At 35.9% G+C, this 288,358-nt stretch overlaps 8 protein-coding genes across 19 annotated transcripts; 3 read left to right on the forward strand and 5 right to left on the reverse strand.

Annotated features, from left to right (window-relative positions):
* Nucleotides 1-1,816: 1,816 nt before the first annotated feature.
* On the reverse strand, nucleotides 1,817-185,878 carry LOC135086501 (capon-like protein). 2 transcript variants are annotated; one of them, XM_063981223.1, is made up of 10 exons: nucleotides 185,605-185,878; nucleotides 136,903-137,138; nucleotides 86,410-86,481; nucleotides 77,011-77,112; nucleotides 72,644-72,841; nucleotides 56,310-56,469; nucleotides 30,926-31,083; nucleotides 15,129-15,368; nucleotides 12,268-12,402; nucleotides 1,817-4,851 (listed from the first exon to the last, which is right to left on the reverse strand). In XM_063981223.1, exons 2-10 carry the CDS (start codon nucleotides 137,104-137,106, stop codon nucleotides 4,003-4,005), a joined length of 2,118 nt encoding a protein of 705 aa, XP_063837293.1. In that variant the 5' UTR covers nucleotides 137,107-137,138; nucleotides 185,605-185,878; the 3' UTR covers nucleotides 1,817-4,002. The 2 variants fall into 2 exon arrangements, with proteins under 2 accessions (XP_063837293.1, XP_063837292.1); XM_063981222.1 differs by lacking the exons at nucleotides 72,644-72,841; nucleotides 77,011-77,112; nucleotides 86,410-86,481; nucleotides 136,903-137,138; nucleotides 185,605-185,878 and adding an exon at nucleotides 63,776-64,573.
* LOC135086512 (putative nuclease HARBI1) lies at nucleotides 34,025-35,778 on the forward strand. 2 transcript variants are annotated; one of them, XM_063981239.1, is made up of 5 exons: nucleotides 34,025-34,544; nucleotides 34,615-34,896; nucleotides 35,051-35,438; nucleotides 35,519-35,652; nucleotides 35,742-35,778. In XM_063981239.1, exons 1-4 carry the CDS (start codon nucleotides 34,290-34,292, stop codon nucleotides 35,647-35,649), a joined length of 1,056 nt encoding a protein of 351 aa, XP_063837309.1. In that variant the 5' UTR covers nucleotides 34,025-34,289; the 3' UTR covers nucleotides 35,650-35,652; nucleotides 35,742-35,778. The 2 variants fall into 2 exon arrangements, with proteins under 2 accessions (XP_063837309.1, XP_063837308.1); XM_063981238.1 differs by having other exon boundaries at nucleotides 35,519-35,749.
* LOC135086513 (putative nuclease HARBI1) lies at nucleotides 49,611-51,362 on the reverse strand. Its single transcript, XM_063981241.1, has 5 exons — nucleotides 50,845-51,362; nucleotides 50,493-50,774; nucleotides 49,951-50,338; nucleotides 49,737-49,870; nucleotides 49,611-49,647 (listed from the first exon to the last, which is right to left on the reverse strand). The coding sequence occupies exons 1-4, from the start codon at nucleotides 51,097-51,099 to the stop codon at nucleotides 49,740-49,742; spliced, it is 1,056 nt and encodes a 351-aa protein (XP_063837311.1). The 5' UTR covers nucleotides 51,100-51,362; the 3' UTR covers nucleotides 49,611-49,647; nucleotides 49,737-49,739.
* Nucleotides 51,370-53,105, forward strand: LOC135086510 (putative nuclease HARBI1). 2 transcript variants are annotated; one of them, XM_063981237.1, is made up of 5 exons: nucleotides 51,370-51,871; nucleotides 51,942-52,223; nucleotides 52,378-52,765; nucleotides 52,846-52,979; nucleotides 53,069-53,105. In XM_063981237.1, exons 1-4 carry the CDS (start codon nucleotides 51,617-51,619, stop codon nucleotides 52,974-52,976), a joined length of 1,056 nt encoding a protein of 351 aa, XP_063837307.1. In that variant the 5' UTR covers nucleotides 51,370-51,616; the 3' UTR covers nucleotides 52,977-52,979; nucleotides 53,069-53,105. The 2 variants fall into 2 exon arrangements, with proteins under 2 accessions (XP_063837307.1, XP_063837306.1); XM_063981236.1 differs by having other exon boundaries at nucleotides 52,846-53,076.
* A 22,240-nt stretch (nucleotides 185,879-208,118) lies between the features above and the next one.
* LOC135086496 (thrombin inhibitor hemalin-like) lies at nucleotides 208,119-211,926 on the reverse strand. 3 transcript variants are annotated; one of them, XR_010260507.1, is made up of 6 exons: nucleotides 210,883-211,926; nucleotides 210,667-210,809; nucleotides 209,794-209,914; nucleotides 209,351-209,460; nucleotides 209,017-209,110; nucleotides 208,119-208,316 (listed from the first exon to the last, which is right to left on the reverse strand). XR_010260507.1 is itself a non-coding variant. In XM_063981218.1 (6 exons), exons 2-6 carry the CDS (start codon nucleotides 210,797-210,799, stop codon nucleotides 208,187-208,189), a joined length of 588 nt encoding a protein of 195 aa, XP_063837288.1. In that variant the 5' UTR covers nucleotides 210,800-210,809; nucleotides 210,883-211,010; the 3' UTR covers nucleotides 208,119-208,186. The 3 variants fall into 3 exon arrangements, 1 of the variants encoding a protein (XP_063837288.1); XM_063981218.1 differs by having other exon boundaries at nucleotides 210,883-211,010; XR_010260506.1 differs by having other exon boundaries at nucleotides 210,667-211,926.
* A 1,937-nt stretch (nucleotides 211,927-213,863) lies between these two features.
* Nucleotides 213,864-223,284, reverse strand: LOC135086516 (chitinase-like protein EN03). The gene is made up of 9 exons (XM_063981244.1): nucleotides 223,116-223,284; nucleotides 217,573-217,826; nucleotides 217,346-217,478; nucleotides 217,067-217,237; nucleotides 216,374-216,542; nucleotides 216,130-216,260; nucleotides 215,845-215,970; nucleotides 214,971-215,067; nucleotides 213,864-214,245 (listed from the first exon to the last, which is right to left on the reverse strand). The coding sequence occupies exons 1-9, from the start codon at nucleotides 223,222-223,224 to the stop codon at nucleotides 214,134-214,136; spliced, it is 1,302 nt and encodes a 433-aa protein (XP_063837314.1). The 5' UTR covers nucleotides 223,225-223,284; the 3' UTR covers nucleotides 213,864-214,133.
* Nucleotides 223,285-242,924: 19,640 nt separating this feature from the next.
* Nucleotides 242,925-261,017, reverse strand: LOC135086704 (nucleobindin-2). 6 transcript variants are annotated; one of them, XM_063981480.1, is made up of 12 exons: nucleotides 260,924-261,009; nucleotides 260,809-260,825; nucleotides 253,831-253,940; nucleotides 253,535-253,642; nucleotides 253,272-253,379; nucleotides 252,898-253,068; nucleotides 252,388-252,510; nucleotides 251,088-251,190; nucleotides 249,634-249,867; nucleotides 245,248-245,351; nucleotides 243,717-243,879; nucleotides 242,925-243,442 (listed from the first exon to the last, which is right to left on the reverse strand). In XM_063981480.1, exons 3-12 carry the CDS (start codon nucleotides 253,933-253,935, stop codon nucleotides 243,108-243,110), a joined length of 1,554 nt encoding a protein of 517 aa, XP_063837550.1. In that variant the 5' UTR covers nucleotides 253,936-253,940; nucleotides 260,809-260,825; nucleotides 260,924-261,009; the 3' UTR covers nucleotides 242,925-243,107. The 6 variants fall into 6 exon arrangements, 5 of the variants coding, with proteins under 5 accessions (XP_063837550.1, XP_063837551.1, XP_063837553.1 ...); XM_063981481.1 differs by lacking the exon at nucleotides 260,809-260,825 and having other exon boundaries at nucleotides 260,924-261,017; XM_063981483.1 differs by lacking the exons at nucleotides 251,088-251,190; nucleotides 260,809-260,825 and adding an exon at nucleotides 251,236-251,335 and having other exon boundaries at nucleotides 260,924-261,013.
* Nucleotides 261,018-265,447: 4,430 nt separating this feature from the next.
* Nucleotides 265,448-275,979, forward strand: LOC135086894 (N(G),N(G)-dimethylarginine dimethylaminohydrolase 1). 2 transcript variants are annotated; one of them, XR_010260633.1, is made up of 7 exons: nucleotides 265,448-265,803; nucleotides 266,226-266,505; nucleotides 267,128-267,230; nucleotides 267,705-267,802; nucleotides 268,783-269,010; nucleotides 269,404-269,752; nucleotides 269,793-275,979. XR_010260633.1 is itself a non-coding variant. In XM_063981716.1 (6 exons), exons 2-6 carry the CDS (start codon nucleotides 266,242-266,244, stop codon nucleotides 269,509-269,511), a joined length of 801 nt encoding a protein of 266 aa, XP_063837786.1. In that variant the 5' UTR covers nucleotides 265,448-265,803; nucleotides 266,226-266,241; the 3' UTR covers nucleotides 269,512-275,979. The 2 variants fall into 2 exon arrangements, 1 of the variants encoding a protein (XP_063837786.1); XM_063981716.1 differs by having other exon boundaries at nucleotides 269,404-275,979.
* The last annotated feature ends 12,379 nt before the right edge of the window (nucleotides 275,980-288,358 follow it).

Genomic DNA, 288,358 nt, shown 5'->3' on the forward strand with positions numbered 1-288,358 from the left:
TACTATGGGTACTAGACAACGGATATAAACATACTTAAATACTTTTTTTTTTCGTAAATACATACATATTATACATAGAAAACACCCAGACCCGTCGCAGAAATTAAAATTCATCATTTCAATTTCTGCCCGGGAATCGAACCCGGGACCTCTCGGCATAGTAGTCCGTTCTGAACCACTACACTAAACGGCCGACAAACAGCAACGCTACCATTACTGTTAAGTATGGCTAATCAATTCATTGTTAATTTTTATATTACTAATATGTTAATATTACCCACACATAGATTTCAACTGGCCTTGTGTAGAAACAATTTATTAATTAATCTGTAAAATGATGAATTTTTCCAATTAGGTACTCCATTTCGATCGTTCAGTAAAGTACAAAAATATAAAGTGGATCGAGCCATTCCTATGAAACCACGATTCTTTATTACCTATTTAAAAAAATTCTTGATCAATAAAAGATTTATAAAACTACGAGTGGATACATTTATCTGCTAGTGACTTACACTCGTAGTTCATGTTTACAATAACTTTTAATCACCCGCGTGAAATTATTTTGTCATAAATCGTCATAAATTATAGCCCATAAAGTTATTTTGGGTAATAAACAATATTACTGTAAAGGATCCTCAAAATCCGTTCAGTAGTTTTTGCGTGAAAGAGTAACAAACATCCAGACATCGCATTTATAATATTAGTAGGATTTTAGGATAGTAGGAAGGAGGATAGTACTAGAAGTAAGTTGCTTTTAAATGAAGCTGCTTAGGAACGGATTCAAACATTTATTACAAGTAATTACTGCGGATGAGGTGTACGGTAACAAGGAAAGTCCCGATCGGATTAGTGTCTCGTCCTAGGTACTTATAAATTTCGGGTCAAAGGGCTGCCTTAAATCTATTGAGATCGTATTACCTTTTAATGATGTTTTAAGAACTCCTACACTAACGATAATAATTTTCATCGAATACTAGCTGTATTCGAAAACTCACTAAATCAATTATAAACAGAACCGCCACTTTTTACAATTAAGTTAGTATATAACCTACCTGTGACTGTGCTCAGCCTATGTTGCGTACCTACGAGTATACCTACCTTTATGTATCTTGCGACAAGACACCTTGTCGAGTACCTATATAAAATGTTTCTTTTAGTATGGTTTGTTACTTTCAGAAACCAAGAAAAGATAGAAAATAATGCTTGAATTGGACTCTTTTATTCATATCTTATGCAGGTAATATTATGTAGGTAAGGTTCTTCAGTAGAACGCTTTATCGCACGCATTCTTTCATCAATACTTGTTTCTCAGAAGTAAAAAAATATTCTACTAAATTAGAACACTCTTAAACCTCACTGTAGATACAGTTACAGAGGTGGAAACGAGGACTTAATTTCTCCTGTTTTCATGTCAACGAATCCGATGTAGATATACTGTTTGGCGAAATTAAGATTAATTTTAAGATTTCGGGTTACAACTCTATCAGCACTGGCACATAATATCGGGTCCGTGGCCGAGTCCCCCAATGTTCGACGCACCCGTGGTCGACGCCCCCGGTCAGTGAAATTTGATTTGAAGCAATTTTTAACTATACAGTCAGGCACAAAAATGTTTATAAACGAACTAGCTGTGCCCGCGACGTCGTCCGCTCATCATTTCAGCGCGAGTAAAAAGGATGGATACCTACATACACTACAACTGGCCAGCCTCCTTCCTGAATATATTGGTATTTTCAGCCAAATTTTTGCTGCATCGTATTTTCTTTAGGGTAATCAATGATACAACACACAACATCAGAAGTATATTCTTTATTGATGTCCCGATACTATGTTAATATTGTGTCTGCGTCTATGGATACACGACAAATATTGCATAAACATTTAAAATCGTTGAATAACATCAATGTGACGACGAACATATTTTTAATGACTATTTCTTAGATACATTTAAAAATTATCTATGAATCACTGACATCGTTTACAAACAAATCTTACAATTAGCTGTTTTATCATAATGTACTTATAAAAAACTAAGTAATAACATAATGTCCTCGTACTTATAAAAAATAAGTTTAACATAGAATATAATAAAATAACTTCTATGTACAAAATACAATTCAAAGTAATAATATGGTAAAATAAAATGATATTCTAGAAAAAGGATTAAATTTTTCGAAAGACATATGATAAAATCCAAGTTTTAAAAACTACGAATATAGTTTTGCTAGTACCGAATGCTGGAAATAAGCTTCTTATGTCCACTAGACCAGGCTTTGTCGAACAGGGAAACCAGGATATACGTTTTGACTACGGATTTAGTTTCCATTGTTTAAAAGTTCCGAGAATGTGTAATAATGTATTACTGCGTAGGTAACTAACTGAAGGACCTTTCGTGAAAGGATAATTCTAATATGCATAGAAACTCTATAAGAGTAGCTACAAATATAATTATTTTACAGTATAATTAGTAACAATTGTTAGCACATCAGTCTTTAACTTTGATGGCAAAATATTTGATGTGCTGACAAAATAAAATTATGTCTTTGGAAATGGATAAAGCTAAATTTCAAACGATGCCAGCGCTTGACTTAAAATATAGTTATTTAAATTTAAAAATTCGATTATATAATAATTGATTGATTAAACACACAAGAATACTATTGTTTCTATGTCATATGTATGTAGATATTTTGTAACTAATACGAAGTAACTGCTAAATTACGTATTTCATGCATTAAGTTAAAATACACATTGATCTGCTTACGCTATGTCAACATTGAACATGGAGTAAAATATTTAATTCCAAAAAGTACATATTTAAAAGAATATTCCAGCGGTAGACAACTCGAGTCGGGTTCCAAAACGACTATCTTAAGGACTATACCATTTTGCAATCACACCTTTTTGGCTTTAATTTTTTTATTAAAAATCTCTCAATAAGTTTAGTGATGTAGTCCTCTTTGGTCCATTAGATCTAACCTAAGACTTTGGCATCAATCTTTGGTAAATATAAGCTTCTCTTGATACCCTTTAGGTAGGTAACTACTACAAGTCTTACGATAGACAGTAACTTTGAAGTCTATGAAGTTATTTTAGTGCCAGTTTCTATTATTGTTTCCTATTTAGATCAGTGACTATGGTGGCTTACGCTACAAAAGATTATGTGTAACAAGTTTGCACTACGTTTTGTAGAATAACTCGTAATCTTACATAATGTTAGAATTGTGTCTGTTTTTATAATGTAAGTGTACCTACTTATAATGACAGTTCCTACTATTTTTTATTTTCAGTTAATTCTAAAGCAATATGTAATTGAATATATTTTTATTTTTAAAAATTGAAGTAACTACAATATGTCGTGGATATTGTATTTTATTAATTATAACTCATAGAATTGCCATATAAAATTTTTGAGAATGTGACTCTTTAGAAACACTATTAATTCACCACATCAAAACTATTGAGATAACGTAGTACATAATTGATTAATAATTCTATTATATTTATAATAATGCTGGTGAAAACACTTCTATAGATTTTATTCAGGGTGAATTTAAGAGGTTCAACATAGAAATTGGGGTGCACGTCTCCACTAGCTAACAGTATTTTTACAAGCTTTTTATGACCCAAGAAACATTTTTCTCTCTTTATTTTACTTTGATATGCCAAGATAATAATATGTTTTTGATTACAAAAATGTGCCAACTTCTCATTATGTTCGTCGAATAAAAATCACTTGATATGTAAACATATATTCTTCATTTATGTTCTACCCTAATTTTATGCACGTCTCTTTTAGGTGACGTATCTAATTTTTTGGCACCTTTTAAAGTCTCAATCTTTTCTAAATTATATAATTTTATTAATTTTGGACAATATTTTTTAAAGAATTGCACTGAACGCAAGTCATTCAACTGCAATTTAACCATGACGTGAAACAGATAATGAATGATATAATATTTTTTGATTTGAAAAATAAACGACGGTTTGGTTGGTAAATGTTTACTTTGTAGTATGCCTTGTCCATTGGGATCGTAGCGCAGTCATCATTTCGCTGCGATTCGGTACTTTCTCGCTAGTGGAGCGCGTAATAGGGGCCGTCGGAGCCGTTAGGCGGTCGGGCACTTTGAGGCTCACCCCCGAGTGGCCTTGCGTATCGCTCGGCAGGTCCGCGACGTCTGAAGCGCTCTCCGAGGGACTCACTGGCACGATCAGACGAACACGGCCATCGTCACCAGTAGCCGTCAGCGTACCATTGTGCGACAATGGCATTATAAACGGCAGGCCGTCATCCGAACTAAACGCATCGGGCGTAGAATCTTTAGATGTCGAAGCTTGGCTGTTACTGAATAACGAATTTTCAGAGTGACCCAAGCTCATCGCCTGGGCTATGGCGCCCAGCTCCTCGGTAGAATTGCTTTTGTGCTTATACACACTGTGATTTAGAAGACTCGCGATGTCTGTGTGGCTGTAGTGATTTGTCAGTGGTGGTATATTCGGGAATGCGTTGCAGTTTTGAAAGAATTGTTGGTTGGCTATTTTCTTTTCGGTGAAGTCATTGGGAAAACCGCCCATGTCTTGGAACTTTGAGATCAAGTAATTTTGGATTTGTTCGTTGGTCATTCCGCCGAAGGACGGAGCGGAGAACGGCCCATTTTGCGGCATTGTCGGCGTGGTGCAGAACGGAGAAAATTGGTTGTTGTTATTCTCGACGTTTTGTGTCATCTTTGTGTTCTGGGCGATAAGGTTGAGAAGTTGATCTGTGCCGAGCTGGATGTTGTTACCATTGACTGCAGCCTGTGCCTGTGCGTTGGACTTGCGGGCTTCTTTAGATCCAGAGTCACCTTTAACCTATATTTTTCAATCGAAGACAAAAACACATCAGATAATGACATGAACATAAAAATAACAGTAGTATTAAAGTGATTACTTGCCTCGTTCTAATTATAAACGGAAAACAATTAATATGGGATTTGCATGATCTCACTAAAATTTTAAATGTATTACATGCTTTGTTTGATAAACTAGCGACAGTAGTTTCTATAAATCGGTACAAAACAATTTTCAGACAAAATTATAGTAAGTAATTTCAGTGGCTAAATTGATACTAAGAAGTACAAAAGGTTAACGCCTCTTAACGAAGCTTTGATCACTAAATAAATATGTAGAGTTTACAAAGTAATGAAGGTTATATTATAGTTCCGTACAAGTTTTGCAAAAACCCTTATCACTCACGTCTGTAAAAGGGACATTTTGGATGTAATGTGGAATATGAAGGTGCTTTTATCGCTTCATGGTTAACGAACACAGAACACAAAAAGAGGTTTCTATGTTCTGTGGTTAACGACTTCAATAGAATATTTGTTAACTATTTTGTTAATTAAAATGTTGTATCAATTAATCGGTTGTTAAACCTATCGCCACTAAGTTCTATTGTTAAGTAATTACTATAGCAATTTATTTCTCTATTAATGATATAAATCGAAGTAATAATTTTACGTTTCGATGATCTCGAAATAAACTGATAGTTGGAAAAACTAATTCGTCTGCGGTCACCGAGGAATCTTGGTAATATAGGGTAAACCACCCAATCATTGGCACTCTACCAATTTATTGGCATGCTCCAGTTTTTTAAGAAAATTAAGGTTTTTTGTAGCCAAACCTTATATTTTTTAGTAGAAATTGTACAGTAATATCATTTATTACTCAACTGGCTACACACGTTTTTAATTTTTTCAAACATCGCGTCGCATCAACCATTTGTTTGACAAACCGCGACCAGTGCGATAAAAACAATCGAAATATTCGTTTTTTACTAAGGTAAGAGCTATCATAATCTTTTAAAAAAATGCAAATCTATTTTGTTGTCCCTATACATAATCATTTTGTCTTATTATTGAATATATTAACTGCCTTTTTAAAACATTATTTTATAATTTAACCGCTAACTTTTAATTATTTGTGGCGTGCCAACATTTGGTATGCGTAAAATCTGTTTATCCATTTTATTGGCACACATGCCAATAAAAGGGTATTTAAAATAATTTGAGTTTATTAAAAATTATACCTTGTTTGTTTCAAAATTGAGTTTAAATTGCATTTAAAATATTTTTTAACGTTTTGGATACACCAATCCAAATGTTGGCCCACTGCCAATTATATAAAATCCATTTATTGGCACGGGTGTCAAACATTGGTTAAAAAGGTGCCAATAAAAAATATTATCTTTTCAGCCACTTTCAAAGCCTTTCAAAGTCTTATTCCACTAATCCCCGTTGACAATCCCCGTCAACGGGGATTAGTGAACTTTATGTTCATTAATTCCCGTTAACGCCAATGGAGTTTACGATGGGGATTAATGAACTAAAAAGTTAATTAATCCCCAGTACGTTAAAAATAAAATACTCATGTAAGAATCAGGTACCTTCTATTTATTACTGGACTAGCGGCCGCCCGCGACTTCGTACGCGTGGATCTCGTTTTACCCCCCCTTCATCTATCTTACGCCGTTTAGATTTTTTCATACAAATGTTTTTTCCCACTAACTCCCGTTCCCGTGGGAATTTTGCAATATACTGTTGTAACTAAGCTTTAAGTTTACTAAGGTACCTGCATGCCAAATTTCAAGCGTATAACTTAAGCGGTTTAGATTTTTCATACAAATGTTTTTTCTCGCTAACTCCCGTTCCCGTGGGAATTTTGCAATATCCTGTTGTAACTAAGCTTTAAGTTTACTAAGGTACCTGCATGCAAAATTTCCAGCGTCTTACTTAAGCGGTTTAGATTTTTCATACAAAAGGATTTTCCCGCTAATTCCCGTTCCCGTGGGAATTACTAAGTATCCTATAACCTGCCCAGGAGTATGAAGAATAATTGTACCAAGTTTCGTTAAAATCCGTCAAGTAGTTTTTGTTTCTATAAGGAACATACAGACAGACAGACAGACAGATAGACAGACAGACAGACAGACAGACAAAAAGTTTACTGATTGCATTTTTGGCTTCAGTATCGATCACTAATCACCCCCTGATAGTTATTTTGAAAATATATTCCATGTACAGAATTGACCTCTCTACAGATTTATTATAAGTATAGATAAGAACTTACTTATTATTTTTATTATCAAATTAAATTAAATTTAAGACTGATTACAATACTTAAAAAAATTAACACTTACTTGATTAACCAAAAGCACTATGGATATTGAATCGTTATTCCCCATTCATCATTTAAAAGAAGATGGAAACGATTACAAACAAATTTGGGCCAAGATGTAACAAGATAAAAATGGTGTAAATTAATAGTTTTGCAATCAGGCTTAAATTTAATTTAATTTGATTATAAAAATAATAATTAGCGGGGATTAATGAATAAAAAGTTCACTAATCCCCGGGATTAGTGGAATAAGGCTTTGAAAGTGGTACCACGGTCTACTATACAATTCAGATTGAAACATCCCGATCATCGCTCTAAGCCCGGTCCGTTTACAATTTTAACTGACGAGGAAGAACAGCTTTTTGTTGACTGGATAAAATAAAAATCAGTAGCAAAAAAGTATTTCCGAAGAGAAAAGAAGATTTGATAAAAGTGTTTATGGAAAGTTTAAAACCATATTTAAATATAAGCGTTTGAACTGATATGGTATGTTCCTATACAAATAAATGTTACTTTTCTTATAACAAAGGATTTTATTTTGTTTATTTCTATCATGAATCTCTTTAAAACCTCTACATAAGACCTAGCAACTATTTTTCAGTCTTGTGAGAACAGTGCCAATAATAGGTAATTATCACTGCCAATAAAAGGTTTGGCTATGCCAACAACTGGTATTTTGAGGTATTTTTTAAAAAGGTACACTATATTGAATAAATGATTTAATTTATTAATGATAAGTACTTTATAATATTCTGCAAAGATTAAAAGACCAATATAAATGTTTATTTCTTTGATAAAACATATTTTTACATGCAAATTTTACCGGTTTTGTGAAGTAGCTGCTTAAAGTGCCAATAATTGGGTGGTTTCCTACCTACCTAATCTAGACTGGCTCGACAGATCTTAATTTCCAATGACACTTACTTGAAATGTCCTTGTCAATGTCAAATTAATTAAATCATTCATGGCATCACGTTACGATTATGATCGCTACTAAACCCATAGCGATATGGGATGGGAATAATCTATCACGAAAGACCATAAAATGTACATAATACTTGATAATGAGGCTTATTTGATTACAAAATAGATTTCTAAAAATAGATTCTATTATAAATTAAAGCGCTTCTGCCCGCGGTTTCGCCCGCACGGTTTTTGGTCAACAACAACAATATCGTGGTTTTTGGTTTGTTACATAAAGTCATTAAAAGGTAATTAAAAACTACTTACATTGTTTAAAAGACCTTTTAAAATTAGTTAGACAGTCTTATTTTTATCGATTCACCTGAAAGTTTCCACACGAACTATTTCAGTCTGTCAGTTTTATTTTAATGAACGATCCTAAAGGTCCATTCTAATAATTGCTTGTCAGATGAACAGTAACGAACATGACCTTGAACCTCTGAACATACAAACTTTACTTACAGTAGATAATTCATCTGAAGAAGGTTTTGTACCGATGATTTACAACTAGGAGCTATAAAAAGAAGGAGGCCAGTTTATCTTTTAATTTTCTTTTGAAGTATACTCCCCAGTGTTTGTAACATTAATAATAACAAACAAAAACTACTAAACTTTTCATATAGAGTTCAGTTCTACGTTTCTTAAGTGTTATTTAATGGAGAGTATGCTTTGAAGAGTTATTTAAACCCCTAACAATATTATGTGGTTCTACGAGTATAGAACACAATACATTATAATCCTGGATCAATTGTCAATAAATGAGGGCATTAGCAATTCACATACAATGTCCCGTAATACGGATAATGAGCCGTCTAATGAGCATAATTATTTCATTTATAAAGCACATTCAGATTAAACACTTACCTAAATGTGTTTTATAATTTCCCAAACGATATGATAGACAATTAGACAATTGATTCAGATGTTTTTTACTTAGGTACTTATATTAAAAAGTTTGACACATAAACTAATGAAATAGTAAACTAAGCGATCATGCACACACACGAGGAACTTGTGGAGATCAAAGCAGCTAGTGTAAATAATAGTACATAATGTATAATACCTATTTTAGTAGGCTTGAAGGTTTTCTAATGAAAAAGCAAAAACGGGTCTATATTCGTTTGCACTGACTGATTCAGACCGTGATGTACTTACGGACGACGGCATATTAAGAATCGAAAACGCGGAACCGGGAACGCGGGTTCGAATCCCACCGCGCTCGACTATTGTGGTGAGCCCACTCGTAACACAAGCTTATTAGCTTAACACGAGGGGCTAATGGGACTATTAGTAATTTGGGCAATACAAATTGCTAATAGTCTTAAAAAAAACATAGTAGTGGTTTCTTACTTAGTTCGTTGTAATACCGGCTATTTAACAACAGAATGTAACTATAGTCTTATTTACTGCCGTCTGTAAACCAATCCTCTTTTTCGAGTAGCGAATTTGGAATCGTGAAAAAAATTATGAACTTTCAAAATTGTTATTTTTAAGCGATTTACACCACTCGTTGTGTGAAAATACTAAAATCTAAAAAAAAATGTGATTGCTTTGAACTACGCGCCAAACTCTTCGTGTATATGAAATTGTCTCTAAGGGACACTAATGCCCGTTTTCACCATCTCTTCCTAATTTTTAAGTGACCCCTATAAAAACAAAATTCCTGTTATGTGTTACCATAAGGATCACTTAAAAATTAGGGATTGATGGTGAAAACGGGCATAAGGGACACATGACACGTCTATAGCAAATAGCTAAACAGTCATGCACGATCTTGCTTATTATTTACATAGAAGTTTGGAGTTTATGACTAAAATCTATAGGTATCCATGGACCATGAGCAAAAGCACACCTTATTGTATTAATAACTGAATATTAATTAATAATAAAAGATTTCTCTATATTATTAACGCTTACTACACGGAATTTATTTAGCAATCTAATTACTTAACTCCTATTGAGGTATTACGAATTTACGAACGACAAAAACAATTTATACGGTTTTTAGGGTCCCAATTCGTCTATCCGCAGTTTAACTCAGATTCCTCGTATCAAAACCCTTTGTCCCTTTTTTGCTTAAATCAGTTACCAAATAGTTTCAGCTTTTATTTATGGTCCTATAGATAATCACAAACTAAGAACTACAATTTAAATAAAATCAAGCAGTATGGGTGAATTTTTATAGATGTAATTAACTTTTTATCTATAAAAATACACTATCACAAGAAAATAATAATGTAAAAAGACACAGACGCAACACAACATAGTATGCAAAATGTAACGTGACATGAATAGAACTTATTGTTGATGATTCGTGATTGTTTCATGAACTTCAGAAAGAAAGATTAGGAGTAGTTCATGCCATTCAATAACAATATTAATTATCAAGCATCCTAATACGCCATTCTGAAAAGGGATTTATAGTAGGACTATTCCACCTCTTGTTCCCACCTCTGCAACTCCTGTGTAGCCAGGATCTACAACTTGACAGCCAATAAATACACAACAAGTGAAGGTGAAGTTTGTTCCGGGGAAAAGTAAAACTGTCATTGGACGCGTAACGAAATTAATCAGAAACCCAGAAAAACATGGGAGGAGTTCGAAGTCAAGGTTCAACTTCCCTTCAGTGCGAAGCGGATGACAGGTGACAAAACAAAGGTTTGGATCAAAGGTGGATTTTTAATTAGCGAAACAGTATGTTAGTCTTCAGATCTTGCTGAGGCCATCAACATCATTAGGTAATTCAATCTCCACTGAGGGATGATGATCCTCAATATTTACCAGAGACAAATGAAGGATATGGCCTACACACACATCTCGCTGGCCAAAACGGGTAACTGGAGCTAATATTAACTACTCAAACAAGTCAAAGAATGAAATATGATTTTTAGTTAAAAAAATAGTTCTCTAGTGAGTAGGTATCTAAAGAAGTTACGATGACGCACACCTACTCAATAAACAATTCATGCTTCAGGCATTCAGGCTGTAAGTATTAATTAAAAACATACAAAAAATGAAGCTATTCCCTACGTGAATATTACCCACACTTTTTATAAACAATTTGTAACTTAATCATGTTATGAAAAAGTTAAAATTTAACATAATTAGACATAAATGAGGACTTTTAACTAGTTTTCATGAAGCTAAAACAACACTGACACAGTATTAAAGAATTTTAAAGCGACTTCAAAATTAAGTCTTCATAATTGCAACATTTCGTGGGCATGGATGATCTCCGTCATAAATATTACATTTTGCTGGAAAAAACTTTTAGGCCGGGTAATTTTGATGTCGCACTTGTTTTAAAAATGGGTGGCTAATTACACTATCATCTTGGGTAACATAACATTAGGTATAAAAAGTGTTTCATTAACAAACTTAATATTTTTTCAAATAAAATAGCCAATTATTCAAAGACGTCATGTCTTTAGATACCAACCAATGCATCATTCTTCGATAAAGAGAAAATGTACCTATCAATATTTTATTAGAATTTAAAGTTCTATACGAAGCCACGGTAGTTATTATGACGAAGTTACCCGAGATGACTGTTAAAAGGTTGAGTATAAAAACAAAAGAAAAACGAGCAAAAAATCTTTGAAATTCGAGTCAGTTATGTTTTATCTGAGGACAATGACGTGCAATGACTATCGATCGATCATAGTTATTTATTAATGTATGTTTCAATATTTTTTTCATTTAACACTGACTCGAATTAAATCGGGGTTTAACTCAACATCCATCACGACTGTTTTCAGTATGACATCAAGCCACTCTTGGATTGTGCGATTTTGCAACCAAAATGAATAATAGCCTGATGTTCTGTCCCCTCTACGTACATCACTGGCTCATAAAGACAGTAATCACAGCAATTTATATTGCCACAGTAATGAATGTCAAATTGAAAACAATTGCAATTAATGCTAGCCTTGATCACACCTACCGAGTGGACGGGCGAGACAGTAAAATGATACTAAGCCGAGAGAGTTGGGTGAGCGAGTCCTACTCGAGCGCTCGGCCGAGCTCTCGGCGTAATGTTCATACACACCGAGTACTCGTCCAAGAGCACTGTCTCGCCCGTTTGCTCGGTACGTGTGAACAAGGTATGAGTCACAAAAAAGAAGCGGGTTTATTCTGCTGTGGACTAACCTGAGGCAGAAGTGTCAGTTGCTGAGCGCTGATAGGCCTAGAGGAGCCCCTCTCGCGCTCCTGTAGATGAGCAACCAGGGCCGCGATGTGCTCCAACAACTCCTTGTTATGGATCAGGAGCTGGTGGGTACGAGCCTGGAATACCAACAATCTTAATTCAGAAAAATCCGGAGTACTTGTAACCTCTTTTTCTTTTTCGTGTCTACGCCACTATATCCAGTCTGACCAAAATTTTGCGCCTCCAAATTCTCGACCTCGTCACCCAATGTTTTCTAACACACTAAGGCTGAGTTGCACCACCTAACTTTGACCGTAACTTTGAAGATAACTGGTGTATTTTGTATGGAGTTTGACAGATTTCTGACGTTTGTCAAGTTAAAGTAAGATGCTGAAACCCAGCCTTAAATTGATTTAAAATTCATTTGATTGAATAAACAGATGGGTGCAGATCGCTTTATATACTAAACTACTATTAATAGTCGTTAAAATAAAGTACCTACCTGTTATATTATTTCATTGTCAAAAAGCTAAATACAAACAACTAAATAACAATAGAATTAATTGCACCGAGTCCATTCTCTAATAAAATACGAGAAATATTTAGAAAGCATAAATAGCTGGATTATTGATTGTCGATTGAAACCTTCATTGGTACGTGAAGTTAAAATACTCGCATTAGAACAAGATAAATATTGTTTTATTGTTCAAGAAAATACAAGATTATTTTAGTAGCAACGTTGTGTTAGTAAAAGGTGTATCGCGCTAAAAGAAATTGCATTTTTGCGGGGGGATAAATTCCGCAAGTACGCGAAACCTAAATATTATTCTACCTGGTTCAATACTGCTGTTATTTCAGCAATTCTAGTACACTAGAGGAGTCGATGCAATTAGATCTAGTGCCTCTTAAGCGAGTTCCGCAGTTTGCTTATGTCTGCCCCTTGGTGACGAGAGGTCTGCAATTAGACGCTTATTGTCTCAGCAGTATTTATTGTCTATTATAATAAACACTTCTATTAGCATCAATATTATTTTCTGCGCAACATTTAGATATAAATAGCGGCCGCCCGCGACTTCGTACGCGTGTCCCCGTTTTACCCCCTTAGGGATGGAGTTTCGTAAAGTCGGTTCTTAGCGGATGTCTACACCCTAAAAGGAACCTACCTGCCAAATTTCAAGTTTGTAGGTGTTAAAGTTTCTGAGATTTCGTGATGAGTGAGTGATTCAGTCAGTCAATCAGTGACCATTCGCTTTTATAGATATAGATAAAACGAAAACCAAACTTAATCGTCACTAGCATAATCCTTTTCAGCACAGTACGACACGTACAAGAACTAATTAACTAACTAAACGTACACTCGACTGAAATCCAATGATTGCCAATCGTCTATGCTAAACATTAGCCTTTCTCTAGCTGCGCTAAAGTTCAGGCACCGAACTTAGATCGGTTTAGGGTTACTGTCTGGATTAGTCCGGACATGTTCGAACTTTGGCTCTTCGCCCGAACTTCGCCCGGCCTTTTTAATTTGCCCGGATTTGATTTAGGTGGAAAAATGCTCCCGCATGTGAATAAAGGTTCTGAAATGGCTTCAGGACTTTTAAAGTTATAGATGGTAAGCAAGGGTGTTCATAAATTTTAGTTTGAGGTAGGTAAAGCTTATAAATCTAAAATGGTTTTCACAGCAGAAAAAGAACTACATTTTTAAATTGAGTTATTGAAAAATCCAATTGTTCAATCTATGGTTTGGATATCAAATGATTTGGATAAGCCGAAGATAAGGAAAAATGGCGCGCATTGGAGTGAGCCTATGTCATAGAGGGCTATGATGATATCGACTGCCTCATACATAAGTTTAGCATAATGTAAACCTTCCCATAAGTCCCATAACCATACGAGTAAAGTACCGTTGGCCGTTACACTTTTAGGTGTGTATAATAGGATATGCACCATAATCCCAATTTATGTTACCTTCTTTGTATGCCTTAAATCAGCTTTTGAGTGTTGAAGGTTTGAAGGTTCGGACCATAATCCCCATTTTAAGTTCGTTTCATACCTATTTGAGTCTCGGTCGGAAAGGCCCGCCTTTTCTTCGACGAGATGGTTCACTCCCTGTGAAGCACCTCTCGTTGCACTATATCGGGTGTTTTAAAGTATTTGGGAGGTTCTGATCATAATCCCCATGTTCCTTACTTGAGCCTCGCATTGCGCTGCCTATTGCTTGCACCTGCTGCTCCAGACGTTCCCTCAGCAGTTGCAGTTAGTGTTGAGCGCTGAGCGGCGTCGCGTCGTCAGTATTGGTCATGAGATTAATGTTCAGAACGCACTCCGGTAAGTGACAATGTTTAACTTCCAATAACCAAAATGTACCTACTGTTAGCTACCGTCCTATTGCTGCGTTACTGCCTTTGATGCACCACGCTGAGGGTAGCGTCTAGGGAGATCTACGGAGATCTGGTATTAAGAATGTTTGGGTTTGGACCATAAATCCCATGTTCCTTACTTGAGCCTCGCATCGTGCTGCCTGTTCCGCAGCCAGCTGGTCCCTCAGCAGCAACAGCTGGGCCACAGCAGCGCGCGTCTGCTGCACCTGCTGCTCCAGACGTTCCCTCAGCAGTTGCAGTTGGTGTTGAGCGCTGAGCGGCGTCGCGTCGTCAGTGTTGGTCATGAGATTAATGTTCAGAACGCACTCCGGCAAGTTACAATGTTTAACTTCCAATAACCAAAAAGTACCTACTGTTAGCTACCGCCCAATTGCTGCGTTACTGCCTTTGATGCACCACGCTGAGGGTAGCGGCTAGGGAGATCTACGGAGATCTGGTATTAAGAATGTTTGGGTTTGGACCATAAATCCCATGTTCCTTACTTGAGCCTCGCATCGCGCTGCCTGTTCCGCAGCCAGCTGGTCCCTCAGCAGCAACAGCTGGGCCACAGCAGCGCGCGTCTGCTGCACCTGCTGCTCCAGACGTTCCCTCAGCAGTTGCAGTTGGTGTTGAGCGCTGAGCGGCGTCGCGTCGTCAGTATTCTCCCCGTTGGTCAAGAGATCAATGTTCAGAACGCACTCCGGCAGGTCTGGCAGGGCAATGCTGGGAGCTGGTGTGGTGCGCTAAAAAAAACCAAAGAAGTTAAGCAAACAGTTTGGAATTAGATCCAGTAGTTCGAGTGATAGTCGAAACAATCTTAGGCTGAGTTGCACCACCTAACTATGACCGTAACTATAACGATAACCGGTGCTTTTTGTATGGAGTTTGACAGATTTTGACGTTTGTCAAAGTTAAAGTAAGATGGTGCGACCAAGCTTTAATGTTTAGGGATCAGAAAGGGGTGGAAAAAGAGGTCCGTATTACAAAAGAACATCCAAAGTCTGATACGTATTCTCAATCTCATAGATTCTGTTTCTGTGATTTGAATTGATCTAAATATAGAAATTCAACCAATCAAGAGCCTCAAACTATGCCTGAAACTGAAATCTACGCAAGACTGAAATTGGAACGCAACGCAGTAGACACTCTACCTTCATAAATCTACTTAAAATCAATAGCCATATAGGTAGGTACTTCAATATGAATACTCATTACTCATGCTCATTAGAGTATTAGTTACTCGTGTGTGTGTGTGTGTGTCTCTAAGCACGTTCGTTCATGAATACAAGTACGCATTAGGTCCTAACTCTTAACTCGGTTCACGTAGCAGAACATTGCACAGGATAATCAAATGCATGTCAATGTTTCAGAACGTCCTGGACATGCGGTTTACAGTCATTTGTTTTTTGTACGGATTTTCGTTAGTGTGCACCGGAATTCACACCGAAGCGTGTTTGTTATTATTTTGTGCATACTCATTACGGCTGGAAATTATCTTTACGGCTCTCTTTGAGCTTCAAGCCAATATCTGCATGTGCATGAACTTTACATTTGATTTCAAAATCACAAATATACGGTTTTTAGAGGTAACTATTTTCTGTATAACCCTACAAAAGCTTGTCATAAAAACGTTCATATAACGTTTTTATAAGATACCTACAAAGAGCGACAGTATCTTTACGGTTTACTTACATCATACAATAAAAAAATAATGCCAAAAGCAAATAGTTAGTCCTAACGTATCTTTCGTAATATGTAAAGGCTTACAAGTAATATTACGTACGCAAAATACTTTGCGTAGAGGATAAGCTCTAATAATCCTGGATTATTAATTTTATGAAAGATCGCCGATCAGAGAGATTTTTTAATATAGGCATCTTTTACTCAGAATATAAACAATATAGTAAAGAATTTGTGTTTTTACAACATGCATGTGTCTATGGAATGGATCACAGTAAATAATTTTCTTTTATTAACCTTCAAATTAATCTATGCCTATTTCAAATGAAATTAGAGCTTGTGTTACATTATTTGCAACATTACAAACGCGAATTTAAGCCCAATGCACAATGCTAGTAGGTTTTATCAAACAAGTATCGTACTAGCACCTAAAATATTTAAGGTGCATTTTGTTATAAGAAATAATTATGCAGATAGTTATTATTAGTTATCAGAACGCTAAGAAAGATTTTCGAATAACTGTTACAGAAACGTATTAAATTCCAGTCTTCAAAAAGGCGTAAAAGTATATTTTTCTTTAAAATACATTTATTTTAATATTATCCATTCCAAAGTTTTTGCATAATAAAAACCAAATAAGTCCAGTCCAAAACTTTGCAACGAAAATTTGAATTTAAAATATGTCTGTCCATCGCACTGCGTCTGATAAGTTTGTGGTGCAGTTTGTTTCAGTTGTGTTTATTTTGTTTTAGTTATTTCACCTGTCAAACACATGCCTAAAGATAAACACGGAGTTGTGCACGGAGCGTGGGCACACAATTAGGGTTGCCAGGTCTAAAAACACAAAACCTGGACTCGGTGCCTAGCTTGGCAGCCATTTTGTACTAAAAGTCGGTCATATCTTTATTTAACAGCAATCATAGCTTTATAAAAGCCAAAAGCCGAAAAATATTACATAATAAAAATATCGCGTCTTGGCTTTGACTTGTGCGCTCGACTATCTAGCGGCGCGGTAGCCATATAAAAAAAACCATCAAAAGACGGACAGGCCGGGTGTGAAAATATTTGGCTGGACATGTCCGTAAAAAGTCAAACATGTCCGGCTAAAACCGGACTCCTGGCAACCCTACACACAATACTTTCACTGTGGCTGTGAAAACGCATCCAACAAACGTTAATAATGAACCTATCAATGGACACAGTGGATTTAATGAGGATAAAACACGTTCACAGACTGCACTTAATTTTGCAGCAATCTAACCATATTGTGTTCGATACATCAACACTTTGCATTTGACCATTTTCGAATTGGACAAAGTGCGAAATTGCACAGTTGGACATTTTGCAAATTGGACGTAATGTGCCCAACCAAACGATTAATTGCTAACTTAAAGATACCGATACCGATTCGTAAAAAAAAGAATAAAAAAAAAATGTGAAATTTTCTTTGTTTGAAAAATTCAAGTACTTTTTTCACTTGCCTTGAAAGTTGTTAGAAATAATTCGATTTGTAAAACTTTTATGAAGAATTCTTTTTTTATTTCAATATGATGGGTTATGATCGGTATCGTGATTATTAAGACCCACTATTGAACTACTTTTAGAAAAAAAAATCATGCAAGCAGGTCCAGTAGTTAAGCTACAGTGAAGACTTTTATAATAAATTCCGGCTTTTTACTTAAATTTCACAAAAATCTCAATAACTTTGGAACCATTGAAAATCGCGGAACATACATGGGGGTTATATCGATAGGTATTGAAGTCCCCCATCGTTTGACTTACGATGATCTACCCCCCCTGTTACACCCTGTATATTATTTTCTATTGCAAAAGAAAATATAATTAGGTTTCCGTGTACCAACAACATTTATGTCTAGATAACTAACTAAGTATTATTTACGGTCATTGATCTAAATTTCTTAGGTCTTATTAGGCAGCACTTTTATGAACAAAATAATTACTTAGAACATCTAATAATTACTTGAAGTGTCTAGAATGAATTGTTGTAGATTCGAATCCATATTTTTAATAAAGTAAAGTGCTAGCAATCAGCTGAATTGAGGTACAATTTATTTGTACAATTAATCTAAATTTATGTTATGTAAGAGTGTATTCAATGCCAAGAAAGGAATTCCGAAAGAAATACAGGTTTGCTGTTCAGCAAAAACGTTTTATTGAGCAGTTTGTGGTGTACTAACAGCGTGACCGGGATGCCCGAGAGCATTTTCTTTGTCCCCGACGTTCTAAACACAACAGTGCAGACGCTCGCTTGCTGTGCTGCAGAATGAGCTGCGATATTAGAGCCAAAGCACACGATGCGTTGCGCCACCGCACTTATTTATTTATACTTTTTGCACATAATACTGATGTACAGTGGCGGAATTAATGCCAGGTGGCATTATCTGCCAGTCAACCATAGGTCAAGCAGAGAAACTAACGTGTTGCAAAAATTATGAAGGTTTACTTAGATACTTATTGAGATATTAAAGATTTCGCCGTATCGCGCGGCGCGGCGCACATAATATTGTGTGTTTGAAATTCAAATTACAAATTCGATCGGTTTTTTCCGGGAGACTGCAAACGGGATGTTCGTGTGAACGTTAATATTAAAACACGTATGCTACTAAACGGGATTTGGCAAAAACAATTACTGCAAAAAACGGGATGCCTCTGTGGAACCAAGCCCAAAGACGATGCAGCGGCACCGTTCCAGCACAGTATCACTGTGGTTCCTGCGTCGCACCGCCGTCGCAACGCATCGTGTCCTTCGGCGCTCAATCTCAATGTCCTTACGCGAGATCTTTGCATAATGAATCGTCGGAAAATTCAAAGCCTCGACCGCAGCGCGTATCAAAGTAGTCTACTTGAATACTTCATTACGCTTGTGGCGCGGCCGAAGTGAGCTGCGAGGCAATCTAAGTCTAGAATTCGGTAAGATGTTAGCGTAGAGTTCATTGTATTAAGCTCCATTATGAATGGCACGCTGGAATTTAGCAGGAATAATGTTGTTCAGTGATGCGTTTTAATTATACATAAATAAAAAAAAACATTATTTGGTTTGTAAAATCTAAGAACTGCTGGAATAATTTATAGGCTGCTTCTATATCAAGGATCTAAAAAGTTTTCGCGGAACAGTGTTTGTTACAAAACAAAATCGACGCGCGGAAAAAGGTTACTCAGTCACTAATAAATTAGTAAGTTAATCTACCCAATAAAAGACAGGCGTAACTTTCTGACGGCTGTTCTCTGACTCATCAACGCCTACCCTTGATCGATTCGGAAAGAATGGTCTTTATTTTATAGTGCAGGCACTGAGAAAGAGTTTCACTCATTGTAACCCCTAATACCTACTCTTAGAAAGGCCATAAAAGATTTTTTTAATTTTTAAGTCATAAGCCCGTTTTCACCATTAATCCCTAATTTTCATGTGACCTATGTAAACAAACTTCAAGAATGCAATAATTAGAAATTATTTTTGTGTTAGATTGAACAGTCTTCAATAGTTAACATTTCATAGTAGTAAGACAGTAAAATACAGGAAAAAAATTTACAAAAACAAATAAAAAACTTCAGAAAATACCTAATATGTACCTAATGCGTACAGGCGCCCAAGAAAGAGACTAGTTCAATATAGTCGGTTCATCTGTCTTAGCATCCCCTTTATTAACAGAAAATAAAGGGGAATCTTTATTGACACCATCACACGTGAAGCATGCAGCCGTAGAATGGTAAGTATAAGGGCCTATGCACACGGCGTTTTAAGCGCGCCGTCCGATACAAATGCGATATGTACACATACGAAAGTCGGACCTATCTATAGTGTGGAATTTTGTAATGCAGGTGGCATTTTTAGGTTATTTTCTGAAGTTTTTTATTTGTTTTTGACAAATAACCTATTTTTTTCCTGCTGTCTAAGTACTCTTAGTAAAATAACAATTGAATGAGTTTCTTTTAAAAAATAAAGGAATATTTTCTTTAAGTAAAACTTTCTATCTCCAGTTTTAAGAGTACTTTCCCTTCAGGTGGCATTACAAAATTCCACCCTGTACACTAACTAGTAGACGTTTGTAGGAAAAAAGCGCACTCTCGTTGTGCGTTCAACAGAGCGTTTAAAATAGCTGTGTGAATAGGCCCTTAGATAATATCACTCGTTGATTCTGTAAGTAATTTTCGCAAGCCGATGATATTATTATCGATTTGATTTATTGCAACTGTTCCTGGATTCGATGTGGGTAAGCGATTATTGTGAGTACTGCATACTATTTTCGGAGTCTAGTAATAGACACTCGTATTTCTATTTCAATCGGCTTGAGTGAATTGTTTTCAACGAATTTATTATTTTATATTTAAATCGAAAATTCTATGACAACTCTTCATAATACAATTAGATTAGACCAGTTTTTTTCCACGAGTTATTACTAAGAATTATAATTATGTATGTCAGAGTTATCTTAAATTATTCATATTTAAACAGCATTGTTTGAAAAGAGGGCCAAAATGATATTCACATGTGTCAATAATTGGTAGGCAAAGGGGTCGTAATTTATCCCATATTTCGGAACACAACGTTCGCGGCGTATGAAAATATATTTCTCTCTTGTGGATACCTGGGAATATCATGTTTATTTCAAAAACCCTGATCTCATTTCATTGGACCACGATTTATTTTATTATAGTACGTGTAAGGCATGAACTAAAAACGAGTAAACATTGAAAGTTGGAGATGCTTTTATATTTGGAGATATTATTTTAAGGAATAAAGGGCCTTCTCTTCTAGAACAACCTCTGTTCTATTAGGCTTTCGAGATCGATATGTATCTCAGAAAGCATGTTCCGTATTGAAGCAATGTTTAGTGCGAATTGAGTACGGCTGTAAGTGGCAATGATTCTAAGGAATTCAGCTCCCCTTTCCTTCCACGAAATACGAATGACTATAAAAGAACGGAGTAAATATTTGACAAAGAATTCACCGTGACGACGGCGGGCAACATCTTGCAAAACATTTGCATAGTGAGTTTTAGAAAACGATTTTGTTTTTTGCACTGTAATTCGCTTGGATAATGATGGAAAGATACGAGGACTGTTTTTGACAATACGATTTAGTAGAAAAAGTTATTTTTCTTCTCCCAACATATTATTTATATAAACCTATGATACACAACTAACTGTGTATGCGAAATCTCCTTCAGTTTCATGAATAATTAATGTTGCTAATACTCGTAGTATGGTTTTAGCTAGACAGATTCCGCTCTTATCGTTAGCTGGTTTATGATGCTGACCATTTGTAAATACTAATCCTGCGATAAGTATGCCTCTCTTCAGGAAAATCCTATGGAGATCTACTCAAAAAACGCTGAACGGGCTGCGGATTTAGTTAAAAAACTGACAAAGGCGAGTAAGATTCGCGCCCTCAGGGAAACAAACTTAATTACGTATCCATCCCCAGAATCGGGCCTCGACGATGTTTGTCTGGTTCCGGATATTATAAAAATATTTTCATAGTAAGTAAGTAAACACCGAATATTGCTGTAATGAGAGGCTCAATCGGACTGAAAGACCAATTTCACTATCAGTTTTTGATCAAATATACAACATTTTCGATGCGTTTACACTTTAATACTGTTTAATTAGTCTTATAAAAATATGAAAATGTAAAAACATTAAAACATCGAAAACCGTAGATTTTTTGACCAAAAACATATTGAAATTTGGCAATTGACGAACGGATTTGGATTGGATTGAATATAGCAAACCAGCATTAGCCGTGGAAAATATTTTTCATACACATCAAGGTAAATCGAAACATAATTGGCAATGAAAAAACTGAAAAATCAGAAATTGCTATGCACGCTATACATACATGCTACAATTAGGATTTTGTGCATTTTGTAAGCTAGCTAGCATGTAGATATGACGTCTGTTTCATGGTAGATTAATGGTGTAAACATTATTAGGAACAAATGCCATTGGGTTATAACTAGGATTTTGACAATGGCTACAAAAAAAAAAACCACTGCAACATGTGGTATTTGCAATGTATTAATTTTCATGTTTTTATTACCATTCCCCTTTGTCATAGCAATGAGTTTGTCAACGGCAAGTACCCTAAAGTAAAGGTTGATCAGAGAATTGCTACCTTGATTACGTTGACTCTGAATGTTTGACACCTAGACAAGCAGCCTTGTCCTAATATTAATTTCAGTGAAAAGGGTCTTAGACAGAAGATAGGCAGACATATGGACGAACGGAAATCAAAGTAATCTACCATTTATTCATGTTGAGGTACTAAACCATATCCGACCATGAAAAAATATTTTCATAATAAACCAAAAATACTAAACTCTACATGCAGCTTTACGAGTATTTAGTTCATAGAATATCTTAATTATGTTTTCTTCGTAGTAATAATTATTACATACGACATTATTGATGATTTTCCACAGACTTGACTCTACATTTGAATTCGTCACACGTCACACGTTTTTACTGATAAAATAACGCGTAATTAATTTTTATGACGAATTTACTTTTAATGTACAAAACTTACAAAAGTGCGAATAATCGACTTTGTGGCAAATTTAACAATAACCCAAAAAACTTTAGTGTAACTTGTTTCAAAACAATCTTGACCGAAATTTTTATTTAAATACGAAATCATGTCTGACGAGTTTTCACTTCGTTTGCTCCGCCCAAAGAAAAAGCTGCTACTTTATGTACACAGCGACGAGGACGCTAAGTTGACAAAGCGACCTAAAATAAACGAAATTATTAGCTTTGTTTCACGAGCATACTCTGATATTATGTTGACTCAATTGTATTAGAGCGGTTTCAAAGGAAATCATGTAACTAAAGCTAACTACGACATTTCCAGTTCGCACTGATTATTTGCTCGTAATTTAATTTAAAGAGGCGATCTGATTATGCTTTGTTATTTTTCTAAATTTTCATATCTCAGCTCGGGGCTGGTATTTTTTAAAAATCATTTACGGGCGTTGCCAAGTCAATGATTTTATTAATTTGTTGTTTCTGCTAAATCTGGTGAAATTGTAGAGTCATCCTGAAGGAAGCGGCGTACTATTCGGCATGTATTTAAGATAGCTGCTTTTTGCATGGTAATATAAGTGTGTTCTGGGAATTCTAGTAGTTGTATGCTGTGATGCAAGTGTTTTGGTATTACCCCGGTACTAGAGAGCACCAGAGGCACAGTTATTATTATTATTAATATATTATCTCATGTAGTCATGAGGGGTTTAAAACGGCATTGCGATTTAAGATCTTGTTCCAAAATATAGTTTTGCATAATGTATTTCAATACTGTCGTTTGATGCACCAAATCGCAAAGTTCAATATAAAATATTCTGTTTCTGCCACGAGCCAGTTCGGAGCTGATATTAAAAGATGTGGAACTTACAAAGCATTTTCTTGGTCTTACAACGGTCTTGAATATTTTAACGGCATTCATAAGGGATGACTTGAATATTCTAACGACATTAATAGTTCAAAAACGTTTCAGTTTTAAGGTTTTAATTTTGCTTCCTAAAACATGCTGTGGGATATAATTTCCTAGTTCGTATAGGTACTTACGAATTTAAAAATAAAAATTGACCGGTAAATCTGGAGGTTTTGATTACCTTCTTATTCTAATGAGCTCAGTGTCGTTAAAAACTCAAAAAAAGATTTAAATATTTTTCAGACATCAGTAAAAGATGGGCAAACTTAAAAGAGCAGTAATAATAATCCAAAACTCACACGTGCGTTCTACCTAGAGTGTAAATTAAAATTAAAACAAGGTTATAAGAACCACTTTACCACCAAGAGCGTTGAAAACGTATTATAGGTGCCTCTGAAAAGCAGCTATAAGTAGGTAGGTATATTATATTACTTCTCGAACTCTATACGTGGCTTAAATAAAATTGATACCAGACAAATAGACAGGCTAACAAGCTTCGTATTTCTGTGCCAACCGAAATTCTTGGTCCGTGACCAAAGGCAGAAAATTCCCAAACGACCTATCAAAAAGCTAATTTACCCGATAGAGAATCAAGAGGCGGCGAATTCGAGCTTGTGCGAACTCTACACCCCACAATTCTATCAGGAACATAGCAATTAACTCATTTAATCTTGGAATCATTCCTGAAGATGTTTCCAAGAAAATACTGAATACTGCAAAATATTTCGGGCTTGCTTTACTATATTAGTTTCAGCAATTATGCTATTCGGACAATTACTCCAGGCCAATCTGAGTGAAGGGGATTGTTCTGTACTAGCTGTGCCTGCGAATTCGTACGCGTGAAAATAGTTTGAATAATATTTTCGGATTTGGAACATTTTTCTATACTGCTCCACTCATGGGCCTATTGGCTGTAAGATGATGTAATAATATAGCCTTCCTCGATAAATAGGCTATCCAACACAAACATATTTTTTAAAAACAGAGATTAGCGTGTTCAAGCGAACAAACTCTTCAGCTTTATAATACTTGTATTATGTATAGATATACTTAGTATCAAATCCGTAGAGATCTACTAGGTCAACAAGGTCTAATCGTCAAGTATGAACAATTGGTTGTTCCAGTACTTAATGAGTACCTATTCGTAAAACCTTTATAGTAATAAAAAGTTGTCTTTCCATTTTTGTGGAATTACTTATCACTTGTGCACACTTAGGCTTAGTTGCACCGTCAAACTTTAACCGTAACTTTATTGATAACCGGTGTTTTTTTGGTGTTTGACAGATTTGTGACGTTTATTTATAGTTAAAGTAAGATGGTGCAACCTAGCCTTAACGATTAAACTCTTTGTACTTTAGTCGCATCGCATCGCACTAATACGGGTTAAAAAGCCATTGGTTGTGGTTTCTGATCCAGCAACAAGGACAAGCTTTCGTGTAAAGTGTAAATCATTTGTATCTGAGTCACGTCTTACATTGTATTGATGTATTGACGGTCTGTGGTCTGGCGATTCGCGTCCAAATCTACAACGCCATCTGTGATTGCGAAATCCGCGAGGGTCAAATGTTAGTGTGAAATGGATGTTAATAGCTACCACCACCATTTCATCAGGTCATTATGTCTACTGGGGAATCACGATTCACTTAGATTACAATACGGGTACGTAATATTTATGTACGAGTATTACATTAATTAGTTTCTAATTGACACAGAAAGTACAAGCTCTGTTTAATTTGGGGTGAGGTCGTTAGAAGTTATAATAGGACTTACATGACCTAAAGATTTTATCATTTTGTTGGTAGAAAATCTAAAGGTGGACGCAAATTATTACTGATTACTGGTGTGTGATTCTAACTAATATTAGTAGCAAAACGAACGACGTTACACCTAACCTTGAATGCTCGCTCCCATGCTTGGCTGAAATGTACCTACTATTCCATCATGTCTGAGTGGCTTAGGTTGTGTGTTCACCTGTATTGGCTTGTACTCGTAATGTAACACTCAAAGGTATTCAGGATTAAGCCAACAGTGGAATGGACAACACAACGCAGCTTGCATAGCCTTGCAGTATTAGTATTGCTGGTTCAGCGGTCAGAGAGTTGTACTGTTACAGAGTGCGTCAGGAAAAGATTTTATTTAACTATTTTAATCCCCAACTGGAGTAGTAAAAATAATACCAATGGTTAAAGATACAATCTCTACTAATTTTATAAATTATGTAATTGAATTATAGAAAGTAAGGCTGAGTTGCACCACCTAAATTTGACCGTAACTATAACGATAACCGATGTTTTTTGTATCAAGCTTGACAGATTTTTGACGTTTGTCAAAGTTAAGGTAAGATCGTGCAATTAACCCAGCTTAAAGCTGCTTCTTATTGTAATGAATACAATAATTATAGATGTGTGTGTATTACATAAAATAGTGCAATTAAGCCATGCCAGATGCCTGATGATATCTAACATCAGGGTTGTGTGATCTTGATGGTTATAGCTAAGTCATACTAAGAAGACTGACAACTATCTGCATTATGAAAACGAGATATATTATAACTTGGCTGAGTTGCACCAATTAACATTAACAGTAATTTTAACGATAACCAGTGTTTTTTGTATTGCAAGCAAACTTGGCGGCGCACTGTGGCAGACGAGGCGAAGAAGATCGGCAAGACTTGGAGCGAGATCAAACACATAGCTCAAGACCGAACGCGATGGAGGACTGTTGTGGACGCCCTTTGCCCCATCTAGGGGACATAGGACCATAAGTCAAGTGTTTTTTGTATGCAGTTTGACAGATTTTTGACTTTAGTTAAAGAAAAGTAAGGTGGTGCAACCCAGTCTTAATGTTACAAGTCATCTGACAACGAAATATTCCATTAGACGAAAGCTAGTACGAGTTTTGTAAAGGATTTATTCTCAAAACCTCAGCCACATCCGAGCTGCAGGAGACACGTGACAGTTCTGACGCGATTCTTTCATTTTTCTTGATGAAAATACGAGTAAATAATATTATTTTTCCCGATAAAGCACTTGATCGTTTCATAAAGCGCGATCGCATTGTCACTACAAAAATATTTTGTAATGATACAATTTTAATCATATCATAAAACATGTTAATCCCATCAAAAACAATACTTGTCAAAAAAACCAAGTCTCGCAACTCAGTTGTTCTACGGTAAAAAGTTGTGAGATCCATGTAATACCAAGTCCAGGCCAGGAAATCTTTAACGTTTTACATAAATACAGTGCGAGTCACGTTAAAGTGTACATATGAAAATAGATGAAACTAGACCTATTTTTATCGACAAAAAAGAGGTCAAAAAATTTTTGAGATTTTTTTTTAATTTTTTATAGAATTTTTTATCTTCCAATTACTTGTTGTAAAGAAAACGTAATAACTTTTAAACTAAGCGGTATATCCTGATAAAATAAAAACAGTAATAATGCTTAATAACAGGCGATACTAAAAAAATACATAAAATACACAAAAAATGCCAACAAATAATAAAAAATTATACTTTTTGAAAAAAATCTGCTTTTAAATTCGTGTTTTTTTGGTTATTTGATCAATTTCTCCAAAAAATGCCCCTATAACAGGTGGTTTTTATTACTTTGTATTATTCTCTATCGTATTATCTTTGTAAAACCAAAAATCGCATGTCTCTATCTCTATCACAACATTTGCTATGATAGTTTGAACAAAGGCCTGCCACAACATTATTCTCCGCTACAGGTAGAGACAATTTTAATTTTAACTAAAATGCTTATTTTACTTCGAAATCTTTTGTTTATATTTGAAATCTAACTAGTCTTTATCAAAATTACAAATCTAGAGCCATTTTCAGTTTCGTTGTTAACGAAGCGTTGAATAGCGCGCCCGGAGAGGCTTAGTTCAAACGATCATTGCAAACGTTGTGATAGGGATAGAGACATGCGATTTTTGGTTTTACGAAGGTAATACGATAGAGAATAATACAAAGTAATAAAAACCACCGGTTATAGGGGCATTTTTTGGAGAAATTTATCAAATACCGAAAAAAACACGAATTTAAAAGCAGATTTTTTTCAAAAAGTATCCTTTTTTATTATTTGTTGGCATTTTTTGTGTATTTTATGTATTTTTTTAGTATCGCCTGTTATTTAGGATTATTACTGTTTTTATTTTATCAGGATATACCGCTTAGTTTAAAAGTTATTACGTTTTCTTTACAATAAGTAATTGGAAGAAAAAAAATTCTATAAAAGTAAAAAAAAATCTCAAAAAATTTTTGACCTCTTTTTTGTCGATAAAAATAGGTCTAGTTTCATCTATTTTCATATGTACACTTTAACGTGACTCACACTGTATATTGACTTGGCCATCGCATGAAAACACGTGTAAATTAAATTATTTAGTGTAAACGTTAAAGATTTCCTGGCCTGGACTTGGTATTACATGGATCTCACAACTTTTTACCGTAGAACAACTGAGTTGCGAGACTTGGTTTTTTTGACAAGTATTGTTTTTGATGGGATCTCATTTCTTTTTGTATTTTGTAAACAGTTCTACTTTTTTCCTTTTCGGTACCTTCTACTTATTGTATGTACACTTGCGAGCAAAAGTATGGAATCACTTACATGAAAGTTGTTTCCACGCGATTTTGTGTACTAACCAATTTGTTAGTAACAAAAAAAGTAGCACCATTTTAAAGATTAAACTTTTAACTTTAAATTGATACCAAATTCATTTAAATCACACCAGTATTTAAAAAGATATCCCGGCTGATGTGATGAAGTAAGGAAAAGGACATGTATCAACTGTTTGATACGTCGCGAGTTGCGGCCTATTTACCCCCCATAAAAGCAAGTGTTTTCGGATTTTTGCTTTCACACGTTGATCCATACACATCTCCGCTTCTTTTGACACTTTACCTGGGATTCTACACCTTCAGAAGCAGCACAAATCGTTGCACTATTGCAAGAAGGGCTCAGCCAGCGGGCTGTCGCACGTCAGCTCCACATAAGCCAGTCCTGGGTTTCGAAAGTTTGAAGACGCTTTCGGGATACCGGTGGCTTTATCCCGAGACCAAGTTCTGAACATTGCCGGTGCACATCGCAGAGGGAAAACCATTTTTTCATGTCAACTTCTCTACGAAATCGTCATTTGACTGGTATCGACGTCCAGCAAGAGCTCAGAAATGTTCGTAGGATAGCTGTTAGCAAGTGGACAGTTTGTCTAAGATATAAACAAAAGAATTTGACTCCAAAAAGGCCTGCCACAGGCTTGAAACTGACGGCAGGTCACCGATAAGCAAGCTTTCGATTTGCTCCTACACATCTCGATGGGAAGTCGAGCAAGCCACCCCCATAAGCCAATGTTTTAGCGAACCAGCACTGCACAAATCGCTCCCCAGGCCGTCTATAGACCCGACCTCTTCGACTGCTGCACTGCGAAAACAGTCTACATTCATCGGAGAACAAAACTCGCCTCCATTACTCGCCTTCCGAGTGCGACCTAATTGAAAGCGTGCTTGTCGGTGACCTGCCGTCAGTTTCCAGCCTGTGACAGGCCTTTTTGGAGTCAAATTTTATTGCTCATATCTTAGACGAACTGTCCACTCGCTAACAGCTATCCTACGAACATTTCTGAGCTCTTGCTGGACGTCGATACCAGTCAAATGACGATTTCATAGAGAGGTTGACATGAAAAAACGGTCATCCCTCTGCGATGTGCACCGGCGCTGTTGAGAACTTGGTCTTGGGATAAAGCCACCAGTCTCCCAAAAGCGTCTTAAAACTTTCGAAACCCAGGACTGGCTTATGTGGAGCTGACGTGCGACAGCCCGGTGGCTGAGCCCTTCTTGCAACAGTGCAACGATTTGTGCTGCTTCTGTAGGTGTAGAATCCCAGGTACAGTGTCAAAAGAAGCCGAGATGTGTATGGATCAACGGGTGAACGCAAAAATCCGAATACACGTGTTTTTATAGGGGGTAAATAGGCCGCAACTCGCGACGTATCAAACAGTTGGTACATGTCTTTTTTCTTACTTCTTCTCATCAGCCGGGATATCTTTTTAAATACTGGTGTGATTTAAATGAATTTGGTATCAATTTAAAGTTAAAAGTTTAATCTTTAAAATGGTGCTACTTTTTTTGTTACTAACAAATTCGTTAGTACACAAGATCGCGTGGAAACAACTTCATGTAAGTGATTCCATACTTTTGCTCGCGAGTGTATATCTAACCAGCAACGAATTTTCTTAAAGTCCTCTCTCTGACTTATGAAATTTTCTTATTTTTGTAGGTAGCCTTCCGTTTTCTCTTTTCCGGTTCTACTTCTTGAGCTGAAAACTGGACCGAAATTGAAAAATGTTACTCGACTTGGCGGGGACACTACCGTGTGCCTTTATATTTAATTTTATATGATATTACAAACTTATTTAGGTAAGTAGTTAAATATTTATAAAACTGGACCGAAATTGAAAAAATTTGCTAGACTTAGCGGTTGCACCACCGTGCCCCCAAATATTTTAGTTTTTCCTTGTTTCATCATACACCAAACACTACTTATATTCCAAATTTGAAGCTTCTAGGTCTGCTAGAAGTGCCTTAGAATTTTGATGATCGGTGAGTCAGTCAGTCAGTCAGTGAGTGACAAAATTAAGAAACTTTGACCCGTTATAATTCTTAAACTACTGGTTCAAATTGAATGAAATTTGAAATATACCGTGTCTTTACAATGCCTGCATGGATACTGAAAATTCAGTCTTCTAGCTTTATCCACAACGATGATACAGGGGTTCGAAAATGGCCTGAATTGCTTCGAGAAAAGGATGGTACGGCCGTGCCGCTTTTTTGCTCGACTTGGTGGGGGCACTGCCGTGCCCCCAGATTAAACGTCGGGAGGGTAAATATTTTATTTACCGTTAAAATAGATATTGTTACAATAAATCCCGTGAAGTGATAATTTCATGTTAATTATATCATGCATCAATATAATTTTGTAATTTTCAAAAAAAATATAATAATTACCTACTACTACTATACAAAGATTATGCTGTCTCAGTGTCTCTTAAAAATACCGATGTTATTCGGTCTTATTTGTTAGAAAAACGGTTTCTATTGCGGCAGACTACAATTTACATGGCCGTAAAATTTACAGTTTTGGTCTTATACAAGATATTAATACATACCATGGGAGATCGCTTGCCCTCCTTCCTAGGCGGTGGCGGCAACAACTCCAGATGAGTGGGCCTGGAGGGCTCGCTGCCACCGACTGCTCCTTCCTCCACCACTCCCTTCGATGTAGACGCACCCCCTACGTCCGAAACTCCACAATCTGAAGCTGCTTCTGTGGGCGTTAGCACTAAGTAGAGTCACACGACAAAAATAATTGCAGCATTTTAAAGGTGCTTTCCTGAACCGAGCTACCAATACGTGCAGGCTGCATGAAGTCCAGCTAGTCAATGGCGGACTAAGCCCGTCAGAGGCCCGGGGCGGACAAAGCTAACTGGGCCCCCCTAGCTTTAAAAAAACACGGCGTATCCATGGCCATGGCCATGTAACAGGGGGGATCATGGTTAGTACTATCCTATCATCTTTCAAATCGGTAGCCCATTTTGCGGTGGGGGCACCAGACCATTCTAGGGTTTTTTCCACCTCGGCCTCCCCGCTATATGTATACACATGAGAGTACTGAGAACTACTAAGTACATTTTGAAAGTCTTGTTTTGGATTTCATCAGGAAAACGTGGAGGCATTTGGGGCCTCCCAAAGACCGACACTGCAGCTAGTGCTTCAAGAGCTACTGTCGCGGCGTTTGGAAGTCTCACATAACCAGTAGTGCAGCTATGGCCGACCTCATGCAGCCTTCATGCTGTCGGGAGTTGTAGTTGGCAGCTTCGTTCGGAACAGCACCTTAAGCGCTCCTGCACACGACGCCGCCGCCGCGTGCCACCGCGCCTATGCACTGTTTATACGCGCCGCGTTAAGCCCGCTGCCGCGCCGCCGCCGCGCCGCCGGCGAAATTATGCTTTGACGGCGCGGTGGCGGCGCGGCGGCGGCGCGGCGGCGGCGCGGCGGCGGCGCGGCAGCGGCGCGGCGGCGGCGCGGCAGCGGGCTTTACTCTGCGCCGCGGCGGCGTCGTGTGCAGGAGCGCTAATACACATACGAAGAAAACATTTCTTTGTTTATAATGTGCAATTGGAAAATCAACCATCAATCAATAACTGAGTTATTTTAAGTCAACAGAATGCGTTTATGCGACGCAAGAATGGCTGACAGGAACCCAAATTGGTCGTAAGTGAAACAGACGTTTACAAATAGCAGGCAGACGAACTGTAAAATGCCTCGTAAAATAAATCAGTGTATGAAGAGTTATATGCGGTTTTACTATCTACAAAATTATTGAAACGCATTGAGTAATATACCTTCGTGTTCAGAATAAATGTAAGTTCAATTTTAGCTTTTTTGAGTTTCATGTTACTTGTATTTAAAATTGAAGCGTTCCTTTAAAACTTGTAAAAAAAAAGTCAATCCGAATATTGGATAGTACGAATATTTTGACTATATGAAATACAATTTAAATTGGTTTAAGCTAGGATTTTCGGAATTTATTTTTCAGTAGTAATTGGATTATTCAGTCCTGATTTCATTGACCTATCAATTTAGAGCTACATGTCACGAATTTTGTTGGTTTTTTAACAATGTGAAAAATAATGAAGTTTAATTTCACCTCTTCACCCCATTATTAAAAATTTAACATGATTAAATTATATTTAACGTACTTATTTATACTATTTGAAATTTCAGACAGTTTATATTTGGCAAAAAGAAGGCAAAATTACAAAAGAAATGACAAAAAATGTGGTTATTGATCCACCGAACCAACCCTTTGAATAACGCGGCATTTTGCATTTACATCTCATTAAGTAATACGGCGGTAAATCTTTATACATAGCGAGGCAACTGCTACCATATTCAGATGACTATAAAACATCGTTAAATATAAATTTGTGGGGCCCTTTTGTTCACTTTGCATCAAATTGTTATACCTAACCCGCACAGCGCCGACTGAGTTTGTTGTGCCAATTCTAACCAAATGTTTGAATCCAAGCGCTGGTAAAATGTAGGTTTTCCAGATCTTTGGAAACTTTGATGATGTTGATTTTTAACAGAAAGCTTACATACAAATTGGGAGTTAACTTTAGTTCTTTTAAATCATACACACAAGCATAAGGAAGAATACAAAAAAGTTTTGTATTCACAGTCGATAGCGAGAATTTCCTATAAAGTAAAATCCAGTTACTACCGAGAAAACGGAAGTAAGTATTAATGTCGTAAATGAGACATGAATGGTTTTCGTAGTAAATTAATCACTCAGTAAATCAATGGTGTAGCAGAAACGTTACTTTGGTTTCTGTGCTCATACATACAAACTGCTAGGCGAAGGTATAGCAATATGACGTTGCCAGTTAAAACAGCTGTTTCATATGCGTCGGATGTCATAAAATGATACATAAAAGCTAATTATAAGCTGCCCACGACGAACTAAAGAGAATAGACGTAGGTAGGTGAAATTGCGGTGATCTAATTAAACAATTCTACTCAGAAGCATTGCGTTTAGTTCTTTAATGTTTTTGCATTAATTTTTTTGTTCTTTTTTTTACACAGTTGTTTTTTTTTGTTTTATCATTTTGAAGATTGCTTTTGGTAGTTTATTTGATAGCCGTGTCTAATTACATCCCTATAAGTTATTATGATTAACAATATTTAAAAAAACCTTTTTGAATAAGTTTAGCGGTACCAAGAGCTCTTGGCAGCACGAGTAGGTATATTTATCTGTAAAAATCTAACTTTTTGTCGGACAATTAATAAATAAATACCTACTTTGAGTTACGACTGTTTTGCTAATATGGTTCTATTTATTGAAGAGAATTGATTTACTTTGTGAATGAACGCATGTAGAGGAAAAAAGCGTAAAGATTTAGATTTGGTATTTAGTGAAAATGATTTATATGTATTAGCTAAAAGTAAACTTCCTTCATTAAGTTTATTAAAACAGAAATCTTTTAAAATACAGATAACTCTTTAGTGGCGCTTTTACGTCGCAATGTGTACATATAATATTATTCTGTAAACCTTTCAAATATTGTGTAAACACTTCATATGCCTGCTATTTATCCAACATTGGTGGGCCGAATATATTAAAAGTTGTAATAAAAATGTATACTCAAAAGCAAAAGTTTTTCGATTTGTACTTCAATCGTGATTTTCACACATGCTATAGTCTTACGGTCTTATTCATAATCATTTTTCACATTTTATCAAATGCTTATTAGAGGTTTATAAAACGTTTGATAAAAATTGTTATTCATAATCGTCATTTAGCGCTAAAATCCTCTTATAACTGTGTGATAAGTTATCGAGAGCTCGGGCCTTGTTTAAAGCTCTAATAAACCTATTTTAACCTAACTTTTATAAATGTCATTTCATATGAATGTCACTTCGTTGGTTTATTTATTCAAAATATCCTTGCTGTGATCCTTGCTTGTGAAAATGAATGCTATAAATGCAATTGTGCATTTAGCCAATAATGCCGACCCAGCGCGACGTAGAAAGCTCTACCGCCAACGAAGCAACCCATTCGATTTGCGGGACCTAAATTTTAAAATAAAATATAGGTTCAATAAGGACACAGTGCGCACCATCATAGATTTGGTGGAAGATGATCTGGTTCAGAGCGCTAGAGGTGGTGGCACGTGTCCTGAACTGCAAGTTTTAGTGGCCATAAGATGTTGGGGACGTCGTGAGGTAAGCACAAAAAAGTGTTTTATTTTATCCCTTTGTCGTGGCTGCTATAATTATTTTCATACATTTTCAGGTACAAGATGATGCTGGTGACCTCCATGGCCTAAGTCAGCCGACAGTGAGCCGGATATGCGCCAGAGTCGCGCATGCAATCGCGAATAAGGCAAATTCCTTCATCAAAATGCCTATCACTATAGGAGAGCAGGAAAGAATTAGTGCCAAATTTAGAGCAATTAAAAATTTTCCTGGGGTGATAGGAGCCATAGATTGCACCCACATTAAAATTAAAAAAACCGGAGGTGACATGGCCCAGTACTATATTAATAGAAAAGGCTATTATTCCCTGAATGTTCAGGTAAAATATATTTTGATTTTATACAGTTTACAACAGAGAAAGATTTGTTTTAATAATGTCTATAATTTTTACTTTGTATGATCTAAATTTTAGCAACATTCAACACTATATTATTGGATGGATTACCTACAGGATACTGTTTTTTTTATTTTAGGTTGTCTGTGATGCTGACCTCAAAATAATGGATATAGTGGCTAGATGGCGAGGCAGTACACATGACAGTCGAATTTTTATGGAGAGCAATATAAAACAACGATTTGAGGATAGGCAGTTTAGAGGACGCCTTATTGGCGATTCGGGCTACCCTCTTCTGCCATATCTATTTACACCTATTTTAAGGCCTAGTCGTCCAGAAGAAGAAGCATACAATAATGCTCACATCTCAACTAGGAACACTGTTGAAAGGTGTTTTGGGGTGTGGAAGCAGCGGTTCCAATGCCTACTCCATGGCTTACCAGTAAGCCTCCAAAATGGAAAAGCTGTGATCATAGCATTGGCTGTATTACATAATATAGCCATTGATATGAATGACACATTGTTAGGTAAATGTTATCAATTTGACTGTACATAAGGAATACAAATCTTTATGACAAAATGTTGACAAATTCATAATATTTTTCAGAACAACATATGGAGCAGGTCCCTGTAACTCCGCAACTTTCGACGGAGAACAGTGTTCACGACAACCGACCTTCATTGTTGAGGCGTAGGTCGCAGTTGATACTACAAAATTTTATAAATCAACATTTTTGAATGGTACTAAAATACATTTTGATAAATTCCAACGATTTACTTTTATGTAATGTCATTTGAGTTCATGAAAATGTTGTATTTTAATTTTTCAGATACTGTTCCTGGCATCTTAATGAAAATAAAAAGAATATTTGATTGAAAAATACCTGTATTTCAATTTTCAGTCCAATTTGTTACTATCACAAAAACAAAACCTGTAGTTCTCTTTAAAAAAGCAATTATTCTGCAAAAATTCAAAACAAATTACTTTATATCACTAATTTAAGTACAATTAGTTTCAACAAACTTACTTATTAAAAATCACAGTTCAATTCTTTAAAACAAAGAAATTGCTTAAGTATAAACGTTTCTATTCGGAGGTTATCAACCTTCTACATTTAAAACAAAATAACCATAATTTACACTATTATTATAAAGGCGAATGTTTGTGACTAGGCATATGTGTATTTACTTTATATCACTAATTTAAGTACAATTATTAAACTTACTTACTAAAAATCACAGTTCAATTCTTATAAACAAATAAATTGCTAAAACAGATAGATTATATAGTCTCGAATAACATATAGGCTTCTTTTTATCCTGGAAAAATGCACAGATCCTGTAGGTTACAGAAATAGTAGTCTACGCAGGCGGAGTCGTGGGCAACAGCTAGTTAATAGTAATCTCAAACTCTTATTAAGTTATGACTAGTAAACATATTCATAGCCGTCTAAATATATTGCAGAAACACAATCAAAATGCGGATTGGAACTGCATAAAATACAAATTAAAAACAAACAGAAGTAAGGGAGGAACTAACTTATTATTTAGAATCTGTTAGTACTTGAAAAACTTTGTACAGAACGTTCGTAATAGATGTAAATATAAATAAATGTATTTTGTATTCGTTTCGTAGCTTATAATAGACCCTGCAATGTATAAAGAAATAGCGTTAGAAATAGACACAGAGATGTATGTTGTTTGTGCAATAAAGATAAGCTAGGCCAGAAAAGTAGGCAATTGTTATCTTTATCTGTCATTTTTTGAATTGTATAGTGTTCTGTTGTATGTCGCTATCAACTTCTTGAGCTTCACATTCAAGTAAGATTGTGTCAAGTCATTTTGTTTGTACTGTGTTCTATTGTCTTTTATTTGTGTCTTTATATCGTGTTTATTGTTTGTGTCTATTTTTTGTATTTGTTAATTGTGTATAATTAATCGTTATTTGATATTTGAACATGTAAATTGTATTGTATTTGGATATGAAAATAAATTAACTTGTTGTTGGTGTTGGCTTCATTTAGAAAGGGACATATAGGTAGGAAAAATAGGTAGTTAGAAAAGATAGGAAAATAGGTACTCACCCTCCGACGGAGGACAGAGACAGACATATCGGAAATAGAGCCGTAATCGCTTTACGGTATTGCCTTTTCGAGAGAAAAAGCAAACATTTGTTGTCTCGCTCCCACTAGCGGCCCTCGCTCACACCGTATTGCGTCTCGCTCGCACTCGCTCCGTCCTTGTCGCACGGAGGCACGCGATACGGCGTTAGATTGAGGCGTAGGCGTCACTAGTGGAGAGTGGCATGGTGGGCCCAAATATAGCGGTGGTCCGAGCCAAAAACACAGTCCACTTGAAGATAGCTACGAAGTAACAACTAAGAAACAAGAAGTCCCTAGAAGCCAACAGCAGCCAGTACAAGCCCACTCAAGAAATAAGGGGTTGTTATTTTCACTACACCCCCTCCCCGCTACCCCGCTACGTGAACACCGGCGAGAGAGAGACGGCGACATCTCTGCATCGGGCGCTTCTTCTTCGAGCCTTCAACAACTCCCAGGCGCAACTCCAGTAACCCGTGGGGCGTACCCCACATTTTGGTCCTTGACGAAGCCGGATTACGTCGGGTTGTTGAAGAAACTTTGGAAGAATTGAAGACAGAAAATGCCAGTGACAAGATCGCGCAGCGGAGGCTCAAGAGTCGGAGCCACGGAAAGTACATCGGAGTACACCATGTCGACTGCCGTTGCGGACGAACAAGGGACTAGTCAGACGGAGACGACGGCGTCGCAGCGCACCGTGCCAGTGCAGCGCGCCGCTCCGGGGCAGGGCGAGCGCACGCAGGCGCCCCTGCCACACACATCCGTGCAGCCGCCGCTGGCTGAGCAGCAAAGAAGAGCTGCCCAGCGGCCGCTGTCAACATTGGGGCCGGCGCAGCCGCCGCTGAGGACAGAACAGCGGCCGCCGCAGCCGGCAACGGGAGCCGGAGAGCCAACGCTGCAGGAGCAGCGTCGCCAGGCTGAGCTACGGACCCGGCCAGTATCGTCGCCCGAGTCGCCGCCCCCTGCGGAACAGGGGCCGACGCGGCTCGAGCGCCCCGCGGCGCCAGCGAGATCAACAGCAGCGCCGCCGAGATCGACGGCAACGACGAAGAAATCGAAGCGCACCCGCAAGTTACTGGAAGCCAGGGAGGAGCTACTGCGACTGCAAGTGAAGCTTGCGGCCGCCAAGGTGGCCGCCCTGGAAGCAGACAGCGACTCAGAAGAGGACGTGGACACGGTGATGGAGGAAGCGGACCACAACGCACGGGTGAACAACTGGTTGGATACCAGTGTGCCGCCCATGCCCATCGCCACCGAGCCGCCCCTGGCCATCGCCAGCGAGCCGCACAGAGCGCCGGAGCCACCGCCACCGCTGGGGGACATAGAAGATAGAAGGCCTCAAGCCATAGAAGTCCCTCAGGCACCGGCGGGAGCCGGCGCGCCCGCGCCGCTCCACCACCAAGTGGACCTGTCGGAGCTGGCCAGCGCCATAGCGCAAGCCGCCCGCTCCGGACAGCACAACAACAACAGCAAGATGTTCGCAGAGCTGCCATACTTCGGGGGGTCGCATCACGAGTGGCTTTCATTCAAGGCCGCGTACTTCGAGACACAGAGCGGGTTCACGGATTTGGAGAACCTCACCCGCCTGCGCAGAAGCCTCAAGTCGAGAGCAAGAGAAGCCGTCGAGAGTTTGTTGATATACAACTCTAACCCACGCGACGTGATGAAGATTTTGGAGGCAAGATTCGGGAGGCCGGACGCCATAGCTGTCGCAGAAATGGAGAAAATTAGAAGCTTGCCGCGCCTCGCCGACAGCCCACGTGACTTGTGCATATTTGCGAGCAGGGTCACGAACATAGTCGCCACACTGAAGACCATCGGGAAGCAGCGGTACCTACTCAACCCCGAGATAGCGAAGTTAACAATGGAGAAGCTGCCGCCTGCCATGAAGTACCGGTGGTACGACTTCGCCGCAGGACAGCCCACCGACGAGGCCGACATAGAAAAGTTGGCGCGCTTCCTGAACCACGAAGCGGAGATCTGCGGTCCGTACGCGCAGCCGGAAGGGGTTTCGGAGCCGGCGGCGAATCGCAGAAACCACAAAACGTTCAACGCCCAACAGTCCGAGGCAGTGAATAGTGAACGTTATAATAGTGAAAGTGAACGGCAATATAGTGAACGCCAGAACAGTGAGCGGCGAAATAGTGAAAGACAGAACAGTGAGCGGCAAAATAGTGATCGTGAAAATAGTGATATAAACAGAAAGTGCGTTTTGTGCAGTGCTACGGGACACAGTGTCGCGGGATGTGCAAAGTGGAGAGACTCGAACACATCGCAGCGCTGGGACTTAGCGAAAGAAAAGCGATTGTGTTTTCGGTGTTTACGATTCCGCGCGCGTGGACATAACTGCAAAGTGATCAAGTGCAACATAGAAGGGTGTGAAAATGTGCATCATAGAACGCTCCACTACTCCAAGAGGAGTGAGGAGCCGAGTGAAGTGGTAGGTTCGACGTGGACAGGGAAGGGCACGCAAGCCTTCCTGAAAATAGTGCCTGTGCAGATACGCGGCCCGCGCAAGAGAATAGATACGCACGCACTACTCGACGACGGGTCTACGGTGACACTTATTGACGAAGATCTCGCGCAGCAAGCCGGCCTGCGCGGACCGCGGGAACCTCTACACATCGAGGCCATCGGGAGTGCGCGTGTGGACACCTCCGCGTCCCGGAGGCTCAACATCACGCTGAACCGGTCCGGGCAGGGCAAGCAGCACCGCATACGAGCACGCACCATCCAGAATCTCAAGCTGTCGCCGCAAAGTGTCAAACTCGAAGACATAGTGAGATGTGAACATCTAAGTGATATTCAAGAAAGTGTAGTGCTACATAGTGCGCGGCCGCAAATATTGATCGGCCAGGACAACTGGCACTTGCTCGTCGCACAGGAGCAGCGAATCGGTAAACGACACCAACCTATCGCTTCGCTTACACCGCTCGGCTGGGTGCTACACGGCGCGTGTAGTCGCACCGTCGGGCACAGAGTGCATTTTACACAAGAGATTGAGAGCGAGGAACGCCTCAACATGGACCTCAAGCACTTCTTCTCGTTGGAGGCCTTGACGATTGCCCCTAAGCTGCCTCACAACGACCCCGAAGCCCGAGCACTGAAAATACTGAAAGAGAAAACCACGCGGTTAATGGACGGACGCTTCCAAACCGGGTTATTATGGAAAAACGAAGATATCAAGATGCCTGAGAACAGAGACTACGCCCTCAGGAGGCTGGAGGCCACCGAGAAGAAAATAGAAAAGGACCCAGAGGTCAAAGGCAAGGTCATCGAGCAGATGGAGGCCCTGGTGAAGAAAGGATACGCAGAACTCGCGCCCGTCAATAGCGACAGTGACAAGAGATGGTACCTGCCCTGCTTCCCGGTCTTCAATCCTCAGAAGCCGGGAAAGATCAGGATGGTGCACGACGCGGCGGCGAAAACGAAGGGCATGGCGCTCAACGACGCACTTCTCACCGGGCCCGACCTCCTGCAATCCCTACCCGGTGTGCTGATGAAGATGCGTCAGCACCGAGTAGCGGTGTCTGCAGACATTGCAGAAATGTTTCTTCAGGTCAAGATCATCCCAGAGGACCGAGACGCTCTGCGGTACCTCTGGCGGGGGTGCGACAGGACAGCTCCACCCCAAGAATATAGAATGACCTCGTTAATCTTCGGGGCCACATCCTCACCGGCTACTGCTATTTACGTGAAAAACAGAAACGCAGAAGAGTTCGCTGCGCAATATCCCAAGGCCGCGGCAGCTGTAAGAGACAACCACTATATGGACGACTACATCCAGAGCTTCGAGAGCGAAGAGTCGGCCATCGAGATCGCCGCCCAAGTACGCGACATCCATCGCCGTGCGCACTTCCATCTGCGCAAGTGGATCTCCAACTCGCCACGGGTGCTGCAGGAGCTGGAAGAGGAACAGGCGCTCGAGGAGCGCTCCCTGGGCCCCAAGAACGAAAAGGTGCTAGGAATGATATGGAAGACATCATCTGACGCGTTGAAGTACAACTTGGACCTGAGCCGACTTCCCGACGACATCCTACTCCGGAAGCCCACCAAGAGGCAGGCCCTCCAGGTGGTCATGTCCCTATTCGACCCCCTGGGCCTCGTGTCGCCGGTGACAGTCCAGGCGAAGCAAATACTTCAAGAGATTTGGAGGCGGAGCACCGCGTGGGACGAGCATCTACAGGATGACCTGGCGGAGAGGTGGGCCAAATGGGTCCAGCAATTGGAAGCCCTCCGTGCCATCGAGATACCCCGGTGCTACCCTCACTTCACTCAAGGCGACAATCTCCAATTACACGTATTCGTCGACGCCAGCGAAACCGCCTACGCCGCCGCCCTCTACTGGCGGGTGGAAGACAACGACGGACGGGCGCACACGACACTGGTCCTGGCTAAGAGCCGGGTCGCGCCGCTGAAGACCACCTCGATTCCCCGCCTGGAGCTGCAGGCCGCAGTTATGGGTACGCGGATGGCGAGCTGCGTCCTTGAAGAACACGACCGAAAGCCGACAACAAGGACGTTCTGGACGGACAGCCGAACGGTCCTCACGTGGCTACGAACGGGCGCACGGTCCTACAAACCGTTTGTGGCGCACCGTATAGCAGAAATTGAAGAAAACACCAAGATAGAGGAATGGCGCTGGGTGCCCACCAAGATGAACGTCGCGGACGACGGAACGCGCGACGTGCCCAGGGACTTCGACAGTGAACATCGATGGTTCAACGGGCCCAGTTTTCTGCGGGACGACCCAGCGACCTGGCCAACCGAAGAAAGGAAAATTCAGCAAGACACCGGGGAGGAAAGAGCAAATTTGATAGACAGGAGAGCCACAAAACTGCTAGAAGTGATCCCGCAGTGCGACCGGTTCTCCAGGTGGGAGAGGTTCGTGCGAACCACCGCTCGCGTCCTGCAATTTGTTGACAGATGCAGGCCGACAACGAAGCAGGCTGCTTACGCACGGACGCGGGCCAACAAGGTGGCAGACCCCACCTGGAGGAAGCCGCAGTCACGAGACACCAGAGGGCGCGGTCACAAGAAGGAAATACAGCAGACTGAAGACAAGTTCGTGGCCCTCCCGGCAGAGCTCCTCATCCGGGCTGAAGAGTTAATAGTGCGCGCGTGCCAGGAAGACAGTTTCAGGGAAGAGATCCACTGTCTGTCTCAGCATCGACGCGTCAATCGAGATAGCAAGTTATTCAAGATCGCGGTGGAGTTGGTTGACGGGTTATTGACCATCAAAACCCGTATAGCTGCAGCCGAAGACGTCCCAGAGGCGGTAAAGCGGCCGCCTGTCCTAGACGGCCGTCACCACATCGCGAGGCTGTACATCGGGCACGTGCATCGCAGCGGTCACCACCAGGGTGTGGAGGCCACCATCAACCAGTGCCGGCAGAGGTTCCACATCCTGGGACTTCGGCCGACGGCACGCAGCATCGTGCACCAGTGTACGCCGTGCCGCCGACGACGGTGGGCGCCGCCTGCGCCCCCGACCGGGGACCATCCCGCCGGTCGGCTCGCGCACCATCAGCGCGCCTTCACCTTCACGGGCGTCGACTACTTCGGGCCGCTGCTCACCACCGTGGGGAGAGCCACCAAGAAGACCTACGTGGCCCTGTTCACGTGTCTCACGACGCGTGCGGTCCACCTTGAGATGGCGGCATCACTCACCACCGACTCCGCGGTGATGGCACTGCGGCGGTTCGTCGCGAGACGAGGCTGTCCCAGAACCATCTGGTCCGACAACGGGACCAATCTCCACGGCGCCGAGAGAGAGCTCCGGCGCGCCATCGACAACGCTACAGAAGAGGAAGCGGCCAAGCGGAGGATAACCTGGCGCTTCATCCCTCCCGGCGCTCCTTTCATGGGCGGAGCGTGGGAGCGTTTAGTGAGGTCCGTCAAGACGGCCCTGTCGGCCGTGATGGACAGCCGACCGACAAGCGAGGAGACCCTCGCCACCCTGCTCGCCGAGGTTGAGATGACGGTGAACAGCCGTCCGCTCACCCACGTCTCTGTCGACCCGCAAGACCCGGAGACGCTGACCCCCAACCACTTCCTGCTGTTGGGGCCAGCCCACGCACCACCGGCGGGAGAGACCTCCCCGCAAGACCTCCTGGGCAAGGCGAGTTGGCGGACGGCGCAGCGCCTCGCCGACATGTTTTGGGCGAGATGGCTTCGAGAGTACCTGCCCGAGCTACAGCACCGGCGGGAGCCCCATGGGAAGGGCCCTGCAGTCCAGCTGGGAGACGTCGTCCTGATCGCCGACAACACGCTGCCTCGCAACACCTGGCCGCTGGGGAGAATCGTGGCTACGTACCCCGGCCCCGATGACATCGTGCGAGCAGTGGACGTGCAGACCAAGGGCGGCACACTACGGCGACCTACAAAGAAGCTGGTGGTGCTGCAGTCGACGGCAGAGCCTGCGAACGTTCTTCCCACGGAGTGATGCGTCGCGGCTACGAGGCTTCACCACGACGCACGGCGGGAGAATGTACAGAACGTTCGTAATAGATGTAAATATAAATAAATGTATTTTGTATTCGTTTCGTAGCTTATAATAGACCCTGCAATGTATAAAGAAATAGCGTTAGAAATAGACACAGAGATGTATGTTGTTTGTGCAATAAAGATAAGCTAGGCCAGAAAAGTAGGCAATTGTTATCTTTATCTGTCATTTTTTGAATTGTATAGTGTTCTGTTGTATGTCGCTATCAACTTCTTGAGCTTCACATTCAAGTAAGATTGTGTCAAGTCATTTTGTTTGTACTGTGTTCTATTGTCTTTTATTTGTGTCTTTATATCGTGTTTATTGTTTGTGTCTATTTTTTGTATTTGTTAATTGTGTATAATTAATCGTTATTTGATATTTGAACATGTAAATTGTATTGTATTTGGATATGAAAATAAATTAACTTGTTGTTGGTGTTGGCTTCATTTAGAAAGGGACATATAGGTAGGAAAAATAGGTAGTTAGAAAAGATAGGAAAATAGGTACTCACCCTCCGACGGAGGACAGAGACAGACATATCGGAAATAGAGCCGTAATCGCTTTACGGTATTGCCTTTTCGAGAGAAAAAGCAAACATTTGTTGTCTCGCTCCCACTAGCGGCCCTCGCTCACACCGTATTGCGTCTCGCTCGCACTCGCTCCGTCCTTGTCGCACGGAGGCACGCGATACGGCGTTAGATTGAGGCGTAGGCGTCACTAGTGGAGAGTGGCATGGTGGGCCCAAATATAGCGGTGGTCCGAGCCAAAAACACAGTCCACTTGAAGATAGCTACGAAGTAACAACTAAGAAACAAGAAGTCCCTAGAAGCCAACAGCAGCCAGTACAAGCCCACTCAAGAAATAAGGGGTTGTTATTTTCACTACACCCCCTCCCCGCTACCCCGCTACGTGAACACCGGCGAGAGAGAGACGGCGACATCTCTGCATCGGGCGCTTCTTCTTCGAGCCTTCAACAACTCCCAGGCGCAACTCCAGTAACCCGTGGGGCGTACCCCACAAACTTTAACATCAAAAGACTTATTATTCTTTATTAATGTGAGTGTAATATTTAAGTTTTTCCTGTAATAATTGATGCTCAAGATCCAAGTTTCTCCCTTTCTTCCGTTCGTTTTCCATTTGAACTTCATGCAGTTCAATCCGGCATTTTGATTCTGTTTCTGCAATTTCGGAAATCCTAACTTTGCTTAAATCAATTAAGCCTTCTTTGTTTAACAGTTTCCTTTTTTTTTTGATTGCTGGTGCTTTAAAATTAGGTTTTGCTTTATTTTCTTTTGCCTCTACTTTTTTATTTTCTTTATCTTCCAATATGCCTCTAGTAGTACAAGCATGTGTATCTTCTATTTCTTCATCAAGTACCACCAATTCATATTGGATTTCTTCATTATTTATCAATTCCTGATCTTGCGTATTTTGAGTTGATTCCTCCTCTTGAATGTTAATTAATTCACTTTTATTTGAGTCCGAGTCAAATCTGTTAACATCGACTACAAATTCATTGGGCAACCAAGATGCTATATCATCAGCCCTATCGTCAGGCACTGATAATGGTGGACCACCGCCAGTTTTAATTTGAGCCTGCCTAGCAATGGTCTTGTCTTTCTTCGCACTGATTTTTATGAGGCTCCATTGCGATTTTAACTGGGTAATGGAGCGGTTCATACCAGCGCACATTGAATTAAACCTGAAAAAGAAATGACAGGATTTTGAATTACAGGTAAAGGCAAAATTTTATATTGAAGGCAGAAATCAAAAGATGTACCAACGTTGTTTGTAAATCAGCCCAAGCCGCAACCTTCCGTTTATTCGTGTTAGTGTCTGTATTTTTATTTTCGATTGCATTTACTCTTTCTTTCACCAACTCTTTCAGCAAATACTGAAAAGCAAACACTAGGCGTCAAACATAAATAAAACCATGCTACAAAAATTAGTAGGCACTTTATCAGGCTAAAAATAAGTACTACCTTATCTTCCTCCAACCAGTTTTCTGATCGTTGCCTTTTAGGCGGTCTGTTCTCCTTCGTCATGGACATAATTAGTATCCGATGTAACTAGCCGGGTCGTCGTAAGAGCTTATTGCAGAGTACAGGGTAAGAGGTACAGAATCCAGAACATACAATCCCAAGTTTTATAAAAGTTTGATAAAACTTGGGAGTTGATCGAAAAAACCGAAAACTTTATTAAATTTTCGTGCCAAATGTCAATGTCAGTAAGTAAAACGTCACAGCTGCCAATTTTTTGTTTTTTTTTTCTGCGATTTGTCTATGATTTTACATGGTCCATCAAGTTAAATCACCAAAAAAGCTGTTTTCGTTCATTCTTTTTGTATAGTCTGTGGAAAGAAAATATTAAACTCTGTTTTAGCTATCAAAGGTTTATAAACGATTATGAATAACGTTTTTTATCAGAGGTTTATAAGAGTGTTTTAAGCCTATCAAACGTTTTAGCTAATGTAGGTTTTAAACCTATATTAGCATTTTATTATGAATAAGACCGTTATTTTGTGCTATAATCAAAAGTCGATTGCGCCGTCGCGTAATTACTTGTTTTCGATAAGTAGGCATAAATAATACAATTTCAGACTTTGACTGGTGTTTTAAAAAATCACGAAATAACAATATAACTCATTGCTATTTTCGATCGAGATTCAACTATTAAATATTGTTCAAACTTAGATTTCATGAAAATGTGTTGGCATTTCACTGTCCAAGTTGGTATATTAGGTTTAGACAACATCAATCAGTGTTCGAAAGCTGTTATAAGTTCGAACTTTATCTACAACTTCTTATAAGACCTGAGGTTTGACTAGTCAAACCTAGCGCAGAATCTTCGATGTTTGACTATAACATACTTGTATACTTACTTCTTAAGTAAGAGGTAAAAAGACAGCGTAAGTTTATTAATTGCTTGATGAATATAGTTACATACTTTATTACAATTACTTAGTTATTAATAATATTAAGAAAACTAATAGCATAAATAACTTACAGCTAATGAAATATGAAAAAATCAAAGAAACCAGAATTCGCTAAGGCAATTCGACACAATTCGCTTACAACACAAATTAATTATTAGCTCAGTTCAAACTCGCTCGACAAGAAATTACTTTTTGAATAGCCTGTACAATCTGTCGCCAGCAGTTACGCAATGAATAAGAAGATTAACAGTACTGAGTACCGCAAGGGTGTTTGCCGCGACCAGCGCCGTGACAACTCAGCAAATTGGATTGTCCACTCAGTGCACTGCTTGGATTACGGATATAGTTGCATGCCAATAAAAAAACATTGTTGAGCGGTAAATCAAATTTTTCAGAGCACTATTACTAAATGAAATCAGAAGCAAGATGCGGCATCAGTCCGAACTAGGATATAACACTTATTTGTATGTATCATAGGAATTTCCCAATACTCGTGCACTAGCTCACTTGATGCAACATCTCAAAGTTCTACAATCTAATCTAGCAAGACACTATGCTAATAAAGATACATCTTGCATTCACGAATTGACGTTTAAGTCTTTTAATTGCTTGTGATCCTATGCACTCCTCCTACTAGTAATACCAGGAGTAAGTTCTTTTCCGTGATCTTGACAAAAATTTAAAGTCTTTCCAATGGTCTTACTAAAAGAAATAGCTCAGTAGAACTGAGTGGTAGGGTCACGACCAACTATATTTCTAATGGTTCTTATAATCAAAAGCCCAGTAGACTGAGTGGTGGGGGGTAGCGCATTTTCTTACATAACTTTTCAATTCCTATCATTGGAGGTCCGAAAATATTTCTCATACAATTTGATACCATAATGATCATTCTTCATAAAAAATTTAAAACCTACATATTTAAAAACATAATCATTGATATTCATAATATCACTAATCATACACTTACGGTCTTATTCATACGGTCTTATTCATAATAAAATGCTAATATAGGTTTAAAACCTACATTAGCTAAAACGTTTGATAGGCTTAAAACACTCTTATAAACCTCTGATAAAAAACGTTATTCATAATCGTTTACAAACCTTTGATAGCTAAAACAGAGTTTAATATTTTCTTTCCACAGACTATACAAAAAGAATGAACGAAAACAGCTTTTTTGGTGATTTAACTTGATGGACCATGTAAAATCATAGACAAATCGCAGAAAAAAAAAACAAAAAATTGGCAGCTGTGACGTTTTACTTACTGACATTGACATTTGGCACGAAAATTTAATAAAGTTTTCGGTTTTTTCGATCAACTCCCAAGTTTTATCAAACTTTTATAAAACTTGGGATTGTATGTTCTGGATTCTGTACCTCTTACCCTGTACTCTGCAATAAGCTCTTACGACGACCCGGCTAGTTACATCGGATACTAATTATGTCCATGACGAAGGAGAACAGACCGCCTAAAAGGCAACGATCAGAAAACTGGTTGGAGGAAGATAAGGTAGTACTTATTTTTAGCCTGATAAAGTGCCTACTAATTTTTGTAGCATGGTTTTATTTATGTTTGACGCCTAGTGTTTGCTTTTCAGTATTTGCTGAAAGAGTTGGTGAAAGAAAGAGTAAATGCAATCGAAAATAAAAATACAGACACTAACACGAATAAACGGAAGGTTGCGGCTTGGGCTGATTTACAAACAACGTTGGTACATCTTTTGATTTCTGCCTTCAATATAAAATTTTGCCTTTACCTGTAATTCAAAATCCTGTCATTTCTTTTTCAGGTTTAATTCAATGTGCGCTGGTATGAACCGCTCCATTACCCAGTTAAAATCGCAATGGAGCCTCATAAAAATCAGTGCGAAGAAAGACAAGACCATTGCTAGGCAGGCTCAAATTAAAACTGGCGGTGGTCCACCATTATCAGTGCCTGACGATAGGGCTGATGATATAGCATCTTGGTTGCCCAATGAATTTGTAGTCGATGTTAACAGATTTGACTCGGACTCAAATAAAAGTGAATTAATTAACATTCAAGAGGAGGAATCAACTCAAAATACGCAAGATCAGGAATTGATAAATAATGAAGAAATCCAATATGAATTGGTGGTACTTGATGAAGAAATAGAAGATACACATGCTTGTACTACTAGAGGCATATTGGAAGATAAAGAAAATAAAAAAGTAGAGGCAAAAGAAAATAAAGCAAAACCTAATTTTAAAGCACCAGCAATCAAAAAAAAAAGGAAACTGTTAAACAAAGAAGGCTTAATTGATTTAAGCAAAGTTAGGATTTCCGAAATTGCAGAAACAGAATCAAAATGCCGGATTGAACTGCATGAAGTTCAAATGGAAAACGAACGGAAGAAAGGGAGAAACTTGGATCTTGAGCATCAATTATTACAGGAAAAACTTAAATATTACACTCACATTAATAAAGAATAATAAGTCTTTTGATGTTAAAGTTTTTCAAGTACTAACAGATTCTAAATAATAAGTTAGTTCCTCCCTTACTTCTGTTTGTTTTTAATTTGTATTTTATGCAGTTCCAATCCGCATTTTGATTGTGTTTCTGCAATATATTTAGACGGCTATGAATATGTTTACTAGTCATAACTTAATAAGAGTTTGAGATTACTATTAACTAGCTGTTGCCCACGACTCCGCCTGCGTAGACTACTATTTCTGTAACCTACAGGATCTGTGCATTTTTCCAGGATAAAAAGAAGCCTATATGTTATTCGAGACTATATAATCTATCTGTTTTAGCAATTTATTTGTTTATAAGAATTGAACTGTGATTTTTAGTAAGTAAGTTTAATAATTGTACTTAAATTAGTGATATAAAGTAAATACACATATGCCTAGTCACAAACATTCGCCTTTATAATAATAGTGTAAATTATGGTTATTTTGTTTTAAATGTAGAAGGTTGATAACCTCCGAATAGAAACGTTTATACTTAAGCAATTTCTTTGTTTTAAAGAATTGAACTGTGATTTTTAATAAGTAAGTTTGTTGAAACTAATTGTACTTAAATTAGTGATATAAAGTAATTTGTTTTGAATTTTTGCAGAATAATTGCTTTTTTAAAGAGAACTACAGGTTTTGTTTTTGTGATAGTAACAAATTGGACTGAAAATTGAAATACAGGTATTTTTCAATCAAATATTCTTTTTATTTTCATTAAGATGCCAGGAACAGTATCTGAAAAATTAAAATACAACATTTTCATGAACTCAAATGACATTACATAAAAGTAAATCGTTGGAATTTATCAAAATGTATTTTAGTACCATTCAAAAATGTTGATTTATAAAATTTTGTAGTATCAACTGCGACCTACGCCTCAACAATGAAGGTCGGTTGTCGTGAACACTGTTCTCCGTCGAAAGTTGCGGAGTTACAGGGACCTGCTCCATATGTTGTTCTGAAAAATATTATGAATTTGTCAACATTTTGTCATAAAGATTTGTATTCCTTATGTACAGTCAAATTGATAACATTTACCTAACAATGTGTCATTCATATCAATGGCTATATTATGTAATACAGCCAATGCTATGATCACAGCTTTTCCATTTTGGAGGCTTACTGGTAAGCCATGGAGTAGGCATTGGAACCGCTGCTTCCACACCCCAAAACACCTTTCAACAGTGTTCCTAGTTGAGATGTGAGCATTATTGTATGCTTCTTCTTCTGGACGACTAGGCCTTAAAATAGGTGTAAATAGATATGGCAGAAGAGGGTAGCCCGAATCGCCAATAAGGCGTCCTCTAAACTGCCTATCCTCAAATCGTTGTTTTATATTGCTCTCCATAAAAATTCGACTGTCATGTGTACTGCCTCGCCATCTAGCCACTATATCCATTATTTTGAGGTCAGCATCACAGACAACCTAAAATAAAAAAAACAGTATCCTGTAGGTAATCCATCCAATAATATAGTGTTGAATGTTGCTAAAATTTAGATCATACAAAGTAAAAATTATAGACATTATTAAAACAAATCTTTCTCTGTTGTAAACTGTATAAAATCAAAATATATTTTACCTGAACATTCAGGGAATAATAGCCTTTTCTATTAATATAGTACTGGGCCATGTCACCTCCGGTTTTTTTAATTTTAATGTGGGTGCAATCTATGGCTCCTATCACCCCAGGAAAATTTTTAATTGCTCTAAATTTGGCACTAATTCTTTCCTGCTCTCCTATAGTGATAGGCATTTTGATGAAGGAATTTGCCTTATTCGCGATTGCATGCGCGACTCTGGCGCATATCCGGCTCACTGTCGGCTGACTTAGGCCATGGAGGTCACCAGCATCATCTTGTACCTGAAAATGTATGAAAATAATTATAGCAGCCACGACAAAGGGATAAAATAAAACACTTTTTTGTGCTTACCTCACGACGTCCCCAACATCTTATGGCCACTAAAACTTGCAGTTCAGGACACGTGCCACCACCTCTAGCGCTCTGAACCAGATCATCTTCCACCAAATCTATGATGGTGCGCACTGTGTCCTTATTGAACCTATATTTTATTTTAAAATTTAGGTCCCGCAAATCGAATGGGTTGCTTCGTTGGCGGTAGAGCTTTCTACGTCGCGCTGGGTCGGCATTATTGGCTAAATGCACAATTGCATTTATAGCATTCATTTTCACAAGCAAGGATCACAGCAAGGATATTTTGAATAAATAAACCAACGAAGTGACATTCATATGAAATGACATTTATAAAAGTTAGGTTAAAATAGGTTTATTAGAGCTTTAAACAAGGCCCGAGCTCTCGATAACTTATCACACAGATAAAAGAGGATTTTAGCGCTAAATGACGATTATGAATAACAATTTTTATCAAACGTTTTATAAACCTCTAATAAGCATTTGATAAAATGTGAAAAATGATTATGAATAAGACCGATAATCATTTTTCACATTTTATCAAATGCTTATTAGAGGTTTATAAAACGTTTGATAAAAATTGTTATTCATAATCGTCATTTAGCGCTAAAATCCTCTTTTATCTGTGTGATAAGTTATCGAGAGCTCGGGCCTTGTTTAAAGCTCTAATAAACCTATTTTAACCTAACTTTTATAAATGTCATTTCATATGAATGTCACTTCGTTGGTTTATTTATTCAAAATATCCTTGCTGTGATCCTTGCTTGTGAAAATGAATGCTATAAATGCAATTGTGCATTTAGCCAATAATGCCGACCCAGCGCGACGTAGAAAGCTCTACCGCCAACGAAGCAACCCATTCGATTTGCGGGACCTAAATTTTAAAATAAAATATAGGTTCAATAAGGACACAGTGCGCACCATCATAGATTTGGTGGAAGATGATCTGGTTCAGAGCGCTAGAGGTGGTGGCACGTGTCCTGAACTGCAAGTTTTAGTGGCCATAAGATGTTGGGGACGTCGTGAGGTAAGCACAAAAAAGTGTTTTATTTTATCCCTTTGTCGTGGCTGCTATAATTATTTTCATACATTTTCAGGTACAAGATGATGCTGGTGACCTCCATGGCCTAAGTCAGCCGACAGTGAGCCGGATATGCGCCAGAGTCGCGCATGCAATCGCGAATAAGGCAAATTCCTTCATCAAAATGCCTATCACTATAGGAGAGCAGGAAAGAATTAGTGCCAAATTTAGAGCAATTAAAAATTTTCCTGGGGTGATAGGAGCCATAGATTGCACCCACATTAAAATTAAAAAAACCGGAGGTGACATGGCCCAGTACTATATTAATAGAAAAGGCTATTATTCCCTGAATGTTCAGGTAAAATATATTTTGATTTTATACAGTTTACAACAGAGAAAGATTTGTTTTAATAATGTCTATAATTTTTACTTTGTATGATCTAAATTTTAGCAACATTCAACACTATATTATTGGATGGATTACCTACAGGATACTGTTTTTTTTATTTTAGGTTGTCTGTGATGCTGACCTCAAAATAATGGATATAGTGGCTAGATGGCGAGGCAGTACACATGACAGTCGAATTTTTATGGAGAGCAATATAAAACAACGATTTGAGGATAGGCAGTTTAGAGGACGCCTTATTGGCGATTCGGGCTACCCTCTTCTGCCATATCTATTTACACCTATTTTAAGGCCTAGTCGTCCAGAAGAAGAAGCATACAATAATGCTCACATCTCAACTAGGAACACTGTTGAAAGGTGTTTTGGGGTGTGGAAGCAGCGGTTCCAATGCCTACTCCATGGCTTACCAGTAAGCCTCCAAAATGGAAAAGCTGTGATCATAGCATTGGCTGTATTACATAATATAGCCATTGATATGAATGACACATTGTTAGGTAAATGTTATCAATTTGACTGTACATAAGGAATACAAATCTTTATGACAAAATGTTGACAAATTCATAATATTTTTCAGAACAACATATGGAGCAGGTCCCTGTAACTCCGCAACTTTCGACGGAGAACAGTGTTCACGACAACCGACCTTCATTGTTGAGGCGTAGGTCGCAGTTGATACTACAAAATTTTATAAATCAACATTTTTGAATGGTACTAAAATACATTTTGATAAATTCCAACGATTTACTTTTATGTAATGTCATTTGAGTTCATGAAAATGTTGTATTTTAATTTTTCAGATACTGTTCCTGGCATCTTAATGAAAATAAAAAGAATATTTGATTGAAAAATACCTGTATTTCAATTTTCAGTCCAATTTGTTACTATCACAAAAACAAAACCTGTAGTTCTCTTTAAAAAAGCAATTATTCTGCAAAAATTCAAAACAAATTACTTTATATCACTAATTTAAGTACAATTAGTTTCAACAAACTTACTTATTAAAAATCACAGTTCAATTCTTTAAAACAAAGAAATTGCTTAAGTATAAACGTTTCTATTCGGAGGTTATCAACCTTCTACATTTAAAACAAAATAACCATAATTTACACTATTATTATAAAGGCGAATGTTTGTGACTAGGCATATGTGTATTTACTTTATATCACTAATTTAAGTACAATTATTAAACTTACTTACTAAAAATCACAGTTCAATTCTTATAAACAAATAAATTGCTAAAACAGATAGATTATATAGTCTCGAATAACATATAGGCTTCTTTTTATCCTGGAAAAATGCACAGATCCTGTAGGTTACAGAAATAGTAGTCTACGCAGGCGGAGTCGTGGGCAACAGCTAGTTAATAGTAATCTCAAACTCTTATTAAGTTATGACTAGTAAACATATTCATAGCCGTCTAAATATATTGCAGAAACACAATCAAAATGCGGATTGGAACTGCATAAAATACAAATTAAAAACAAACAGAAGTAAGGGAGGAACTAACTTATTATTTAGAATCTGTTAGTACTTGAAAAACTTTAACATCAAAAGACTTATTATTCTTTATTAATGTGAGTGTAATATTTAAGTTTTTCCTGTAATAATTGATGCTCAAGATCCAAGTTTCTCCCTTTCTTCCGTTCGTTTTCCATTTGAACTTCATGCAGTTCAATCCGGCATTTTGATTCTGTTTCTGCAATTTCGGAAATCCTAACTTTGCTTAAATCAATTAAGCCTTCTTTGTTTAACAGTTTCCTTTTTTTTTTGATTGCTGGTGCTTTAAAATTAGGTTTTGCTTTATTTTCTTTTGCCTCTACTTTTTTATTTTCTTTATCTTCCAATATGCCTCTAGTAGTACAAGCATGTGTATCTTCTATTTCTTCATCAAGTACCACCAATTCATATTGGATTTCTTCATTATTTATCAATTCCTGATCTTGCGTATTTTGAGTTGATTCCTCCTCTTGAATGTTAATTAATTCACTTTTATTTGAGTCCGAGTCAAATCTGTTAACATCGACTACAAATTCATTGGGCAACCAAGATGCTATATCATCAGCCCTATCGTCAGGCACTGATAATGGTGGACCACCGCCAGTTTTAATTTGAGCCTGCCTAGCAATGGTCTTGTCTTTCTTCGCACTGATTTTTATGAGGCTCCATTGCGATTTTAACTGGGTAATGGAGCGGTTCATACCAGCGCACATTGAATTAAACCTGAAAAAGAAATGACAGGATTTTGAATTACAGGTAAAGGCAAAATTTTATATTGAAGGCAGAAATCAAAAGATGTACCAACGTTGTTTGTAAATCAGCCCAAGCCGCAACCTTCCGTTTATTCGTGTTAGTGTCTGTATTTTTATTTTCGATTGCATTTACTCTTTCTTTCACCAACTCTTTCAGCAAATACTGAAAAGCAAACACTAGGCGTCAAACATAAATAAAACCATGCTACAAAAATTAGTAGGCACTTTATCAGGCTAAAAATAAGTACTACCTTATCTTCCTCCAACCAGTTTTCTGATCGTTGCCTTTTAGGCGGTCTGTTCTCCTTCGTCATGGACATAATTTATTAGTATCCGATGTAACTAGCCGGGTCGTCGTAAGAGCTTATTGCAGAGTACAGGGTAAGAGGTACAGAATCCAGAACATACAATCCCAAGTTTTATAAAAGTTTGATAAAACTTGGGAGTTGATCGAAAAAACCGAAAACTTTATTAAATTTTCGTGCCAAATGTCAATGTCAGTAAGTAAAACGTCACAGCTGCCAATTTTTTGTTTTTTTTTTCTGCGATTTGTCTATGATTTTACATGGTCCATCAAGTTAAATCACCAAAAAAGCTGTTTTCGTTCATTCTTTTTGTATAGTCTGTGGAAAGAAAATATTAAAATCTGTTTTAGTTATCAAAGGTTTATAAACGATTATGAATAACGTTTTTTATCAGAGGTTTATAAGAGTGTTTTAAGCCTATCAAACGTTTTAGCTAATGTAGGTTTTAAACCTATATTAGCATTTTATTATGAATAAGACCGTTAGTTTTTACTAATATTTGTTTTTATATATTTTTCTATACTAATGATCGAAACTCATAATCATTCAAATAAATAACTATAATATTCATAAATGTGATGTATCCTAATATTTGTTTTCATAAATTTATTACTCATAAGTGTATTTATCCATATTATTGAAAATCATGATGTCTATTGTCTATATTCGTATTAAATAGTATTTTAACATTAAATTAATTTGAAATGGTCCAAAACAGGCAATATTTTGTGCCACAAAACTAACGTGACAGAAACGAATCGCTGCAAAACCGACTCCACGTAGTCTTGTCTGCCCTACCCCTAGAGTGTAATTTAAAAGCCGGAGGCGCGGAGGGAGGGCAGCCTCCGCCCTTGCGTAACGAGGCTCAGGCGCCCGGGTGAGCTGGAGCGGCTGAGGCTGGTCGCCAAGGCGCCGAAGGCGCCGATGGCGATCCAAAAAGCCGAAGCTGCGGAAGCAAGCGTGGGTGCCTGAGCCTCGTTACGCAAGGGCGGAAGGGCTGCACATCCCGCAGCGCCGGAGACGAGGAGATACCAATGCATGCTGCATGCTCTGCATGCTTATCTACTTTATTAAATTATATATGATTTTTTTTAAGATACGAGTATGTCTGTTATAAAGTAAATTATTCTGAACAACAACATTATGAGTTGAATTATGTTCTTAGTAACAACAATATTAATTAAAACAATATGATCAATGAATGTTATGAATAAAAAATATCTGAAAATAAAAATTATGTATTTTAAATGGTTCTTGGCAGTAACAGTATTGATAAAAAAATTATGATTACTAACTGTTATGAGCTCCGTTGGTAGTAATAAAAATGTATGAATAAAAAAAGTATGAAAAATAAAATTATGAAGAGAGATTATTATGAACACAAATCGGTAGTAAGACAAAGAATAGGACTTAGAATTTTATGTGAGCCAATATAGAACCGTGGTGGGGTCACGGGCAAGTATTGGTTATACCATGAAACTGACCTTTGGATGGTGCAGCTTCACTGGCGAGATCAGTGGGCACCAGCTCATCGACAGCAGACGAGGTGGATGGAGCCGGCTGGTCTGGTGTATTAGTCTGCTGGATTTTGTGGCACACTTCGAAGGCTTGCCCCACTGTGCGCACGATCCTCATGGCCTGGCTCTGTGGAAAAAATGTAGTTAAGTATACCAGTACCTAATACTCGAAACCTGACTTATCAATTTATACGTAGATATGTATATTTTTCAATATAAATAAACAAATTATATCCTTGGACATTTTACACTAGTCCTAAACTAAGCAAAGCTTGTACTATGGGTACTAGACAACATACTTAAATACCTTTTTTTTGTAAATATAAATAGTAGTATAGTAAGTAACACCCAGACCCATCACAGAAATTAAAATTCATCATTTCAGTTTCTGCCCGGCCGGGAATCGAACCCGGGACCTCTCGGTATAGTGGTCCGTTCCGAACCACTACATCAAACGGCCGACAAAATATGAAGGGCTTCTTTCACGATCTCTGAGTAAAGTTTTGAGTACATACTTCAATAGGTACTCAATCGTTTATTGCATAACCACATTAGCACATTCACATTAGGTCTTACAATTTAGGCAGTTATACAATGTGGACCCAGTTACGGCACAGCAACTTTAGGAAGGAGGCAGAACGACGATCTTAACAGTTTTAAAATAAATTAATGTATGTACGTACAGTATAGTACAGGTACTTTCTGATTAGTAGTGCACCAAAGTTTTGTCAGTGTCATTCAAGACTCGTGACTTCAAGCAACGAGTAGCCTACTTGACACTTTACTCGGAGGTGGTGAACGAGGCTTCTCTTTGACTTGATTAGATATAGCCTGAAAATTTATTCTTGATCAATACCTATTTATAGTCACCCACATCAAAATTTGATCTTAACGGACTAGCTTGTGAACGTCATGATGTGTTCCAAAATAATGGATTTTTGGACGTCATCATAATCATTATTAATTCCGCGATTCAGGCACAAACGTCACCACGTCAACGTCTCGGCGCCGTCACGTACTGTCTTTATTCCTGAACGATATTTCCAAACCCTTATTACGCATCGGCGATATTGAAAAATAGAATGTCCACGATTCGCGACGGAATCAAAATAGCATCGGAAGGAAAAGGGTGAGGAGGTGCGGGCAAGTGACACTTTACAAAGAGGAGATAAAGAGGGTCAGGGCGGTGTGGGAGATGACACGCACCTAATTAATGTGGGTCTCCGCCACAGTACAAGAGCTTCACTGGTTTACGGAACCTCGCACATTGGCCGAAAAATAACATCGGTCTAATTTTCTGGCACATACTAAGGGTGAGTTGCACCATCTAATATAACGGTAACTATGACGATAACCGGTGCTTTTTGTATGGAGTTTGACAGAGTTTTGACGTTTGTTAAAGTTAAAGTTAAATGGTGCAACCCAGCCTAAAACAACATCGACCCGGCGTCCCGCATGCATACTGCTCGGGACAATTCGTCTAAATTACAAACTTTGCACGAGACAATTGTCTTAATGAGAACGTAAACCGCATCTGAAATCGCGAAGTTTAAATTAATTTAGCTCTTTCATAAACATACAATAAATAAGTAAGCATTTGAATTTATTGCAAGGAAGTGCAAGCAATTTATGTTCAATCTTTAATGCACTAAAATGAGATAATAATGTATAATCAAGTTCGTATACACAAATGAGTTTAAAATAGTGACCGTAAATATGTATAGATAAATACCTACTTACTTAAATTGCCTTTAACTTTCAAACTCCTTTGCCAGAATAGAAACTGCACTGTTTCAATAAGATTTGACTCTTATATGTTTATACTAAACCTTTGCTAAATTCATTTGGGAAGGGACGTTTGAGACACAACTACCTACTTACTTATTTATTAAAATGATACATTTTTTTCCTAAAAGTATTGAAACTGAAAATAGAAATAATGACGACCATTCCCATTTATATGGGTATGACATTATTTTATAAGATCTGAGAATCCATTGAGTGGACACAGCACTGAGACCTTGGACCGCCGCCAGAGATCGACAAGATATTCCTATACTTGTACAAAGAACCGAACGCTCAGGTAAAACTACGTTCGCGACTTTCAGCTCTATTGCTTTCGTTTTATACGTGATATCATCGCAAATTGTCTGCTGAATATTGTATATTAATTTAGTGCTGAAAGTATGAGAAAACGATATGAAGGGTCAAAGTTTAAACAATAACAATCTTTACATCTACCGTTATAAGAAATTTTACTCAGTAAAATAATGGCAACAATAGAAAATCTGATTTGTAGAGTCGCAGGAAACTTGCTTATACTTATTATTTTCACGGCAGCCAACTAAGCGAAGCTTTTCTTGTGGTAACCAAGGAATAAATAATGTTTGTTTCCTTAGAAAACAGTTAAGATAATGCACACAAAAATATGTTTTGTGCCGCGGTCAATCAGCGATCATTGGCGCCCTAGTCGAGTTCCCAACTACTGTTCCAAATTAGTCATCAAATTGATTTATCAGCTTGCAATAAATGCATCAGAACTTAGGTGTAACAATATTATCATGAATGTACGCGTCGGTGTTTTTATTATTATCAATGAGGAATGCTGGACGGATACCTATCAAAACAAAAGCTCGTTGATTCAAGAGGATTTTATCATCAAAACAATTATGATACACATCCACACTTTATTATTACACTTCACATGCGAGTGCTAAAATCTATTTCAGTATACAAAAAGAACTGCGTGTTCTTTTTCTCGAGGAGCTTTTGTACATTTATTTTATATGTTTTATGATTCCCGTACGTAGGTAATTCAATACGCAGAGAGTAAGAAAATATTATTGTAAAAGAAGACTGTAACTTTACGAGAATTTTCGTATTCAATATTGTTAACCTTGGAAACTTCAGTGTAGTGTCAATTTGGTAGGTACAATAAATTCACGAAGGAGTATAAATAGACGTTTCTGCGGATTTTATCTCCTTTGGCAGAAAACTGGAGGTAAGCACGATGAACAACTTTCGACACTGATCGATGAAAGAAAATTCACAACACGTTCACTGGAATATCGAAATAATATTACACACCAATCAATAACTTCTGCAACTTTATTTAGTTTCAGCATTTTTATTGATGGTCTTGCTTATTTCACCGAACAAGTTTAACTAAACTGAAAGGGCTTTATTAATTAGAAGTGAATGGTAGCTATAATATTTTAATTATTTGGTATTAGTTTATTTCGTTATGCATATGAAACTTATAATAATTAAGAAGAAGTCAGATCGCTCAAAAATAGGTAGGTAGTACTTACATGATTAATGTTTCTAGGGTAATTGAAAACCTTGTGATCCGATTCTCAAACTTAAGCACTCGTATATTAATAATAAGTACTTACTGCAAACCTACTCTTCAATAAAACAGGTGTTTTTCTCACGAAATACCGTTCCCGAGGGATATGTGATATTCCTTCTACTATGATATCCACCTGAACGAAGCCGCGGGCAAAGGAAGAACCTTGCCATAAATGTCATGTAACATCATTATTTTCTTTCGATTATTTAGTTTGCGTAACATTTTTTTTTACGTTACAAAGGCATTGAATATATTATATTAATTCATTTTCAGAACTAACGAAATACCTACCTGTCCAAAAAATGCGAAACTTCAAAAACACCTTTTCCATAGCTTCACGAAATAAACCTTTGAACTTCAAAGTTATAACAATCGGAGTTATTTGTTCATAAACAAAGTTAATAATTTCTTCGACCTTCGTAACAAAAATACCTCCACGCCAAACGTCACGTAGAGTAAGTAAAAAAAGTTAATAGCAATTTTGGGTTGATAAAGAAAGTTATTTTGGTAGTAAGGTGGAGTGCAAAAAGGGCATTTCAATCACAACTTTATTAAAAGTTAGGCTATCTGAGTTTTTAATTCTATTTTGACAACTTACTTAACTACGTTTGTTAAAAAGTTGGTCAGAGTGAGACAATGACCTTTATGCGCGTATCATAATTTTGGCTACCTCACCCCGGTGTCCACGTCAGGATTCTATTTTCGTAGACATCGTCACTACACGGAGTGAGGTAAAAGAAATGCGGTTGGTTTGGTTAAAAGCTTTCATACGTGCCGGACAGGCTAACACGCGGCGGCAATAAAGCACACGCGTGTTTATTACATGCACTCTGCTGATAGTAAATAACATTGTCTCAAAAGATACGCTGGATGACCATCATCACAAAAGGTACGACGAATGGTGACAACTTCGAGCAAGTATGAAGAAAAGTGACATCTTTTACCCATTTTAAGTCAACGTAGAGCGTAGTAGTATGATCAAAAGACTTTTTGTAACTTCACTAGATCTTCCTTCACGATATTGGTTACGTCGAAATTAGATAGAACACGTTCATTAAATCAAAATATAAAATTCTGAAAATTTGCAGAAGTTTATAAAAGTTAAAAGAAAACAATACTCGTAACTTCTGCTTCTAACAATTTTAATTGTCTTTGATCAAAAATACACTAATAGCGGTCTGTAGACTTAGCAACGATAGCGATATTGTAAAAATATGTCCCACTAGCTGTGCCCCGCGGTGTTACCCGCGGTAAAACGTAGCCTATGTGTTAATCCAGGGTGTCGGCTAACTCTATACCAAATTTTATTAAAATCGTTCCAGCCGTTTGACGTGAAGAAGTACCAGATATACACTCACAAACTTTTGCCTTTATAATATTAGTGTGATTCTAATGTTTGATCTCATCAGAAAAACAATAATCGCCGTTTGTTTTTGTTTCGTTGTGTACCAATAAATTTCAGGTAACAACGTTGTTTGGTAAACATTATACAGTGTTTACATTCATTATAGAGTTCCCCGAAGGGCGACCGAGTCCTGTTATTATAATTGGCAGTCGCTATAAGGTGAATTTATTGTAAGAGTTATTGCCACAGAAGTTATTGCTAACCTTGTATAATTTCTGAATGGGTTACAAACTCCAATTAGTCGACAAATATTTGTATTCGCGTTACGTTTACCCCATTCCCTCTATTTCGTTTCTATTACATAAATATTGTGTTGGATTAACTAAAATTTTATGGGTTAATAAAATGCTTTATTGTTGGGTGACATTTTGTAGCATTAAGGTAATTAATATTACTCGTGTCAGACGAGCGACATGTAAGAGACTGTGAAGAGGTCTAGGCGACACGTGACTTCAAATATGTCGTGGAACATGACATTTTTCTTCTACGAGTACTACATGAAGTCAGGCAAAATCACCGCAATGCGCGACGCCTCCGGCGGGGCACATGTCAGTGTCGATAGAGCTTAAAGACTAAAAAATGTCGAGCAAAAATAAAATTTTAAAATCCATTTTGTTGATGGCGCTAACGTGAAAATTCAGTGAGAAGCTGATCCTACTATCATGTTAGCGTATTAGTCGACTGCGTAAAAACTACGAATCACAATCAAAAAGCACAAAATATAACTTCGATATTTATACGAATATTTTAAATATTAGCAGCAGTTACGAATTCATATTTGTATCTATTCTAATTTGGAAAAACATACATATCATTGAAGTCTTGTAAAAATACAAGGTAACAACAATGTGAATATGTAATAAGGATTCCAAGAAAATTATATTAGGGTAGTGTCAGTTCCACTAATGTGCTAAGTTGCTTACCAAGAATATCAACATGAACTTTGCACATCTTTTGTGTTACGGCAGCTTGAATTACAATTTGGTTGTAACTGAACCTCGTTTTATTAGTCTAGATCCGCTAAAGCTTTATCTGCATTGTAGAAAAATAATTTTGAAGCTTAGCTATCTCAAATATCTTTTCCGGAACGGCAGCCTAAATGACTTAATTAATTGTTACTGAACATCATCTAATGAGCCAACCTTTTACAAGGTAAACAGGAAATAATAACAGATTGTTCAACTTAGAATTAACAGAAAGCCGGTAGGAATGTTACAGGTAAATTCGTCAAGAAAACGTATAGATAGACCAGATATTCAAGGATTCGCAGAAGTTTCACCTATTGTAACTTTTCGTGGAATTAGAAAGATGAAAAAATCCTTCGACATGGATAGAGTCCATTCAAATATTTACGTAAAAAACTAGGTCACATTCAAAATAAAATACGTATACCAATGTCCGTAAATTGAAAAGTGTAAAAAACGAGCCCTTCTGTTTACTGTTAGAATGAAAATCCAGTTTGTAACGTCACTAGAATTATTTTAGTTGTTTTTGTGTACGAGTTGCGTCTAATATAATTAATGTGCTGGTGAAGAATCATGCATCAGTAAGTTTTGCCACAATATTTGCTTTATTTCACTCCATTAGCACTTGTGTGTTGGTCTAACGCGTAAACTGTACGCAAAAGAGAATTAATGGTGGCTACCAAGACCGTTTCAGTAATACCGCGTATCTCGCCGCGCCGCGGTTCCAAAATATCTCGTCATACAAACAGAACCAGTTCACTAAAGTTTTCTAAATAATAAATGAAACCGACGACGGAAGTATCGCCTTTGACGTAATAAGCGAATTAATACGCAGAAATGTCACTGGAGAGTTTGATTTATAAAAAGACTATGGCTTCCGTACACTGGCGCCAATATTTACTAATATTATAACTGCTACAGTAAGTCTGTCTGTCTGTCTGTTGCTTTTCAGGCATAAACACCTAAAAAGATTTATATTAGATGAACTTTGACACAGATATGGTTTGAGACCCTGGTTAATACAAAGGATATTTTTTAACCCGGTTTTCGAAAGGGAGACGTGTGCAGAGTTAAGTCTTTTTGTGACAGAACGTAATGCACGCGGGCGAAGCCACGGGCCATTGCCAGTCACTGAATAAACACGAAGCCGGCGAAGTTAACGTTCCGTTTAATTATTTATTCCGTTGACTTTTTCAGTATGATTTTAGTTGGGTGTTGATCAAAGACAATCATTTAATGAAATATAGCTCGGCACATTCTATGACTAACATAATGCTTAGTTACGGTTTCTATTAATATTCAGGTAAATACCAGGCCGTTGCCAGAAAAAAAATTGGAGGGAATCTGGTGTTTCCATTAAATGTTTACAGTTTAATTTTGGAAGATTGTTCATTATCTTCATCATTTGGTTCATCATAGAACATAACAGAACTAAAGTAATATAACAGCACTCTAAGCTGTAACATTACAATGTTACCTTCTTTATGAATAAACATTTCGCAAACAATGTTTACAGTAGGATACTTTTTATTCTATTGTGTTTCAGTGCTGAAAAAGTTATGCCACAGAATTATTACGGGTGTACAAATAAATAGTTGCGAGTTGAAATGTTCAGATAGTTGTAAAAATATGAAAATTATTTTAGTTAACTTACGTCTGCATGTTAAATTTAGAAGCCCTATGTATTAGTTAAGTAGGCTAAACTGCGTACCTCTAAGTCCGAATCGATTCCTTCCAGGGAAGAATGTGTTTCAGGACGTAACGACATCATATTCGGTCTCCTCGTTAAGCTGTTTACACCCATAAGCTTGTTGGACCGACCTACAGATCCACCACCGTTACCTGTAGGCACAATTTCAGGTTCACGAAATGATAACTTTTTACGTGGTCTCTCACTACCATCTTGCACATGGATATCTTGACTACCCAATCTTTCAGAAATAGGAATCACTAATCGAGAATGCACGGATACGTCTTCAGCCGATTCAAAATGTCTTTGACCTATAGGAGAAACATCATTCGGAAAACTGCCACTTTCAAACTCATTTACTTCTTCATATCGCTTAACAGCACCAACTGATAATGGTCTTGGTTTGGTCTGGAAATCTCGAGACAACCCATCGTCGATTCGACTCCTGTGTTTGGATTTACGAATTTCACTAAATTCTGGTTCTGATCGGCTGCTTTTAAGTCTGTCGTGTTTCTTCTTATCTTTTGTTTCTTGTTTTGTTAACTTAGGTCGAAGTTGTTCATTTTTTGGTTTTAATGCACCGCTTAAAGAAACAAGTGTGCTTCTTGCTTTTAATAATACTTCTGTGGGTAGACTCTTCAACAAGTGGTCATTACGACGTTGTTTTGGATCTCTTTGGCTGGACATTGTCATTTATCTTGATTTACACGGCAGCTCGATTCGAAGTTCGCACCCGATATTGCGCGGTAGCGACGCACGCGCATCACACAGCGTTTCACGAAACAACTGGAGTGGTCGCGGCATCGTGAGAGCGTACGACTCGCGTCGCTTCAAAGACCGCAAATAAACATTCACGTACTTTTGGGAATCGTGTGAGAATACGTCAAGACTACTTATTGGTCACGCCTCACACACGGTTGATAGCTCCCGAAGATACAAATACATTACGAAATGGAAACATAAACTTAGACGAAAACATAAATGAAAGTTTACGACACGACGCTTCGGAAGCCAACTACAATTGTAACATAAACCGTTGAATACCATAAAATGTTCTGACTCAATATGTTATGAGCTGAATTGAAGAGCAATGAAAGCGACCCACCGGGATTAATATGTTGTAATTAGTTAGACCAAAGTTGTTAATATGTATACACCACCTTAATCTTCTAAATCTGCAAAACTTATTTCCCTGGCGTACGAACTTACTTTAACCAGTAATATTTACCTAGTCTCGTTAATGTAGTTACAATGTTATTATTATTACCTTCTAAGAGAGAAACAAAATACCTACGTAAGTATAAGACTCGTCTATCACAGAATTCATAATTTAATACTAATATAATAAGAAGTAGTATCTAGCTAGTAATAAAATTAGTATCTACCAACCTTGTTTTTAGTTGTCATTATCGTTGGTCCAAGACGAAGAAAATAATTATAATTAGCTCATAATTACATGACAGTTGTTATTTTTGTGTAGAAATATTTTTGTTTAAAATTATTCTTAGTTAGGCATACTGTCTAAACGATAATTCTGCACGTGCAAACTCTGAGTTGTTATTAGAGAGCGTGTAAAGAAACCGCAGTCGTAAGCTACGACTCATAAATTACGATGTAATCAATTTGGCGTAATTAAAAAGCACCTCGGACGGCTTAATACAAACAGTTCTGTTACTTCCTGAATATTTATGGGCTTCGAAAAGGAGTGATCGGCGACTGTAATTGATTATAAAAGTCGGCAGCTTGTGGAATAGAAGATTTATACAGACCATAAACAAGAGTAACTCGCAGTTACACGTTTGTTGGGATTACATACGTAAAAACTTTGAAAGATACAGGATACAATTTACGTGATTTCGTTAGATTTTTGTTAATGTAGTTCAATAGCTCTTTTAACAATGATTGTTGGGGTAATCTATCCAATAATGATAAAAAATTTATGACTATTTAAACACAGTTCATTATATCTAAACTTGTTCTTTTCGTCAAAGTGAAAAGTAAGTAGGTAGTAAGTAATACTTACTTTTCAATTTATTTTCATTGTTAAATAGACAGACAAAGATTTCAAGTACCTACTGTATTTCGGCTCTACAAAGGGACTTTAAAACTGTACTGAACAAAAGGAATTCAAATTATTTAAGACTTGTAACAAGAATGTCATGCCATCTCATTGTAAGTTTCAAGATTGGAATTCTACATACAGTAATGTAACTTTACGACTCCACAACTTAAGTTTCCACGTGAGTAACTTTGTAACGTACCACGAGCGCCTTACTATTATGTTTTGTATGTACCTACACGAAGAGGGATGCTACAGAAAAGCCATTCATTGTTACTAAGAGTAGATTAAGCGTTTTGGATTGTAACAAGTTGTTGGAACAAAGGGAAAGTTTCGGTATCAGAACAAAGTTACCCTTTCAAAACGATTACTTTTCAAGACAAAACTTTATGGCGCTGAACGTGTTAAAGCATTAATAGATCGTAACATTGTCAAAGTCTAATTATACACCAATCTATATCGCTCACTGATTAATCACGAAATCTCAGAAACTATAACACCTAAGAATTTTAATAGTGTAGATATCCACTAAGAACGGATTTTACAAAACTTCACCCCTCTGGGGGTAAAACGGGGTCCACGCGTACGAAGTCGCAGGCGGCCGCTAGTAATAACATAAAATCTGATTTTACAGTTCTTATTTTTAATCTTATTACCCCATATTACAGTGGGTAGGTGTTTCGTCTTAAGATACAAAGTAATCTACACGATAAGAAACATAACAGAACTCTGTCAAATCAAATCAATGTTCATTAAAGCATTTCTGATTTTATTTGTATAGAACTTTGTAAAGGACTGTTTACACTAATTAGTAACATCTTAATAGCCTAAAACTGAACAGTAACTGAATAGATTTCTAGCAATATCATAAACCCCACATTGCTTTGTAAAAAATATTGGTATTTTCTACGTAGATACCATACCATCGAACCTACTAAGAGTATTGTGATCCAATAAAAATTATAACAACAACGCTAGCAAAATTCTTATATAAATCACATGACTAAAGAAGACGTCATAAGGCTAATTTTACACAATCTTTGATGCTAAGGATGTGTAGCTACAGGGCAATATTTCAAGAGAATGTGATGTCATTTATGTCGCATGGAGATATTAAATATTTTCTGATTAACCAATAGATCGCTGCGTCACGGGCGGCTTTGATCTCAGTTTTATTATCATTTATATGAATACTATAGTTACTTGTATAAATCACACGTTATTGAGAGAAGTACGGGTATCAAAATATTCTTACACTTTAACTGTGGGCAGCTCCGGCTTCACTAGTGTATAAATTATAACCAATCAGTTTTTAGAGTATTTGTACCAAAGCTTTTTGCAGTAAGTATAACTGACGCAGCCGAGTAGTTAAATCAGCTATTTAATTGAGCGGTTAGCTCGTTTATTAAATTTAATGTCTAGGCCGGTGGTTGAACGAACTAGCTTAAAGTTTAAAGCTAGCCTTTTGGATATGGCTGAATCAAAAGCTACGTTGTGTTTTAATGTTAATTCAACATTGGACAATCTGAAACGTAAGTAAAAAACTCATAAAAAAACTCTTATAAAACTCATTTATTTTTGCAAATAGGCTTTTAAAAAGCACTTTTAAACGTCCCAGTATTAACCCTACCACTGCAGTGAAATGGTATGATGGATGTAAATAGCACGAAACAACTAAATACATTCTTAATTATATTCCTATAAATATTTTTTCAACATAATAGTACAAAAAACACTGTCAAAGTTCTAATACGAAAAATATATATTCATGACTAAAGCGTAGGTGAAATGAAACGAAATATTTTGTTACAAAATTGTTTTAGAAATGATGAAAGTTGATTCAGTTGTAAGGTTCTCGTGATACCTCATACATTTTTTATTGAAGATGTCTTAATTAAATTTTTAATTCGGTAATTAATCTAAAACAGACATAATATAGGATTAAAAATATGCGGAAAACAAAACACGACACTTACCCTACGCAATAAAAAGCGGCAGGCAAATAAATAGGTAGGTACTTCAATCAAATCAAAACTTCACAAACTTTAAGGATTCATCTTTAATCTTTGAATTCTCTTTCGCCCTCATTCCAGATTGTATTTTATGAATTTTGTTAATTCTGTTTTAGATTTTATTATAAAAACGGTTCGAGGAATTTTTAACGAGTTTGTAAACAGCGGTCGATCTTACGCTCCTTTGGGAGATGCTTTCCTAGAGTTAGATGCAATTTCTTCTAACAAGATTTTTCACCGATAATAGGGCAGGTATCTGGAGTCACGTAAATGAGGAGGATTTTAAATTCACGATAACAACCACAGTGAACTATGATAATATTCTGAGGTAAAAAAATGAATTTGCCTGTAATACTGTTGCACTTGGGAACCAAAAACACGTCTTGTAATTTTTGAAGCACAAACAATCTCGGAAATTTTGATGCGTGCACATAATTGTAGTTATGTTCCACGATCATTATGGTCCAGAAGTTCCAGAACTGTTCGTTTGGGAATCCATCTCGCATCAGGAACATTTATTAAGATTAAGATAAAAATCCTCGAATAATCTTTCGTCGACGCGTCTTTTTCATCGTTTCCTTATTTATTAAGAACGCGGTGTCTCTCTCGTGGTCGCGTACCGTACCGTATCCGTACGAGTGACGTGCCAGATGCGTTTTACGACCGCCAGTGTTTATGAGGCGCTGCTATCTTCATAACCGTATCACTGTCACCAGCTCTGGAGAGGTTAAGGTATATTCACATCTCTATGTCACGCATTTTTGTATGACACAAAGTATGGGTTTAATTTTTTTCGTATTGAAAAAAAGTTGGTAGTCGTGGGTGATTTGTTTCGCTGCACAAGATGGTGGGTGAACGCGGAGGGATTTCAATTTCTAAAAAGCAATGTGCCTAAGGGCGCCCTTTTATCGTAAAAATAGCAAACACCCACGTATAATTAATGTGAATATATTTTAACACGTTTTCATCAATTCAATAAATTCAATAGTCAATTTATTATCAATAAACAGCCAACAATATTGTTAACGGCATATCAAAAGAACAGTTTTTTTTATTTTCAAAAAAGCATAATCGTATTACAATTAGTTACACAATGTTGCATTTCATACCTACTGTATATCTTTTTAAGGTTCTGTACAAGTTATAAACCGGAACCCCTATTTATGATCACTCACGTGCATGTCTTTTTGACCATCTGTCACGGGAAAACCGTAATTTTCCGGTTTGTCATTGAAACTTCTGTCAATAAACCTAGATTCATTTTCTCATTTCATTTATGATTTCTGCGCTCATTTTTTTCTTTTTACGAGTAATTTATTTCAGATTATTATGTACCGGCTGCTCTCAACTAGGTACTCGGTACTTTTACGAGTTGAAGCAATATTCATAAAATGTCAGCCAACAGGAATCGAGTAACAAATAATAAATACGCAATGTGAATATAGATTATGAAAATATGGTAACGTAAAAATGTTATATTATTTTTCATCTACATTACAAATTACAATCAAACAATCGTTAAAAATATTTATAAAGTGTTTTAAAAATTTACAATAATTATGAATTAATCTAATAAAAAGTTCTAAAGGAAATCTCGTAACAAACAATTAAAATTAATTTAGCACAGATAGAGACGTATTCTGAGTAACACAAAATAAACAAAAGTTAGGCGGAATAACATCGTAATTAAAATTACGAGTTCTCATTAAAATTGTATGTTGTTAGAGGTCCCACAGCAGGGTGAGCGGTCAGATTGTCTTTATACAGCTGTGCGGCAAATATGGACAAAGTATTTTTAAATTATTTGACCCTAGCTTTGCCTTTGGTTCCACCTACGGGTTGGGGTTTCACAGGGGAGTGTTTTAGCCTTTGTGATTCGAGATCTTGTGACTGTGTTCATGATAAATGACTGTAACACATGAAAGGTCCACTAAAATGCTATAGGTAGGTAGGTCTCCTTTTTACTTTATTTTGAGGTTGTTCTATAATTACAATGTTGTCTCTAAGAATACTTACTGAGAAATTATGTTCCCCGACAAAAGCTAGTGTTTTGATTCCGATATTTTTTTAATAATTAAAGGCATAAAAATATTGCAATGGAAACTCAAAAACCGTTGGTAATCAATTTGAGATTTAAAAATATCTCTACTCTGGACTAACCGGGCTGAATAATTACCTCTCACCAGGTAACGGAATTAGAAAATGCCAAAATATTTTTTAAAAACGGGCGTTTAGGTAGTGAGCGTAGGTAACTAAAAATTAGGGACGCAAATTGCCACGAAGTTAAAAATAAATCCAGTTTACTGCGCAAACATGTAATATTCGGAAAGCTGTTTTTAAATGGATTTTAAAATCCTCTGAGGGCTTGTCGTAAGCGATGGAAATGTACCCGACATTAAAATTGTATGTTAACATTCGAAAGAGGTATTTGGCAGTGTCTGCTTACGACTGAACGGGAAACATTTTCGATTCAATTTAAAGGATATTCCATTAACAGAGCATTATTTAAATCGTACGGAATGGATTGGAGCTACTCTTAGTATTTGATTTTAAGAATAAATTGTAGAAAGGTCTGAAAAAGAAAAGTAGTAGGTATGTTTGTGATAAAAAAATTTTTGTTCACACTGAAAAATTCAGTTGAACACACTCTTTACTGTTCTCGGGTGAAAATAAGAAATGTAATCTAGAAACATGTACAGCAGAAGTTTCTAGGATTGCCCATTTGAAATGCATGCAATCATTTTAAGAGGAAAGCAACTTCAGCTATGAAAATTGATATTTACATTTTCAACGGAAAAATGTTATGACACTATGTGAAAAAGAACCAGCAAGGCACTTTATTGTATTACTTAACCACGCAGCTTTGCTCTGAGATTTCGGTTTAATACTGATTTTTTTCCAAATATCACAAGTTTTTGCACGGACCCCTAATACTTTCTCTTTACTACTTGAAAAATCATTAAAAGTCCCGTCAAAATATTAGCTTACAAAAGATTAGCTGGAATAAATAAGACTGACGGACACTTTGGTCTTTTTACTACGCATTTTGTAAAAAGCTTTTATCGTCTAATAAATCTTATTTAGTCTAAAAAAAACAACGAATCAAGTTATGAAAAGAAATTAGAACTTTCTGTTTATATTTTATCTTGAATGTCACCTGTTAAACTGTTACCCAAGTAAAATAAAATAGTCGCAGAAAATCAGTTCTAAATCAAGGTGGAAATAGCTTGCAACGAGGGGTATCGAACAAGAGAATACACTTTTTCCTTCCATTTCCTCCAATGCTGATAAAATGTCAGCAAATAAAACTCACAACTGGCGGTTGCTTGCAAATATTTAGTTCTATTACTTCTATCTAGTAGCTTCTTCTTCTTCTTCTCAGCACTGGCCCATTTATTGTCCTGAAGCAGTGGTAGGGTTAATACTGGGACGTGTAAAAGTGCTTTTTTAAAGCCTATTTGCAGAAATAAATGAGGTTTATGAGTTTTAGTAAATTTTTAAATTTTAATTGCGACGATGGCCCAATGATGTCGATGTCGGGATTCGAGGAACGCGAGTTCGAACCCAGCTGCCGCTAGACTATTGTAGCTTTGCATTTAGCTCACTAAGGGTGGATTCGACCAAACAAAAATAAATATTAATCTCAGAATAAATCGTCAGTTTTGAAGAAAAGTAAATCATAGAAAACCTTTCGTTTTAAAATGCTACGAGTATCGCGAGCTCTGATCCAAGTAGGAATTTTATTATCTGCTAATTTGTCAATCGACATACCTATAGGTATGGACCACACCAGTTCAAGCTCATCACAGTGGCGTCTTATCTCCTTGTAATACGGGTTATTTTGCAACAAAAATGTTTAATAGTCTGTGCTTCTATACAAAAGGAAATATCATAATGAAAGGAGCAAAAATAAAGATATAATTTTCTTATGCGAGTTTAAGGTAAGATTTACTCGTCACGTTGAACTCGTTTCGAGAAATCGTCAAAAGAACGAACGTTCGCACGAACGTTTCCGGCCCACCGTAATCATTCACGCGATAAATGGCTTCCGTGAGCTTTATATGCCTTCTTACAGTTCAAAACTTTTTTTTTATGTGAACAAAAGTATCCAGAATTACTTAAAACAATCTAAGGTGGACATGATAACATCTACTAAATGTAATTAATTAAAAAATCAATAAAAAAACTTAATATAAGTCACTTACAATCCTATTCACCTATCTTTGTATACTTTTAAAATGTAAATTTTATACGTGTCACAATTTGTGAAAATAACCATAAAAACACAAGTTAATAAAAATAAATAGGTACCCACTGAGTCTAGTCTTACCCTAGAGCTCTAGCTAGATAATTGATTAAGGTATTGTGTAAGCTTATCCGCACTCTGAAGAATTAAGCTCTTTTGTATTAAGTACACTATAAAAATAAGCAGAAAATTCTCGTGTGCTGACTACGCACCGAAAGACGTAATGTAGGTAGCTGGTGACGTAATCTGGGTCTATCACTCGTTGGAGAGACATTCTAGTGAAAGCACCAGGATGCGGGCAGAGCAGAACCGGTCATTGTCGAAATCCTTGGAGACCTTTGTCCAGCAGCAGTGGACGTCCTTTGGTTAAAACTAAGAGTAGGCGCACACCGTTGATTTTTAGTTGGCCGATAGTTGTGCCCGATTTTAATTTGAATGAATAATCGGCCAAATCGAATCGGCGTAGTGTGCGCACTCCCATACATGCCCATACTGATCAACTGCCCGACTAAACTATCGGCCGACGAAAAATCAACGGTGTGCGCCTACTCTAACAAACAAAAGCCACTAACCTTCCTGTTGCTTTTAAACACGTTGCATTTAAAGACATTGGTGGCGCCATCTCTAGCGATGTACGAGAATATCTTCAGGTCGGAGCTGTCGTGGGACACGTAGAAGATGCGGTAGATCGGGTGGTGCATGATCTCGATGCATTCGCTGCTGGTGCTGTTTCGGCTGCTGCGATTGAACAGCATCGAGCTTGAGCTCCGCTGTAAAAGGCAAGAAGGTAATAAATGTCCTGACACTCCCGACGCTTCCCGAGTCGCAGTCTATTCCTGAATAGATCGCGACTCGGGAAGCGTAGTACATATATGTATAGGAACTGGAGTCGAAGTAAAAGCACACGATGCGTTACCGCGCGGTGCGACGGCGCCGGAGCGGTGTCGCTGCGCCGTCTTACATATTATAAATAACTGTAGCGGGCACACGAGCGGTGCGGCGCCGCGTCGTGCGATACGGTGAAATGTTTGCGGTGCGACCGCCTTAGGTATTACTCGAAGCGCAGCCATTTTCATGCGCACCTAATGATGCGCACCTAAATATTCCGCGAAGCACACCTTTTAGTTGCTTTAAGTACCTACCGAAAATTTCTCGGACACTACATATTTCGGTAAAGTAACGAATTGCGTGCGAAAGAAGGCAAAAGTTGAATTCGATTCAAGAAGACATGAAATGTCGCGTATTGGGAGAATCCCATGTCCTGTTTCATTTGAACTAATTGTGGCGTGTTTATTAGATTTAATGACGAACAAATTGAATACTCAGCTGAAAATATGCCAACTAGAGAGGGCTAAATAGTTCAACATGAGTGAGCCAGTTGATTATAGAGTTAATTAATTACATAAGCAATCACTCATTTCAACGTTATCATTGTCACAGACACAGTCACGGTGGCAAACAAAAATAAATGATTGTTAAAATTTAGCTCAATTGAGAGCAGATTAATTAAAAATAAGTAATTAATTAGCTTAAGCCCTCGGCTATACATGCTTTGCTTTGTTATGACCCCGAGCCGCGTTTTATTATGCTTCTGATCTTTTGTTCAAAGAACACAATAAAACGGTTACTATTATTTTACATTACGGAAATAACTTAGATGTGCATTTTTCACATGTAAGTCTTGATTTACATTAAAAAAGACTTCTGGAAAAGCTCATAGATTAAGAATCTGAATCTACGATAGAGGCATCTGTAGTTAAAATCTCTACAATAAAAAATGACAACCGATCAGCAAATACTAGATTTAATTTGTTAGTAGGTAGTAACAAGGATTTCACGTAACCAAGTAGGTAGGTTTATTAATTTATTACTTAAATGCTCAATGCAATGAGGTAGAAAATTAAACTTTCACATTATGCGAAGTGTGGACGGATAGGTATGGGATTGATTTCATATTAAAAATATGATATAATATAAATAAAGAAAATATGCTATAAAAATATGATTTCATATAAATATTCGTGTCAAGTAACAAACGCAACTTTTGCTATAACATGGGTCTAGGTGGTTACAAAAGAGATCACATCCCTAGCCAGAGTTTATGATCCGCCATAGACTTCGGAGATGGCTCATTCAGACTGGCGGCTTAACGTGCAGTCAGTCAAATAAAAGCTATAAAGTCAGTGTAATAAAAGGTGAGAGTATTAGATTCGGCACACTTTAGCAGATAGGTAGAATACCACCTACAAAAGAACCGCAAAACGCTGGGATGATCATATGAATTCGCTATTCTATTATAGGGTTGCTCCACACGTTGGCTCCAATATTGGTCCCAATGCCAGTGCTTCTTGTCCTACGTATGAAACTAGAAAATAGTAGTATCTATGTTAAATAAATAAATAAAATATTTATTTCATACAAAAAACTAGGTACAATACAAGGATCAGCAGTAGTTATTGCACTAGGCTCGCAGACCTGTATCGCAATAACTATAAGTGGGTTTACAAAGAAATTTATGATTTACTTTAACTTGGGACAAGCTATTTTCTAGATTCACACCTTGGATTAATAACTTTGGGACCAATGTTGGAGCCAACGTGTAGAGCAGCCCAAAGCTCATTCACTAGACGCACCCGCCTCAGTGAACGCGTCCCAATAAGAAATAGATCTCAATTAGCCCTGTGCTTGAAACGTAATTACAAACCATCTCCTGGGTGCCAATAACAACATGAGTATACGATTCCTTGGGCTTCCGCTCATACATAATCCATTTGGAATAACTTTCGACAGAGCGCGTTCTGTTTACATTATTCTACTGTGTCGGGTTTAGTTCGTTACAAGGCACTAAGCAATGTTATTCGTTTGTGAAACTATGTATTTAATTCTTAGCTATATTTTCATAGTTGTGGTTGAAAGTAACTAAGCCACAAATATATACCCCATTAACCGCTCTTTTATTTCAGTTTTTCAGTTATTTCGGTGTTCTAGCACAGGTACCTAAATAAATTTAATAATGTTCACGTATTCGGTTCGGTTACCATTATTTTCTCGTTTATCCCGGGGCCAAAAAGCTGCCTTTATCCGAAATAAGTTTGAAACTTTTTATATTTCTTTTACCTTTGTAACTCTGAGGTAACAAAACATTAGATTTCCCCAGAGATTGGCTAGCTACATTGCTCAACTTCATGGTTGTGATCGACCGAAGTCACCTCGAGTGTGAATATGAATGGAGCTATTGAGTGGGCCTCGAAAAAGTTTTCAATTTAACTCTGCCTGCGGGGTTAAAAGCTGCCAATTTTTATTGGAATATCGTGAGGAAGGGATAGATAAACCTTTTAAGCCGTTTTAATGCAATAGGTACATTTTGCTGGGACAAAGTGGAAATGCCGTAACAGCGTTACGGGGGATATAACACGGTTACCCAGCGTAGTGTGCTTTATACATGCGTTGATTAGACAGAATGTGCCCTTTTAACGAACAATATAACTATGTATTTGTGTTTTTTGTATAACTAATCGATATTTATAAGTGTCATACAGTTTGATTATCTATGTATCTTTGCACAAATAATAAATGTAAAACCGCACTAATGCGTAAAAATGACACAGAAATGGCTCCAAAGGTTTACAACAAACTCCCAGAAACTCCCTTGAAGCAATTTAATTTAAATAAATTTAAAATTATTTTATCAAAAATGTTAATAGGTAAATGTTATTATAATATGAATGAATATTTTAATGATAAAGAATTGTAACCATTAATATAAATGTGATTGTATAATATGTAAATTTTTTACTTTTTATTGTGTTTATGACATTGTTTAATTATTATTATTTTTTATTTTATTTTTTTGACTAATCTATTATGTTTAAATGTAATGTAGAATGTTTATTCAATTATAATATGACTGCGATTGATCTGACATTATTTAAGTGAAAATTATTTTTTATGTAAATGAAATTTGATAAGTTTGATTTATAATTTTGCATGCCAAAAGGTGGAAGATGGAGATACTAAAATACTTGTAATACCTACGTTTACCCATGTTCGCAAAATAAATAATATATTTGATTTGTTATACCTAACCGATTACGTTCAGTTTGCCATCCTCTCAATTTACTTAGTGCATACCATAAAAATGATTAGTTTTAATAACCAATTTCGGGACTACATACAAAAAGCATTATCGATAACTCATTTTAAAACTGCATTGATATAATTTAATAGGAACGTGGTTACGAGTTTCACATATCCGACGAGAATGCATTAAGGTTCCGGCCTCCGGTCGATCGACTAATGGAACTTCCCGGGAAGTAAAATGTTTTTTAAAACAATTATAAGTATATTTTATAAACGGGATCATCTACTCAATTATGTTAAATAGATATGAATAGTTCAAAAGGACAAAATGTTTTTAAATGTACATACACATTCTAACAAGTAAAAATATTTGCATTTGCGTCACCACAATGTTTACTTATGAAAGGATACATAAATGTATTTGGACTTCTTGAGAATCGAAAGGTACTCTTTATTCGGATTAAAAAGTAAAATGCGATATAATCTTCTTTGCATGATTTTTTTACGAGACATTTATTTAGGTGAATGGTATAAATCGTTGTTTTACCTATCTACTCACTTAATTTATGGTAGCTTCTGTAACTTAACCTGTTAATTAAAAATGGGCTAACTAACACAAAAATAATTGTTCAATTCGGACCAGTAAGTTCCTGAGATTAGCGCGTTTAAGCAAAGAAACAAAGAAACTTTATAATATTAGGCTGAGTTGCACCATCCTACTTTAACTGTAACTATAACAATAACCGCTGCTTTTTGTATGGAGTTTGACAGACTTTTGACGTTTGTTAAAGTTAAAATAACATAGTGCAACCCAGCTGTAGTATAGTAGTATTACTAGATACATAACGATATAACGTACCTTGACTTTAGCTTTCTTCTTGCGAGTTGTAACGCGAACTCCGTCAGTCGAGACGTCAACAGTCACCTTCCGCTTTTTAACCCCCTTCGCCTTGAACTCGTACTGAAAACAAAATTTTCATTAAACATCAAATACGGATAAAGGAATGTCAGGTCTCAATTACACGCTCATTGTTGCGGGAGACTTGTTTGCGACGTATCGTAAACGGTACCAAAACCAGTTTTGAGCACGAATAACTCTGGTAATCGTTATTAACGACAGTAGCGGCACTTTTCTAGTTTTCATACAAGAACAATATTTATTCGGGGTACTGTCCCTTTAGACAAAGTGACATTCGTGATGACACCTAATTTCGATGACGCTTCGCTCTGTGTTTTTAGCGTAATTGAATCTGTGACAATATCAATGCCTGTAGACAATGTTACTTTCGTATTCGAACTCGGTTGCTTTTTGAATCTAGCGAAACGATTACAGAGTAGTAGTCCAGTAGAATTAGCTTTTAAATCGGAAATAATTCCTACAAAAGATTTTATTGTTTTAATGGCTTCATTGGTTGCCCATTAAGACTCTCTTAAGTTTTCGACTTCGACGGAGTTGTGCTTAAGTGGTGGGGGCCCCCGAAAGGGGCATTTTTTCGGTTTTCCGGTTATACCGCGTAAAGGACTTACACTATAAAAAAGTGGTCTTCATGACGGTTGAAGGGCACTTAATCCTGCATTGAATAAGACCAAATTCATATGTTTTGGACAAACCGTTCTCGCGCTAAAGTTCGGCAAAGTAGAAAATATACGTATAATTAATGACCCTCTCCACGTCCAATGGCTTGTTACCCACATGCTTCCAAGCCTTGTAAAGGGTCGCCTTAACCAGTGTAACCCTAACAAGGCTCACGAGTTTGATTCGCTTATCCTTGTTCGTCCCAGCCGTTCCTTAACTGCGGTTGCTGCACCTCTTCCTGGCACTCACCTGAACGACTCTGTGTTACCTACTGTGGCTGCCCCTCTTCCTTGTATCCTCCTGCATGACTACGTTGCCTAGCCGTATGCCTGGTCTAAGGTTCGACGCTAAAAATCAACAACAACAAGTTCATATTAAAACGCTGAAGAGTTTTTTGTTTGTTTGTTTGAACGCGCTAATCTTAAGAATTACTAGTTTGATTGAAATCATTATTTTTGTGTTGAATAGCTCATACATTGAGGAAGGCTATAGGATATATACAATCACTCTACGACTAATAGAGGCGAAGCAGTAAAGAAAAATGTTGCAAGCACGGGAAATAGTATTTAACCTATTTTCACTCGTACGAAGTTGATTTTGTGGCGTCGAACCTTGGACCAGGCATATGGCTAAGCAATGAAATCGTACAGGAGGGTACAAGGAAGAGGGGCAGCCACATTAGGTAACACAGAGTCGTTCAGGAGAGTGCCAGGAAGAGGTGCAGCAACCGCAGTTAGGAACGGCTGGGACGAACAAGGATAAGCGAATCAAACTCGTGAGCCTTGTTAGGGTTACACTGGTTAAGGCGACCCTTTACAAGGCTTGGAAGCATGTGGGTAACATGCCATTGGACGTGGAGAGGGTCATTAATTATACGTATATTTTCTACTTTGCCGAACTTTAGCGCGAGAACGGTTTGTCCAAAACATATGAATTTGGTCTTATTCAATGCAGGATTAAGTGCCCTTCAACCGTCATGAAGACCACTTTTCGATAGGGTAAGTCCTTTACGCGGTATAACCGGAAATCCGAAAAAACGCCCCTTTCGGGGGCCCCCACCACTTAAGCACAACTCCGTCGAAGTCGAAAACTTAAGAGAGTCTTAATGGGCAACCAATGAAGCCATTAAAGCAAAAAAATCTTTTGTAGGAATTATTTCCGATTTAATCAATTTTTGTGTTTAATTCTACTGGCCTATAGAAACGATAACGAATTAGAGGTAGAGAGCTGCGATCAAAAAACAATCACAGTCTCTTTCATGCGTGTCGGGTATGTTTTCAATCATATATCGCAACTATACGAGCTTTATTGCAGGGGTTGTAATTTCAGTGCTGCTGCGAGCAAGTTTGCGCTTTATAATCAGTGGCCGAGATTAGCTATTTGTTTAGTGATCAAGGACAGTACTGGCTCTATGGCTAGTACCTACCTAAGTAAGAGTTCCTAAGCTGAGGTGATGGTTTAAAACCGAGTACCTTTATTGTTTTATGCGGTAGGTAGGCCTTGCTTAAGAAAATTCATGTAAAACGTCTTTATAAGAAGATGAAAACTGAATTCAAAACGATTTAAACAATTTAGGTATTTAATGTTTTAATTAGTAATTAATGCCATCAATCTGTACAAACTAATAGGTCACTGCAATCCATCAATACTGAAATGACATATCGGTCTGAAATACAACAATGAATTAATTTGATTTGGCCTTGATATTTCAAATAAATTGACTGCACATATTATTTGACACACGTTGCTACTTCATTTCACATATTTTCTATAAAAGCGAAAAATCACTGATTCACTCATCACGAAATCTGAGAAACTACAAGTGCTAGGAGTCTCAAATGGAACCCCCATTTGAGAATTTTAGAACGTAGGTGCACACTAAAACGGTATTTTGCAAAAATCAACCCCTAAGGGGGTAAAACGGGTTCCACGCGTACGAATTCGCGGGCGGCATCTAGTTTCTTATATTTCATCCAGGATCGAAAAATAACTTATTTTGAAATAATAATGCCCATGCATTACAAAATTAAACGCCAAATTAGTTGGCACATGAGATTTATTTGTTTAAGAAAAAGAGAAACAGCTCGTTCGGACTCAAACCTCCGACCTAATAAGTTCTTTTCCACTCGATAAACTCTTTAGGATTACACTTGTAAGAGAAATAACTATGTAAGCTAAGCTGGGAATTTAGGGGTGTAATAAAGCTTAAAAATACAGATAGGTATTTGCGAAAACCAACTTCAAGTCGCAATGAAAAGAGATGATTATTATGATATGTGGACTAAGTACAATATTACAGACGCGCGAAGAGGAAATATTCCCTGGCGTCTCAAAGCTGGTGAGCTGCAGCGATATTTCTTTTAATTTGCTAGCATTATCATGGAAGTAGGTAACACGTTTTCTCACATTAAACACTCAAATGTTTCGTACAATTCGTGAAAAGTCGTCTCTACGCTCGTTAAGTATTTTGAAACGAAAACTTTCACTTTGTTGTATAATGAATTAATGATATTATATCAGATTGCTCTAAGATATTTGCAGTTTTGTAAATAATTTAAGCTAATTGACATTGATTTTGTTTTTAAAAGATGTCGTTTTGAGGCCACTGTAAGGCCCAGAACAGACGGTGAAACGCAACTGCAACGGAACTGCAACTTCTAGTTACTTTTTGAGTTGCATCTAAGTTTCTGCCATAGCGTCCGTTGAGAGACCACACATGACGCGATCAGTATTGTGATCAGTGACTGAAACATTTCAATCGTTGTTTCGATTTTCAATCTACAAATATATAAAGCTCGATTTCTTATATAAAATTGCTAATTTTCTTGTTTCCAATAAATACAAATTTTATTTTATTTGTTTATTTTTAGCGCGGTGAATAGAGATGAAAGGTTTGAGTTTGTTTTTAAGGGATAATCTAACGAATTTTGGATATGATTAAGAAAAAAAGAGATCTGTTTTTGTGAAAAGCGAAAAAATCTGCACGTGGATGAGATGTGGGGATAAAAACAAATTAAAAATATGTTTATCAATCTTTTGAAATGTGTTTGGACTTATTTCTATTATAAGTAATTAATTTACAGTTGATTTAAGTCCCGTTGATTTAAGATCCGTTATTGACTTGATTTGTAAGTTAATTAGGAACAATAATAACATGTTACTTATTGTGATATATGTATGTATGTAATATCAGTATAACTAAACCAAAGCACTCCATGTTGATATCTATCTATTTACTATATTCATAGCGACTTGCACCCGACCATTATCAGGTCGTCCGTTCACCGGGCAAGCGCTACTAGGTCGTTTCACGGTGCGCTTCTCAGTGCGAGTTTTCCGCTTGAAAACCTGTTTTCATTAGGGCGCCGGCCATAGCCTCTTTGGATACCTTCTGTAGGCTAAGGCTATAAGCCTATAAATGGTAGGCATTGTTGGTAGGGTAAGGTCTTTTTCATACTATTATCCTAATTACATACTTCTAGTTTAATTTTTAAGAAAGATTTAACCGACAAAATCTCGATTTATAGCTGCAATTAAGGAACATACCTAGTATCGCATTTTCGTTTGTAATAATATGATATGTTAGTGCATAGACAGATAAAAGTATATTAACAATGAAATGTCATTTATATGATTGAATTTCATCTGAATTATTGCTCGTACGTCATAATAAAGCTCAGATAGGAATTTACTACATGATTTTAAATTTTTCAGTAAACAATTAAGAATGACTTCATTCATTATAATTCTGTATAAATCAATATATTATGTTAGAACATGTTATTAATCAGAAATCACAAAAACTAAAGTTTATTATCATTAATTCATCTAAGTACATAAATTAAGATGTCTTTTCAAGTAAAGCTTCATTTTCAGAATCATTACGAAGCAAACAAGTACGTTCATCATTACGTAAAGGCGGAATAATTTCATAAAAGCGGAAGTTAACGAACAATTAGCCAAAGAGAAAGTAATAATAAGCTAAGAGGATTTTTATTATCACTTAAGAATGGGATGGCTGTAGTTACTTTGAATGTGATACCTACTTATTATAATGGCGCCAGTATAATGGTGCATATTCTAGGCTGAAATATTTCAGGTAATAATGATATTATAAACGCGAAAGTAACTTTGTCCGTTTTGCCATTTTGTTCAAGTTACTGAAAGCTTAATGAACTTTGATGTGGAGATAAAATGGAACTTACATTAAATCCAGCAAGTTTGTGTGGGAAATTTTGCCAGGAACAGCAGTGATTGATAAATAGTTAAAAATTTAATCAGAAGTACCTATTATAAACTATTATAATAATAATATATTTAAGTAAAATTTGAAGACACAACAAGATTCATATTAATTTAATAATCGATTACCACCAAATATTATCACCATTCTATTAAAAATGTAGACGAGAAGAAAGTAAATAATATATTCATAGCTACATAATATTAGCATTTTGATCATTTAATTTTACCTTCACCCTAAAAAGGGTTTCCGCAACAAATACCTAAAGCTATTTATCATGTTTATCTTTACGTTATGGTCTGTGACAGTGACAAATTCAGGAGCTTAGCCCGTTTCTTAGCAGCGTCTGGTGTTAACTAAACGAATTATTTCCATATCAATTCAGACAACATTCGCCTTCCTAATAGTTAATCACGTTGAATAATCAAATTATGTCACAAAATTTGGTCTCTTTTAAGTATTTCAGTGAATATTTTACGAGATGACTTAATGGTATGCGCAATCTGGTCTTATTAAATGCAAATAGACTTGTAAATTTGGGACTTAAGTAACATTTGTTAAGTTGTTCTAGCCATCTGTTTTTGAGTAGGCAACATTGTATCTAGGGGTCAGTATTCCAAAGGGCAAGGCAAAAAACCAAGACATTTCATAAAGGTCCAACATTACCTTTGCCATTAATAGTGTTAGGGCCCAAAATATCTTTCGTATCCTCTATAAATAATAAAAAAACTTGCACGATTTTTCCATAGCGGCATAGATGGGTGATTCATTTATATTCAGGAGGAAGCGGTGTCAGGACGCGTGTCATATTCATATTTCAATGTAACGCGATCGCTCAGCGCGGTGCGGGCGCGCGCTTCGCTTAACCGATAATAAATGCGCCCCCACGACATATCGCGATTTGATCTTTTACAATGGGGATGACCAGAATTGGGTGATATATTACTTTTTTAACCAACATCTGAGCTGAAAGCTCGTTAGCAAAGTAATTTTTTTGGATATTTATGACGATAGATAATTGAGATTTAAATGGAATGACCTACATTTATTTTTGTCGTATATGATTCCTGTGTTTGAAACCAAAATCCAAGGGTATTGAGTTAACCCACTGCTAACACCAGCATGAAGGGTTTAGTGCGAATCTTAGTACTAATTATTGCACTATGGACTAAAAATTAATAGTTAAAAAACTAAAATTAATTACTGCACTAAAAGGACAATATTTCGTTTAGGAGTTAGCTTAGATGATGTCTATCTAGCATCAAGGTGTTTGAAAAGGCAAATCAACCAAACCCAAACTCGATGAGATTCCGCCGTTTCCTTTAGGAGTTCCTATGGACACCTCCCAACTCCATCATCAGGTCCCTCGACATCATCTAGTACTTAAAGTGCTCAAAAGACAAATCAAATGAACCTAAACTCGATGCGATTCCGCCGTTTTGTTTAGGAGTTCCTATGGCCACCTCCCAGTCCCCTCATCAGACCAGCTCGATGGTACCATATTATTGTATTGTCATCTAATCTACATAAATAATTGCCAAGTTTCATGTGGATACAAAAATTAGAAGTGCATGTAATACAAATTCTAAGATTCCATTAAATAGTTACACGACGACCATGAAGCTACAGATAAAAATGGAGGCCAGACTCCCAATACCTACTTGAAGCACAAACTAAGTATCAGTATCTCGCTCTCTGTGGGCAGACTTGCTCTTTCTAAATAAACAAAAAATATAAAATTGCTCAAATTCAATGAAACCAATGTAAAATCTTTATTTCTTGACATAGGTATCATTAAAAATGATAAGTGTAGTTACTGGTAAAACGTTTTAGGAAGAAATTACTGTAAAAAATGTGAAAAATGTTTACAATGATCCAATGTCGGAAATCACGAAATAAACACTTACGCGTGGAATCTTATGTCACTTCCAGGACAGCACGTACTACCGCAACCACGCACTACAAAATTTTGCACCAATTCTTGTGATAAAATAATGATTATTTCCTGTAAACAATCTCAAACGAAATTAACTGCTTAATAAACAAAATAGTAAACAACCGCCATGATGGGCCGGATTGGGCCGATGTTGCCACATGGTACCGATTACCCAGGAATTGGGATTGTAATTCCCTGATTCGCCAACACATTAAGCCTAAATGGCCGACAATTTTGTGATTTTTTATTTAACTAGGTAATCTTAGTTTCAAATATTAATTATTTATTTGTTTAACTTCTGATTTGGTTAGTGTATTGGCTATTTCGAAGAATTTACAAGGAGATTTAAATCAGAAGATAGCAATACTACAGTTCACACTAAAAAGAGAGGTAGGGCCGCAGAGAGCGAGATAGATATAAGTAGGTATTTGACTCAAGTTTTGTTCCAAACTCTGCCCTCCATTTTTATCTGTAGCTTCATGACGACGACCTAATAAAAGCGTGTTAAAAAATAACTGCTCTACATTTGTCTATTTCAGTATGAATATTAGGTAAATCTACTTACTACCTAGTTAAAGTATCATGACGATTATTTTATTTTGTGAAATTCTATCAATCAAAGCTAAATAAAGCTGATTCGAATAAATAAAAAGCTGCATTAAAAATCCTTCCATTCGTTTTGAAAGGCAACACGTAGTACAGCCACAGACCGAAGGCTTCAAACGTAACACCCCACCTTTTGCGGTGTGTAGGGTTAAAAATGCCTTTGCCAAGTCGCCTTAGAATTTCCACTTTCATAAGCATAACAATAGGTCAGGTAGGGATGGTGGTGCAATTCTGATGTTCGACAATACAACGTCGTTTGTTAGCAGCAACACTCGACTTTTTCCACGACGGTGCAATTTATAGCGGCAAGTCAAGGCGCGGTGTACTAACAACGCTCTGTGACTTTCCATAAATACTCGCAAGGAGAGCTCATAACTGTTCTATTTTCATTTAAGTGTCCATTATCGGTTTCATTTTTGCTTTTTTGCTCCACTAAAAATTATGATGTTGGTAGCTTTGGCGCTATATTATAATCATACTTTTATAATAGCGAACATGAAACAATTCTATTATGTAATACCTTTATACGAATATACGATGATAATCAAGTTGTGTTTTGATAAACAAAATTCGGTTTTGATAAATAAAAATAACTGCTTGCAGATTGATGTTTGTTTTCAAATAAAACCGTATTTATAAAATCTGAAAATAAACAAACGTTGGAAAACATCAGTTACCAAAGCCAAAGGAGAGCGCAAAATTATGTACATCTATGGCTTTAATGTAGTTATTGCTGAAAAAAACAAACATTTTATTTAGTTTTAAGGATTTTAAATTGTAAAATAACCGTGAAAATATAAAAGAACAAGGAACAAGATCCTCATTACTGTTATTTGTCATTTGATTTTTACGATAAGCAAAAGACGCAAGCACTGTTTTGGGGCAACATGTGAGGACATTTTTACAGGACGTTATTACATTCTAAACTGGCAAAGCCGTATAGAAGTTGACAAGGGAAGCAAATGAGCTCCTATATTGGGAGGAACAATCTGCCTTCTTATTAAATTCGCCCTCAGGGGTGTTTGGTACCAGAAAGAATTGGAACGTTTTGTAATCGGGAGCTGTTGTTGACGCTAACAATGAGAATTCCGTACATTTCAATTGGCCTGTTAACGATTTTTGTACACCTCATTTTAAGCAATACTAAAGCATTACCTTGTTTACCAAAATAAGTTCCAGACCATTTTGGTATGTGTAATTGCGAAAGTTTCTACTAAGATTTCGGGTACTCGGGAATCTATCGACAAACTTGGACTGTACCGGTCATATGTGCCACTTAACTCTAACTGACTCAATGTGCAGTTTAATTTCATTCAAGAGAGCTAACTTAGTTTACGCTGAAACAATTAGAATAGGAATACTTACCTACTGGTAGAAATGTCATCAGTTCGTGTTAGACTTTTAAACGATAAAAAACAAAAATTTCCTTTAAATCAACATAATGAAAACAAAGGATTTGACATACCACATAGCTTATTTACATTAATAAAGCATTGCCACATTTTTATGATAATTTTGTCGTGGTTACTTGAAACTTAACCATCAGACAAACTCGGCTTATAAATGAGAAATAATGTTCAGCCTTTTATTTAAGCGCATAGAAATGATTTTATTTATTAAGTACTGTAAATTTTATGTTCGTAAATGTTCGTTATACCTATGGTTCGCATAATTATTTAATACGGTCTGTAATTGAATAGGAGGATGATAACTAAATCTTTTCAATGCTTATTTATGTCAACATTTTGTATCCGATTTCATTCACAGTTTACCGTACTACAGTTCGGTTGTAGTTGAAATTTTATTTTCATTTCATACTAATATGAAAATAATAAATGGCCTTTTAAATAATATACCCACAAAGGATATTTAAAAATATCAAATAAAGGATACTTACTCGAACACGACGCATAGCCGCGACGATCTCGACGCGGCTAGTCGGCCTGGGCACGTCCATTGTCCCGATGTACTGCAACAAAATATAACCTTAATTAACCGAAAACAACATTAAAAACATCTTAAAATAAGATACAAGATGCACTAATGACATTAATAAAAAAAACGTACCTAATTCATTAAACTAATTTTTAAGTGACCCATATGGTAACACATAACAGGAATTTTGTTTTCATAGAGGTAACTTAAAAATTAGGGATTGATGGTGAAACGGGCATAACACGCTTTGAATATATTTGAGAGCTTTTGTGTTATTAAACATAAATTATTATTTTATGTCTCCTTTATACGAGTACCTATAGGGTACATTTTCATACAAGATGTTAATTTTGTTTCATGTTCAACCTAGACTTTTTAAAATCTCTACATAAAAAACATTGAATGTTTTTCAATTTGTGACAAGATTCTGAAATATTATCCTATCCTATCTTTGTTTTATTATAATTATGTTACATGTATTCGTACACATTTTTTAGCTACGAATGGGTCCGCAGTATCACAGCTGTGACCCCGCATGATGATGCCGTAGCGGAGACCCGCATACCTACGTGCGGGTAGTATTAGAGAGTTGCTTTTTATATATTTTCAGGGCACAGTGCAGTAAAGAATATCTTAGATTAAAAGATGCTACTCCTTTTTACTTATCATGATGTTTTTATTAAGGGGGTTCTATATAATAATGTTTATAAAAGCGACTGACTCACTCATCATAAAATCTCTGAAACTACAAGTGCTAGGAGTCTAAAATTTTTCAAGCGTTCTTTTTAGAACGTAAGTGCTCACTAAGAACGGATTTTACGAAACTCCACCCCTAAGGGGATAAAACGGGGTCCATAAGTACGAAGTCACGGGCGGCCGCTAGTTAATATAGTTATTACTCTAGTAAAATTAGAGACAAACTGTTCAGCAGTTCAGCAGATTAGTATAAAGTAAAATCGATGTTTTTATAAGATAATAAATAAATTAATAAAATAAAATTACTCATTGTTAGTTTTTAGGTAATGGTTTGAAAGTAACGTTTAATTGTATGGTTATGTTATATCGCTGTACATAACTGTTATCATATTGTAGTGGGTCGCACTTTATTTTTCAGAGTTACAACAAATAAACTATTACTCAATATAAGGTCAAGGCCCCCAAAAAGTCATTGTCAAGGCCAAAATCCACTACAATCCTGACGCTTTCGTTAGAGAAGTTGTTCTAATTCGCGCCAGATGTTCAAGCCTCAGACAATAATTGAACTGCACTTATAACTAAATAATATTAGAAGGGTCATCAACAGCTAATTTAAACGCGTTGCTGGAGAGAGCAAGAGCCGGTGAACCCCAGCTATTCGTTATTAAAAAAATTGTCATCGCGTGCTCCTAACATAATATGAGTAGGTATAAGAACGATGGATCATCATGAAGTTTGGGTTATAAGATTTTGGTAGATAAAAGATACTAATTAGATTATGTACGCCCTCCATTTTAACCCCCTTGCCAGACAAGCGTTTCAGGGTAGCTGCCCTTTGACTTTTCACGATGACCCAAACTTTTGATGGTCCATCGTTCTTACCTATGTTGGGAGCATGCGCTGACAAACCACAAGTATCAGCTTTAATAAAATAACAAAGGTCTGGGTTTACGGGCTCTTAGACCAGAAGATTGGCTACCCCATTGACCTTGGACGGGGTATTCAATCGGCCGCTTGTATCCAGCGTCTCCCTGCACAAATTCAAGAGCACTCTAGAGGTCACTTTAATCTTCGAACTCTTACAATGCTACAGGTCACGCAATGACCTAGACTTCAGTGCGAGATTCGTCTCGATACAAATTATCTCATTGGTTTGTTTATCTCTTAAATTGAAAGATATTAGTGTAGGAAAGTACTTTCTTTGTGACATTTTATGCAAGTGAAAATTTTTGTTTAGTAAGATTTTGTATGAGTTTTTTTTATCAGTGAGATGTTTTTCTATAGAAATAATACATAGTTGATACGTGTATTCTCAGTATGTTAAATAAAATATGTTGGTAATAATGTTTTCACGCAGACATAGGTACCTAATAAAACGGCGTCAATAAATTGCAGATAAGACTGCGATGAAAATGGTCCCACCTTTTTTCGAATCGCATATTTATTAAAAGTACAAACAGTTTTTTGATTAAATAAAAGTCTACGGAATTTTATGATATTGATACTGCAGAAATATCGTTGAGAAAGACTTTACAAACGATAAGTCAGGCCTTGAAGGTCAGAGGGCAGACATCTTAATTATTTTACTAATTAATTATATCTTATGACAGTTATTTACTTTGACGTGTTATTAACGCTGCCTGAGTTAGAGCTAAAGCACACGATGCGTTGCGGCAGTGCAAAGATTTCGTCGTGTGCCCGCCACAGATTCTCATATAGGTATTTATGTAAGATGACGCAGCGGCACCGCTCCTGCATCGCACCGGCAACGCATCGTATGCTTTGGATCTTAGGCATGGTGAAAATTAATTAGTTGCTTCCGAATCACACTCAATGCAATTAGTATTGTTCTGTGGTTGTACTATTGATAAATGTCACAATGTTCTAAGCACGTACAGAAGCTGTATAAACGTACACGAGGCAATCACGCGATCAAAGGATATATTGCTAATTAGCTACAATTTAGGTCCTTATCACACTAATGATTATTGAATGTAATAAAACTTAACGAAAAGCTAAAAAACACTTTATTGTACACCACACGCACAAACAAGTAAGAAAGAAATACACAAAAGAGACAAGTGCAATTTAGGCGGTCTTATCGCTATAAAGCGATCTCTTCCAGACAACCTAGGGAATCCCTTCCAGTTATGAAAAAATATGAAAAATTATGAAATCATTCATTGAAGTGACCGGGTTCTTACTTCTTATATTCAGACATGTATTTTTACTTGTACATACTTAGGTACTTATTTTAAAAAGCCTATAGGTACTGAATATATTTTTTACTAGCTGACCCGGCGAACTCTGTTCCGCCTTAAAGGCAATAAATAAGCCATCGCACTTTTTTTTCTTATTTGCTCACCGTTTAGACCTACCCTGGACTACGACAAACAATTTAAAACAAAAATCAGCTCAATCGGCCTAGCCGTTCTCGAGTTTTAATCAGACTAACGAACAGCAATTAATTTTTATTTATATAGAAGATAGATAGATGAATACTCAATGAAAATATCTACCTGTATTTCATTAAAAGTAAGCCATCGGCCTGAAAATGCATTAAATATGTTGACACAAGAGATTACGTTTATAAAGGGTAAACATGTAGAAAAATCTGCGGGGCTATTTTTGCATGCTCGCTAAACCAGTCGGTTTCAATTAATTTAGTATGTACCCAGCCTCGGGCCAATCCATTCCCCATTATCAAGTTCATGATTGATTTGTTTGTTGCTTTTACCATTCAAATGTTTTTTAAATTGATTTAATTTACTTATGTCAAGTATACAATAGATCTTTACCAGCAAATATAGTTGGATTATTTGGATATCGGGTCCCGTTGATGGCTATTAAGTACAAAATCATAGAAATGTTCAATTCAAAATGGGAACTGAAATCAGCTACCTATATTCTAAGCGATATTCTTATTCATTATTAAAATAAAACAGTACAAAACTTCATTTCAAATAGCGAAATATTTTTTATATGGATAACTCTTTTCTAAAGAGATTCACAGTACAAGATGAATATATTTAGTTCTGTACGTATAGCTGACATGCTACCCATCGCTCCAAATGTTCACTTTTCCATCAATTAGTGCGCTATACATCCGACGTCCTCACACGTCAATCATGGGAAACTGTGATTTTTTGCCAAGAAAATTATTTTTATCGACGCTGCTTTTTCGATTTAAAAATAGCGTTTTATAATCACGGTTTTGTATAAATATTGACATCTACCTTTAGGTTTTTCATAACAACTCGTTGTTATTACTGACGCGCTATTATTAACAATTATTATCTATCTTTAGGAAGGCTTTTGTCCAGCACCCCTGCTGGACAAAAGGCTGGCGTGAATTACGAATTAGGAAACGGAATGAGTATTATTTAATCACCTTTAATCATCACTTGAAATGACTTGAAGTGCTGAGAGAAAATTACATGATTTTCGGTCTTGTGGAATTCAGAATCCAAGCAGTTTTTCCTTATGAAATGAAAATTTCACGCAAAGCTGTTGGTCTTATCGGGTCATGTCAGACGCCTATAGCGGCTAATACAATTTGACATCAGTGTTATTGCTTCACACATGAAGAAAAGGGATCGCAATAAAATGGCGTGTATGTGCAGTAAGGAACTGGGTTAACTTGAATCAATGGACGTAAATTATTCGCATGTAAAGAATAATTACTTCGATTAGTTTTTCTTTTGTTGTTTTCATCGTATTTTTTTCCATAAGTATCATTAATATGAATTTCCAAATCCCTAACTAGAGGAATAATGAATTCATTATTCAAAATTCCTCATCAACCCTTATAAGGTTTTTTTTTATATAGGACGCCTACAATCTCCCCGAACTCGGATTTGTCTCTAGATTCAGCCGGCTAAGTTGCACCATCTAACTTTAACCGTGACTATTAACGATAACCGTTGTATTTTGTATGGAGTTTGACAGATTTTTGACGTTAGTTAAAGGCAAAGTAAGATGGTGCACCCCAGCCTCAGAGTGAAAACGCTTTTTTCATTTACTGAAACTGATTTCCTAAAACTCCAATATTTGTACCGATAAAGTAGGTGAGCTTCAAGTGAAATTTCCCAAAATAGAAAAGGTTTCCGATTTAACAGTCAACATTGCATTGCATACCTACCGTGAGCAATTCCAGTCGATTTCCGGCGGGAGGAAGCCGGGCCTGTAATGTGATGTCGATTTGACTTTGGGAAGATTGCTTGCTCGTCCTAAATAAGAGTTTTCTATAGATTACTGAGAACATTTGTTTTGGCCTAGTTCAAAGTAATATGATAGGTCGATCGAAGCCAATTGAGCGCTATGCAATATGATACCGAACCATTGGCCAAGGAGCAGTCAAAACAAACTTGTAGTACAATTTTTCCAGTTAGTGCCTTGTATTGAAATAAAAAATGGAATTATTTAAATTCTATACTCATAATTAAAACATGTTATTTGAGGTTTGGTTTTTGTAATGTAAATGATAATTCAGTCTTTCATTAATTTTATCGACTTGGTTCGTCTTAGATAGATTCGCATATGACATCAAATGCCGACATTAATTTATTAACTGAAGGTTACTTAGGGTGAGTTGCACCACCTAACTTTGACCGTAACTATAACGATAACCGGTGCTTTTTGTATGAAGTTTGACAGATTTTTGACGTTTGTCAAAGTTAAAATAAGATGGTGCAACCCAGCCTTTTACAGTCAATTACAATATTGTATGGAAATGTGTACTTTAACCATAAAAATGCAACAGAATACCAGAATTCCCAATTGGGTTTAAAGTATGATTGTGTATTAAATAATTCAATCTCACTTTGGAGTGCCAGAAATCTGATTGACATGAAAAAAAAATCATGCAGATAATTGTTACCGAAATAATGAATAAAGTGTTTAATATGTCCGATGGGTAGCATCTTAGCTACAATACGAGTAGTATCGTTTCATTGATATTTGATGAAAACGGAAACCAACTGTTCATTCACAGTCAGGTAAATTTATCAGTAGAACTAAAATACCTACATCCAGAAAACTGGCATTGTACTGTAATGTTGGACACGTCCAGTAAAACTCATCAGTTTAACTGACTGCGTTTGCACGTTTGCCTCACTAACGGCGCGTTCACACGACTTTTTTCGCGATTCTTTTTTTTTATTGGCGAAAATTCTTTTTAAATGCCCGTGTTCACACAAAAATGACGGATAGAGTATCGTCTTCTAAAAACCACGTTTGTTAAAAACACAAATCCTCAATGTTTTTTATTTAGATTTTTGACGAATCTTATAGCCACGATTCCGCACGTAATGACGTATCGATTTTTTGACAAATCGTTAATGACGAATGCCGTGTGAACGTGCCTTAAGCCTTTAAGATATGCCAAAGTACAGGTCCATTGAGCGATGTAGGTTTGATCCGCTTAGGCAGGGTAACGCTCGCGTGGCAGGTAAACAATCACTGAATCGATTTGGGGCACTGTATACGATATGTTCGGATTTGTGCGATGTTTTTGACATTTATGCAATGAAAACATTTTCCTCTTGTTTTCCGATTGTAGTAGGTAGGTATTCTTAGTAAGAGTAGAATTTGTTGCACCTATATGTAACAAACAAGTTATCTAATTAATGTAAAACTGTGAATCAAGAAAATTTACAGGTATCCGTGATTTTTGGGCTCAATCATTAGGTTAACTAGCTATCTACCTTAACTAGGTATTATTTATTTTAAATTCATTACAAATATAGATGTATACAGCAGAATTAAGAGCAGAATTGGATGCAGCACCCACCTGCTTCATAAATCAATCAATCTTATCTTTAAGTATATCTACGTATTTTGCTTTGCACCGTCCACTTTTTTATATATCAATCACCCGTAATTGTTTTACAATACTCATTTTTATCCAATGATCCCTTTCCCTTTACTTCAATGTTTTATAGCGTGTCGTGCCTTCCCTCGGGATCTATCGTGAAATGAGTGTCCTAAAAGCTCGGTCCCTAAGGATTTACACACACAGATTACCGGAAGAAACTTCATTTACACTTAGAAGAGGGAGAGTAAGCAAAAAGTGGTGCCGCGGACTACTCTGGAGGTACGTACTCGCTATGAACCACACCGAACAAAAGAAAGTGTTTTTTGCACTAAAGTACACATTTCCGTGTTGCTATTCACACGTCATAAATATTTTTCATGACACAAAACAAAGTTCATAATGTGGTTGTGAAAATATATTTACTTAAAATAATGATCTAGTATGGCTAAAATAATAATTGTGGATATTTTATCCCCTGGGTAAGCTGTTCCTGTCATTTTATTTTGCAAATCGACGTTTTACAAGTTCTTTCAGGTGTAAGCTTTAAGCACGAACTGGATGTTAAATACTATGCCAACTAGGCTTCATCCCTTCTGGTCCATTTATTTTATAGAGATCGCAAAATCGAAAATAGAATACTATTCTGAATACCAACTAAGAAAATTATTGTTTCTTGTTAGTTTTTCACTTAAGTTTTTTTTTGTTATGTAGCTCCATAAAATGTCATACTTGATTATAGTAATAATATTGCAAGGTAAGTAGAGTACAAACATTTAACGAAGTTTTAGGCAAAAAGAACTCGGGAGATCTCCACAAAAATCCAAGAATGTGTAAAACGTAAAAGCTACGAGCACAATAAATGAAAGAGTAAGTGAAACGCATGTCACGTAAGGATAATAAAAACGCTCATATTTTCATATATTAAGTCTATAAAGGTTCATTTTATTTGTTTGATGTAATTTTATTTGTCAATCGCAATAAAACAATGACTAGACTTGATTAACGATTCACTATGCGAGCATTACTTAAATAAAATTTGTCGTAAGTTCACATAGAGACCATGAAATTTTATTGTAGTTTTAGAAATTGTCAAAAAAAGCGATAAATCGTTGCAAATTCTGAAATATAGGCAGAAAGACGTTTGTATTGTACATGTAAACTCATCACTATCATCCTTATTTTAGGCCACCGCACACTGGATCGAGCCCATACAAAGCGTTGGACATCGCTTCCTTACTCAGTGTTTTTAAAATAAAATGAGATTGCGTCAACGTAGTAACTTCAAATTTTTACAGTGTAAGGTTGACAAGTTTATCTTTCTAATGTGATAGATTTTACTTATTAGATGGCAATTAATATAAGTGAAAAAAATTCTTAAAATATAGTGATGAAAATCTTGTATTTATTGTTCAATTAAAAGCAAATACTCACTCATTTTGGTCTGTTTCCATATTTAAAGAGTAACATAGTCTAACAATACTCTAAATTTATTCTCATTAAGTGTTAAAATTATTAAAGAAATATTTTTGTAAACGCCTGATTTTTCATTGCACACAATCACTTTGTTCGATTTTGTCGAGCTTGATTTCATATTCTGTTAACTGTTAGATACATAATCTAACAATACTCTAAATTTATTCTCATTAAGTGTTAAAATTATGAAAGAAATGTTTTTGCAAACGCCTGATTTTTCATTGCACACAATCACTTTGTTCGATTTTGTCGAGCTTGATTTTATATTCTGTTAGCTGTTAGATACATACTAATGCAATTTTATAGGGACTTAGCGGACTACAAAACTGACTCCAATCAACAGATTGCCTAAGCCAATCTACGTTTGTAGCTAAAAACTGGTTCTCATTATAATGACACTACTTCTTCTTGCGACAAACAGTGTCAATGAAATTATTGTTTTTTTTTTATAGTTATCTGATAAATAAAATGTGTAACTCAATACCTACCTAACACAATCATAAATTAAGAAAAAAATACATACAAAATGTATGTATGGTATGTACTAAATTCAACGACAATCTTTTGAGATGATGACAATATGATTTTTTTACTATATCTGTTTTATAGTATTTCTTTATGTTCATAAAGTACCTATTAACTACGTTAGTACTTACCTGTGTTTATCTGAAGAGAGTGTATGCGAAAACAGCTCTAGTATCCTAGCTAAAGAACTAGCGCGATCTTTCATCGTGGTTTTTAATAATGCATACAAATCTCTATTTGACTTGAGGTTTTTCATTTTAATGAGTATTTTTACTGAATTGCACATGATAAACAACTCATAAACCAAAATAAACATCTTTGGTTTACCTGACATTATTTTAGTGTAACGAATTTTACCTAAGTTAATTTTGCTATGCGGAAAAATGAGGCGCTTTTATTTAGTTTTTTGTGATTTTCTCGAAAATAGGGATGAATAAGGGTCTAAAAACTGAGTAATAATATCGCCCACGTTGTCATCTATCATCTCTCATTCATGGTTTGTTAAAGATCGCCCAAGATGTCAACTAAAACACGCAGTTTTCATTTAAAAAAATACCTTTTAAAAATACGTCAAAATAGCCAAGCTAGAAGTTTTTTAGGCACTCATTTTAACACACAGATTAAGATAAAGGTATAAGCTAATACATTAATAAGTAATAACATAAAACCAGTGAACGAAATTGGATAAATTGACAATACAAACAGAAGTCAGAAAATCCATGATTTTGACTTTGTTCACTTTACGGTCGCACCACATAACTATGATAGTAGATCATGACTTGATATTAGTGATATTTGATAGAATGAAGTCTCATCTTTCAATTTATATGCAAATCAATCTTGTTTTAAGTAGTTGCATTTAAAGCACCATGTCCAACACCTTGTATGGGCTCGATCCACCGTGCACCGGCAGTCTATTGGCTCTGTGCACGATTACAGCGCCAACTAGCGTCCACAACTTTGTGGGCTCTGTCACATTGACATTTAGGTCGTATATTTGTGAAAAAATATCGAAATAAAAAATTAACAAATATTTTCAACTAATAAATTGTTGTGATACCACAATTTGGGTGGAAAAAAGGTTTTGAAATCATTTTGGTCATTCAAATCAAATGAGGTAAGTCCAAAAAGTGTGTTTAATTTTGATTGTATCAGGGTTTGTTTACTTCATTTATAGTTGTAGTTTTACAGTAAAACAAAAAGAAAAAGCTACTTTAACGGTTTCATTATATAACAGTAAATATTATTTAAATGTTCCTGTATCGCTAGTAATAAATTAAATATCGTTTTCAGATCGAAATGAGTATTGTTTTGAAGACCGGGTTTGTGAGTGTTATAATATCAAATTCCAACCACAAACCGTATTTAAAGGAAAGTTGTTGGTATTGGCTGGACAAGTCCGAGATGTAGAAGAATTAAGAACAAAACAAGGGCAGAGTTCAATAATTCACGCTCTCATCATAAGGCAAACATCTGTGCACAACAACTACTGTGACTCATTTTTGTACTACCACGTTGTATAGTCTAGTTATTTCCAAATTGTAAACGGCTATTAAACCAGCCCTATCGAAATACAGTCCACTCTTTTATTTAAGTTCCCAGTAGGACCCTTTTCATGCGATTATTTAATGATATTAAAATGTATTAATGTAGAATCGCTTTGCCATTGACAGATACATCTGATGACAGAGCTTACATTATTTCTACTTTTGACCACCATGAGCGCTGCGATAGATTATGTTACCCCCACCTAGTACTTCGCACCCAGCGAATAGCTAAAAGCAAGTTAAGCCAATAAGTAACTCTACATAGCGCAATCATTCTTTTTAATCTAATTTTCATTCAGCCAGATCTTCTTAGTCATCGTGAAGTTGGGTGTTATAACAAGTACATACACTGTGTTTCTCGAGACGTAGGCTCCTGAAAAATCGAGCTTTATGAATAAATACACTCAACATCAAATAAACCACACCTTCCGCGACGCGAACTTTAAAGATTTTCTTCTGGCACAATTATGGTACCCCAACAATATTGGTGTGATTTGAAAGCCCAGTAAATATCCTTAAAGAAAAATACATTTCATTTCTAAATAAATGATTAACATATACCATAAATGTGACTTGAAAATAGACCTCACTTTGGGCTCACCTCTGGGATCAATTAGACCAATTTTTATGGTTATAAAACCAAATAAAGATCTCACGTGTCCTCTTTAACAGATGGATAGCGATTAATCCCAACTTAACAGTTTTATAGTCATAAAAAATGGCTATAGCGTAACTACCTAGTTTTTGAAGAAGTGACTCTGGATCCTTGTAAAGACACATTTTTGGGGTAAAAAAATTTCCTTTAATGAAATGAAGTTTAGAACTAGGCTTTCAAATGGTACCAACGTTGGTGGGAAGTGGGGATGCATACGTTTGATAAGTGCTTGTCGCGGGAGGTGCGATTTATTTGATGCCGAGTGTATAATGATTTTTATTGTAATCTTTAGAATACATAATTTAATACATACTACACTAGATTATTGCTCCGGATAGTAGTAAAATAAAGTCATGAAAACCTTATAACGACACCGACGTAAAGGAATGTGAAATCGAACATTGGAACAATATACAGGTAATGAAATCACTTGTACGAGTTCTTGCAAGCGGCGCGGAAGCCCTTTACGCCCGCGGGAAGCTTTTTACCATTTATTTACATTTCACTGAAAACACTCTGAAAATATTTTTTATACATTATGCGCAAGGAATAAACAACAAGGCAATGTGTTCTGAGGTTATGTCAATGTTTGCTATGCTCTGAAGATAAATCAAGAGACAAAGGTATACAAATTAACGGTATGATTGCTGAATTGCGTTCAGTTACTCGTAGCTCAGAACACGTGTCCAATGTTGACACAGTAACAAAAAGTAAGTATAGCCTGACCAGGAACATAAAAACCCTGGCATAGAGGCGCGTCAATTGCATTTGATAGTGCAACACTGAGTACAGTCGTACCTGTGTTAAATTAATAGGCTAACTTTATGTATCAGGATTCAGGATTACGGGCTAATTTGATATTTTCATAAATTTTAAATAAATTAAATGAAACCATCAATCGAGCTAGTAGATTTATTTTATTATTCATCAATAATCAAATTCAGAACTTGAATATTCAACTGCAATGTCTGCTCATGAAGGCTTCAAACTCGGTACTTCTTTCCCAATCCCATAAAATTCAACACTTAGAAAGTGACAAAATTTTTAAAATAGGTAGTTGAAACAAACCACAGCTAATTTTCATAGTGGACTGTACTATACGATAAACATGTCAGTCAATTTGACAACCTTTGTCGGAAACATTATTCAATGAAAATATTGTCCGAACCCTTAGTATTTCTCTTCGACAAATACTTTAACACATTGTGAACCACTTTTCTTTCACGACTATAAAAATATTTTAGCAATTTAATTCATAAAACCAATTGCGCACATTTAAAATAAAGTTTGTTTACACTTTGACAGCAATAGACTGACATGCAAGGTGACATGTCAATGAAGTTTTCAGTTACTGTTGCCATTAAAAGAAATTAGTACCATTAGTTTTCCGCAACATGGCGAGGGTTTTTATGTTCCTGGTCAGGCTAGTAAGGAAAGTTAATGTCTTTACAGTTTCGACGGCTTAGAAAGACATTTATGGATGGAGTGGAATAAAGGTTGAGTGTTTTGATGAGACAAGAGGTGAAAGCAAACATAGACCACAAAAATATAGTGTAAAAAAGAGCTCTGAAATATTCCATCGAATAACAGATTTTTCAGAGTTGAAATTTCACTTTCTACATACATTTTTTGTAATGATTTTATTAATGGTATCAGTGTCGTGAAAGCTGTAATTTTTTTGTGGCTTTTCTTGCCATCTCCGTTGTGAAATATATTACACTTTTCGTACTTTTGCGTCAAAGCTTTACTTACGTAGCGCTAAAAGCTTTGGCTTTTACACTCCATTACAAGCTCTTTTTGAAAAAGTGGAAAATGCGCACGAAAATATTATGTGACTTTTATGGACAGTGCACTTGGTTTTTAATCAGATATAATTTTTTGAACGAAAATATTTTATCAATTTGCTAAACAAAACTAAATATCAGAAAAACATTTAAGTTAATATTCTGAACCGACGCTTTTAACTCCATTCATATTCAAGTATAGGTAGAAGCCTCTGATTGATCTAAATATTTAATATCTTCCAATCACAAGTTCGGAACTTTGGATCGAGCAATGCTTGATTTTAGAAAGCGTTGAGCGTCGTTTATTTAAATATTACAGTAGTTAACGTTCAACTATACGTATCAAACATCTATTTTTAGTATAAAATCTTGTCTGCATCTGCACATGCACAAGTTAAGATAAGCAAGACCTTTTATTTGATGATAACCTTGTATGTGATCCATTACTTATGTCTTGCAACGATATCGAAATATCGTTTAAGTCTTGGTGCATGTCATTGACTTAAGACGGTAAATTATATCTTTGAAACTGGTTTTCTGTAAGCATACATTCTCTTAAGAATGTCATGTAAAAAGAAGCTACTAAACGTAAAAATATTAGCTTATAATTAAATTAAATCAAGATTCATTAAAAGTTATTCTTGAAGCTATTATAACTAGCACACAGACAGAGCTACAACATAGAGCAAAGCACTGTACAGATCGGATGAACTGGCAACCGGTCCGCTCAAGGACGATGCAAGTCACGAGCATCACGATCTTTCCGAGTCATGTCTACTTAATCGACAGTGAAATTACGTTAGAAGCCGAGGTGAGTTGTAGGGGAGACCGAGGAGAGATGTAACAGAGGAGAGTTGTGTGAGTGAGTGACATAGCTTATAAGTACTTCTGTAACTACTAACCCACTGGAAAGAAATTTCTGAAATAATATTTTATTATTATTATTTTTCTAGTCTTTTTTTCCTCCATTCTTTTATAAATAAATGTCTGGGTAGTTAACCTATTACGCGGACCTCAGTCAGGCGAAATAGAATGTAAGGCAGTAGTCGTTAAATTAGAAGATAAGAATTTCTTAGTTATTTATTTTTATTGTTGCCGATTTTTGGAAACCTATTAACTATCAGCGAGCTCGCAACAGAGCTCGAAATTTGAACTAAAATACGCGCACTTTTACGAGCTCGCTAACAGTTAATAAGTTCAAAAAAGTCGACAACGTCACAACTCTCCTCTGTTACAACTCACCTCGGTCTCCCCTACTATACTAAGTTCTCACCGACTTTCATCCAAGACCGAGTGTTTAACGATATTAACCCAGATACTCCTGAAACTTTTTATCCTTGTCAATTTATATGATTTTTTAGTATGTTTCTAAATAGAGGTCAAGTATCCACAGAAAAATATTAGAAAAAATCTTGGTCAACTGGAAAAGCCGGAAAATGGGTGGTGTTTTAACACCTGGTCGGAGAATGGACTACTACTACGAGAAAAAATTTACTTTGATTTTGTTAGGTTCAAGAGTTAAAAACGAGTTGTAAGTTATACTCATTTATTAAAAAAAAAACAAAATCTTATTCAGAGGAGGTAGGAGGATGGTAGAGACATAAATCATAACCTAGGATACTTTAGTACGTGGCGCATTTTTACACCGAATTGATTTTTTCTTGCAAATTTTACATGTCAGTTGCGTGTAGTACCTACTCGTAAGTACAGTAGTACATAGGGATGTAAGCTCCGTAGACCCTGGTTGTCGCGCCATTCTTCATAAATATTGTTTCGGAATATAACTGCTTTGCCATGTATATTTTAGGCATTTTGGCACAAACTTTCACAGAAGGTACTTGCACTATATTGCATTGTTTTAATAATTGTGATTGCTGTAGGTACTTTCATGGCAGAAGAACTAACTGCATTGGAGGCATCTTTAGATTCATTTCGTCTTACTTTAAAAAAATCAGAGAGCGGGATGTTATCCTCTTTGTCAGAAGAAGACTTGTCGTACTGTGGTTGATTCGTCCAAGGTCGTACTGTACTTCTGCCTCGGCTCTAAGTTGAGAACCTGGAAGTTCACGAAAAATAGCAATAGAAAACTTACACGCTATAAGTAACTATAGTTAGATAAACGGAAGCAGGCTAACCTGGTAGATTTTGTAAGGTAACGTGGTCTTCTTCACCAGAATCTTCATCTGTTGCTTCTGCATTAGCATTTTCTGGTGGTAAAATTGCTATGTGATTCGGTATCTGGGCATCGTCGTCAATGTTTTCTAATACGTCCACTATTTCGTGAAGTCTCAGCGGTCTTTTATATCGTGGCCTAAACTTTTAATTAATATACAAGTTAGACGTTGATTATGCGACCAGGTGTTAAAACACCGATCGTAATTTTGTCATCAAAAGTCTCAAAAATGTAAAGCTTTTCAAAAACATAAGTTTATAGTTTTGTAGCTAACAGTAGTACATAAAATAATAACTAGTATAATCTGAGATATTACTAGCAAGTTTATGAAATATCTTAGCTTTTATAAGACGTTTTTGCACAAAACTAAATAACAGAATTCAAAATAGTAAAAAACTAACAAAATAAAGCAAATATGCGATATCGAACATACTCAATTACAGTTTGATTCGTAATGAAGAGAAAATACAAGGGACAGTAAACAAATTCTCGAAATTTTTATAATTTATCTGAGGATATTCTGAACTACTTTTTAGCGGTGTTATAACGCCTGGTAGGAGTAAGTGGGTTAAGAGCACATTATGACGTTCCTTCACCTCCTATTGCCCGAACTTTTGTACTCGAATTATAAAAGGGTAATTTATTCGTCACTCAGAGACGAATGAGCTAATATTATGTTTTAATGTTTAATATTTGCATACCTTGCGTAAGCCGAATGTATTCTAATAAAATTAGTGTTACAATACACTTTACAATAGTGGATTGCGTTAGTACTTCTAGGTAAAATACCTATTAGAATTTTTAATAGCCCCAAACATTGTTATAATGTTAAGACTAGGCGCAGACCACCGATTTTTAGTTGGCCAATAGTTGTGCCCGATTTTAAATTGTATGAACAATTGGGCCAAATCGAATCGGTGTAATGTGCGCAGTTCCATACATGCCCATACTGATTAACTGCCCGACTAAACTCGGCCGACGAAAAATCGATGGTCTGCGCCTAGGTTAAAGGGACCTATAATTAAAATACCCAATTGGCAGTGAACGAAAAATTTCATTTAACTGTAAGAGCTCTGTTACGCATTTTAGGTATTCCTTCATTATCACTTTGTCAGTCTTTAAATACTAATCGAAAGCGTAAAAAAGTTGTTACGGTCGCGAGGAGAGTCGTAATTGTTCTCAGAGTTAACGTATTTAGATAAGTTTCTATCAGGATTTGTTGGGATCCGTGAAAAATGGAGCCCGACCTCCTCCCCGAGGACAAGGTGGACGAAACTTTTTATTTTTAGTTAGCTCGAAAAATTGCCTGTAAAAACGAATTTAGGGAAAGTTCCGTTTCGTTTAATGGAACAAGAGGCGTTGACAGCGAAAATAAATACTAGGCATTCTTCACAACCATCGCGGAACGATGTTATTTGATGAAATGACGGTGTTAACGTAAACATTGGGATTAGGATACGAAATTTGGGTTTTATATTCGAAACTTATTTAAATAGTAGTCAAGGACGGACAAATATTACAAGTGCTACCATTTCAAGTAGAATAATTCGTAGTTTGAGCAAGAATTGAAATGCATTTAATTAACTACAGCACTATTGTCCTAGACTTTGTGTTTTCTACCGTTATTAATTTATAAAATATAATACTGAGACAAAGCTGAACCATCTTCAATATTAAAGATAAAAAGGCACGAACTATGTATATTACATCAAATACCTACTTAAGATTTTTAATTATTTTCGCCAAAAAGCAATTCATGATTCAAATACGAGTAAGATAGGAATGTCATTGCAATTAATTTTCTTTTGTATGGGCCCTTATTTTCTCATCCATAAATATATTTTCGAGAAATCAGACCCGAAGTCTACCATCTGCTGGCAATTATTAAATAGAGCTTACATGCCGACTTGGGATAAGCCAACGTAACACACTCGTAAATATTAACCGAATGCTGTATTTCCGTATAAATAATTCAGAATCATGGAAACTCTCCAGTAAATATGCTTATTGTGTATCTTTTATCCATAGAGCAGTCGAATGATAAATAATATATTCGTGTTCTCCTTATGTCGTAGTGAAAATGTTTCCACGGTACGCATATTCCGAGAAATTGATTCTTGTTAGTTGAGGATATTTTAAATCGCCCTACTTAAAATAACTCTGGGTAAAATGTAAGTTTTTATCCTTGACAACTGTTATTAATGTAAGTTTATTATTTTATTCTATATGTACGAGTATAGCAATGATGAAGTGTAAATTATTATGACAATGCTACGTAATTAATAAAAACTAGACACTTAACTACTGTAGGTGTACCTACTGCAGACTAACATGAACTGAACTGAAACTGAAAGAACCAACAAAAAAAGTAAAAGCCCGAAAACTGCAATAAAAAAAAAAGAAAATATTTATAATGACATAGGGTTAATTTGACCACGAAAAAGTAAGTCATCATCATCATCATCTCAGCCATAGGACGTCCACTGCTGAATATAGGCCTCCCCTAATGCTTTCTATGTTGCCCGGTTGGCAGCGGCCTGCTTGAAAAAGTAAGTAATTTTATATTTAACTAGCTGTGCCCGCGACTTCGTACGCCTGAAAACCCGTTTTCGCAACATTTTTCATTGTTGCTCTGCTCCTATTGATCGTAGCGTGATGTTGTATAGCCTATAGCCTCCCTCGATAAATGGGCTATCTAACACTAAAAGATTTTTTCAAATCGAACCAGTAGTTCCGGAGATTAGCGCGTTCAAGTAAACAAACTCTTCAGCTTTATAATATTAGTATAGATTTTATACATTAAAAACCCTTAAATTGTTTTTGTCCGTTTTAAAGGACATGTCAAATAATTGCTTACAGAATCTAAATTGAAGCAATTTATCGACTTTCAAGGGATATTTTATAAAAAGCATGATGTTTTGTGTGAAACACGGGGCTGTAGTTCATTAAAAAGCCGCGAATTTTAAAAATAAAGACAGTCGAATAAATGCAACAGCAATGTCAAGTTTTCACTCTTGATAAATGTGGCAATACTGTAGGTATTACACTTGTTCTTGTGCTTTATTGATTGATTTTAGAATATTAACGAATAAAACAGACGGTTATTGCCAAAACTTTAAAAAAATATCGATTTTTTTCCATTCATTTCAAGGTTACAAATGTTATGTCACTTAAAACGGACAATGCCATGTATCAGTAATAAATACTCATGTTGATTTTTAGACATTTTTACCCAATTTTCCCCTTTTAGGGGTTGAATTCTGAAATAACCTGAAACACGTGTTTATTCATTTATCGATAGGAATGTATCCTGTGAAGTTTCGAATTAAATAGTGTAACTAATTTTGTTTCGCCCTACACACTTTGGACCCCCATTTCACCCCCTTAGGGGGTAATTTTGGAAAAATCCTTTCTGATAACACCCCTAGACCCTTATAAGGAACCTACATGCCAAACTTTGTGTCTTTATACCCACCGGTTTGGGATTTATGTTGATAAATCAGGCAGTCACTTAATGTTTTTATATGTCAGGGTATTTTTTGATAAATTTATGTAAAATCAACAGTAAATAGTCCAGATGGATTGCAAAAGGCGCTGGATTAGCCAGAGGATGATTATCAGGGATTCCTGTATTGTTATTAAGAGAAGTTGTTTTACGTTTGTTTTTCTACACTGGCAATGTCCGCCCTAAGTGACATGGTTGTAATGCTAAATAATTGGCAATGTCCGTTTTGAGTGACATGTCATAACTACTATAGTAATTGAATTTTTTTCAAAAAGTTAATATTTTTTTCTTAATCTATCAAAACAATACCTAAATCCCAAATTTGACCATTTTTGAAGCAAGGGTTCAATGAGTGCCAATTTAAGGGTTAACCCTAGAACCACAACATGGGGTCATCGGTGACCCCACACACAAGTATTTTTATTTTAATTTAGCGAGTTTTGCACCTACAATCCTGTGCGTCTAGGTACCTTCCGTAATTGGTGATCAGTGCCCCTTGACGCATGGCGGCGTGCGCACGCTCATTAGGTTCGGAGATTTTTCAGTTTGGGGTCGCCCGCGACCCGTGTTGCCCCAATCTTTGAAAGTGATAATGCTTCATGTTTTGGAAGTAGATGAAGAAAACAGTGCTGAAGTAGCCCAAGCTCGATCAACTTCAAGTTCCCGCTGCTATTTATGCACTAGAGCCAAAGATGGGAAGGGCAGAGAGAAATGTGTTAAGTGCTCCAAAAACCACAGGTTTCCTATTTGTCATCGATGTGTCTAGATTTTAAGATTTTTACTTCATTTTTATTCCTTATAGTCCAGTCAATAAAGCATTATAGATGGAAAACTGTAGAACACAATTTCTGACTTCAGGACTTAATTTAGACTAGTTAGGAGGTGAACATAGCAAAAGTCCCCGCCCTTAGCCCTTGAGCCGGCGGGGAGAGGGGGGTTTAAAGGTGCCACTTTTCGGTTTTTCGCTTAATCCTCGGAAACTATGCGTCCTAGTGACATGACTACTTTGAACCAAAAAAAGCATATTCAATTTGCTACAGATGAGATTGACAAGTTTTTCTATAAATTGTATAGTTTTCGCGGCATCTGCTCTAGAAGGTCTGTAATATTGGAAATTTTATTTTTGTCTTACATGTTCCCATCAGGAGAAAATCGACTAAATCAACATTGAGCAATCATTCTATACATGCGGGAGCATGTTAAGCCTAGTTCCAGCGAGGGGACTACGCTGTGCGTATATTTAGACGAATCACTTTGAGCCACTTTTGAATCCTCATCACTCAAAAACTACTGGGCATTAACACTTCAAATTTGGCTCATGTGTTGAGACTTACAAGATATACATCAGTTTCAAATTTCATAAATATACCTCAAACGGTTCTTTAGATATTGACGTCCAAAAATCTACATGTCTGACCTATAGACCAAATTCTAACCACTTCCAGATGACCTCGAAGGTTCAAATTTGGCATCCAGAAAGGTAGTAATGTAAATACAAAGGAACAAATAAAAAACCAGTAAATTTTAACATTTCACATGTGATAGATAGATAGTAGTGCTCTAAATATCGATTTTTGAACGTCAATACCTAAATAACCGTTTGAGGTATATTTATGAAATTTGAAGCTGATGTACATCTTGCAAGTCTCAATACATGAGCCAAATTTGAAGTGTTAATGCACAGTAGTTTTTGAATGATGAGGAGTCAAAAGTGGGTCTAATTGGTTCGTCTAAATATACGCACGGTGCAGTCCCCTCCATGGAACTAGGCTTAACATGCTCCCGCATGTCTATAGTGTTTGCTCAATGTTGATTTAGTCGATTTTCTCCTGAAAGGAACATGTAAGACAACAATAAAATTTCCAATTTTACAGACCTTCTAGAGCAGATGCCGCAAAAACTATACAAGATATAGAAAAACTTGACGGTCTCACCTTTAGCAAACTGAATAAGCTTTTTTTGGTTCATAGTAGTCATGTCACTAGGACGCATAGTTTCCGAGGATTAAGCGAAAAACCGAAAAGTGGTACCTTTAAACCCCCCTCTCCCCGCCGGCTCAAGGGCTAAGGGCGGGGACTTTTGCTATGTTCACCTCCTAACTAGGCTAAATAAAGTCCCGAGGTCAGAAATTGTGTTCCACGGATTTCTCTCTACACCGTCGTTAAGGCATTCATTGACTGGACTATTATGTAGTCCATTCATATCCAAAGAAACTTGTAAGAATTGTTAAAAGTTATTAAAGTTTGATATTTTATACGTAATCATGTTTTTTAATTGGGGTCACCCATGACCCGTGTTGTGGTTCATTTAACTTTTGGATGTTGTAGTTGTAGGGTTAAGACATTTTTAGATTAGCACTTGTACTTGATTTTCTTATTCACAAAACACTCGTTGTATGCTAATGCACATGCATAGAAAGTCGTGTCGTTTTGGATGACATGACTTACATGCGCTCTTAGCTTGGAATATTTTTTGGCCAATCCATTTGATTGACCTGCAATGTCCTATCCAAACCACTTTACCACTTTGGCCCACTTGAGGTGCTCATTGTATACCTACCCAAGTGCTTCCTGTCGCCAGTCTCATTAAAGCTGGACTACAGTCAAGTTAATTTCTTCATTCATTCCTGTTTAACATCAGGGTCACCTTTGAAAGATTTTTTTTTAATTTTGGACAGACCTATAACTTGTCAATTTCATAGGAATATAACTTGTCAATGAAGAATGAAATACAGGGTGGAAACGATAAGTGATCTCATTCGATTATTTCTAAACTATACAAGATATCGAAAAACTGATGACTAAATCTGAAAGTACTTCACAAGCTCTATCCAACGGTACCAATATTAGGTTAAAGAATTAACTGGATCTATCCGAAAATCTAATGTTTTCAGCCTCCATACTAAATGTATGCCAGCCAAACAATAATAGAAGTTTTTTTTTATTCAATAATAAACACTTAAAATGAACTCGTAAATTGCATTCTTTTTTAAAATTATTCTTGGAAAACATTGGTTTTAGGCTTTACTTGCTATAATATTAACAAGAGATGAGTGCCATGACTGTGGCTGTACTAAATGTATGGAAGCTGGAAACATTGACTTTTTGAATGGATCCAGTTTATTTTGTAACATGTTATTGGTACCTTTGGATAGAGCTCGTGAAGCACTTTCAGGATCAGTAACCAGATTTTGAATATCTTGTATAGTTTTTAATATTATGTGGTTTTACTAAATGTATGGAAGCTGGAAAAATTGAATTTTCGGATAGATCCAGTTTATTCTGTAATCTATTATTGCTACCGTTTGAAAGAGCTTGTGAAGCACTTTCAGAATCAGTAATCAATTTTTCGATATCTTGTATAGTTTAGAAATAATCGAGTGAGACCACTTAACGTTTCCAGTTTCCACCCTGTATAGGTATGTCAGTGTTCATAATATAAACTTATTTGTTAATAGTAAGTTATAGAGCCCTTTTAAGTAGGCTTAGATTTTAAACAAAACGTCGAGAGCGCTACGAAAATACTTTAGTTTTCTTGTTTTTCTTGTATTTTTTTTCTTAAAACTTCGAGCACCTACTTATAAAGTATTTGTTTATGTTTCGAAGCAATTTTTGTAAGCTTTCGGCAAGTCACGCGGAACGGAAGTAGGACACGTTGCTGTTATTATTCGTATTTTTTTATCGCATTGGATGTCGTATAGTTAAGCCTAATTTAATTTAAACCTACATTTCAATATCATTTATGGAATTTAAACTGAATTCAACTATAGCCCATAAATATTTAAATTATTAGCTACTAAAATATTAGAAATCTTAAAATGTTTTTTTTTAGCTAGATAGGTATTAAAATAGATTGGATTCCAACTAGCCAAGCAAATGTTCAATAAAAATCTTTCGGTTTATTTGCTGTCCTTTCATTATGGAAAGATAATAAATTCCGATGGATGGGGCAAAGGTCACCATTTTCGGTTATGAGGGGATATTGTTCAATTTCAATAAAACTCAGATGAATGAGGAACAAATCGGTTGCGCACTTTTCATCATCGAAAAACGATATAAAGGCGTGTCTTCACATGGAGTCGCGGTGGTGCAAGACTTCCTTTAGTATAATAAAAACCACTTAATTTAATGCACTAAACGTAAGATGAGCGCTTGGTTAAAGCTTCGTCAGTTATTATTAAAGCACCGCTGTGCTAATTAAAAAATAACTTAGACTGAGTTGCACCACCTTGTTTTAACAGTAACAATAACCGGAGCGTTTTGTATCGAGTTTGACAGATTTTGACGTTTGTCAATGTTAAAGTAAGATGGTGCAACTCAGCCTAAGTGTGAGGAAAAAGTTTACCGGTGATTCAGCGGCCGCGAGCTCACTGCGGCGCAGTTTGTAAATACTAAGTTGACTTTAGCTGCCAAGCGTTGGATTCGATAACGCACAGCTTCGCGGCCCAAACGTCTCGCCGCGTCGCTCACGTAATGCAGTCTACACATGATGTCGACATTATTCGTCTGAAATAAAGCCGGGCGTCGGCGGGCTTAACTTTAGAAGTCTTAAGCCGAGCAACTCTGCCTCATATGCACCCATCAGCCGCGCAGCAGGGAGGATGCTTTGACTTCACTGCAAGATTCTCATTTAACTTCGAACTCGTCCTATGGTCTTACTATTAATTACGTTGCGAGTGGCAGTTGCAATTTTCAGCTTAATAGCAGTTTAACAGTTGGGTTTTATTCAAATTGTAGATGTTGCAGCGGTGGGAATAAGTAGTCTCATCACTGCGAGTTCTGTCATTAGTTCTGTTCTGTAAATAGCCGATAGAGCACTCTATAAGTTTTATACTACAAGCGAGCTCACGTCGAAAATACATAATTGGCTGACACATCTACCAGCCGATTGCTGACACTGCGCTGCGCTGCGCTCGATCGTGTTTGAGGAACCAATTCAATTAGAATGCTGCTACTGTCGATAACCAACACAATTGACCTAAGAGTAGAAATCTGTGGCGCACACAAATAAAGGGAAATTCAGAAAACGTTGTTAATTAAGAACGCCTGGAGATACATTCAAATTAATCCCATTTAATTGGCGAAATAGCAACGCCAAAGATTGAAATACTATCTATGTACGGGGTGTTAACAATATTATGCTTTTCTTCCATGGGTTTGTTCAATAACATGTCTATTAATGTTTTTGTTATTCTTGTAAAATATATTGATTTCAAATACTTGTTTAATTTGACTGTAAGTAAATTAAAAAGTATGTAAGTTTTCGGGGATAATTCTGAAGTGTTTTTAAAAAAAGTGCCTCGGAACGGTGTTAACCTTTCAGTTATGTGTAAATAAATACAGTTAATCCATCCTACATTTAAAAAACTTAATATTTTTTTATTTCTGAATAACTTAGTTTATTAGTGAAAAGCTATACATTTGTGAACACGACTAATATCTAATCCAAGCCGCATTACTCTCTTCCGTCTCAATATTTCCAATCTCTTCGACAAGTTTTCATTTTTACGAACTACCCACCATCAAGTCTTGAAAGCTGGGATTTGCGTTTGATGTTGATCTTTCAATTTAACCCCTTGTTTGGGTGGCACGAACAAACAGAGCCTGATTGGAATTTAAGCTTGCAATTTACAATGTAGACTCTATGTTGATAGTAAGTATAAGACTTCGTGACAGCCAGGTGTGCTGCTATTATAAATAAGGTAACGGGTTATAAACTATAAGTAACCAGCTATGCCCCGCAGTGTTACCCGCAGTAAAAAGTAGCCCATGTGTTAATCCAGGGTGTCAGCTAACTCCATACCAAATTTAATTAGAATCGCTCCAGCCGTTTAGACGTGAAGAAGTAACAAACATACATACTTACAAAGTTTTGCCTTAATAATATTAGTGTGATTAAAATTATTAAATCGAACAACACAACGCTTTTTATGATGTTACGCTGAGACCTATGAGTATTAATACTACCTACTTTCATAAATAATGTGAAAATAATTACCTACCCAAAAAATTTATATTAGCAACAGTATCTAATCCCCCTATCTGTTATTATTTTGTGTACAGCAAATTACTGCTTCGTTCGTCTATAGAGCTAAAGACAAAATCTAAAACAAATTAATAAGATTATTATTAAGTTTGTTAGTAGGTAGTGTCCTGAAAAAATATTTTTAGATGATTCTTCACCGTACACGTAAGAGATCACAGAGATTCCAAATCATAGTTATAACGTATTAAAACAAACCAAAAAGAAAGGCAGCTGCTGAAAAATCCTTGTGAATAATTTAAAACAATTACTCCCCCAAGCCCGTATGCATTGGATGCACTTTATGACGTCATCGATATCCAATAAGCATAGGTTTTTTTAATTGTTAAACCACAGAATAATAATAAGTACTGTTAAACTGCTTAAAGCTTATAGAAATAAACTAATACCCACCTTATTCATGCCTCAGAACGAGCAATAGAGAAAATATGTGTGTGAAACATTAAAATACGGCCTCGTTAGTATTTGGATTTAGAAGTATCTCTTCAATGATCCTCATTAGTAACAGCAATTCATTCGCAAATATTATGTATCAAAAATGATATTTTGAATAGATATAAAATTAACGACAGCGATTTGTATGAAGCAATTGAATTCTAGAGTAAATAGAGGCTATTTCCGTAAATAGAGTACCTACATTTTCAAATATTCGAGCAATGGTTGGCTAGGGAATAGAAAGTTTTACGGATAAAATTTTCGGTTATTGGTAGTTCAGCACGATCATTTACGAACTAACTAGTAACTGTGTGGTTTGAGGTTTCCTAATGTTAGGTATTTGAACCACTATTTGCTTTAATGGTAGTATGGTAAAAGTTCAACCTTTATCTCAATCATTTTTTGGCCAATAAAATTATACACAATTTTCACATTGTCATTCTTGAGGTATTACAATGGCTTTAATTCAATTTCATTTATAGACACGAACAATCAATGAATGTCATATCAATTCATTCTTCCGAAGTGGGTCACATTTCGCTAGCAAGAAGGGCACATATCAGTTTAAAGGCGTGCGTATTACGCACATGACTACGGCTGTTCGCCACAAAATACATAGTAACAGAAGGCAATCACCTGTATGTAGATACCTACATTTTGATACACGCACACAAACGCGAAGATTTTTTTCTGCTTAACTGGAAGACCTCGAAAACCGTTTGAGAATGCCTTATGGCATTAAGTTTACCTCATATTCCAATTTATTTGGCATTAAATAATAAAGAAATAAATAACTAAGCGTCCTGGTTTAGACTGGTTTGCGATTATTGGCGATATCGTGTTCGTGAGTGTTGTCTATTGTGCGTTGCCCGAGCGCACTTTGTGTGTAGATCGTCTTCTGCTCCTACCTATTTTGTGTCTCTGCTTCATGTCGGCGAATTTGTTGAGGAACATCTCACATAATTGATGAGGGCGTCTCAAGTAAGCATCGGCTTTCCAACTCTTGTTAATTATGAGGTGCTACGAGCAGCGACGTGCCGCGTATCGAGCACCAACTCAATTCTAATAATTCGGGCCGTTTAATCAATTTGACCCTCATTAATTATTATGCGTAAAGTGTCTTTGGAAGTCAAAATTTTGCCGGGTATTATAATTATGAATTGTAGCTTGTTACTGTTATAACTTGATATTACAGTATACGTTCATAGAATATACTACGGTAAGTAGGTACTTATTTAGTTTTGTTAATGTCAATTAAAAGTTAAAACATTACAATTTAATTTTCTCAATTTGAAACCATTACTTTTACTCTAGTATTATATTATCTGTGCTTTTACAAATGCTGTCCTACTCTATCTCTGGATTACTTAGGTTGTTAAGTTGGTAGGTCTATATTTTTATTTGAATAATAACTTTATCGCAAACAAATAGGGGATTAATTTTTTTGGGGATCCCATCATTTCACAATTAGAGTAGTTAGTTAATTTTATAAATCACAAGCAAAGAGAATACGACCTGCTAGGTGTAAAGGCAAAGGATGCCGTGAACACAAAGACCGAACAAAACGTGAAAAGTAAACACAAAAATGTACATCACGTTTTAACGTGCGGTTCGTTTTTTTGCTAAATTTAAAAATCCCTCAAAGGATTTCGTTAACGCGAATCCACGGGTACGGTCTTTTTGATAGTCTAAGTTACACTTCATAATATGTAAATGAGACTGCAGCGCGGACTAACGCTTTCATTGCACCCGCCATTCTGGTAGCTACCAGACAGACGAACCATCCAATTAAATTACCTAAACCATTCTCGCCTCGCTGCTATTTTGTCATTAAATGAGCAATCCTTATTGTTTGGAAATAAAGGAACATTTTAATTAAATTCAATATTTATCGGTAGCTTTATAAGTTGAGTAGCATCACCTTATTTTAACCGTAACTATAACAATTATCTATGTTTTTTTGTATGGAGTTTGACAGACTTTTGACGTCTGTTAAAGTTACAATAAAGATGGTGCAGCCCAGCCTAAGATTGTTAATTACACCAATAAAGGCAAATCATTGGAATCGTTTTATAGTTTATTTCAAAATAAATCAAAACGTAAGCAAGCCACGGGAACGGAAACGTCAAAATAAAGAAATTTTTTTTTTTATAATTCACAGACATAACATTACACAAATTATCAACTCAACTGTGATTGAAACCTTATTAACCAATTAGAATGATTTATTAAAATACCTAGTACAATTAAATAGTCTAAAACTATCACACGAACCACATAATAAAGCTCTCTGTGTGTATAACTCTATACCAACTGAATTTTTACTAATGCCAATAGATTAAATTGTCCAAAACTAAAGATAAGAGCAAAAACCATGCAACCGTCTGGATGCTTGAAAAATTTAAACTACATATTTTTTTTATTTTTTTTTATTTTTCTTTATTAAGGAAACAAACAGCATGAGTTTATACATGTGAACTTAAAAAATAAAAACAGTACAGTAGCCTAATCAGTTTCCACAGATAAACTTTACAAGTTAATCGAAAGTTATGCAGAGTGCGAGCAATTTAAAATCACAAAATATAAAAAATGCACAACAAAACCTTACATTCTTAATAGTGGATTAAAAAAAATCTTTATAATAATGAAGTTTGAAATCGTAGTGCGCACTCGCTAAAATAATGTTTTGTATAATATCTGAAAGTGTTGTGAATGCTTATACCTACTAAAACGTTTGTTTTTATTTGTATAGAGAACAATAGTGTCTAGACAAACCTAAAGAGGATTTAGGACGCTATTTGGATCAAATATGTAATTGCTCAATAATGAATAATAAATAAATAAATAAATAAATAAATCTATAAACCCTTCAATAGGCGACGAAACTGCGCCAACTTCAAATGAAATATGTCGATATCACTGTAAGCATCATTATACTTATTACTAGCTCTTATAAGAAAACTGTTACATCTGTAATTAGTCTTGCAAACAGGGGTTGAAAACGTGAACTTACGCCTCGCGCCAGGTCTAGAACATTTCAGAGCCAGACTGCTTAACAAGAAAGGAGAGTCGACTAATCCGTTGAGTATTTTAAATAAAAATATTTGATCTTTGTACTCTCGGCGAACCAGTAAGGATTCAATTTTATTGGAATCAAAGTTCCTAAACCTGTATTTTAAACGTTTTACAAACTTATTCTGAATTCCCTCCAACATGTTAATATACTTGGAATACATCGGGTTCCAAACAGGCGATGCATACTCTAACTGAGAGCGAACGTAAGAGTTATAAAGTAAAATTAACGTGTTAGCATTTTTAAAATCAGTACTTTGACGCAAAATAAATCCAACCTAATCTATACGCTTTTGCTATAATTATACTAATATGAGGTTCAAAGTATAAGCCACAATCCAGTTGAACCCCAAGATCTCTCACCTCGGTGACCCTCTTTAAGGATGTATCATAAAGTTTGTAGTCAAATTGTAGAACTTTTTTCTTCCTAGTAAAGGTTATAGTGTGACATTTGTCTACATTTAAATAAAGTCCATTACGAGAGCAATACTCACATAACCGTTTAAGATCACTTTGAAGCAATTAATTATATTCTATTAAAGTGTTTCTTGTTAGTATCATTTTTATTGCAAAGATGAAACTTGCTCATACAACTTTAAAATTATCGCCTACAAATTTTTACATGGCAAACACGCGAATTGTAGAAATTGTCTCGTGCACTCGCGTACCATTTGCATCGCAGAGACAGTTTTGACGTTTTTGTGATAAATAGGTATAAAGCGCGAGGGAGGCGTAGCCACAGCCTAAATAATGAATTTTCATATGAAGTTCCGAGTCTGCCGGCTGCGAGTGACAGCTTTCATCCGTTTCAGAGAGAATATTTGGCTGATGCAGCTATATACTGTATAGAAACACAGGCGAAACGCTTCAGTGAATCCATCGATAATTTGTGACCGGAACATCATTGCATTCAACAAACCCACCTGGGGGTGAGAGGCTCTGATATAAGCTTTGTGACATGAGGCAGAAGGCTATCTGATGAATACGAGAGTCAGGCCTGGAATGGCTGAGACAGGATGCCATTAAGTAATAAATAGCTTGTCATATTATCTCCTCGGAATAAAAATCTTTGTCCCTTGTCTATAGTCATTCACCTTACTCTATTCAGTCTTTCCACTAACAAACGAGTCGTGTAGATATTAAACTTACAACACCTTTCACTATTGATCACTTTTGTTCACTTGCTTATTAATTCAAATTAGTATTGCGTATATTTTACTTCCCTAACAAAACTCGTTTGTTTCTTTGAATTAAAATATTTCAGTCAGCTTGCAGGAGTCTGTCCTCATTTTTCAAAAAGCGCTTTAGCTTGTATTTAAATGTCACCATTAAAAGAAGTAAAGAGCAGTTTAGTATTCCACTTGTCCTATTCTGCATTCAAAATTTACACTTTCCGGTATTAAATTTGGAAATGGTAGCATCATAGAGTTAAACTAGAGCACCGGTGCGCTGCGGGCAGGCCTGTTCATTACTCATTCATTGGCACCTTATTTCCGTCCCTACAGAGCGCCTACTCCCAGCTCTATGTGCCAAAGCACACGATGCGATGCGGCGCCGCACCGCAAATATTTCCCCGAATCGCGAGCCGCGCCGCACCGATCGTGATATTTCTATGTAACACGACGCAGCGACGCCGCCCCGGCATCGCACCGCCGCGGCGCGCCGTCGCAACGCATCGTGTGCTTTGGCTCGATCTTTTCATGCATGCAGTGTAATTCTTATGTCTCAGTTTTCATTCCCAGTTTGTATATGCCTAGCGGAATTACAAATCGCTCAGGTTAAAGCTTTTCTGAGATGCCTTTTCTTTTCTGAGATGATTTCTGGTCTTTTACAGAGAACTTAGCATTAGATATACTATAAACACGGCATTACGCGGATAGGTACTCACTTTGCTATTACGTTGCACATAATTAAATTACTTTTCAAAATCGATTATTTAAAAAAACCCTCTTACTCGAGAATACTTACAAATACCTAATTCGTATACACCTCTAACGTCGAACGTCATGTTTGGAAAACTTCAGTGTCTATCATTATATGGTTAAAATAATTACGTACTACTCGTAAATATCATACATTTAAGTTAAAGAGCAGGTTAAAGAGTATATTCCTTTAGATCTTCCCTTCAAAGGGTGAAAAGTTAAAACCACACGTAAAGTAAAAGCTGTAGCAGAGCAATTAAGGTGGCATTTAATTAATTTACTCAGTAGCATTTAATGCGCAAGCACCTTTACACGCATGGCTATCCCTAAGTACCTATCTCCATTGTCATTAATTCTGGGCACGGATACAAGAACTCAGCGGAAATTAAACTATGTGAGGGAGGTGCTGGCACAAGCTGAAGCTGCGAATTTCTAAGGGGTACTCCAAAGGGTGCTTCCTATGCTTACGATACACAACAGCGTTGTTTATTACACAAAATTGGTGAAAATACCACTGTCATCATCGCACACTGTTTATTTTTTAGAGTCTTTAAAAATTTCCAGTTTTATTTACGGCTAGCTTCCAAACTATGATTTGATCAGAGGAAAAATTAACTTATTATGACTCTACTTGTGTCAACACCTACCTAGGTACAATGTTAACACTTTAACAGTCCGTGTTTTAAAAGTTCATGCTCTATTGTTTTGCTTTTATCTTGTTAGTAGACAGCTAATGGATTAAGACTTGCAATCACACTGAAGATCGGCTAAGAAGACTAGATAATGACAGAGGCGGATTCGGTGCACTATAATATGCTTTTCAGTTTGACTTCGAAGTACTTACATATTAGTTAAAGATATATTTCCCTAAAAGTATGAATTGATAAAAGTCAAGTTCGTAATCTGTAGAACCCTTGACTGCTCAATATTTATAGGGACCAAACTTAATAAAACTCTATCTTTTATTCTCGTGGGCGTACCTGAGAAGCCGTGTCAACATCAGGAATAAGTTCTTTATACCCCATTGTGAGTCGATAAGTCCCTTGTTAAACGGTTTTTTATGGCTTTAGACCAGCTAATTATCGAGAAAGATTAGTGGTTTTACGATGGAACAGACGCATTGGCCATTTTGTTTGCCCTTTCTAAAAATAAAAATGTTAAGCCTCCTATCTTCTCCTTGAGGGATTAATCTTACCTTACGTTAAAATATAAGCCCAAATATAGACTGAAAAGTTTCAGCTACGCGCGGTAGTGAAGTTAATTAGTATTGATAATAATAAATCATAATTATTTTAAACTCTTATAAATAAACATTATTAAAAATGTACTTTCCGGTATAAAAATATATGACACCCTTTAATATAAAACGTGAAAAATACTCCACAGTCCGTAATGATAGCCCATAAAATTAATGGATTTCGGTGTTCATTTCAAACATTGTTCCTACACTCTTCATTTCCTCCAGCTTGATTGAAATTCAACACATCTACCCTGAACTGCCGGCAATGTCTATAGATTTCCATTGGTTACACAAATCGCCAAATTATTCAATGAGATTACACTCGATTCGATATCCGTCACTCTTATTTTGTTGGAAACGAAATAACTCATAATGCTCACGGAATATTAATGATCGACAGCAATCACGGACAAATTGTGAGATAATTAAGAGATGTGCCCTGTCAAACACCCTCTGTGTATTTTCATTAACTTTGAAACATAAACACTTTTGATAAAAGACGATTAATGCAGCTTTTAGCTACGTCTTTATAAATCTATCTAAAACTGTAAGACATAATTGAAACAGACATTATGTTGATTTAATTAAAGTGTTCTTGTTAGCTGGTTTTGTGATCACAAGACCAAATAATCTAGGTATTTTTGTTCTAAAGACAAATCCAATTATCTGAGTCACAGTCTCTGTAACGAAGTTCAGTAAGTAAGTCATAGTTTATTGAACTGCAAAAACCCTTGACTTCTAAATTATATTAAAATGTAATTGTCCTCGCATGATTAACCTGAAATAATTTCTTGCACTGTATTCTGCATTATCAGGTGCGTTATTCTTGCTCATTTCAAAATCAGATCAATATTTTTGGCCAGTCTCATGTTAAATTAAAGATAAATTCAGACGTGTATACATACAGAATATCGTTCGAATCAACTGTTTCAACTGTTTTTCGAACGTTTTTTCTGAACAAATTGCATACGACAGTTAATGAGAGCCAAAAAACTGTGCCAACATGAAGAGATTTATAAAAATCTCTTTGTATGTTAAATCAAAAAAGGCAGCGATAAAGGTGACTAATATAAACAAAGGACCGGCTGATTGGAAATGATCAAACGAACTAACGTGACAGTGTGTCATGGTGTTCAATATTTTCACGTTAAATTGACTTGAGCGCCGTTGTTTATAGAGTACAAAGGTGAATGGGCGCAAATATTTAAATTACCAGCCAGTTGTGATGCTGCCACTCGTCCATCGCGCCGGGTCAGTGCATATAAATTAACCCACAATATTCCAGCATCAATATTAATGATCAAAGATCACAGTTCGAAAGCACTAGTTTTACTTTGAGTTGGTAACTAAAGTCAATACTTATCTTCGGCGAGAGTGGTGGAACAAATTATTCTTACCTTTTCAGAATATAAAATATTTGTATCTCTAAAAGCTAGAAACAATCATTTTAATGCTATTGCCACATTAAAGCACAAAAACAGCACTTTGCTTAAACAAAAAAAGATTTAACGAAAAAATTGGGCCTATTAAACATTTAAAGCGAAAACAAAAAGAAAGCATAAAGCTTCCTGCCCCGAATCTGATTCTCTTGAGAACATCTTATTCTACCCACAAATGTACTAAAGTACGGTGTAGGTAAGAACTTACTTAAAATATACAAGTAAGGCTGCGGCCACACAACGTATTGCAGTAAGATGGGAATCATTTACTATCAAAATATCATTGTTGAACTAAATGTCGATGCAAAGAATCCTATTAATCAACATAAGTAATCGTGGCAATAAAAAATAAAATAAACAAAGGCTAAGCTAAATAAATCGCAGTGACTAATCACCAAAGTAAAAATTCGCGTAGCAAAATAACAAAATTGCAATTTCACTATCAGCAATCGCCAGCACATCATTGTCAAATATAAACAAAAAAAACATAATGTACTTACAGCTGCATTCTTTAATTAAATATTTACCTGAAACATAGATAAAATATCATTTTTATAATGTTACATGCCAAAACGAATCCTTACAATAACCCACTGTTTTCGTTCATAATAATCAACGCACTTATTTATATCTTTTATTTAACTCGAGCTAATTTCCCTGTCAACTCTACAAGTCGCTAGTATTTCCAGTTAGCTAAGCGAAGCTAAAGCGACACCTGTGTTAAGGGCAGTTCCATTTGCTTTCGGGCACTCAAAGCCTTCTGACACGACGATGTGGAATTTATTTGAAGCAAAGCACTCTTTTGACCGTGTTTGCATTTAACCTAGTCGCAATCCGCTTTAAATCGAAAATCCCAAAATGTTTAAAAATTGGAATCAGTATCGTTCATCAATCGAATCAGAGTTATTATTGGGACGTGTAAGGGGCCGTCCATATATTACGTCATTCTAAATTAGGGGGGGGGGGGTTGGTCTGCGGATGACGGTAAATGATAGATGGGGGGGGGGGGGGGTGTTTCGAAATTGACGTCATTCTTATTTATTTATTTATAGTTTATTGTTCACGTACAAAAAGATTATTTCTAAAAAGAAATTTCTTCCAGCACACCTAGTAAGTGAGACTGCAAATGTGAGAGGCGGCTAAGGCGCGTACAATACTAAAATAACTCATAATAAACATACATAATGCAACATAGATGTAAACAAATACAGTAATAACTACAGATAAAATACTCTAACAATAATATTACATAATATAATACTAGCTGCCCGCCCCGGCTTCGCCCGTGGTACCAGGCCTGTTCATCTCCGCGAGTTTACATCGAAAACAAAACACGCACGATAGCCCACCTACAGGATACTATTCGACAAGGCCTCACATACGAGCGAACATTGTCTCACGCACGCGTATTCTTGTGTATGATGGAAGAAAATAAAGAAAATGGTGTACTAAATACTGTGCAGTATTTAACTGCCTAAATAATAATAAAAACACAGAATGTACTTTTTTAAGTTGCCTCAAGACACTGAGAGGTAAATAAGTAGTTAATATTATTTATGATAATTCATGCTAAATTATGTATTTCCTCCGTCATTTTCCGCAGTTTGGCACCTCACGTCACATCATTTTACCGAAGTCAGCCCTATAGCTTCGGCGCAGTGCCGATCACTGACGTTTATCAACAAAATGGTGCTTGACTCTTGAGACAGGCTAAATTACACCATATTGTTAATGACATTGGGCATACATTTTTTTAAATACCTTCGCGAAGTAAAACTTCTGTACGTAGTACTTATTATTATTCTGTGGTGGTACTTACATGTATTATACATATTATAAACCTTCCTTAAGAATCACTCTATCTATTAAAAAAAAAGGTAATTCTATAACCAAGTGTTTTAATTTTGTCAAACTGGTAATGACGTCAATTTTGGGAGAAGGGGGGGGGGGGTCATTAAGAAATGACGATAGGATGATTGTAGGGGGGGGGGTCTAAAATCTGAAAAAATCGATGACGTAATTTATGGACGGCCCCTAAGTGCTTTTTAAAGGCCTACTTGCAAAAATAAAATGAGTCTTATGAGTTTTAATGGCACTGAAAATTTCAAATACAATCCGGCTGAGATCGAATTAACTAAAATCGGAACTTCAACAGGCTTTAGGCTACAACTACCGCTAAAAGGATCATTATATGTATATGAAAGACAAATATTTAGACAAGGAGAAAGCTAAGTTTGTAAGACGTTTGACAAAACGTCGCCACTTGGGCCACAAGGGCGTCTTGTGACGCGTAAACGGATTACGAAGGTTCAGAGCCCCTTGTTAAAATCAAAGTGTTGACTGCGAACCTAATGGCTGTCAAAGCGACCCAGCCGTCGCCGCCCGCTCGGCCATCACACGTCATGAAATTATGTTTGGTTCTGGCTCTGACATAAAACTCCAACTTATGTAAGTATTACCAAAGTACTTGCCTAGTTAGGCTGCTTACTGGGAAATAGAGACCATTAGTTTAACTCTGCTAACATAAGTCGGAGAAATGCTTTGGGTATCAAAAGCTTTTATCTATCAGTTAAAATGTTTGCGATGTTCAGTTGACTTGCAGTTGAATGCATTAAGGTATCTACATATTTTCTGGGGTTTCATGAATCTGAGGTGATTCTATATATTGTTAATACTAAATTTATAACAATAGATAAAAATTATTAATAAAGACAACATTCATTTCGCTCGTGAGTGATGATTTAGGATTTAAGGTATTACTGATATTTTAAAGAGGAAAGAATAATAAAGTAATAGGTTCCGAAACTACTAGACCCATTTAAAAAAAACTTTCAAAATAACTTTTTATGGACATACTTAGGCACATTTTGTTTTAAAATTTAAATATAACTATATCTACCCATGCGAAGCCGGGGCGGACTGCTAGTCTATTAAGTGAAGTTAGAATTCTAGCCTTGCCTATTTCCTGTCTGCTATAGGCTCACTAGACCATATTGCATCATGGTGGCTTGTTCGGATAATGCGAATTCGGGAACCGGATCCTTTAAAGGGGCTGCTAAAAGCCTCCGCGGTTTTAGTCATTAATATCTGTCAATACCTACATAGTGTAGTATAAATTGTAGCTTCATAACATATAAATATTATTGGCATACATTTTCACAAACACCGCAAAAGTAAAATCTATCAGAAGTTCTACAAATAACAATTTATTGCCGATATTATTAGACAGGTCTCATATTGAAAATATGTCAAAGTTAAAGTTATTTCTAGGATAAAAGTTATGGATTGCCTACAAATCGGCTATAGTTATATTGTATAAAAATGTATTAATGTATCAATGACTTTAGTAAAATATTGCATTATACGTTTTTTTTTTGGATTCAGTTAAGCCGGCATTAATTAAAAGGCTAGGTCACAAAAACCACTCTTGGAAAAACAGTCAAATCTTATTAAAGGACATAAACATCATACTACTATTAGCTTTTTACTCAATAATATGTATGTAGCATCATATTTCCCAAACGGATAAACCAAACCATTACATAATTTATTTCAATCATAATTTTGATGGAATTCATACATTCGCATCATCCTTCATTCTTACCGCCAACCAAAAAAGGCACACAAAATATTTAGACGAGAAAAACTTTGCCTCGCAGAGTGTTATCCAGAATCTGTCGACCCAAGTCATCTGCAATTTTCTATTAAGCATTTTTCCCGACGCTGTCAAATTACGAGCCCCCAAACTGCCTTAGTAACTTTTCAGTTTTCAAACTGTCAAGCCAGTTCATTATTTATGATATTTATCAAAATTGGCACCTTGGAATTATAAAGCAGGGCTATTTCCAAAAATGTTGTTAAACATTCAAAAAATCAAGGCACGAAGGTACGAGTATGAGTATTTAAATATAGATTTAAAATAAACTTTATCTTTGTTTACAATAGAAAAATGGGTGAAAAATGGTTCATCAGCCATTATTGTATACTTTGTTATACATATTGTATACTTTTACTAAATAGTGGCTTTCTGATACTTACCTACTTACATGTACGATAGTATTATAAATGGCTCCATTGCTGCATCGGTTGATAGAATAATTTATGTAGGTACATCATAAAGTTTAATAAAATAATGTATCGAAACAAAATGTGTCACAATCGCACGTGTAATATATTAGTTTTTATTGTGCACACTTCAAGCCCGATACCAATAAAATAATCTATATTTATATACCGGTTCCCTGAAAAGATGGATATTGATAAAGGTAGAAATAAACGTGTCATAACACAATTTCAATGTTGTAGTTGAAGACTACGTGGAATAATATTGAGCTGTTATAAAAATATTGATGAACAAAAATGTGAGTTAGGCTTCTTTAGCTGTTATTATAATTACACTCGTTTCTGAGTTCTAGAAATGAAAATAGGTAGGTACCTAGTATCAATCAATACCTATAAAACATTATTTCTTACTTAAACCAAAAACTATAATAAGTATGGTTTAACCTAAATTAGGCAAACATAATTTATATTATAGCTACCAACAAAATTTGTAACAGAGATTTTAAGTACTCATAATTAACTTAATAAGTATTGAGCTCATCAGAAATAATAGGTATTCCTATTTCATGCAAAATTTGTGTCCATTATTAGAGCGTTATTCTTGTAATTAATGTAGGCGTTATTTAGTGATTTATTTATTCAGTGAATTAGTCCAAATAACGCGACGGTTAGGTATATTTACAAAGTAAATATAAATATTACAATCTACTGAATGTGTGAGTACTCTCCAGTCTTAATTTCTTCTAGATTATAATATTGAGTGAAACCTTATTGAGGTAAGAGCTTTGGCGGAGATGGAGTGAGAGTGACAGTATCACCATAGCTACTGACCATTTGTACATTAATACTGTACATTAATATTGTGTCATAATCATCATCATCATCTCAGCCATAGGACGTCCACTGCTGAACATAGGCCTCTCCCAATTCTTTCCATGTTACCCGGTTGGTAGCAGCCTGCGTCCAGCGCTTTTTTGCTACCTTTATGGTGTCGTCGGTCCACCTTGTGGGTGGACGTCGCACGCTGCGTTTTCCGGTACGCGGCCTCCACTCCAGAACCTTGCTGCCCCATCGGCATCCTATTATTATTAATAATATTGTGTACAATTGTACATCCTGGAATGTAGTTTGGACTTCTCTTCTGCACACAATCCCATATCAACGAGAGGTCTTTGTCGAATGGAAATTAATGTAGGTACTTGAAGGTATTCATACACACGGGCTCTACTCTGGAAAATGAATTCCGCGTATGAAGCCCTGGCATAGGTATCACTTGATTAAATTGTACCATTTCTATGAAATAAAATTATATATCAACTCTGCTTGAATTTTTCAAAAGAATTCGTGTCGAATGTTACAATTTAGTTACAGCCATTTCCCGCAGCTCTGTGCTCGTAAAATTTGGTTTGTCACATAAATCCCCCGGGAAATGTATAGTCCCGGGAAAATACATGATTACATTTCACAAAAATTAAGGTTTCTGCTGACCAAGCAACTTTTTTTTATAAAAAAATGCACTGATGAAATTTTTATAGACACAAAAAGACTTATTCGCGTATTCATAGTATCGCTCTTTTGTATGTATGTATAGGTACTTACAACATAAATTAGTTATCAGAATTACATTTCACGAATATAATAAGAATAAATTATAGTAAGGTAAGAAAAATGTATTGAGTAGACAAATTGCGTTTATAACTTCATAATATTATTCCAGAAGTTTTGACGTTTTCTATAACTCAATACCAAAAAATATTACCTTTCACTGAAACCGAATAAATCTACCCTATTTGAACTCAATTCAATAACAAAACGAGCGTTGATGTATAAGTAAATAAATAGTATATTTTGGTTTATTGTGTTTAGGAGAGCGAAAGTTAAGTTTAAGAAAATTTGATAATCCAGTCTCAGAAGATGTTATATTGCATATTATTTTAGATAAAGCTGTAAGTATAATCATATTTATTTGTTACTGGATAACAAATAGAATCGCCTAAGTTTTAACCACACAAATTAGTCGTATTCGTCATAAAGATTGTCAGTTGCGATTCGTTATTGGATCGAGTACGACGCATATGCATCATGGATGCGTGAAATAGAACGGTTCGGCCAGTGATTGAATGAATACGAGAGAATGAGCATGATAGATACGTATGCGAATGTCGTTAGTCGATGATACTTAGAGCTGGTCCAGATGACGCAGTCGCGCGTTTTGCCTATGATCCTCTACTATCTCACGATCGCGTGATTTGAAACGCGCGAGTATAAATACGTCGACTGGACCAATTCTGCGCGACCAATCATACCAACAACAACATCATGCGGTTCTTTTACTATTACGTTTGTAAGCTACAAGGTGGACCGCCGACCTCATAAAGGTAAAAGGAAGGCGCTGGATGCATGCCGCTACCAACCGAGCGATTTTGAAATCATTGGGGGAGGCCTATATTCAGCAGTGGACGTCCTGTAGCTAAAATAATGATGAAGCTAGGCACGCCTTCAGGCCAGCTAAGTTATTATATATTTTTTATAACGTAATTACAAGTTTTATTAAGTCTCCACTGCAGTACGAGTAATAACTAATAATGTAGTAACTCTTCCTCATGAACCAAACTCCAAAGGCAAATAGAAGATTTGCCTAAACTTCCCGCGAGAGTCAGATAGATTGGGGAGGCTTAGTGATCGCATATTTGCTTTTACGGCGAATGTGGACTCTTAACTACCCTATTAAAAAGAAGAAAAAGACTATTCTAATATACCAAACCCACATGGCCAAACATTTCGATAAATGTATAAATATTTTCTACGAGAAGTCAGTCTCTCTAAGCATTACCCATTAAGACATCAAGTGACAGCGCTAATCTGTAAGAGAAAAACAAAAATGTTGAGCCATGGAAAGGTCGGATCGAAATCAAAAAACCGCAATCAGATTTCTGACTCTGTGAACAAATGTAAAGGTAATGGCCTACGTTTTGTCTTGAAAGGTTTTTTGAGGCGCTCGCCATGGTTGGAGATAGCCAAGACAAAAGCTACGTGACAAATCCACTCGAATTCGTATTTAATCGCGGACGGCAGCGGATCTTTGAATATATTTAAATAGATTTATGGTGGCGTTTCTGCTCACATATCACGTTGGCATCCTGGTAGCATTTCCCATTCTGAAATTATTTAGCGTTTGTTTTTTAGATGCCAACCTTGAAAGGTTTTCTGTTTAATTGAGTTAGTTATGTACTTTAATTGTAATCAATGTAATTTAATTGGTTATAAACTAAAAATAGGGACAATTATTTGAAATATGTAATTAGTTTTGAGTGAGCTTGAAAAAGCCATGTTCTCGTATTTTGCTGCCTGACTATACTTTAGTAAAAGGGCTGATTTTTCAATCATCGGATAACTTTTAACTGAAGAATAAGTTTGGCACATTGACAGTTTTAGTATGGGAAATATATCAAAACGACAAGGTTATTCAGTGCAGTTCAGTTCTTCAGTTAAAATATATCTGATGTTTGAAAAATCAGCCACTAGTCTGTTTATTTTTGGGAATAAAGCCATAAGTCAACTGTGTTTATTCACTAAATGAATGTGGGTTACTATAAATTTTTGCTAATACTTAGGTCATTGACGATTATATTTACCACCCTGCATATAAATACATCTGCATCTGCATTTATACAATATAATCAGCACAACGTATGTAACGAGTTCATAAAACACGTTGCAGAATGGCCACCCACGTCTTATACAACAGGTGCATATTCTTTTCCGGTGCATCAGCGGTATCCATACAGGACAGGGCCCTTCATTGAAGTATAACTCATACGTGCTCAATGGGATTTAGCAAATCTGGCGATTGAGCAGGCCATGTTACAACGTCCTTGTACAATGTACAATGTACATACATCAAACTATTCATTTTTGTAGCAAGTAGACCCTATATATGTATATGTATACCACAGTTTCCGATTACATAAGATGGGACGGTGTCAAACTTCATGCATTACTTAAACATACCTATGTACCTTAATGAAGAACTTTCTCATATCACCACGGCTTTACCATAAAAATATTATCATGATCAGAATTATATTATATTTTTAAGCGATATCCTGACATCCATTATTATCTCCACCGTATTCATTTGACTCGGAAATGTGGGCGAAGTGGTCACAAAACCGCTTGCAGGATTATAGGAATACGATATGAAGAGGATTTCCATTGTGTTATAACTACAACTCCTAACGCGTCTCCTTTATTATAAACAAAATTCATACCTATGTTAGATTTTAATTAAAAAAAAAAACTTACAGAAACACGTTCGCAGTAATATGGTACTTTGGATGTGTCTAGAATAACTAATTAAAGAATTAATAAATTTATTGCAGTTCTTGCGGTACCATAATGACCTATTTATGCAATTCTAGTGACTCAGTGGTCATTGGTTTTAGTAACAAAAAGGAAGAAACTTCTTTGAGTAGATATATGATTAAGTTTTTGTTTACTAGTGTAGGAATCCAAGTAGATAATTAAACGTTATTATTACGTGGAATATGTAAATGCTTAATAAGATAAAAACCTCAACAATCGACTGTAAATGAGTCTAAATTAGGAACTAAACTTAGTCTTACGTTGAAACACTCTTACAAAGATTTATCATTCGAAGCGACTGATTAGCTACGCTAATCAGATAATTAAGTTGGGTATCTTAATTGTCTGAGTCACGAACAAAAGCTTACTTTACCAGTATTTAATCTTGTCCTTTATGTTTTTCTCGGCTTGAATCACAGAGAGTGATGCGTGTTTTTTCAAAATCGGAAATAGAGTTCTAGCGAGCATAGCAAGGAGTGATTGTCATGCGGCACGCTCGCAACAACGGCTCGGCATTTAAATACGACGATCGCGAGGCATTCCAATGTCCTTCCTACCGAACAACCATTATAGTGATGGGAAAGGACTATTCCAGCAGATTATCGACTGCTTTTGTTTCAATTTTATTTATTTAGAATTCATACTGCGATACAAAGTGTTAATATAGACAGAAACTTCAATGTGGCCAATTACAGAACTCCTCGTAACTAGAAAATATACAATTACAAGCATAAATGTATTATTTCAAGCCCATCAGTTATAATATTCACGACCAAAACCATGATACAATAAAACTTGGAGTTACAACCACATGAAATACGAGTAAATCGTTTAAACATTTAAAGTCACGTTCCGTAGGTATTACTTTTTCCTTGTCGACCAATTTAGTTGCCATCGAAACAGGCGAGGGGAGGAAACGTCTGGGAGGAGCTTTTGTTATTATAAAATAAACTTTCATATTCATCATATTTTATAAATTACAAGCGGTTTCAATTATCAATTAAAATATTATGTGTTGTTTTTTAACAAGTGTGTTGTTATAAAAAAAACCCGTCGAAAATTCACGAGACATTCAACATTGGAACAAAAGCAACGATATTTTAATCTGTGTGCCACACTGTCGTGATTTCCTATACATACGAAGTTACTATATTATGCCAGTCGTGTCTCGGTCACACGTAATCCGCCATTGAAAGGATGTTATGTTTTGCGAAGGAGGCGTTACAAACGTCAACTTTACACGAAAATAACGTTGAGCTTCGTTACAAGTTGGCACGTGCTTTTCAACATGTCCTTTTTTTTAATATTATTATTTTACTGCAGCGAATATTGCTCGCGAACATTCTAACGACCGTTCATTATATTGCACAATAGCACGGCGATGTATCTGTACCAATATAAGATGAGGACTGGGGTTTTAAAAGATTTTTTACATAAAGATATTTAGAGAGGATTCCAAAGGTAAAATATAGTAATATAATATTCAAGACATAAATTAATTAACTAGATCAAACTATGATCACTTACTTGTTTTGTTTCACAAAGATTTCGCTTCATTACGTGTTTGAGATGGAATTTGTGACTTGATTGCGTCATAATCCGTACAGGGAATAGATGAACGGAATGTCATATTTCCTAAATCGGATTGTGACATTTCACGGGTAGTATAAAGGCTCCTATAATGATGTGACACATCGGCTCACACGTGATGTATCGCAAATCATGACTTCATTACTAAGATTATCCTTATTACAAACAAATAAAAATGGTAAACGGAAACAGGTGCACACTTACAAATAATTACATGAAGTCTAGGAATCTTTGTACAACATAAGGAATTTTTGCATTTGCCTTTTATAAATCAAACAATGAATCAGTGCATTACTTACCTACCTACTAAGGTTGCAACAATTCAAATTGCTCAATGCACAATATTGCACTGGTTTATTCGACTCCGTAAAGGTAGTATGTTTGGCTTTGTATACTTCTTTTGAAATACAATTTGCATTTTATCCACCAAAGGGCATATTGTGACGAGAAGCCTGTATTAAAGTATTTTGTTACCTTTCTAGTCTGAAACAAGGAGGAAATTCTTTTACTGTATTTTAGATATTTTTGTAAAAGTTTCACGAGTCGTAAAATGATAATGTTAGTAAGTAGGTACCCACTTTAACAGCTTCTTATAAAAGGTGTTCCAAAATTAGAAGGTTTTGTTTGGTCGCAACAAAGTGATAAGATTTTAATTACATCGCCATCTGACAAGTAAGTAAGCACCTCCAGAAGTCGTTTCTTTGAATATTGGTCATGAAGAGGAGATATTGCAGACATCAACGATAAAGCTTTTCGGGTCACTAAACGTTAATTCGTGAAATACCTTTGGACTCGTAAATAGAGGTAATGTTTCAATAAGCCCTGAGCAGGCTGGGGTAATGGGAATGTAATAAATTTCGAACCGACCCAACCTGGGCAGAGTCGAAAAGTCGAGATTGATCCTTTATTTATGCTAATATCAGGTAAATGATCAGCACAGAACCGCCTTCATTGTTACGGACTAAATATATTGGCGACAATTGTATTCTGATTGAAAGTCTCTTAATGGAGTCTGCAAATGCTTTAGTCTTAATTGTAAGTTCTTACTTGAATAAGATGTTTCCCACATATAGGACTGTGTTCGTTCATTACAGAGGCCAAACTAACCTCATATTTTCCATTACAAAACAAAGGTAAATGTTTCATTGAATAATACAGAAAAAGATAGAATTTCCAAGTTATTAGCAACTTTGACAGTCATATCAATATCAGGTAGGTCCATGTATCATATTTCGTTTGAAATTCTATAACGAAGTTTTCAGCTGGGAAAGAGTCGCATCGACATAAAAAGTTAAATTTTAAAAATGGAAATCCAAAGTATATTACGGTCATTTCAGTGTTGACATGCAGCTCGTATTTTAAAGAAATAAAAGAGAAATTTTAAGAGACAATTTTCGAAATTTAATTATTCATGGTTAACAAAATCTACAAGATGTGTAATGTCTGGTATACATAGTTTTCGTTGTATATCATAATAGTTTCCAGCCCACCGACTGCGAACAGTCTGTGTGGACTGAAGGTAGCTCTACCGGCCAGTTTGCCTTTGAACTTTTAATAAGGGAAGCAAAAAGTAGCATCGTCACAAAACAAAATCCACCACGAGGAAAAATGTTTGAAGTTCCTTCTTTATTTTATTTATAGGTAGGTTGACTTATTTGATGATCTAAATACGCTTGAAACGTAGATTTTTGTGGAATTTTTTTCGTGTGGTTCCAAGTTTGAAAAATAATTATGATAAGAAATTATTACTTTCATAAGAAAAATGGTAAGTACTCAATGTTGACGTTAAAGCATAATATAAGTATATCATATTATCATATCAGGCGATGGATCCCTTTTTATTTGACAGAATATGGTATGGCATTATGAAAATAACATCTTTCCCGGCGTAACTGTGCTTGGTAGCACGTAAGGAAGTCCAATTTTCATTGGAATTGCCGCATAAATATATTATCTGAATTTGCTAAAAAGCGTTCGTTATGTAGAATTTTTGTTACCGATTTATGCGTATAGACCTTTTATTTAACCCCAAATGGAGAAACGCGACATTTCAGTAAGAGGCAAAGTGGTTTATGAATACTAGCGACCCGCCCTGCTTCGCACAGGTACAATGTATTGGTACTTAAAAACCGTCCTCTCGAATCACTCTATCTAATAAAAAGACCTCATCAAAATCCGTAGTGTAGTTTTAAAGATCTAAGGAGAGACAGACAGTGAAGCGATTTTGTTTTAAATAATAATATGTAGTGAAGTGAGAGGATGAAAAGACAGTAAACAGTTAATTATGACATGCCTAATGGATAGAATAAAACTGTAATATTTTTATCTATAAAACAAGCATACTATTACTATAATAATAACTGCTATATCTAAGTACAACCATTTAACAACAAAAGTTAACCGAAATCTTGAATAACATTATCCAGTGCGAAGTAACTATTTTTCAGTATCTCTCATCTACTTATGAAGTACTCTCGAGAGTTATATTGAATAAGTCAGTATTGAAAACCTTTTTGTTATGGATTCTGCATGAGCAAACGTTAAATTTTTTAAAGTCTTTAGATTTACGGTAGAACACCAGCTGACGATTACGTGAGCCTAACGGGAGCATAATATGAGCAATGAGTAAACATTTAGCTTTAAAGAAAGGGGAAATCAATGTATGTTATTGATTATCTTGAAAAGGAGCATATGGTTGTGAATCACGTAATGTGCGAAACGTTTCTCGAATGGAGCATTGATTTTGAAAATACAATTTGACAATTTGCATACGTTGTTCAGCGCTTAACCTCCCATGGAGGGTGATTTGCCACTTAATGAACGATTTACGACAATTTGGCAGATGTCTTTACTTTTGATTTTAATTTGCACAAAATAAAACTATTCTACCGTTTCACGCAAGTTTCTCTTATAAAAATTTCACTTACATTGATTCAAAGCCAATAAAACTTACAAGGAATAATTCAAGTAACCTTCTACCTGGAAAAACATAGTTCCTAAGCGAAACATGAATAAGCCTTTGAAACAGTGGTAGTGGGACGAAACCACAGGTTTATTGATATTTTTGAAGCAGAGCGTACCTTTATGAAACTGTTTCCAGGGTGCGCTTCACGCTCCGCCGGCCACCGGGCATATTGACGTCCGCGTGACCACGCGCTGTCTGCCCTACCGTGAACACCCACGCTGCTAAAACGCTTACACTAATTTTCCAAATCGATCATGGCCGTAGTGCCTAACCAAGAGAATCAGACGTAGTACTTGTACAATTAGCGCCCGTATTCACGAACGATGCTTGCTTAAGTAAAGCAGCAAATCGAACGCACAGCGTTGAATAGAGCTCTGTGATTGGTTCGTGTGTCACCCTGTGCGTCCACACACAGTGTGAGACCTCATAGTAATGTTTGTGAATACGGGCGTAGTAAGTATCCTTAACACGTATTCTACATTGATTGGAGAAAGTTGTCACTACAGATTTTATTACTCTATTGGTTGCTTGTGACTATGATGAGATGAGGCATATTAAGACACAACTTCTGATCTATAATTGGATCTCGTAATTCGGTTTTGAAATGCAGTAATGTTGCAGACTTTCCAATACTCGTATCAAGTTCTTTGAATATTATGCCAATATCAGTCTTCTCCGCCCTCATCTCACGCCTTATCTCCTTTCTCTAAAACATTACCTCATCTGAATTTTGTCGCATTTTACGCATGTTTCAGTAGACGGAATGTATTTGGCCCCTAAAACATCCGCGCCTTACGTGAAAACACATTAATTACGCGCTTAAAACACGTTATTTGGGCATTCCACAAACACAGACTTGAAAAATTACGTCTGTTTGTGTTAGACTAGGCTGCTTATTAATAACTTTGTTAAAAGTTAGACATTTCAAAACTTGCCCGTCTGCTCTGCCCGTGGGTTAGTCGTACAATTACGTACGGTGTGCGGGCACTTTGTGAGAGCCGCCTATTATTCCACTTTAAAAGGCAATTAGTGCAACAGACTCCTCAGTTAACATGATTACATTGTGCAATAAATTATACAAATCTACAAAGGATTTTCGTGAATATCGTCATATTTATTAGTGTCAATTTACCTACGAAACATATACCTAATATCATATGAGTGGGTAAACTATGGTAGAGCTGACTGAACTTCCGGCAAAAGTAAATGCAAACATACATTTCAGTCGTGTTTAAACCAGAGTACGTATTATGCTTCGATGGTTGCCTCTCAATAAGTAATGTTAATTCAGATTGGGGACGTACTATCTAACTACGCATCCTAAAATCTGGTGTCGAATTTCCACAAATGGAAATCAACCATCGGTAGAGCATTCAAACTCTGCAATAGGCAAATGTACGAACGATACATGAATGCGTTGAGTTTATCTATCATCAGTGGTGCTATTACTAATGGCAAATTGCATAAAAACATACAGATATTTTTAAGTCGATATTAGAGAGACCATGGTGAGGCCTATCGATAGTTACAGGGTTATCTATTGTTTAGGGTAAGGTATTGGGCCACGAGTAGAAAAAAAAAATTCATGTGGAAACTAAAAAAAAGTATCGGCTTCATACTCGTAATTATTATAATAGTTAACAAGATGAATTCTTAGTATTTTTCCCCGCCATTGAGTCGGAAACGACTGACAAAAACAGAACGAGAGTAACACCACAGTCACACTGGCTCGGAACTTTCCTCCTCATCTAATATAAAAGTTCGGACCAGACTAAGTGAAAAACTACCGCAGCCGTGGATCTCCACCAACATCGTTTCTTCTTTGCCGAGTAAAAAAGTTAGAAGTTTGCTCTCGAAATCAGCACGAAGATTAGTTCTAAATACTTAAAGATGTAATCAAGTTCATAGTGTTTTCTGCAAACAATTATCTCTAGAGCGCTGATAAACTAAGTCCTACTTCAACGTAACTGCTTCGTTCTAGTTATCAGTTAGTATAGAACAGACGTGAGCCCGCAAATGTAAGGCTTCGGTATCGTTTACTCAAAACCATTTTTCTGTAAGTTTTTATTTGTGTCAAATACTCAGCGCCAACAACATAGTTTGTTAATGTGGATTAAACATACCATTGTCATTAAAACACCTATTGTAACAACCCATTAATGAACTTAAATATTAATTAACCGTAAATGAGATTAAACCTCATTTCAAATTGAATTTGATAACATCGAACTACGTAAACGACAATACCAATACTAAACCGCACAGCACCACCGTGGAATTTCATTTGAGTCGGCAGTTACAAAGCTGCGGCTACGGACAGAAATGAAACAAGTTGGCTAGTCCAAAATATCAGAGGAGAATCGTTTTCTAATACTGTTTTTATAGTTGGTTTATACCTATGTTAGTTAGGTATCGTACACATCGTGATTCGCAAGTGATCAGCGTCGTTCGTGTGGACAAATTACCTCATCTGTCACGCGTCCGCGTCGAGCTCGATTGATGTCGACCGCACACAAACCCGCCCGAAATTCCTTTAATATAATTATACTCATTCGATGTTAAGGCAAAATGAACAATATTCATAAACACGAATCGTTATTGCTATAAAATTTTCATGCAGTCACTTATGAAGATCAAGCACAACATCAACAAAAAAGATAAGAAAAGAAAGATAGAAAGCATTGTAATAGCTAAAGAGACTCTATTAGTATCAAATCTGTCAAATAATTTCAAAACGTTCATATTGCCTATTCAAATAATATTTATTTCTCAGACCAAATGTCTAATTTTAGAACCAGAAGCAGACCAAAAGTTTTAATTAGTTAATTGAGTTGCCAAGCATCATGTCACCAGGGAGAGACAGTCCGAGATTACTAAAAAATTCATTCGCGGGGGTACCTTAAAACTAGCTGAGGGGATGCCTTATCTTGTAAAACATTCATGAGCGACTGAACCTGAAGCGGCGGAAAGTACTAACACATCCCACCGTCGCTGTAGACGCAATTCTATGAATAGGCTCTTTGTGATCGCCTTATTGTATACCCCAACTTGAATGAAGAGGCTCCGCAGACCCCGATCCACTAACGTCTTTGGTCGGAACCAATTTTTATTTTATTAAGGTTCCGCAGATAATACGGCTATATCGGTTCGCCAGAGAAACTATAATAACGTTCGTAACAACCCTTTGCGTTGGTATTCGTAGAGTTTAATACAAACAAGAAAAAATGGTAGGCGAGATTCTGTTAAGATAACCTTTTGTATTTACCGAGAAAAAAAACATGGAGGCCGGGAACAACTCGGAAAGTCACCTTAATCCTGGCTTAGGAAGCCTCGGTCGATCGGGCGCGGGTAGGTTACCTCTTCGCTCACCAACTTATACTTACATGGGTCGGGACGTCTTATAAAAGTCGACTCTTATTTGAAGCAGTAATATATCAAAACCCCTCAAACATAATAAAGGAGGCGCGAAAAATAAACCTCATCAGATAGAACAAGTAAGAACACAGTATTTGATCTTTAAACTGCTTACAAGAGGCTTTATAAACCTAGCCAGTTTAATCTATAATCAATATCGTTAAAATATAAATTCCTAACATGAATAGCCGTGATTTCATCAGGTAGGTTTTAATGTCAAGTATTTTCTGAGTAGAGTTCGTGTTTGAGCTGTAGGATGATATCATACCTACATCTAGTCAATCGTTTCATTCATACAAATTCAGAGAAGCAAAACAAAAGCTAGCTGTTATTTAGCAGCTTTAGTAAGAATAATTTTACAAATCATTTTCAAAAATTAACGGCCCGATTTTCATATTTGATAATCTAAAATTACTTATTGAATCATTGTTCCTAAGTTGCGGAACCCTTCACTCACGTAATTAGTTCACGATTCCGTGCAAATAGTAAAACCGTCAGCAAAAACTTTGATCATAATTTTGGAATTAATCCAAATTGGCCAATCGTCACAATGGAGGGCGTCCGACCAGCCGGGGTTTATCGTTACCGTTGACAAATTGTAAAGAGTGAAGCAAAATTTTGCGAATCGACGGAGCGAAAACATTGCTAATTGAATTTAAGATCACTCTGCTTGGAATACTCAGATCTTGACTTAGACCCTTTGTTTTAATATTTCTCGTGAACATTTTAGAATATTCGCTTTGGTTGGTTTATTATGATGCAAATTCAATAATATCTACAGAGAAATTATTCTTGTACATTTGATTTTAATTTTTATGTTGCCAAATAAAAATGTGTCATTCAATAAACGTCCTATTGCTCGCACTGAGGCTCAAGAGCAAAAATCTGCTTTTAATGTTTTAAATATGAATTCGCTTCATAAACGGGTTATCGAGAATTTTTTATAAGGCATTTACATTTAAAGTGTGCCGAAAAGTAGTGTGAAAATGGATACATTATTAAATTAACTGGAAATTCGAATTTCCCAAAAATATTCATTTTAAGTAGGTACGGTCTATGTCATGTATCGTATACTCGTAATGAGAAAATTTTCAAGCTTATTATAAACATTTTTAAACATTTCATTCCATGTTTAAAAAGGTCACTTACAAATAAATAAAAATATCTTTTCGTGTCAGGAAATATGTGAGGATTAACCTCTTAACCGAGGGCGCGTTAGACCGACGCAGCGAGGCTATGGAAAACTGACCTCTTTTTGCCCCGTTCAGACTATCCGCGTCCCATACGAGTTATAGACCAAATTCGTCACTAGCTTTCGATCAATTTCCTTCAATTCTAAAGATATTTCAATTATCTGAGCTGCTGACTAAACCTGTCGGGTTTATTTTGAGATGAAGCTCCAAAACTTAGGAGCGAACTGCACCATTATAATTTTGTTAACTCCAAGTTCATGAAGTTGAGAATTTTTGACGTTTTCAATTAACGATGACGGCTGCACGCTCTCATTCTTGGAGGGCGAAAATTTCAATTTTCAAGTTCGCTATCAAGACCTTTTCCACGCAAAATTTTATAGTATGAAATACCTAGTACCTCTTTTAATACTTGCTCATCAATATTCTGAATAATCTATTACATTTTGGGATGATAATGCGATAACGATAGCTGTTGAAGTTTTCTTCTCACTTAAATAGCTTGGAAAGAAGGCGCTTGTTATGTGTAGTATTATAATAACGTACCTTGGCTTGGAAAGTGATTCCGTAATGGAACGCCTCATCGGGGTGTAGGGGTATCCTAGTGTCATACTCGTCGTTGGGTACCAGGTTGTACTGCTTGGTCGATGGCATCTTCCTGCCCCACTTGAGCAGCTTCATGGGAACTCTCTTCCAGGATCTCAATCGCAGAGCGCGCACGCACCGAGCCTTGTACCCTCGTCTAAACATTTGGAATCAATAATCTCCACTGACCCCGAGATCTGAAAACAATAAAAAACACATATCAATATTGGGTTCCGTATTTTTTAACACGCAACTTTTGCGGTTCCATCTATTTGGGAGAGGTTTGTTTATCTCAGGAACTTTTAATCGGATTTTTACCAACAATACCTGGAGGATTTTTGAGAGAGACTAGTAAAGATGAGGTTATGACGACATCAAAACGGACCTTAGGTAGCGACCAGAGCCTATTGTCATTCTACGTGACTCCTATGCAATTTGTAACAGGCGTAGCTAAAGTTTTCGGTTCTTAAAAAATATTTTTTTAAGATATATTTTTGACCTAGTTGCTTCTAAATACGCCATCCTAGGTTTCTTATCAAGTAGTGAAGTCTTCCATTTGTTTTCAATGAGATACAACCACTTCTAATGGCGTCTATTAGGGTCAACAAGAACAAGACTAGAGAGCCAATCAATGTTAACTGACGGCCAGGCGAGAACGACCACTTCAATTCTGTTTTGCCACTGTGTAATCTACAGAATGCAGCCCTATGCTTTATTACATCAGCATCGGTTGCTAATCGTACAATAACTAAAGTTAGACGCTAAAATTGTAATACGGCATTGGCATAATACACTTTAATGCATGTATAAAAATGAAGAAAGGCTGTTTAAGAGTGAATCAGCTTCGCCAAAGACGTAGTAGATAAGAAAAATTTTAGTTTTAATAATAAAAATGCCCAAGTAATTCTAAAACTCATACTCAGATTTCGGCTGTCTTGGGACATTTTTATTTTATTTCTTAGTGTGTAATTTCTTTTGGCTTTCATTCCTTTAACTATCTGACGTGCTTTATCACCGTTGTGTCTTGAGCACAACGATAAGAGCTCCTATTTTAATGACGGTTTTACCAAATATAGATAAATACAATTATAAGCTGTAGTATTTTCATAAAAGCTGAAAGTCTCTAGAGTCATTATTTTTGCTCTAACATCGAGTGTGGTTACCCGATACCAAGACTCGATAAACAAAAAAGCAATTACAGTATCTGTTCCGTAAATAATCGTTATTTTGCTGTTATAATGCCAATAACGTTTTATGGTTTCAAGATTGTATTTAATCTCCCATTAAGTAACTATCTGCCCACCCCCATTTTGCCGTCGTGTTGATCTATTATAATTCTTAGTATTATATCAGTCTATTTATAGCCTCTTTGAAATAATTTAGCTTTCAAATGAACGAAATATTTTCGTGAATTCAGGGATTAACCTACAAAGACTAAATTCTCAATCACTATTTATACATTAATAGTAGTATGGATAACATCTATTAGGATTATTAAATGGAGTTGTGGGCCTATGTTTGGATTCAGTTCTTAATAAGTATGTTCATCAAGCTTTTAAAAAATTAAAGCACTTCTATAACTTGGATTGCCCCTTCCCACGACTTGAATGAGGACAACTTCACAGAAAAGTACTTTATGTAATTAAAAATTTGTGAAGTAGAACGATAATTGGGCGGGAATCTTCTAGGTACTTTAATGTTATAAAAACACCGTACTTAATAATATTTTTGACACTGACATTATTCTTATTAATAAACATTTTATTATTTTTATTTGGAATGCTTTGTTTCATTTAGCATGTTATCGAACTAGAAGGTTATTACATCTTGCAGACTGTGAAATCCGCAATACAGTCGATAATCGCCATGCTTACCGTCATACACAATCATTAGATCGTTTCTATAATAACTGTTTTGTATTAGTAATTTTCAACATTCCTAACTCGACCACTATTTGTGAACACATTACTTATAAATTAGTATATAAAAGATCTTTTTCTTTTTAGATCTTAGGCCACCTGAAGTCGCCCTCGCGTCGAGCGAACGTCAAAATTTTTGTAGAGCAGTGTACCTACCATGAGTTTACGTTAGGTGTGCTCGCTAGCGAAAACGTCAAAAATCTCTATGGAGATTTTGTTTCTTGAAAGTAGCCGCTAAGGGCGCTGCACAATATGTCATACAATTAATGTCATTTTTTTACGCAGTCGCTAGCGAGCACACGTAACGTAAACTCATGGTAAGCACACTGATGCCTATTATTATACATACGATGCTGTACTAATCCATCTCTACAGAAGACTCTTTTGTTCTACCATATCGTAAAAGAAAAAGATGTTCCCTCTAATTACTTGTTAAATAACTTAAATACAACTTAACGAATTAAGGAGTCTCTGACGCGTGTAAAGTGCCAATTTCGGGGGTATGTATTGGATTTTCTTTAATCAGTTATTCCACCCGGGTGTAATTCAGTTTCAAAGTTTTAGAATAAACGTCGAAAGGCATCCTTGCGAAGTTGTCTCATCGGAACGCCGGCTAACTGGGACGTCGATTGAGAAGTTGCGTGAAGCTTCTTAATCGTGGTCCGGGAATATTAATTAGTTGTTCGAGGCTCGATCGAGGCGAATACGAGCCGTTCCCAGCCTAGGCCGTATGCTAAAGAGCTCGCTATAGTAAACAGGGAGAACGTCACAGTTTAACAACTCATTCATAATAATAACATTGTACGAATACTTAGTTTAGCTCGTCAAAAGTTTGTGCTTACCCAAACATTAGTACAGGAAATATTGCACGAACGCATTAGCATATTAACCACTCAAGAGCTTTTTTGAAACGTTGTATTTAAGCAGCTAAAACTTTCCTACATAAATACACCCAAGGATGAAGGGGCTAAAAGTTATATTATGTATTCTATTGTTTAGTGAACTAAAGTACGCACAGGACCAAAAGGCACACGCCCGTGAATCGCAAGGACTATTTGCTTGAGATAAAATAGTTCACAAGGTTATTTGTTTTGCGCCCCTTTCGCTTGCGCCCGCGTGTCTGTTTCGGCACACTTAAACATGGCTTTACTCACTAATTAATTTAACCTTACTTTTTAAACTTATACCATTTCCTGCGAAAATAAGACAAATAAGTAAAAGTACAAGCACGAATCTTCATGTAAACAGCAATAAAACTTTGGATGTCATGATAAAAACTTTAAGTAGATTGATTATTAAGTATACACAGCGCTACTTTGTAATTTTAAGGTAGTTGTATTTGTTTTGATCGACGAGCGCGAAAGTTATTAAACCTACAAACTTATGTACTTTGCAAATTAAACTTATACCAAACTTAGTGAACAAAATATTTATTCCATAATTTGAGTACTGAACTGAAATATTACACGAGGTTTTGAAGATAAAGTTAATAATTACAACATTATGAGTATTTATCTAGACTTTAATTTGATAATAAGTAGAACTTATTAGACTATTTTCAGCAAACGTCTTAGACTCAGTGATGAACCTTGGGAATAATTTTAAGATAAAGTTATAAATAAAGATACTTATTTAATGGTGAGAAAGGTACAGTAGATGTTGTTACATGTGTAAGAAATTGTGACTTGTTTCAGAACTAAAGCCTCGATTTTATTCTAGTCAAGTAATTTTCTTAAAATAAACAAATGAAATATTTCAATGTGTAATATTGCACAAACTATTGTCTACTAACAATATTTTCTTGGGTTTCGACAGACTTGAAACATAATCCCTTTAAGGAGGTTCGAACAGACCTTTCGTGAATGCATGTCTGCCACTCCATAAACCGTAAACGTTTCCGCTCCGCCAGGTAATCCAATACAAGTTTCCGATAAACTGGACTTAAAATAAATAACACGAGAAAGAATCCAATTGTTGCACGACTGGGAAGCGGGGCTTTCTTCTTACGTTCTAAATCCCCCAAAAATCTTCATCAATCAACCGAAATTAGAGATAATAATCGTATATTCCAGTATGGGTTATATCGCTACCTAACAAGAAATAATAATAATTATTGTTTCAGCCGAAAGCCGAACGTCCACTGCTCGATAAAGGCCTCCCCCAAGTATTTCCACAAAGACCGGTCCTGCGCCGCCCGCATCCAGGCACCTCCCGCGACCTTCACCAGATCGTCGGTCCACCTAGTGGGAGACTGCCCACACTACGTCTTCCGGCTCGTGGTCACTTGAGAACTTTTATGCCCCAGCGGCCATCAATTAAGTATGCGAGCTATGTGGCTATGTGCCCCGCCCACTGCCACTTGAATTTAGCAATTCTGCAGGCTTTGTCAGTCACTTTGATTCTCCTATAAATTATATTATCCGATAGAATTATTTACTAAACACACTTTAAAGCCATCGATCTTCTTCATACTAAAATTGTATTTCAAGAAATTCAAGACAATCCAGCAGCAAACCGCTTAATCTCGTAGTGGTGAAGTTAGACTGCATTTAGATGGCAAAGTCATTTGTCTCTTTCAACACTAGACGCACAGTTGCTCTTGAATGTAACTTTAATTACTTCTGAAAAAGTCGTGGTTTTGTCTGTTCCACGGTACTTTTTTACGCTTTTCTGTGTTTGATCAAATGTTAGTTGGATTTTCTTGCTACAGTCACAAAGAAAATCTGTTATTTAGATAATGGGCAAAGTAATCACTTGGTCGTTAATTGATAACAATTTAACTGTCATGTGTATGACTGTTTTCTGAAGATTACAAAAGATAATAGACAGCTTTGATATGTCTGTAGCAGCCAATATAACGGTCGGGTTCGTAAAAGCTTCTCTAAGTCCATAACTAACAAAACAATAGATATGCTTTTATCAAATCAGAATTCGGAATGAATTTAGCAATCTCTAGGAGGACTGGTAAATTACCTATACATTAGTTAATCTGTAGTTGCAGTTACTACGAGGAGATAAATAAATTTATACATTTATACCCTCGACAACTTGGTAGAGGGAGAAACTAACAAGTACACTACGAGTATATTCCTTCAGTCGCCTGTCAAATGTCGTGTTAGTTGGTACATTAGCTTTGTAACTTATCTTGGCTCGCGACGTGCTCCGTGCTCAAAGCTACTTGCTTGAGACTGAACAACGACATAGAGGAGGATAGTGTTTATTTTTCATATCACAATGATCCCTAATGAAATAGAATAAAGCTTACTTTACAGATTTCCGTAGTCTCTATAAGATGAATTTAAACAGGTTATTTCTGGTATATTTGACTTGAAAAGATTTTTATGAACATGAACATGCCTTCAGAGTAAATCATTCTGCGTATATTACAAAACTTTTCTCATTTGCGGCTCTGAACTTCGGCAGTTAAACAAAAGTGTATGCAACTAAAAAGTAAAACAAATGGTTTAAACAATTCTCAAAAGATACTTTGGTATAATTATCTGGTGTTGAAATGTTAATATCCTGTTCAAATATATTTTTCTTTCTGTTGCTATTCGCGTTCAATCGACAGTGACGTCATAATTGAAATCTCGACGACACGATCGGAAAACTTTTATGATTTCAATATGGATCTTAGAAGTTGCTCGGCTCGAGAACAGCATTAATAGGAGGAAGGTACTCGTTCCGACGCCTCATTTTATTAGGTTTGGTTTTAATATCGGGCTTTCAGATCTTTTATGATTGTAATTAAGAAAGAGATTGATACTCAAAATGACACAACTGTCACTAATTAAGGGCAAAGCCCTATTCATAATATTCTACAAATTAACTCTCCTCGTAAAAATGCATTAGTGTTCATTGATAAGTATATTATTACGGGTCATAAATATGAAAATATCAAAATAACTCGCCTTTTTCCAGGAAATAACAGCAACATTTCACTCATAAAATCGTCTATAAAAATTAGAGCATATTAAGAAGTATTATAGATTAAAGTTAATTTATGACAGAATGTTTCCACTTCGAGCATGCGGGAACCCCCTATTAGTAGCTTATTCGAGCAAACTTTTAACGAAGCTGAGGCGACCACACGAAACAATGTAATTGGCGACTTAGATGACTTAAGGTTATTAAAAGGTTCCTTGAGGTAGACTTACGAGACTATAGGACTTAAAAGAAATATTGTATTGTAACATGGAAAGCTCCAAAGTCAAAGTCAAAGTCAAAATTTCTTTATTTGTTTAGACTAATAAATAGTTCTTACAAATCGTCATTTTGCTCTTCCAATAATCAAACATTTCAGAACAAGTTTAAAAACATTGAAACCAATTATACGTTTGTTCTTAATTCAAATACCATGACCTTTGAACATACCCGATGATAAAAACTGATTTTTATCATACGGAATATGAAAGACAATAATAAATTGTTTTTTTTTTTTCAGGACAAAAAATATGGTGTAAATCGTCCAATAGCTGTATATAATTTGAAACATATTTAAACAACAGGCTTTTTGTATGTAAATACTAAAAATGTAGGCGGAATTACAAAAAGAGAAGAGGAAAATCAACAAAATGGCACGTGTTGTTTAGAAATAAAAAAAAAGAATCACGAAAAATAAGCACCTATATTTTGTGATGATTTTCACAAACTTTACACTGTAATCTATAAACGAAATATGGTTGCAAACATTCTTGCGGTATACCGAGTTATGTCACAGGTCGATGGTCTACATATGTATGCAAGCGTCCGAGTTTGTTGCTGCGGTCCGACCGGTTGACCTTCAACTTGACTATTTTAGACTGTCTGCCGGCGAGGTCCAAAATAACGTTGACGAGCTTATTGTACAATCTATGCATCGATTTTTAAACTTAATCGGCAGGCTTTTAGGCCTGCCATTTCTAGATTAAATAGATTTCAAGGATTTTTTTTATATTTAATAGGTTATATAGCGTTTTACATAGTACAGCCTCTATCACATCAAACAACATATTTTTGTGGCGAAATCACACTAATTAAAAGTAAAATAGGATCCCAGTTTTATGTCCGCAAAGTACCTACCTAACATATAAACTATTAAGCTACTTTCTTGTATGAAATTAATGTCAATGTTACTCTCGCTTAGTTATTGATGCAGTATTAACTAGCAAATCCCAAAACTTTCGTAGCTAATAATACATATAACTACGAACTTGAAATTGATTTTAACAAAGTAAGAGTATTAAAATTCACAAACATAAAACAAAATTATTTTACGCTCTTGGCAATAAATCCTTCCAGTCGTGAAAATTTCTCGTCTACGTTGCGACATTCGTTAGAACTTAAATTCATAGTACCACCCAAATTATACAGAGGAAGGAGGAAGGAACCTTCAAACATTGTCTATGGATGATTTCAAAACAAAGGGAGGCCTTATTCCTGTAAAACGATATCATAAGAAAATTGTATTATCAGGACAATTAAAAAGGGAACGGCTTTTGTAACACGAATACGGTTTTACCAATTGTTGAATTTAATTATGATTTATTTTTAGATAAAGCAGCGCCCTTTCGCTGCTTCAGTACCTCTCTCGTGTTTCGAAGCTTTAGCGTAAGAAAAAACCCGACATTAGCAAGTTAATTGCTCAACTCTTTTGATTTTTGAGCGTCTGATAAACGTCAAACTTAACGCACCTAATTGGCAGGCTCCTATAAATCACCAAGAGTGATGAAGACAAATTTAGAATGGGATTAAGTTAATACCACTTTCACGTACAATCACCGCTATAACACCGAGAGGCTGGCAACTTAACGTAGATGGGCAAATCTCTGAAGCCTTAGTCTCAAAACTTTATAATACGTTTTCTAGCTCATGATCCAACAGACTCGGAAGCTGCAAGGTATTAGGCGGAGCAGTCTCGTATAAGATGAGATAAATATAAGACTATTAACTGTATCCTGTTATGTGGTTTTAAGCTATACAGTCCTTGCTATTCAGAAAAGAGCAATATTTATTGACTCATCATAATGATGTAATATTTTTTATTTATATTCATTCATAATGCATTAAAAATACATGATGACATAGTCTTAAATGAATACCTACTGCTAAAAGTTAAAAAGTCATGAATGGAGTTTAAAACTACACATAATTTACAAAACTTTAAAATAAATTATTTGCAAGTTCAGTTAGCAAGATACTTCTCCAAGAAGAGCGCGAAGTTTGGTGACATACTGTTTCGTTTGTTTATTTAATGAGGTAGCGACGACTCACAAAGAAGACCGCTACGCGGATGCGCTTTTACATAATACAATTGCTTTGTGTATTTTGGCGCAATCAGCTCTTTTACTATGCCCTTAAAGAACTAGGCCTTTGTGTAGTGTAATTAGGGACCGTGCATTATATGCAGCCATACATAGGTAATATACGGCTCGAGAGTGATGCAATACGGAGTTGGCCACCGGCACTCACGCATGAGGTTCTTCAACAGAATTACCTGCACTTAGTGCTCACTTTCACCGTGCTCCTAGTCTGTTATTTCGTTATACCGCCTCGGGAAGCACAAAAAATACCATTAGATACCTATGTTAGTTATGAATTGAAATATTAAACTAAATTATTTTCATATTAGGATCTTGTTTTACACATAATTATATATTTTTTAGTGAATTTATCAGAGTGTATTTTTAAACCTTCATTTAATTATCTTAAAGCTACATTAAACTTGTGATGGGCGGAACCAAAAAAAAAAAGAAAAAAGGACGGAAAATATTTGACCTTTCACGCGTAAGGCCACTAAACTTTTTAAGAAGATGGCAAGCACCTGCTGTCACTTTTTTCATCAAGACTTATATTGCATCTCATCATTTCAGGTTGTGACGTAATGTAACTTCTTATACGATTATAATTATTGTACCTACTTAATGCTAGGATAAGGACTTGTATTTATTTCTTAAAATGAGAGATTATATAGGATTTGCTATTTAGGTGTGTTCTAGAGAAACAAACAAGAGTTATCTTTTCATTAATCTAAAACTGCCTATTGTAACGTAAGTAGGTACAACGTAATACCGTCGCATGATGTTTACAAATGAAAACTCTCAATGTGATTCTACCATACCATCTACTAAGGCTCATAAGCTTCTTTTATACAGGAAAACAGACTGGTTATAACAGAAATGTTTTTAGTAACACCAGAATCGATCAAAGGAAAATGAACAAGACTTTCCCAATTTTCTTCTAAAGAAATTTGATTAATAAATTGGAATATCGGAATTGGATTAGGCATGATGAAGGCAATAGTCCTAAAACAAGCTGAAATTCATAAAATTTCTGAGAACTAATTTATTTTTAACGCTCTTACCTTAATCAAAAATATATTTTCGTTTCTATTGCATTAAATAAGCGTTGTAAATGTGACGCCAGTCTCTTAAGTAGAATGTCTGTTTAAAATGAAACTTTTGCCGTCATGTGAGAAGTGAATAAGGAATGGAATCCTTCTTTGTTTTCAATACCAAACAAAAGTCCAAATTGATTCCCAACTTGGAAGTCGCTCGTATCAAATATTGAATCGGGAGTTTCTTCAGAAAATAAATTAACCTATGTCGCAGACGTAACACTCATCTCTGGATTCTTAAATAAGTTAGATTACTTCCTAAAAGTTAAACAACGCCGGACGCAAATAAAGCTAAGTCAAAGAGTGGGCTCATTGTCGTAGCGAAACTTTTAACGACTTCCCGTATGATGTTTAATCAATCGAATATTAAGCTACGGGTGACCATGAACCTGTATTTGTAGTTTTCCATGTAAATTACACAGCTTATAGTCTAAATACGATAGTTGTCACCACCAATGACTTGTCAATAGCATTCTATAATTTTATGAGTTATCTGAAACGCGATTGTGCCATAAATGAAAAATGTCATTACAGATACCTTTATGTAGATAAAATTTTAACCATAAACAATGTGACTGGTTCTTTGTAAACTATCTGATTCTCTTAGCTTATTGTTACCGTGAGTTATAGTGCCCATAAAAACTGAAACCGATATAACTAAAACCCTTCATGACTATGTATTTAGTGATAAATATCGATCAGTAGAAGGTCATTAAGTTGAACGTGTATCACACCGATGACAAGCTGAAGAAAGCCCGAAGCTATTTAAAGGGTCCAAAGACAATTGTAAAGTTCGGGCGTTTAGTGCCCGATCAGCAGCCGGATGGGAGCTTTTGTCACGGAAATTAACTGAATAGAGATGAGCTTTAGCGACTGAACACAAATTATCGATAAATTCACATTCTTTATTAGTAAGTCCTTTTTAGGGGCCTACTACCACTTTGGGACAACATATCGGCTGGTGATAAGTATTTTAAAAATTAGTAAATTGTTCATTTTGTTAAAGTCAACTTTACCCTTAACTAAATGTTACTTTTCACTAGAATAAAAGTGGATTGCGAAGTTGCTAAGACTAGAATAAATCTTTCGTCTGTCCCTAAATCTTATTAATCATAAAATATAGAAACTAAAACACCTGTCAGTGGTTTTATGAAGGCGGCACGGCAGAAGTTCTTGGAAATACTTGGAAGAAAAGCAGTAGGTACTCGTACAGTGAGTAGCACTCAGACTATACAGTTTTGTTGCAAATTCCCCCCTATTACAAAAACATAAGATGCCTCAGTGTTTAGCTTTATTTGCTGTCGTCTGTACCTACCTACTTATTTCTCAAAGATAACAACAAATCAAAAGCAAGTTTCTCAAGAATTCGTAATGGAAAATTAACAAGGTTTTTTAGAAAGTCACAAAATCCTATGATCGCGTCCCTTTTCACTGCTGTAACCAGGCCAGGGCAACGGGCAACTCCGCCTTTATGTGATTCCCAATAATGAGTAATACGTAGAAGCGTGTAACATATTTTTTTTTTGTGATTTTAGGACATGTTTTCGACTCATTAAAATAATTGAAATAAAATAATAAATCGCACAAAACACGCCTGTTAGGAAAGGCTCATGTTTTTTTTTTTATATTTTCTCTTCTTATCATTACGAGTAACTAAATGTTCAAAAGAGTCAAGTTCAGAGACGCAACTATTTCGAATAGTGATAACATCAACGGTTAACTTTAAAGGAACATAAACTGACAAGTGTTAAGACTGCAATAATTACTTACTTATTCCATTTCTAATTTTTGGAAATGACTAGGATAACCTAGTCATTTCACATACGTGTCACAGTCAACACATATACATAAGTGTGTACCATTTAAATAAATAAATAAATAAAGTCCTTTATTGCTTCTACAACTTACTTAGCTAGTTACAATAATGTTGTTGATTGATTGACATACATTGTTTATGGAAGCAATTGGAGGTGGCTCAGCTAATGCTGCCTGAAAATACTCAGGCTGCGCTGATTTTCAGCCACTTAAAAATCATTGTTACTTAGTTTGAAATTATAACTGTGTTATTATCTTTTATTTGTACATTAGGATACGTAATCGCACGATAAAACCTTTTTCAATTTTAAAGATCAATCGTCGGAAGGCTAAGACTGAATTGTCATAAGCTGCGAAAAAGGCTGAGTAAAAAAATACAAAAAATGTCCTCAAAATAGGAAAAGAAGTCATTATTTTCATTTCAAGGGATTAATTTAGTAAATTTTTTCCGCCGGGTCAGCTAGTCTTACATAATAATACGAGTAGGTACCCATAATAGCAATCATGTTTAGATCCCCGTGCATCTGTCCAGCAAGACGCGCAGATAAGTGACATGCACTAACCACGAGACTGACCCCAACAATTGTGAATTATATTTCGTTTAGAATGTCCATCATCATTGCAGCTACGTTTTACTCTTTGTAAACAAACCATCTGCACTTAAAGAGGAAAGATTTACTTCAGATTTGTATGCTCTGTCACGTGATACTTACCTCAGGCACTGACTCTGTTAAGCACTATACTATACCTATAGTTCTCTTAGGCTGGGTTGCACCATCTTATTTTGACTTTAACAAACGTCAAAAATCTGTCAAACTCCATAGAAAATACACCGGTTATCGTTATAGTCACGGTTAAAGTTAGGTGATGCAACTCAGCCTTAGTGACGGACGTGCTGACTAGTTGACAATGTTAATCATTTTAATTGCAAAGGTGTTAAGTATCTTCTTAATTAATTATACTCGTATTGATGGCGTAATAATACTTTTTACTTAAATCAAAAGAAAACCTCTCAATATTTTCGCGATATTCATTAATATTATTGCACGTGTTACGTGATATATGTTAATTAGTGTTCATGACTCATTAATCAAGAAATCTATAGTACAATAAGCTATAAGCATGTAGCTGTCTCTTAATCAACTATAAATTTGTATGGCTTCTTTCTTACCGAGAAACCATAGAGTGGGAGAGTCTTAAAAGCACTTCATTCATAGTTATGTAAGGTCTAGACGATTTCCATAATTACCCTCCTTCAGTCTTTAGGGAATAATAATTGTTGGAAGCCTATTGTTATGATATTTTACATGATATACAGTGGACTGTATGCGTTTGTGTGTGTTCGAGAGCGCTGACCGGACGATGATGACTGCCGTTGAGAGCTTGCCCTTACTATGTCAGGCGTAGTAGGTGCTTATTATTTTTTGGCTTATAAGTTAAGTTCGCCTTATAAGTCACAACCTATAGGTACACCTATTTACAATGCACGCGAGACAATAGTTTGAAATAAAAATAAATGTTTTGTAGTTAAGACACTTATTTACCCCTATTAAATGTTCAAGGCTTAAGAAATAATGCCTTCAGTTTCAGTCGTTAAATTCGTACACACTTTTACTACTACAATAAAGTTAATAGTACTTAACTTCGTATATTACAGTTGGTATGCCGCTTTTGACTTAGTTATATTAATAGATTTGCGACTCATAATTTAAATAATGCGTAGGAAGTAAACGCACTTGATGTTCACTTTGCGACCTACACTCCGTACTCCGCAGTTACTAACGTAATAACTAATAACTTGTGTAAACTCACCCTACACTTAAAGGACGTAGCACATTTATCAACCCGGAAAGGGATCGTAACCGCATCAACTCGAGGCGGTTAGTATACTTTGTATGAAACTCCATACTGCAACACACGTTTATCCGAACCGAACGTAAACGCCTCGCCTTGCAATTGACAGTGTGCCGCCAAGTTTGCTTGGAGCGACCACATTTGCGTTTTCCTTGGGGGTTCCAATCCAGAGCCTGCTTAGGGATGTGATCGGGATCCATTCGGAGTGTCCAATCCAGTTCCACTTGCAAACGCAAACGTAGTCGCCCCAAGCAAACTTGGCGGTGCACTGTAGCAGACGAGGCAAAGAAAATCAGCAAGACCTGGAGCGAGATCAAACGCGAAGCTCAAGAGCGAACGCGATGGAGGACTGTTGTGGACGCCCTCTGCCCCATCAAGGGGACATAGGATCTTAAGCACAAAATATAACAGAAGGTAAACTCATGTATGTACCTCGCTTTGCATACCTCTCTCGCTCGCACGCTCGGCCGTCACGCTAGGGTTGTCTTGTCATGTGTTGCGTTTATTTCGTTATGATAGAAAAATGTTACTCTTAATACTATGCAAGAAAGACAATAACAGATATCCATATATACAGGTATACTTATTTATATTTAGTACGTTATTATAGTAATAGTTTGCAAACAAATACACGAGAAGGAAGTAGTATTTAGTTGAGTGGTTGACACTATTATCCAACTAATATTATAAATGCGAAAGTTTGGATGTCTGGATGTTTGTTGCTCTTTCACGCAAAAACTACTGAACGGATTTTGAAGTAACTTTACAGTATTATTGTTTATAACCCTGAATAACATATAGGCTATAATTTATGACGATCTGTGACAAACTAAATTTCACGCGGGTGAAGCCGCGGGCAAAAGCTAGTTATCCAATAATTCCTAAAACCTCTCTAAAACAATTCGATATTCCTAATAATTGAGTTGGCTTTCAATTTTAATTGAAATTCAAATAAATAACTTACTTACCTCCCCGAATTAACTGGTAATTTAAAAAATGAAAATTCGGTATTTAATGATGAGTTTAAGCAACCAAATACCGAACAATTATAATACGACTTTTTCTGTTCACTCATTTTCGTCAATTTCGCAAAACAAAATATGTAATAATATCACAGGCGGTTGACCGGCGCGTGACTCAAGCGAACCACAGCGAACGTGTGGCGAACGTCTGTCGCGCCACGTCGCGCTCGCATTCGTCCAAGACAGTCTTGCTAGAGCGGTGTCTATGTGTGCGTGGCTCGAGTGCGTTTAGTATGGAGTTTGTCTTCTGTTATATTTTGTGTCTTAAGTCAGCGCGCGAAAGGCGATGACAGCTCGCGTAAGGTGATACGGTGTTGATCCCTTTCCGAGTTTATAAGTCTGCTATGAGCTTTAATTGGCAAGTATACGAAGCAAGTTACAATTAATCATGCAAATCTCAATCTTAATAATTGTTGACGCTTATCTTGTGTTAATCTTCGCGGAGTAATGAGTTTTTGTTTACGGAATGAGTGTGTAGTATTTGCGAAAGCTTTCAGCGAATTGAACAATAACAAGGTTCAAGACGATTAATCATGTACACGACAAATTTTGATAACGCCAGACTCACGAGTGTTTAGTGTTGTCAGCTTCTATAGGTTGTTCATTAATCAAGTAGGATCTATTATCGATTTTTTTTTCAATACGTATATCCATCTCTAATAGTCTAAAAAGGCAAGCTTTAAAAGTTTTCACTAATGACTGAAAAGTCAATAACTACTGACTAAAAATTAAAAACAAAAACTGTTATTTTATTAATATGATGCTCCTATTAGAACTAAGCAGGTCTTTTGTTACTTGTTTATCCTATATTTATACTTCATAAGTGGGTTGTGTTGTGTCATTAAAATAATTTGAGAGAGCAAAAATTCCGTACGTTGCGTACGGACTGTGGTTGGCCGAGCTTTTTCATACAACGGGTATCCTTTGAGATGCATAATTACGGCTTGCGGACGGAAGACATTAGCATGGATAAGATAAGGTTTTGCTTTGCTACGAGAAAATAGTAAGTATTCGTTTAAATATAAGTTGCTACTTTTGTGTAATGATAGTAATGCTATAATTTAAGAGGAAACAAACTAAGAATATGCTTTAGTTATTTACGGCCAGTACGTACACTTTTTCATAAAGCTTTGGCTTAGTTTAGCAAGTTCCTTTAGGAAATTGTGACTTGTAAGACGAACTTGTTGACCAATAGTAGTCTATTGACTACTTATTGATTTTAAAATTCAATTTAATTAAAGTCTCGTAATTGTTACTCGTTTAATATAGTTTTAGCTACCTACCTCTCTGAAACTTTTTTAATGTATCCCAAACTCCAAATTGACTCTTTTATTGAATACCTACTACATTAATTGGTTTCCTTGCGCTGTATCATCGATCGAGGCATCGATTAGTACCAAAATCTTTCTTTTTCAAGAAAAGAAAAAGGATTCGTGAAGGACTCGAACCTCCGAAGCCAGTACATGAAGGGATGATATACGGCTACCCTTTCGTCGCCGCCGCGCCGGCCGCTTGGACTAGTGGTTAGGGTACCGGACTGCGACCTAATATTCCAAAGACCGCGGGTTCGAGCCCCGCATAATACACACATGTCTGTTTGTATTTGTCTATGTGTTTTCTTTGTATTATACGTAATGTATTTAAAAAAAAGGTATTTATGGATGTCTTTATCTATTGCCTGGCAGATTTGCTAAGTTTGGGGCTAAATGAAGCAGTGTAAAATGACCAAGGTTGTATGATTATATGATATAATTATAATGATAAATTCTAAGTCGAGACACTATAGGTAACTGGTCTAAAACAGGAGTTTATCAACTACCGGACGTCTATCATCATAAAATAATAAGATCTCGACTAAAAGTGTAAATATATGTATTGGTTCATTAAAGTCTGCCGTCTCAATGCGATAGCATACTTAAGTCGGATATGTGCAGATAATGTCACGAAGGCATACAAGCGAAAATTACGGTTCTTCGTGCGGCTTTCTACTAATTGAAATTGTAATACCAGGTATATTAACGCAGGGAAATGACATGCACAATAAACCACTGAAAATGAAGCCCCGCATAATGAGAATACATTATATTGGCTTAATATTTTTATGTATTCCTCAGAGTTGCCCATTCGCACACCTACATAAAAATAGTACAACTCAAATACTTCTTTTTACAGGAACAGCTAGTAGTTCCCGTAATTTTTGACGCAGATTCAGAAAATCGCAGTAACTTGAATTTGGATTATTTTCAGTACCTATGTGCTACACTTTATATAAGTCTGCTATTAAAAAAGATGAGAATTACTTATGTTGTTAAAGGAGGTTTTTTAAGTAGGAATCGACACATTTGGTATCCATACCCTTTTTATCCCCTTGGTGGCCATACGAGTAACTTAACCAAACTTTATTACTCCATTTAATGTATAAATAAACCTTTGCCCTCTTCAGTATTAGTAAATTACATTGGGACGTTACTTATGCTACGCTATTCAAATCCCATCTAAGTTTAGTATCAAGGGACTACTAATAATTTGTCAAAAGTATTTCGGCCTAATGAAAGGGCACAACTAACGTTTATACTATAACCAAAATGTTTACGAATAGATCAAAAGTAGTTAGTCACCTAACTTAAACATTCGTAATGATGAAAATATAATGTAATAATTTTGGTCTAGATGTTAGATGTGCCTTTTTGCGATATAAAGACATGTTTATAAACCACGGGTAGTTTCAATATTTTGACCATATACCATCTTTAGGAACCTTTACCACTTTTGACTTTATTCAATAGTACCTATCAAAACGACACATAAAATATATGTAAGTGTCCATATAAAATGTTTATTTCTGCCCATAAATCTGCCTACGCAGTGATTTTAGATAGAAAACTAACCTACATAAGTGCGATGTAGGCTGGTTTGACACCATTTTTTTGTTATACGCCAAAAGAAGCATATTTCTGAAATCTAGCCGTGTAGTAGGAATACGTAACGGCTGAGAAAAAATAGGAAAAGCTTTTGGGGATTCTAAGTTATAGGCGTTATTTGTAAACTCAACACGCAGATTACATTATCAGCGATATAGGAGATGAAAATGTAGAGATGCGAAAAACTATACATACTTACCTACAGTGTATGTGTGTGTATATGTTACAGTTAAAACTCATAATCAGTCAAAAGTGGTTTTGACTGATGCCTTTGGTCAATAATAATATCACTTTTGACTGATTTTTCCAGTCATAAGTGGTTTTGACCAAGCGCGTTAGTAAAAACCACTTTTGAGTGCAAATATTTTATTTACTTATCTTTTACCTGACGAATACCCAGATATCTTAAAAGTATTACCTAAGGTAGGTGTGATCATTTTATCACGAAAATGTTACACTTTAAATCACAAAAATGTTACACTTTAAATTGGATTAATTACACATTTTTATGATTTTTAAGTACTCATTTACACTAATCATAACACTTTCTATGAATTTTGACTGTTTGGTAAAATTTTTAATCAAACGAAACCACTTTTGACTGATTTTTGACCTTGGTCAAACAAAAGTAAAACCACTTTTGACCGATTATGAGTTTTGACTGTAACATATACACTTAAAAAAAAGTCTATCTAATATTATAATTTTAATTTGTAATTAATTGAGCTAAGAAAGACTTTACATTCATGTTTAATGAAGTCTGATTTTTAAACTCTTCATTAAACGTATATGAATGTCCAAAATACATATTTATCTGAGCATAATTATGTACAAACATACGAATATTGACAGGCCACATAATGAGCGAAAACCTTCCAACCGCAATATTTGAAAAAGGGTCATCATGCGTATTCGGACAGGTGAATAGGGATCGCAATCGTACAAAAGAAGCGAAACCGATTAATGGAAAAGGGATTTTTGTACATTGTGCGTTTGATAAATGCGCGACATTTGATGCCACAATTATTACGAGCTAAAAAGTTTCCGGTGAATAATCAAAGCTTTAGAAAAAGAACTTCGGACTGCTGTATACTGCTACGTGTAACGTAAAGCACGGCTAAACGACAGCATCTTTAGGATGAGAATGACGCCAATATATTTTTAGGTTTTTGACGAGTAATGGCAAGATAATATCCTCACCATAATCTTACTTACATACTTTACACAATTACTATGAAAATAATTTAACGATACACGTTGAACTATAATGTACGCTTAATATCCTTATTTGGCAAGGACGTGTATGTACGTACGTACACGTACACATACTCGTACATACCATAGGTATCTATTAACGGGACTATACATACACTCCAAAAGCACTGCCGAATACTTTTATCTAATAAATATTTTTTGCAAATGCACAACCTTCGTAGAACTAGCATGATGTTAACTAAATGAACGGGTTCCTTTCTAGACAATTATCCCATCAAAAACAATACTTGTCAAAAAAACCAAGTCTCGCAACTCAGTTGTTCTACGGTAAAAAGTTGTGAGATCCATGTAATACCAAGTCCAGGCCAGGAAATCTTTAACGTTTTATATAAATTATTGACTTGGCCATCGCACTAAATAATTTAATTTACACGTGTTTTCATGCGATGGCCAAGTCAATATATTTATGTAAAACGTTAAAAATTTCCTGGCCTGGACTTGGTATTACATGGATCTCACAACTTTTTACCGTAGAACAACTGAGTTGCGAGACTTGGTTTTTTTGACAAGTATTGTTTTTGATGGGATCTCATTTCTTTTTGTATTTTGTAGACAGCAGTTATGTATCTAGAAAACTGGACCGAAATTGAAAAATTTTACTCGACTTGGCGGTTGCACTACCGTGCCCCCAAATCTCATTTCTTTTTGTATTTTGTAGACAGCAGTTATGTATCTAGAAAACTGGACCGAAATTGAAAAATTTCACTCGACTTGGCGGTTGCACTACCGTGCCCCCAAATATTTTAGTTTTTCCTTGATTCATACACCAAACACTACTTATATTCCAAATTTGAAGCTTCTAGGTCTGCTAGAAGTGCCTTAGAATTTTGATGATCGGTGAGTCAGTCAGTGAGTCAGTGAGTGACAAAATTAAGTAACTTTGACCCGTTATAATTCTTAAACTACTGGTTCAAATTGAATGAAATTTTAAATATACCGTGTCTTTACAATGCCTGCATAGCTAATGAAAATTCAGCCTTCTAGTTTTATCCACAACGAAGTTACAGGCGGTCGAAAATGGCCTGAATTGCTTCCAGAAAAGGATGGTACGGCCGTGCCGCTTTTTTGCTCGACTTGGTGGGGGCACTGCCGTGCCCCCAGATTGTTTGCTACCAAATATGCCACCGCACAGTATTGTCATCCACATTTAAGTCGTTAGCCATTCTGGTGATGTTAGCCGGGACATAAATAATATATGTGCTATACAGGTTCGAACGGTGGTAATTAAGCCGCGGGAGTGATGGTGGCTATTGTGTGGCTGCCCTATAAAGAGACTACACGTGCTTTATCGGCTGTCGCCGGCGGCGCTTAGTGCGTGTTACATAACGCCGTTCATTCACATCGGGAAGTGAGCATGTTTCCTAACCACGGTCGAGGGTAAGGTCAATCGCTCGCGCAACGTTATTGTTTACGTTACGCACGCCGGCTAATGTTATCGCTTAGTATGCAATTTCCTCTTGCATCCTAAGTATTATGTTATTTGCAGTTGCAGTAAAGGAAAAAGAAAAGCAAAACTCTTTACTTATACGTCTCTCAAGTGGCCGGTAGCTTGACACCACCGAGCATGCCTAATTTGTATGGCGAAGGGCTAGGTGTAAAGTAAGTGGGTCAACTTACAGTCTAGTGTTATCAAGTCACTCTAAAACCTTTGCTTAAAACTACACAAAGTGGTAGACTTTGGAACTAACATACGAGCATAGATTAATAAAACCCAGATAGATAGATAGTAAGGACCATTCTGGTCCACTTGAAACGTTACGTCATGTAAAAAGTCCGACAAACTTTATTGTTTTAGTTAAATGTCTTATTGAATCATTATTAAAGAACAAATTATAAAGGCATGTATTTAAAGGCATGTATTTAAATGATCTTTTTAAATTAGCAAAAACGGCAAATAAAAAAATCTAAATGGTCATCTATTTTAATGATTGATCCTCTTTCTTTGAGACATAAAATAAATGAAATCGATCGATATTTTAATCTCTTTTGAACTACGCAAAAAATTATTGAGATGTAAAAATTATATCCGATCGTTACTTGTTGGTCCTCAAAAATAAAAGAAATGAGCACCAATTATTCAATATTGTGATACTTTTTTAAATAATTCGATTTGTATAAATTATTTTTTGTCTTTATCAAATAATCTTCAAAATAATTATGTTATGGTACTTATTTTTATTAAGTTGTAGTCAAAGGATGGAAACTATTTAAAGGCACTTGATGTTCAAAGATTTATTTTTTATTAAGGCGATTAGAGTCCTCAATCCGCGCCAAATGGGCATTTTGTAAAGCCTACTCCTCTTTTACTGCTGGACAGAAATAGTTGAAAAAAATATATGTTATACAACAGTTCAAGGACTACATTTGTGACGTTTGAATTTTCGCTACGTCTCTTTGTTTTGGATTAAAAAAATAAATACGGGACATCGATTTTTTACTTAAATTCCCTACTCCTCCAAAACGGCTATGTTAATTTAAAAGATTTTTGCACGAATAGATTAGGAATTCTTTAATCTTTAAATGACACGTTGCGTTTTTCAATCGAACATTACTTTCATTCATAAATTTTACTTTTGATAAATTCCGAACGTTTTGCTGTTGAGGGGGCCTTCGCGGGGTGCGGGCGGCAGTCGGCCGCTGGCCTTCAGACGGGGAGGTTGTGTCACTCGCTGCAAACTGACATTAGCGATCAAAATGAATTTTTTCTTTGGCTGAGTTGCACCACCTGACGTGACCTAACTTTGACCGTAGCTTTGGCGATAACCGGTGTTTTTTGTATGGAGTTAGACAGACTTTTGACGCTTGTCAAAGTTGAAGTAAGATGGTGCAACCCAGCTTTTGTTCGACAATAGATTTTATGTCAGAATTGTTCATAGAGTACGTGCAGTCAGACGATACAATTGAATTATGACGCGCTCAGACGCTATTTTCTACCTGAATAGAATCTATTAGTGTAAAAAAACTATAATTGACTCCAAAACAACTGCACTAGATAAATACAAGTAGAAAAATTATTACGTTATTTATTTACAATCTGTAACTTAATCGATTTACGTGAAGAAAACAATTTATATTTTTCATACTTATTAGAATTAGATTTTCAATGTTTCTTCGCGAAAATACCACAATGAAAAATAACACCTGTAACGCCCCTGGGTTTGCTGGTGTCTATGGGCGACGGTAATTATTTACCAACTGGTGATCCGTTTGCTCGTTTGCCTCCTGTCACATTAAAAAAAATTAAGATAAAGTGGTATTGAATTGTTCTATAGAGCTTATTAAAAAATTTGGATACTGATTACAAAATTAGCCATTTTCGGAGTCGGTGGCAGCCTACCCTTTGGTGATTCGTTTTGGAGTTGGTTTTAATTTTTAGTGAAATTAATCTATTTCATGCCTTTAGTAGACTATAGGTACTCAGTAGACCTTGTTGTTGCCACTGAAGGTGCATAGGTACACAGTACATTGATACCATATTTTTCATGTTAAGTGCAAATAAACTTCCCTAAATTACCAAACCATGAAACGTACCTATACAGGGTTGCCAAAACAGTGAAGTCTAAAAGAAAAATTTAGATTCCTTACATCAAGGTGTACCTAAATCACCCCCATGTATGTAATACGATTATGCTTAGTTTAGAAGATAGAGTTAATTTTGTGATATTTTAAAATTTTGTGACCTAGTAGGCTTTAACAATGTGTTCCGGAATTTGGAGGTAGGAAGCCATAGTTCCTCTGTAGTTGAAGTTCCCTTCCACCTTCAGCCTAATCATCAGTTTCCACCAGGTGTGATGAAGGGCAAGCAAGAGTTTAAATTAGTCCGTCGGTGAACTAACCAAAAAAAAAACTCTAAATGTATTTTTCACTTTTTTAAACTTATGAAAATTTAAAAAGATGAAGCGCACCAAAGTTCAGAAGATGAGGCACATGACGTCAAGGCATGCTTAAAAATGTGGCGATTTGTGTCGTCACGCGGAATTTCATCGCATCATATCTTCGTAAACTTGTTTCGTTCGTTCGTTCGTTTCAGCCAAATGACGTCCACTGCTGGACAAAAGCCTCCTCTTGTTTAATTGACAAATAAAAATATCCTGTGTCCAATATTTTTTGATAATGTAAAATTGACGGACCAAAAGTCTTTTTTTAAGAAACTAGCCTATTCCTATGGCTACATTCCAGCTCCATCATCAGACCCTGCAGTTTACCTTAGAGAATTGAAGACTCGTGATTTTCAAAGTAGCGTACTTACATAACATTAGGTACTTGCTTATACAGGTTGTCCCAAAAACAATGATAACCCTTCAACCATCGATAGGCCTCGCCATGGTCTCCCTAATGTCCAATTTTGACCCCAGTAAAAATATCACCGTTTTCAAGATTTTTAAGTTTTTGTGCATTTTTATAAAATTGTAATGAAATTATTTAGGTATAATATAGCCTAAACTCGATGGAATCGTTTAATCCCGGAGTTGCTATGGGGCCACTGGCATTCCAGCTCTACCATCAGATCAGCTCCATGTCATCACAATATTGCAATTTGCATTGTCACCCGAATCACATGTATATCCGAAATTTTAACTCAATCAATTGATGAAGGATTTCTAATAAAAAGACAAATACATTTTCAGTTTATTCTTCATAAGTGACACAGAGAGAATGACAATAGACAAAAGCAGAAACATTTATTTGCTTTTTTAGGCCATAGACAATACTAGGTACTAATGCGTTCCAATAGGGATGATGACTGGGTAATGAAATCGAAATTCTATTTAGTATATGAGTCTAATATTTTCTAATTATCTGTCTGACGGACAAATAATTGAAAAATAAAATAAAATTTTATCCCGTACACAATGTTCATGGATTTTGTTATTTTTATTAAATACCTTTACGCCTGAGTTAAATGACACCGACATCAAGGTTCATCAATTTAAGTTTAAAATAATAGGCAGTAATGTATGAAGAAAGAGCTTCTATTCTGTATCTACCTATGCCCGTGTATTTTTGATCGGTGTCAAATCGGAGTTTTTGGTGCGGGGTACGCGGGTGTTGCTCGCGGCGTGAAGGTCAAACGCCCAAGGTCATTGAGGACTCTAATCGCCTTAAAAAAGCATACTTAACACGTTTACACTGCGTTATCGGGTCGAATTGACCTTAGGTGCTGGATGCGTTGGTGCGGGATGGATATTTTCGGTCTTTTCAGTAGTACAAAAGATAAATATTGTTGTGCAATTGTTTCGTCAAACACAGTAAATATTTGGAAAAAAAAACTTATCAGGTCCTTACGACCCGATGCTGTCGCACTAAAAGTGAACAAATATCGTTTAGTGCTTTTATCGTGTCTAATCGACCCATTGACAGATGACTTTATGGTCACTGATCACGGTCGAGATCGGTATACTAAGAGAAAATCAACCTTGCGATTTGAAAAAAATAAAGAGGTAAAAATTATGATGTCGGGTTCAGGGATGTCAGAAGTAAGAAATTATTTTACATAGCGCCTCTAGTCCCAAACTAAGCAACGCTTGTAATTTAAACACACATGGCAATGTACCATTCTGCTTGCTTATTGGCCGCTAAGCCCTTGGCCAACTCAGTAACCAATGACGGACGATTGTCACTCAACCACAAAGTACCGCGTAAATTAAAAGATATTTTTTAATTAAAAATATTAACCAATAATATTTTTAGTTAGATCAAATATATTTTAAAGTTAAGTTATACATAGATCGAAATGTATTTATTAGGTGATCAATATTAAAAGGCAAACTTGATATAAAAATCATCAAATTAACAAAATTAAAGATCAATAACTAAAAAAGAGGATCAAATATTATTTTTGTTTACCAAATATTAAAAGAGTATGTTAAACATAAATATTATGTTACCTTTAATGAAGATCATTCATAATTTATCCGCAGATCAACTAATATAGACCCAATAATTAATATAAAGATAAAATATAAATAATAAAAAACATCATTTATTTTTAAAAGTGCACATACAAAAAAGATCAATTAGTTTTTAGAGGATCAAATAATATTGTCCCATTATAAATGTGGATAAAACTCCTTAATTTTCGAAAAAAATACCTTCAAGGTTATATTTTTCACATCATTTTGACAGTAATAACATTAGATTTTTGCCTCTCTTCAGAGGAAGCCTTTGTATGAAGACTATCCATCTAGGCTTTATTAATCTAAGCATACGAGTAGATGCCTAACGATGTTCGTCAGACAAACATAAGCATTAATTATCAAAAGACTAAAAATAACGTTTTACAATGTAGTCAAAAAGTTTGTAGTTTTTTCACGATTTCATCCTTAGAAACCTAGTAGGGTAAGTGCGCTAGTTTTCGTCCAATTATCGGAGTTGCCAACTTTGTGATGCGAAATGAATATCTTAAAATACCCTTACTCATATGTAGGTATCATATGTCATTTTAGTCCTTATATTGTCTACTTTACGTTAATATTATATGACAATAAGTAAATACCACGGGTTTTTTTATAAAAAATATTTTATGCAAAAGAGGCGATTTCACTAGTTTTCGTCCAAAAAAATCAGTTTTCGTCCTAGTGTACGCTAGTTTTCGACCACTGTGTAGAAAAAAGGGTGCAGTTGAATTATTAACTTAAAACAAATTCTACAATACAGGATTGTGGTATATCATTTGAAAGGTAATTTTGTTAGCTTTCAAATGATATCAAAAAGATTTAAATAAGTTTCTTACCTAAATTTAGGAAAATATTGCAATAGGTCGAAGGACAAATGGACGAAAACTAATCTATAGGAATAGCTAATTTTGGTTTTCGTCCACCCCAGTGCTTGCTCATGACGTCATGGACGAAAACACAACAACGTTTAAAGCTGTTTTTTGTTTTCGTCCACATCTTTTTAACGGTTTTTATGGGTTTATCACTGTCAAAAAGTGGACGTAAACTAAAATGTTTAATGTAATAGCAATAAAGATCATATTGGAAGAAAAAACATTGTATTTTGTAGGTCCATTGAAGTAAAATGATTATTAAAAATATTAACTAGGTGTCAGGGTTTCCGTCCACGTGGACGAAAACCAAAATCTTGCAAAATTGTTATGCTAGTATTAGTCCACTTAATTATCTAAGATTTCTATACAAAAACTTTAATAAACCCTTAAAATAGTGTTTATTAAGCTAATAATTAGACATACGTGCCAAAAACATTACGTAAAGTAGCTAAAACAGTAATTAAACATACCATGAAAGTTCCCTACCGGCACGTTTTTTTTCTAACTTGACGACGTTTTCCATTCACCTGTGTACAGCAGCAACTTCCGTAGATTTTTTTGGAGTTATTACTTGTCAAATTACATTTTCATGCAGGCAGAACTGTTACTTAGATATTATAGATTGTAACAAGTCCAAACTTGCACGGAAAGTTAGGTTTGTATTCTAATTTTCCGTATTTGTTTGTGGCAAGTCGGACAAATGGACGAAAACAGGAGCTGGACGAAAAACCGGCGCAATTACCCTATTTTCAGCAAATTATAGGCCGCACTAAAGCCTTTTAAAATACGTATGCTACATTCGCGTAGTCACGCACTACGCTGTCGATGGCGGCTACACTCCAATCAACGCTTCGCACGGAGCTTTCGCAACCACAGCGCGGGCAGACGAGCAAGTCGCCACACAAATTGCAAAAGGCGATGAAATCAGTTACTAAGCCCCCGGGCGTTAGATTTGCAGTAGGTACGTTGACGGAACGTGCTAACAGTCCTATGAGATTATCACTAGTATTCACAAACGAGGCTTGCTTAAGTGAAGCAGCAACGCTATGCGAAGTCGAACGCACAATCATGTGTGTCACTCCGCCACTCAGTATTGTCTATGAGTATGAATAGGTTTTTCGGATCCTGTGCGTCCACGCGCACTGTGAGAACTCATAGTAATATTTGTGAATACGGGTGTATGACACGTAGTCGCGATAAGAGAGGCCTGAGGGAACACGCCAAGGTTTAAGCGCTTCTTTGCCAACTTGTTGTTCGGGAAACTACCTACACATCTTTTTTGCGTAAAGACGAAAGTCTACAATCAGGGTCTGTTGCCAGTGATGACATATGCTTCTGAAACGTGGCCTCTCTCTATAGGCCTTATCATCATAATCAGAAGACCGCTAGAAATTATGATTTGATGTCAACTAGGAGCACCGACGGCTCAAGAGTCTACCCACAGATATTCGGTTCATTTAATAATTTGAGAAGAGTATATTCAAGACATGAAATATTAAATTAATTCAAGAACTTTGAAGCTGTTCATAACACGTACGTGTCTCGACTTAAAAATTTAACCCACGTCAATTGGAATTGGAAAATAATTTTAAAGGTTTTGTTAAAATACAACTTGTCTGTTCTCGTTCATCTACAGTTTAACTCCACGATTCTTGTGGCTTAATGTAAATTTTAATTGATTTGGCACGATTCTAAGTGATACACGCCACAATTTACGTTGTATAAACTTGTAGCGTAACTAGTTTGATAACATTTAATTAAATGCTTGATAATTCAACTGTAGGTAATATGTTAGTTATTGAATAATGTGTCGACTAAGCGAGATGTAATTCACAGGCTTTACATTTGTTCGAAACTATGTGCCAACTTGAAAATTTCATTAAAATATATTTTGAAGTCGTAAATCCCATGAAATTAAACTAAGAACAATTTGACATTTCAGCCTGGCTAACCACTGGTTTCTTCAAATTACTTATTAACAAAAATATCACTCCATACAAAGAAAGTTGATGATTGACTGAGAATATTATATGAAATAAAGTAGGCAACGGCAAACCACTCCATTGAAATTGCCGTGAAAGACGTTTCGTGTGTTTCATTTCACATAATAGTCACGACCTCCAATTTAAGGAATATGACACAAAATGGGATTGGTAATACAAAAATTTACCATTATTGTAGGTAGGTAACCTATAAAGGTTCGCGTATTTTTTATCCTAATGACTATACTAAACGACAGTCTGCGACGGCAGACTATAATGACTGCTTCATAAAGTATCTGACTGAAGTCAGGTAGGTACTTTTTTTTTACGAATTTCAGCAATTCTAGGTTTATATCATATTGTTTCAATTTTTGACACGTGTTTGTTTTCATTATTGACACTTTTATCATAAAAGGTAAATAGGTAAAGCGTACCTATTACAAAAAAAACGCCTAATCCATTTTATTGTACTCTACCCTGAAAACCACACCAAAAACATTTTGAAGCGCTCCACGAGGCAAAATTGGAGACCTCTGATTTAAAATCCTAATTTAATGTAATTTTTTACATTTGTTGATATAACAGGTATTTCATTCAGCAACTGCAATGAATTTTGGCAACAACAATGGTGATTTCAGTAGTTTTGTTTCATTTATTCACCAGTGTACCATCAATAAGCTCCGTTTAGTTTCAGTCTAGCTAGATAAACAAGTTGTCACGTACTTTTCCACATTGAAATGTTGTATTGTTGAAAGCGTTTCACGCAGTACACATATTATTCTATCCCCTACATTATACTCGTGTGTTTTGAAGGTAGGAAACCTTCTATTTTTTTAAACGGAACAACTTAATTTCATTCTTAACCGTATACGCTCACATACGAGTAGCTACAATTTCCTAGTTACTACGTGACGTTCACATAAACAACGTGCTTATACGAAACTACAAGGGCTTACAATGCCTCATTTCCTTACGATTGTTTGATTTGGTTTACTAGCAAATAATGTAAGAAACAGGATTCCTTTTCAAATTACGGCACGCTTGGTAATCAATCTTTTTAGAGCCCTGAATGTACCGACGGGAGGAATAAATAGGATAACAAATTGAAGAAGAAAATCGCCGTCAACGTGCTTACAGTTACAAAATGTGTGTTACAAATAACATTATGTGCTGTTTTGTTGTAATTCAGGATTCCGAATTCGACATTAAACTTTCATCTATTCGCGACTTCATAGGCGTGAAAATAGTTTGAATAATATTTTCCGTTTATGCAACAGTTTTCTTTACTCCTCCGCCCCTATTGGTTGTAGTGTGATGTAAAAGCCTTGCTCGACAAATGGGCTACTCAACACAAAAAAAAATTCCAAATCGGACAAGTAGTTCCTGAGATTAACGCGTTCAAGCAAACAAACAAACGACCTCTTCTTTGTTTGTTTGCTTTATAATATTAGTAAGTATAGATTGTATGTATACCAGAATTGTAACTACCTACGCAGAGGAAAACTGTTATTTTCCAATTACGGATCGTAGGAGTTCTATTGAGTGAGGTGTGAAATAGTGTCACGTCTCAGATAAGATTGGATAGAACCCTACCTAAGTTGCTACGTTTCTAAGGAACCTTTTCATTATACTCAAAAATATACGTTAATAAATTTTAACTGCCGACTAATAACTGGGGTGTTGGTAATCCATGTAAGCTGTATAAAACACCGTTAAATGGAAATTGTGATAATAAAAAGTAGTTTTAATCATCATCATTTCAGCCACAGGACGTCCACTGCTGAACATAGGCCTCCCCCAATGACTTCCACATCGCCCACAGGTGGACCGATGACCTGATAAAGGTAGCGGGAAGGCGCTGGATGCAGGCCGCTACCAACCGTGCGATGTGGAAGTCATTGGGGGAGTTTTAATAATGTTCTATATTTGAAATCTAATTAATTTATTCCTTCCTGAATGATTTTAATCAACTTTTAAAATCATAGGTAATTATATAATTTTATTTCAGGTTTCAATAGAGTGGAAGAGCGACTTTATACGGTGCGAATTCGTACCTAAAGCTTGTTGGAGTGAGCGCGAGTGATCGGTGATGTTTTCAAATAAGGCCTGCACGATCGTACTAACGCGCGATCACGTATCTTATTTATCCTCCAGCAACTCGCTATAATCCTGACGTTAGGTACAAGTGTGTAACAAATTATCCGACTTGGTGGGGAACAATTTTGGGAACAGTTAAAACACGAAATATATTATAATGTTATTTATTGTATTTTAATTATGATATTGTCATCCAAATCATATGCTTAGAATTAACTTTCAGTTTCGGGCATTTTTCACATTACAATTTGATAACAGAAGTTCAACTAAAAATTTTAGACGAAAAATACTTATGTAGTGCACACTTGATGTCATTATGTGCCTATAGCTATGAAATATAAGTCAATTAACACTGTTTGTTTTCCAAATATGTAAAGTAAAATAAGTATATAAAAAATAAAAATAGAGAGAAAGAAACAAAAGCTCGCGTATTTAAGAACAATAGTACGGTAACAGCCTCAATCCCGTACTAAATGCTTCTTATAATAAAAATCTACCTATTACCTACAATAACAAGTTCAGCCGGAGTAATCCTCAGAATCGAGCGTACCTAATACTCTCGGTTCGCAAGAAAGGAAACGGAAAGCAATTGTACGGAGCATTGCGATTATATTATCAATCGGTGCGGTCAACAATGATTGACCCCTCGTATACGAAAGTTCCCAGAATCCCCCACTAGTTTTATTGTCGATCTCGATTCTTTGGAAGTTTCCACTTTATTTGCACTTGAATCGAAGGGGACTCTAATAAAAACGGACATTAACATTTTTTGTGTTACGGTCAGGTTGCATCTTAGATGGCTCACAAATGTACATCGATTTTGCCCTATCCGAGTGATAGTTCTTTCTGTTTTTACAAGCTATTACACAGTGTGTTTGAGATAGGGCTAGCGATTTTAAGGCGATGTTATTATGTCAATTTTATCGACAAAAATGCCTCCATATGTGGGCCTACCCCCCTCCTCTTGGAATTGGGGGGGGGGGGGGGGGCTTAATTTTTTAAATTTTTTTTTGTGACTACACAAAAATGTTATTTATTTCTTATTTGGCTGAACTGAATTTTTTTACAAAAACTAAAATTCATTATTTTTTTTTAGTTTTTTGGTCATTATTTTTCGTTTTTGTGTTTGTTTTAATGACACATAATTATTGGCTTACAAGTGCATTTTTCTATTTATCTGTAAGACGGGCACATAAGAAATACAAACAATTTTTATGTAGTAAATTTATTAAGATTATCTATCTAGATATATTATATATAAAAATGAAACCCGTTTTCCGTTGTCACGACATAACATGAAAACGGCTTGACCGATTTGGCTGATTTTATTTTTGTAGTTTTCTAATACTCTGTACAAGGTTTTTACGGAAAAAAATATAAAGAAAATCTCTACGCTAAGGCGGTACGAAGTTCGCCGGGTCAGCTAGTTTAAAATATTTATTGAATTATCTGAAATTGTCGATTTAAATTCAAATAACGTCTACCTACTAAAATCCTTTTGATTTGTAACTTACCTCAACAAATGCATAATAAATGGTTTTATCGTCAGCGCCCGCGCCTGTCATTAAGCGGTCCCGTTACTCGCACCTGAAGGGAATGCGCGCACGCAGCCTTGAGCGCATGCACCGAAACATTACTCCTACATTTGTGATTATGAACGCCCAGTTTTTTTTTTAAATATGATAATTATTTTATTGACATATAACCTATTTCTGAGAAATTACAGACGCACGTTATCGTGGAAATATTTTGATTTTATCTTTAGTATGTGCAAAGGATACGCGAAAATGTCATCGAAGTATAGTTTACTGTGTGTAACATTTGGGATTCTACGATATTTTCAAACCTATACCAATACAGTAAAACAGGCAAAAAACGGCGTCCGTTGCCCAGGATTCACGGGTTCTAACCCACAGAGTGGTAAAAAATGAAGCTTTTTTTACCATTTGTCGAAGTTTTATTTAAAAGTTTTTGTGGTTGTTTATTTTTTCTTTTGATTAACCTTGCTATAAATACTGCCATATGGACATTCATAGAGTAGGAATAGCGGCGGCTCGTCCCATTCAGGTAAAAAACTCCTAATTTTTTTTCAAATGTGGTCTCTCTTATAGTTTAAAACCGTTATTTCAAATAATTGTAATAATTTAAATCCATTTCAATATGTTTCTATATCTTACTAATATTATAAATGCGAAAGTTTGGATGTCTGGATGGTTGTTACTCTTTCACGCAAAAACTACTGAACGGATTTTGATGAAACTTTACAGTGTTATTGTTTATAACCCAGAATAACATAGGTATATGCTATAATTCATGACGATCTGTGACAAACTAAATTTCACGCGGGTGAAGCTGCAGGCAAAAGCTAGTCTGTAAATAATTTAAAATAAAATATAACAATACATTGCTTTTAAGTAAAAAAAGTCAAGAAAGCTCATTTTCGTTCGACACATCATTTTAAAGCAGCGTCAAAAAGCCACAACAGCACCGAAACATTAAAAAGCGATTCACTCGCATAGATTTTAACAGTCATAAGTTTACAGAAGCTCGAGCAAGCAGCACTGCAGTCTTGTACAAGGTCGTTGTAACTCCGGCGCAAGCCACAGCCGCGCGGCTATCGCCCTCGATTTGTGACGCTCACGTCCCAATCGCTTCAGATGTTGAGTTAAAATTAAGTTTATTTGCTCTAATTTATACAAATAATTAACAATAGACCGCCAGATTTTGAGACGATTTTAGATAATTCAATTAATCCTCATCTGTTAGTCGCTTTAGAAATTTCAAGTAGATCTAGCTTTGTCTGCTTAGATACAGTCATTAGTTTAGAATAAATAATATGATTATCTTGTTAATTGTAATATCACTTCTAATCTACTAATATTAGTAATGATTGTTTGTATAGAAAAAGCTCCGAGCGACCGATTTGAAAAATTCTTTCACCATTAGAATGCTACATTATCCCAAGGTAACGTAGGCTACAGCACCGAAATTAACACGGGCGAAACCACGGGTAAAAGTAAAAGCTAGTTCAGCATTAAAATCAGTCAAGTTATTAAACCTTTGGGTTACCTAATCATTATTTCCAAAATCCAGACTTAGACCAGTGCAACTTAGCACCACCTTACTTTAACTGTAACTATAACCATAACCCGAGCAATAGACACGTGGAAGCTAGAACCGGTCAGGCGAGCGAGGGCTGTGCGGAATCTCGTGACGTCGGGGCAGTCTAATAAGTCGTATTGGCACCGCTTAATGACTACGGAACTAACATTCCGCCTTTCCTGGGTCTAATAATGGGACTAAATCACAATTATATTTATTTGTGAATTTCATTTGATAAATTACTGAAGTCAGCTCGAATATGTTTTATAAAAGCAATTCGCCACACGGTCCTAACTTAAGGAGCAATGGACACGTGGAGGCTAGAACCGGTCAGGCGAGCGGGGGCGGTCCGGAATCTCGGGACGTCGGGGCAGTCTAATACAGGGTTGCCAACTCTACGTATTTTTACGTAGATCTACGTATTTTAAGCCTTCCTTTCAAACCTACGAACTTTAGTCCCAGAATCTACGTATTTTCTATCAAATTTGCCCCCCTAGACAAACTTACACTCAACACATCGCGTCAAAACAGTGGGTCTAGTAGACAAAGTGCAAATTATAATCGCAAACCAGTCGAAAAGTGGTCGAAAAGCCCCTTTTTTGTATGGAGTTTTGACGGATTCGATTTTCGATTCGATCAAAAAGTGCGTTTTGTCTAGGGGGGCAGATGGGTTATTATGAAATTTGAAATGTGACGTGACGTGACTGTGTGTACAAACGGTCAAAGTGAATCTTCACTATAAAAATATTTCGAAGTAAGATTGTGCTTAGATTTCGAAGGTATTTCGAAAATAATACACAATAAAGTATACTTTACTACTTTTAGGGTAATATAAATTGTCGTTACTTTTACCTACCCCTACTCTCTTCATTTCATTCAGAAAAAAAAGTACGTAGATCTACGTATTTTCTATAAGGAAATTGTACCAATTCTACGTAATTTTCTAATCTGTCCTACGACTTTTTCAAAATCCGAGTTGGCAACACTGGTCTAATAAGACGTATTGGGAACCACTTGATGACTAAGCAACTAACATTCCGCCTTCCCTGGATCTAATAATGGGGCTAAATTTACACTTAGCTATACCAAGTTCAAAGAACTTAATTTAATGTAAGCAGGTTTTTAATCTTAATATTATGCTGAAGAGTTTGTTTATTTGTTTGCTTGAACGCGCTAATCTCAGGAAGTACTGGTTCATTTTGAAACAATATTTTTGAATAACCCATTTATCAAGGAAAGCTTTAGGCTATAATTATAACATCACCCTACAGCCAATAATGGCGGGATAATAATGTTGAAAAGCGAAATACTATTCTATTTTCACGCGTACGAAGTCGCGGGCGCAGCTAGTCTCTTATAAAATAGTAGATACCTACACACGACAGCACATCAGGCTACCCATTTTTAATTAAAACTGCACAAGAACCCACAGTGTTTACCTTACAGTGCCGTCGTCTGTACATGTTGTACAAAAATCTTCAACATCACCGGGACAAACAAATGAAATGAATAGAAGAAAAACAGGCAGCGTGAATAAAATTCTGAACAAAGGTGACGACAAATTACTAACAGAGGAAAAATGATTTCTTTTATCTCCAGTTTCCTTTGAAGCACTTACAATGCGCTTAGAAACAAACAAGTTCTTTAGTATGAGTGAAGTTTGAATAAATATAATTACATGTGAAAATATGCTCAAGGAGTAGAAGCAGTAGAAGATTTACATTAAAATGTATGGTGCGCGGGGTTAAGCGTGGCACAGCGGTGTCGAGCTTAGTAGAGCTGTGCGGGATGAAGCGGGGCTGTGCGGTGTAGAGCGGGGATCTTGTTCAATCATTCAATTTTTTCCCAATTTGGTAATTTTCCAATCATTTGACCCGAGGCTGAGTGGAACGTCACTCTAATTGACTATGGCCTTGACATTCGAAAGGATGAAAACATCTAACGACAATTCGCATGCAAAAATAACAAGGCGTTTAGACCGCGTTAACTGAAGCCGGGCGGTCACATTAAGGCAATTTCTTAATCTTAACTCAGGACGACTTTTATGGTAGGCTTTAAAATAAGTTAAAAATAATTGTGTGTTAAATGCTTGAGGGGCCTTAGTAAGTGAAAACGGCAATAATGACTGTTTTCTGTTAGCTGTTACATAAAGAATTGACGATATTTCGCACTGAAATTTTCAATATGTATTACAGAACGTACCTATGTGTGATGGGATGACTGTTTTGAAAACACGATTAATTTTGCTCGATAGAAGAAATTCTTAAAGTTCATATTCATATTCATATTCATATTCATTTATTACCTCTGAAATTTTGTATAAAAGCTTAATATGACCGTGTTTTACAATAAAAATTCCTATAAAATCACAAAGACATTGGTATAAACCTTTTCGATTTCCTGACTGTTTTAGATTTCAAAAAAACTAAATATACCTATTTATTAACTTTCTGATAAAAATGTGAATGGCGCTTACGATGTTTAGTTTAGACACAGATTAAGGATGACGTTTAAAAAATGGCACGCTCGTTTTCACAATTTTCATTATATTTATTTGACATGCGGTATCTATCCTATCCATATCGACATGTGCGGAAACGTCACGCTTACGCATTTCAATAAATCCCCATTTTATTAAAAAAAACTCAATATTTGTACGGCTGCAGCGCTGACACCGTTTAACGGAAAATCCGTTATACACACAAACGTCGTTACACAATTTTGAACGAAGTTAAAGCCGCACCGTTAACATTAATTGAAATTAAGATGTCTAAACTTGTTTTTATGCAAAGCCTATGTATGTTCCCTTTGGAAACGTGAGTAAAATTTCATAACGCCGGGAGCGAACGGGCGCATACAGGACATGGAAACGTTCCGTAGTCTCACCTCTACAATCTTAGCCTGATGTTATTACCCTCGCTGCCTTCTAGTCACTTTTAATAGCCGACCCATTTAGTGAGCGGTGAGTGGTTGTCTGCCCCGGTATCGAGATGAGACATTTGATATGACAGGCGTCCCGTTGTCTCATCGATATCCAAGATTATGCAGCTTTCTGAAGAAATCTGCTTCGCACAAAAAGTGCTTGCTGTCTTTGATAGATAACAAAGCATAATAGTTTGGGGCATCCATTAATTACGTGAGACAATTTTGGCTATTTCTATTTTCAACCCCCCTTCTCCCCTTAGTGAGATTTCGTGAGATTTTGCTCAACTTCTCCCCCTTCCCTCTAATCTCACGTGAATTTTTTCAAAATGCGTAATTGCAATGTAAATGAGTTAATCTATGCTTCGATTAGTTAATTAATGCATTAGATTTAAACATAATATATAAAAAACCTCTCTTAAAATGAGATCGCAATTGAGTGGATACCTCTTTTCGGTTTCGTTGTAGAATGTACGAGTAAAACTATTTAAATTTTATATTGTTTCTAGCTGAAAAATTATTACGAGATATTTGTCGAGACCCCCTCTCTCCCCCACGTGAGATTTAGTGAGGTTTTTCCTGACCCCCTCCCCCCTAAACGTCTCACGTAACCTACAATCCTACTCGATTATTGTTACATCACAATGTAAAGTTGGTTGTTTCTGTACCTGCAGGGACTTCAGTTTCGCGTTAGGGTTTTCAGGTTCCAATGAACTTTAGCCTGTTAGGCACTTTAATTGAGTTGGTAGTTTCGCGGCGAATATCATCATAACCAGGTTGCCTGGAAGCCGGCAGTGGATCGCGTACGAATGAATACGTTACAGTTGCTAGCTTGTTAAATATTCTGACACGATACTGAAGTTTAATGTTTAACTGTTAAAACAAAACAACTTAGGCTGGGTTGCACCATCTTATTTTACTTACTTTGACAAACGTCAAAAATCTGTCAAACTCCATACAAAAAGCACCGGATAATGTTATTGTTCCGATTAAAACAAGGTGGTGCAACTCAGCCTTAGTATTATCTCGTATGATTATAAAACTTTATTATTTAAAGTTACTAACTTAATTTGTTGTTTCGTAACTTTTATTTTGCTTCGTAACTTTTATTAATAACAATCCAATCTGGAGGAATACAAAAGGAGCAACTTTTAGCATTCTACGATAAATTCAGTCAAATTGTTTCATGTACGTGCACAAATTGCGGATATTATAAAGTTAGCGAAACTATACCACAATTAACGTTCCCGATACCGTGCAGGTGCAGCTTAATCACTTTACGTCCATTTATCTTCTAAGGTCACGGAACAAGCGCTTTTATGCAGGTCCAAGTTTATACATAATTCAATTACAAGCAAAATGATGCTCTACTAGGTATAGACTTCCGCTGATATCCGTGTATCCGATATTGCGTGTAGAGTACGAACGTGTCGTTAATGTATAATTTTCCTGCAGATGCTGACACTAAAGTGCGCAACACTGCATTTATTCTCTGCATGAAAGAAAAATGCGCGTGTGCAGAACCAGCTTTACATGTTCCAAGCTCCGCTGCAAACTCTGCGTTACAATGAAAGGGGCCTAAAACATATTTATTCACCTTAATCCACCACTCTTGCCTATTTTCAAATGCAAGCTGAGTTAACTGCAATTACACGTTTTCATGACTCAAGCGCTAAATAATCGAGTTAGTGATAATCTGGGGTGAGAAAAAAGCCCTGACACTGCGACCGTCCCGGAATAAATTATATTAATCCCCGCGACCCTTCTGTATCAAGTCGAAATAGGTTACGAGTAATTTTGGCTAATAGAGCTTGCAGGCTTAAGGTGGGTCCGGCCTCTCTTTGAAGAGACCTTTGTAGAGATGCAAAAATATTTAGATTTTTTTCTTTAATTTAAATAAGGATAAGGCAGCTTTTCCGGACAAAGGTTATTGAGACAGTAAATAGATTTGAAGAAGAACATTATATAATACCTATACCTACTAGGTTTTGTCTGGAAAAAATTTCTCTCATTTTTCCTGTAAATTGAAAAGTGATTTTTGATCCATGAAAATAGTTTACTTTCATAAAGTATTACAAAACTAACCATGATCTGCGAGCAGATTTTGAGCTGTAAGAAAATGCGTAAATAAAAAGTTTTTCTTTCATTCGGATAAGACTAAGGAAAAGACGGATGATAGCAACCTCGGGACGGTGTTCCAAGTTCACTGTATAAGTTACCATAAAGTTTCCCCGCCTGTCACTTACACTCCGCATGTTATAGCGATACCATCGTACCCCCATTTTAGCCGCAAAAATAAAACATGGAATTTTATAGAGCGGTAATGACTCGTATACATCGATATGTTATAATATAAATATGTAGTACGCACTGAATTTCGCGATTCGAACACTTGACATTCAACTACCTATACTCTTTAAACAATCTAGCGCTGCATATTTTAATTTTTTATAACTTTAACTTTTTTATAACTCTTAACTAGCTGTGCCCACGACTTCGTACGCGTGCAAATATTTTGCATAATGTTTCTCGTTTTTGCATTTTTATTTTCTGCTCCACCCCTATTGGTTGTAGGGTGATGTTAGCCTGAAGCCTTCCTCGATAAATCCAACATAAAAATATTTTTTTAAACTGGCCCAATTATTATTGATAGTAGGGCGTTCAAGCAAACAAACAAACTCTTCTGCTTTATAATATTAGTATAGATGTGTATGATCGTATAAAGGTTTCCTTGCACAAGATAATTACATATTTACAGTAATATTAAGTCGTATACAGTCAATTACACTACGGGTATTCCAGCATTCGCTGATGCATGCTGGCATCCTGAATATTTCATTTGACCGCAACTGCATATTAAAAGGCGCTTTTGAAATTTAAAGTTTCGACGAATGTTTTGTTGCGTTTTCCGCAATTGTACAATTGGGTCGGTGATTGCAAATAACGTTGCTGTACTCTATGATTATGTCAGTTAATTTTCAATACCAAATCCAAACATAAAATTGGTGCACAGTATGTTATAAACGAAAGTATAGCTTCAAATATACATATTTGTTTATCAAATTGGTATGCATTAATGGTATCGATTAAAAACGTAAGTGCCTGACATCATATCTTACTCTGCTGACATTTAAATTAATTGAGTTATATGAAACTTAAAGTTTAATATCAAACGTTGGAATTTGAATGGTGTATAAAATGTCTCAATATAATCATGCGGGTCTGCGACATATGCAAGTAAAAATTGCATACCTACATGCAAGCGTCGCCTGGGAACAAGTCCACGATAACTTGGAATTATTTCGAATGTAAGGCATAATTAACTGAAATGAGAACAGTTTATCCGGAACATGGCATTGACATTTAAGTTATGAGTAAATGAATTCAACAACACCACATTTAACCATCAAATTAATATAAAAGCAAAAAAACTCCAACACCACAAATCTACGCGCCCTATTCTGAAGATAAATTCTTTTTAAATCTCTAAATAACACAGAACACCTTGCAAAAGATTTCGGCTGCTAAAGTCATAACCTAAGTATAGAATTTATATGGTATTCATTTAGTTTAAATGTTTAAAATATTTCAATTGTATTCAAAACTAACGCTCTACATGTTAATATTAATGCGCTAAATAAAGATTGAATCGTATTCGACATGACCCCTGATTGAAACTACTTTGTATGCAAAAGGCTATTTTAAATGCATTAAAATTAGATAGTCCCTTCTGGATTCCACCTCTCAAAATGCTCAGTATAATTTTGGTTAATAAATTATTAACATTGCTGTGCTCCTACAGGAGGCACGATTTTAAGGAAAGACACGCTCTGGGATGGGAGAGGACGGCCGACTAGCCGCTGCGTCTTTAAACCGCAACCGGTCGACCACAACCAAGTAGATATGCATCCTGAGCCTGGTCTAGGAAAATAGGTAAAGACGGGTTATCGTTGATAGGACTGAGCGTTGATGCGATGAGATGGGCGGTCTGGCCTTTGATGAGATGGCTTTGGTTGTTCTTGGTTCATGTACTGCTGCTAGACTAGCCTCGTTGTTCTCTTGATATCTGCGGTACTACGTTTTTGTCGTCTCTGTATCTTCCAGATTAAATATTTCTTCTACTTCTTTTCTTAATGTCGTTGGAAGGACTAAACGCGTGGTGCGGTGCGATGGGCGGTCTAGCCTTTGGTGAGGGAGGTGGCTTGTTTATTCTTGGTTCTCGTACTACTGTTTGACTAGCTTCATTGTTCTCCCAATTGTATCGTCTTATAGGTTTTCTGCCTATACATATATTCCTCCAGGTCAGGTTTCTTGTATTTCTTTTCTTTAGTTTAATCTGGTTTTTAGTGAGATGGCTTGGTTATTCTTAATTCTTGTACTGCTACAAGACTAGCTTCATTGTTCTTCCGATTTTATGCTTCTTTTCTTCATATCGTTGGTCGGACTGAGCGTTGATGCAATGAGATGGGCGGTCTGGCTTTTGGTGAGTTGGCTTGGTTTTCCTTAGTTAGTTCTACTGCTACAAGACTGGTTTAGTTATTTTTTTTTTTCAATTTTGCTACTTTTCTTGATATAGTTGGTAGGACAGGACTGAGCGTTGCTGTGATGAGACGGGCGGTCTGGCCTTTGGTGAGATGTCTTGGTTCTTGTACTGCTGCTAGAATAATCAATCAATTTATTTTTCTCCTGAGGTCTGTGTTAGGTAGGTACTGAGTTTTTGAAGTCTTCTTCTTTGTTTACATGTTCCGGGTCAGATATTTGTTATGCTTCATTTCTTATTTCTTTGTGTCATAATTGAGTTTGTTCACTCTTTTCTATTTCTTGGATATTAGATAATAATATGTTTAAATTTTAGTTCCATTTATCCATAACCTCTTAAAAACTTGATTCTTTTGTTTTTTTTTTAAACTAATTACTACGGCGATAACTGTAGTTTTGGGATTTTGTCGTCTTCTTTGTTGTCTGTTTTCCCGTGGTCAAATATTTCTTAAATCTATTTTTTTTTTGTCTTGGGCTAAATAAATCTTCTCTCTTCGACTATTTGATTTGTTTGCACTTTTGACTATTCCGTCGATAATGTGGTTCTGGGTTTTTGTCGTCTTTTTCGCTGTCTTTTGACATTATTTTTCAATATCTAATGTTTCTTGTGCTGCTTTTCTTATTTCTTTTTATGGTGGGTTAATTTAGTCTTCTCTCTTTCGTTTCTTGGATAGTGCTTGATGCGGTAAGCGGACGGCGGGCCACTAAAAACGGTATTTAGGAGCGCGTTCATATTTTCCTAACATTAAACGGTTCGCCTTGGTGTAATCTACATAGTATGATTTCTTTTTAGTTCAATTATCTTTATGCAGGGTGATTGTTACATTGAGTTTCTTCCATCCTTTCCCTCAGGTTTTTATTTCTTCACTATTTCGTGGATATTTTTTTCCGTGGATCTTTTTGATTTCTTTTAGCACTTAAGTTATTTTCCGATGTCTTCTTGAGGCAAAAGACAGTGCTAACTGTCTCGTTGGATTAGGTTTTTATGCTCTTGGTGAAAGAATGTATTCTCATTGAAAAGATCTTATTAGATTCAAATTTTCTGGTTGAAATCTGTTTTCCGACGAGGTTATAGAGCAGGGCTTGTTGAGCTGTATGTGTACACTGTAGGTTCATCTTAAATTGTTTGCAATCTGTAGTTTCTTATTGGAATATGTAGTTTCTGCAATCGATTTGAATATTTTGTGGTTCCTATAGGATTTCTTCATTAAATAGTCAATGGCAAGGTTTTGGTTCCAGTTTTTGAGTTTTCTTGCTATCAAATAAGTTTTTTAGGCGGAGTATCTTTCTTCTGTCTATGATGAAGACCTTTTCCAAAATTCCTTGACCTTCTCTGTGCATTTAAGTCTCTTAAAACTGTACTATGTTCGGTTACTCTTTCAATTTTCCGATTCCGGTAAGCTGATGTTCTGTTGATAGTATTTGTCTACGCATGTGTAAATATGGCAGTAATCCTGATTCTTTTAGGCTCAAGATTTCTTTGATAATTTTCCAGGTACCTAGTCTGCTATTTGATTGCTGATTCACTTGTTTCACCGCTAGGTTTATATCTCTCGTTAAAATGTACAAGATCTTGTCTGGTCGCTTTTTGATCAAGTCTGGGATAGATAGGTTCGTTGATGTGGTAAGCTCTTTCTCAAAGTAGATATTTTCCATCGTCAGGTAGTTTGAAAGTGTATGCCTTCGTTTTTTAGCTGTAGAAAGGGGCTTATAACTAGAGGGTTAGTGAATTATAACCAAGGTGTTATTGTATTTTGTATTGTCAAAGCGTCAAGTCTTTTGTTTTTAACAATGCTTTCAACAAAATGTTAGTCGGGCCACCTCTTTTTTGTATGGGTTGTACTTTTGAATGGTTTACGACGTGCACATGTGACTATTAGTTTTTTTTTTTGCAAAGCAAAGGATCTCAAATGTGTTTAAAGTGTCCATCTACTAATGTTAGTGCAATAATGAAGTTAAATTTTATTGCTTTTGGAAACTTTATGGCGACCAGATGTTGACCTTTCTTCGTGTTCGCTTTGAAATTTTGTGCAATAGATGTCTTTTATAGAATGTGTTTGGTGAAAGTTTTGTAGGGATCTTTCTTTGTTATCGATTATTATTTATACCTACTATAATGACATGCAGGAAGCAGAATACATGTAGATAATAATATGTAGAGTACCTACATGTAAAATTAAAATTAAAAATTCATAAAATTCATTTATTTTTGCAAATAGGCTTTTAAAAAGCGCTTTTACAGAATGTAGAATCTGTATGTATCAAAATTATTAATAAAAAAGTAAAGTTTATGGACCAAAAGTTAGAGCTTTTCATTTGACAAACTATACGATCTATGTTACATATTTTTAGGTGAAAATACTAGATCATAATTATGCGTTCGCTTTGGTGCTTTTTGGCAAGGTAATTGACACAAAATATTTTTCAAAAAAAAAGATAAGGAAAGATCTCACCAGGTTTCGTCGGATTAGTTTTCTAGGCTTTTAGCTTAGGCGCTGTGCTGGTCACTGTCACCTACTCGATGCTTTTTTCTCACCTACAGTTTTTCTCACACAAAAAATTGATCTATAACCATTATTTTTTGCACATCTGACTATGTTAATAGTTAATCGCGACTATGATTTCGGGTAATTAACTGTTAGAACATTTGGGTTTCACCGTCGCGTCGGCGTCTAACGCCATAGGGCTTTGTAAGTGCCTTTTAGGGTCGGACCGTCTGGAGCGCACGTGTTGCGCACGTCCACTCCCGAAGGCTGCCCAAAACGACCCTTCAAACGAAATATGAATGACAACTTATTATATCTTTAATAGGACAGGTAAAAAACAAGTACCTACAACATGCCATTATAATACAGTAGCTGCTTTGTTTAAAAGAAATTCTCGGGCAAAAAGGAACAAAACATTTCATTAAATTACCTGCACATGTCATAACAACAACTCAGACCAATTTTCCGATAGGAGTATTCTTAGATGATAAAACTTTCTGCTCGAGACCCTCTTAAGATCATATTTCAACAAAAGTATTTGAATATAAAAACCTTAAGTTGTGTTGTGTACCTTTTTCGCCGTCTGAAAAGTCAACAAAGGATTCCATTTCATCATTTGAAAGCCAGCGTTATTCATCTTTTTTTAAATTACGTTTTGTTTTCGTGAAAGGAGGCTTCGATACATCATCAATAATGATATTATTCATTAAACTGAAGCTTATAGCGATTGTATATTGTTTTAAAATTTGAGTAACCAAGTTTTCTGATGCCTATAAGCTACGAGTAGCTACTATTTTGTTTGCCTTTGAATTACGTGTAAATGGCAGTTAATTCACAAATGAGGGGATTGACAAAATATATTTCTCATTCAAAGTCCGTTTGCATTTGCATACTTGTGCAACGGAGCAAATAACGGTAGGAAGTTGCTACTAAACTTTGGAATCTGTTAACTCCCAATTAATTTGTTGTGGGTCTAAGACAGTTCAGCTTTCCCCCTACAGGGAGGCGGGTTTAGTTGGTGATCAAATTATAGATCCTGACATTAAATGTCAATGTGACATACTCGTATCTAACAACGATGTACCTTATGCTTCAGACCGAGTGATGCAAGTTTTTAAACGTATTTATTCCTTTCGCTCTGTTCTGTCTGCATTCAGAAAATTAGCTTACCGCTCAAAACTTTACGAGCGCAGTCTAAGATTGGGCTAGAACTACGTGGTTAGCAATTGCTTTAGGAGAAAGATACCAGAAACGATTGCAGATACCGCATTCAAATTCTTAATTCTACAATTGCATAAATACTCGTAACTATAGGTACATTTGAGGAAGGGATTATGTTCAAAAGACTAATGTTTTAATTATTTTGATTTATTTATTGATTTCGTGGAAATAAGACTATAAAACCATAATAAGCAGGTTCCAAGACACCGTTAGTTCTAAAAGTGGACCACACGACACAACAATTAACACGACAATGTCAAGAAACCGAATAAAATAAAAGCTGCCAATCAGCTGAGCTTTTTCAATCGTTCAATTTAATTGCCACTAGCACGTGTATTGTAGATTCATAGACGTATGAATCATACTGGCAGACTGACACACAAACCTTGAATGAAAGGTAAACATAGATTTCGAAATGGTGAAGCTGCAGTCGTGTCACTGACTTTAAAACTGATGATTCTGCATACAGGTGCGTGCTTTATCTTTGAGATCCATCGAAAGTTCACTTCAGATTATTGCAGATTGAAATTAAGAGCTTGTACCTATTTAAGTTAAAGTTATAGCAAAAAATGAGTTAATACGGAATGAAGCAAAATGTTGAAAACAGAAAATCACTAAAGTAGAGTGAAAGCTATTTCTGTGGCTATTTATTAATTTATGAAAGCTTTCAAATTCAATATACGAGTGTAGGTACATGTATGTACTGGAATATAAATAGTACCAATGTGAAAATTATTATTTTTTGTTGCCTACCAGCATGTTTCAACCTGTTAAGTGGTTGTGGTTAGTTAGGTTACGGGTTATTAAAAAGTTTTTAATTGAAAACGTTTCTATGTACTCATAAAGGTTTTGAACACATAAGTACTAAGTACGTATACATAAAATAAAAATAGTGTACTTTATGCAAACGAAGCTCGATGTATAAAATTGGCTAACGCTTAGGTGTCTTTTCCAATGAAAAATTTACAAACTCTAGTGCTAATTTTAAGATCGCCCAAAAATCTTAATGATTTCCATTCCGGATCTGAGTCATCGCCCTCAGCTGTGCATTCATATAGGCAGTCAATTACAAAGTCAGTATAACGGGACCAAGTTTGCATTGACTCTGTCAGTTCCCCGTTTTCGAGAATATGAATAAATTGCCTCGTAAGTGCGTTGAAGTCGATAAAGATGATTCAGAAAGTCACCATCACCGTATTGCGTATTAATATACATCTACAGTCTAGGTACACGGCTCGTAGGTAAAGCTATTTTATATAGGTACACCATCTATTACGGTCTCTAGGTGACATTAATTATGAACTCCATGGAAGTAAATTGAAATTAATGATAATTTCTATCTTATAAAGGAGGAATGGTATTAAAACTGAAACGCTTAATTACAAAATATTAAAGCGAACTTAATGAGAAACTGTGTTTCACGTGCCCATCACTCTGAAAACGAAACCTGTTTTGGAGACATTATGAATGGTGCTGGGGTATGCATTTGCGTGGTATGTAAAAACCTCACCATTAAGTTTAACTGACTCAAAAAATTGTAATGTTAAAGTCCAAACAAAAAACTAAAGTGACAGTGAGTAGCCAACATTTGCCGTAGGGGTTTGACGATGGAGGTTCGTCTTACTAAAGCGCGGCTTAGACCACTTAGACAAGTTGGAGCTATTATTTATGTTAGCAAGTGGCCAGAAAGAAAAGAATATCCCATGGTCGGACTTAAAAGGACCAAGTTCAACTGGTATGTACTTAATGCCAATGGCAGACCTATTGGTACGTTAAGAAAAAATTTAGAGATTGACTGACTAAGTTACTTATTATAAGAAACGCTACTGCTGTACAAGGTTCATAAATTACACAGAATAAAGTCTTGTAAAACTAAAACGTAATAATAATGTTATTAATAAAAATGAGTTACACAAGAGATTATTATTCTACTGCCCACAGTATTTAAGTTGAAATACATACAAAAAGTAGAACTTTACAACTTTGTGTTTAATTAATTATCTACATTAGAACTAATGTTGGTAGCTGGGTAACTGCTAAACACACCGTGCTAAAATAGCTTAATCTGTTCACATCTCAATGAATTTGACGCTTCAGTTGTGATGAGGGGTGACAGAGCCCCGAAAATTGCGAGAAGTACCTACTTAAAACAAAGAATGAATTACTTTATCTGAAATCTTTTAACTTTGAATATTCTATCAAAGTCAAACTCAGCCTACAATTAGTAACTGGGATACATTCAGCGAAAATGGAAATTGTTCAACAAAAGATGTTATTAATGCCCTAATTAGAAATTACAATTGCTTTAATAAATAATTAATGAAGCGAAAGAATTTCAGTTATGGCAGCCCAAATTCTTCCAAGTAAGGACACGGACTGTGTTCTTACAGGATAATGTGATTAAATTGAAATAAATGTATTATTATAATAAATGAATTATGATAGAAGTAATTATTAAATGATGTTAGGTACTTAATTAACACTGTATATTATAATAGAACACGTAACTTTTTTGTCATGATTTACTTGAACATACACAAAAACTATTTAATTTGATTGATATCAATGTTATTAACTATAAACCTTTGCATTGATTTATAATAAAATTGATATCAATAAAAAGGTTTAAATAACTTTTAATCTTTTGTAAATGCCACAGACCCAGTGGTGCCCAGTGGTTAATGAAATCAAATCTGTTAACAGTCAACCAGCGAAACCAAAAATACCAAGGCAATCTCGGAAGTAGCAAGAAACCCTATGAAAACGAAATCCACGTTTCTTGCTCGAAAAATTAAAAATTTTTACATAAACTTTTAAAATCACGTGGAAACATGAAAGTAATCACGTTTCTATGTGATGTTTGCAAGTTTTTGTATTAAAAGGTAAAAATTTTATGAAAAGGTAAAACTGCATCCATCTGTGTCTGACATTAGTTTAGTCTGTGTTTATTAAGTACGAGTACGCCACCGCTATGAAGCGGTCTCGTTGTTCGGTCGGAACTATGTAATAGACGCATACTATAATGTTAACATTCGTTTTGTAGAATAGCTCAAATACTACAATGCAAATAAAACGTACTTTAACGGCCTGGTTTTCCGTAGCCAAATGGCAAAAAACGGAACCCTTATAGATTCATCATGTCTCTCTGTCTGTCTGTCCGTCCGTATGTCACAGCCACTTTTTCCGAAACTATTAGAAGATAACTATAGGTAGGTACTGTAGAAAGAAACTTGGTATTTAGATGTATTCTGTAAACCCATACGTGTGTATTATCTATGGATAGGTCTTCAAAAATGATATTGAGGTTTCTAATATCATTTTTTTCTAAACTGAATAGTTTGCGCGAGAGACGCTTCCAAAGTAGTAATATTAGTGTCTGTCCTGTTTTCGTTCAAAAACAGAATTCGATCATTATTTCCAAAATTTATAACAAATTCCAAAGGCCCTTATTACTCGTAGAAGCACAAAACTTGTATTAGTCACGATGTGGAGTAATATAGGGCACTTTTATCCTCGGAATAAAACAGTCGCGAGATAGTTCCGGAATGGTGCCTGATAACGTCTTACAGCTGCAAACTGAATCTAAAGCCGGTGGCAGCTTAGCTGGCGAGCAATCGCTGGCTAAGCTGCATAATATGTATTAGGTACTGTACAGTACAGCTTGAATAACTTGAATGAGCTGCAACATCGGTCCGGTCGAACCGAAGACGTCTATGACGTAAGAATTGATGCAGCCCACACAAAAGAAGACATAGGTATACATAGACATCAAGTTTAGTAGGTCCAACCCAACCCTCCACTTTATGAGAGTTGAGCACAATAATTTCGCTGTTTATCCAATAAAAGCCGATTAATTACATTTACTCCCTTCTCAGTGGACCCAATTGCTAATAAATCTTTGGTTGGCTTTGCTATTAATTTAATAGGTTCATTTACAGACTTCCATTCTAACATTGGACAATAAACCAATATTATATTGAAGTAATGTCCCTTGTTTTGATCGTTTACTTAGATCAAGTTAAGCTTTGACTTATGTATATTAAAATTTGATATTAGGATCAAGACTCTGTTTGACCCTTAATAAAGTTGTTTAATTTAACTAAAAACTGAGGTTTCATTTGTATCTGATGTTTATTTGATTACAAGTAGGTAACAAAATAATATTGTGTTCAGCAACTTATGCATTTTTGCATACCAGCAGCTATCTCAGCAGATACAAAATTTTTTGGAGATCAGCTTTATGTAGCACTCAGCAGTTGTTATATCAAATCCGAACTAATACTTCGAAAACCAAATTATTTAGCTGCCAGTTGGGTTTTTGCTGAAATGTTCCGCGTACCGATTTGGAAAATCTCGTAAAAATCTTTTCATACAGTTTGATAATATTCATCATGTTATCCTGCAAACCATAAATCATGTCTTCATTGTATTTTATCTTAGTAGGATATTTCATTTTAAGACTTATAAAGTAAAACAGTTAAATTATTTCAGTTCCTTCTTCATCTTCAAAGATTATTCTTAAATCTTCCCTGTTCCCGACTGTCAATTAGAGCTTGTATTGTAACCCTTCATCAACTTGAATTTCAGGAAGCTTTTTAAAATCTTGAGAAGCATAAATTATTAATAGAAAGCCCATTGGGGTAAGCTCCTTACTCACGGCTTACCAACAATGTTGAATACGTAACAATACTCCTACACGGTCAAAATCCAGTTATAAATAAATAAAAATAAATGTTTTTTAAGATTATGACTAATTTTAACACAGCTGAAAATTGATAAGCAAGTTTTAGTCAATTTCAAATTTCTTTTTACAGCGACTCTACTTTTTCCGATGAGTTCTTAAAGTAAATATACTCCTACAATAAAAGCAGAATCATCAAAATGTACCTATTCGATCTAAAGAATAACTAAATTACATTAAATATACGTAATTATTTCTTGGAGTCCTCTTTTTCCAAAGAAAACACTTTTATAATACTTATAACCAATGAGATTTGCAGCTCTACGAGTAGGTATATGTAAAATAATCTCTACTTGGTCTCCTTTCAAGACAATCGTAAGCAATATGATACCAAGAACATGATAACAAGTGACAATAACTTTGTGTTAAGTTTTCAAACCGCGCTGCAGTTCCTAGAAATAAACGTTAATAAACAACGCCTTTGTTGATCATATCGTTGTCTTTGTGGTAAAGTAGCTGCCGACACCATCGAGGATGCAATCCTAACATAAAGTATCAACTGATTACACCGTCGCTTTGTTTCAATAATCTAAAATAACAAAGAAAACATAATCTGCTCCCACGCGGTTACAAAATCTATTCTAATTCGAATATTATTTTCCAGTAAAGTCCGTTTTACTTACCGGTTTAGTGGGGACTTCGTCCAGCCATGACTTTAAGCTCACACATGCACACGTACAGTTTAAAAACAAACTTTGTAAAGTTTTTCGAAGTTACAACACCTCCGTGGTTAAAGCCCAACTCGTTGCAGGGGTTTTATTGGTGGAGGTTGTGATAGAATCTGTTGTTTTAATAGGATTGTTTGAATGGAACTGGTTTGGAACGGCGAAAAGTGAACATGTAAGTTTGTTTGAGACGGCGCGCTTTCGGGCGGCGCGGTGGTACGCGGGCGCTGTGTGGAAGGTACCGCGCGAATGACGGGCCGATGGGCCGGACGGGCGACGGACGGCAACGAGTCTCGTTGCAGCCTGGCGGGCCGGCAACGTCGCGCAGCGCACGCGGGGGGTTCGAATGCCTCCTTCCTTACCTTACCATCTCTCATCATGGGCGTCATTGTTTCGTCATTTGTTATCTCACGGCACTCCAAAAGAAACTTTATAAACTATATCGACACGGGCAGTGCTCCTGCATTCCCGATTTCCTTGTTTGATTTTGATTGCAGCTGTAATTTCTTTTGAATTACATTTTAATAAATATCTTTTCCTAAGTTATTAGTAGGTACGATGGTAATGAAACATAATCCTATTTGAAAATAAAATATTCATGTTATAAGGTTACTGAAAGACATAAGCCGCAAAACAAAGTTTTAAACTAAGTCGCTAGTTTAGCACACCTATTTATTATTTAATAGAATTAATTCAAAACTTTGTTTGAAGCGCACCGACTCTCCTCCGTGTTGAAATGGGTGCAGCAATTTAATATTCTCAGAACAATTTAAGCTAGTATTTCCATGTAAAATGTCTCTAATATTATAAATAATGTAGTAAGAAAGATAATATTTGCATTGAAATTGGTTTTATGAACAAAATTAATATGTTAACAACATTGTTTTAATTTTCTAATTAGTAAGTTACGATCAATAAAAACAACTGACATAAGCTTTATGACCAATGTAAATTACCGCCAGAAAAAAGTAATAAAATTACAAACAACAATTCTCCCTAAAACAATAGGAAATCGATGACAATAACTAAAAAAGTTCCAGTATCGATAATGCTGTATGAACTTAATAAAGAATGGTCGTTTGAACATCGAATTCGAAGTTCCGGTGAGTCACACGTAGGGTTTCTGATTTCTCGACCTATTTTTTTTCTCGAGTTTCGGGAATTCTCGAGGCGAAAGTCTCGAGTTTTCTCGGGTCTCGAGTCTTTAAATTAAAACTGTTGAAATCGGTTGAAATTTAATAAAAACACAGGTTTTTTAATCTAATATACCTACTTTAATGCACAACAATCAATATTAGAATTTAGTACCACTTATTTTGGTAAGAAAACAAACAAAAAATGAAATCTTCCATAATTAATATTAACTAATAATCATAACTTAGTTATTAACTAAAGGAACAAAAGTCATAAAGTCGCGTGTACTTTAAGGATAAATAACAATAAAAAATCTGGAGCTAAAATTGAATTACTTGTTTTCCAAAGGACACAAGTCCAAATAGCAAAATTACGATAAATAGTTTTTTTTTTATAAACAAAAAAAACACTTTTTAATATTTTTTTAAATTTCTTTAGGATAACGACTTGAATAAACTTTACGAGGAGGTACGAGTACCTAACCTAACAGACAGTTAATAAATTTTTCGGTCTTTAAATCAGTCAGAGTTAAACATACATACATAATAAATAGGTATAGCATACTCGTAGGTAAACATTATTACTTAGTTTCGATTGAGATCATTAATTGCAAATCAAATCAGTTAAAAAAGGAAGACTAGGCCAGTCTAAAAGCAACGTTAACCTATTAAATAATTAAAAACTTACTTTTGTCTAAGAAAACAGGCTTTCAAGACTATTAAAGCTTCAAAATCGAAACTCGAGAATTCTCGAGCTCCGGTAATTTTTTTCTCGTCTCGAGTGAAGCCAAATTTCTCGAGTTTTCTCGAGTTCGAGAAGGCTCGAGCAGAAACCCTAGTCACACGCATGCATGGTCAACCAACACGACTCAACAGGTGATAAAAGCCATAACCATATCGCCCGTCTCGTTCTAACTCTCGTTCATCCCGCTCTACCATTATCACTAGTTCAAGAACATGATAAAAGTGCATACTGTCAGTGCGAGTCATTATGAAATCGTAGTTTTGTGTCGTGAATATGATTTAAACTAACTTAATAATGTCTATGCCATAATTTTTCATTCGGTGTACGTTACATTTTGCCAAGCGTGACACAATAAGTAAAAGTAAAGCTAAAGCTTGATTTTTCACGATTCATTCGATACAATCTAAGCTTTATTGCACTGCCTTTGGAGGCTGTGTCTTTACCTTTAAAAATGTTGATAAATACCGACTCCTCGGAAAGCTTAAATGAATCGATAGTCGAAAATTAAAAGAACATTTCAAAATCTATTCTACTAACATACAAAGTGGAAAGATTTGATTATTTTATTGAATAGTCTCGAAAACTACTGGACCGTTTTGAAAAATTATTTCACCATTATAATAATTCCCTAGCGGCGCGGTCCGCGACTTCGTAAGCGTGGATCCCGTTTTACCCAGTTAGGGGTTGAATTTTGAAAAATCCCATCTTAGTGAGCACCTACGTTCTAAAAGGAACTCCCAGTCAGGAATAAAGCAACTTGTAGAGCTGTTCACTTACTTTTTGCTGCCCCAACTCTTTGAGGTCATTGATAATAATGAGAACCTCTGACTTGTACGAAAAAATAAATTATTCTCGATAAACTCACTCTTTTAAAATTAAACCTAATTTCATTTATTACAAATGTTTTAAACCTGTCGATTTTATGTATTTACAGTACATAAATATGTACTACACTGTATTTTTCTCTATCATTTATTTTTGCATTTATAGATTTCTACTGTGACATTGTTATACTCGTTAAAGGCTGATTTACGAGTACATGTAAGTATTAAGTTGTTAAGTAGGAAACTTAAATTTTAATCTTCAAGTGAGTTATTTAATTGCATGTAACAACTACGTGTAAATCAGCCTTTAGTGCTATTTTATACACAAAGAGGAAGAGGATTACCGAAGAGCCTGAATTTTGAAAACAGTTAAGCAAATACAAAATATGACGGTAAAACGTAATTTTAAGATTATTATCGCTTCAATAAACAGGTTGTTTCAGAGCTAATGTCCCATTTAAAGCATTTGGGGCCCTTAATGCAGAGAAATAACTGCACAGGCGCCCTGGAGTATACCCTTCTTCAAAATTAAAGAAGATTTACGCGGAGGAAAGATTTCAAATCACCGTGTTAAAACGTGAAGAAATGTAAAAAAAGAACAGAGGAGTTTTTGCAACTTTGGTACACCGATATTTGAAGGTTTTAATACGAAACTAAGATATTTAAATTATATCTATACTACCTAATACTTGAACGCGTTTATCTCAGAAACTACCCAGTTATCGAGAAAAGCTTTAAGCTATACATAAATATTACATGTAGTTATGTAACATCACCTTACAGCCAATAAGGGCGGAGCAGTAATGAAAATTATTGCAAAAACGGGAAATATTAGTCAAACTGTTTTCATGCGTATGAAGTCGCGGGCACAGCTAGTTAAATAATAAAAAAGAAATATTTCAAATTAACTACGATGTGGAAAATTACCTTTACGTTTTCATCTTGTCTTACAAAGGAATCTTGTCTGAAATTAGATGAATATTTGAAAGCTCTCATGAAATTGACTAAGTACAATGGAGGAATATTAATAACACTTACTAAAGTATCCACAATTTGAAATTACAAAATGTAAATATTAAGAATGATTATGTTACAACCCTAATGTCAGTCAGTCAGAAACAGTTATTCGTCGAGGACTCTTTCAAATAAGTCGTTTCGAAACAGCCGTCAATCATCATATCGTCTGAGTGCAGCATCGCAGACGGAAAATTTTGGGACAACTGCGTCGGACTAAAATGTCAATTACCTACCAACAGTTAGTATTATGTATTTACTGGTTGGGTTTTTATTGGCGATCAAGGCTACATACTCGTACCTACGATTTGCAGAGGGAACGAGAGGTGGGAATAGTCCCGTACTAATAGAATGTTATATTTTAGAGTAGGCGCACACCGTTGATTTTTCGTCGGCCGATAGTTTAGTCGGGCAGTTGATCAGTATGGGCATGTATGGGAGTGCGCACACTACGCCGATTCGACTTGGCCGATTCTTCATACAAATTAAAATCGGGCACAACTATCGGCCAACTAAAAATCAACGGTGTGCGCCTACTCTTAGCCTGCAATGACATTAACTTTGATTTGATTGATTAAGTCTGTCGCCATAACAACAATGTTAACAGCATTATTGTGTTCCGGCAGTTAGGGGTAAGATAGCCAGTTCCTCCATGGTTGAGGATTCCGGGTGAAGCTCGCTTCCACCTTCGGCCTGATCGTCACTTACCATCAGGTGAGATACAGGCCAAGAGATTCATAGTTGTGGATAAAAAAAAACAATATTGGTAAATCGGTATTTCAGTTTTGTGTCCCACCACCTATAAATTTAGCCTAAGACCTCCAGATGAGAGAATCCAAATGCAGCGGACAATACGTTGGCGTGAAAGAAGTTCAATAAATACTGAACTGCTGTGTTATTATGCACTTGACCTTGCCCTTGAATATAGCTGAAAGCATCAGAGTTCATTTTCTAATGTTTCTGCACTTACATTAAAAGGCTCCATTTTCTTAATGAATAAATAATATTGTGTTTAAATAACTTTCAAGTTTAAAGTAACTTGTGAATCCATTATGTTCTGAGAACAAATTGTAGCGAGTTATCAGGTAAAGTATGCCTAATGCCTTTGAGTTCAGATGGAGGGTATGTTTTAATTTCAGAGCGCCTTCGGGGATGTAGGTAATAGTACCGCTTTATATTGAATCGAAATATTTCTTATTATCATAAAAATAAAGATCAAAGTATCAAAGGTAGGCTGTAAATATTGCGCTGTTTTGACCGTAGAATTTGTTTCATTAAAGTTATTGTAATGGTTATGTTGTGCTTAAACGAGTAAAAAGTCGTTTATTTCAATTTCCTAAATTATAATCCTTTGTAACTTAAATAATATAATATTAAATTTTTTGTTTTAATATTTAATTATTTTATTTTAAGTGGTACCAACCACAGAACCTCAACGGGAGTAGCTTTCATCATTTATTCATAGTCCTTTCATAAATTACGTTGGAGTGTTGAAATTATTCAGTCCGACCGAAAACGAATCGTTTTCAAGGACCAACCCCCATATAGAAAAGTGAAATAAGTCTTGGTTGAGGATCTCAATCCATTGGGCACTGAAGAAAGTTACAAACCGGGAGTTGTGGCACGAGCCATTGCCACAACACACATGCCTTGATCACACGTACCGAGCAAACGGGAGATACAGTGCTCTCGGCCGAGTACTCGGTGTGTATAACCATTACGCAGAGTGCTCGGCCGAGCGCTCGAGTAGGTGACTCGCTCACCCAACTCTCTCGGCCTAGTATCATTTTACTGTCTCGCCCGAGTAGACGGGCGAGTAGTTTACTCGGTCGAGACAGTGATGTAAGCGAGTGCTGTTCACACGTCTTTTGAAATTAGCACAGTCAGTTCAGTTCTATTGAGACTTTTCTTTTTCTCTAATCTGTGGACGTGACGTCAATCATCGAGCGAGCGAGCGAGACAATGTGGGGCAGCGGGAGCGTGGATACTCGGCCTAGTAAGTTGAACGGGAGTCGAGCTACTGTCTCGTCGCTTTGCTCGGCCGAGCACTCGGCCGATCACTCGGCGCTATGTTCATACGCACCGAGTACTCGGCCGAGAGCACTGTCTCGCCCGATTACTCGGTACGTGTGATCAAGGCTATAATGATGACCAAAGACCGAGTCATGGGGCATGAGACTGACTGTGCTGAAGTAGTCGTACTACTTTTCCCTACAGCTCAAAATAAAAATAAAAATTTGTTTCTTTTTAGTATAAATCCCTACTCGGACAGACTGGCAGACAAGTTTCTCTGATGTCTCTATGATAATAAAGTTAAGTCTACAAATTATATGCCTAGAAATTCACACATTCCAGTCATGTATACCTACCTATCTTGAAAATTCAATTCTATTCCGTTTTACCTGGATCCATTGCAGTTTGTCTTTACGCCCTGACTCCTAGATTGAATGAAAAGCTTCCATTTTTCATGAACTTTTTAAGTTAAATGACTTTCAAATGAAATCTTTTCTGTCTTGGAGCGCTCCTTAACTTTTATTCCTAAATCAGTGGAAGAAAAGGCTATTATCAAGTAAACTAGGCTTTTGAAGAAGTTTTTTGAAACGCGGCTCAAGTGTTGGCTCAACACACTATAGCGAGGAAGTTCTAGAAACATGAAAAGAAGCTTTTATCAATCACAAACTGAGTTTCTGTGGGAGATTAACTTTATTAAAAAAATATAAAATAGGTGGGTGTAATAAAGGTAGGTATTAGAATTGTATTTATTTTTAATTTTTATTTAACTTTATTTGGAAAACAAACAACGTTATTTCCGTACCGCGCGGGAATAACTTGACATCTCGACCTGCACTTTTTTTTTTTTATTAGCTTAAGCGCTTCCTCTACCTTATACCCTACTGGTATAAAAAACTCAACTCGAAATACCCAAAAATACTTGAAATACAGCTCTTGTTCATAAGTAAATATCTCTAATTTAGGCAATAAATATTTGACATAACGATATATCCAATTAATATTATTCTTACAAACATTTATATTTCGATTTATCAATGTATGTCAGAACATGTATTTATTAATATCTCGACTTATACATTTATGGATTTTCGTTTCTAATTTGACAAAAACAGTTATCAAGTTATGATCCCCTCTGAGTACTAAACACATCCATGATATGTGCAGTTGTCTTGTTATGCACGCAGTCAAGAGTTTGGATATTTGGAGTTATCCAGCTATTACCTTCGTATAATCATATTTTTATAATTGTGTCATTAGCAGTTGTTAAAATATAACATTGTCAGGATTTCGAGCGTCTTTAAATATTTTTTACTTACCAACCCCTGAAAATATTTTTTAATATATTTAAGCGTTAATTATTACTTTTATTACTATTTTCAATAGTTTAAAACTAAATTAACGTTTAAATAGCAAGTTGAAAGAAGAAGGATAAGTTTAGTAATTTAATTTTATTTTTATAGTCTATTTGACTTCAATGACATTATTTAGGAATAATGATGAGGTAAAAGTAAGTAGGGTCGATACGCCAGATCTCGTCCATTTAGTGAGTTGGTAGATTTGAGGAATAAAAATAATATGCAATTTTTCAAATCAAATCAAATCAAATCAAATCATTTATTTTGCGAAAATGGGTTTACATCAGTAGGTGTTACAATTTTTCAAGTAGGTATCTCCATCTTCCACCTTTAGGCATGCAAAATTATTACTGTAATTGTCATTTACATTCATTAACAAAATATAATTCACATTTATAAAAACTAATGTCAGACAACTCAGGGTTTTCGTAATCATTTTGAACGAAAAATTGTTGTCATTATGCTCCCTTTAGTCTTTATAAGTATAGTTTTAAACTTGCTCTAAACCATTAGAAGTTTTAATATTATCTTTGTAATATTAATAAAATATAGAAAAAATGCATTCAAAATCACTAATAATTAATAACAGCATGGAAATAAAAAAATATAAATAAAATCTTACTAATTGGTATTCAAAATATTTAGGTATCACACTTAATAATTATAAACAGACATATATTTTAGTTTATTTCATTTTTTGAAATTTCAATAGTATGGCTCAATTTGCAATATGGTATCCTCTCTAGGCACAGTTTGCTTTTTAATATTATTTACAACGTCTGTATTTAGAAATGTGGACGCAAATTGGCTATCACAAGGGTAAGCTACATTAAGAGCATGTATTAGCGTGGGCCTCAGAATGAACATGGACAAGACAAAAATCATGTCTAATGTCCATGTTGCACCCACTCCTCTGAAGGTTGGAGACTCTACACTCGAAGTTGTTGACAATTATGTATACCTGGGACAAACAGTCCAGTTAGGTAGATCCAACTTCGAGAAAGAGGTCAATCGTCGAATCCAACTCGGATGGGCAGCGTTCGGGAAGCTTCGCCATATACTCACGTCCGAAATACCGCAGTGTCTCAAGTCGAAAGTATTCGACCAATGTGTGTTGCCAGTGATGGTATACGGAGCTGAGACGTGGTCGCTTACTATGGGCCTCATAAGAAGGCTCAAGGTCACCCAAAGGGCGATGGAGCGGACTATGCTCGGAGTTTCCCTGCGTGATCGAATCAGAAATGAGGAGATCCGCAGGAGAACCAAAGTAACCGACATAGCTCGCAGAATTGCTAAAATCAAGTGGCAGTGGGCGGGACACATAGCTCGTAGAGACGATGGCCGTTGGGGCAGGAAAGTTCTCGAGTGGCGACCACGGGCTGGAAGACGTAGCGTGGGCAGGCCTCCTACTAGGTGGACCGACGATCTGGTGAAGGTAGCGGGAAGAGCCTGGATGCGGGCAGCGCAGGACCGTTCATTGTGGAAAACCTTGGGGGAGGCCTTTGTCCAGCAGTGGACGTCATTTGGCTGAAAACGAATTAGCGTCCAGGAAAAGGCCTAAGTACTGAAAAAAATCTTTGTGTTCGATATGTCTTGTAAATAACGTTTTACATGATATAAAACATGCATTGTTTTGTATATTTTAATATCTTAAACCCAGTTAGACCAGACCGCGATCACTTCTGACGCAAAGTGGAAATTGCATTGTAGTAAATTCGCATCCACCTTATTTTAAGTGTCATTTAATAAAATACAATCACCGATATCATTATCCGTATTGTATGGTTCATGGTTAAGGCTGAAATCCCAAACTAGACCTAAATATATTAAAAACTTACCTTGAAACGCGCACCTGCTCATGTGGGATTTATTTTTGGCAAAAACGGTAGCATGCCATAAGATTTTTTTAATGTGGGTTTACGTGTCATACATTCAGGGAATCATAGCAATAGCTTTCGTTCTAGAGTGATCCGTCATTTGGACGTGAACTGGACGGTGGACGCGAAAGGGCGTGTCGACCTTACGCAAAAATGTATCTAGCTAATTTTAATTATTTTAAGCTTAATGGTAAGCTTAAAATAATTAAAATTAATTGTGCTTGTTATGAAGCATGGCTTTTGTTCTTTTATTTGTCTTTTTTTTAATTTTAAGTAAACGTACAATTACCTGATCAAAAGCAATCATAATCTGCGATTATATTTGAATTTTCTAATAAATTTGCTACTATTTCATTGCAAAAGTGATAAAAATATGTTCTATTTTTATGTTTTGTTTTTTTACATAAACTTCATTCAAAATAATTAACTTAAATCCAATTTTTACACCTTAAATATTTGTTTTTCTTTGGTGAATAACTTGACAAGTCGTCGGTACACAACTTGACAAGTCTTTTTTTTAATAGAATAAGAAGATAATTTAGTCAAATTCTTACGCCAATCGAAAGATATGCATCAAATTAGCTTATTTCAATCATAAAAATATCAATTATCATTAATTCCGATTTACCAGGGAACTCTAAACTTTAAAATCGCTCCCCTGAAAAGTACGCAAAAATGACATGTCAAGTTATTCCCGCGCGGTACGGATTTAACTTACAGATTTTCTGATAAAAGCTTTACAGCATTTTTCGTAACATCAAAAACATATTTAGCACCAAACAAATGAATATAATTCACGATATGAATGGGTCAAGACATTGATTGGTATTCTTCGATGAAGTTGAATCCTTTTCATGTCTTATAAGAGTCTTATCCACACCTATCTGGCTGAGTGACTTATTGACTGGGGTTTTCCCACCAATGTCCTCCCTGAAAACTATACTAGGGTCACGATGTAATATGCTGAGTGGGATACCATCGCAATGGGCATCGCAATTGCGACAGAGTGGGACTCATTTTGATGTTCACTAGTTTTTAAAGAAATAAAGAAAAACATGTTTATTTTAGCACCAGAAATAAAAACAATACAAATCAACTCACTTTTACTTCTTGTGCTATTGTTGTGTTTTATTGTGCCTATTTGTGTAAAATCCCATTTAAGAGCTACGCTCGAATTTAGGTAATTATTTAGATGAATATCGTATTTCCTGAAAAGTCCGCATATTCGAGCTAAAAAATGAGTTTCTTATCCAAGAAAAAGATGTAAACCGAGACGTATGCTTGTGACAAGCATTGAAATTCTTATTTTTATGTAAAATGATGTAGTGGAATAATAAAATGTTGAGTAGGCATTTTATTTTTCCACCACTGTGGTTCGATATAATCTACCGCTTTACGAGAAGTATGGCCACGCTTATCTATCTGCGTGACGTTTCTTTCATCCCGAAATTCTGCGGCTTAGTGTATTTAATGCTAGAGTCCCTCGAAAGTGCTTACGTCGCTTTGTTTGTTAAGGCGCATAATACGACAACATTGCTTTATCATCGCATATGAGTGTACGTACCTACTTGTAAGTTTTATTTAATGTATTTAAAAAGTAGTATAAAAATTGACCAAGCAATCAGCTTAGATAGCTGTGGCATTGATTTAGTACTCATTTATTTGTGAGACTGATGTAATATAGAAGTCGTTTAATTGTTTATGAAAACTTGACACAAGATTTTAACGTTGTTTTTTTAGAAACAAAACTACTTTGATAAACAAAAGACGTTCCTAAAAGCCAAATACGCCGGCACCCATAAATCTGCGCCACATACAACAAACGTTACTTCTTCCTCTAACTACACTCATAACTAGAGCAAATGGGGGGTATAACTATTTTGAAGTTATGCCAATGGAGCAAACAGAATGACAACGGTCTATTCGGGGTCCCTTCGGAATTTCGGATTCCGTAATGTTCGTGCTATTATTACGTGGCGTGGCACCAACAAAGAGCGCCCGCAATCTTAAAAACCGCTGATCCCAGACGGGCTTTAATTTTAGCTCAAGTGAAATCGACTGAAGTGTACACGTTTTCGCTTTTTCCCCCTCGACCCTTCTTGCTCGAACAAAATAAAACGTCCCGAAAAAAGTTGCGCCTTATAAAAGTTCCTAGCATGAATATTTTAAAGGAGCCTAAGTAACTGAGTGAAAAGTACAATGTGTATTTCGGTTTGCGAAGATTAATTTTTCTGTTGTCACATTTAATTGAAATATTTAGTAGCGTAATAATAAATTGTGAAAGACATAAGGGAGAGTCTGGTAATTTAGACCAGCTTTTTCAATACAATTTTACATTGTTAGTTTGGTTTTGTTTCTGCTAATGTCCATCGTATATAATAAAGAGAAATGATTTACATAATTATGTTGCTATTTTATAGGTATTAATCAATGATTGTTGATATTTAGAACAAATTAACAAAATACGAGTTCAGTTGTTCAGATGTGTTTCATAAAAAACAACTTCTATGACCAAGGTCTCAAGCCGTGACATACGGCAACTCGTATACCACAACTAAACGTCCAGTGTGAGTAAAAATTACGGGGACTTCGATAAAAACTTTCGCCAGAAATAGAGACGTGAATTATTATACAAGACCTATTAAAACGAGCAAAAATATTACGTATTAAGTTATCTGTTATACTTTGTAGTTATTGTAATTAGAGCCCTATCATTATTTACATTAAAATATAGAGTAAAGAAAACATGTTAATAAAAAAAAAAACAATTAATTTACTGCTTGTCCTTTAAAAAAATATCAAAATTTGAAAATACTAAAATACTTTGATTAAACTGAAAATACTGTGTTAAAACTAGTCTATTGTAGACTCAAACTAAGTACTTATGAGCACGTATCAAGCGTTCCGCTGTACACTTAGGGCATACGTATTCATCCTTTATCGGTATTCGATTTTTTAATTCTAGGGTTAGTTGGTAAATACATAAATGCTGCTGGGAATCTGGGATAATTCGCATAATATTATTTATAAGTAAGAATTGTTCGATTAAATTCCTTTAACAACTTTATTAGTTCACCACTCAGATTTCTAATCTACACTCAACCATCTAATTCTAATATTGGGCCGGAAGAAATCTCTATAATACATATAGGTATATGCAAAGGATGATGCCAGGTTTTCTATGACATCTGGTACCTATTGGTTCTTTTAAAACTACTATGTTTAATAAAGGATAACTCTGAACGGACTAACATATGGAACTTGGCATCATAGTAACTTTTTTCATCTCAAAAGTAGGTACTTATCCAGTGATGAAAATGGGACCAGGATTTGTATACTCCTTTTATATTTTTCTATTAGGTATACGAATAATAACCCAAAAATAATTAAATAAGTTCAAGCAACCGAGTCCGTGTTAAAATTGCTGGCTGAGAAACCCTGGCATCTGTGTAACCTTTACAAACATACACGACATTTAATTGATGGAAGTCGGATGTCAACTTTTCCCGTCCCGGACCCGAAAACTACAAACTAGATGAAATGAAATTCCCTGAAGGCTTCACACAACAGCCCACTCGTATCAGCCGCAAGAGTCTGGATGAATCCGTTTCAAACAGCAGCAGTCATAACACACTCGTAGGTAATTGCTTGATTGCCAAAACTTTCTTACAAATCCTACATTTTTGTAGCTTGCTTCAATTTTGATTTTTGTTGAAGTATGACCACAGAATAATAATATGACCTACCTACCATAAATAAAAAATACTCAAATGTACAAAAACAATTCGAAAATTACATGATATTTTAATATTCTAAGCTAAACAAAAACAACGAAGTGTTTGAATAAAGCGAAATTGCTTCAAAATACAAAATTATATTTACTTCACTATAAAGTTAAGGTTCTTCATTCATACACACACTTAGTATCATTCAATTTTTTTTTTTATATTTTATTGATACGATCCATTTCAAAATTCAATCGGCCCTAATTATGTGGCAGCATCGACCGTATTAAAATCTATTGTTCACGCTTGTCAAACAAAGGTTGGGTCTATTCAAGATTCTGCGTTTTCTTCGTAAAGTTCTATCGTTACGACAAAAACGTCACGGGGGCACAATTTATGCACAAACTTCAGCACCGGTACGCTTCGCATAATCTCGCTTAACTAGCGCACTTCATTATAAAGTATGAAACAACCGAATTTGTTTATCATTTATGATTCTGGATCTTTTGATTGAATGTCAAAAGCACTTGCCTCTTTCGCCTGTATTCACAAAAGATGCTTGCCTAAGTGAAGCAGCAAATCGAACCCACAACTCTATGATATGGTGTTTCAAGGGGTGAAAGGTTCGTGTGTGACCCTGTGCGTCCACGCGCACTGTGAGACCTTATAGTAAAGTTCGTTAATATGGGCGTTAGTCTGTTTCATAGGACGATTCCCGCGGAAATCTATTTATTTTGGCTATTGGACAATATATGAATTACCTACATGAAAGTTAATTTCTTAATAGTTTTTAATGGGAAATAAAAGGTCTTTAAAACTTGCCTCGCCTTCACCCTATGGCCGCGTCACATCTCCTACAATCAATGAGAAGAGACACGTGAAACTAAACTCTGTGGGGTCAAACTAAGGTAAGATGGTGGTAAATAGGCGTCTTAGAACAAGCCTTACCAGTTACCACTATAGTAAAATTTTCTCCCACAAAGAATCCTGGAGCCAGGCGATCTTCCTTCCAGAGCTCAGAGGTGGTTACTATTAAAAGTCTAGATATATTAAAGAAAACCAACAGTAGTTGTTACCTTGTACATCCTGATTCTCATATTCATCATTTCAGCCATAGGACGTCCACTGCTGAGCATAGACCTCCCCCAATGCTTTCCAATTTGATCGATTGTTAGCGGCCTGCGTCCAGCGCTTCCCTGCTACCTTTATGATGTCGTCGGTCCACCTTGTGGGGGACGTCCTACGCTGCGTTTTCTGGTACGCGGCCTCCATTCTTCTCATATTATCATTTAGGTAATTTGATAATGTCTTAGTTAATTTACCATTACAATATCGTTTATATGGTATCCATCTTATTACACCTACATAGTTGCAATTCCCACGAGGAAATTCCTGCCGAGCTGGTAATAAATTCAATCGCGAACTAATTTATTGGAGCTAAGTTTTAATTTGGAAAATTCATTGGCGGCCATGAATGAAATATTGCTGCCCCAGGTGGTGCAACACGCAGGCATAGCAACAAGTGGCTAATATTACCACATTCATCATTAGCATCTTCACTTAGGCTGGGTTGCACCATCTTACTTTAACTTTAATAAACGTCAAAATTCTGCCAAACTCCATACAAAAAACACCGGTTATCGTTATCGTTACTACATACATATGTATAGTTACGGCCAAAGATTTTTTTATGCAGGACAAGGCGGCATTTGACCGCAATCGTACCTGATGTTAAGTAAGATGCATACTAGGATGGTAAAATCTGCCCTGTAAGTGCCTATTCACTCGCGCCTTGAAAAGACCCGGATTATAGTGTTCAGTAAAGACACCAGCAGGCAGCGAATTCCAGTCCTTAGCTGTTCGCATTATAAAAGAGTCATCGAAACGCTTAGTGCGAGTTGGTGGAATGTCGACAATGCAATGTTAGGTGGTGCAACCCAGCCTTACTTAGTCAATGGGAGTAGTGAAGGCAACGGCAAGACTTAATATGAAGTTCGACTAGACAACCAAGATGGCATACACGGCCAAGATCTACCAGTAATACAGTTGAAAGCACTGTGCACTAGTCCGATCAACGAAGCTTTTGTTACCCGAATAATTCCTCTGCCTATGAAACTTGGCACATGATGAAAATAGGTAATACAAATATAAGATCATACAATAATCCAAAAACTTTTATGATGGGAAGTTTGGTTATTTTTACCAAAACATGATACTTTCTGTACATTAGTACTACCCCGTAAGGTTGACATTTCTCGAATATCCTCGTTGATCGGACTACACAGCAGACTACAGGACATGTTTGCTGAAAAATAAGATTTTACCTTCATGAGTAGTGGCCTATTCAAAAGCAACACAAATAGGACTTGTTCCTTATTGCCAGTGATTATAACACTTAGGGTGGATTCGACCAAACAAGTGAATTCGTCAGTTTTGACATATTTCCCATACTGAAACTGTTAATGTGTCCAGTTATACCAGAAATTATTCTCGGATAAAAGTTTGGTCGAATCGGGCCTTACGGGATTAACTAAACAATTGTACTAAGTACACGTTGACTGAAAATATAATTTGATAATGAGGAACCAATTAAGGTTCCTTATTATCAAATTCCTGATAGGTATTTTATTAATTACTAGCGGCCGCCCGCGACTTCGTACGCGTGAATCCCATTTTACCCCCTTCATCTATCTTACGCGGTTTAGATTTTTTCATACAAATGTTATTTCCCGCTAACTCCCGTTCCCGTTGGAATTTCGCAATATCCTGTTGTAACTAAGCTTTAAGTTTACTAAGAGACCTTCATGCCAAATTTCAAGCGTCTAACTTAAGCGGTTTAGATTTTTCATACAAAAGGATTTTCCCGGTAATTCCTGTTCATGTGGGAATTTCGGGAATTCTTTTCTTAGTGCACTTCTACGGTACCTAAGCTACGTCCCTTATAAATTTCAAGTGCCTACGTTTAGCCGTTTAGGCTGTGCGTGGGTATGTCAGTGAGTCAGTCATACAAAAGGAATTTCCCGCTAATTCCAGTTCCCGTGGGAATTTTGCAATATCCTGTTGTAACTAAGCTTTAAGTTTACTAAGGTACCTGCATGCCAAATTTCAAGCGTCTAACTTACGCGGTTTAGATATTTTCATACAAATGTTTTTTCCCGCTAACTCCCGTTCCCGTGAGAATTTTGCAATATCCTGTTGTAACTAAGCTTTAAATTTACTAAGGTACCTGCATGCCAAATTTCAAGCGTCTATGTTACGTGGCTTAGATTTTTTCATACAAATGTTTTTTCTCGCTAATTCCCGTTCCCGTAGGAATTTTGCAATATCCTGTTATAACTAAGCTTTAAGTTTACTAAGGTACCTGTTTGCCAAATTTCAAGCGTCTAACTTAAGCGGTTTAGATTTTTCATACAAAAGGATTTTCCCGCTAATGCCCGTTCCCGTGGGAATTCCTAAGTATCCTATAACCTGCCCAGGAGTATGAAGAATAATTGTACCAAGTTTCGTTAAAATCCGTCGAGTAGTTTTTGTTTCTATAAGGAACATACAGACAGACAGACAGACAGACAGACAAAAATTTTACTGATTGCATTTTTGGCATCAGTATCGATCACTAATCACCCCCTGATAGTTATTTTGAAAATATATTTCATGTACAGAATTGACCTCTCTACAGATTTATTTTAAGTATAGATTAAAGTTCTTACAGAGGAAATACCTGCCAGTTGCATCCACGTTACAACTACAAGTACCTACCTAAAACAGGTCTCCATTAAACGAAGACTGGAGAATTATGGGTTGGGTCCATCTGCTCAGCGTAATTAGTATGCAAATGAGCAATGCAGCTTGCTTCTCGCTCCTCGGCTGACAACGTGCACTAATTTCTTTCAGCAGACGAGCTGAAAGTTTTGTGATCGGGGTATTAAATTTATTTTGTATTTTTCTTAGGTGTCTAATAGGCTATCTCCAGGTCACAAGCAAAATTGTACAGATTACCCTCAGGACCTAGGTTTTTAATAGTAGGTACATTAAATTTCAAAAAAACAGTATTCTATTTAATATTATAAAGCTGACGAGTTTGTTTGCTTGAACGCGCTAATCTCAGGAACTGATAGTCCGATTTGAAAATTATTTTTGTTTCGGATAGCCCATTTATCGAGGAAGGCTTTAGGCTATATTATAACATCACCCTATAGCCACTATAGGCGGAGCTGTAAAGAAAAATGTTTCAAAAAGGGGAAATATTATTCGAACTATTTCCACGCGTACGAAGTCGCGGACACAGCTAGTCAAAATGGAAAAACAAATTACAAATAATTTAATTGAATTCTTACAATCCTAGGTATTTTGTTAAGTTCGGAACTGTAGCGATATTTCCCGACCGACAGAACCTACTGAATTACCCTCTCAAACATTTACTAATTATTTCTGCTGTTATATTAAATACTTCTGATAATAATTTTAATAAAATGAAGACTGCCTTTGGCGACAATTCTGTAGCGAAAAGCCTGCCCTCAATTTATTTGTCACTTAAAATACCTTTTTCGCAAAATTGAACCATTTGTTCTTTGTTTCATTTAGTAAATAATAAATTCGCGAAGGGCGCTGTTTAATAGTTGCACCGCTGGCTACAATAGCCTGTTTTAACATAAACAGCAATTAGCATGTTAACGACATTGCTGCCTCTCTCAAACCCCAACCCCTAGACAAAGGATATTTCGCACTGAATTATAACAATTTCCCGAGAAGTACAAAAGGTGGTGTTTTAGGTACTCGTCAAATTAATATCTATCGGATCTAGTGAATTAACTTAAAAATAAAAAAAAACTTAATAGATAGGTAGGTACCTACCTACAAAGATGTAATTGAGTTCTTTAGAAATAAATTCACACGTTGTATCTTTATTGCAGGTTCATTATATTGACTTTATTGTAATGAAAGCACCCAAATAATGAGATGACTGCAAAAATCAATCAAAAGTGGTTTTGACCAAAGGCATTAGTCAAACCCACTTTTAACTGTAAAATGTCAGTCCTTTTGATTGTATGATTTTTGACTAAGGCCCAGTTTTTTGATTCATAGTTAAAATAACTAATTGTTAATAGTTATTAAATTTATTTATTATATTTTAATTGTTAAATTTTGCTACTAATGATTAAATATTAACAAAATGTAAACTAATAGTTAAAAATGTACTAAAAGTCAAGCTAACCATTGTTTGAAAAACATTTATTTCTGATATTTAACCACTTGTCATTTGACATCTGTCAAATTTGACCATTGGTTATTTTAACTACGAATCAAAAAACCAGGCCTAAGAATAAAAAAACTGCTAAAATTTTAAATCAGGCGAAAGCAATTTTGACTGATTGTTTGCAGTCTAAAGTGGTTTTAACCGAATATGAGTTTTGACTGCAGCATAAACGTTTGAGTTATTATTATCTATACTTATAATAAATCTGTAGAGAGGTCAATTCTGTACATGAAATATATTTTCAAAATAACTATCAGGGGGTGATTAGTGATCGATACTGATGCCAAAAATGCAATCAGTAAAATTTTTGTCTGTCTGTCTGTCTGTCTGTCTGTCTGTCTGTATGTTCCTTATAGAAACAAAAACTACTCGACGGATTTTAACGAAACTTGGTACAATTATTCTTCATACTCCTGGGCAGGTTATAGGATACTTAGGAATTCCCACAGGAACGGGCATTAGCGGGAAAATCCTTTTGTATGAAAAATCTAAACCGCTTAAGTTAGACGCTTGAAATTTGGCAAGCAGGTACCTTAGTAAACTTTAAGCTTATTTATAACAGGATATTGCAAAATTCCTACGGGAACGGGAATTAGCGAGAAAAAACATTTGTATGAAAAAATCTAAGCCACGTAAGATAGACGCTTGAAATTTGGCATGCAGGTACCTTAGTAAATTTAAAGCTTAGTTACAACAGGATATTGCAAAATTCTCACGGGAACGGGAGTTAGCGGGAAAAAACATTTGTATGAAAAAATCTAAACCGCGTAAGTTAGACGCTTAAAATTTGGCATGCAGGTACCTTAGTAAACTTGAAGCTTAGTTACAACAGGATATTGCAAAATTCCCACGGGAACTGGAATTAGCGGTAAATTCTTTTTGTATGACTGACTCACTGACATACCCACGCACAGCCTAAACGGCTAAACGTAGGCACTTGAAATTTATAAGGGACGTAGCTTAGGTACCGTAGAGGTGCACTAAGAAAGGAATTCCCGAAATTCCCACAGGAACAGGAATTACCGGGAAAATCCTTTTGTATGAAAAATCTAAACCGCTTAAGTTAGACGCTTGAAATTTGGCATGCAGGTCCCTTAGTAAACTTAAAGCTTAGTTACAACAGGATATTGCGAAATTCCAACGGGAACGGGAGTTAGCGAGAAAAAACATTTGTATGAAAAAATCTAAACCGCGTAAGATAGATGAAGGGGTAAAACGGGATCCACGCGTACGAAGTCGCGGGCGGACGCTAGTAATTTAAATAAATTGCATACTTACTTATCTTATTTAGTGCGATTATGGGTTAATAGCTTTTGCCCGCGGCTTCACCCGCGTGAAATTTAGTTTGTCACAGATAATACTGTAAAGTTACATCAAAATCCGTTCAGTAGTTTTTGCGTGAAAGAGCAACAAACATCCAGACATCCAGACATCCAAACTTTCGCATTTATAATATTAGTAAGAAGTAAGATTAAGAAGCTGACGGATCTAAGTAGGCATAAATAATTATAACCATACCTACCTAGTTCAAATAATACTTTACAACAAATCACAATCTAGTTATGAGCCCAAAACGCTATAAATACTTAAAACATTTACCTATACTCATCACTTAAATACTCACAGGCATTGCAGTCAATAAGTAATTAAATACTACGTATTGCTGGTATTGCGAGTTGCGACTAACTTATTGCTCGTTGTAGACATAATATTTGTGAATTTCATTTTAAGTACATTTGCTATGAATAAAACATAAGCATCATTTCAATATTTTAAGGGAATCAAAGCAAAAGAATTGGAAGATTTTTGTAATGGTTGGCAACACTGCGGCGGCCATATTTAATCTTAACTGAGAAGAAGCGAAAGACAGACATTGTTGGTTGTACAAGTTGTGATATCTTACGAAGAATAAAACCCCAAGTGTTAATAATAAAAGCAGCATTTTATTTAAATATCAGACCTACATATAATACAATTTTTATTTTTATTTTTACTGAATCCATATTCTACGTTCCTTTGATCAAGAAAGCACGTAGAGAGCAAAAGTGTAGGGGAGACCGGGGTGAGTTGTAACAGAGAAGAGTTGTGACATTTCCGATTTTTTTTAACTTATTTACTACGAGCTCCTAAAGGCTGATTTACACGTATTATGTAGTTAAGTAGGTTTTTAATTAATTTTTCGGATAAGTTGGTGGGTGTGGCTTGAACTTGACACGTTTTGACAAGCTGTTTTTAAACAAGAATTTGACTACATAAATAAGCCCTGCGCGCTTCAGTAGGACAGTCCATCCAAAAAAAAGACTACATAAATACTTTTTGACATTCATTTAAAATTTTGTTACCTGCATAACTAATAGTACGTGTAAATCAGCCTTAACAATCCGAGACAGATTTTTGAAGATTGTCAAAGTTTAAGTTAGATGCAACTCAGCCATAATTTAATCCTGAAAATAGTTTTCAATTAATTTAAGTATTTAAAATTGCATTTTGACCTTAGATTAAAGGGCGTAGCAGGATAGTCTTGGAAAAAGTGCCCCCAAAGCCTGAAAGCTCGAAACTGTGGTCAAACGATACTTCGTATAAAGATAGTAATATTGTGCAAAATTTCACCCCCCCAACACCCACGGGAGCCACGCCCCCCTCTATACCTAAAACTGTTTTATTTTTTTTCTCCAAAACTATGTAACTGACGAATTTAAATTTTTGCACAGGTATAGTTGTGTCTCATAGTAATAATATAAAAAAACAACAGCTCTATAACTACCTTCCATGATGGAAAAAAATAAAAAATAAAAAGTGTAACACCCTGTATAATGATTTCCTTTGGTAGTACAATCACAGATTTTTTTTAAATGAGTGCCAACATTCAACCTACGTAATCCGAAAGTTTTGTCTATCTAGCTAAGGTGCAACATAGCTCAATTAATTATAAATAAAACTCTTAGGCCATATTTGAACAAGAATCTTGTTTATTTTTCTTAACTTAAAAGTTTTATTTAGTGGTGTTCTTATTAATATGCGTACTTTTATGTTATTCGGGTGCAGTTCTGTTGTCTCCCCTAGCCAGGGGGGATTTATAATCAATGATTTGAGCAATTTGGCAAACATTATTTAAAAGCCATTTATTTTTATAACATTTAAGAAGTACTGGAGTACCTGACTGAATGCCATATTCGTATTACCAAACTGAATAGTACCTAAACGTATGGCAAATAATAATTAAGCGAAAAAATATAAGTTGTTGGTATCGGGGTTCACACGCACTGAGAGACCTCATAGTAATATTTGTGAATAACGACGTTAAGCTCGTGTGCCGAAGCAATGACGAATGGAAATTCGCCGGCGTGGCGAGTCTTGCTCTGAGCGCTTCCTCCCGCCCCCGCCCCACCACCCGCGCTCGTGCGTAATCCTGAATCGCGATATGTAACTTTTAGTCGCTGCGCTGTACTTATAAGGCTAGTCTCGCAGCATCGTTGAGAGGGTTCGCAGTAAAGCAGTGTGAGTGCGAGCTGTTCTAAATCGCCCTTGACGCAATGCTCAGAGAAGTTAGCTAATTCCCTAAGCAGGATAGCATAGCATATCTGACCCGCGGGGGATAGGCTGGTGCCGGACACCCCAGGCGGCTTTTGTCGATGAGTCGTCTGCAGCGACTCATCAAACCCACTGATGAATCCTCCTTGATGACCAGAGGGGTCCTTTTTAGGGTTTCGTAGACAAGTGGAAAAAAACGGAACCCTTATAGATTCGTCATGTCTGTCTGTCTGTCCGTCCGTATATCACAGCCACTTTTTTCCGAAACTATACTAATTGTAACTTGTGAAATACCGCAGTGTCTCATGACAAAAGTATTTGACCAGTGTGTGTTGCCAGTGATGGTATACGGATCTGAGACGTGGTCGCTTACTATGGGCCTCATAAGAAGGCTCAAGGTCACCCAAAGGGCGATGGAGCGTGCTATGCTCGGAGTTTCCCTGCGTGATCGAATCAGAAATGAGGAGATCCATAGGAGAACCAAAGTGACTGACATAGCCCGCAGAATAGCTAAAATCAAGTGGCAGTGGGCGGGGCACATAGCTCGTACTTACGAACACACACTCAAGAACTTTCCTGCCCCAACGGCCATCAGCTGGCCGTTGGGGCAGGAAAGTTCTTGAGTGGCGACCACGAGCCGGAAGACGTAGCGTGGGCAGGCCTCCCACTAGGTGGACCGACGATCTGGTGAAGGTCGTGGGAGGTGCCTGAATGCGAACGGCGCAGGACCGGTCTTTGTTGATATCCTTGGGGGAGGCCTTTGTCCAGCAGTGGACGTCTTTAAGATTTTTTTTACACAAAAATAGAAAAAAAAGCTATAAATTTTGGGGGTTTCCCATACTTAGAACTGAAACTTTTTTTTCATCAAACCCATATAATACGTGTGGGGATATCTATGGATAGGTCTTTAAAAATTATATTGAGGTTCCTAATATAGGGTTAACAACAGAAGGGTTCCGTTTTTTGCCATTTGGCTACGGAACCCTAAAAAGGATTGAGGATTATTTCGGTTAAATGTAGATAATTTATTGATGGTAAATTTTTGTTGATTTATTGAAACAGTCTGAATTCACAAATATGTAACAACAGCTCCACAAACTGCGGCGCAGATCTGGGCGTTGGGAAACCTGTTGTGGTTCCCGCCGCAGCCGCTGTATGAGAAACCTCTGCACGATCGAATAGAGATATCAAAATACCACCTGAAAAAAAAATGTTTTATGGAATTAATTAAAACAATAATAACTTGTGAGCTGAGATTAAGAAAGCCCTTGCGAGCAAAAGTATCATCATCCACATCACAGTTTGTTTGTACCAATAATTATGTAAGGTCCATCCATGTTTATGTGTATCCATGGTATCAATTTAAAGTTTTTAATTATGGGCCCCTTCCCACGTCTGGGTAGTTTTGCGGCATCCTGCATCACTGAATCCCGCAGAAAGCATTTGTGTGTTCACACGGCAGTACTTAACCAGTTTTTTACAGGTATAGTTTTATGCAGTTACGGGAGTTTGAAAATAATGCATACCTACAGAAATCTGCTTCAATGTAATAATACTTGTAATTAAACTGGATCCTGTTTTTACTGGTCCAGTTGAATGTTAAAACCTAATTGCTTTGAACGGTTTTTTGCGGTCACTGCACACGGGATGTTCGTATGAATGTTTGTAGTAAAACACGTATCTACTAAACGGGATCCTGCAAAAAACAAACCTTATCCTTCTTCCGGATCCTTCATTTACCGGATCCGGGATTTCTGTGAGAACGAGCCCATAAAGATGCCGCTAGTTTATAACCCCGCCTATTGATGACACTAGTCAACATAACACTAGCGGGCCGATTTAGCCCCCAGGCCGTAGTTTGGGGACCCTAGTTTTAAAATTTACAAGGTAAATACTTACAATGGGTAATAGTCGTTGCACTGGCCGAAATCAGGTTGCAGCCGACAATAAATACTTTCTGATAAGTTAACTTTTATTGCGTGTTGTCCGGGATCTTTAGAAAAAGCAAATAAAATTATTATTATTAAATTAATTAAAATATCATTGTTAAATTATATTGGTGTTTCATTAAAAACTGAAATTATTGATGAAGCTAAAAATGTTATTTTGCTTTAAGTAAGTTTAAATTGCATTTATTATTAAAATTCTGTATTGTATTCAAAAGCTCAACTAGACTTTTTCTATTATACAAACTAGTATATTCGTTATAGCCAACAAGAAAATGCACTCTTACCTCGACAACGATCCTGGCATTCCGATAACGAGTTAAATTGATTCATATTTTGGGGGCAGTTCCCGAATTTGGCAGTTTTACAATCTTCCATCTTAATGTCGTAGTAAAATCTAAAGATAAAGAAGAATCATAAATTAAAAGGCGAAGACACTTGACTGATTTTATTGAATTTAGCTACTGTAACTATTATGAAGATAAAAAAGTTAGAATAGAACACATTTCATAATCTACGATAATCCACAGGTCTAAGTTTAGAAGAGGCTTACAAAACAAAACAAAACTTGAAATTACAAGCGTAAGAGAGAGATTAGCATACACATCAGAATCAGGTCAATAATGATGCATGTTTGTAATTGTATGCTGCAAGAGAGATACATTTAAGCAAATAATTATAATAAGTAATTAAGATAAAAAATTAATAAAAACTTTGCGATTTGCGGTACCTTGGTCTAGACATTCCCCCGGCATAGCATTCATATTCATTCGGTTGGTATTTACAAAAAACATCCCAATCCAATTTAGTTTCCCTCTCGTCTTCTGTTTCTCCATCAGATGCGTCGTCACCTTAAAATAATTGTATTTCAATAGGTATCTACCTGCCTAAATCTAGGTGTCTTCTACAACGTGCTCCCTTTGACTTTCTGGAACTTTAAGGATATATCCTATGAATAAAAACTAGTTAAAAGATTGTAGGTAGGTACCACTGTGTTCCTAAAGGCATATTTTCGAAGATAATGATCATCAATCTTAAGTTTTTTTCAAAATTGTCACCTAGTTATCTAGTCTTTTTGTACATCATTTTCATTGATAAGGTCAAAGGTACAATTAAGATGATATTGATATTTTCACATAAACACGGTTATTTATCTATGGCGAATTATTTTCTATAAAAAAATAAAACAGAGGATCCAAAGATCAGTGTTTAGACTTAAGTCCTTGTAGATTTTGAAGGATTTGGTGTAATGTCAAACTAAGAAATGCCACAGAGCCCCGATTGCGCTTATTTGTTATGTCTTTCATCCGCGTTTCATCTCTAGTCCACACTCCATTTTCATGTGCAATTCGGTAACTCGGTAAAGTTCGCGCGCAAACAAATTCGAAACAACGGATTTAAGCACTTTCCATTAAAAGTCCGAACACCTTATTTTTTCACTAAAACACAGCAAATGTTCGTGAAGGCATTTGACTTGCGTTTGAGAAAAAGTAGCTTTCTTAGTCTTAAACCGAAAACCTTATATTGATAAATTAAAGAAGAGAGTTTAAGCGTATCACCGCACCGTCGGTACCATCCGTCCATGCATCGTTCCCAGGCTTACCTGGTTCGCCAGGCCTCCCAGGTTCGCCAGGCCCCCCCGGTTCGCCAGGCCTCCCAGGTTTGCCAGGTCCTTGTTGCTCGGTGTTAAGTATAAACATATTTATACACAGAAATCCAAGAACAGCCCATAGCATTTTATCTATACTATATTATAATACTATGTAAAATGTTTATAAAATATAAATAAAAGAAGTAAAATATATAAAACTACACACACCATTCGATAACAGATTTTTATTTTATGTAATCTTTAGGCTCAAGAGTCATAAAATAAATAAGAGCCTATAAACCGAGGGGACTTCGTATTTTTATTCGAGTAATAAAACAACCACGTAGTTTGGTAGTTCGTTGTTGAAAATAAAAATAATACATAAACCAGAACATCTATATTACTTCGCACGACTGGCGGCTGCAGCTAAGTCTCGAATAGCACTTTCTAGTGCCTGCTTTTCGAAGTCCGGGGTTATAGATTTCATCACGTTTTCTAATATCCAACCAATCATCCACTTTTGATGTATTCGCGCCTCGGATTGATATCGTTTGACGTGGTAGTCCATACGCCCTCTAACTGTTTTGTATACGAGCATGAACCGCTCCCGATACGCAGCTTCAAGTTGCATAGCCACGTTCTCCTTTTTAGCATCCATCAGTAATTTCTGTCCTTCCGCTCTCATCTGAGCATCCTTGGCATCTTTTATGGTTGTCTCGTAGCTAGCAGTTTCAGCTTTTCTACTACTTTCGAATTCGGCAACTATTGCATCTACATCTTTGTCTAAAGAGGCACCAATACCTGGCCCCATCTTGGTGGCTACGAGATATAAAACTAGGACCCAAGATAGTCCACTGTAATACTCATGCTCCATGATAAAAATTTCCTTGCTCAACAAGTAGTTCGCTACAACGATTCCGAATACATAAGGGCCCGAAACGCCTGTCTTTGAATGGAAGAATAGAAACCATTCTTCGGGTATAAAGCCAAACCTCACCTTGGCAGAAAATTCTTGGCGTTTCAAGCCTGGACCTTTACTGCCGCCACTTACAGCCGCCCCGCCCTTGCCCCCTGAGCCTGGACAAACAGCGCCTTTGCCTGCAGGAGGCTTTGTTTTTGAAGTCGGACACAATGGCGTGTGCGTTGCAAATATTGCTCTGGGTAATAGTAATTGAGGGTGAACTGCTAAATTAGTAAAGCGATATGCAAACATATTACTTCAAATAAATTTTAATTTTCAAAATAATCAAAAATGATTTGACTATTATGACATATTAGATCCTTCAAAAACAATTTTCCATAGAAAATCTAAAAAGGTTTTACGAATGCGTGTTACACCGAGCATGCATAGAGCCATACATGTGTAAGCCCGGCCTTACACATTTTTAAGTCGTTTCCGTATTTCACGGCTGTATAGTATACGCAAGTGCTAAGAAATAGCCATAAATCGACTTATATACAAAGAGTGTTTGAGTAAGTTCTATAAGTTCTTACTTGAGTATAATTTTAACAAAAAAATAAAACAGACTCCAAAAAAAGTGCACTATAAAGTAGACAATAAAGCTTGTAAAATACCTAATCAGCATGATTGATATTCTTAGAGGCGGTGCTAGCCCGCCTACTACTAAGCTCAAGAATTGATATTTATATTTGTCCTAATAAATAAATAACGTAATATTTTCTTTTACTTTTTAGTAAGTACCTACACTTTTTATGGAGTCGGTTTTATTTTTATTTTTTTGTTAAAATTAATTTGTTTCATGCTTTTTAGTAGCTCTTGTTGTTGCCACAAAATATTTTTCCATGTTAAGTTGTAAATAATCTTCACTGCAAAATGCAGGTTAGGTAAGTAAGTACTTTAAAATATCGGCGACTATATAAAAAGTATCATCAAACTCCTAATCTACGAAGTTTTACCTTCCGGAATCGGTGAACATACATAGAAAAGAAAAAAAAGTTACAAACCAACTATGTTTACCCTGCAGACGAAACTATTTGGGAACGGTTAAATCTTGGATCGGATTATTATCCCGACTGGTGTCTTCAATATTCCCCATAATATAACATACGTTGTTTTTTGTTTACTAGGTAGGTACTTTCATTATTTCTTGTATCGAACATTCTTATAGAGACAAACAAAATTGACGCTAAAGGTTCGCGCGCACGGTTGACTTCTGTCGCCGTTACTCAAAATCAAAATATTTTATTCAATTTAGACCACTAGTGGCACTTATGAATTTTTTATCACTTTCATATTAGATGTATGGAAAATGTACAAAGTTTCTGTCACTGTGACGCGCACCTCCATACATCTCCATGGACTACAAAAAAGTCACGGCGACAAAATACATCCGTGTGCGCGAGCCCTTACGCTTACACTCTTCACTCTTTTTCCTAATAGACCTCAGATTGTGCCTCAGATCACACCAAATCTATCTATCTATACTAATATTATAAATACGAAAGTAACTCTGTCTGTCTATCTGTCTGTCTCGCTTTCACGCCTAAACCACTGAACCGATTTTGATGAAATTTGGCATAGAGATAGTTTGAGTCCCGGAAAAGGACATAGGATAGTTTTTATCCCGGTTTTTGAAACAAGGACGAGCGCAATAAAGTTTTTCTGTGACAGACAAAATTCCACGCGGGAGAAGCCGCGGGCGGAAAGCTAGTAAAAATATGTTGAACTAAGTATACCAACTAGGTATACAGAACTACTAAGCCAGAGGTAGCGGGTTCGAACCTCGAAAACATTTTAAACATTGTATATGACATATTAACTATAAGTTTGTATTGGTCTCGGTGAAATTATTTGACCAGTGTTGTATGGTATCGTAAAAAGAATGTCTAAAGACTTAACTAACTCATTAGAAAGAAAGAAAAAATGTTTATTTGGTACTAAAAATCTAAGAGTTTATTTAAAATTCATACTAATAAATTATATTTTAACCTACCTCTCCTTAGATATTAACAATAAAATACATTATTAATTCAAAATATCATTTATTTCACAGAAACATAAGCGATACAATAGGTAGGTATACTTGTCAATGTTCTCAGCCGTGTTAACGGAATGTCAGATTGATCAGCATATTTATTTTAATTGATACTTTCTAACCTTTTTATCTAACTTTTATTTTCCTTTTTTGTAAATATTGTATTATGTATATAGGTTTTATTTACTAAGTTTGTAAAGTAATTGTAAATAAAGTCCGGATTATAGGTGGTCTTATAGGCAGTACTCTAAACACGTTTGCCAGATTTTGCAGGGCAATATCAATGTTAGACCAATCAGATTATTTCGTATAAGAACTATTGCACTAGCTAAAATAATTACACATTTCACACAAATCACGAATAATAAGTTTAAATGCACAGCACTATTAATTAAATGAATTAAAAATTGATTTTATTATCTGATTGAATTTTTTATTTTATACTTATATACTTAAGCTTGATTTAAAAAGTCATTAAAAAGGTTAAAGACGGTATTTGGCAGCCCGAAGAATCGGGTACTTGTCACCAGTGCAAAGACCACGGAAGTCGTCCAGCGACAGGTCCACGATAGAAATGCCTCCAAGATTCTTGGACCTGCAAAGAGAAAACACGTAAATGATACTCGTACAATAGTTAAGTAGGTAGTTCCTCAAAATGGGCAAGAATCTTACTCATTTCCCTATCAATCAATTTCTCGTGAAGCTAAAAGTTATTTGAAATTTAGTTTGAGATGCGACTCGTTACGCTAGAAAATATTAATAACTTGAAACATTCATTTATTTTTTGCAATCGGAACAATGCACTCCCATTCTAATTTTATTTATTTAAAACTTTATTGCACACAACAGAGTACAAAAGCAGAACTTAATTCCATACAACATTATCATCCACTTAACCTTTGAACCTAAGCGAAATGGAGTAACTATGTAAAACGCAGCGTGGGACGTCCACACAGAGCATGGAATCGTCGCGCGCCGTAGCGGGCGGCGCGCGACTATTCCATGCTCTGTGGACGTCCACCTACAAGGTGGACCGATGACATCGTAAAGGTAGCAGGGAAGCGCTGGATGCAGGCCGCTACCAATAGTACCAATCGATCAACGTAGAAAGCATTAGGGGAGGCCTATGTTCAGCAGTGGACGTCCTATGGCTGAAATTATGATGATGATGATGATGTACCTAGCTGGTGTAAAGCTTCAACCACACCAACTACCGTGACCCATGATAGTCCGCGCGACCAGCTGTCTTTGGCCTATGATCGCGTCAGCAATGGCGATCTGCACGCGTTGGTGTGGTTGAGGCATAAGTAATCTACTTACTTTACGAAAGATGCCTTTTGTCCAGCTGTGTCAGGATCTTCGTAGCTAACCCAGAGACCACCTTCGCCGTCGTCAGGGAGGCGATAAGCGTAAGTACCTGTAAAATTAAATTCGTGGTTAACATCTACATTATTGCCACATCAGCACAGTGCCATCTGTATATAGCTTGTTGTCTCGTTTTAATTATAATTTTCCATTAATAGAATCCTTACTGTGCGCTAAACTGTGCCAAATTATAAATTGTTAATATAATAACTATTCAAGTTTTATTAACTCTTTCTTTCTCAAATAAAGAATAAAAAATAATGCGAATGAGTTATGTTAGTGACAAGCTATTTTCAATAAAATATTTTTAAGTTAGTATTCCCTTACCCTCTCTACTGGCACGTGTTCGCGCGCGCCTACACATATTATAACTAAACTAATACTATCAAAGTACTTTACCAATTTTTATGACAGTGAAATCAGTCAAAAATTGATAAATCTAACCGAGTACCTACATATTAGTAAATTTATAGTAAAAAGGGTGATATTAATCAGTATTTTATTTTCATTCCAAACCAATTAAGTATTCTAGATAAGGCAAACCATAATAATAGTTAACAGTTTAGGTAGATAGTGAGAATATAAAGGAAGACAGGTACAGTTAGTGCAGACTTAGACGTGTTAGGACAGTAATGAAAGTCTACTAAAATAAGTTACCAACCAAACAAATGAGATAAATCTTCCTCCTTAGTTAGTCCCACGTCTGAAAAGTTAAATGAAGCGCTAATTTCAGAGCAAACGTTAGAGGCAAGGCTGAATGTCATGTCAGCCACCCATGAGACCAATTAAAGCTAAAATTAAGTATCCCCAATGCTATGAAAGTACGTACCAAATCGCTTGCTCGTATCAGTCACTTTCCTCAAGTAAGGCTTCATGCCCTTCTGGTGGTTAGGATTGATAAGCTTGGCACAGATCTCTGGGTAGCTCAATATACCTTCAATCTTAGTGTAAGGACCTATAAAGAGAAAATAAAATATATTCAAGTTATTAAAGCAGCGCAGGACCGATCGTTACGGAAATCCTTGGGGGAAGGCCTTTGTCCAGCAGTGGACGTTAATTGGCTGAAACGAACGAACGAACGAACATAAATTTATATTCCCATAGTTCAACTGACCTGCTTCGCCAGGGCCATCAGTGTGGATCGGAGGAACTCCAGAAATTTCGCTATCACCGTCGAGCTTCCAAGTGCGTCCGTAGGTGGCGACACCCAAAACTATTTTGCTGCTAGGCGTACCGTGTTGAAGCCTGAAAAAGAGCACAAATAACATCTCTCATCATCAGTATTTTCATGCCTAAGTTCAGCAGTTAGTGGGCGTTTTGTGGCTTAAATGATGATGATGATGGTGATAAAAACGTACCAGTAAGCAACAGCAGCGTCCGCGTTAAGTTCAGGGTTGCGGTTTTGGGGGGTGTAAAGGGGAGCCGTGTAATCGGCTTCTTTCGGGTTCCTCTCAGGCGTGTAATAGTCGAAGGCACCGATATTTACTATGTCCACCAGGTTAACGATGGCGGGAACATCGAAATATACTGTAAAAAAAAGGTTTTATTATTTTTATTTATGTATTTAACGTTGGCATAAGGTTCGCTATATCAACCAAAATAATGGTAGCATTCAGCTGCAGCCTTTCTGCAACATTTTGATTCAGTCAGTAATTACTTTCAGTTAATGATAGTATTTTATAATTAATGCATTCCACCTCACGCAATTTTCACTTTGCTCAGTTTTTTTTTCGCTAAATGTTGTGAGGGAGTCCTGGAGGAGAACAAATACAAAATAACTTTGTATTTATATTGGAGCTATTTAAAATAAAATAAGGTTCTGAATGTTAATATATCGAAATGGGTTTGGAATCAACATATTTTTACTTTACTCGCTGAATTCTGAATAAACGGTAAATTCATATTCCTCAATGGGAACGAAATTCTGCGCTCTTATAGAAACTTTAAGCTTTGCAATTTGTTCCCATTGGATGGACTCTGTGCGTAATTTTATTTCAGAAAGTACTAACTTGCTAGGATTTTCATCTTGTTAGGTAACAAAATTGACTCACCGGAAGCATTAACGTTGGGTAGCACTGTGATAGCTAACTGCATATTGGGCTTAACACTGAGGGCTTGTTTCATTTCGCGGACCAGCGCGGTGAAACCCTCACGATGCTCAGCCTCTTTCTCGTCTACAGGAGTAGTGCCAAAGGTCTTCTTGATACCATGCCAAATGGAGCCTAGAAATATTTTAAAGTAAGTCTCATTGTTCTTAAACAGCTAGCAATGCTACTTAATACATTAATAATAAATATGTCTCTGAAAACTCAGATATAAACTAAACATACCCCATGTGGAACGAATTTTCTTTGGCTTGAACTTAGGGAATTGCCATGCCAAGTCAATGCCGTCAAATCCGTGCTGGTCAGCCAGGAGAACACCAGAGTTGACGAACGCTGTACGTGCCTGCGGTGACTCCAGCTGAAACAAAATCGCAGTTTGTTTAGCAACAATTAAGTAGGTAGGTACCTACGTTTTAAGAAGTGAAATATCTTTTTAAGTATAAGTATCTTACCAAAAGGTTGTATTTTTGGGCGTCTTCAAGGTCAACGTCACCGCCTACTGAGAGCAGTACTTTCAGACCGGGGTACTTGGTCTTGAAGTTTGTAATCGCCCGGTAGTTGGCGTGAGTTCGGTCTACGTCCAGGTTTTCGTTGAGGGGTACCATCTTGTATGTGTCAGGTTGGACTCCGGCATACCCGTAGACCAGGTGAGTGCAGAAGGAGAGAGCTGGATCCAGGTCCAATGGCAGCATGCGAGCTTGTTGAGCTGGGGAATGTTAATAAGATATTAGTCATTACTTATTAGCATTAGGTCTAGGTTCTACTTTAAGGCCTATTCAAACCTGAGCGATATTCGCTGCCGCTGTGGGTAGAGGTACATACCGCGCGGGTTTCGCTCAGGTATTTAGTATCAAGTATCGCGGCTAGAGCTACCTGAGCGATATTCGCTGCCGCTGTGGGTAGAGGTAACATAGGTAGACGGTAGCGAATACCGCTTAGGTCAACAGTATTATTACCGCATACCCACTGGGGTTTCTCTGCCGCAGACGGTAGCGAATACCGCTTAGGTCTGAATAGGCCTTAATTATAAAGTCACGCACGTAGATCTTTACGTATGACTGTTAGTAAGACACATTGTAATATCTAAATTCAACATTACAAGTAAATACAGTCACAGGATCATTGGTAAGTTTAAAGTTTATTAAGAACTCAATTTTTTTTAAATTACGTAGTACTTAGGTAGGCAGGCAGGTACATAGATAGGTTAGTACTATACATAAGTTTGGTACATTATTGTACCTCTACCTACATAAGCGTTATTTGAATGCTCGGTTAGTTGTTCAGTCTTATGAATCTTTCCGCGCTGATGTCATACGCTAGTTTGAATAACACTTATCCAATTGTATTGATTGTATAAATAGTAAGATGCCCTGAACTACAATTGTTAGCGTGCACAAGGATCAGTAAATTGTTTACTAAGCTACGAGTAGACCAGCAAGACTCGACTGGCATAAGTGGGCCTGTCTTTCTGGCAGAGTCCCACTTCTAACCCATTGATCCTCATTAGGTATGTAAGTAAACACAATGAAGTTTAAAGTCGAACAAAAAGTAAAAGTAAAAAAGTAAGTATTTATTTCTAAAATATGTCAAATGTACAATTTTATTTTGGCGATCTCTGCACTATGCAATGAAGCTTGTGTCGCAACGGCCACTACAAACAATTACCATTTATAATGACATCGGTCTAGATAGGACGGACTTGTTAAAAAAATTGTAACACTACAATCATACAGTGTGTGAAAAATCTACCAAAAATGTTTGTTTATTAAAAAATCTGAACACTTGATAACTGCAAGAACCTACGATCCTTGAAATAATTCTATCTCAGATCAACTCGACTACGGAAACGTAGGAGCATTAAATGAACATGTTCATAGTCTGTAAACTAACCTAAGTCCTATTGTTTCCGTCACATTAACCACTTGGTCGCGGGTAAATGGTGCTATGAGTGCACAAACAACCTAATAGGGTTGTCGAAACAAAACCAAACGGTTACATTAATTTCTACTTAGTGTAGGTAATTATTAATATCATTATCTTGTTTTCCCCACTGGATTGTTTATTACAGTGTTATTTACATCAATTCTTAGAACAAGGTCCAAATGGTAGGTTTTACCACAATACTGTCATTGCTATTGATAATCATTTATTTACCTACTCATTAAAATCACGCCGACGTTGACCTATATCACATAATATTAAACATGTCTACACTATACAAGAACAAAGAATACTAATTAATATTATGATTGTTTGTTTGTATGTATTAAAAATAGGCTCGGAAACTACTGCACCAATTCACACCAATTTTAAAAATTCTTTCACCGTTAGAATCTTAAATTTTTCGGATGAACATAGTAGGGATGTTATGGATATGTAGTTTCGATTATGAATACGGTTACGGATATAGGAATAATATTATACCGGTTTCGGTTATGGTTACGGATATTTTTTTATTTCGGATATCCGAAAGTTTCTGTTACGGTTACGGATATCTGTGCTTTAGAATGCAATTTGCAATAGTTGTCCAACACGGTTCATTCATGGCCGCACACTACATCGAATAAAAAAAAGTAATAAAAAAATAAAACTTGATTAGATGGCAATGATGGCATTACAAAGGTAAATCAGGCTGTAAAGCCTTTACAATAATGCTATACAACAAATAATTTAATCTGCCTACATCCGAAACTATCCGAAACTTTTGAATCAGTTACGGTTACGGATATTTTTTTATTTCGGATATCCGAAAGTTTCGGCTACGGTTACAGATATCCATAACATTCCTGGAACATAGGCGGTACGATCGCCGTTTCAGCTAGTTTGAAATAAAAGAAGAAGGTGGTGATTTATTATATAATATAATATGTTAAGTAGGTAGGTAAAGCATTGAACCGATTGTTTATTATCAGCTCTTCCAAGAAGTTTCATAATAAATGTTTGTCAATTTCATTATCTTGAACGTTTGTTCACAGGGCGATATAGGGTCAGAGGTCTAACAGTCGACTTGCACGATAGTAAGAATTCCCACTTATAATGGTGCAAATAATTTAAATTGTAAGCAAACGAGCCTGTAGAGAAGTAAATATGAATTATTGACTAATTACTATCAACTTCATACTTATAAGTAGGTAATTACCTAAGTACAAAATACTTGAAAATGCATTCAACCGCTTTTTGGAAAGGAAAAAAAGCGTGGGTAACTTAGTAATTTCAATTGTTGTAATTCAAATTCAGTACTATTACCTTGATATTTTTTGCTTAAATGGTATTGACATTAATTGGTGATGCTAAATTTAATACCTATCTATTAATATTCTGTATCTTGAGTACTTTAAATAAGATATTTTTAGCCCACACGCATGTCACGGACGGGTTTTGATTAACCCAAAATCCATAAGGAAAAACGTTAAACTACGAAAACTTCACAATTATGATATTTAAGCTACATGCCAATATTTATAAACGGATAATCCTCTTTTGAAAATAAGTAATATCATCTGCTCACACTTTTTTTTCTTGGCAAAATGCTAACTTAGTGTTAAAAAACAAGTCTACTTAGCAGCAATCGATATCAAAATACATATTTCTAGTCTGAGCATAAAAAATCATAAACAGAAATCCTCAAAGGTTAAAAATCAGCCTGTTATAATAAATGCAAGTGACTTCCATTATAATTTTCAAGGTTTAAAACGAATTTACCTTTAGAATTAACAGGAAATCCCCCAGCCTTGCGGTGACCTCATGCCTACCTGCCTACTGTCAATAAAGATCATGTCTTAAAACTCATCATCCGTACATTAATATAAATAATTAGGTGCTATCAAACATTAGGAAAACAACTGTCACTACGATAAGGTATTGTTTTCACTTAAACAGTTAATAATTTAAGCTAATAAATCTCGCTGTGTCTAAGAAATCGCAACACCTGCGTTAAACAGAGACATCGCCTTAATAAGTCTGACAATGTCTGACAACAGACTTTATATTTTCGTTGAAAAATAATAACTAGGACAACTACATAAGAACCTACAGTTTAGCTTGATATGCTGTCGACTGTACTATTGCGAACAAGATGTAAATTAAACCATCCTGTTTGTAATACTTCACTCCGTACAATTGTACAAAATGTGGGTAGACATAGGAAATAATAAGTAAATCTTTGTTAGAAAAATCGGAATAATGTTGGAGATTTTTAGTACCAACAAATAAAAGAGTAATAAAAACGCAGCCTTGACTAATAGACGAAGAGCTAGTGAACGCCAGACCTACGTCATCTTATAAAAGCTGAAAGTTTATCAGCGTATGCTCCCAATATAGGATAGAATGTTGGTGAATCATGAAGTTTGGGTCATCATGGCTTTGGCAGCTATCCTAAAAAAACTGTCTGGCAAGGAGATGGAACTGTCAAAACTGTCTGGCTGATGAGAAAACTGCTTCGAATTATTGCCCTAATATTTTATATAAAAATCTGCTTTTATGGTTTAACGTAAGCCTAACTTTTACGGTGGCTTTTTCTGTATATTCAATAGACTGTAAATTCTACTTACGTTAAACCATAAAATCTGATTTTTATGTATAATATTGGGGTAATGATTTAAAGTTGTTTCCATATCAGCCAGACAGTTTTGACAGTTCCAACTCCTTTCCAGACAGTTTTTTTTGGATTGGTGCCAAAGCCACGATGACCCAAACTTCATGATTCACCAACATTCTATCCTGTATTGGGAGCATACGCTGACAAACTTTCAGCTTTTATAAAATGACGTAGGTCTGGCGTTCACCAGCTCTTAGTCTATAAGATGACCGCTAGATTATAAACAAAAACAAAAATGCTCTCAAATGTTGTTGCTTGGTGTACCTACCTACTCGTATATGCCTACTAACTTGAGACTAACACGTCAGCAAATGGAGGTACACGGTGCAGCAAGCATAATATTGCCGATAAGCTGGTATTGTTCCAATGTCCGATTCGTAACACTTACCATAAATAACTTACTACTTACTTGAGTACCTACCTAAATGCAAAATATCCAGCCTTTACAAAGTTCAAAAAGAATATAAAAATCCTCCTACCTTCCTATAATATTATAATACGAAAGTTTGTGTGGATGTATCGACTCTAGTCTTTCACGCAAAAATTACTAATCGGATTTTGATGAAACTTTACAGTAACTATTGTTTATACATCAAAATAACATTTGCTATAATTTATAACGATGTGTGACAAGCTAAATTGTCACGAGGTAAAATTAATGTTCATTTTCAGGCTGAAAATACACGTTATTTTCAGACATTTTTTTCTGGCTAAGGCAATGACCTAACAAGTATATTATTGATACCCGCATATTGTGGGTAATCCCACTTACAATATTTTCACACCAAAATTTGCTAGAAATGTGCAATATTCGTCATAAAAACATTTCTCAATAATAAGACAATGCCTATAAAATTCCAAATCCTAGATGATGCAAACAATTCAACAAGTACCCACTAAGTTAAATTACCTAAACCTCATAATTATTATAACCCTACCTAAATTTTTTTGCTAAAATATGTAATCTAAAGGGAATGAATATTCATCGTTAATAATGAACATTTTGTTTCTCTAAAAGAAAAACAACAGGAAAATAAAGCAGAACACGTTACATAAACAAAACGCATGATCTTTAGACCTCGGTACTTCGTAAACCATGGTCAACGCACAATATAAAAATAGCGTCTTTAAAGATGACTTTTAAGGTTGGTGACATCAGCGCTTACATTATATTGTTTCCTTGCAAAATAAACGACCAAGTTAAGAATAAAAAATACAAATTTCAAGGAAGGAATCCAGGCACGAGGGGAACCATTAAAACGATTGCATCTAAATTCAAAATCATGGCTTTGCGAAAATTAATGATGTCTATAATAAAATTTAGGGTAGTTCGAAATTTAAATATAACGGTATTATTTCTGGAAAACGCGCAGCGAAACAGAAGCAAAATTTACATACCTTCTCTAACATAGCTCTTGCTATCGTAGTAGCAGACGACTTTGCTGGTGACCGGTTGGTTGGCGGCGGCCAAGGCTAGCAGCCCGGCGAAGGCAAACAGCAGCTTCATGGTTGGAGGATCTTGTAGGCGACTAATCACCACGGAGCGTGTGTGGCGAATGAGCCAGCGGACTCGGTGCTCCGAAGTTGTTGGCTCGCCTCAGACGGGTCAAAGACTAACGATGTGATCGACAAGAAAACATTTTGATCTTATCTGATAGGTCTAGGTCAAACAAATTCAACTTTGTTTACTTACACAATTGATTTATGTAATTTGATTTATTATCTTAAAAATATGAAAATAATACATGCCTATAAAATTCAAATTTTATATGGGCATCCGTTTCCCTAGGTTTCCATCATCAGATCCTAAGTTGGTGACTATGGGACCACCTCAGAAGTGTAACCATTCAAAAACAATAAAGTAATAATAGAACAAAAAAGAAGGTCAACCATTGACGGAATAATCGGTGAACATACGTAGAAAAAAACGATACACAGTCGAACATAGAACCTCTCCCTTTTTTGAAATCGGTTAAAAAATATAGATGCCTTATGGTGATCAGTGAAATTCAAAAGCACTCTAGCTAGACTATTACAGGCTTTGTCGCTTAAAGTCATTTTTAACCGACTTCAAAAAAAGGAGAAGGTTATAATAATATGTTCGACTGTATCTTTTTTTTCTATGTAGGTATACACGGGTGCCAATCGACCCCTTTGAGAACTAGTAATCGCATACTACTAGTTCAAAAAAGAGTTGATTCGCACGCGATTTTAATACTAAAAGTATTTTGCCTAGCCGATTCATCTAAACGTTTATGATCTTTGACCTTTCCTTCTTACTCGATGATGTCATTTTCGGTCACTTAGCAAATCTTTTCAAATACCGTATAACAGTTTATTATTTTGTCAATACTCACAATGCCTTTTCAAATTTTATTATGACATTGTTTAGGCAAATCTGCGATTATTTTGCTGACCTGTTAACTAAGTATTAAACTTATTATCACTGTTTACATAGAATTAATATTGTTTGTGAATATTAATTTCTTACAGTTATTAAGTACATATATGATAATTAGACTAAGCAGGGTAGTCTGCTACTTAAAAATATTAAACTCCTAAGCTCTTTTTGAATAATCCTAGTAATATTTAAATGCAGTAAACAAAATCTAATACATTTAAGATGGAGTCTTCGCATGTTGCGGCTTTCCTAAATCTAATTTAAAGTAACAAGATGTTTGGATCTAGGTCTACTAAAATAGTGGGTAGTTCAACGTGCAAAAGATGTCTTGAATATGTCGTACCTATTAAGTACGCAGCGATTCCTACAGGATAACAAGATGACCAGCACTTGGTAAACCGTGAGATCATCTTTGAATAGCGGAACATCATTTTTGAATTTGAGCAGAAAGTTCTGATACCCAAAGGGGAAAAACACTTACCTAATTTAAAGTACATACATATGTAGGTAGGTAGATTACTTCTGATTACTAATTTTATTGCTTGCTTACTGGGCAGTGTCGATTGAGAATAAGTGTAGGTACTTAGGAGTAAAAATGGAAAACTACTAATCAAGTCTGTGTGAAGTCGGAGTATAGACTAAATATTTGAACTTGACGATCAACAAATAACTCGTAATACTTACCTATCATGGGTAAACTAGCTTAGGTAGGTATTTTAATAATCAATTGATCCAAAGTTTAATAACCTTTTGATGAACTTGTAAGGCTGCCTGTCTACCGTAACGGAGCGAGGCAGCGCGGAGCAGAGCAAGAATGCAGAGCGAAGTTGCGGACTGTGTTTTGCGGATTCGGTTTCGATTGCGGAAATTTTAAATATCACTTAAAGGCTGATTACTGGGTGTTCAACCCTATTGTGTCTCGATTCGCGGGGCTTAAAATTAAAGCCATAAAATTTGGCACAAATTAATTTCAAAACTTTTGGCAAGAACATACAAGAATAGCGACAGTAAGTGCATTATAAAAAATATCTATACATAGAGATAAAGGATAAAAAATACCTCAAATACAACTATAACATGTATAATCTGGAAAACTAGATTTTCGAGTAAGATACCTCCTTACATCCTGAGTCACTCATTTTTGGTCAATGTATACTTTACTGGTTGGAATTTTGTAATGCCACCTGAAGGGAAAGTACTCTTAATACTGTAGATATAAAATTTTGCTTAAAAAAGACATTCCTTTATTTTTTAAAAGAAATAGAATTCAAATATTTCCAAAAAATTGCATGCCACATCCGGGAATCCAACCAACTAAAATCTGTTAAAAATTACACCCTGTATTTTTATTGCATCGATCGTTAGGGTTAAGTACAAATCTCTCTAACAAAGGACATCATCCATTTTGGTCCAAAAATCAAAAGTGCCGGCCAAAAAATAAAAGTGCTGTATTCTGATAGAATACGTCCGCCTTAGCATTTATTACTATGGCACTAAAGCTGTAGCACCACTGTGCATCGTAGTATTTGAGTTCTAAAAATATATGAAACGACTGACTTTGATCTCAAATACTACGACGCACAGTGGTGCTACAGCTTTGGTGTCATAGTAACAAATGCTAAGGCAGACGTATTCTGTCAGAATACAGCACTTTTTTTTTATTGGCCGACATTTTTGATTTTGAACAAAAAATGTATGAATCGTCGATGAATTTTAGATCTCAAATACTCGACGCATAGTGGTGCTACAGCTTTGGTGCCATAGTAACAAATGCTAAGGCGGACGTGTTCTGTCAGAATACAGCACTTTTTTTATTATTGGCCGACACTTTTGATTTTGAACAAAAAATGTATGAATAGTCGATGACTTTTAGATCTCAAATACTCGACGCACAGTGGAGCTACGACTTTGGTGCCATAGTAACAAATGCTAAGGCAGACGTATTCTGTCAGAATACAGCACTTTTTTTTGTTGGCCGGCACTTTTGATTTTGGACCAAAAATATATGAAACGTGGATGATGTCCTTTAATAAAATTAAATGAAATTAAAGGAAATCCATGAAATCTTAAATTATTTAATTTTTAAAAACAATATTTTCTTTTCAATAATAAAGAAATGTTTCCTTTGAATAAAATTTTCTATCTACAGTACCTATTATGAGTACTTTCCCTCCTGGTGGCATTATAAAGTTCCACTCTGTATATTATCCCTATTTATGCGGATCCCTTATAAGATAGTCTGTAGCTCGCATTTAAGTTTGAGTGCTAATTTATAAATTCAAGTGGATAATGTACAGAAGTAGAAACAAAACCTGTTTATACTAATTTTATATTTGTCTCACATTCTTATTATACTTAGTTTAACATTTTATACTTAGTTGATACCTATTATAAGCAACTTCACTTGCTCTTCTATCTTCATCAGCTTGATCAAAAGATCTACAAAACATAATACTTACTTGCCTAAATTATGTTACCTATATTAAGTAATTAATTATGTTTGTTTTTGTATAGGTAAGTACAGGCTTCAATCAATAATATCTGGTGTGTGATTCATTAACTATAACATTATACAAATGAAACCTCAACTAAGTAAATAGTGTAACTTATTTGCTACCCAAGATTACAATCGGATCGGAGGAGGAAGCAGCAAGTACCTACTCGTAATCATTCGCTTAGTCATAGTTGCGAAAAAACTGTATCACAAGAGAAGGCTTTTAGCGAGTGATTTTTCAAGGTTTTATAAACACTCCTACAGTCTTACAACTTTACTTTATGAATAAGTAATAGGTAGGTAAGTACCTAATGCCCGTTTTCACCATCAATCCTTGATCTAAATTATTTAAATGGATAGATCGGAAGGCTGGAAAATAATCCAAATAGGTCAGCCTAATCTGGTTTACTGACGGTTCTAAGATGGACAGGAACTGGAGTGGGCTATCTATCGATCTACTTTACTCTAAACACTATAACTATAAGCAAAATGAAAGCTTAGGAAAGTTTGCTAGGTACAGTGTTTCAAGCTGAAACCTATGCTTTAATCATGTGTGCATAAAGAACAGGCGTATAAAAATTAATAAATAAATACATTTTATTCAAAGTCAAAGTCAAAATTTCTTTATTTGTATAGACTATTAAATAGTTCTTACAAATCGTCAAATATTTTGCTCTTAAGGAGCCTCTACATGTCTCATAATCTTTTTACCCTACCAGCGCTTCGAGACCAACATTTGGCAAGTGCTGAGAAGAAGCGCCGCAACAAACTCAGTCACCACTGTCTGCCGGTTACTATAAATAAATAGAAAAAGCAGGTATCTAAATTTGATTCAGGAGCAGTTCACTGAATTTACCACGCATTCTTGTATGGCGCACCCTGAGTGACAGCCAGGCAGCAATCATAGCCATCGCTTCAGTGAAGGTTTAGTCTAGATTGCTAACAAGGCTAAACAATCAAAACGAACTGTTGTTTGTGAGATGGAAAGATAACAGCGTTTGTACTATGGTGACAAATTATGATACGATCCAACCACTCGCCTACGGTGAAGAGACGGTGCCCTGTAAAGCGTGAAAAAATCGATGTTGGTATTTGCGCGTCTATTCCATAACTATAATAAAGGAATGGGTGGAGTGGATAAACTCGACCAGTCAATATCACTATACTCGTATACAGGATTGCTATTCACAGAAAAAAGTGGTGGTGGGTACTCTTTACCTATATGGTAGACATGGCATTAGCAAATGCCTGGCGTTTGTACATCGTAAGCCATGAGTATTAAGTATATTGATCATGTTGACCAGCTCATGTTTAGACGTGCCATTGCAAAATTTTATTTACGTCAATGAAAACAACGCTACCCAAAAACCGCCCCTCGTCATCTGGGGTGCAATGTTTAGCACAATATGCTTCCGGACACTATCCCCAAAAGCTTAAAATGCAATTACGTAGTGGCAAACTTGATTGAAAACATTGTGCATAGAAAAATAATGTTTTGAAAAATATCACCTGTAAGTGGCCGTTGTACTCGCTTGGGTACCTACAACCGGGTTACCTACGCCATATCGAATGACAAATGATCGAAAATCAAAATATCGAATACGTTTCATCGAACGATCAAAATATCGAACGATCAAAATATCGAATGCTCAAAATATCGAACGTTCAGAATATCGAACGATCAAAATATCGTGTATTTTGTGTTTATGTGTGACATTGTGTGTGTATATGATTCAGAAATACCGGTAGTTTCATTTTGGCGCTTAATGGGTAAGGAAATAGAATACCTGCCTAAACCGTTCAAGGTCTGGGGTGAACAAATGTTTTTGTGTGAACTGTACCAACATGCATCATGTACCTACATACATCGCCTCGATAAGCAACTCATGTGCGGCACACAAAAACAAGTGTGACTCAAGTATGATACATGCTACACATACACGCGCCATGACTTGTGTTACCAATATTAGTTTTATCAACTATTCTCGGAAAGCCACTCAATTTAAATTTAGGATCTGGGTACTTTGTTAAGGAAACCCAACTTGAAAATCAAATATCTGTTATCTATAGTAAATAAATAGGTAAACTATTACCTACCTAAGTAGTTACCTAATAAATACTTAAGCTAATTCTTTGTATCTGAGAACAAAGTGGGTAGCAAAAATAGAGGATAAAAGGGAAGACGCAAACATTTTTATGTTTAGAAAAGAAACGTTAAATTTGCTTGAATAAGCTTCATGCCAGGTATCGTGCGTGCGTGATGACTTAAGGTCCTATGTCCCCTAGATGGGGCAGAGGGCGTCCACAACGGTCTTCCATCTCGTTCGGTCTTGAGCTTCTCGCTTGATCTCGCTCCAGGTCTTGCCGATCTTCTTCGCCTCGTCCACTACAGTGCGCCACCAAGTTTGCCTGGGGCGACCACGTTTGCGTTTTCCTTGGGGATTCCAATCCAGAGCCTGCTTAGGGATGTGATCGGGGTCCCTTCGGAGAGTGTGGCCAATCCAGTTCCACTTGCGGCGCTTGATACTACCGAAACGACTAACGCTCAGCTCATTTCGGGCACATTTACCACCAGAAAGTTATTAAACTTTACTTCTGGCTCAAAATTATTTACATCATTAGAATGTTTAAAGAAAACAATATTTTGCTAGGAAAAACTCGTAAAGGGAAAACATTTTGCTGGGAAAATTGGTCCTACGTTATCACACCGCTTTTCAGCTGTAGTTTCCACAGAATACCTAGGTACCCCAGATCTGGATCTGGGTTCTGCTCATATACTATAAACTGAGGTTCTATCCTAGAGCACGATACAATAATTATGAGGGTGGTTGCCATTTTGGTTAAAAGAAACGATGTAGGTAGATTAAATACACACAGTGAAACTCCGAATCCTATCTGAACAATCTGATGTTGATCATAAATAATTAAACATATTTTTTTAATAATTGTAATATTTAAAAAAAATACAATAAACTTTAAAAATCTTAGTAAATAAGAATACCTTACATATAATTATTTCCAGATTTATTTTCAACACGACATCGCGATTATACACTGGTGAGATACGTGTTAAGATATTTAGTACGGTGCACAAAAACTGTGTATAAATTTTATTGTTACTAATTTTAAATAATAGTCTTTTTGTTACACTTTGCACCACCTAAATTTGACCGTAACTATGACGATAACCGGTGTTTTTTGTACGGAGTTTGACAGATTTTTGACGTTTGTCAAAGTTAAAGTAGGATGATAGTGCAACCGTGCAACCCAGCCTAAAACTAGATTTATTTGAATGAAGTATAAAAAACTAATAATAACTAAACTAAAATTACTTATAATAAATTATGTTACTCGTATTTTATTTACAAAATATTATTACAAAACTAGCGGCCGCCCGCGACTTCGTACGCGTGGATCCCGTTTTACCCCCTTCATCTATCTTACGCGGTTTAGATTTTTTCATACAAATGTTTTTTCCCGCTAACTCTCGTTCCCGTGAGAATTTTGCAATATCCTATTGTAACTAAGCTTTAAGTTAAGTTTGCATGCCAAATTTCAAGCGTCTAACTTAAGCGGTTTAGATTTTTCATACAAAAGGATTTTCCCGCCAATTCCCGTTTCCGTGGGAATTTCGGGAATTCCTTTCTTAGTGCACCTCTACGGTACCTAAGCTAAGTCCCTTCCAAATTTCAAGTGCCTACGTTTAGCCGTTTAGGCTGTGCGTTGATATGTCAGTCAGTCAGTTTCTTTTTCCAAAATTTCCCTTCACTACTCTGCTCCTAAGTATACCTACTATAACCTGCCCAGGAGTATGAAGAATAATTGTACCAAGTTTCGTTAAAATCCGTCGAGTAGTTTTTGTTTCTATAAGGAACATACAGACAGACAGACAAAAATTTTACTGATTGCATTTTTGGCATCAGTATCGATCACTATTCACCCCCTAATAGTTATTTTGAAAATATATTTCATGTACAGAATTGACCTCTCTACAGATTTATTATAAGTATAGATAAAAAATACATCACCCCCAGCGCCGCAGTCGGTAACGGTTTTAAAACATCAAATCAAACAAATTAACTGACTACCCATACTTAAGTTGTAGTGAGTGAAAGGTGGTGAGTTTGCTCACAAATTATAAAATTCTCAAGCCATACAATAATCAAAATAAATGGCACGAAAGGGCGGCGAATCTACTGCTACGGCTAATCAACAACTTAAAAAAAAGAAGAATGGTAAAGTACAACAATGAAATTCGTAGCATTTTCTTATCTTGATTAACACTTAACAATACTAAACTTTCTGCAGGAGTTCAGCAGAAGAGTATACAAAAGTATAAGCAGAGTCTTAGCTCAAGAGCAGGACTCAAACTGCCAGTAAGCCACGTGGACAAGTTGATTCGGCAGTTAGTTCCGCAAAAAATTAACCGCCCAGCTAGTATTTTCCTCACAGCTGTGCTGCAGTATTTGTGTTCCGAACTCCTGGTAATTGCCAAAATGGCTATGGAGACCCGTGAAAAGTATGTATGTTTATATAATTTTATTTAAAAAAATAAAACCGACTCCAAAAATCATGCACTAAAAAGTATAAAAATAATTGCAAATTAATTATTTATTAGGACGAATTAATATTTATACCATGATTGATACTTTTGGAGTCGGTGCAGGCAAACTTCACACGTTTCATAATCTTGGCACCGATGACCGACTCGGTTTTTTATTTATTAACCCTCCGTGTACGAGGTGACTAAAAGTTACGTCCCGTACCAGGTGGGGTATGACACACCCCAATATACAAAGTGATAAAATTTTCATTCAACATTTTTTTAGGTGGAATTTAATATTTAATATTGATTATTTACGTATGCTAATTAGGTTTAAGAAATGCTCTGAGCTGAAAATATGTATTATAACATTTTTATCATAAAAAAACAAAAAGACACAATTTCCGTTGTTCTTGTAATTTAGGAATCAGTTTCCTATGTATAATTTTTAATTAGTGCCTTTAATTATGACAACCGTTTTTATTTAACAAAGTACAAGTATTTACTTATAATCAATGATATTATAGAACTATAGATATGTTACGTTCATAGAAATTACGATTTTAATCCGTGCCGAACTATTCCAAATGGCACACATTGACAAATATAACTGATAAGTGAAACAAAAGATACGAAATAGCACGCAAATAAAAGAGATAGCTATAGTTTTAATGATTGCACTTCAAATATGTTTCTTTTGCAAAGAGTAAAATTCATAGTCGAAGAGTGGACACTTGATTGAAAGTAAGTACCTACACATAGGTAAGAAATAAAACATCTTATAAAAAGTAAATCATATTTATTGAAAATGTATACAATGAAATAATTAATAATGAAAGAAACGAAATAAAAAACATCAGTTAAATACCTTCAAAGAGATTTAATTTATTTCTTTTTTGTCTCTTGGAAAGTTTTTGAATTTCGGGGTTATTTTTATGTGCGGAATGGAGACGAATATTTGTGTATTTATCAATTATTGTTTTAATGAGATGTACTCGATGATTTAAAATGGGTGCCTGATGTTTTGAATGTTCGAACAGTGAGTCAAAAACATTAGAATTCAGAAAGGTTTTTAAAATGCGGTACTTTAATTTATCTGCGTCTTCATTGCTAGCAAAATGTACTCCTTTTTCATTTAAATGAGATTTTATGACAAATTCGGCTTTTAAACAAACAGTAAAAAGATGTTCTGATGCATAGCACAGGCCTCCCATATCTCTTATTGTAACTAATTTGTGGAACCACAATTTTTGATTAGTGTATAAGGCATCAACACAGGTTTCACACTTAATAGCTTTTGACAATTTCCGTGCAATCCAACCTGATATATAGCCAGTTATTTGTTTGATTGATTCTGAGCAATTTTCATTATTGAGTATTTCAGCTAGAATATTAACATTATTGTCAGAGATTTTATCACTAGGTGTAGAAATGTCAGATTTTTTTTCATCTACGTCGATAGCACGAAGACCTGAAGAAGAGTTAATATTTAAAATGCCAGAAGATGAGCAGGTGAGTATAGGAATATGTTCCAAAGGAATACAATTGCCACTAAAGGAACTCCGTAATTCTAAATGATTGAAAATTCGTTTGTATAATGCTTTAAATTGTATGGTATTCGGGTTATTATTATATCCTCCTTGACGCCTAATAATTCCAAAAAAACTTTCGATATGGTCTTGGCTTAATCTATAAGTCGCGATGTATCTTAATACGGGTGTAGCTGAAATTACATAAGTTAGGAAAAGGTGTTTTAAACTCTGAATACAAATTAGAAAGCCCAAAAATCCGGTTTTAGATTTACATTCAACTATAGCTTTTTTTGATATATTAAATACAATTCTATTTCTTACGGTTCGCCTTATTTTACTATAAATCCGCAATGACAGAATGTAATCTTTGGCTTTATCTAAAAACTCTATAATCTGCTTTGCATTACTTGGAGAAATGGGCTTTTTAAAATCATATTTTCCAGAGGACCTGGAGTTGAAAACGTCAAATAAATCATTAAATATAGATATAAACTCTACTGTTGGTTGTGTATTCCTAATTTTTGAGGAAATTATTAGTTGCTCACATAGTTCTAAAGCACGGGCTATACTTCTGCTAAATAGCTGTGTGGCTAATTTTACCTTCATTATCTCGTTGCGGAAGTTTATATGCCGCTTCGTCAGTTTATTAGCAAAGTTTAACCCTTGACTGCTTTGAAGCTGATTTAAAGCTGTAATTAGGTTCCATCTTATTTCTGTATTATTGTTGCCGAATATGACTTTTTTTGATTCGAAGGTATTACGGACCAATTTTATCATATGGCATGGGTCTAATATGACAGCTACCTCTATGCCACACTCCGGGTGCAAAAAAGTAGTTTTTAAATCACTTGGTGTTGCGAGATTGCAACCTAAAATATTAGCAGCGGCTAAATTACTAGGACAACCGTCAAATGTAACCGCCGCAACGTCAGCACCTGCATCGTAACATTTGCTTATACATATGTTAATTAAATTTGCCCGTGTTTCCGCTGATAGACTCTTAACAAAAAAATAACCCACTGGCATCTTCCAACTTTCATTTAAACCAACTAAAATGAAGACATATACTTGAGTTGCAATTTCGATGTTATGGTTGCATTCAAAGCCAAAATCAACAAGACCGTCGGTTTTCTTGCCCGTCCACAAAGTTTGATGACGAAGCGCCATTTCATCGGCTACAAGGGTACATAATAATCGTTTGCCTGATAATGAACTCTTTTTCCTCAACATATCAAAAGCTGGCTGAGTAAATCCAGGTGAGGAAGAAATATTTTCATACCACTTGGATAACACACGTGGGTGTGGCAAAGCAGTATGAAACACGCCTCTTACATATTTATAGGCAGCCGAAGAATAAAAATTAAGTGTGAGTGCAAATTTTCTAAGAGCGGGGGGATACTTTGCACGATAAGACTTTTTTGTATTCTTTTTTAAATATATTCTATTTATCAAATCGATGACTTCGCTTTTTGAATTTAACTGTAAAAATTGTTCTTTTGAAATGTAATCTTTTTCCTTTAAATCCTTTAATATAACTGCAACACTAGCTATCCTTTTCTTCAATCTTTTATTACATTGTTTAAGGGTTTTATTTTTTTTCTTTAACTGGGTATTTTGAAATGTTAATTTACGCACACGTTTTCTTAGCGCTGACTTTCTTGGTGTTTCTAAAATTTCTTCCAACTCTGGCAAACTGACATTGTCTAGACTCGACGGAGAGTTCTGAGCATATTGATTATTTTGTTCCTGAAAAAAAGAAAATATTATTATGTACAGTCGATCACTGATTAAGTACTGCCACTTTTTCTTGTATCAATAAATAATCTCTTTTACCGATTGCCTAAGCTACATACGTACATAAATACGGCAAATTTAATGAACACAATAAAATATAAGTATATCAATCCCGCGGCTTGCGGGATTCCCTATTTGCAGCAATAATTATGAAGTCCAAAAATACCTACCTACGACTGTACCTATGCTGACCAAACAAATTAAACGTGAATGAGAATGAAAGGCAACAGCTACATACTAATTTAATTATCTTTATAACTACATAATTATATTTACCTCTATACATGGAACAGCATTTTTTTTTAGTAACGTTCGTCCTTTTTTCGAAACATATTTGTATGTACTTTTGAAGTGATTGCTACAGATTCTGCTGCTTTTTGATGGTGTCCAGTCCAGTTCGCTTCTTTGTTCACGAACAATTGCTATCCAATCTTGTAGTCTGACCTGATCACTCGGAAACCTTAAAGAAGAATAAAACAATAATACTCCTAAATTATCAGTATAATTTATTACAAAATTAGCCTTCCGCCCGCGGTTTCACCCGCGCGTAATTTCTTATTTCAAATATCCCCCCCCCCTTCCCCCTACATTTCTGGGATCAAAAGTACCCTATGTCACCTGGGGATAGTGTAACTTTCCAATTCCAACAGTGAAAGAATTATTCATATCAGTTCAAAACAAAGAAACAAATTTTTCCTCTTTATAATATTAGTATAGATAATAATAGTCGAAAAATGAACTCAGTGAAACTATTTTTAACCGATTTACAAAAAAGGTGGAGGTTCTCAACTCAACAGTATGTTTTTTTATGTATGTTCCACTATAACTCTGCCAATATTGAACCAATTTCAACAATTCTTAATTGTAGGCATTTAAGTCACCATCAATAATCGATCGATTCTGCACTAACTAATCTATGTCCGCAGCGCACGCATCCTTATCGCTCTAACGTCAAAACAATATCGCTTTCTCTTTCTTAACTTGAACATGGCGCATGGCGTCTTGATTGCTTGCATAAATAATTGAAAATATAAATACTAAATAATTTTGCATACTCACATGTGATAAGAGATCCCTTGTGTTTTGTTTACTTTAGAGTCATAATTGGTACACCTTCGAAACACACACGATGGCATTTTTGATTTATTTTGGTAAGATCACAGAACTTACGGTGTGGTACGCACGTGATTGCGCTCGACGCAGGCCACACGCGAACTAAACGCAAAACGTCCCAATTGGGACGTATTTGAGTATTCACAGCGCGAGCGCCTATGACATATCTGCTTTTGTTTTTATATAATATCATTGCTTATAATTTAAAAGTAAATTAAAAACTGGAAGGGTATAAATTTGTTTTGATCATCGGTTTTCAATTTACCACAATTCTGATGAAAGAAAATGAGTATGCTCAATGCATAAAATGGGAGCGTAACAATTTGATTTATTTATAAAATATGTTATTCCATTTCAGTAGCCCATAAATTGTATCACCAAGTATAAATTGTAGCCCATAAGTGTATGTTCACATACATCTTCGGATCTCAGTACTAAACTTCCAGATTCGCACTAAAAGTCATCTCATTTGACTAAAAGTGCTTGAAAATTTCAGATACCGTAAAAATCACGAAAAATAATATTTGTATTGAATTTTATTCAATTGACAAAGCTAAAAATATATAAATTACATCAAAACTGTTAGATTTTTTTTAAAACTTTTTAACAACGTCCCGTACCAGGTGGGGTGTGTGACACCCACACGCACTTTAAAGGCATGTAACTCAGTTAGTAGTTACCGCTGGACTGATTTTGCAACGCTGATCGAAGCAGCAGTGTCATAATTCCAGCTACTGAGAATTTCAAATTCAGCACTTGCAAATTTTTAAAATTGTGGCTATTTTTATAGGACTGGGGTGTGTCACACCCCACCTCGTACAGCGAGGGTTAAAATTAACTTATTTCTTGCTTTTTAGTTAACTAATTATTACCTTGATGTTACCACTGAAGGTCGGGAGTACATTGAGACTATATTCATGTCAAGTGTAAAATAAAATTCCCTACAAAATACAGGTTACCATATCGGCAACCTAAAAAGACCTCAAACCGTCAGCCCACCTTAAAAACATGAAAGAATACAACTGGGTCTATTTGTAGTTTTTTACCTGTGGTAAGCATTGTAATTGAAACTTGAACAGGTGGCCTGACAGAGTAATAGACACTATGAGGTAATTTAAATAATTAATTTCTCAGCCATTTCTAGATGGATTTCAAAAATAACTTCACCGGCTTTTTAGTTTTGGTCTATATTTTAATCCCATTCGGTGAAATGTAATGTTTTCATCATCACGAAACTTGTCCATTGACGGAGTAATCGGTGAACATACTAGAAAAAAGAAATATATACCTACAGTCGAACATATTATTATAACCTCCTCCTTTTTTAAAGTCGGTTAATTATGTACTAGCTTTCCGCCCACGGTGAATTTTGTCTGTCACAGAAAAACTTTATCACGTGCGTCCCTGCTTCAAAACCCGGGATAAAAACTATCCTATGTCCTTTCCCGGGACTCAAACTATCTCTATGCCAAATTTCATCAAAATCGGTTCAGAGGTTTAGACGTGAAAGCAGAAGCAAGACAGACAGAGTTACTTTCGCATTTATAAATTAGTATAGATGTTACAGGAAATGTATGAATTCTAGGAATTGTATACTATTCCTAGGAAATGTATACAATTCCGAAGCTATTTAGGAAATGTATAAAATATTGCTTCAGACATTTTTTATTACGCACATATCCTAGGAAATGTATACTTTTCCTAGTAATTTTATAGAATTCCAATATTGTATTAGGAAATGTATAAAACTAAGCGGCACTAGCGCGGTCGCGTGATCGGGTGCCCCTCGGTACGCCTAAAATTTTATTTAGCTAAACCACATTGGCCGATAGGTACTTCTAACTCACAATTTATTATTGTTTAGCCTGACAGTTGTTTTCGCACTATTATACTTTGACTGAAAAAATATTTGCCTAAAATTTATTGGCATACCTTTCCACTTTTAACGATCATAGCAAATGTTGTGATAGGGATAGAGACATGCGATTTTTTGTTTTACAAAAGTAATACGACAGAGAATAATAAAAAGTAATAAAAACCACCTGTTATAGGGGCATTTTTTTGAGAAATTTATCAAATAACCAAAAAAATACGAATTTTTAAGCAATTTTATTTCAAAAAGTTTCATTTTTTATTATTTGTTGGCATTTTCTGGGTATTTCATGTATTTTTTTAGTCTCACCTGTTATTTAGCATTATTACTGCTTTTATTTGATCAAGATATACCTCTTAGTTTAAAAGTTATTACTTTTTCTTAGCATGAAGTAATTGAAAGAAAAAAAAATATTTATAAAAATTTAAAAAAATCTCAAAAAAAATTTGACCTCTTTTTTGTCGATAAAAATAGGTCTAGTTTTACCTTAATTCATATGTACACTTTAGCGTGACTCACACTGAAGAAAGTACCTACTTATACGGAAAAAAGACAGAAATAGCAGATAAATAGCAATAGCAATCTAAATACAGTGTGAGTCTTGATAAAGTGCACATATGAAAATAGGTGAAACTAGAACTATTTTTATGGACGAAAAAAATTTTAAAAAATATCTGGGATTTTTTTTATTATTTTTAGATTTTTTTATTTTCAGTTACTTAATGTAAAGAAAACTTAGTAACTTTTAAACTAAAGGGTAATATCCTGATAAAATAAAAACAGTAATAATGCTAAACAACAGGCGATACTAAAAAAAATACGTAAAATACCCAAAAATGGCAACAAATAAAAAAAAAACTTTTTGAAAAAATCTGCATTTAAATTCGTGTTTTTTTGGTTATTTTATAATTTTCTCCAAAAAATTCCCCTATAACAGGTGATTTTTATTTCTTTGTGTTATTCTCTATTGTATTTCCTTTGTAATACCAAAAATTTCATGTCTCTATCCCTATCACAACGTTTGCAATGATCGTTTGAACTAAGTCGCTCCGGGCGCACTATTCAACGTTTTGTTAACAACGAAGCTGAGTGTGGCTCTAGATTTGTGCCTGGGATAAAGCCGCAATAGCCATAGCAGCAGTTTTCCGATTAAGTGATTTTAGTAAACTGCGGGTCCCTATACACCTTTTGAATTTTTTTCAGAATTTTATCTTTGAAACTGCCTGATTTACCAAAAGCACTATGGATATTGAATCGTTATTCCCATTCATCATTTAAAATTTGTTGACCGGAATAATCGTGCCATATACAATATTAAAACTTTTATTTAAATCTTCTACAAGCAAACGGCTATTACTGTATCCTTCACATCAGCGCCAGAGGCTGCAATACACTATTGCTGTTTGATTAATTGCACACTTTTTACCGGAATAAAACCACAATGGACTCTTACGGAACCGACTTTCAATGTATGAAGCGGCAATATGTATTTCTACCTTTTTTAAAGTATATTCTAAGCACTATAACCTTATGCACATTAAATGTTACTCCAGAAAAAATAACGCATCGTTTGATATACAAACCGTTTTGATACGCCTCGTAGTTTAGAATTATTCAAAATTGACACTAAATCTCTTCTCCTGTAAAATTGTGTTTTGCCGATTGTGGTTTTATCCCCATCGATTTGTAATTTTGATAAGAACAAGTTTGATTTCAAACAAAAATAAAAGATTTCAAAGTAAAATAAGCATTTTAATTAAAATTAAAATTGTCTCTACCTGAGGCGGAAAATAATGTGGTGGTGCCAGGCCTTTGTTCAAACGATCATAGCAAATGTTGTGATAGGGATAGACATATAAAATTTTTGGTTTTACAAAGGCAATACGATAGAGAATAACATAAAGTAATAAAAACTACCTGTTATAGGGGCATTATTTGGAGAAATTTATCAAATAACCAAAAAGACACGAATTAAAATGCAGGCTTTTCTTAAAATGTAACATTTTTTTATTATTTTTTGCCATTTTCTGAGTATTTTATGTATTTTTTTAGTATCGCCTGTTATTTAGCTTTATACCTGTTTTTATTTTATAAGGATTATACCTCTTAGTTTAAAAGTTATAACGTTTTATTTACAATAAGTAGTAAATTGAAAGAAAAAAAATCTATAAAAAAAATCTCAGATATTTTTTGACCTTTTTTTCGTCGATAAAAATAGGTCTAGTTTCATCTATTTTCATAATGTGCACTTAATCAAGACTCACACCGTACCTATTGACTGACTGACTGACATAGTGATCTATCAATGCACAGCCAGGATCGGGCTGAAATTTGGCATGCAGGTAGATGTTATGACGTAGGCATCCGCTAAGAAAGGATTTTACGAAACTCCACCCCTAAGGGGGTAAAACGGGATCCACACGTACGAAGTCGCGGGCGGCTGCTAGTAAAGTATAAGGATTAAAAATAATGTCAGATAGATAATTATTACGATGTCATTAGAACATAATGCTGTTACTATGTATAAATATGTATGTATCTACATATTTACGGTAAATGTGATATTATTAATAATTACCGTTTATCTAAATATACAGGGTGTCCCGTAATTCAACGTCAAGCCGGAACTGGGTGTTGAGGCAAGTTATGCTGGTTATCAGAAAAATGTAAAAAAAAATTTGTCAAAATAATAGGCATTTAAAAAAATCAAAAAATTCTACTCCCGGTGACGGTCTTTTTACTCGTGTTGCCACAAATCTTCACTTTTTCCAAATTTTTTTTTGTTATGTAACCCTGAATAATGCTTCTCTAACGGGAACGGTAATTAGCGGGAAAATCCTTTTGTATGAAAAATCTAAACCGCTTAAGTTAGACGCTTGAAATTCGGCATGCAGGTACCTTAGTAAGCTTAAAGCTTCGTAACAACAGGATATTGCAAAATTCCCACGGGAACGGGAGTTAACGGGAAAAAATCTGATTCGCGGGCGGCCGCTAATCTATATAAAAATGAAACCCGTTTTCCGTTGTCACGACATAACATGAAAACGGCTTGAACGATTTGGCTGATTTTTTTTTGTAGTTTTCTAATACTCTGTACAAGGTTTTTACGGAAAAAAATATAAAGAAAATCTCTACGCTAAGGCGGTACGAAGTTCGCCGGGTCAGCTAGTTATGTATAATTACCGCATGATTATTTTGTTAAATGTGATTAATATGAGATCTTTTATGTGTGTATACCTAATTACCTAAACTTAAACAGGCTTAGCTTAGTTTTTACGTTTTTTTAGTCTTTTCTTCCTCTAGTTATTATTTTTTAATTTGATTTTAAAATAAAACAAAAAAAATAGTTATTAAAATAACTCCAAAAAACCTGCACTAAAAAGTAAAAAATATTTATTTATTAGGACAATAAATAAATAATGTAATTATTTTCTACTTTTTAGTGCAGGTTTTTTGGAGTCTCCTGTCAATGTCACGGGTATTTACAAATTCCTAAATAGTACCTACTCTTTAAAAAATATTGAGTGCGTATTACACGTACAAATAAAAATAGTGAGCTTCTATCCCTACAGTACCTAATGTTAGACCAATGTTATAGGTAGCAAGGTAGGAAGTACCGACTCTGTGAATGAGGATATTGTTATACCTAATTTAAAGACACCCAATCAACCCTTGCAAATCAAATGATTGCTGACTTCAAGGATCCTCTAAAAAGCATTATTTTTTGCAGACTGATACTACCACGCCACATTGAAAAGGCCATCCTCCACGACGACGAAATTGCCAGGATGCTGCCTGGCGTAATTATCAGCAAGATAACATCAAAAAAGAATAACCACAAAAATAAATATTACATTTGCCACTAGCAAAAGCACTAGTGGCAAATATGATATTTTTTGTGGTAATATTTTTACTTGTATAAAAAATGTTGTTTTTTATTTTTAATTATTATTTTATTTTTATTGTTAAATATTTAATTTTATTTGGATTATGTAATTTTATTTTATTTTGATTTGAATGTTGTAATTATACAGGGTGTTTGGCGGAAGTTAAGACAAACTTCGTGGGTGTATAAATAAGGTCACTTTAAGAATACAAGTTTGCCCATTCAACTTAGAATTCGATTTAAAAAAAATTAAAGGTGATAACGGATTGCCAATGATCTTAAAAACATCTGTAGCTTGTCTTCTTTTCAATGATAATATCACATGTAGTAATTAGATTAATTATTAGAAACTGAAATTCGTCAAAAATTCAAAGTTAATGGAAGAAAATGGAATGATAATACAAAAATTATCCATAAAAAGTATATTTTGAATTTTTTAAAACATTTTCTTTGTAATGTGCTTACTATTTTTAATTTGATTTTGAAATAAAACACACAAAAATAGTTATGAAAAGGAGTATAGCAGAAAATATAAAGATGTTTGAAGAAACTTTGTATGGATAATTTTTGTATTACTATTCCACTTTCTTCCCTAAACTTTGAATTTTTGACGAATTTCAATCTGACTACTACGTGTGATTTATCATTGGAAAGAAGAGAAGCTGGAGACGTTTTAGATCATTGGCAATTCATTATCACCATTATTATTTTTAAATCGAATTCAAAGTTGATTTTTTATCATGGTTTGTACTTTTGTTAAACTTTGGCGGCTTGTAACTAGCTATCCAATCATTATCTGGATCTGAAATTAATTTTATTTGACTTAAAACATATTCGATATTAATACCAAATAAAAAAATCGGTGAAAACACGCAAGAAAAAGAATTTAAGCAGTTTTCAGGTCAAATTTCGGAAAAAATTAAATGAAATCAAAAATATCAATTAAAAAAAGTAGCTTACTTAGAGTCAAATGGGAGAACTTGTATTCTTAAAATGACCTTACATATACACCCACGAAGTTTGTCTAACCTTCCGCCAAACACCCTGTAACATAATAATAGGTATTAATATGATTTTAATATTATTAAAAAAATATGAAATGTTACATTTTTTTATTATTATGTGGGTATTTATTCAAATAAAGACAAACAAATAATATTAATTATTAGAAAGAACAATGGGACAAATTAAAAGTCCTGAGAACTGTAGCATTTTAATGCCTACCTTATGATAGACCATCTGAATACTATAATTTTATTATAATATAATTATAACAGCTCAAATGTGACATGTCTCAGAAAAAAGTTATATCAAAAATAAAAAGTCGTAATCAACCCTGAAAAATACATACTTAATCACTTTTGACCAACTTCAAAGGGTATCACGACAGCTTGAAAAATTTAAATAAAAACAAAAATATCAATTTTAAAAAAAGTAGCTCACTTAAAATGACCTTACCTATACACCCACGATGTTTGTCTAACCTTCCGCCAAACACCCTGTATAGTTTAATAAGTTGCTCAATATTTTCTGATATAGGTAGTATTTGAATAACAATAATTTCAACAACATTCAGGATTTAATTTGTTTATTTAAAGTCTACAATATCGTCAATAGTGAACAGCGAGAATAATTCAAATACAGTATGCAAAAGCGTGAAATAAATTTGGCACCACTTGTGAAAGATAGAAACAAAAAGAGATGTCAACTGGATAATATAGATTATCACGAGCTATGTATTATGCACCGCAGCTTTATTGAGCGCTTTGATGGTGAGCTTGTGGTGGCTGTGCCTGTACTGGGGCTTGGCCTTGAGTTTGAGGTGCCTGACCTTCAACTTTTGGCTGTCCTTGGGAGCCTGCAGGGGGTAGGGGTTGGTTCAGGCCTGCAGCGGGAGCAGGCGGCGGCGCTTGGCCTTGGCTGGATTGCGGGGGGACTTGGCCTTGCGCGGTTTGAGCCGGAACGGTTTGCTGGACTAGCGGTTGACCTTGGTTCACGTTGATGTTCTGGGCTTGGCCTTGCGGTGGCTGGTACTGTTGAGCTTGACCTTGGTACTCCTGGGGAACCTGACCGGGCGCTTGTTGATAGCCTGGAAATCATTTTATGTGATATTAACATTGAAAGTGAATTAATAATATTTTTATTTGTATTGTTGATTATTTTTTCTTTATTTTCTTAGAACCAAAATATACCAAAATCATCATGAATCTAATTACAAGGACATGCAGGTTCAGGACTCAATGGTGTTAATTTATTTGTTCTAAATTTGGAACAATCGATCTCAATGACTAGTGGTGTTTCTAAAATATCAGGTCTTAGGAGGTTAAAATACTGTTATAAAATACACTAATAATATTTTGTACCTTGCGGTGGGACCTGGTGCTGCTGGTAATACTGCTGTCCTTGGGCCTGTTGGTAGGCCTGCTGTTGTTGGTAGGCCTGCTGTTGCTGGTGGGCCTGCTGTTGCTGGTAGGCCTGGTGAAGCCTGTGTTGAGCACCTGGGACGGGACGGCCGTGTGCATCCACCTGAAATACAACAAAAAAATCTGTTGATGAAAGAAGAACGGTCACGCCCCATACAAAAATAACCCAAACCCGACAGAAACGAGACATACCTCAGTTTTTTTGTCATGTCTTAATTATTTAAATTATATATTTTTTATATTCGAAATCTACAGGGTGGAAACGTTAAGTGATCTCACTCGATTATTTCTTAACTATACAAGATATTAAAAAACTGGTTACTGATCCTGAAAGTGCTTAATGAGCTCTTTCAAACGGTACCAATAATAAGTTACAGAATAAACTGGATCTATCTGAAAATTCAATGTTTCCAGCTTCCATACTAAATGTATGCCAGACACGCAATATTAGAAGTGTATTTTTTTTTATTTAATAATAAATACTTAAAATAAACTCGTAAATTGTATTCTTATTTTAAATTATTAATGAAAAACATTGGTTTTAGGCTTTACTTGCTATAATATTGTCAAGAGATGAGTGTCATGACTGTGGTAGACTAAATGTATGGAAGAAGGAAACATTGAATTTTTGGTTAGATCCAGTTTATTCTGTAACCTATTATTGATACCATTGGATAGAGCTTGTGAAGCACTTTTAGAATCAGTAATCAGTTTTACGATATCATATGTAGTTTTTAAAATAATGTGACTTTACCAAATGTATGGAAGCTGGAAACATTGAAGTTTCGGATAGATCCAGTTTATTCTGTAACCTATTATTAATACCGTTTGATAGAGCTCATGAAGCACTTTCAGGATCAATAACTAGTTTATTGATATCTTGTATAGTTTAGAAATAATCGAGTGAGATCACTTATCGTTTCCACCCTGTATGTATAACACCAAAATATAACCCTTTGTTTTTGTTCAGGCGTTATACAAAAACTAATACAAAATGCCTATTTATCACCAAAATGAGTAATTGTATGTACCTAAATGTCTATTACAGCTGCTATGGAATGGCTATGCTATGGATGTCTAAAAATCGAAAATGGCTCGTCGCAGTTCCTTACGGGGCATGGCAACTTTAAACATAAGCTTCACGAATTCAAACTAGTTCCGTCTCCTTTTTGTAAGTGTTCCACTGATGAAGTCAGTCATGAGCAGTCTGCCCATCATATTTTGTGGGAGTGTGATCTTTGGAAACATGAACGTAACATAATGCTTAACTCAATACAACATACATCTGTTTCTGCAATTTATTACACCGATCTTGTCGCGACAAGGATAAATTTCCGAGCTTTTAAGCACCCCCTTGCTATAGCTAAAGCAAGATGGTACAACCCATGGTTTTTTTCAATTTCAATGCAACCAAAAATCATAATGTACAGGTAATTAAAAGCTAATTAAGTTTTTAAGGTAATAAACTCACCAAGCCGTGTTGTTGCATGTATCTCAGCTCTTCTAATCTCCTTCTTTCATATTCTGCATACTCATCTTGGGTGTAGATTTGGTTTTCATCAATCGATTTCCAGCCTGCAACAAACCACCACAGCTATAAAAATTAGAGATGAAACGGATATCCGGCAACTATCCGGTAGGCCGGATATCCGGCCGGATACCGGATAGTAACTCACTATCCGGCCGGATACCGGATATTAAAAAAAAAACCGGCCAAGTGCGAGTCGGACTCGCGCACCGAGGGTTCCGTACAAACCTGCAAGGTTTACAAAGTTCGTTCATTACGACAATCGAGTCATAACTATGGTATTTTTATTGCAAAATGAAATTCATAACATTACAATGGGGAAAGATGGAGGAGCATAAATTTAAGACAAAGATCTCTTTATCGTTTGTCATTGCTGTAACTAAAATTATGTTTACAATCACAATTTTTTTGGTGGTATAACTACTTAAAATTTTAAGCTTTTCGGAATTTTTCTGTTACCTGTGCGGGAAGTGGTCTTTAGGTTTTAATTCCCTTGCGTGTAGTTGCGAGTTTCAAAATATGCGGTATCAATGGTTGTACTTTTGCGTTTTGCGTTTTTGCGTTGACTTAGAATTTTTTTTTTTTCACGGGTTAAAGGCAATTAGATCTAAGTATTTAATATGAATTTCAACTTGATAGCTCTACGCGTTCATGAGGAAAAAAGTAATAAGTTTATATTTATTAAAAAATATATATTTTGTAATGTAACTAAAAATTTAAGGTTTTCGGAATTTTTCCTTTATGTGTGCTATAAAACGTTGCTTCATGCCAAATTTCAAGATTCTAGGTCGACTGGAAGTACCCTTTAGGTTTTGATTCCCTTGCGAGTACTTGCGAGTTTCAAAATATGCAGCTTAAATTGCTGTTTCTTTTGATTGCGTTGACATAGAAGTTTGATTTTGTTACAGCTTAAAGGTATTATAGACCTGAGTATTTGGTACGAATTTCAATTTAATACCTCTACGCGTTTATGAGGAAATGGGTAGTAAGTTTAAAATTATTAAAAAAAAATATATTATGTGATGTAACTAAAAATTTATGGTTTTCGTAATTTTTCCTTTATCTATGCTATAAGACGTTGCTTCGTACCAAATTTCAAGATTCTGAGTTCACGGGAAGCACCCTGTAGGTTTTGATTCCCTTGCAAGTGTCGAAAATTTGCGGCATAAACGGCTGTATCTTTTGATTGCGTTGGCTTAGAAGTTTGATTTTTTCACAGCTTCAAGGGACAGTAGACCTGAGTAATTGATATAAATTTCAGCTTCATACCTCCACGCGTTCCTGAGAAAAAGGGTCTTGACAGACGGACGGACAGACGGACAACAAAGTGATCCTATAAGGGTTCCGTTTTTTCCTTTTGAGGTACGGAACCCTAAAAATGACAATTTCCTATTAATAAAATGAAATACATTAATCTTTGAGGTAAATATCAATAAAATGGCTTACAATAATGACGGCTTTTATTTAAAGTCCAAAAAGTTACAAAAAAGCCATATTAAGGCCTTTCAAAACTAATTTATTTTTCTGGGCTATTCACTCTAATGACGAATACATAGATAAATAGTAAATATCTGTTAATGTCGAAATATTGCCAAATTAAATAGGCGATTTTTTTTTCACTGATGGTCTGATGACATGATGCAACTACACTGGTCATCACAAAGATCGACCCTCCCGTGACAAGCACTTTCAAACGTATGCATCCCCACTTCCCACCAATATTGGCACCATTTAAAAGCCTAGTTCTAAATTTCATTTCATTAAAGGAAAGGGTTTTACCTAGTGATGGGCCGACTATGGTCTTTGCCGACTAACCGACTAGCCGACTATTCGGTTTTCAAATTGCCGATTAGTCGGCCGACTAATCGGCAATGCCGATCATTCTAATACCTACTTGTCCGAAGAATAATATGTAGATTTTCTCGAAGAAATGAGTATGAATCTAGATTTCTAAAGAGATAAATATAACTTCTTGAGAAATGAGATTTCTTTAATATGAGAAAAAATAAACGGCAACGTTACAATCACCTAACAGTACCTAAGGTAGATGTCATAATTTTCGACGGCTGAGGGGTCAGGAGGAGGTGATATTATGATCGCCTCCTGCTGGGCTAGGATGCGATTATTCTTACTTATCGACGTCAAAATGTATGGGCAAAATTGGGCTTATCGCGGCACGCATCCTAGGCCCACTGATTCCTCTCCATCCACGGTGATGGTCAGCGAGCTGGGGGCGTGGGGGACCCCCGCCTGCATAGCACGGATTACCACCACCGTCGGATAGGCAGGGCCCGCCATATAGATGGGCAATTGCCGGGACGGACTGTGATAGTTGATGACTTTGTCCGGATTCCCATAGTTCTTCACAGTAAGGCGATCTCAGGGGTTCTTTATGTGGGTATTCCTCATCCTTCCGATGAGAGGAGCCCCACATAATCTACCACTTCCCCGCAGGATAGGTATGCAATTCCATGAATTGTATCCCCGAAAGAAGTGTGATAATTTTTATATGGACAAATTACATAAACCTTACACATTTTTGATGATTTCCTGGTAATTTTAACTAATCTTAACTTTGTATGAATTTAAACTGTTTTTTTGCAGTCAAAACTGGTGTACTAGATAAACGCCCATGGTCTACCGCATAATCATCTTGGTGATTATGAGTTTTATTTCATTCACATATTTAATTTTGTAATGCGCCGATTATAATCGGCATATTTCGCCGAATAGTCGTCACTAGTCGGCCGACTACAAATGATGCCGAATAGTCGGCTTTCCCGACTAGTCGGCGACTAGTCGGCCCATCTCTAGTTTTACCCCAAAAATGTCTGTAGAAGAATCCAGAGTCACTTCTTCAAAAAATAGGTAGTTACGCTTGAGCCGACTTTTATGGCTATAAAACTGTTAAGTTGGGATTAATCGCTATCCATCTGTTAGAGAGGACACGTGAGATCATTATTTGGTTTTATAACCATAAAAATTGGTCTAATTGATCCCAGAGGTGTGCCCAAAGTGAGGTCTTTTTTCAAGTCACATTTATTGTATATCGCGTTTATGTTAATCGTTTATTAAGAAATTAAATGTGTTTTTCTTTAAGGATATTTATTGGGCTTTCAAATAACACCAATATTGTTGGGGCACCATGACTGTGTCAGTAGAAACGAGTTTTCCTGTAAAACGTAGGTGGGCCGATTTTTGTGATGACCAGTATAGTTAAATTTTCGCTATTCAATCACACACTTTTTCATTTTCATTTCATTTTCACTCACGATTGCAGCCGAAATTGAATTGATCTGCCCCCTAGACAAATGGCAAAATCTGACATTCTATTCGGACGGATTCGATTTTCCAAAAGTGTGACTAGTCTATTCTACTAATAGACGCACTGATCGCGTTCGAAGCACCTGTGCGGCACTATACTCGTCACGACATGCAACGAGACAATGGGCCAACTATCCGGCCGCCGGATATCCGGCTATCCGGCCTAGCAGCTGGCCGGATATCCGGTATCCGGTATCCGGCCAAACAACTATCCGTTTCATCTCTAATAAAAATATATTGATTTATTTGTTAATATGCATTAGGGCCAGTTCTTCAGGTTGTTGGATATTGATGTCTATCTGGCAGATATCTCTATCCAAGTCTTGTTCCTAAGTTTTAGATAATTAGCAGACATAATAACGTTATCCAATAAACCATTTCACTATTTAACCTGACGGGAGACCTTAGAAGCCAGAATTTGTAGTACTAATTAATAATGATCTAATAGTTTATCACACATTTTATCTGTAAGTTAAAATTCGGCTAGTCCGGCTATCCGGTACGTATTTCATTAGCAAGCAAGTGGTTAAACAGATCTCCAAGCATTTGCCACAGCGGGCTACGGTCAGATCAAAGTGAACGCGCCCGCTTCATGTATGAACAACATTGTTTGAACAAAATAAGACAGAAGGTAAACTCCATACTAAGCGCGCTCCAGCAACGCACACATAGACAACGCTCACGAACGCGTAACCGCTGAAAGCATCCAGTGTGCCAAATCTTTAAATATGTATATTATAGAGATATGTACCATCCTAAGCTGCATCCCACTTAACATCAGGTGCGATTGTGGTCAAATACCTGCCTTGTTATGCATAAAAAAAAAATATATTATTATAAAGCTGAAGAATTTCTGAGGTAGGGTATATCGAGGAACACACCACCCTACAGCCAATAGGGTCGGAGCAGTAAAAAAAATGTTGCAAAAACGGGAAATATAATTCAAACTATTTTCACGCGTACGAAGCCGTTTCACTAGTTTTTGTAATAAAATTCATAGCTCACCTTCATCCTGGTTGAATTCAGGGTTATGAGTCTTGATAAGGAATTCGTTGAACTCGATCAATCCGTCGCGGTTCAGGTCGTTTTCTTTGAAGACGTGTTCGCGCATGCGCTCCATCTCTTCGGCTCTCTCGTGCAGATCCTTGTTGGGGCCGCCCGGTCCGTATAGCTTGTCCAACTCCTTGATGAAAAGGGCTTTTACTTCATCAGCGTCCCAGGCACCGTTACCGTCGACATCTAAAAAATGTAAAAGAATAATTATGACTTGTTTTCACATTAGAGAGTATACACACGGAGTTTGTAGAGAGAGCCGTTTGTAGAAAAAAAGCGCGCCGTTGACGCTCGTTTATTTCAAAATGCTATGTGCATAAGCCCTTAAGGTGGCTTAATCATTCTGAATGTCGTAGAAAGATGACACAAAAAGATCGTTTGGAATATGATCGTGTGGATACTCCAGATCGGGTAAGCTGTGTTTATGTGTGCAACAAATCTGTTGGTTTTAAGCTGCGGCTGTATGCTACTTTCTATCGACTTTGTCTACTGTGTCATCGTGAAAGAATTGTTTACTTTGGCAGAAACTGCAAACTTGTTGAAGAATGGAAATAAGAATATTAAAACTATTACACAGCACTAAAATACATATGACAGTGAAATACTCAATGATTTTTACTGAAACTGTCAATACATGTTTAACTGTGTAATTAATTATAGAAGTTAATGTGTTTAAATTTATTATAATTACTACTATTTAAAGTTTTTTTATAAGCTTCGCTGGCAATTAAAAAGATAACGTAAGTACCGCTGGTAACGTATAAATGACATTTGATAAACTAAGTTGATTTTTTATCGTGGTTTGTACTTTTCTTAAACTTTGGCGGCTCGTAACTAGCCATCCAATCATTATCTGGATCTGAATTTTATTTTATTTGACTAAAGACATATTAGATATTAATATTAAATAAAAAAATGCGGTCGAAAACACACGAGAAAAGAAATTAAAGCAGTTTTAGGTCAAATTTTGGAAAAAAAAATAAACACAAAAATATCAATTAAAAAAAAGTAGCTCACTTAGGGTCAAATGGGCGAACTTTTATTCTTAAAATGACCTTTCCTATACACCCACGAAGTTTGTCTAACCTTCCGCCAAACACCTTGTATATTTTGATTTTGATTACAAGCGTTAACTCAGTCATTCTCACATTCTCTGTTATTTCTTTAATGATCACTCGATGGTGTAAGTAAGTTACACACATTCATGTTTACACACAAATACATTACATGGAATTTTTACAGAGTGCTTTTCGCAACGGCAAACAACTTACAATGTATAGCTACAAAGCGAATCACAATGGCATGCGTTAAGTAAAATCCATAACAGCGTGCGGTATGTTAAAAATATTAATGTTCAATGAGTATGCTAAATACAAAACTATCAATTGCACGCTACCGGATCTTACCATGCATTGTGAAAAAAACCTTTGGGTTGAAATCTTTTGCGTCCATATTGTCAGCGTTTTTCCATATCTCTAACAACTGACCTCTTGTGACCGGGTGTCGGAGCTGTCACAGATAACACAGTATTAATAAAGAATATAAACTACTCACCATGCATCATGAAGAATGCTTTGGGGTCAAATTTCTGATCCATATGGTCCTGTTTCTCCCAGACCTCCTCCAATTGTTGTTTGGAGCCGGGGTGATGAAGCTGAACATTTTAAATCGTATAGGTGCATGTAACTAAATTTTTTCATTAACTAAATTAATGAACTCACTAAACTTCACTCTTTTCTAACGATTCGTTTAGTAAACAGATTTCCTAATGATATCATTTATGTATGTATCATATGCTATACGATAGAATGAAACTAGGAATCTCACAAAAAATACAAATTTTGGATTTAGGAACCTACTTTTTGAATGTATGTAGAAGAACAATCCCAACCCCAAGAACAATCTTATTGCAATAAAAGAAAAGTTAATGTGTTTTGTAGGTGAGAATAAGCTAAGACTTAACTTGTCGTCGCGACATGTCGCGGAGTCGCAACGACAGCTAATATTATGAAATGACGCGCGCATGCGTTTTGTGGCCGCGTCTGTCGCCACGTTTTGTCGCTCAATGTGCGCTGACGCTAAGTTGGCTTTTTCTTTAAAAATTCATGTAATGAGTTAATAAACAATTAGTGATAAAAGCTTTTGTCAAAGATTTGCTTAATAATAGGCGCGATGGAGTGCATGCAGTGCATTGAGAATTGACTGTCACACGTGAGCAGCTGGTATAGATCGTTTCATCCACGAAGACGCGCCCCACCACTCCCCGGTCGAGGGAAGCGCGGGGTGCGGGGAGCCTGATCCGACCAATCCGAGCGTCATCATTGTGTGCGCGCGCACTCACGGACAACAACATTGATAACAACGTCACACTCAGCATGATGACGTCACGCACTCTGACTCATATTGACGATTTTTTTTTGTATGAAGCGTGACCTTGCTCTGTGGCGTACTAGCTAGCCTGTTTTTTCATCCAAACTTCGCAATCGGTGCGTAAGGGATAGGAAATACGACCCCGAAACATATCCCGCATGAAATACGATACCACAAGGGACTCAAGAGACCACTTGAGAAGCCCGAATCGGGCCGCGCACCAGTAGCCATCTATCAAACTCCCGGCACCCCACGCTTCCCCCGACCAAAAAGTAGTGGGGCGCGTCGTTGTGGATGAAACGATCTATGGTAATGTGCCTAACTATAAATACTTACAGGTTGGTGATGTTTCTTGGCTTCTTCCTCTTTTTTAATATTTTCCAAAAACTCTTTCTTTTGAGTATCATCCAAGGACTCCAGCTTCTGATGTTTTTCGAACTCTTTCTGCATCTCGTACTCCTGTAAATGATAGCAGTAAAAATGTTTTGTGTCACTGTTTTAATTGGTGACTGAATTTTTATGCTGTGTTTAAACAACCAGAAATGTTTGTTGTTTTGATAAACAAAATTCTCATTACAAAGCGGAGAAAGAAAAATTAAATTAAATATTATTTTGAAGTCCTATAATCCTATTAGGTTTCAATTTGATGATCGAAAAAACGCTTGTGTGCGGAGCTGAGAGGGCTGTTCGTAGTATGTACATTTAACATCATGATTACATAACAATATTCAAGCGACACTAGTGGGCGATTAAACAATTGTTAGAAAACAAAAGAGCGCGTTGCACCAAACAAACTCTTCAGCTTTATAATATTAGTATAGATAAAATACATATTATATCAACTACCTTAAATTCCTTTTCCCTTCGTTTATCAGCAGCTTGCAAGTCCTCAGTTGTTTTTTTAATCAAACGTTTCAAATCTTCAATCTCAAAAGTGTGTGGGTTTCCGTGGTCAAGATGCTCGTTCGATGGGACTTTACCCATATGTGTATCAAGGTCGTTGGTTAATTCATATTGCTAAAATATTTGAAAATAAAAAATAAATTCGCTTCAAAGCATTATCAAACGTATTTACAGCTACCATGACGTAGAACAAGTAATGAACTAGTACATCGATGGAAATGATTTACATTTCAATATTCATATAAAAATTTAGTAGTCGAATTTCATTATTTTATGATTATACAAATTGAAGTATTTTGAAGTTTACAAAATAATACCTTAGTAGCAAGATGCCGAAGTCGCTCCAATTCACGACGCTTGATTTCATCTAGTTTCGTCCGAACATTATGATTTACAAAATCTAATTGTTCTGCAATTTTGCCAGACTGAAAACAAAAACTTAGTTTAACCGATTGAGTCCCAGACGGCATTAATTAATATCATAACAATTGATTATCTATTGTGTCTAGATTCGCGGAGCTTGAAGGATTAATCACAGTACATTTGATAAAAAAATCTGAATTACTATTTGAATTCATACCCGAACGTCATCTTCTTCAGCCTTTTCTAGGCGTTCCCTAAAATCGGGATCACTCTCTAGTGCCTGGACCACTTCTTGCAAATAGCGATGGTATTCCATGTATTCTTCCTGTAAAACAAACATAAAATAGGACATAATCATAAAATAAAAGTAGCAAAACATGTCGTAAATATTGCATTCGCTCAAACGTACACAATTAAAAAAAAAAATATTTTGTTGATTACACTCGCTGAGCAACATTTGTTTTTTAATAAATATCGTAACTAAACTGAAGAGGAAATTAAAATAATACTTACAAGGTCATCTTTGATCTCACTTTCTTTATGCTCTGGAGTCACAGGTGGAGCATAAGAGCAGTGAAGTATCACCACAAGGCACAGAAAACTCGGTAGGAGCCGCATGATATCTGGAATTAAAATATTTATACAATTTTATATCAATTCTTACAGCAAACTTAATTCTAATTAGATAAAATATCGCAAATTGGGATTATAAGAAAAAATATCAAAATAATATTATGTATTAACTAATAAAAGTTTATTACCTAAGTATTTAATGTATGAAGCTTTACGACCTAGATTATTACCTACTGAACATAAACAAATGATCATAAATTACTTGTTGGAAAGTAATTAATCTTAATTATTAAAAAACTAATGGTTAACCCATTTAAAGTCAACATGTAATAAAATATGTTTTTTCAATTAAAGAAAAATATTTCATACAAATACCTAAATAAATCAATGTCTATTTGTATTTTAACCGACTTCAACAAAAGGAGGAGGTTCTCAATTCGGTTGGTTTTTTTTTCTATTATTTACTAGCGGCCGCCCGCGACTTCGTACGCGTGGATCCCGTTTTATCCCCTTCAACTATCTTACGTGTTTAGATTTTTTCATACAAATGTTTTTTCCCGCTAACTCCCGTTTCCGTGGGAATTTTGCAATATCCTGTTGTAACTAAGCTTTAAGTTTACTAAGGTACCTGCATGCCAAATTTCAAGCGTCTAACTTAAGCGGTTTAGATTTTTCATACAAAAGGATTTTCCCGCTAATTCCCGTTCCCGTGGGAATTTCGGGAATTCCTTATTGTAACTAAGCTTTAAGTTTACTAAGGTACCTACATGCCAAATTTCAAGCGTCTAACTTAAGCGGTTTAGATTTTTCATACAAATGGATTTTCCAACAAATTCCCGTTTACGTGGGAATTTCAGGAATTCCTTGTTGTAACTAAGCTTTAAGTTTACTAAGGTAACTACATACCAAATTTCAAGCGTCTAACTTAAGCGGTTTACATTTTTCATACAAAAGGATTTTCCCGATAATACCCGTTCCCATGGGAATTTCGGGAATTACTTGTTGTAACTAAGCTTTAAGTTTACTAAGGTACCTACATGCCAAATTTCAAGCTTCTAACTTAAGCGGTTTAGATTTTTTATACAAAAGGATTTTCCCGCTAATTCCTGTTCCCGTGGGAATTCCTAAGTATACTATAACCTGCCCAGGGGTATGAAGAATAATTGTACCAAGTTTCGTTAAAATCCGTCGAGTAGTTTTTGTTTCTATAAGGAACATACAGACAGACAGACAGACAGACAGACAGACAGACAGACAGACAAAAAATTTACTGATTGCATTTTTGGCATCAGTATCGATCACTAATCACCCCCTGATAGTTATTTTGAAAATATATTTCATGTACAGAATTGACCTCTCTACAGATTTATTATAAGTATAGATAATAATAATAATAATAATAAAATAAATGTTTATTTTCTCTTCACAAAGGTAACAAAGAATAATGGGTACTACAATATTGTGAATGTTACAATAACAGAACCTTTGCGAGAGACTGGTGTCTAAACTAGGGTAATCCCTGTGTGATAGATCACCAGGCCCTCAACTTGCTCCTTGAACTTAACAATCTGACCAAATAAACACGCGCAAAGTGCGAAGAGAGATCACAAGTACTTGCACATCACTATACATAAAAATACGTGATACTGTTAGTAATATAAAGTGCGTTATGTGAGTGTGTGAGTTTTGTGTGTCAGGCATGTGTAGTATGAATGAGCCCTCATAGCAAAACCTTCAACAAATCCTCAGCCTCACCATAGTCCAAATTCAACAGCCACTCAAGTATCAGTTTTTTGCATGCATACTTTGGTAATGAGTAGAAAGATAATATTTTGTTCAATTTATTATATAAATATGGGCCAAGGAAACAAAAAAATCTATGCGATAACTGTGTACGTAATTCCCTGCTGGGGCAAACCTTGTATTCCCTTCTAGTGCCTTTAAGATAATTATTGTATTGTAGGCAAGAATGTTGAAGCAGAACAGTATGCAGTATAAAAAGTTTTCGAACCGAAAGTACATTACAGCGTGAGTAAAGATCCTTCGTTGGAAAGAGAAACGGCAAAGAGTTGCTCACTTTCAAAATTGCACGCTGAGCCCTCTCCAAATGCAACATTGATGATTTAGGTGCACCGCCCCATGAGGTTATACAATATGTCAACAAGGATTGACATAATGCATAATAAACCATTTTAATTACATCTGTGTTGGCGACTCGGCGGAGATTCCTAAAAATATACATTAGTTTCCTTATTCGGGTTGTTAATAGAGTAATGTGGGGATTGAAGCTTAAGGTGTCATCTATCATTACTCCTAAGTATTTGATAGTGTTAGTCCTAGAGAGTGTGGGACAAGAACAGTTCACATTATCCACATCCCTCGGGCAGTGGTGAGCTACTATTGACAGAGTGTCCGATTCAGGTAGGGTAGTCTTCCTACTGGCAAATGCTAAATATTTGGTTTTGTCAGTGTTTAGTGTGAGCTTGTTGTGGGTTAGCCATTTAGTAACAGCATTAAATCCCCTTTGCGCTGACTCAAACACATCCGACCACGAATCTCCCTGAAAAAGGAGCGCTGTATCATCTGCGAAAGCGATGATCTTCCCGTTGGCAATCTCGAGCTCGCATAGGCTGTTGACGTAAGTAAGGAAGAGAGTAGGGCCAAGCACACTGCCCTGTGGAACTCCATACGTTACGGGGAGATCATGGCTGCAGTAATTGCCAATCTTCACTCTCTGGTACCTATTCGATAAATAGTCGGCAAACAGTTCCAACTGCACCCCCCTCACTCCAATCTGCTCCAGTCTTTTCAACAAGAGCGGGACAGAGACCGTGTCGAACGCTTTCGCCAGATCTAGACATATAACGACCACTTTTTTCTTATTGTCCAGATTAAGGGCAATAAAGTTTGTCAATTCATGCACTGCGTCGTGAGTAGAGCGTTTTGATCGAAAGCCATATTGTGATGAGGATAGCAATTTATTTTCCTCTAGGAAGTTGTTAAGGCGCTTATTTAAAACTCTTTCCAATATTTTAGAGATCGTTGGCAATATTGAGATTGGTCTATAGTTGCTATAGGATTCTCTGTCACCGCTCTTGAAGATCGGACGGATTTCTGCTAATTTAAAACGTTTAGGAAATCTACCGGTTTTTATTGCAAGGTTGCAGACAAATGTGATGGGGGGGACCAGCTGTTTTCTGTATCTCTTAAGAAATGTAGCCGATATATTATCACGACCCACCGCGCAGTCCGATTTTAAATTTATGATTATCAATTCTATTTCATCACAGCTCGCATCAATAAGGACCATAGAACTAGGATTGTGTTTAGTATTATGAGCTGCAGAGGCATTGTTGTGGTCACAGTGCTTTTCCGCCAGAGTTTTCCCTATGCCCACAAAGTACGAATTTACCTGATCCACTGAGGAAATAGGGTCAGACTTATTTACTAGAACATCCGCGCTGTCTTTTTGTTTATATGTATTTGTTACCATTTTTATTGTGTCCCAGAGCTTCTTACTACTAGTTTTAGCTGCAGCTGTTAATATTGTCTTTTCGTAATCACATTTAAGCTTTATGATCAAGTCCTTACAGTAGTTCCTGTACCTTTTATAAGTTATTCTAATTACGTCATCATGTGGATATTTTTTACATTTTTGGTGGAGCTTGTCACGGTTTCTTAAGCATCTCAAAACGCCCGGTGTGATCCATGGCTTCTTAATTAGTTTACGATTAGTGGTTTTTATAGTCCTAGTATTATTTTCAATAGTTTTATTTAATGAATCTAATAAAAATGAAACCGCCTCATCAACATCGTCCATAGAATATATGATGCTCATGTCAAGCCGTTCAATATCCCCATCCAGGTCATCATAATTTATTTGCTTTTTGCTGTGATGAGATAAAATTTTACCTTTTTGATTAATCTCTAATGTAAATAAGATAGTGTCATGATCGGTTAGGGAAGTCTCTGCTACATAGCACGATGCCTGTAGTTTGGTTTTCAGAATTAGGTGGTCTAAGCACGTTTTAGAATGTGTAGGGAAACAATGGGCTGGTAACATACCATGTGAGGCTAGACAGTTTAGATAATATGAGGAATTGGGGTCCCTGCTTTGTGCGGCAATGTCAATATTTATATCACCAACCAATATTGTGTTTTTGAAGCGAGAGAATTGAGTAAGTGAGATACTTAATGAATCTATGAATTTGGTGGGGTTTTTATATCCAGGTGGTCTATAAACAGCCACTATCACTGTCTCTTCATTAATTTTCAAGGCGATACTATTACAATCTGATATTTCCAACTCTTCCCATGTAGTATTTAATTGGTTTTTAAAATAAATTACCACACCTTCGTTTTGAGTAGAGTTAGCAAGAGTCTTGCAATAACCGTAGCCCTCCAAAGATGGTATATAGTGAGCAGACTGTAGCCAACATTCTGTTAGAATAATTAGATCCCAATCAATGCCTGTTCGCTGGATGAGTATTTTCAGTTCGTCAAAGTTACATGTAATGCTTCTAATATTTTGGTGCAATATTTTCAGATGAGAGTGTGGCTCAGGTATCAATTTACAACAATTTTCAATATCAAACAACAATGAAGAATGAGACACTGAGAACTGGTCGATATTATCAGTTATATTATCGAATTTTAAAAATAATTATCTTATACATTGAGCTGAGTACATGTTCAAACAGAAATAATGTTATTTTAGAGTAAGGCACGTATAATTCAATACTTTTGAGGGAATAGGCTTGAGCCTCATAGATCAATAAATTATCCAAATTGTTGAGAGTGTGCTGTGTAACTATTTTATTGCGAAGGAGTTGGTGTTGCTTGCGGCCTACTTTAAGGACATTTCGTGTTTTTGTATGCATTGTGTGTGTTAGGGTAGAATGTGAGATACACAAGAGAGTTTCGTGAACATATGGGAAAATATTGGTATAGATAGATTTAATTAGGGCAATTATTATGACTATGATTGATATTTTTGGAGTCGGTGCCGGTAAATTTAGTACGTTTCTTGAGACAGGCTGACACAGACTCCGAGAATATCAATCATGGTCATAATAATTGTCCTAATTAAATAAATAAAGTAAAATTATTTTTCTACTTTTTAGTGTAGGTACTTTTTTGGAGTCAGTTTAATTTTTAAACTCGGTTTTTTTTAATCATTAAGATATTTTAATTTAAGAAAAGAAAATTCAGCACTCCCATGCAACTGGGGAACAAAATTATAATTTATTATGATAACACTATGTACTACAGTAGACTTTATCTAACTACTTAGGTAGATAAAACTGTTAAATCACAAGAAATTACACAACTAAGATATATTTCTTGCACACAAATGAAACAAAAAGATAAAGAATTATAGTCATGTATGATTCGACATAAAAAACATGTTGGACGTTTGTTTTATGAAAGGGTACACTAGTACAAATTACAGAGCAGCTTGTTGTTTCGTTACAAGTAAATGCTCTAGTCTGTAGGTACTCACCTCAAGGAAAAATTAAAAAAGTAATTTATCATGCATTCGTCAAAAATAACCTATAATAAATATTAAAGTTTTTTGCAATTGATAGTACCTACATTTAATATCCTACAAAATGAGGTTTTGTTTATTTATTTATTGATGAGCAACATATTAAGCTTACAGAAAAACCAAAGCTGTTACATGTTTACTAATTATTACAATATACATTTTATAAAGATTAATCGGCAATGTCTTTTGTAATTTGTAAGCCAGGCATTCAAATCATAATAACTTTATTATGTATGTAGTACAAGATATTAAAAATATGTATTACAGCTTGTCACATTGAGTTGCCCATCCATTTTAATAGGATTTTTCAAACTGTACTTTAAATTCATACATATTTATGGTCATTATAGAATTAACAGCTTCTTTAGCTAATATTGAAGTAGTACTAGTATTGACTCATGAGTCACATTTCATCATACACAATTTTATTTAAATAAAGTGAAATGACTGTGACCAATAACATAATTTTTAATTAAATATCATCGTATCATGGTCATGAATACAATGAGTCATTATAATAGGGCACATCAGTATTTTCTATTTCAGCTGCTTTACTATATCAATTTTACAAACCATACAATTTTATAACTAGGAAAATAATTCAGTCAGTTTCCTTAGGGTTAATAAATTTCAGTGGCATAACTATAGGGTGGCAGGGCTGGCTAAATGCCATGGGCGGGGCCCCGGCACAAGACCCTAATCGCACCCCCCTTGTTATGCTTCAGGGCAAAGGTCCAAGGGCCCCGCTGAAAAATAATCTATCCTTAGACCTACACCAAGGGCCCCATGCACAGAATTTGCCACGGGCCTCGGATGGTTTAGTTACGCTACTGGTGAATTTATAACAAAGAACTGTAAGGTGAGAGAGTAACCATATAATTTTCAGCAAGAGAAATGTGTTCTAATATGAATCATGTTGATGATATCGACCTGAACTACCTGGTTTTAGTCAAACACACAGTTAGCTAATCCATACTGTTTCTTTACCTAAAAAAAGACTATACAATCTAAAAATGAACATGCAAAGAAATAGCGAAAACCTGTTCCAACATTGTTTACGAACATAATGTAGATAAAACTATGCAGGCTTTATTAATCTAATATGTATGCAGGTATTAACCTGCGACTCTTTAGATAAAGGTACTTAGATATCTGTATTGATTGGCATTTCATACGGAAATCAATTCGCGAGTAGTAGTCTAAATGTTCTTCTTCGTTAAATGAAGAAGATGATTATGAGATTTTATTCGCAAAATACATACACGGTGCACAGCTGCTTGCTGCTTGTTATTCATTTGGATAAACAATACATTAATACAGAACCATTCATTTTTATGTTTCCCCTACATACAAAAATAATTTCCACTTACCAAAAAAACCGTGGCACCTATAAGAAAAATTGCAAAATGTATTTCAATCACAGGGCATCAGACAAAGTAGGGATTATCAGTGCAATAATTTTATTTACTACTATACTTTACTCACTTTTACAAATCAATGCAAACGAGAAAATGACATGATTTCATTTCATTGATTGAGGACTTGACTGACGTGTATAAAATGTACTCTGTGGACTGACACATCATCGACGTCCCCCATCTCCGCAACCCACCAATAATAATTAATTTAAACAACCCTTTGACCAATGACAAACATTTTGGGTTTATTTTCCATGTCTCCTATTGGTTACTTGACTTCCTGACAAGTTCGTTAAAAGCTGGAACTACATATAGTAGTTGTGTTGTGTTCCATGCCCAAGTGCGACAGACGGTGTCACCTTCATTTTCAAAATAATATTAGTTATTTGAGAAAAAATATAATGAGGATCAGTACTGTTGTAGAAAATTCAATAAAACTAGTATCTACGTTAATCTTTAAGACATAAGAAAGATATATCTTTTTGAATTATCCAAATCGGACCATTACTTACGAAGATATTAAGCAATAAACATAGGCCGTTTTTGCCGCTAAAAGTCAACGTACGCAGGGCCGCGTGACGTCACTATATCCGAATCGAGCGCAGCCGGCGTACTACTGGGATGGAAAATATTTTTTTCCAGCTAAACTATCAGTTTTAGAAAAAAACTTATAATAACATTTATTCATCAAAATAAAGTAACCTATCGACCAGTAATTTTTAAAAATAAAAATTGTGAAAAATAAGTATCGCTATGTCCAAAAACCACATTTTCATAGGATTCGATGCAATGCGGAGACGCGGTTGGGGTGAGTGTAATTTAATGATTGTTTTTATTGAACATAATAAATACATAATATGATGCTAATACCCAGTTTCTGGCCTGGGGGGGGGGATAAGTCATACCCAGCTTATAGCCTGGGGGGAGGGGCAAGCCTTACCCAGCTTCTGGCCTTGGTGGGGGTGTAAGTCATACCCAGCTTCTGGCCGAGGGGGAGTCATACCTAGCTTATGCTTATGGACTGGGGGAAGGGGCTAGCCTTACCCAGCTTCTGGTCTGGGGGAGGGGGGGGGTCAAGTCATAACCAGTTTCTATGGGCTGGGGGGAGGGGTTAGCCTTACCCAACTTCTGGCCTGGGGGAGGGGGGGGGGGGGGGTGTCAAGTCATACCCAGTTTCTGGCCTGGGGGGGGGGGGTATGTAATACCCAGCTTCTGGCCGAGGGGGAGTCGTACCCAGCTTATGCTTATGGGCTGCTGGGAGGGGCTAGCCTTACCCAGCTTCTGGCTGAGGGGGAGTCATACCCAGCTTATGCTTATGGGCTGCGGGAAGGGGCTAGCCTTACCCAGCTTCTGGCCTGGGGGAAGGGGGGGGTCAAATCATACCCAGTTTCTGGCATTTCTAGCATGGGGGGGGTGTCATACCCAGCTTCTGGCCGAAGGTGAGTCATATCCAGCTTATGCTTATGGCCTGGGGGGAGGGGCAAGCCTTACCCAGCTTCTGGCCTGGGGGGAGGGGGAGGGGTCAAGTCATACCCAGTTTCGGGCCTGGAGGGGGGGGGGGTGTAAATCATACCCAACTTCTGGCCGAGGGGGAAGTCATGCCCAGCTTATGACCTGGGGAGAGGAGGGGGGCGGGGGAGTCATACCCAGCTTCTAGGCTAAGATTAAATAGATTTCCAGGAGGGAGCAGCTGTCCTTTCCTGCAGCAGCTGGCCCGCCCATGGGAACGGCGAATAGATAGGTAGGTACGTACGTTTAACTCAGAAAAACTAAATAACAGGTAGGTATTGCGTGTACATCGAAATGATCTTCATAGCAATGTCTTGTAGCCTAGGCAGAGTGTATCTGCCTCAGCTATACCTTATTGTTAGAAGTAAATAAATTAATACTTATACATTTTTATATTTTACTTGGAAGAAGATATGACTCTAACAACACTTATGAACACTTTATTTGAATAAATCGCCAAATATACCACCGCGGAGACCCCAATCGCGTCTCTGCGTTCCATTGCATCGTATGAGCGTATGGATTTTTTGCGTTATTTTTCACAATTTCTATTTTTAAAAATTACCTATCGATAGCTTACTTTATTCTAATGAATAAATGTCATTACAAGTTTTTCTCTAAAACTGATAGTTTGGCTAGAAAAAAATATTTTCTATCCACGCAGTACGCCGGCAGCGTTCGGATCGGATATAGTGACGTCATCGTCCCCGCGCCGGGCGGTCAGTGAACTTTTTTAGTAATTTGGCCATAACTTCGTCAATTTTTGTCGTAAAACAAAAATTTTTGGACTGTGTATTAAGGATTTCTTAGCCCTATAAATCTGCATTCACAGCTAAAAATCGAAATGATCCTCATTATCATTTTATGTTTCTGTTCCGTTGCCAAATGGAAAAAACCGGGCAAGTGCGTATCGGACTCATGCACAAAGGGTTCCGTACCATTGATTTATGAAATTAAAATTATTATTTTTTTTAATTTAAGTTATTTGTATGAAAGATTACGCTGTAATAAGCGGTTCACGATTTACGAGATGTTAAAAAAAACTACTTACTAGATCTCGTTCAAAACAATTTTCGTTGGTAGTTTTTATAGTAATGTACCTACATCATAATACACTCGGCATCAAATAAATCGCATCTCCCGCGACAAACACTTATCAAACGTATGCATCCCCACTTCCAACCAACATTGGTACAATTTGAAAGCCTAGTTCTAAACTTCATTTCATTAAAGGAAAGGTTTTCACCCCAAAAATGTGTCTTTACAAGGATCCAGAGTCATTTCTTCAAAAAATAGGTAGTTACGCTATAGCCATTTTTTATGACTATAAAACTGTTAAGTTGGGATTAATCGCTATCCATCTGTTAAAGAGGACACGTGAGATCTTTATTTGGTTTTATAACCATAAAAATTGGTCTGCTTGATCCCAGAGGTGAGCCCAAAGTGAGGTCTATTTTCAAGTCACATTTATGGTATATGTTAATCATTTATTTAGAAATGAAATGTATTTTTCTTTAAGGATATTTATTGAGTTTTCAAATAACACCATTATTGTTGGGGTACCATGATTGTGTCAGAAGAAAATCTTTAAAGTTCGCGTCGCGGAAGGTGCGGTTTATTTGATGTTGAGTGTATGTTTTTTTAGATTTTTCATTTTCTTATTTTAGAAGTTAGAGGGGGGGGGGGGACCAACTTTTTTCCACTTTGGAAGCGTCTGTCACGCAAACTATTCGGTTTAGAAAAAAATATTTTAGAAACCTCGATATCATTATTTTATACCCCACACGTATGTGTTTGATAAAAAAAAGTTTTTTGAGTTTCAGTTCTAAGTATGGAGAGGCCCCAATATTTATTATTATTTTTTTATTTTTGCATCAAAATCTTAACGCGGTTCACAGAATACATCTACCTACCAAGTTTCAACAGTATAGCTCTTATCGTTACGGAAAAAAATGGCTGTGACATACGGACGGACAGACGGACAGATGGACAAACGGACAGACAGACAGACATGACGGACAGACAGACAGACAGACATGACTGACAAACGGACAGACAGACAGACAGACATGAGGAATCTATAAGGGTTGTCTGTCCGTCCGTATGTCACAGACACTTTTTTCCAAAACTATAAGAGCTATACTGTTAAAACTTGGTGATTATAAAATATGTATTTTGCAAACCGCATTAAGATTTTCATACAAAAATAAAAAAAAAGCAATAAATTTTGGAGGTCCCCATACTGAAAACTCAAAAATAATTTTTTTTCATCAAACCCATACGTGTGGGCTATTTATGAATGTTATTGAGGTTTCTCATTTTTTATACTAAGTGCGAGATCCAAAACGGTAAAATGTGTCCTCCCCCCCCCCCCCCCCCCTCTAACTTCTAAAACATGAGAATGATAAAACTAAAAAAATATAAATGATGTACATTACCATGCAAACTTGAATTGAAAATTGTTTTGAACAAGATCTAGTGTAGTTTTTTTTTAATAAATTCCTCATGAACACGTACCTAGAGGTATTGAAATTCCAAATACCTACTCATGGCCCCGATTACGCTAAAAATTTTCATCTTCAACGTGCCCGGACGTCAGCTGTTTTGACAAATCCTTATCGCAGAATCGAAGAAATCTAAGAAGCGCGTCTGTATTGGAGATGTTAAAAATTAGCGGAATCGGGGCACAACAGGTCTATAGTACCTTAGGTATAAGAATAGGATTTAAGATACCGCGCAAGCACTCTCAAATTTTACAGCTGCTTAAGACGATTTGACAGTTGTTTGAGTAATGCTTAGCGTTGAATGGCGTTTCAGTATGCGAAAATTCATTTGAGTGGCGTTTGAGTGCAACTTAATTTGAGAGGTGCTTAAAAATTGAGAACTGCTCAGATATTATTTTGAGTATGCGAAATGTAAGTTTAGGAGCTGCTTAACTATTTGAGAAGCCGTCAAATGTTTAAATGGCGTTTCAGTATTCGGCCGTAATTCACTTAACACATCACTCCCTATGAAAGTAGCACCCACGTAGCACGATAACTAATCTGTGCTGTCAATTCTGTCATTACTGTCAGTAGTAATAAATGATGGAGGATTTCATGGTGGTGTCAAATTTAATAATTTTGTAAGATCCATCTTTAGCGGTCAAAGCATTTCTCTTTTTCTCTGACTGCAGGCTCTATACTGTGTACTCTCATAAATCTTTTAAGTAGAACATAAGAAATAAATCCATTCGTCTGACCTCATAGAGGTTCGTGGTCGTAGACTATAAAAAGTGTAATACAATACATAGGTACTCTTGCTCCTTGATACCTACTTACCAAATTGTATCGACTGTAGGCGGAACTCTACTAGTAAGAGGTATTCATCTTCGGAATCGTTTGAGGACACGTTACCGGTTTCAACGTTCCACCCCAGGAAAATTAAAGAAAACGTCAGGTAATCTACTTCTAACTAGTGCCTTTTATTAATGAATTGAAACGCTTCATAATTTTGCAGGTCTATTTACAATAATTAGTTTTTGAATAAGCTCTCGGCCCATTAATAAATAAGCCAAATGATTGAAATATTAAGTCTGCCACTTTAGCAGTAAATGGCAATAAAGCAAAGCACATAATATTATAGAATTTTATCAACATAGTTTTTAATTTTAATGTAATCATATTTATTATTTAAATAATGAAAAATGCCTCGGTATGCAGATTAATCAATATTGCTACCAAGATTCTTTTTTTTAAGATTAAGATCTAAACATGATTTTGTAAAAGTGAACATATTATTTCATGCTTTTGCTATACCTACATCAACTGTAATTGGTAAGTCATTATGACCCTAATTTTAATTTGTTTTTTTTTCCTTAGTTTCCCCGGAGCTCAAATGGATTTCAAAATGCATGAATATACTCACGCCATTGTTGGAAAAGTGACTCCAGCGTTACGTTTGACGGACAAAGCTGATTTAAATGATGCCCGCCGGCAATTTGACTGCTACCTAAGATTACTTAAGGAATTAAATGTGGAAGTATTAGAATTGGATATTGGTAGCTCTTTTCCTGACAACATTTTTTTGGAAGACGTTGCGAACGTATGCCATGGCATAGCATTGCTGCCAAAAGCTTCATCTACAGTGGAGGAAATAAAGGTTATTAGTTTTTAACAGGTTCTCTATCTATAATTATGTAAAATGTGTCATTTCATGTAGTACATTCCTTAACACAATTCACTCTGACCTCTTACAATCATCTGAGGTCCTTAATTGTAATTTGTTAATAAGCGACCTAGTCTTTATTAATATGACCTTATTAGCTCATAGCGAATTAGATGTCTTGATCTGTCTGTGTTTCTTATTTCTGTTTATTTCTTGATACAATGCTTGTGATGTCAGAAATTTATTCTTATGGTTTTAAGGCCTGAAAGCAATCGATAAGCACAATTTAGACTGAACTACTGATCTTTGATGGAGTCAGATGATTATTTGTAGTCTTTTTAAAGGGCTAGGCTTGATTGACGGACTATATTTATAGATAAAGACTTATTCTCTTTCATCACTATTTGCTGCTATTGCTCTGCTGAATAATTTGATTGTATCTTTCAATATGATATTGTATTGAATGTTGTATTCATAATTTATTTTTGAATATGTTGCAAAAGCATTGCGAAAGTAATTATTGTATTTTCATTATCATTTTGAACTCTTACGCTGTGCCACATAGCATAGGTTATGTTGGTTGCTTTTTAACGGACCAATTTTCTTATTGTTTTAGATGAAAGCTATCAAGAAGGTTTTATCCAAAGAACTTGGCCTGACTGTTATCGATGTAAATGATCCTGATGCTAAATTAGTTGGCTCTGATGTGCTTTTCACAGGTAAGAGAATATTCATTTAATTATTTTTAATAAGATCTTCTGGTTTGACATATTATTATGTAGATTACTGCAATAACTTATTCTAACTAAAAATATAAAGTTCCAGTTACTTTAGAAAGCTAATTTTTAACAATAATGTATACAAGACGTAGGCATGTACGATGTATCTACATTAAAAATTCAAAGGTTGTTAAGATGTTAAAATTATTTTATTTTTTACTGGCGGCCGGCCGCGACTTCGTACGCGTCGATCCCGTTTTACCCCCTTAGAGGTAGAGTTTCGTAAAATCCTTTCTTAGTGGATGCCTACGTCATAACATTTACCTGCATGCCAAATTTTAGCCCGATCCATCCAGCGGTTTGGGCTGTGCATTGATAGATCACTATGTCAGTCAGTCAGTCACCTTTAAGTTATACATATGTATATGTATATTTATTTAATAATATTTTAATCATGTGATTTTTTTATTTCAGGCCAGGAGTTCTTTGTTGGAATCTGTGAGACCAGCAACGAAGCAGGTGCCAGTGCTGTCGCTGAAGCATTTCCAGAGTTTCCATGCACTCCTATTAAGGTAATTGGTTTTGTCTAACACCCATATTCAGTAATATTCACAAACGATGCTTGTTTAAGTGAATCAGCAAATCGAACGCACAGCGTTTAATAGAGCTCTGTGATAGGTTCGTGTGTGACTCTGTGCGTCCAGGTGCACTGGGAGACCTCATAGAAATGATTGAATTCGGGCGTTAGGCCCCTTTCTGATTTGTCGGCGCGACAACGGCACGACATCAGCACGCTCGGCATACGCGGTACCGAAAGCTTACCGAGCGTTTATTTTTCAATGTCAACATATTTTATCATTACATAGTATAAAAACAAAGCGTTTTTTTTTAATAGATAGAGTGATCAAGAGGAATCAATCAATCGATCATTTGTTGTGTCAGTATAGGTAATACAATAATAGTTCTTAGGTATATTTACATGAGTCCGCTGTAACCTGTCAATTTATTGGGCATACAATATTTTTTTGGGTGGTGATGGGACGAATCCAGAACGAAAAATATACATATATTTTTTTGAATTCAGTGTTTCGCCAGTGGGATTAGCCTTTAAGTTCCACGCGAAAATATGGAGGTAATTTAAATACTTAATTAATTTCTCAGCCATTTCTTGATGGATTTCAAAAATAACTTCACCGGATTTTTAGTTTTGGTCTATATTTTAATCCCATTCAGTGAAATCTAATGTTTTCAACATCACGAAACTTCTCCATTAAGACGAATCTAAAATAGTAAGACACGGGTTTTATTAATGAGTTACATTATGTACTCACGGCTTGACGTTTCGGCTACGATGCCGTGTCTTACTATTTTAGTTGAAATGGAACGCGAAAGTTTAAAATCTTATAATACGAATCTAACGACACCCTGTCACGCTAAAATCGGTCAAGTAGGCCGTGCCAAAGAAATATACATACATACATACAAATACTCGAAAAACATAACCCTCCTTCTGGCGCAGACGGGTAATAATGATTTAATTACATATTTCCAGATGGCAAAAGGGACGCGCAGTTTGAAAAAGTATATTACTGTGGCCGGCCCAGAAATTCTCTGCGTTGGCGCAAGTAAAGAAGCTAAAGAGATCCTTAAGAGAATGGAAAGAGAAGCTACATTCTCTTATCAAACCTTGACCGTTCCTGAGGACGAAGCAGCCAACTGTCTCTATATAAACGGAACTTTAATTCACAGGGCAATAGAAGAGATTCCCGATTCATTTAAGGTAACTTTAATTCGACTTACTTGTTTAATCTTTCGTTCGTTTCAGCCAAAGGACGTCCCACTGCTGGAAAATGTCTTATATCAGTCACACGGGCATGATACGCATTCTACTGTACGAGCTTATGACTGTGTGTGTGTATTAGGTTATTAGAATAGAAAAGCATTTGTTTCATACATTTTGTCGCGATTGACCAAAAAAAATTTTAGATACGTTGTCTAGTACCTACCCATAGTAGAAGCTTTGCTTAGTTTGGGACTAGAGGCGCAATGTAAAATGTCCAAGGATATTTATTTTAATTTCTTAGCCCAAGGACCACTTTCGCGCAGTGCCTTTTGTATAATTAGCAACAAGAATCAAAGAAATCAAATTTATGTAAGATTTTAATAATTACAGGTATTTTGCGAGAAGATTGATTTTGCTCGAAGATCGATTTGTTTCTCTGAGTTGGCCAAGATCTCCACTGGACTGAGCGCATGTTGTTTGTTGGTAAGGAAGACTTAAACGACAAACTGAAGGATTAAATCTACAGTTTTAGTTGTTGATTATTCTAAATGGCAGAGGTAACAGCCGATGTGTTCAAAAACAATACCATTGCTTATTGTTAAATAATAAATAAATATGCTTATAAAATGTATTAAATGAGACCTTCTTTAAAAGTATTTTATCTCGAAAATAATTAAAAGCGTTCAAAACTAACTTAAATAAAACATGACCTCAATATCTACAATAATATTATTTGTAAGTTGTCATAAATGCTTAAATGAAAACTTTACTCTTTATAGATTCTATTAATGTTATTTCTATTTGTCTCTTATTTTCAAGCAAGATGGAATGCTATTGCTACTTTTTGCAAAGGACATTATTATCATAGGGTCATCTTTAAAATATGCACAGCCAATTAAGCCGCTGAGTGTCACACAATATGAACAATTTAGGTTATTAATAATATGTTAAAAAGACTATTTAAGTATTACAAAGGTTAATTTTTGAATGCAAAATGTATTAATGCTTTATACATGGACAGACATGGCATGGGGTTTTTACTAAAAAATTCTATAAAAACCCTTGTTATATAATACAAAGGACAATAAATAACACCGGCAGACACGCACATTATGGAAGTATGCTACCTGTGAAACAATAAAATTAATTTATTTAACTTATTGTAACTTATTGTAATAAAATATTTATTATAATTAAAAATATGGAATCACTAATCGTACAAAAGCAGCAGGACGAGCTAGTCTTTTTAAATATTATTTATGAAAAGTATAAACATAATTTATTATTATTATACAGTAGCTTTAAATTATATGTATAATCAAGTATGAAAAACTTATAAAATAACCCGATGTAGTTTTTAAAATTGTAGCTGCGTACCTTCCTTCACTGTACTTTGCAATATCGTTTTCGATTTCTGCAAAAGGTACCTGTAGTAAAAATGTGTATGTTTATATTATGATAAAATATTTGAGGTTGTAATACTCTATAATAACTATTCTGTAAGTTGCTATTGATATTGTATTTATACCTTTCTATGTATGTTTGGTAATATAAGTATTTCAGGGTAAGAAAAATACTGTAAAAACACGAGCACGGGTCACTTCTGTTAATACCTTGACAGTATGTATCTCCATAGATAAGAATAAATACTTCGTTGTCTCTCTTTTTCTCTTTACAAAAAGTGTAAAAGAGAAAGATATACTGTCACGGTGACAAGAAGTGACCTACTCAGCCTAATGATGCATTCCCCAATTATATTATTCCTCCAGTATACACGCATTCCAATTTTCTCTAACTATTTGATCTTTTAACAATGTCTTATTGACTCTTATTGACAAACAATTAAATTATACTTTTTATTATCAGGAAAATACCAGGCCAAAATATTTCTGAAACTAAAAATACGGGTGATTGCCGTTATATTAGGCTAAGCAATATTAATTAACTCTCTGTAAAGTGACATCATTATTAATTTTCAATTTTATTCAGCCTTTGAATGAAACTATACTAGTTAAAAAACCCTTTGTCCTCTTTTGCGGCAGAACATTGCAGTAATACATACTTAACCTACAAATTATTATTTTAGTTACGATATTGTTTTATTTAAGTATGCGTTAGGTGAAAAATTTGGAGAGCGGAGTTATCAAGTTATCATTGCCTCAATAAAATACCGCTCCGTGAGTTTATTTTTTTTTCTCGCAGTCAGCAATTTAATTTAATATTTAAAGAGTGACGTCTTATTTATAAGAGCACTAGCTATTGCCCGCGGTTTCTCCCGCGTGAAATTCAGTTTGTCACAGATCGTTTTAAGTTTTAATACGTTATTATAATGTATTCTACTAATAGTTTAAACGCAAAAGTTTACGCCCCCAAATAATTTTCCATTGTTCTGTTTAACAGGCGAGGATAATTTTGATTTTTAACTAACAGGCCAACATAATCTTCTTTATCAACAAGACTCCTTTCGAAAGATTGTTATCAAAATCCATTTTGTCGTTTATGCGTGAAATAGTAACAAAAAATACATAGGTACATTACAATCGTACAAACTTACGCGTTCATAATAATAATAGTAGGAAATAAAATATCTCAGACTGATACTTCAGAGCGAGAGCTAATTATTTTTATTTAGCTTTTTGGCTAATATTATTATTAATGTCAAACACATAATCTCAACAATGTTGTTAAGTAAACTAAGTTTACAAAGTTAATAAGTGGTTAAACCTAAGGTTTCGTAAGTAATAATAATGAAATGTAAACTAAACGCTTAAAAAGTACTTTTTTGTAGATCGTATTATTATTCGCACTGTGTAGTTGTTTATTTAATGAGCATTCCTTGAAAATGTATGTAATCGTGTATTATTAGTATTTAAACTACTTATTGTATTGCTGTTGCTTGTATTATTCGAATAATAATAATAATACCTATAAAGTGATGTCTTGTAATCATTGTGTAGTGACGAGTTTGTAAATCTCTACGTTTTCTGGATACAGTTACCTTTATTTAATTATTACTCACAAAAAATATTACTAAGAAATGTAGGTTATCTTAATTTTGTAACGAGTGAACAACATCCTTGTAAGTGATTGTGGGCTTAGTGAAGGATTATACCAAACGTCATTACTAGCGAAAAAAATTATACTAAATGTATGACAGATTGTACAGCGTCCCTAGCGGATACTTTGAAGAACTAAAATCTTCGTAGACTTTGAAGAACTAAAATCTTCGTAGATTTTTTATGCACTCGCTAGCGATAACGTTCAATACAAACTTGCACTAAGCACACAAGTAATTTGCAAGTTTTGCAACCAAATGTTAATTATGTATATGCCTCGGTAAAGTCAACCATTTAAGTGGCTTCACCCGCGTGAAATTTAGTTTGTCACAGATCGTCATAAATTATAGCCTACTAGCGGCCGCCCGCAACTTCGTACGCGTGGACCTTGTTTTACCCCCTTAGTTCGTAGAATCTGTTGATAGATATCATGTTGATAGATGGCGTTTCACGGCTTCCCCCGCATAAATATTTACGAACGTCAAAAACAGTAGTTTGTCCAGTGCTGTAGATTTTAACCAATGACGATAGATGGCGCTTTTTAGACACGTCTATTAAATTATTGAAATTTAATTGTTACATATCGTCAAAAATTATAGCCTATATGTTAATCTGGGTTGAAAACAATAATACTGTAAAGTTTAAACAAAATCCGTTCAGCAGTTTTTGCGTGAAAGAGATCCATACAAACTTTCGCATTTATAATATTAGTAAGATTAGTAAGACATTGCTAAGATTTTGATTTTAATTTTGCATGGAAATAATGCCCTAAATCAGTAAGTATTTTTTTAAAATCTGGGATCCTTATTGAGATTTATAAACTCAATTAAGTGAATGTAAGATATTACGGTAGGCGTTTTAATATTTTTGTCTGATGTCTTATCATGTCGTACATACACATATGAAATAAATTATTGTACTTTTTACGCAAATACAAGTTCTAATGTAATGAAAATAGACATAGACATCTTTTATTTTCTTTTTGTTTTTTGCTGCTAAACGCCGCGTATGAACAGTTTGGTTGATTTTCTTATAACTTGAAAATTATAATGTTGGAAAAACGTAATAAGGCATCTGACAATATGGTACATAGAGTTACTAGTAATTTCATTCTTTCCAAAAGGCCAAGATAATCCAAAAAAGAGACAATTGATAAAATGGTTTAATCTTGCCTCATAAAACATAGTACACCGTGTTACTTTGCATTCTTGCCATATTCACAGAGATAAAAGTAGGGAACAATACCTATTATTTAAGATAAACAAGAGACTCCCATAAAGAAAGTACACTAAGATTTTAGTAAATTTGGTTTTTCAGTACAAATTGGAATAAACCAATTTTTTGTCTCGCACGGTCTACAGGTGCAAGTGGAATAAACCTAGTGGGCGTGGCCTAGTTCTTAATAATCTGATGTTTTATGGCTCTGGGTACCAGCCTTTTTATCCAGTCATAATAATTATTTTAAAATACTTTTCAGTTGATTTCAGATTTTCCTTTCTACTTTACGGGCTTAGGACCGTCAAAAATAGGTAATAATTATTAGGGTTTTAATTAATTTATAACATTGTACCCTATTTTTACAAATTAATAAATTAAGTATGAAATGAAATCACCTTATTCACAATTAATTATTTATTTATAAGTTCCTACTTACAAAGTTTACGTACTGCGTAGCAAGTGTTCAAAGTGTCCTCCGTTCTGATGAAGGCACAGTCTAGCACGGCGAAGCGTAGGTTTTTCGCTTTAGTTTTCGCAACACATAAACGTTTTGTCTCACAGTTTCACTAAAACAATCCTTTCATGTAACGCGTTTACACTGTTTATCTCTTCTGCGCATACCAGTCGTTTCAAGTCACTCCAAAAATCCAATGCTGTCAGGTCCGAGGATCGTGGTGGCCAAGCTATTATACCCCTCGTCCAATCCACTGTTCACCAAACGTATTATTCGCGCACTTGACGTCCTTATTGTGGCCGAGCACCATCCTGCTGGTAGTAGAGCATTTGGTGTAACGCTAAGGGTACGTCATCAAGCATTTCGTCTAAGACGTCTTGCAGACACTCCAAGCACCATTTTGATTAAATTATTCGTTGTTTGTAATGGGTCCATATTCGGTTGCATGAAAAATATTGTCATAATTTAAGAGTGCATAAAGTTTTTTGGCATACTCATCATTTCGCATAACGTTGATACAGAATAAATCATAAGGCATATTTTTTTGCCATAACCACTTTTATTATAATAATATTTTAGTATATATTTTTTCTGTATTCTTGTTTTTTTAATAACGATTTCTAGGCATAACATTTATTGGCATCTAAACCAATGCCATAAATATTACTATTCATAATATACAAAATACCATAATGTTAACAAATATGAAATATAAAAATGTTATACATATAAAATATAAGTTAACAAAATATAAATAGACAAGCAAGCATGCAAACAAGCATGCAAGCAAGCAGCAAGCATGCAATCAAACAGCAAGCACACAAGCATGCAAGCAAGCTGCAAGGAAGCATGTAAGCATGCATGCAAGCAAGGTTGCAAACAAGCAGCAAGCATGTAAGCAAGCAGCAAGCAAGCATGCAAGCAAGCAGCAAGCATGCAAGCAAGCAAGCAGCAAGCAAGCGGCAAGCAAGCATGCAAGCAAGCAGCAAGGAAGCATGCATGCAAGCAAGGATGCAAGCATGCAAGCAAGCATTCCTCTGGAGTGCTGAAGGACCGCACTACCTCCGCGCCTCCGGCTTTTAAATTACACTCTAGTATAGGGCAGACTAGTACCACGTGGAAGAGACCACGGCCAATCGGGATCTACATAATTCCAGACCAGGCAAGCTTAATGCTGTAAAAGAAATGTGGACTGTATAATATGTGCGTTATAATAGATAAGAGGGATTCGAGATCAAACGGAATGTATTTTCACGAGCTTAAGTTTTCTAAGAGACAGGTCAAAAATTAAGAACAAAAATGTCAATGACACAGAATTTAGTTTTTACTAATCTATAGACCGAGAGAGTATAAAGGTGGAAGGAGGATCGTTCGCAAGATCACAAATACATAATTATTTACTCTTCAATGTTGGTTGCTCTTATAGACGATAATTATGACTTTAAATGTTATAAATAATTACATTATGTTTATCGCATTTTATTAAAAACAAAATTTAGGAATATAAAAATTATGTTCTTTACATTTATGATTATTTAAATTATGGTATTGAAAATTAGAGAAAGTTATTATTATGCCTAAGAAACCATTATGCATTTAGAAAACTATGCATATCAATGTTTATGCGAAAAAACTTTATGCAAATACTGTTATGCCAAACTAAATTATAATGAAAAATGTTATGCGTCTGAGAGGGCACCCGTTTGTAATACACTTCCACACGTAATACACTTCAGTCATTTTTGTATTATTTGTAACGTGATTTGTGATTGATGGATTTCTCAGTTATTATATTTTCGGTCATTATTTTTTTACGGATTTGTGTTCAGTATCAGTAATATAGTAACCTCTGTAAATATGGCAAGAATGCAAAGTAACACCCTGTATTATTATGCTGGGTTGCACCATCTAATTAACTAACTTAACAAACTTCAAAAATCTGTCAAATACAAAAACACCGGTTAACATTATAGTAACGGACAACGGTTAAAGTTAGAAAGTTGATTATGCAACTCAGCCTTTAGTGTCATATTATCACAAGCCTGTATAAATTATTTTTTTCTGCAGATTAATTTATTGAAATTTCTAGTAACTGTTCCAAAGTAATTGTAATGTTGGAATCTTAAGGATGGAATCTCGATAACTCATTTATTCATACCCGCAATTTATATGTAATGTGGTACCTAACAATGATATAATTGTATTGTAGAAGAAAAGAAATAAATCAACCTGATAAAATATGCTCTTTAATTTCTGTCATCGCCCAAAAATTTCTCCGGAAATAGCCATTTTTTTGTACTTTCGGCCAAATCGGAATTCAATAATATTTTTTTCCAAGCTTAGCATAACTTTTCTGATCGTGTGCCATGGAGTTTATCTTATGTTATCAAAAATGACGTAGGGTTTCTCACGGTCCCCTCTCCGGCTAATAGTTCTTGCAACTCACGAAGGCGAGTGAGCTTTACTTTTGTGTGTACGTGTATATGCACATAACTGACATAACGATAGTGTATCAATGAACACTTTTGAAAAACAAACAGAGCGAGCCACCACACATGTAACCTCACTCGCCTTCGTGAATTGCAACAACTAAACAAAAATAAATGAGTTAGTGATTCTGCGGCGCTCTGAAAAATTTGGCAAAACCTTGCAGTCCATCTGTTTAGTGCAGTTAAGTTAATATCCACCTCGGCCTAATAAGTCAAAATGGTTTCCTGGGATAATTGTTATCTTGGCACGGTTTTCTTCGGTGAATGATCGACTGAAGGTTCACATTTACTTACACGAGATATGACTAGTTTACTTGTATCACAAAATGTTTGTAAGACGATAACATTTTGTCGGGATAACGCACACGAGCCTTACGGAAATATATTAGAGGCATACGACGTCATTGTAATTGTCACGTCATGTCACTCTTTTTGCCAGACCACATTATTGACAACCTGTCACGCCATGAGCAGACGCGCAGCTTGAGTGTAGGTACCTAAGTTTGTTTAACGAGGTATGTAACGCAAGGTTGGTTGTCTGCCAAAGACGTGCGTCTTTGCTACCGCTCGGCGTAATGAGCCCCTTACCTTGTTAAATCACTACGTGAACCGAAATTCACAAAGCCGTGTTTCATGTACCGAATGTCTTATAAAAACTGTTATTAAAGCTTAGGGAACCTTGAGAGATGAGATTTCCGGGTCGTATCGTTCAGAATCCCTTAGCTTAGCTGCATCATTTCAATCACTTCTAAGATGAGAATGAACTGATTAGGTACTTTTTGTATCTGTCTAGCTGTCCTGACAGATGTTGTCCTGTCGAAAAGTTAATCTCAATTTATTGAATTTTACACTATTAATTAACCTTCTCCTGACAATAACAAACATAAGAAAGAATATTTAGAGAAATCGGTCCAGCCGTTCACGCGTGCGTGATACGATGACCAAGGGAAATAGACATTATTTTTTATATTGATTAGAAAAATTCGGTCGGTCACAGAAATTCAAAGCGCGTCTCAGAATAAGAAAAGGTAAGGTAAGGGTACAAAAAAACCTTAACTAGGTAATTGTGATCAACTTGATAAGTTGGTCTACATACGGTCTAGACTGTAAGTTTTTTTTGCATCATATTCTACGAGTATTTCGTCTACCTATGTTTCACTTTCATTCGACAGTTCCAACCTTAAAAGTAAATTGAAGTTATTAGATTGAAATCTGTACCTACTTTACTCGTATCTTACGCAAATAAAGTAAATTATTATGTGGTTATTATTAGTGGTGCAGAGCTAAGCCAAAACCGATAAATCGTTGAAGCACATGGTCGCAAACCATAACTGCGAGATAAATGGTTTGAGGTGTCAATATACCTAATCAGAATTGCCCCAATAAGTAATGTAATGTAAGACTTGGTCAGCTTGCATAATCTGGCACGAAGACCAAAACTTTAATGATGACTCTACCTAGTTAATTATAATCTTGATGGTTTCACGACCAAAGCAAATGTTTCTAATTTTACCCGACTGTATAAAGGAGGGTTAATGTTGTGAAATATTTTTTAACCCTTTGCGTGCCAGCTACGAGATAACTCGTAGTGCGGGATTTCGGCATGGTGCCGACTACGAATATAGGTATTCGTAGATTTTATTACACAAAAAATATTTATTGGCACTACAGGTCAGGTCGGATTTTGAACGTTTAGTAGGAAATCATTTGGTCAGAGATTCCGTTAGTGTAATCAACAACAGTTATAAGGTTTTAGTTTAAGTTGATTCCTGCGATTTCTAGTAAGTAGTTATCATTTCAGAATTGTGCATATTTGAAATGGTTAGAACATCGCGTTTGTCTTTCCATTTGCATACGGCTAAGATACTCGACAATCGTTAGTCGGCATAGTCGAATGAATTTATGTTTCTACTATGCCAAGTACGATTTATCTCGTATAGGTAGCTGCTTACCTATATGTACGGCATACAGCATTAACAAACATCAAAATATTCTGGCGCTGAAAGGGTTAAGGTAGGTAACTATTTTTTAACCGCTTCGTTTTTAAGATTAAAGTTTGGTAAACTTACCTACCTACTATAAAACATTGATTTTGCCAAATATTTCAAACTAATTTTAAACAATAAAATTGACTGTCTCTGGTGGGATTTTAGTTAATAATCAAACTGTTAAAATAATCATGTCATGTATCAATTTATTTTGGACGCTTCAATTTAACTATACCAACATGTCCTCCTTCGCCGTTACAACTAAATTCTTGTTTGATTTACCGCAAATTCGACCATCGTGATAATAATACCTGACACGTGCCTTTATGCACGTTCTGCTGGACCCAAGAACAGATTTTAATTATGCTGTCAATAACGACACTATAAGGATGGGCTTCCCGGCAGAAATGCATTTAACATGCTCAACCAATATTGATTTAAATGAAATTCTTGTAAAATATACGCACCGCACACAGAGAGTGGTGAGGACGCGCGAAGGCATAGCTTAAAAATAGTCCGATCAACGAGGAGATTCGTTGTATGGACACTTCTGAATAATTCCTCTGCATATGAAACTTAGCACACGATGAAGATACTTAAAATAATTCAGATTGATATACAATAATCAAATAACTTCCCGTAATTTTTAGTATTTTCACCTAAACATGATGCATTCTTATTGCTGCTACCTACATAAGGTTGACATTGACTTATAAAATTTTAACACTAAGGCCCAGAACAGACGGTGAAACGCAACTGCAACGAAACTGCAACTGCTAGTTACTTTTGAGTTGCATCTAAGTTTCTGCCATACTTAGCGTCCGTTGAGAGACCACACATGACGCGACCAGTTTGAAACTTTCAGTTTCAGTTTCGTTGCAGTTGCGTTTCACCGTCTGTTCTGGGCCTAACTTCTACTGAAAAAATGCTCTGCTGATTTTATTTTTTAATGTCAATGTCAACTTTACGGTGGTAGTAATATAATAAGAACGTATCATGTTTAGGTTAAATAAGCAAACTTCCTAATAAAAGTTGTTGGATTAAAATCTACAATCTGTATTACCTACCTATTTTCATCATGTGCCAAGTTTCATACTTAGGCAGAGGAATTATTTGGGTTACAAAAGCTTCGTTGATCGGACTAAAAACCTGTTTAACGCTTGGTTACCAATTTAACCAATTGGCCGTGCATCTAGCGCCCGATTAACAATCTACAAAATAATGCCTTGGGGTAGATGTACGACGTACTTACGTATCAACATCAACCCATTTAAAAAAGGGAGAAAATAAGTTTAAACTGTTTTTTAAAGTTAGTTTAATTTACACTTTCTGATATGTTAGCTGACGCAGACAGATATGTATATTATTACTTCTACATACCTACTAATGGATAGTTTAGTTATTTGTTTTTGACTAGACCCAAAGACGTCTTTCTTTTGCTTTTCACAACTCGCAAAGATATCGTAGTCAAAGTGGCGGGCAAAAGCTAGTACCTAAGTATTGTACCTAATTGAAAATTGTCTTGTCTAGAGCCACGTTCATTCTCATTCAACTCTCGTCACTTCACACATCCTATTTAACGGTCTTATCTCCGCTGTATGCAATCTTCGTCCATCCGTTCTCTTAAGGCCTCATAATGGCAAGTCTTATTACAGTTAAGTATGTGAGTTTTGCCCTGCATATTTAATCTTTCAGATCTAAGTACGTAACTAGGATAACAAAAATAATAATATTAGAGGTATTGGTAGCGATCAGCCCTTGAAAAAGATATTTTGTGAACATCAACTAAGGTAAACGGCTACTAGTTCGTGATAGTACGTAAGTTCGTAAGTTTTTTTTCTAGCTCAAATAATAAGCAAATGGAATATTATTTATAAAAATTCTTCATTACTACAAAAACTCTATTATTTAAGCTATCTAAAAAACCAAGTACCAAGATTGTGGCGCCAAAAATGAGAGCAATACGAAGCTTCAAACTCTCAGAGAGCCAAAAACAGCCGTGCGGCTTGCAAAGGTTGCTCTCACCGTAAGGTTAGCGCTCCAACTTCTTAAGCTTATAAAAAGGCGAAGGAACGTCCATTTAAATAAAACTTGTAATAGTGGTTTCATGTGTTCCTTGACAATTGATTTGGCTTAGAAAAAAGTTATATGAAAACGTAGAATTCCTTTAAAATTGCGATTAATTGACTCACGAAATAGCGTACATATTATTTTTCGGGTGTCCCCTATTTCGTGACACTACCGATTCAAGGATATTATGCATAACATTTTGATGCTTGGTTTTTAAATAATTATTTATAATAATTTAAATGTAAGTTATGAAACAAATAATGCATTTATTTAAGTTTCTCGTGACCTAAATTAGGTATATGTTTCGTTCACTAGAATTTATATGACACGAGTTTGAAGTTCACATATATGACCAATTTTAAGATAAATTAGCATAAGTAGTACCAGCATAATTTTGGTTTTATTTCGATTTGTTTTATTTATCTTTGTTTATTTGTATTGTATATGGGATAGATAATAGTTAATTGACACATTTTGACAATAATCCATGAATTTTACTTGGGGAATTTGGAATAATCAGTATCACGAAACAAGGAACCGTATTATTGTTACTTTTTTCCAAGTTCGTGATATATAAATGTATGGTGTTAGGTACTTTTATGACACACACCATCAAAGAAATCGACATATTTTTTAGTTTTTAATACTTACCTACCTAAGAAATTAATTAATTACTTACTTTTTATTATGAGTCATTGGCGTATCTGGGGTTATTTTCTGGGGGGGGGGGGCTACCCTCACTTGAAACAGCTCCAGGGGTGGGATTATGGGGAGAAGGGGGGGGGGGGGTTACAAATCAAAATTTTATGGGTACGAAGGGGGGGGTGGTAAGTCCCCCCCACATTTCTAATGGTTAATATAAATATTTTCACATATCGCTAGAAATAACAAATCTAAAATTTATGGGTACGAGGGGGGGGGGGGGGGTGTAAGTCCCCCCCTACATTTCTAATGGTTATATAAATATTTTCACATATTGTTAGAATTAACAAATCAAAATATTATACTAGACTCACATTATTTCTTATGAATATTTCAGGTAAGTAATATCGTCAATTTCACATAATTATTTTATTCTAAATTTTTATTATCGTTTTTAAATTTATTAAAACCTTAATCATTATTAAAATATCCTAACTGTATGCATAAAACCTTATCCCGAAATAGGGGACATGAGTTCACGAACTTAGAAACAGAGCAAAATTTTGTTACGAAACAGGATCCAAACAAGAGGTCCGCAGAACAATTAATATAAAAAAAAAGTTCAAACTATATAACTATAAATTATGTATTAACTTACTGTCAAAAGACCAAAGTTTAGCATACAAAAGCTTTCATACTGATATCATGCTTGGTTATTTTTAAATAAAATGTTAAAGTCGTAAGAGCCTTAATATACCGAAGTAGGGGGCACTTACCTTACATAGGGTTTACTTAATCTAGCCACTATGATACTCAGGTTACAAGTTGAGAAAGAGATCGCTCCCTAACGACAAGTCAGCCTTAATTATGCCTATCCATGTGTAGGAAGAACATAGAACCTCCTCCTTTTTGAAGTCGGTTAAAAACAATAAATGTAAGATACCAGTTTAATGCCCGTTTTCACCATCAATCCTTAATTTTTAAGTGACCCCTATGGTAACACATAACAGGCATTTTATTGTCATAGGTGTAACTTAAAAATTTGGGATTGATGGTGAAAACGGGCATAAGCCAACTTTTTGGGCTGACGAAAATAGTCATTCAAGTAGACAAATAACTCGTATCTTTCCTAAACAGCAATTCTTATTTGGGTTTATTTCAGAGAATAAGTTTGATCTAAAAAAACTAGTTAACAACACAGCAACAAATAGGTTTAAACTAAAATAACGCTATTTCAATCAGCATGGAAATAAAACGCCAACTTGTAACAATGAAATGTATTTTGGGAGGGTAAATAGAGTTTTGATTCCAAAAGAAATTAGAAAGAAAAAGCTTAGCTTGAATGCTCTGGACATAACGGAGTTGGTTAAAAATAATACAAGAGCAGATTTCCAGTACGTAACTAGGTACGTAACTGCACTTGGCCTCCGAGTTCAGATTTTATGTGCTAGCCTAATTATTGCTAACAAACTAAAATGTGTTAAATAGGTATGTACCTAATGTAGTACATTAGGTACTGTAAAAGAAACCAAAATAGGATAAAGGTCTCTAACTTAAAAAAGCCGTAAGTAAAATACCATGAAAAACTTTTCCATTAAAAATAGGTAACATAACGAATTGCTTGAAACAGTTTTAGCTGTCCATTATAAAAAACATATTTTTACGAGAAAGTGAAACGAATCTCATGGGTTAGGTAGGTCCTAATTAAGTAGTACTTACTCGTAATATTGAAATGTAGTTTAAAATTAAATAACCTAATTTTAACAACAGCCAAAGTCAAGTCTGGCGAGCTGCAGCACCGTGTTAAATAATTTTCACCCTAGACACCCCTTAAGTAAGTAGTGCTCGTTGTGCCCGTGTGCCCGTTGTCTATACCTGTAGGCGTAGGTACCTATATATGTATACAGTCAGCGTCAAATAGTTCGTGACGACGCCCGAAGTAGCCAAAAAGTTCGCTACACAAGTCTACTTTTTGCCCACTTTGGGTGTCACGAAATATTTGTTGCTGAATGTACTAGTAGTCCAGTCAATAAAGCATTATAGATGGAAAACTGTAGAACACAATTTCTGACTTCAGGACTTTATTTAGACTAGTTAGGAGGTGAACATAGCAAAAGTCCCCGCCCTTAGCCCTTGAGCCGGCGGGGAGAGGGGGGTTTAAAGGTGCCACTTTTCGGTTTTTCGCTTAATCCTCGGAAACTATGCGTCCTAGTGACATGACTACTTTGAACCAAAAAAAGCATATTCAATTTGCTACAGATGAGAAAGACAAGTTTTTCTATAAATTGTATAGTTTTCGCGGCATCTGCTATAGAAGGTCTGTAATATTGGAAATTTTATTTTTGTCTTACATGTTCCCATCAGGAGAAAATCGACTAAATCAACATTGAGCAATCATTTTAGACATGCGGGAGCATGTTAAGCCTAGTTCCAGCGAGGGGACTACATCGTGCGTATATTTAGACGAATCACTTTGAGCCACTTTTGAGTCCTCATCACTCAAAAACTACTGTGCATTAACACTTCAAATTTGGCTCATGTGTTGAGACTTACAAGATATACATCAGTTTCAAATTTCATAAATCTGCCTCAAACGGTTCTTCAGATATTGACGTCCAAAAATCTACATGTCTGACCTATAGACCAAATTATAACCACTTCCAGATGACCTCGAAGGTTCAAATTTGGCATCCAGAAAGGTAGTTATGTAAATACAAAGTAACAAATAAAAAACCAGTAAATTTTAACATTTCACATGTGATAGATAGATAGTAGTGCTCTAAATATCGATTTTTGAACGTCAATACCTAAATAACCGTTTGAGGTATATTTATGAAATTTGAAGCTGATGTACATCTTGCAAGTCTCAATACATGAGCCAAATTTGAAGTGTTAATGCACAGTAGTTTTTGAATGATGAGGAGTCAAAAGTGGCTCTAATTGGTTCGTCTAAATATACGCACGGTGCAGTCCCCTCCATGGAACTAGGCTTAACATGCTCCCGCATGTCTATAGTGTTTGCTCAATGTTGATTTAGTCGATTTTCTCCTGAAAGGAACATGTAAGACAACAATAAAATTTCCAATTTTACAGACCTTCTAGAGCAGATGCCGCAAAAACTATACAAGATATAGAAAAACTTGACTGTCTCACCTGTAGCAAATTGAATAAGCTTTTTTTGGTTCATAGTAGTCATGTCACTAGGACGCATAGTTTCCGAGGATTAAGCGAAAAACCGAAAAGTGGTACCTTTAAACCCCCCTCTCCCCGCCGGCTCAAGGGCTAAGGGCGGGGACTTTTGCTATGTTCACCACCTAACTAGGCTAAATAAAGTCCCGAGGTCAGAAATTGTGTTCCACGGATTTCTCTCTACACCGTCGTTAAGGCATTCATTGACTGGACTATAGGAAGGATGTGACTTCTTTCGATTTCGACAAAGATCGAAAGTTAATACCAGACAGAAAAAAAAACAAAAAAAGCACTAATACATACTTCGCTATCTAACTTGAGACATAATGGCATGAACTGTTGGGCCTGGGACATTATTAGAATGTATGTTTTATTGAAGGCAATAAATACTAATTTGAATTAACTTTTTGCCAGAAAACTGCTGTAAGTACGAGTAGGTACGTGATTCAATACTTGATCATTAAAAACGGCTTTGAAAAAGGGAATAAAAAGGCTAAAACACACAATCTAAGAAAGAGTCATTTCAATATTAAAAATAAACATTGAAGGAAGAATACCTAACTAGTTCACTTTTTGCTGTCTCTTGTCCTAAGGGGCTGGTACCTTTCCGGTTTATACTTAGTGGCCTCGGATTTTTAAAAAGAGTGCTCTTGTTTTCAGGTATGGTTTAGATCGCAGTCCTTCAGTTTTTGCTACGAGAAAAACTCGAAGTGACTGAACCGTGCGACACGAAAGTTCCTTGTTAGATTCTCTTAAATCAACAGAACTAAAATTGAGAACAGAGTAGAATTAGATAATGCCTAATATCGTCTAACTAAAAAGGCAATTTATATTGTAGAGCAACATTTATTGAATTTTCAAAGGGTAACCGGTTTCTAATTGCTTAATTGAGGGAAAGGTCCATCTTCGGCCCTTTTGGTAAATTTGTCTTAGTTAGCGCATTATGTGGGATGGAGGAAAGCTACAGACGGTATGAGGGGGATATAAAAAGGCTCGACACCTTTTCCACCTTTTTTCTCGCTTTTATTGTTCCGTGTTCCTTGAATGTATTGTGTTTTATGCGTTCTGGTTCTGGGTTAACTGATTTTCTGGTGTAAGGAAATGACGATTTTGTATCGTGTTTATTTACGAGAACAATTTCTTTTTGCGGGCAATGGCATATCATGCGGAGTTGTTAAAGTTGAGATAACTTTATTTTTATTTTACGAGTACATTCTCTCCCCGTTTTAACACACGCTGATTTGGTTACGTAATTATGTTGGGGAAAGTATATTTTTATAAATATCTACAAGTTCTTTTTACGAATATTTTATTCAGAATTCATTTCCGATGTACTTGATTGTTCAAGTAAGTGTTTGATTAGAAGCTAACTCATATAAAACCATACCGTGTCCTGCTCGGTGGCATTATTAGAAGGAGAGGAGGGTGAAACAGTGGTGAAACTGTGGTGAAACGATGCATCGCACGACACGTCACGTCGTCGGCAACGTCAAATAAAATAACAGATTATCGAGCCTGAAACCGTGCGTGGAATAACAAGCTTTACTCGTGAGCTTCGGCCAAACCAACGCGCGCAGATCGTGTCCACGATGGCGCCGCGCGACAATGACAGGATGCGTTAATGTGAACTCATCGCTACAAAATTAATAAAAATTTTATCAAACGTGTGTTAATTTTTAGTATTTCAAAGTCACACATGACGTCTGATCGCCATCGCGCACGCAGGCTGTACGCGTTGGTTTGGCTGAACCTTTATAACACTGCCACTGTTAAATCCCTCAAATATATTCCGTTAACAAATGAAAAGGGGATTGCACAGCGCTACCAACAGCCAGTACAAATAATATAATGTTTATGAGTTACTCGTAAATAGGATGCCTATAATAAGTAGGTAATTATAAAAAGTGTTAATTCCTGCTAAATATAATCGAAATTACTCCCGCACCTCCCACTTACTACAATATCCGTTAAGACGAAAGTCTAAAAGGTTGACTGGAGGAAAATATCTTCCTTGTGGAATATGATAATGCAATATGATTTCTCGGCCCATTGAAGAGACTTCTTTGATATAATTAGTAAAATATAGTATTATAATAATAATAATAATAAATCATTTATTTGCCAGAATACGGTTACAAATGGTTATAAAAAGAGAAGTTTCCAACATATTCTATCGTACATACGATGTGCAAATATTACAAAAAATACGGTTATGTTTTTAATATTAAAAAGTAGTATCATTATTAATTGAATGTCATGCAAATGTCAGAAAATGATTATGAATTATTGAAATAGCACAAACATAATTACATTAGATTCATACAATGTCAATGATACATAATGTCATATTTTAAGAAATTTTTAGATGTCAAGTACAAAATGTCAAAAAGATTTTTCTGTCAGGAATTCATTGACTGTGTAATACATCTTTTGTTTTAAGAATTCTAATAAATTATTTCTAAATTTAGTAAATGTCAATGTTTTAATATCTTCGGGTAATTTATTAAATATTTTTATTGCCATACAATACACATTCCTTGAGTAGAGGGTCAATCTTTGTGGAGGAATTCTCAAATTTTCAGTTTTCCTGCCTCTGTACGTATCAAAGTCTTTGTTTTTATCGAAGAGATGAATGTATCTTTTAACAAAAATCGATATATAGTAAATTAACTACTAATAAACTATCTACACTCGCGAGCAAAACTATGGAATCACTTACATGAAGTTGTTTCCACGCGATCTTGTGCACTAACGAATTTGTTAGTAACAAAAAAAGTGGCACCATTTTAAAGATTAAACTTTTAACTTTAAATTGATACCAAATTTATTTATATCACATCAGTATTTAAAAAGATATCCCGGTTAATGTGAAAAAGTAAGGAAAAAGACATGTATCAACTCTTTGATACGTCGCGAGTTGCGGCCTATTTACCCCCTATAAAAGCACGTGTTTTCGGATTTTGCTTTTACACGTGGATCCTTACACATCTCCGCTTCTTTTGACACTTTACCTGGGATTCTACACCTTCAGAAGCAGCGCAAATCGTCGCACTATTGCAAGAAGAGCTCAGCCAGCAGGCTGTCGCACATCAGCTCCACATAAGCCAGTCCTGGGTTTCGAAAGTTTTAAGACGCTTTCGGGAGACTGGTGGCTTTATCCCGAGACCAAGTTCTGAACAGCACCGGTGCACATCGCAGAGGGATGACCGTTTTTTCATGTCAACCTCTCTATAAAATCGTCATTTGACTGGTATCGACGTCCAGAAAGAGCTCAGAAATGTTCGTAGGATAGCTGTTAGCAAGTGGACAGTTCGTCTAAGATATAAGCAATAGAATTTGACTCCAAAAAGGCCTGCCACGGGCTCAAAACTGACGGCAGGTCACCGATAAGCACGCTTTCAATTTGCTCGTACACATCTCGATGGGAAGTCGAGCAAGCCACCCCTATAAGCCACTGTTTCAGCGAACCAGCACTGCACAAATCTCTCCCCAGGCCGCCTATAGACCCGACCTCTTCGACTGCTGCACTGCAAACACAGTCTGCATTCATCGGAGAACAAAACTCGCCTCCATTACTCGCCTTCCCATCAAAATAAGTGCGAGCTAATTGAATGCGTGCTAGTCGGTGACTATCCGTCAGTTTCGAGCCTGTGGCAGACCTTTTTGGAGTCAAATTCTATTGCTCATATCTTAGACGAACTGTCCACTCGCTAACAGTTATCCTACAAACATTTCTGGGCTCTTGCTGGACGTCGATATCAGTCAAATAACGATTTCATAGAGAGTTTGACATGAAAAAACGGTCATCCCTCTGCGATGTGCACCGGCGCTGTTCAGAACTTGGTCTCGGGATAAAGCCACCAGTCTCCTGAAAGCATCTTAAAACTTTAGAAATCCAAGACTGGCTTATGTGGAGCTGACGTGCGATAGCCCGCTGGCTGAGCCCTTCTTGCAATAGTGCAACGATTTGTGCTGCTTCTGAAGGTGTAGAATCCCAGGTAAAGTGTCAAAAGAAGCGGAGATGTGTAAGGATCAACGTGCGAAAGCAAAAATCCGAAAACACGTGCTTTTATAGGGGGTAAATAGGCCGCAACTCGCGACGTATCAAACAGTTGATACATGTCTTTTTCCTTACTTCTTTACATCAGCCGGGCTATCTTTTTAAATACTAGTGTGATTTAAATGAATTTGGTATCAATTTAAAGTTAAAAGTTTAATCTTTAAAATGGTGCCACTTTT

The sequence above is a fragment of the Ostrinia nubilalis genome, chromosome Z (genome assembly GCF_963855985.1).
Source record: "Ostrinia nubilalis chromosome Z, ilOstNubi1.1, whole genome shotgun sequence".
NCBI lineage: Eukaryota > Metazoa > Arthropoda > Insecta > Lepidoptera > Crambidae > Ostrinia > Ostrinia nubilalis.

Coding starts and splice junctions, on each gene's coding strand:
- LOC135086496 (XM_063981218.1), bottom strand. CDS start 210,799: ATGCTATGGGCTGTTCTTGGATTTCTGTGTATAAATATGTTTATACTT. Junction 209,461..209,793: donor GGGGGAATGTCTAGACCAAG/GTACCGCAAATC, acceptor CTTTATCTTTAG/ATTTTACTACGACATTAAGA. Junction 208,317..209,016: donor TGCAACGACTATTACCCATT/GTAAGTATTTAC, acceptor TTTTTTTTTCAG/GTGGTATTTTGATATCTCTA.
- LOC135086513 (XM_063981241.1), bottom strand. CDS start 51,099: ATGAATGCTATAAATGCAATTGTGCATTTAGCCAATAATGCCGACCCA. Junction 50,339..50,492: donor ATTATTCCCTGAATGTTCAG/GTAAAATATATT, acceptor TTTTTATTTTAG/GTTGTCTGTGATGCTGACCT. Junction 49,871..49,950: donor TATGAATGACACATTGTTAG/GTAAATGTTATC, acceptor AATATTTTTCAG/AACAACATATGGAGCAGGTC.
- LOC135086510 (XM_063981237.1), top strand. CDS start 51,617: ATGAATGCTATAAATGCAATTGTGCATTTAGCCAATAATGCCGACCCA. Junction 51,872..51,941: donor GATGTTGGGGACGTCGTGAG/GTAAGCACAAAA, acceptor ATACATTTTCAG/GTACAAGATGATGCTGGTGA. Junction 52,766..52,845: donor TATGAATGACACATTGTTAG/GTAAATGTTATC, acceptor AATATTTTTCAG/AACAACATATGGAGCAGGTC.
- LOC135086894 (XM_063981716.1), top strand. CDS start 266,242: ATGGATTTCAAAATGCATGAATATACTCACGCCATTGTTGGAAAAGTG. Junction 266,506..267,127: donor CTACAGTGGAGGAAATAAAG/GTTATTAGTTTT, acceptor TTATTGTTTTAG/ATGAAAGCTATCAAGAAGGT. Junction 267,231..267,704: donor CTCTGATGTGCTTTTCACAG/GTAAGAGAATAT, acceptor TTTTTATTTCAG/GCCAGGAGTTCTTTGTTGGA.
- LOC135086704 (XM_063981478.1), bottom strand. CDS start 257,953: ATGTTACCAGCCCATTGTTTCCCTACACATTCTAAAACGTGCTTAGAC. Junction 253,941..255,967: donor CTCAGCGTGCAATTTTGAAA/GTGAGCAACTCT, acceptor TTTTAATTCCAG/ATATCATGCGGCTCCTACCG.
- LOC135086501 (XM_063981222.1), bottom strand. CDS start 64,447: ATGACAATGTCCAGCCAAAGAGATCCAAAACAACGTCGTAATGACCAC. Junction 15,369..30,925: donor AGGGCAAGCGATCTCCCATG/GTATGTATTAAT, acceptor GGTTTTTTTTAG/CGCACCACACCAGCTCCCAG. Junction 4,852..12,267: donor AACTGACACTTCTGCCTCAG/GTTAGTCCACAG, acceptor TGAAAAATATAG/GTTAAAGGTGACTCTGGATC.
- LOC135086516 (XM_063981244.1), bottom strand. CDS start 223,224: ATGAAGCTGCTGTTTGCCTTCGCCGGGCTGCTAGCCTTGGCCGCCGCC. Junction 216,261..216,373: donor GACGCTGCTGTTGCTTACTG/GTACGTTTTTAT, acceptor GCTCTTTTTCAG/GCTTCAACACGGTACGCCTA. Junction 215,971..216,129: donor TGATGGCCCTGGCGAAGCAG/GTCAGTTGAACT, acceptor TTCTCTTTATAG/GTCCTTACACTAAGATTGAA.
- LOC135086512 (XM_063981239.1), top strand. CDS start 34,290: ATGAATGCTATAAATGCAATTGTGCATTTAGCCAATAATGCCGACCCA. Junction 34,545..34,614: donor GATGTTGGGGACGTCGTGAG/GTAAGCACAAAA, acceptor ATACATTTTCAG/GTACAAGATGATGCTGGTGA. Junction 34,897..35,050: donor ATTATTCCCTGAATGTTCAG/GTAAAATATATT, acceptor TTTTTATTTTAG/GTTGTCTGTGATGCTGACCT.